This window comes from Diabrotica virgifera, chromosome 9 (genome assembly GCF_917563875.1).
Source record: "Diabrotica virgifera virgifera chromosome 9, PGI_DIABVI_V3a".
NCBI classification, from domain to species: Eukaryota; Metazoa; Arthropoda; class Insecta; order Coleoptera; family Chrysomelidae; genus Diabrotica; species Diabrotica virgifera.
The window spans coordinates 52,891,114-53,163,104 of record NC_065451.1 but is presented as its reverse complement, the minus strand read 5'-3'; the positions used below and the strand labels follow the sequence as shown (position 1 = coordinate 53,163,104).

Below are 271,991 nucleotides of genomic sequence, written 5' to 3'. Positions count from 1 at the left end.
TTTGTGCCTTTTTTTTAAATTTCATGGTACTACCCATGACATTATTCTATTACTAAACCATTCCATAATAAAATTTTGGGTCAATAATAAAATATCAATGGTTTGTTTATATAACAGATTTCTAGAAAAATATACCTCATCGAGACTTAAGGGTTAACTATTTGGAAATCCCTAAGCTTTATTAGTTTATTATCACTTGTACAGTCGGTTACTGTATCAGAGTTTAGTCACAAATTGCTATATCCTAGTTTAGTTTTGTTGCGTATACCGAAAAGCAAAGAACACGTTTTAAAACGTTTTAGACATTTGTGTGAAAAGATTACATCTAAATTAAGGCTATGGATCGAACCTTATTCGGAACTTTCTCTAAGAGGAGATGGAGCAATTTGTAAACCATGCGGCAAATCGGTAAGTTTTATTTTTTCTCTTTTTTTCTCGTCCCACAACATAATTAATTCTAAAGCGGTTTTAGAATTCTAATTATTTTTTTTAATACTCAGATTTCAAGTAGAAAAAAGTACTTTATTGACCAGCATTGTGGAACCCCACTTCATAAACGTAATTTGGAAAAATTAAATTCCTCTAAGTTAGCCCAAATATCTCTGCGGGATAGTTTAAGCAGTTCGAAAAAAAGGAGGAAGACGCATTTAAATTTGATTTATGCCAGATGATGATTGCATCCTACATTCCTCTATATAAAGGTAATATCCCTAGTTTTAAATGCTTTTTCGAAAAATATCTTAATAAATCCTTACCGGACGAGAGTACATTGAGAAAACATACTGTGGAAAAATGTTATGTGGAATGTATTTCAAAAATTAAGCGGGAGTTAGAGGGCAATTTTTTGTATATTATCGTGGATGAAACGACAGATGTATGCGGCAGGTATATAGCTAATTTAATGATTGGAATTTTGAACGAAAACTTTGCGAGAAAACCTTATTTAGTTGCCGTTAAAGAATTGGAAAAAACAAACAATTTAACAATAAGTCGATTTATACAAGATAGTTTAACAAACCTCTTTTTACCCAACCCTATAACAGTGAATAAAATAGTTTTAATGCTTTCAGATGCTGCGGCATATATGTTAAAAGCTGCTGTTAATTTAAAGATTTTTTTATCCTAATTTAATTCATTGCACTTGTGTAGCCCACGCGGTAAATAGAATTGCTGAAGAAATAAGAAATCTGTTTCCGTTGGTAAATAATTTTATAAATTTTATGAAAAAAGTTTTTGTAAAGGCTCCGTTGAGGGTGCAAATATATAAAGAAAGACTTCCCGGTGTCCCTTTGCCACCTAAACCAGTAATTACAAGGTGGGGAACCTGGCTCGAAGCAGTTTTTTTACTTTGAACACTGCAATGAAATAGAATTAGTTATGTCAGAATTTGATGATGATATTTCCGAAGCCATTCGAGAAGCAAAAAAAATATTAAAAAATCCCAAATTGAAACAGGAACTCGCTTATATCAATGACAATTATAAATTAATAGTTACCACAATTACCTTATTAGAAAAACAAGAGATAAATTTATGTGAGTCAGTAAAATTAATAGATAATTTAAAGACGAAAATTAAATCGGCACCTGGAAGTAACAGTCAATTAATTTAAAAAAAATTGAAATATGTTTTTGACAAGAACGAAGGTTTTCGTTTTTATTTAATGTTGCTAAAGTTTTGAATGGGATATTTTCCGAGGAATTACAAATTATGCCAGATTTATTATCCGCTCTGAAAATATGCTCCAATTACGTCTGTCGATGTCGAACGTTCGTTTTCAATGTACAAATTAATTTTAAGTGATCGAAGACATAGTTTTAAGACCGAAAATATTAAAAAACATTTAGTTGTTTCTATTAATGATAAAATTTTAAGTGGTTACAATGTTTAATTATTAATTAACAGTTATTTAGTTACTAGTTTACTTATACTAATGTTATGATTATGATGTGTAAATATACCTGCCTTAAGTTAATATTACTTTAATTCACTTTGTACAATAAATAATAAGATATATTCCTTTATTGCCTATATTTTGCCTAAATATTCATATTCCTGCCTATTTAATAAAAATCTTTGCCTATATAGGCGCCTTTTTCTTCAATTTTTGTTGCCTATAAATCCGAGCTTTATTACTATGTGTTGTGGACAAATTAGGTACAAACATTATATAGTTTGCAATTTTTTATTATATAATAAAATGTTAGGAAAAATTAAGTCACTTATTTATTCTGCCTCTCCCTTTGGTGGCGCTGTTTTCCTTGACGGGTCCTTTCTGCTGCAATAGTTTCAAATTTTTTCTCAGAATACAATTCATTAGTATGACAGCATCTGAAATTATTTGGTATCTAATTTTTTTCTGAATAAACTGACGTTTGGCTAGAAGAAGCATTAGGACTGAGAGGAGTTGATGAGGAAGCAATAAGACTAACAGAAGTTGATGAGAAAGCAATAAAAGTAAATAAATCATTGCATAAGGGATACGGACTCAGGAGTTCCGACATTTTGTAAAAGATTGGAGGTAATTCTACGTTGATGCCTTTTAGATAATAACTTAAACGATTTTCATTGAGCTCTTGGCGTAGTGAAAAAAAATGCAAAAAATAAAAATATAGATATACTTAACTGAATAATTGTTCCTTTTTCGTATCTAATTTGCTGGACAATACCCACGACATAGACATACAGAGACCACAGACGTAACCTCAACTTTTCTTTTTCACGGCTGTTAGCTCGTGGTTAGCTCTGTTCTCTGTCTGAGAAACGTTACAGCTACGAATCTAAACTAGGTAATAATGCCCTCTTTTCACGCTTAATTTGAAATATCGCTATAAGGTAGAAAATCTACTTCTACGTTATATAAAAGTAATACGTAACCGCTACAAAATTTTTACATAGTAGTCAGAGAGATCGAAGCGGATTTTGTGCGTGATAAGTAATATGGAAAAACTATACAGGGATATGTTGAATTAGTTGTGTACATGACTTTCACCAACGGCCGGAAACCAGAGTTGGGGCCGAGGGTAGTTATTAAGGGGTCAAAGTCGCGGATTTTATTATTTTTTTTATGACGCTCATGATCGAGATAGTGCACCAAAATTTGGGAATATGACGTAACTAAGTAAAATCTCTAGGGGCGGAACGCTTCGTGGCCGACAAAGGGGTGGGAGTAGGGGTGAATATAAAAAATATAAAGGGTTTTTTGCGCTGTTAGTAATTGAGATAGTGGACCAAAATTTGGGAGTAAGCAGATCATGACATTACTAAGTAAAATCCCCAGAGCCGGAAACCAGAGTTGGAGATAAGGGTAGTTATAAGGTGTCACACTCGCCGTTTTTATTATTTTTTTTGTGACGCTCATGATCGAGAGAGGGCACCAAAATTTGGGAATAAGTAGATCATGACGTAACTGAGTAAAATCTCCAGGGGTGGCACAATGCGTGCCCGACTAAGGGGTGGGGCAGAGGTAAATACAAAAAATATAAGGGGTTTTTTTGCGACGTTCGTGATTGAGAGGGTGCACCAAAATCTGGGAATAAGTAGACCATGACGTAACTAAGTAAAATCCTCAGAGCCGGAAACCAGAGTTGGGCATGAGGGTAGTTATAAGGGGTCAAATTCGCCGTTTTTATTATTTTTTTTGTGACGCTCATGATCGAGATAGTGCACCAAAATTTGGAAATAAGTAGGTCATGAGGTAACTAAGTACAATCTTCAGGGGTGGAACGCTGCGTGGCCGATAAAGTGGTGGGGGTGGGTGTGAATATAAAAAATATAAGGGGTTTTTTTGCGATGTGCTAGATTGAGATACTGCACCAAAATTTGGAAATAAGTAGACCATGACTTAGCTAAAAGTAAAATCCCCAGCGCCGGAAACCAGAGTTGGGGATGAGGGTAGCTTTAAGGTGTCAAAGTCGCAGTGTGTATTATTTTTTTTGTGACCGGGCACAACATTTGTCCCCATGCAGCGTTTCGCCGCTGTAGATTTTACTTAGTAATTTCATGATCTACTTATTCCCAAATTTTGGTGCACTATCTCGATCACGAACGGCAAAAAAAACCCCAAATATTTTTATTCTCACCTCTGCCTACCACCCCTTTCTACCCCAAGTAGCCTTCCGCCCCTGAAGATTTTACTTAATTACGTCATAACCTACTTACTCCCAAATTTTGGTGCACTATCTCCATCATGTGCGCCACAAAAAAAAATAATAACCGCGATTTTTACCCCTTATAATTACCCTCGTCCTCCACTCTGGTTTCCGCCTCTGGGGATATTATTTAGTTATGTCATGGTCTACTTATTCCCAAATTTTGGTGCAATATCTCAATCACGAACGTTGCAAAAAACCCCTTACATTTTTTTATATTCACCCCTGTCCCACCCCTGTGTCGACCACGCAGCGTTCCACTCCTGGAGATTTTACTTAGTTACGTCATGACCTACTTATTCCCAAATTTTGGCGCGCTATCTCGATCATGAGCGTGACAAAAACAAATAATAAAAAACGGAATTTTGACCCCTTATAACTACCCTCATTCCCCACTCTGGTTTCCGGCTCTGGGGATTTCAATTACTTATGTCATGGTCTACTTATACCCAAATTTTGGTGCACTATTTCAATCACGAACGTCGCAAAAAACCCCTTATATTTTTTATATTCACCACTACCCCCACCCCTTTGTCGGCCACGAAGCGTTGAGCCCCTAGAGATTTTACTTAGGTACGTCATGACCTACTTATTCCCAAATTTTGGTGCACGATCTCGATCATGAGCGTCATAAAAAAAATAATAAAATCCGCGACTTTGACCCCTTATAACTACCCTCGGTCCCAACTCTGGTTTCCAGCCGTTGGTGAAAGTCATGTACACAACTAATTCAACATATCCCCGTATAGTTTTTCTATATTACTTATCACGCACAAAATCCGCTCCCAGTTCTTAGACTATAGTATCTATACGTTTGCTATAAATATGGAGCATGTTTTGCCCCAGAAAGGTAGCGGAGACAGAAAAACTTTATATGGTAATACTCCCTTTTCTATCTTTAAATTCTATATCACAGCGACATAGATGGTCACTTGGGAAGAGGCTTTGGAAATAATAACAGGTCGACGAAAAGACAAATATTTAACATAAAAATAAAAATCTAATTAACTTGCTAAGAACATAAAATTGTTTTGAATGCGCTATTCATAGATTATAAAAAGGCTTATGTTCAAATTGATAGAAAAAAGTACAAAGCACTAAGACAACTGAAAATGTCAGAAAAACTAATCAAGATAATATGAATGACCTTATAGTCCAGGGCGCATCTGTTTTGAGATGGACGTTGAGAGGTGACTCAAATTTTTTTGCAGAAATTGGTTGAAAATAACTCAAATAATAATATTTGAGTTATCCTTCCACTCAAAAAGGTCCGGAACATTGTTTAAATAATAAAAATGTCAAAAAATTAAGGAAAAATTCGATTTTTTTCTTAGTTTTTCGATTATAACTTAAAAAAAGTATTCACTTTTATTTTTATTTTTATTTTTATTTTTATTTTTAAAAGTAATTACTTCCGAGAAAAGTTGCACTAACATAAAAGCCGCATAATTAAATTTCCTACAATTAATATAGGATTGACTAAAAATTTTAAAAATTGTCACTCTTGTTGCAATATAGTAATAATTGCGAAAAAAAAACCAAAGAAAAACAAGTATTCGCATTTTACGGTTTTCAACCATTTATGCTACTCTTAGAAGCGTGATATTTTACACAGAAAAACTTTATGATATAATAAAACAATAATGTAGTTTTAATTAAGATCGTTTCAATAGATTTTGCAAAAGAAATTTTGCAAATCCAGCTTTCGCAAAAAATTCATTTTTTCAAAATGTTGCAGGACTGAAAATAAAACAGATAGCAAGTTGAAAATTTTTTTAATTATAGAAGAATACTGTACCTTTCATTTTCAATTTTCAAAATTAAAATCGGTTAGGTACCACGGCGTCAGGAGATTTTTTAAATAAACATGAATTTTTGGTGCTACGCGCAGGACAGCGGTGTTCGATTCACACAAGTTGATTTCCACCAAAATTTCTTCCAATCTTTATCTAATATATTATTTTATTACTCTATATTTTGTTGTATTTTAATATTTTAATTCCACAAAAATAAAACTTATTTGATTATTGCTTGTGAAATATTGTTTAAACAATTGCATATGTTTAAAAATAATAAACTTTTATTCTCTAAGTTAAAATATATGATCAAAGAAAGTTTCTGCTAAAATCAGTGTTATTTCAAAGGGCAGAGTATGTGTTTTTATTTTGCAATAAACAAATTAATTTATATATATCGAAATGTAGTAAAAATTAAAATTTATCAATCATTAGCAAAGGTCATTGGAATGCCCAATCAGAGCAAACCTCTCCGCTGTCCTGCGCGTAGCACTAAAAATTAATGTTTATTTAAAAAAATTCCTGACGTCATGGTAGTTAACCGATTTTAACTTTGCGAATTGCAAATGGAGGGAACAGTAGTCTTCTACATTTCAAAGAAATGGCAACTTGCTATATACTTTATTTTCAGTCCTGAAACATTTTGAAAAAATGATTTTTTTTTTGCGAAACATGGATTGCAAAATTTATTTTGCAAAATCTATTAAAGCGATCTTTATAAAATTTACAGTGTTGTTTTAATATATCATAAAGTTCTTCTGGTTAAAATATGAAGGTCCTAAGTGTAACACAAATGGATGAAAAACGTAAAATGCGAATACTTGTTTTTTGGTTTTTTCGCAATTATCGCTATTTTGCAACAAGGGTGACAATTTTTAAAAATTTTAGCCAATCCTATATTGTAGGAAATTTAATTGCGCAACTTTTATGTTAGTACAATTTTTCTCGGAAATGTATACTTTTAAAGTTATAATCAAAAAACGATGAAAAAATCGAGTTTCTCCTTCATTTTTTGACATTTTGATTATTTAAACAATGTTTCGGATCTTTTTGAGTGGAAGGATAACTCAATTATTATCATATAAAAAAAAAGACTAAGTTTTCACTCTAATGGCATATAAGACAACATAATGCTATTCTACACACCACCAGAATGAAAACAATGGGAACCTTCTCTGGTTACACCTCCGAGGCTTCTACAATTTGCAAGCCATACGGATGCTGAGACTAAGGAAGATGAGGGAATTCTACAATTTACAATTCACGTCCCATCTGCTCAGCGCGGTAAAGTTCCAACGAGAATGGTTCCCTTGATATTGAGGGAACCATTCTCGTTGGAACTGTTTGAAAAGAAGACGCAATACTTTTTAGTGCTATTAATAATACACCACTTCAAGATTATCTTATTTCTTTAGGTAATTTAATAAATCCCAAAAATATCTTATTCTCGTCTCGTCTATCTAATAATCGAATGTGCATGTATTTAAGTAGCAAGCAAGCTGTTGAGGAGTTTATGACAAACTATGGTTCTATAGAAGTAAATGGGGAAATAGTCAGGGCCAGAAGGCTCATAACGCCTGCAGAAAAAATCGTGCTATCAAATGTGTGTCCAAGTATCCCACACGAAGTAATCATCCAAGAATTAAAACATCTCGGCCTAAACTTAGTTTTTCTAATCACTTTCTTAAAGATTAGTGCCTCTCTTCCAGAATATAGCCATATAAAAAGTTTTAGAAGGCAAGTGTTTATTAGTCCGCATAATACGACGATCCCAGATTTAATTCTTCTAAATTCTGATAATACTAATAATAGAATATTCATTTCGCAGGATAGTATGATATGCTATCTCTGTAAACAAATCGGCCACATTGCTAGTAACTGTTCAAGCAATAAAAATTCTTCTTCTCAGCCTTCAGGACCCTTAGTACCCCCTATTGTTCAATCTTCTGACTCTCCTACCAATGCTAGTAATCAAGTAGACCAAACATCTAATAATGATCAAAATAAAAATACCGAAATATTTCCACAAGTATCCACACCAATCACCTCTAACTCTACATCAGTGGAATTTATACAACCCGTTTCCGAATCAACCCAAGATTTAAAAACCAACGAAAATACTCCACTGGAATCTTCTGCTACAGCCGAAAATATAGAGATAATTTCACAGACTTCACTAGCGATCACGAAAGAATCACCCTGTCCCTCCACCAAACGAACTTTAGAGGAAGCATTATCTCCACCTGTTGAAAATATTGTTGATAATCAAACATTTCTTCTTCCTGTTCAGCCTCATAAAACCAAAACTCAAAAGAGTAAAAAACCTAAACGCTCATTACCTATCCCTGAATCGCTTGAATCATTTCTAAGTAAACAATCAACACCGTCCATTTTAAGCTATGACCAATTAATGATGCTTATTGAAAATATTTAAGGCAGCCAATCTCCTATCGAAATTGTTAAGGAATTCACATCTGATTTCTTCGGCCTCATACATTTTATTACCGTTTCTTCTCAATATATTCCAGACAGAGCCACAAAACATCGTTTTACAAGGCTAAAAACCCTACTGCTACGTTTTCTCAGTGAAGACGTTACTACTGAGAGTGAACTCTCTACAACTGAAACATAACATTCAACTCAATTTTGCAGTGGAATATTAATGGACTTTTTCATCGCTTACCAATGCTCAATATTATTCAATCAGAACACTCCCGAAATTATATGTCTACAGGAAACCAATCTTGTATCTTCTAAGCCATATTCGCCAAAACATTTTACATGCTTTCGTAAAGACCGGACTAACACAACTCGCGCAAGTGGGGGAGTTGCAATTTTAATACACAAATCCATAGATCATAAACTTTTTCCACTTACAACTAATCTGGAAGCAATAGCAGTTGAGATTACAGAACCTGGTAGGAAAATGTATATAATATGTAATATTTATTTACCTCCAAATAAACATATTAACTATGAAGAACTTCAAGAAATTGTAGACCAAATACCAACACCACGAATTATTCTCGGAGATCTTAATGGGCACAACACAATCTGGGGCTCTAAGGATACAACTTCAAGGGGCGCAATGATACAAAACATCATAACTGACTCCAATTTAGATTATTTGAATGATGGTAGTCCCACAAGATTTAATTTATCGACAGGAGAATCATCGGCTATTGATCTCTCTTTATGCGATCAACATTTAGCTATTAATCTAGACTGGGAAGTTTTGTCATACACATATGGAAGTGACCATTTTCCAATACTTATTAAAAACTTAAACCATATACAGAAATCGCAGCAATTTACCCCAAAATGGAGAACGAATAATGCAGATTGGAATGCTTTCTCCCAATATATTGACAGTAATATTCAAATAAAAAACAATATTAATGAAACCATCAGGCTCTTCAACAATTTAGTTTTAAAAAGTGCCGAACTAGTCATCGGCAAAACAAAACAAATAATCAAGAAGATACCAGTACCATGGTGGTCTACGGAGTGCGAAAAAGCTATAAGCCCGACCGCACATCAAAGAAACATGAAACGTAAATTACGTTTCATGGAAATAAACCACTGCTAAACAAATATACGACCGGCTATTTATGAGACTCTCCGAAAATAAAAATGTGTCATGAGCATGAATCACACTCGTTTCATTGATAGGCGGACTTTGAGATTTTTTAGCAGTGTTTTAGTTTCATGAAACATGTTTTTCGTTTCATGTTTCATGTTTTTCGTTTCATGTTTCTTTGGTGTGCGGCTTGGCTAAGAGATAGTAAATCTGCCTTAAATATAAATAAAAAACATAAAACATTTCAAAATAAAGTCAACTTTAAAAAGTTAAAAGCACATGCGCAACTTACTGTCACTCAAGCAAAAACAAACTCATGGCAACAATTTGTGTCAACAATTAATAACACAAATTCAAAGGCAGTTTGGCAAAAAATTAGAAAATTTTGTGGCACTAAACAGGGAAACGCCATTAAATATCTAAAACATCAAGATCAAATAATATCAACCGATGAAGACATTGCAAACCATTTGGCAGAATACTACCAAAATCTCTCTAGTGATCAAAATTACAAGGCGCAATTTCTTGGCTCAAGAGATACATGTGACGCATATCTTAATCTTAGTGATTCTGCTCCAGACCTAACTATAAATAATAAACTGACCCTTTCAGAGTTAAATATGGCGCTTTCCAGTCTTAAAGACTCAAGTTCTAGACCAGACGATATTTTACCTATATTTCTAAAACACCTTCCCGAGGCAAGGAAAATTCATTTACTAGAGATATTCAACCTCATCTGGGAAAAGCGATGTTTTCCTACAATCTGGTCTAAAGCTTATATTTTCCCTCTCCTAAAAGACGAGAAACCCCGCTCTGAAGTGGAATCGTATAGACCAATATCCATTACCTGCTCTGTGAGCAAACTTATGGAGAAAATAATTAACTGTAGATTGATGTGGATATTAGAAAAGGATAACTTGCTACTTAGTGAGCAAAATGGATTTAGACACAATCGTTCAGCTATTGACAACATTCTGGAACTAGAAAGCGATATACTAGAATCATTTGCAACTAACCGAAAATGTATGGCCATTTTTTTGACTTAAAAAATGCTTTTAATACTGCATGGAAAAACAATATACTACGTAGATTACACGAATGGAACATACGAGGAAACTGTCTATGGTTTATAAGTAATTTTTTAATTAACAGGTCCTTCCAAGTTAAAGTTTCAAATTTCTATTCACAAATAGAATTAGTCCCTCAAGGATCTGTCATCAGTCCCACACTTTTTCTAGTAGCAATCAACGACATTCTAAAAAACTTAGAAAAGCCATTAAAAGCAAGACTTTCTGCGGATGACTTGATAATTTTTGTAAAAGGAAAAGATATCAGAACCATGACAAGAAATTTACAATCCTTTTTAAATAAATTAAGATACTTGGTCCTTGAACTCTGGCTTCGAATTTTCTACTACCAATACCAAAGGCATTATTTTCTCAAAAACAGACACAAATATCAACACAAATATTACTTTGTACGGAAAATCAATAGCTTTCTGTTCTCATTTAAAATTTTTAGGAATGTATTTGGTAAAAGACTGTCATGAAAAGAACATATAAAACAATTAAATTTAACTTGCCATACACGACTGAATCTTTAAAAACACTGTCAAATAAGAAGTGGGGTTTCGACCAAGACACAATGTTATCAGTATACAAATATTTAATTCGATCTAAACTGGACGATGGCTGCATTGCTTATACATCAGCAAGAAAGACTCTTCTAAAATCCCTAGATGTAATTCATAATAACGGTCTGAGAATAGTATTGCGAGCATTTAGGAGTACACCTATAGAGAGTATATATGCAGAACTGGGCGAACCATCTCTTTATCGCAGACGAATGCAACTAACTCTTTCACATTCATCCTCGGTCTACTGTACTCCAGATAACCTTTTTGTACAGTAATACCTTCACCAATAGGATATTGCAATCTGTGTAATGCCAAACCAAATTTGAGAAAACCATATTACGAAAGAGTTAGAACATATTTGCGTGAACTTAATTTTAACTTTCCGAGTTTTTTTGACTCCAACCTAGTTAATGAACCTCCCCCTTAGTCCATCAATATTCCATTATGTAATATTAGCCTAAACTGCTATAATAAAGCAGAAACACCTTCCTTACTCATTGAAGCACATCTTTCAAATATATTGGAACCCTACCAAAACTTCTCTCATATATTTACAGACGCTTCAAAGAACAATGCAGGAATTGGTGCGGCTTTCGTTACCAATTCAAATAAGCACTTATTTCGACTTTCCCCGCATTGCAGTATTTACACAGCAGAATTATTCACTCTCTACAGAGCACTTAAGTTTTCTAACGACAATAACATAACTAAAGTAGTGATTCTTTCTGATTCGCTTAGTGCGATAACATCGGTGCAAAAGATATATCCAAATCGTCCGATTGAAAAACTGATCCAGTTGGAGCTTCACTTGTCTCAACAAAATGGTAGGATGGTCAACTTCATTTGGATTCCTTCCCACGTGGGTATTAATGGAAATGAAGATGCAGACTCAAGTGCGCGTAGTGCAGTGACTAGTGCGGACTCAGAAACGATATTAAAATGTGCCCCCAATGACTTAAAAGTGTTGTTAGAACAATATGTGTTAAATGACTGGCTCGATGAATGGCAAAATTCAAATTCAAAACTCAGGCAAATTAAAGAAACAGTAAAAAAAGTCAAAACAGATTTTAAAAGTTGTCATGAGCAAGCAGTTTTCAACCGCCTACGACTAGGCCATACCAGGCTCACTCACTCATATTTGTTCTCAACATCTGAACCACCTATTTGTAAATCGTGTAACACACAACTAACTGTCAAACATATTCTAATTGAATGCCAAAAATATACACAAGAACATACTGATTTTAATATCGTATAAAATATGTCAGTTCTGGGTGAGAGTAATGAAGAACCAAAAAAATTTAATCGACTTTTTAAAAACAATTGGTGTATTCAATAAAATCTAACAAGTTTTTGTAGATAATGCATGTAACCTTACCTTTGTACTATACTTATATTGTACCACATTTTTGTTTAACCTATGTATTGCTCCGTCGCTAATAACCATTAGGTGGATGCGACTTCTTCTTAATAAAAAAAATTGTTTGTAAAAATATATGTCTACATAATATATTATTATGTATAGTTAATAATAGGTGCTATTTTGGTGGACAGTGTTAGTAGCTCTATTATATTATCTGATACACGCAGATTATACACAAAAATTAGTCACATATACCCGATACATCACACCAAAATTAGTTACATATTAAGGAATTTCAGTAAACATGCAGAATCTAGTAGTTATACAACCTAGAGCAGCGGTTCTCAATCTGTGGTACATGTACCACTGGTGGTACATACCATTATTCGCGGTGGTACACATAACGCAAAAACAGTCAATATTATAGTTAACTAGAGTACCTACTAGATAGATATTTCAGTTAGGTGGTACCAAAAATAATAAAAAGTATTTTGTGGTACATGACTTGAAAAGATTGAAAACCACTGACCTAGAGTACTCATATTTTTATGGTATATACAGGGTGAGTCATAACTATAGGGACATAGACTAAGGACAGGTTATTTGGACCAAAATATGGCTATTGGGCCAAATATGCCTTAATAAAATGTTGCTGAGAAAAAAGATACAGGGTGTTAAAGTTAATTTTTGTTTTTCGTTTTTTTGCTAATAGTTTCCCTGCATATTTATAAATTGCTATCAAAATTGGCACAGAGGCATAATCTTAGACAAGAAATAGTATTTTATCTACAATTTTACGTTTTGTCATAGAGGGCGCCACGTGGATCATTCCTGATGATCAAATTGAGTCTAAACTTTTCTGATGAAACTTTTTAGTAATTTTTATTAGAAAATATGACGTAAACATCATTTTTACGTAAAATTGGTACTCTTGTTTAAACATGATAATTTCAACCGTTTTCGATAAAAACGCAGTCGAACTGCTTAGAGTCTTAAAAAAGGATTTCAAATATTATTTCATTTATGAAAAGTATGCTTTGGACTGTCAGATAATTGTTGTTGGTAAATGTCATTTGTTCAGAGTAAATTATTTTTGATGTGACAGTGTAGTGTAGTGTTGCATTTTTTTAAAATAATCATTACTTTTTTGATTGAAATGCCTCGTCACAATCATTTCAGTTGCAACTTTGTTTATTAGTTTGGTATTTGATATCCCCTTCTGAGTTCCTGAAATCTTCAATTGCGTTTTTATCGAAAACGGTTGAAATTATCATGTTTAAACAAGAGTACCAATTTTACGTAAAAATGGTGTTTACGTCATATTTATTTTCTAATAAAAATTACAAAAAAGTTTCATCAGAAAAAGTTTAGACTCAATTTCGTCATCAGGAATGATCCACGTGGCGCCCTCTATGATAAAACGTAAAATTGTAAATAAAATACTATTTCTTGTCTAAGATTATGCCTCTGTGCCAATTTTGATAGCAATTTATAAATATACAGGGAAACTATTAGCAAAAAACGAAAAACAAAAATTAACTCCCTGTATCTGTATAAATTAACAAAAATTAACACCCTGTATCTTTTTTCTCAGCAACATTTTATTAAGGCATATTTGGCCCAATAGCCATATTTTGGTCCAAATAACATGTCCTTAGTCTATGTCCCTATAGTTATGACTCACCTTGTATATTATTGTTATGAAGCCAATCATAAGCCAAGAATAAAACGGTATATAAAGAAACTAAAATCAAGTGAAAATAAAAAGAGGGCAATCAATTTTGTTCTTATGCATTAACCAATTTTATTATACAGGGTGGCCAGAAGAAAACAATCACAAGAGAGGTACTGTCAAGAAGTAGCACATTTTGTAAAACCCAGCGACAGATCAATTTTTGTTTAAGGGGGGACGTAAGTATCTATGTATTTTTAAAATATTTTTGATGAAAATGTTGAACAGGTTGCCAGTGTGAGTCAATAGAGCTTTTCATTCACAGTCATTTGTTTTGAGCTCCTGTCATATCTCGTATAATCCGTGTATATTAATGTCATACACAGATTATACAGCATATGACAGAAGCTCGAAACAAATGACAATCGATGAAAAGCCTTATAGCAAATGAAATAAATTATAGACGTACCTACTCACAATCAGAAAGCGACACCGGGTCGAAAGCGGTCGTCTGGGGTCAATAAAAGTAATTGTAAGTAAGTCTATAATTATTTATTTAATTTATTTTTGATTATTTTACTTTACCCCTAAATCAGGGTAAGGATCACCCCAACATCTTAATAATTTATTTAATTTATTTAACCTTAAATTTTACAGGGTGTATCATTCTTCTTCTTCTTCAGATGCCATCTCCGCTACGGAGGTTGGCAATCATCATAGCTATTTTAATTTTTGTGGCAGTAGCTCTAAATAGTTGATTTGAGCTGCGTCCAAACCATTCTCTCAGGTTCTTCAGCTATATATGTGTATTTTTATGTGAATACAGTTGCTCCGTAAATATAAATAATATTATCCAGGTGCTGAAAGTTTCGAAAATCACTTGGTTTAGTAATTCTTGAGTCATTAAATAAATTTTCATGAGTGTAATTATTTCTTTTTTAAACTATTCCTTCATTCACTTGCGTTTATTTTCCTTCGTCCTTTTTATAGATACAACTAATGTAATAGCCACACAACTCGCTGTCTTATTCCACATGTTGACAAGCACCAGTTTCAGTCGGGAACTAATTTATTGTGCAATAATCTTGAATCGTGTGGGTTACCTATTAATATTATTGTACAATATATTGTACAATACATTGACGTTAATATTGATCATCTAGGGACCGCTTGAAGCTGGAAAATGGCGATTTATGGTTGTTGATTTATTAACTTTTACCTAGAAAACTGTAACAAACGTAAGAATATTTTCAATTTTCAATAATTGTTGCTAGTAACTATTGTAAAAAATTAAACCTACAACCTTTAAATTGTCTGGAAAGTTGAGTTTTATTGTGTTAAAAATATGGATAAAATTTGATCCATTAGTTTAAAAGTAATTCAGTCTATTTTTTCCAAATAGGGACAGAAAGAGAGAGAGAGAGAGAGAGAGAGAGAGAGAGAGAGAGAGAGAGAGAGAGAGAGAAAAGAGTACACACACTAAAAAAGGAATATCCATTAATAAGAGCCGGAAATGGGAGAATTTTGTAGTGTTGGTTCAACCTGAATGAATTGAAATTCTAGATTTTGAAACTTTGTGTAGACGACTGGTTCAAAGTTATTTTATTTAACATGCTCTATAGGCCTTGGAGGCCTAGGGCTTTACAACTTAACAATAACAATTTTACATAATACAAATGACAATATTATATACTAATGTCTTATATTTATTATATAATTTGATTTAATGTCTATGTAAAAATTGCTGCACTGTATCCTGTTTTTCGCTTTCTCTTTCCAGTCTGTAATTTCCATCGATCCTATATCTTCTTGAAACTTTTCGTGCCATCTTTTTCTTGGTCTACCTCGTCTCCTTGTCCCAACTGGTTTTCTTAATAGTATCTTCTTTGGCATTCTTGACCTATCCATACTCTCGACATGACCTGCCCACCTGATTCTTTGTGCCTTTGTGTATCTTGTTATAGTTGGTTCCTTGTAAAGCATGCTTAATTCTTGATTAGTTCTTCTTTGCCATTCATCTGCCGTATTTTTTCCCCCGAAAATAGTCATCAGTAACTTGCGTTCCCATCTCTCTATCATTTCTTCTTCTGTTTTGTTTAGTACCCATGTTTCACATCCGTAGGTGACTGTTGCTCTTATTACAGTTTGGTATATTCTAATTTTCGCCTTTCTTGATACGTAATTTGACTTTAATAATTTTTTTAAACTGCCGACCTTTCGGTTACCTTTAGCTATCCTGTGCTTTAGTTCGTTTTGCTCGTGTCCTTTTTCATCTATAATGGCACCTATATATGTAAAGTGATTTACTCGTTTAAATTTATATTCTTTTCCATCGAACGCTGTTAACTTTAGCCTATCTACAGGTTCTTTTTCTGTGTTGCCTAGCACCATATACTTCGTATTTTCTTCATTTATTTCTAGACCGAATTTTTTTGCCTCTCTGACTAATCTTCTCATGATTTTCTTCAATTCGGTATTAGTCTTTCCATGTAAGTTCTATCAGTTCATACACCTTTTCCAGTAGTTTTCTTCCCCCTGCTTTCAGCATTTCTGCACTTATTTCATTTGGACCTGGACTTTTATTGTTTTTCAATTTGCTTACAACTCTTTGCACTTCGTCTTTGGTTGGTTCGGCTATTCTTATATCTGCACCCTCTGTTCTGTCTTCGTCCTCTCCCTGATCTTCATCATCACTGTTTAGTAACGTTTCGAAATAACTTTTTACCTTTCATAACTTTTCCCGGCTCACTTACTAGCTCTCCTTCTATGGTCTTTATGTAGCTTGTTTTGCTTTGGTAACCTTTTTCTACTTTTTTTACCTCTTGATAAAATGATCTTATTTCATTGTTTTTAAATTTTTCTTCTATCTCCTGCAACTTTTTTTCATTGAATTCTCTCTTTTTCTTCCTGCAACTTTTCTTTAACTGTTTTCGTACGTGGTTATACTCTTCTCTGTTTTTGTCCTTAGGGTTGGTCAACATACGTATTCTTAACTTTTTCTTCTCTTCTGACAGCTCTACACACTCCCTATCAAACCACGCCTTAGTTCTTGTCTGTTTTTTAATTCTGGGTATCAATTTTCTGCTTACTTCTTTTGTACTGTGTTTTATTTGTTCCCATCTTTCTTCTACATCTGTGGCTTCATTCCTTGTTTCCAAAAACAATTTTTCTATTTCTTCTTGATACTTTTGCCTGGTTGTTTCTTTTTTCAGTTCAGCTACTTCGTATGATTTTGTTCTTTTTGCATCCTTTTTTACAACTATTTTTTCTTCTACTTCACTTTTACATTCATTTTTTACTAAAAAATGGTCTGAACTGCAGTTTGCTCCTCTCATACTTCTGACATTTGTAATAAATTCCGCGTGTCGTTTCTCTATCATTACATGATCAATTTGGTTAACGGTTTTTCCGTCCGGAGATGTCCACGTACCCTTATGTATCTCTTTCCGCTGTAGCTGTGTACTTCTTACCACCATATTTTTTCCATTGCAAAACTTATCAGTCTCTGTCCGTTGTGATTTGACTCGTCGTGTTTGCTATGCTTTCCTACTGCATTTCTGTAGATTGCCTCTTTCCCTCTTTTGCATTTACACCTCCCATTATAATTTTGACGTCATGTTTCGGTATCCTTTCATATTCCATCTCCATTTTTTCATAATATATGTCTTTTATCACTTCATCTTTTTCTTCGGTAGGGGCGTGTACATTTAAAATGCTTATATTTATTTTTTTCCCTTTTAGTCGTATATAACACATCTTCTCCGATATGGGATTAAAACTCATAATCTTTTCTTTTAGACCTTTTCTTATAATAAAACCTGTTCCCAACATCCTATCTGCTCCTCCACTTTTGAAAAAAACCACATTTTCTGATTCCGATATTTCTGACCTCAATTGTTTTGTTTCTTGTACCGCTACAATATCCAATTTATATCTCCCTACTTCTTTTACTAATTCCTTCATGGCTCCTTCCTCATAGGTGCCGCGTACATTCCATGTTGCCATTCTTATTTTCTTTTTTTTTCCTTTTTTTCACTCTTCTTTTTTCTTTACCCATTTCTTTACCTTTTTCATCATTCTCTACGGAGTCAGACTTTTGATCTCTTGGCTTTTCTGACTTATGGTTTTGTTTTGCGGTTCAAAGTTAATCATTTTAAAACTGTGTAGGTACATCAGAACTTCAGTCCTTTTGTCCTAAATTGTCTTAAATTTTATGATATAAAAAAGTTATCACAAGTAATATTATACCCTTTCAAATAATTATTCAAGTGACACACCACACCCTTTCCCTGATTTCGTTCTGGCTCGGCACCTGCTTTCCTGTACTTTTAGATCGGCAATTTTAGAGCATAAGAAGTTTTAATGTTCATAAGTACATAAAACCCAAACTTTGTACCGTATTTCGCTGGCTGGCTTGGAATGTACTGTTTAACCTTTAACTACACGCGCTGGCGTATTTTGTACGCCAGATATAAGAATTCTATGGCAAATATATTTGAAAATTTAGTTTTTGACCTTGTTTATCTCTCTAACCTATCACTGGAAGGTGCTTTACAATTTGGCTTTAGTTTCGTTATAATCGGCGTTCTGGGAAGGTCGTAATTTACAGTTTATTATTTGTTGTTTCCGGTGGTGGACAATATACACCACGATTATATTAATATAAGTCGTAATATAAGTACACATTGCAATTGATTTTTAGTCATTATGGCACAAAATATATTTTTCTTTATAAACAATACATTTTCTCCTATAAAAATCACATTTCAAAAAATTTTTTATTAGTAATTTTATTTATCATGGAATCCAGTTATTCCATGATTCCAGTTTTAAATCCCAATTGGCTTGCTAAAAAGGAACTCCAAGTATTCACTGATGTCAAATAAGGTTTATAACAAACAACTAAGTGTATTTAAAAAAAAACAAATCCGCTGTTTTTAAGTGTATTTTCTTGTGGCGTATAAAGTACGCCACGCGTGTAGTTATGGTATAATTTGATGCGCGGGTAGTTAAAGGTTAAAGGGATAGCGGCCTCTAAGGCAACTAATTGCTCATAAATAGTAACACCAGGGTTAAAAAATTTTGGTAAATTATCTACCCATTTTTCCCAAATTTCACGTATTGCAGCAAGTTTATCAGAACCTCTCCTATCCTGTCTCCTGCCTTTTTAGTAGTTTTGTTACCAAAACGTATTACTTGCGAATTTTTTCTCGAAACTACCTCAAGGAACACTGTTAATCGAAATATACTACGACCCGTTTCTTCATTCCATAAACTTTTAGTTGATTCACCATGAGACTTTTGGGAACAGTTAGTTCCAAAAACACGCTGTCCTTCCATGTTTTCGTCATATTTATAATTTGGTTTGCCACTATGTTTGCAACATCGTCCAGCTATACTACAATTTTTTTACAAGTTCTGACTGGCAGAAATTTATTTTTATTTACAGACGTACCCGACTGACAAACACTGTTAGAAAATATACTGCCAACTATACATACTGCCTATGCCTATATACACTGCCAACTAAACGTACATACACAGGTTCACAGGTAACTTTTAACGGGTTAAATACACGGCTCATATTGACCCGAACGTACCTAGGTAACAATAATTTAAATTCTATCAAAAAAAATCAGGAAGTTGACTGTTTATCTGATATGCAGTTCAAAGACCTCATATTAGGTAATAAAGTCACGAAACACCAAATCGTTACGCCGCACAATAATTTGTAAAATAAGAAAAAAAAAATTGGGTCGAATAGAGCCGAATAGGACAGCAGGGTTAAGATACTCTATCTCTGACATACTCATAGTGCGATCAAGTTACAACTATGAATTCTACCAACTGTTCAAAGATAAATCGATCTCAAAATACGTTAAACTTCAGAGGCTTTGATGGGCTAGTCAGATACTGAGAAGGCAGATCAAGTGATTACCGAAAAGAGCCATAGATAGTAAAACGCAGGTAATATAATAATAATAATATCGTATGGCATTTTTGCCGGGGAGATCCTTTCGGACAGGTCCGGCGCCATTTACATCTTTAACTCTGGAAGATCACACCTATTTTTTTTTAAATAAACCGCACACATGGGTATTAGATTTTTTTGGGTATTTTTTGTGAAGAAATAAAACAAAAGTAAATATTTTATGATTTCCAGAGACCCTCTAATCACTATTGAATACATAAGAATAATTAAATCAATCATTTTATTTTCTCTCTCTTATAGCCCGGCTACACGCACCTTCTTGCCTGTGCAGTCCAAAACTGTGCAGGCATGACGGAACAAAATAACTGTACACCGTACGTTGTCCACACGTGCAGGCCACGTAAAAAATTGGACTGCGCAAACTTAAGTCTTTCAGAGAATTCGACACGATGAGCAGCACGGAAGAGGTTCTTTTAATATAAGCGTTATTGTATTGTTGGAATCCTGGGAAAACTAACAAGAATTTTTAAAAAAGAATGTGTGTGTACTTTGTACGCACGTAAGAAGTTATACTTCTATTATATGATTTAAACGAAATTAATATACTTTTTATTTATATTTTGTTTAAATATTAAACTAATTTATACTTACTACTTCTCAAACATTTTTATTAGAACAGTGTCAAAAATTAAAATAATAAAAGAATAAAACACACACAAACACATTAAACAAGCCACAAATGATGTCTGAACATTAATTGTCGAAAAAATTTTTAACTAAATACGTATTTTCTGAAAATACAATTATATAATAAATATACTTACAATCATAAAATGTATTAAAAAAAAAACAAAAAAGAAAGTTTCTATTGGGACTCGAACCAGCGCTGATAAGAGCGGTTGGTATTGGAATTCATTCGCCTTCTCCGCTTAGCCACGGACACTATGTGCCATTATTTACGAAGATCGACTAACTAAACGGATTAAACTTGTGATATTTTGATATTTTGAAAATTGATCAAATTATTTTAATTTTGAATTGAAATGATTTAGAATTGAAAAAATACAACAAAACATAGAGTAAAAAAACAATATATTAGGTGAATATTGATAGAAATTTTGATGGTAATCAAATTATATAAATAAAAGTATTACATACTATGTATTTTGTCAGATCAAATAGGTAGGTTTATACCCATGATACATTAACAATTATGACGTACCTGTTGCTTTTAAAAACTATTTAAAAGTCACTACAATATTATAAACTTTTTTGTTTCTGTCCTCACAACAATAAAACTAATATATTATACATTTGTTTACCTTTACCTTTACCTCCAAACCACAGCTGCCATATCGGATAATTTTTGACATGTCATTTGAACATCCAATCAGAACAAAGTTATAATGCGCATGCGCCGGGATGATAGGTTTTAACATATAAAAAAATCACCCTCTATCGCCGGTAAAGAAGTATATCTTCAAAAATTTAAACCCAGAATGAAATACTACAGTATTATGAATGGTAGAAAGTCCCTGAGAAATTCTATAATATCTATTTTAATAAGTCACAGGGGTGAAAAACTAAGAGAAAAGTTAGTCCGATTTTAAATTTAAAATACATCATTCAACAGATACTTTTTGTTTATTTTAAGGGACTTCATGAAATCTCTCATTTTGCGTTTAAATTAAAAAAAAATACTTATTAGTTTTCTCAGGATTCGAAAAAAATAAATGCGTTTAGAAAGAATTCGACTGAAACTTTGCGTCAACGCTCTTAAAAAGGATTAAATTATTATATCATTTTTATAATAAGTATTTCAAAATCTTTTAAATGAGGTGTCACATGATGTACTTTCTCATTAAAAAAAAGTTATGCCTGTCACCTGAGGAGGGATCGCGTAAAGTTCAACATTGATGCTATAATATACCTACTATGATTATTTTTAGAAATCGACCTGTCCGAGCGTTTTTCTTATTAGTATAGTATAGTTAATTCAAAAGATGGCATAACCCAGACATCCAAAGTGAAAGTTATCCTTCAACACTAAATTGTTCTATATGATGCACACAATGTCCAGAAAAAAGTCACACCATTTTAAGCGTCGGGTTTGGGGGGGACAGGGGGGAGAAATCGATAAATTCGTAGATTTTTAAGTTTTTCACCAATATTTCTAAGACTATGCGGTTTAGCATGAACAACCCTCTATACAAAATTGTTCTACATTAAATTTGAAATAAAAAAGGTCCTATGCATAAACTTTCTAAAATGAATGGTTCCAAAGTTACGGAGGTAGTATAGTATAACTGGTCCAAAAAAGGCCTAACCCAAACATCCAAAGTAAAAGTTTTCCTCCAACACCAAAATGTTCTATATGGTCCACATATTATTCAGTAAAAAGTTACACCATTTTGAGCGTCCGGTTTGGGAGGGAGATGGGAGAGAAGCCGGTAAATTAGTAGTTTTCTTAAGTTTTTCGTCAATATTTCTAAAACTATTCTTTAGCGTAAGGAATGTTCTATAGAAAAATGTTCTACATAAAATTTAAAACAAAAAATGTTCTACACATAATTGTTATAAAATCAACGGTTCCAGAGTTACGGAGGGTGAAAAGTCGAGGTTTTCGATACTTTTTATATTTTTTGGGCAATATTTATGATATAACTATATAATACCACAAACCCAGACATCCAAAGTGAAAGTTATCCTCAAACACCAAATTGTTCTATATGGTCCACATAATATTCAGAAAAAATTCACACCATTTTGAGCGTCGGGTTTGGGGGGGAGAGGGGGGAGAAATCGGTAAATATAAAAAGTATCCAAAACCTCCACTTTTCACCCTCCGTAACTATGGAACCGTTCTGACTTGCAGAAATTTATTTTTATTTACAGACGTACCCGACTGACAAGCACTGTTAGAAAATATACTGCCAACTATACATACTGCCTATGCCTATATATACTGCCAACTAAACGTACATACACAGGTTCGCAGGTAATTTTTAACGGGTTAACTACGCGGGTCATATTGACCCGAACGTACCCTAGGTAACAATTTAAATTCTATCAAAAATATCAGGAAGTTGACTGTTTATCTGATATGCAATTCAAAGACCTCATATTAGGTAATAAAGTCACGAAACACCAAATCGTTACGCCGTACAATAATTTGTAAAATAAGAAAAAAAATTGGGTCGAATAAACCAGAACAGGACAGCAGGGTTAAGATAATCTATCTCTGACATACTCATAGTGCGATCAAGTTACAACTATGAATTCTACCAACTGTTCAAAGATAAATCGATCTCAAAATACGTTAAACTTCAGAGGCTTTGATGGGCTAGTCAGATACTGAGAAGGCAGATCAAGTGATTACCGAAAAGAGCCATAGGTAGTAAAACGCTGGTAATATAATAATAATAATATCGTATGGCATTTTTGCCGGGGAGATCCTTTCAGGAGCGGCTAGAGTTACAACAATGATCCCTGTTTTGCGCATGCGTGTTCTCAACTCCAATGTTGCCGTTTCCTAGATAGTTTGAAGGACAAATTACAAAATTTGTCAAATAAATTAGGTTAAGAAACAACTGAAACTGAAACAAGAAAGGTGTCTAACTTCACTTGTATTTTTAATTTTTTGTCACACCTTTGTTTAAGATATTTTTATATTTTGATCTAAGTTGTTTGTGTATATCCTGTTTTATTTTTAAAAAGGATTCCTAATAGTCTGGGCTGATTATCGGAGAATAGGCCATTTTTGGGAAAAGTTATTTACCAGCAATTTTATTGCTGGAATCGAAGCTTATGATTATATATATTAATAATATAGGTATGCAAAGTCCGCAGATAGTGTGCTACTTTTTTTATTAACAAAGTGGCGCCCCCAAATCGTGTTTTTTTTCAATTTTTGCTCCATAACTCCGAACATTTAACTTTACACCAAAAATACCCTAATAAAAATTCACCGAAATTAAATTCTGCATATAGTCATGTTTTTCCCGATCTGCTCCGACAAAAATTTTCCTCGGAAAATGTGAGTTTTCCCAACAAAATCTTTAAATTTCAAATATAGTTTCAGAAGCCGGTGAAAATTAAACGAATATTTTAGCAGCAATTCAATTGTTAATTAATAATTTACGGTCGCAATAATAACCAAAATAATTATGATACACTGTTCAAACTTTGAAATCTTATAAATGTAAGATGCCTATTTAATATTTTGCCAACAAAATATACATTTTCAATTTTTTTGAATAATCTTTAAATGTTTAAAAAAAAATAGTTATAAACAAATTAACGTTTCTCAGAAAGTTTTTATTATATTCTAATTTTAAAAAATAGGTAAAACGCGTATTTCAAATAACTTGAAAATGAATGCTTTAAAACTTTTTTGCAACCATTTTCAAAAAAGTTATGAAATAGCAAAGTAAACATACGATTATTATGTTGTTTATAATTTTTTTTAATTCTTTCAAAGCGTAAAAGTGAGTTTAAAGTACAAGCTAATTACTTACAAAAAATATCGATTATTAGTTTAATGGTTACATTTTAATTAAAGATTATACATATTTTTTTTTTGTAATTTACACGCGCGAAAGCAGACTAATACAGTACCGTAGCTAATAACATTTTCACTCGAAGCGACAATCGCCCGCGACGTACAGTAGTTAATAAATAAAATTAAGCTTCGGCTCTGTATCAAGCCTATTTTCGCGCTAAAAATTACAAAAAACAACATTTTTAATCTTTGATTAATATATAACCATTGAACTAATGTTTGATATTTTTTGAGAGTAATTAGTTTTACCATAAACTCATTTTTAAGCTTTGAAACAATTAAAACAAATTATAAAAAACGGAGTAATCGTATGTTTACTTTGCTGTTTCATAACTTTTTTGCAAATGGTTGGAAAAAAAATATTAAAGCATTCGTTTTCAAGACCTTTGAAATACGCGTTTTAAGCATTTTTTTAAATTATAATATAATAAACAATTTCTGAGAAATGTTAATTTGTTTATAACTATTTTTGTTAAACATTTAAAGATTATGCAAAAAAATGAAAAATTTATATTTTGTCGACAAAACATTAAATAGGCATCCCATCTTTATAATCTTTCTAAATTTAATCAATGTTTCATGATTATTTTAGTTGTTATTGCTACTGTAAATTGTTAATTAACAATTGAATTGTTGCTAACATATTTGCTTAATTTTCACCGGCTTCTGCAGTTATAATCTATACCAAGAAAGCTTTTATTTCACCAAGTTATTTAATTATTGATACATAATTACTTGCCCAAAAAATTTGTTTGAGAATTCGAGATTTTGTTGGGAAAACCCACATTTTCCGAGGAAAATTTTCGTCGGAGCAAATCGGGAAAAACATGCCTCTATGTAGAATTAAATTGGGGTGAATTTTTATTTTAGTGTTTTTGGTGTAAAGTTAAAATCTTCGGAGTTATAGACCAATAATTGAAAACAACACCATTTGGGGGCGCCATTTTGTTAATAAAAAAAGTAGCACACTATCTCCGGACTTTGCATAGCTATATTATTAATATATAGGATCATAATATTCGATTACAGCAATAAAATTGATGGTAAATAACCTTTCTTTGTACTTTACTAATTAGACCAGCGTATTATAGCTATTTTTTTTTTCAAAATTTAAATATTATGCAAAAAAACGAAAAATTTATATTTTGTCGATAAAATATTAAATAAGCATCTCATCTTTATAAGTTTGATCAATGTATCATGATTATTTTGGTTATTATTGCGATCGTAAATTGTTAATTAACAATTGAATTGTTGCTAAAATATTCGTTTAATTTTCACCGGCTTCTGGAATTACAATCTATACCAATAAAGCTTTGATCTCACTAAGTTATTTAATTATTGATTAATAAATACTTACCTAAAACTTTATTTGAATATTAGAGATTTTGTTGGGAAAACCCGCATTTTCCGAGGAAAATATTCGTGGGAGCAAGTCGGGAAGAACATATCTCTATGCAGAATTTAATTGCGGTGAATTTTTATTTGGGTGTTTTTGGGTGTAAAGTTAAAATCTTTGGAGTTATAGAGCAAAAATTGAAAAAAACACGATTTTCGGGCGCCATTTTGTTTATAAAAAAAGTAGCACACTATCTGCGGACTTTGCATACCTATATTATTAATATATAGGATCTTATAATTCGATTCCAGCAATAAAATTGCTGGTAAATAACTTTTCCATGAATTTTGCTAATTAGCCCAGAGTATAAATAAAAGTTTATTCTCAGATACCGATTATTAATGGTTTTGGCCCAAATCAATATGAAAAATGGACATTTATTGTAGCTGGAGTTATTACAAAAAGTTTGTAAAAAGGAATTTAAATATTATAATTTGTAACTAATTTTAAATTGTTGGTTACAATAATCAAACATAAATTTTCTTTATAACTCATTTAGTCTCCAGACATTTTTGTTTAGAAATAAATATTTTTAGTAGGTATAGATATATAAGATGTAATTTCAATTAATTTGAATGCACAAATATCATGCTTGAGAAATTGTGGAAAAGTTTAGGATTTGTTAAAATTCTGGATTCAAAAGTACACTTCAGTTTAACAGATATATTAACATAATATATGGTATTAACAATATAAACAGGTTAATACAATAAAACAAGGGTTTTTGAAAGTTTAAACCTTCTATGTATTAGATAGGATCTAAAAAGTTTTGAACGAAAAATATTACACTTTTATATTCGTGCCATCAGCATTTGTTTATTTAAATATACTGTCAAGGAAATTAATAAAAAAAACACCATAAAGCTAACTATTTTCCTGTTTTTATTCTTGTCTTTTAAAATAATTTTTTGTTCATACATTTTGCTGTGTAGCATGTTGCCTTTTAAGGGAATGAGATAGATATAAAATAAATTTTAAAGGATACCTACTTAAAATCAAGCACCAATATCATGTATGTATTTATAAATATATTAAAGAACTGCTAATAATAATAAAATATTTAATATCAGTCACCAATATAATACAGTGGAACCCCGATAAGTCGTCCGTCAATAACCCGGAAGTCCGGCTAACTCGGACCGATTTTAATCGGACAAAACAACAATTTTATCACTTTGACTTTTTTACCAAGAAATAAACAATACTGTATACAACTGTACGTAATTTGGATGTACTGTGCATAAGTATTTTATGTTTTTGCAAATATAATGGAGTTTATCTGTAAGTTTTATTCATTTTTACCATATTCTCCGGTTAACCTGGATTTTCGATACCCCAGATCAGCCGTGGTCCCGATTAATCTTCTGATTTATCGAGGTTCCAATGTATACCTACTTATTTATAAATTTATTAACAAACTGCAATTCAATAAAAATAAAATTATAAAAACAAATTATATCAACATTAACCTACATAACAATGATGTTCCCATCATGTTCGAAGCAGATACTACTACTAGTAGAAGCATAGCATATACCATAAAAACATTCTAAATTTGATGTCCTTTGCATTTTTGGACTAAATATACTAAGCACATTCGTGTACGTAGCATCTTGGAATATTCGTAAAAGTTTATTCTTGGTTTATTCTTTACCAAAAATATTCTTAACACATAATGCTTAATACATACTTGTAAGTCCTGCAATTATTGATGAAAGTTTATATTATATAATTGATAGTACTTTTAAACTATTTTAAAAAAGAATATGTATGTATCTATAGGAAGGAAAAATACTGTTGGCCTTATAGATTTATTAATTAATAAAATTTATGTATGTGTAGGTACTATTTGACTAAATTATTTCTTAATTGTTTATATGGCAAAAAGTTTAAAAAGTAATTGTATTAAATGAAAATGAGAAATTTTTGTTTTCACAAATGAAATGAATTTACAATCAGTTGTTGTTTATTGTGATCCTAAGATCAGAATTAGAGCCAAAGGCAAACGGTTCATCAATATTACTTAAATAAATTATTTAAAAAAAATTACGGTAAAATCAATATTACTTAACACATCGACAGACACTGCGTCAAATGTATAAGCTACATTAATGGATATTAGACGTCTATAGATGTTGTTGTCCGTCAACGTGTTAAATAGTATAGATATATACTAGATATATAAATTTTGGTTACGAAATTATATAAATTTTATATAATATATATAGGTAAGTAGGTATTATGTATATATTCAGCATTTTTATGCTGAGGCCTACAGCTACAGCTATGCCTTTTTTAAAAGAAAAATGACTAAAACGAGGCAAACAAGAAAAATCTAGCAAAGGCATAGTTATGGCCCTTCCTAACCCCTTTTGAAGACATAATATATAATTTATTATACACCTGTGTATCAAAATAAAAATGCTGAATATATATTATAATACTTAAATATTTTATATTTTATTATATATTTATATAAATAACTAAAATTTATATTATAGTCGGTTCGCTAAACTCAGACACAACTAGCTAGTGACTTTAGTAAGTAGTTCTGCCAATTTGGTACATTCTAAGTACATATACAAATAGAATATTTAAGTACTGTAATGTAGTATATAGGGTGAGGCAGATAACTGGCCTATTAAAAATATCTCGAGAACTAAAGGCAACAGAATCATGAAAATTGGAATAAAGGGGTTTTGACGGATGATCTATTAAATGAAAATATTTTCATCTCTTTGCAACTTCCGGTTATACTGGAAGTTGCTTATAACTTCGTTTTTTTAATGAGACACCCTGTATATTTTTACATTTTTGGATTCTCTTCGATGTCTTCTTTCTTAAAATATGAGGTTTTGTAATATTATACAGGGTATTTTAAAAGATAATTACGTTTTTTATTAATTTCGTAGCAATATTCACACCCTGTAGAATTGTAGTAGTTTGACATCTGAAACTCTACTTACGTTCAAATGATTTTTAATACTCTACTATTGTTAATAATCATTAGTATAGCTAAATTTTTAATTTTAGTATACAGGGTTGGTCGAAACTCGGAATGAGTATTTTCTGAGTTTTCTTAAATGGAACACCCTGTATTTGTGTATTGTAGTGAAGTGATATTGTATAGCACTTTTTTATTTCTTAAGCATTCCCTATACCTAACTGCTTTAATTTGTGAGTTATTGGTGATTCAAGCTAAACATTAATTGCAACAAAAAATACGTAAGATTTTATTAGGTTGGCCGTGAAAATACTCAATCCCAAATAATTTTATAGAAATAAATACATATTAATGCAGACTTGTCCTTAAAATTACCAATAATGGTTTAGCTATCAAAATACCTACGTAGTTAAGATTGTTGGTGCGATTAACAATTAAGCACAAATTAAAGCAGTTACGTATAGGGAATGCTTAATAAATAAAAAAGTACCATAAAATATCATTTCATTACAATACTAAAATACAAGGTGTTCCATTTAAGAAAACTTAGAAAATACTCATTCCGATTTTCGACCAACCCTGTATACTAAAATTAAAAATTTAGCTATACTAATAATTCTTAACAGTAGTAGAGTATATTAAAAATCATTTGAACGTAAGTAGAGTTTTAGATGTCAAACTACTACAATTCTACAGGGTGTTAATTTTGCTACGAAATATAATATTACAAAACCTCATATTTTAAGAAAGAAGACATCGAAGAGAATCCAAAAATGTAAAAACATACAGGGTGTCCCATTAAAAAAAAAACGAAGTTAAAAGCAACTTCCGGTATAACCGGAAGTTGTAAAGAGATGAAAATATTTTCATTTAATAGATCATCCTTCAAAACCCCTTTATTCCAATTTTCATGATTCTGTTGCCTGTAGTTCTCGAGATATTTCTAATAGGCCCTTTATTTGCCTCACCCTGTATACTCAGCATCTGCTCTGCACATTCCCAATGGTAATTACGCATATTCCCAGCATATATTTTTCTGAAAAGTATGTTCTACTAATCTACCACGAACATATAATTGTTATCTGGTAACCATTTAAGTTCGAGTTAAATGGCGAATAATCTTTTAAAACAAACACACACAAAATTTAGTTGCACTAGATTTGCTCCTGGTTGAAAATGTAGGTACAGCCACAGCTTGTTCGATTAAATAACAGCACCCTCATTTGCCAGTATTTCAAGTTTTCTTTATTAACAACTGCAATATTATGTAAAACTGAACAAGCTGATATTATTCTTAGAACAAAAGGTAACTTGCATCTCATTTCACATATTAATATGGGAAATCGTCTCTTTATAAAATACCAAATAAAATATTCTTTCAATAACAATTCTTGAGGCAATTTGCGATTGATTATACAGCACTTCAACTGTTGTCTGAAGATTCTGCAATGGTGTTATTAGGCAGTTTAAGGGCTCGATATTCCCTAACAATACATTGTCCATAATTCCCCATTTTATATACCCATAATATGCAAAAGTATTTAACAACTAAACCTAGAATAGAATTTCTAATTGCACTTCCATATTGTATGATGGTTATGTTGTTCTTTAACTGACAAAATAATTAAATTCAACGTTTTACTCTTTTCAATGATCTTTGATCTTATTTTAACTTTTATCACACGATTTTATTACAGGTACAGGTAACAAAACAAATAGAATTTTATAGGTTATTTTCATTTTTATATTTACTTTACAAAAATATTTAATGTCATTTGTCAAAATAAAAGATTCCTTACCTTTGCAAAGATAATTTTGAATTTCCCGGCGATGTCAATGTGTAAGCAACATTGTAAATATTTTAACACATGCGCAAAACAGGGATCATTGTTGTAACTCTAGCCGCTCCCGATCCTTTCGGACAGGTTCCGGCGCCATTTACATCTTTAACCCTGGAAGATCACACCTATTTTTTTTTAAATAAACCGCACACATGGGTATCAGATTTTTTTGGTTATTTTTTGTGAAGAAATAAAAAAAAAGTAAATATTTTATGATTTCCAGATACCCTCTAATCACTATTGAATACATAAGAATAATTAAATCAATCATTTTATTTTCTCTCTCTTAATTGTAGTAACACAAAAGAAAAAAATATTAAAAATACCTAAAAATAGTTAATAAACATTTTCTAAAAATCCGGAAACATAATTCAAAATATTTTAATTTAATTTAACAACAAAATGGTCTTTCTAACTAAAATATAACTAACACACCTTTTGATAATAGAGCTCATATTCATTCTTAGCCAGGTATTTCAGTTTCACTCATTTTATTGACTACATTCATAAGACAGTGTGGCTCTATGCTCCATGCATTATGCTTTATAGCAAGCCTAGCATGCACGCTTTGCTTTTCCATCTTTGCCTTTGCAGAAATAACACCTAGTTTGCTTTACTAAATTTGTGGGATGTTGTATTGTTAGGTCATTAACTTGAACGCACACTTGATCGCAAACCTCACACATGTGTGCTACATACCCTAGCCTGTATTCAATAAATTTTCGTGATTGGAAATATTGCTCAAATGAGACCGCAACTACACACCCGTCCTTGGCAGACTAGAGACTAAATTTACTTAAAGCATTACCATTGAAATGCAGCTGCGCAAGTTACATGCAGTAAGTGTCGCGATGGGTATCTCACACCCAAGTGTGAGCTTCCAGGGTTAACCCTCTTTCAAGTAACTAGTGTCGATGTACACACTAGCCCAGGTTTTGTGGTGTTACGAAATGAATATTTTGCTGTTACGGAATAAGAAATTTACTACTCAAAACTGAAAAATTTAAAAACTCCGGCTATAAAACTGAAAGTTTTCTGAGTACTCTTACATCTCCAAGGGGAGTATACTCTTAGGGAAATTGCTTCTTCATCAAGAGGTCCAAAAGAATCCATTCACCAATAAATATTCTTCAATGGCGACAGGTATTCAATGATCAAAAAGATGGTATCCCCAGAATACCACCAAGGTACTTAAAATTGACTAAATCTCTACTCTAAACCAAAACTCAAAAAGAATATTTATGGTTCCTGGATCCCTATTGAACAAATACGTCCAGGGCTAAACAAAAAAAAAAAAGATAAAACAAATACCTTTATAGACAACGAACAATATTTATTGAAAAGTAAAAATATCGTCTAATAATAAGTATAACTTTCTGAATGAAAAATCTAAAGTTCCACAATCATGTCCAATTATTTAATTAAAAATTTACAAATCTTTTATATTATATTAATAAAGTTAATTATGAGGTTGAGAGTTTCAGATATACATTGAACCTTTGAATCAATTGCTAATTACAAGACAAAAAAATTATCAGATAATTTCTTGCCTAGTCACTCGATAAAAATAAAACAATGTACCAATATGCTTATAGTCCAGGGCGCATCTGTTTTGAGATGGACGTTGAGAGGTGACTCAAATTTTTTTGCAGAAATTGCTTGAAAATAACTCAAATAATAATATTTGAGTTATCCTTCCACTCAAAATGGTCCGGAACATTGTTTAAATAATCAAAATGTCAAAATATGAAGGAAGAATTCGATTTTTTTATTGGTTTTTTGATTATAACTTTAAAACTATTCATTTCTGAGAAAAGTTGTACTGACATAAAAGTTACGTAATTAAATTTTCTACAACGCAGAACTGGTTTAAAATTTAAAAAATAGTCACCCTTGTTGCAAAATAGCAATAATTGAGAAAAAAACCATACAAAAAAAAGTATTGGCATTTTACGTTTTTCAACCATTTGCGCTACTCTTAAGACCTTCATATTTTACCCAAGAAAATTTCATGATATAGTAAAACAACACTGTAAACTTCATTAAGATCGGCTTAGTAGATTTTGCAAAATAAATTTTGCAATCCAGCTTTCGCAAAAAAAATCATTTTTTTTAAATGTTGCAGGACTGAAAATAAAGCAGGTAGCAAGTTGAATTTATTTTGCTTATAGAAGTGTACTGTACCTTTCATTTGCAATTTGCAAAGTTAAAATCGATTAATTACCACGGCGTCAGGAAGTTTTTTAAATAAACATTAATTTTTGGTACTACGCGCAGGACAGCAGCGTTTGATTCACATAAGTTGATTTCCACCAAAATTTCTTCCAATCTTTATCTAATATATTATTTTCTTACTCTATATTTTATTTTATTTTAATATTTTAATTCCACAAAAATCAAACTAATTTTATTATTGTTTGTGAAATATTGTTTAAACAATTGCATAGGTTTATAATAAAACTTTTATTCCCTAAGTTAAAATATACGAACAAAGAAAGGTTTTGCTAAAAAAGTATTATTTCAAAAGATAGAGTATGTGTTTTTATTTTGCAGTAAACAAATTTCTTTATTTATATCGAAATGTAATAAAAATTAAAATGTTATCAAAGGTCATTGGAATGCCCAATCAGAGCAAACTATCCGCTGTCCTGCGCGTAGCACCAATAATTAATGTTTATTTAAAAAAGTTCTGACGCCGTGGTAGTTCATCGATTTTAATTTTGCAAATTGCAAATGAAAGTTACAGTACACTTCTATATGCAAAAAAATTTCAATTTGCTATCTACTTTATTTTGAGTCCTGTGACATTTTGAAAAAATTATTTTTTTTGCGAAAGGTGGATTTCAAAATTTATTTTGCAAAATCTATTAAACTGATCTTAATGAAATTTACAGTATTGTTTTACTGCATCATAAAGTTTTTGTGGATGAAATATGAAGGTCCTAAGTGTAGCATAAGCGGTGGAAAAACGTAAAATACGAATACTTATTTTTGTATGGTTTTTTCGCAATTATTGCTATTTTGCAACAAGGGTGACTATTTTTTAAATTTTTAACTAATTCTATGTCGTAGGAAATTTAATTACGAAACTTTTATGTCAGTACAACTTTTCTCGGAAATGAATACTTTTAAAGTTATAATCGAAAAACGAAGAAAAAAATCGAATTTCTCTTTCATTTTTTGACATTTTAATTATTTAAACAATGTTCCGGACCTTTTTGAGAGGGAGGATAACTCAAATATTATTATTTGAGTTAGTTTCAAGCAATTTCTGCAAATTAGTTTCAAGCAATTTCTGCAAAAAAATTTGAGTCACCTCTCAACGTCCAAATGTACCTACTAATATTTTTACAGGTGCGCCCTGGTCTATTAGTGCATTTAAGGCACAGAACAGATATAAATATATTGAAAAGAATTTGTAAAATGAATCCAAATTAAATCCAAAAACAGATTGACACACTAAAGAACTATCTTAGTACTGCCATGCTCCTATTTCTCCAACCATGACACGTTGATATAGCCAAGCAATGAAAAAACCAGCTGAAAGCCGGGAAGGGACCATAAAGCTTGAACCAAATTTAGCAAAAATAACCAACTCCTACGGAATCTCCTCCATACGGGAATACCAGGTAGAAAACGGAAACCATTAAAAAAAACTCAAATACGCGAATTAGATGCATTCGTCGCTAAATCCATAATTTAATTACAAGTAATAGTTATCATTCCTCAAAACATCCCCAAAAATTGGATTAGACAATTTAACAACCTTATAATAAGGGCCCACGCCCCTAACCTGAGTGGTGTTTCTTCTTCGGGAAAAAACAAAGCTCATTAGAGTAAAGAAACAAATCTAAATTTAGCATACTTACAGACACCAAGAATTGTTAGAACACAACTTAGTTCAGAAAGCCACTGCGCATCCGCTAGGAAAAATATTCCGATTCGGATTTTTTGCACAATCTTACTCAAAAAGGACCCCTTTTAACAAATTTGCATGTTAGTCCTGTCGCCAGGGGGGGTACAACGGCCTCGTTAATTCAGATGAACTTACTCAAGTTTTTTTTATGTATTTTGACCCGTAGAACACGAATTTTTTGGGTAACAGTTGATCCGGATGTCGATAAGATTGTTATAGACCAAGAACTTGAGGAATCAAATAACAGCGATTTTTGGCAAAACAAAACAATATTTTGTATTTTTTGAGCCATTTTAAGTAAAAAATATTTCTACAAGTTTTTTCGCAGGATGCACAGTTTTCGAGATAAACGCGGTTGAACTTTAAAAAAATCGAAAAATTGCAATTTTTGAACCCGAATAACTTTTGATTAAAAAATAAAATAGCAAGTCTGCTTACCGCATTTGAAAGTTTAAGTCAAATTATATCGGTTTTAATTATTTGCATTGGTAAAAATTTATTTTTTTATTGTTTAACAAAGCTATAAACACGTAGGGTTTCCCGTGCTTTTACATGCGTTTTAACGCATGTAACGTAGAAATAGTCTTGATTGCACTAGTACCTATTCTACCTACTCGTTCGATTTTAAATGAGAAATCATAGAAACATCACTCACGCACTAGTTGTTTGTAGCTTTGTTTAACAATAACACAATAAATTTTTAGCAATGCAAATAATCAAAACCGACATAATTTGACTTGAACTTTCAAAGGCGCTAAGCAGAATTGCTATTTTATTTTTTAATCAAAAGTTATTCGGATTTAAAAATTGCAGTTTTTCGATTTTTTGAAAGTTCAACCGCGTTTATCTCGAAAACTGTGCATCCTACTAAAAAACTTGTAGAAATATTTTTTGCTTAAAATGACCCAAAAAATACAAAATATTGTTTTGTTTTGCCAAAAATCGCTGTTATTTGATTCCTCAAGTTCTTGGTCTATAACAATCTTATCGACATCCGGATCAACTGTTACCCAAAAAATTCGTGTTCTACGGGTCAAAATACATAAAAAAAACTTGGGTAAGTCCATCTGAATTAACGAGGCCGTTGTACCCCCCCTGGCGACAGGACTATGTTGCCAGGACGAAAAGTAAGTCAAAAATTTTTTAGGGTCATTCCATTTCAAATCACTCAATTTTGGAGCAAAAATAATTTTGGACCTCCGATTTGTCTGAAAATTGGTATATAGCCTCTGCGGGACGTAAAAATAAGATATTTAAGGTCAAAAAATCTTCTTCTTTCTTTTTTCTCAAAATGTAATTTTATGCGGTTTTACAGTGATTTGGTGTTTATTTATACAAATTTGCATTTTATATCGTAAAGTATCGATGGAAAACAGAATATTTTAATAAAAGGGACTCAAAAATGTCATTATGTGGCATTATAACAAGTTACTTTGATTCAAAACAAGCTTTTGATCAACCGTTTTTTACATTTTTCTCCATTCCCAAAATATATCATAACCGATTTGGCTGAAAATTTTCCCACAGATAGACAAAACATGGTACTTTAAGTGGTGATAAGGATTTGAATTATATTACAATACCAAAAAAGTTACATGCAATATTACAGTCAAAAATATAGGCGTCTACTGTAAGTACAATTAACTCGAAATTATCGACCTCACGACAAAAATTGTTAAAAAGAAATTGTAATAGTTGTAAATACGATTTATTTGGAACAATTTCAGTTCCTACCATTTTTGTCGAAAAGTTAAAAATGGCGGAGATATTGAGCAAAACAGATTCTGCTTTAAAATCAAGATGGCGGCTAACGTCACGGAGGAATTCATTCGTGATTTTAAATTTAGGCTACTATTGACTCTCCTTAAGATCAGAAAAATAAAATTTTGGGCAGCTCGGCATTCAAGGTCAAATGCTATCCCGACTGGACTAATCCTACTTTTGAGTCTGATATTACTGCATGTAACTTTTTTGGTACTGTAATATAATTTAAATCCTTCTAACCACTTAAAGTTCTATCTTTTGGCTATCTGTGGGCAAATTTTCAGCCAAATCGATGATGATGTATTTTGGGAATGGAGGAAAATGTAAAAAACGGTATTTTAACGTTTTTTACACTATAAAATTTGATCAAAAACTTGTTTTGATTCAAAATAACTTGTTATAATGCCATATAATGACATTTTTGAGTCCTTTCTATTAAAATATTATGTTTTTCATTGATACTTTACGACAGAAAATGCAAATTTGTTTAAATAAACACCAAATCACTGTAAAATCGCATAAAATAACATTTTGAGAAAAAAGAAGAAGACGATTTTTTGACCTTAAATATCTTATTTTTACGTCTCGTAGAAGCTATATACCAATTTTCAGACAAATCGGAATTCCAAAATTTTTTGCCTGAGTGATTTGAAATGGAATGTACCTTTAACGTTTTTTTTTTTTTTATTTTTTTGTATTTTTATTTTTAAGTTATGATATTGTGGCATGTATGGTATACTAGTGACGTCATCCGTCTGGGCGTAATGACGTAATCGATGATTTTTTTAAATAATAATAGGGGTCGTGTGGTAGCTCATTTGAAAGGTTCTTCAATTATCTATTCAGTAATGTAAACATTTACATAATTATTTATACTGGGTGTCCAAAATTTTTTTATTAAATTATATTATTTGACAAAAAAAGAAGTAGAAGGACACCCTGTATAAATAATTATATAAATGTTTACATTGCTCTATAGAGAATTGAAGAACCTTTCAAATGAGCTAGCACACGACCCCAATTCTTATTAAAAAAAATCATCGATTACGTCCTCACGACCAGATGGATGACGTCACTAGTATACCATATTTTACAATATCATAACTTAAAAATAAAAATCGACCTGTTTCGGGATTTTTCCTTAAAGTCGCCGGTTTACGAAATAACGAATTTATTCCTTTCATTTTCACCATACTGTCGGTGGAAAATAGTGTCGCGCACGCTTTATTTTAAGAGCTAGAGCCGAAAAATCATCGTCATAAGTAATATGGAGTTTTTCCTGTGAAATGTGTATATTGTGTATTGACAATTATGTCCTCTTTCAGGCTGACACCTCAGTGGATACAGGAAGTAGCAATAAGGGATGAAAGGGTAAAGCTAGTGTAGTCTTTAAAGGTTTACACCTCCTATTTTGTTAAACCTCCATCGATCTGCATGAAAATTGGTGACTAGTTAGAACATACCTCAGGAAATAAAAATGATTTGGTGCCAATTTGCACTTTTCTGGGGGTGGTATCCACCCCCAGGTGGTGTCCACCTGGGGGTGGATACCACCCCTTCTCGGGGGTGAAAACGATTTTATTAAAAATTACCCCATAAATCGATAGAGGGATAAATTGTAAGTAAAATTTGTTATATCATGTTATTAAAATAAATCAATACTTTTTGAGTTATTAAAGATCAAAGATTTGTCTGTTTAAGAGCATATGCGTGAAGTTACGGATGATAAAAAGAAAATATTAATTAATTGTATGTTACTAAAATATTATTTTTATATTATCTTAATATTATAAATTTAGCAGAAGTATATTCGAATATGTCAAGTGTACCCATTATTGGACACCCCCAGTTTCTGGACATATTCAGTTTATAACGAAAAAAAAATTCAATTAAATATCGAAATAATTTAAAAATAATATTTTACTAACATACAATTAATTAACATGCTCTTTTTATCATCCATAACTAACACACACACACACACACACACACACACACACACACACACACACACACACACACACACACACACACACACACACACACACACACACACACACACACACACACACACACACACACACACACACACACACACACACACACACACACACACACACACACACACACACACACACACACACACACACACACACACACACACACACACACACACACACACACACACACACACACACACACACACACACACACACACACACACACACACACACACACACACACACACACACACACACACACACACACACACACACACACACACACACACACACACACACACACACACACACACACACACACACACACACACACACACACACACACACACACACACACACACACACACACACACACACACACACACACACACACACACACACACACACACACACACACACACACACACACACACACACACACACACACACACACACACACACACACACACACACACACACACACACACACACACACACACACACACACACACACACACACACACACACACACACACACACACACACACACACACACACACACACACACACACACACACACACACACACACACACACACACACACACACACACACACACACACACACACACACACACACACACACACACACACACACACACACACACACACACACACACACACACACACACACACACACACACACACACACACACACACACACACACACACACACACACACACACACACACACACACACACACACACACACACACACACACACACACACACACACACACACACACACACACACACACACACACACACACACACACACACACACACACACACACACACACACACACACACACACACACACACACACACACACACACACACACACACACACACACACACACACACACACACACACACACACACACACACACACACACACACACACACACACACACACACACACACACACACACACACACACACACACACACACACACACACACACACACACACACACACACACACACACACACACACACACACACACACACACACACACACACACACACACACACACACACACACACACACACACACACACACACACACACACACACACACACACACACACACACACACACACACACACACACACACACACACACACACACACACACACACACACACACACACACACACACACACACACACACACACACACACACACACACACACACACACACACACACACACACACACACACACACACACACACACACACACACACACACACACACACACACACACACACACACACACACACACACACACACACACACACACACACACACACACACACACACACACACACACACACACACACACACACACACACACACACACACACACACACACACACACACACACACACACACACACACACACACACACACACACACACACACACACACACACACACACACACACACACACACACACACACACACACACACACACACACACACACACACACACACACACACACACACACACACACACACACACACACACACACACACACACACACACACACACACACACACACACACACACACACACACACACACACACACATGCTCGTATCAACCCCAGCCACGGGGGACATGTGTGTTCCAATGGAAAAGTGGAACCCACATGTCTGAAGATCAAACCGGTCACACCCCGTAATAGAGTGGTACCTATCTAACCCCCAAGCTATACCTCCACCCCTCCCCATCGAAGGACACACCGAATGGGGAGGCGTTGACATTAATGTTACTTTGGATGCCCTGGGTAATGGGATATCCTCTGTATTACTTCATGTGGTTAAGCCACCTGGTTTTAGGGGTAGCTAGAAGAGCTTTTCTCCCTATTAATGACTAAATTAATTTTTTTCTTTACTTTGGACTTGTGTCCTAAAAAAAATGTGTTCCGGACATCAAGGCACCGATCTAAATCGGTGTCTCGCTGTGCACTCAGCCGACGAATTGACAAAATAAATTTTGTTCTCCTCGACGGCTGACCGCCCGAAAGGTGTGGCCATCAAGCCCACGTCTGTCGGTACGTGACTTCGATGCTCACATTCCGCGGCTATGGTCCATTTGACCTACCTGAAGGGTACTTAGTGCCTGAAGGGCGACATTTGTCTTTTGATATCATGTGGCTATCTCAATTTTGCATTCTTAAGGGTTTCCTCTATATCCAGCTAACTGCTGTCTAGGCCGTCTATGTACCGTTCTTTGGTTTCCGTCGTAATTAGTCAATTCTCTTAATAATCTGCTAGGATGGTTCCTGATATTATTAAATATTTCTTGTGCTCTTTCGTCTATCATTCTCAGGAGTTTCTTTTGTTGCGTATGTCCAAATACGTATCTTAATGGGACATATTCTAGGTATATTCAGAGCTTCTCTGATCATGTGGTTTTGGATGGTTTGTATTGTTTTCTTGTTGGTATTACACGTGTGTCCCCATGCGGCTGAGGCGTATGTTAGTGTTGGCAAAATTATACAATTTGCCATCCTAATCTTTGTCTTAAATCTCAGTTTACTCTTTCGACCTATTAGCGATGAGAGTTGACCCCTAAGGGCTTTAGCTTTGTTGATTGTTTGTTTTACGTGTTCTGTGAAGGTCAGCCTTTTGTCCAACATTACGCCTTGATATTTGGCTTGATTTGACCATTTAATTTGGGTATCAAATAGGGATAGTACCTCATTTGGCCTGCCTCTTCTTTTTTGGTACATGGCGGCCTGTGTTTTGTCAGGATTGATAGCTATTTTCCACTGCACACACCATTCTTGTAGTCCATCAAGAGCTCTTTGTAGATGTCTTGTTGCAAAATCTGGGTGGGTACTGCTAAAAGCTATCGCTGTATCATCTGCGTATAGACTTAGCAACGATCTGGGTTCAGTTGGGGTGTCTGCCGTATATATGGTATATAGATATGGCGACAACACTGCCCCCTGTGGTATACCAGCCTCCATGTTCCCAACTTCGGACAGGGTTGGCCCTATCCGAACTCTGAACTTCCTGTTGGCTAGGTATGACGAGAGAAGACACGTCATCGCCTCACTATAACCATATTGGTTCATTTTATACAGCAGGCCGTCGTGCCAGACCCCATAACTTCACGCATATGCTCTTAAATAGACAAATCTTTGATCTTTAATAACTCAAAAAGTATTTATTTATTTTAATAATATGATATAACAAATTTTACTTAAAATTTGTCCCTCTATCGATTTGTGGAGTTATTTTTAATAAAATAGTTTTCACCTGCGGGAATGGGTGGTATTCACCACCAGGGTAAAAGTGCAAGTGGCACCAAATCAATTTGTTTCTTGAAGTATGCTCTAACTAGTCACCAATTTTCATGCAAATCGATGGAGGTTTAACAAAATAGGAGGTGAAAACCATTAATGACTTAACTAACTTTCCCCTTTCATCCCTTATTGCTACTTCCTGTATCCACTGAGGTGTCAGCCTGAAAGGGGTCATAATTGTCAATATACAATGGACACATTTCACAGGAAAAATTCCATATTAATAATTATGACGATGATTTTTCGGGTCTAGCTCTCCGTCTATTGATTAGCAATTAAAACACAAAAGAGTTTTGAATATTGTATTGCAAAAAACTCAATTTCATTTCATCAATCGATGTTTAAAGAATATCTACCTACCTTGGCAACATTCAAATTTTCAGTTTTTCACATAGTTTTTGAGGGTTAAAAATGGCCAATTTCACAATTTTTCAATTTTTAATCACTTCTATGTCAAAAACTATCAACTTTAGAGAAATATCACTTAGCCCAATAAAATAAAATATAATCAAAATGTAATTCCGTACAGGTTGGAATAAATTTTTTATTAAAGTTTAGGTCAAAACAAAAGATATTTTCAAGAAAGTATATGATTAATATGAGGGGATCATTGTTTAAATAATTAAAAATTGGTAATGTTTGCACAAAATTTACTTTCTTAACTGCTGCGGCAATTCTTGTTTTTATTAGGGGTTTTATAATTTTTTCCTGCAAAGATGGTTTTACATATTTTGCTTTGCACAAAAAGTTGCGTTAAGATATCACTATAAATTGTAAAAAAATTGGTTGATAAATATTGAGTAGTTTATGAGATATTAATTTTTTTATAAAAAATTACCATTTTTTCAATTGCAAAAACGCGGTTGTTGCCGATAGAGTATACAAGTTTTTCAGGTCTCATTTTTTTTTCTTTTATGTATATTTTCGATAAATGTATTGACAAATTAAAATTTTAATTAAACACCCCTTAAAAATGGCGTTTAGAAATTGGTGTAGTTTGTTTAGAACTTGTTTTTTTAATAACATCATCGGGATTAAAATTTTGAAATTATTTTTCCATATTCGTGTTCCTGGTAGTTTTTGACACATTTACAAAAGAAAAAAATTTTCTAGATCCATTTTTTGCCAAGATTTTCCAAGTTTAAAAATTCATAATTTGTTTATTTATCAATATTAACATTTAAGTGCGTGAGTACATCTATCAACCCTACTAATTAACAGTGACATAATTTATACATAGAGCTAAAATTTTAGAATATTTTAAAAAATAATGTAAAATAAACTTTTTACATGAAGAGTGGTGCAGTAGTACTTCGCAATACCTTCGTTAATAATGGACCAATTTCAATGTTTTTTTTAGTTTATGGTAGCTTATAAAAATAGTAACTGACACTCTGACACAGTAAATGACACTTTTAATAGCAAAATTATTCGTCAATTTGTTATAAACAATTTTTTTTCAATTTTTTTTCTCTAGATGTGATAAATAAAAATTGAGACAAAAGATTTTTTATAAAAAAAAAATAAAAAAATAATACTGAATTATCATTAAAAATGTGTTAAAGACTTTTTCTGTGTAGAATATTAAAATATATACAGTGTGAGCTAAAGAAAACAATCCACCTTGATATTTGGCAGTATTTATTAGACTTTACGGAAATGACGAAATAGGTTGGTGTTTGATCTAAGGGGGACACACTTTTACGGTACATACATCTGTCATTTGTCAACCCCCTCCCTACCACATCCCCGCCCCTTATTTTTAAATAGGGATCGTGTGCTAACTCATTTGAAAGTTTATTCAATTCTCTATTCAGTATTATTAACGTTAACAGAATTATTTATACAGGGTGTCCAAAAAAACTTATTTTGAATTAAATTAATTGACACAAAAAAAGAATGTTTGAATGAAAATTTATTTAACTTAAAATACATTCTACTGCTGACAGAAAACAGAAAAAAATGTTGAAAACATTGAAATTGGCCCATTATTAACGGAGATATTGGAAAATACTCCTCCGCCAATTTTCAGAAAAAAAGTTTTCATTTAAGGTGCTACGAAAACCATCATTTTTCAAAATATTCTACAATTTTTATTATGTGTATAAATGACATTGTTAAGTAGTAAGGATAATAGATGTACTCACGTACTTTTAAATGTCAATATTGATAAATAAATGAATTATGAATTTTTAAACTGGGAAAAGCTATTTCGTCCAAAAATGCTTCTAGAAAATTTTTGTGCTTTCGTAAATATGTCAAAAATTATCAAGAATACGAATATTAAAAAATAATTTCAAAATTTTTAATCTCGGCGATGTGATTCAAAAAATAAATTTTAAGCCAATTACACCAATTTTCAAACGCCATTTTGGAGGGGTGTTTAATTGAAATTTTGATTTGTCAATACATTAATCGAAAATATATATAAAAGCAAAACAAATGAGACTTTAAAAACTGGTATACTCTATCGGTAACAACCGCGTTTTTGCAATTGAAAAAATGGCAATTTTTATAAACAAATTTAATATCTCATAAACTACTCAATATTTATCAACCAATTTTTTTGTCAATTTATAATAATATCATAGCTCAACTTTTTCTGTAAATCAAAATATTTTATAGTGCTTATTTACATTGCAAATAATATTGTTTTGGAAATATGTTTTACAATTTTGATTTACAATTATTTAAATAAGTTAAGGTTCAAAATTAATTTAGTAAGTCTCATATAAAACACTGTTTCATCATCGTTGTAGAAATAAATTGTAAAATCCTTAATAAAAACACAAATTACCGCAGCAGCTAAAAAAAGTAAATTTTGTGCAAAAATTACATATTTTGAATTATTTAAACAATGATCCCCTCATATGAATCATATACTTTCTGGAAAATATCTTTTGCTTGGACCTAAACTTTGATAAAAAAATTATTCCAACCTGTACGGAATTACATTTTGATTGACGTGTATTGTAATTTTATTTGATCGGTCTAACTAAAGACCTTTTCTGTTTTGAATGATCCAAGAAAAAATAAAAAAAACTTTGTTCCATGCAAAAAAAAATAATTTTACGAAAAAAAAAAACAAAAAAAAAAGTTTAAGAAATTTTGGTCCTGGCAACCCACTTTTGGTCCTGGCAACAAGCAAATTTGTTAAAAGGGGTCCTTTTTAGTAAGATTGTGCAAAAAATCTGAATCGGAATATTTTTCCTAGCGGATGCGCAGTGGCTTTCTGGACTAACTAAATTCTTAGCAGAAGCGACACGCATTTAAAAAGCCATTATCGGAACGACTTGACAGAAAGTGGTACTGTCTACACGGGCGCCCATATAAAAATTTTGTTAGGGGGGGGGGGGCAGACGTGAAGATGTTGCACATTGCATTTTGTATACTTTGGATAACCATATATAGTTTAAAGAACCCGAAGAGCTAGGGGGACACGGCCCCCCCTGCCAATGTGTATGGGCGCCCATGACTGTCTACGATTAACTACAACGGATAGCAATTATTAATTAGAAGTATTGAAAATGTTTTTAAGAAATTTGAAATTAAATTTAAGCAAAATTAAACATGTTACATTAACCTTTCCGTGGCCGTGCGGGGCAACTTGGTTACCCCAGATGCGGTTTTGTCTTTATAACTTTTCAAAATATTTGTATTTTTTTTATCCCTCCAGGTAATCTTAGAAAATATATTACTAAATAGTTTTTTTTATAAAAATTATCAGTAGTAATTGCACAAGAGCTCTGAAATTATTGAATTTTCCCGAGTGACACTTTGACAGTTTTAATTTCACGAGCCGAAGGCGAGTGAAATTATGTCAAAGTGTCACGAGAGCAAAAATTCTATATTAATTTCAGAGGTCGAATGCAATTTGTTGCGATTATTTCATGAATAAAACTGTTCAAAACCAAAATTTTATTGTAATTTATTTATGTAAGTACCATTAAACACACAGTTTTTATAAATATTTGACGATTGAAAGTCATCACTTTTATAATTTTTAAAACATTAATTGTCATTAATGTCACTGAATGTATTTTTTCGTAGCAACGAAGGGCATCTGACGTAATATACTTAACGACGAGAGATTATCAAAAATGATCGATTTAATTCAGATTTCTGTAGCTTTCTATTGGTCAGAATCTCCTATGAATGAAATAATCAAATATAATTTAAATTTTATACGAAAATTGAAATTAACTCCTCGGGGCACACAGTGCCAGAAACCCCTGCCAGAGACATTCAACAATATACAAGTCGAAGATGCAGCTTTTGTGCCAGGGCACGTGATAGAAAGACTCAAATATCATGTAGTACATGCAGAAAACCAATTTGTACCATACATCGAGAAGAAAGTAAAACATTTTTATGCCCTGACTTTAAAAATCAGGAATAAAATCAAATTGTAATTACAGGTAAAAATAAAAAAATGTAAATCTTTTTAATAATAAAAACAAATTATTAGTTACTAGTGCCTTATTGTATAACTTTCCAAACAATAATGTAAAATTTAAATGAATTATTAAAGCATTTTAGGGGGGTAACATAGTTGCCCCGCACGGCCTGCAGCGTAAGTTTTTATAGCACGGTTCCGGAAAGGTTAAGGTGATACAGTAGCGATCAACAGATAGCAAAAACGCGTTCCAAGATTGCGGCTGTAATTTTGAATATTTTTTCGAGATATTGGGCACACGTATTCGTAATATAATAAAGAATGGCGGTACAGAGCCTAATTCGATAAATATATTAATATGTGGAAATTACTCTGTAATTAAATACAATATTAAAAAACGAGCCTGTACCGCCATTAAGAAGAACAAAAAAATACACGTTCTTCAAATAAACTTTTTTATCCGATGCCTAGATTTTGTGTCATTTTGGAACTACTAAAATTTTTTATTTCATTAGTAGTTCCAAAATGACACAAAATCTAGGCATCGGATAAAAAAGTTTAATTGAAGAAAGGGTATTTTTTTGTTCTTCTTAATGGCGGTACAGGTTCGTTTTTTTAATATTGTATTTAATTACAGAGTAATTTCCACATAATAATATATTTTTCAAATTGGGTTCTGCACCGCCATTCTTTATTATATTACGAATACGTGTGCCAAATATCTCGAAAAAATATTCGAAATTACAGCCGCAATCTTGGAACGCGTTTTCGCTACCTGTTGATCGCTACTGTTTCCTCTTAATTGTAACAGTGAAAAGCACAAGACCAAAAGAAAGGCCACAGAAAAAGTGGGAAGATGCCATAGCAGCGGAGGGCAGAATTTGTTGGACGTGACAATAGAATAGAATAGAATAGAATATAGTAGAAATATGCTTTATTACCATTGAAAAATTTTACAATTTTATCGACAAAGCTTATAAATAGTAAAAAAAAAACAAAACAGTAACAATCCAATTTACTAAAATTACATAAATCGTCAATAAGTTAAATAAAATAAATAAATAAATCTAAGTTAAAACAGAAATAATCAGTTGCAAAAATTTAAATAAATTGCAAATCCATAGTCTACCTAATAATTAATAAAAAAGGTTTAAAAGTTAAAAAGTTAAGCTGCATATGACACCCAAATATAGATAAAAAAATAATAAAAATACTACTTGTGCAAAGGGTACTGTAATTTCTTAGTTATTGACTAAAATAATCTTCTACTGAATAATATGGTCTCTCAGACAGGTAGGCTTTTGTCAGTTTACGGAATTTGGGAAAAGATGGTGCAGATTTTAGTTGTAGGGGGAGATGGTTGTACATTTTTTTTGCGGAATATAATATCGATTTCTTTACTAACTCCGAGGACGGGGTCGGCAAATAGACGTCAAACGTAGAATTTCTCGTGAAGTAGTGATGATTAGGTCTTGGTGGAAAGACATGTAGATGTTTACGAATTAAACAAACAGTTTCTAAAATATACAAAGATGGAAGGGTTAAAATTCCGTGATCTTTGAAGTAACTTCTGCAGTGTGTTGTTCTTCTGAGGCCAAACACATATCTTATAGCCCTTTTTTGTAATTTGAAAATAATATCGAATTGGGCAGCTGTACCAGAACCCCAAAAATGAAGACCATAACGAAGATGTGACTCGAACAAAGAAAAATATGTTATTTTGGAAGATGCTAAATTGAGTTCATTCGAAACAGATCTTATAGCATAGCAGGCCGAAGAGAGTTTCTTCCGTAAAAAATCGATATGGAGGGACCATTTAAGGTTGCTGTCTAAAAAAATGCCAAGAAATTTTACAGAATCAACGGTACTGATCTGGCTGTTATTAAGAGGTAAGGGTTGAAGAGCTCCTTTATAAGACAATGCTACTGTTTTATCTACGTTAAACGAGAGTAAATTTGAGTCAGACCAGGTTTTTATTGTAAGTAGATCAGAAGTTATAGTAGCATGAAGAGTTGCAATATTTGAGTTGCTCCAAGTGATACTGGTATCATCTGCAAAAAGAAAGATGTTTCTATCGATTTTTAAATTAGTGATGTCATTAATAAAGATAAGGAAAAGTAGAGGACCCAATACTGAACCTTGAGGTACCCCACATACAATGTTTTTGAGACTAGAGTCTTTATCATTTGCTCTAATGTTTCCTATCTTCCAAGTAAGATTGGAACCAATCTAAAGAAATGCCTCGAATTCCGTAGAAATTTAGTTTTTTTATCAAAATGTTGTGATTTACACAATCAAAAGCTTTGGCATAGTCACAAAAAACGGTGGCAGTGTAAAGATTATTGTTCAGTGCTTGATAAACCTCATGTAGTACAGAAAACATGGCATCAGTGGTGCATTTATTATTTAAAAAGCCGAACTGATTTTGTGATAAAATGTTTTTTTCAACTACAAAGGACATAAGTCGGGCTTTTATGAGTCTCTCAATAATTTTGGAGGGTACCGGTAGTAGTGCAATAGGTCTATAATTGCAGGTATTAGATATTTCACCACCCTTATGAAGAGGAATAATGATGGCTGTCTTCAGGCACTCTGGAAATTTACCTTTCTCAAAAGAATCATTAATTAGTGAGATGAGGACTTCTAACACATTTTCTTGAAGATTAGAAAACATTTTGATCGATAGACCATGAGTACTACAGGAAGATTTGCTTTTGATACTATTAATTGTTTGGATTAGTTCAGATTTAACGACTGGTTTTATAAAGAATGAATTCGAGACCTTTCTTGAATTAGGGAGATATAAAATGGGATCTTGTTGTGGCAAAATAGTTGATGTAATATTTTTACTCACATTAACAAAGTATTCATTTAGGTTTTCAGGGTCTGGAAGGGAAAATGTTTGAGCAGTGTGGGTTTTATTTCGAAGATCGTTTATTATGGACCAAGTTTCTTTTGCAACACTTTTGGAGCTTCCCAGGCGGTTCTGGTAGTAGACTTTTTCAGCTGATTTTATAAGTTTAAGATAGGTTGCCCTGTACTTGATGATACATTCAGTGATAGAGACGTTGGTAGTAAATTTCTTGGAAGATATTCGGATACCTTTAGTAGTCCAGGGTTTGTGATGTTTTGGCTTAATTGCATTTAAAGGAAATGCTTTATTGAAGATACAAATAAGCTTATCTAAGAATTCACTGAAATTATTATTCACGTCCATGGCAGGAAAGCGCCACTCAGAGGTTAAGCATAAATTTTGGAATTTACGAAAGTTCCGGGTGGAAAAAATCCTGCCTAAACGTCGGGTTTTCGATGAGGGTTTGCTGGAGATATTAAACTTCGTATAAACTGCTTCATGATCAGATAGTCCAGTATTAATAATTGTAAAGTGGACATCAAGTGGTGAGAAATCTGAGACTGTATAATCAATTATGGTAGATGAAGTTTTTGTAATCCTTGTAGGAGAATCAACGTGCATTGTTAGACCATACGATTCAAATATTTTGACCAAGGATATTCGTGTAGCACATGCAGCAGCATAATCAATGTTAAAGTCCCCGCATAAAATTTTTCTACTTTTATGGGGCAGGTCATCTAACAAATTTAGCAGGTTCTGAAAAAATAGTTCCACGGAAGAAGCAGGTGATCTATAAATGCAAATAATATAAAGATTAAGATTCTTATTGTAAACTAAGGAAAACTCAAAGGAGGCTTCACTTAACAGAAAGTCATATTTTGTTACCAAAGAAAAATCATTACTCGTAGACAAAATTAGTGTCCCCCCATAAGCTGAGCTTGGACGATCATACCTAGCAATTGTGGTGTATTTATCTACAAACAAAGGCTCGTTGACTTCAAGCCAGTGCTCTGTAACCGCAACTACCGGGGGAAACCCTAATTCCTCTAGGAACAAAAACAATTCATCAGTTTTGTATCTTATAGAACAAATGTTAATCAGAACCATGCTAAAGTTGTTATCACTAAAACAATTTGAGGATTCTAGTCCCTCAGAACATGTCGTGATGTTTAAAAATTTCGAAATTGAGAAAGGCACTTTGCCGAAACAGCTGTAGTAATAACATAGTTGTAATAAATTTTGTGGAAGTATAGAAAAACAAACGTTTTTCAGTGTTTTATTGTGAGATAAAATGAACTTCCATCAAGTAACGGTCGAATCCATCAATTATTTAAAAATTTCGTTTTGGAGAGGCAGCGGAATAGTAATTTCGGTGACATTCCCTTGATTTTTGCAGGTGGATAATTCTTTCAGAAGTGAGAAAGAACCTATAAGCATTAAGATCAGCTTCCACCTCATCTGGACCAATTCCATAGGCATTGCTGAAGTCTAGCAGAATTTGTCGTAGATCTTCTGTCTTAGTGGGAAGTCCCTCGGAAGCCAAAAAGAGTTTAACGCTTGTGTTGGTAAATCCATCGTAAAACACTGAAGCTGGTTGGTCATGTAGATAAGAAAGATGAAGTTTAATGGCTTTTAAAATATACGGTTCCCTTAACCTGGCTAGAAGATATCGACTATTAGAGTTATTGGTTAATCGAACTCTTGGTGGGGTCAAAGGATCCAGATTTATCGATGGTTCTAAAGTATCCTTCTTAACGAAATTTATTGGCGAATGGAACGGATTCTTAGATTTACAAACTTCGATGACTTGCTTGTCTGTACGTATGTTTGTGTTTTCTACTTCATCCTTGTTCTTGCGAGAATTGGTAATTGGATTTTTTAAGGTGACAGGGCTTCTGAGATTCTTCGGATTCTTATGTGACTGAGATGAAAGCGTTGGTTCAGAATAGGAAGATTCTATAGACCATTTAATGTACCATTCTGTAGACCATTTAATGACCAATTAACAACTTGGAGAAGCTCGGCTAGAGACCGGCAAATTTGGAGGCACGTTTGGAGGAGGTCAAGTCTAGATCTGGGCTGTAGCGCTACCAGAAAAAGAGACAGTTAATGTTTATTGTTTACTGTTGCTCTTTTCATAAATATAAATAATATAAAATGGTGTTCTTTCAGTAAATTATTGTTTGATATTTTCAACTTAAATATTACAGACGAAAAGTACCCAGCTCAAACCTTATGGAAATTAGGTCCCAGTAGATTTAGTTCATACTTTGGGAAAATAGCCTTTGAAGCATCCTGATAAAAAGTTCTTATGGGCACATCTCGATCGTATGGAGGATTTTCAAGATATAGAGACACAAACTCGAAAAATTTTAAGATTTACTGGCTATTCCAATTCCCTGAGTTACTGGTTATCTGGCAACATGTAGAAGTTTGGATTAAATAAAAGGACTACTAGTCTAGTATTTTTACCTGGCTATCCAATGGCGACCTTCACTTTGACTTTGACCTTCAACGTACGTCAACTTCTCGAGTTTCGAGGGTTTTCAGCAATAAATTGATATAAACAGATTACTCATGGGTTTTTGAGGCCACTAAACACGAATATGCCACCAGAACCGACTCCCCGAGCACCTGGTTTCCAATGACAGGGGCTCCTGGATTTTCGAGGGTCTTCGCTAATACATTGATGCAAACGGATTACTCATAGCAGAACAGGGCGCATCTGTAAAAATATTAGTACATTTGGACGTTGAGAGGTGACTCAAATTTTTTTGCAGAAATTGCTTGCAAACTCAAATAATAATATTTGAGTTATCCTCCCACTCAAAAAGGTCCGGAACATTGTTTAAATAATCAAAATGTCAAAAAATGAAGAAAAAATTCGATTTTTTTATTCGTTTATTTGATTATAACTTTAAAAGTATTCATTTTCGAGAAAAGTTGTACAGACATAAAAGTTGCATAATTAAATTTCCCATCATATGGAATTGGTTAAAAATTTAAAAAATAGTCACACTTGTTGCAAAATAGCAATAATTGCGAAAAAACCATACAAAAACAAGTATTCGCATTTTACGTTTTTCAACCATTTATGCTAAAATTAGGACCTTAATATTTCATCCAGAAAAACTTTACTAAACAGCAAAACAATACTGTAAATTTCATTAAGATCGGTTCAATAGATTTTGCAAAATAAATTTTGCAATCCACTTTCGCCAAAAAAATTCATTTTTTCAAAATGTTACAATACTGAAAATAAAGCAGGTAGGAAGTTGAATTTTTTTTTCGCGTATAGAAGTGTACTGTACCTTTCATTTGCAATTTGAAAAATTAAAATCGATTTACTACCACGACGTCAGGAATTTTTTTAAATAAACATTGGGCATTCCAATGACCTTTGATAATGATTGACACATTTTAATTTTGATTACATTTTGATATAAATAAATAAATTTAATTATTGCAAAATAAAAATACATACTCTATCCTTTGAATTAACACTTTTTTTAGCAAAAACTTTCTTTGTTTATATATTTTAACTTAGAGAATAAAAGTTTATTATTTTTAAACATATGCAATTGTTTAAACAATATTTCACAAACAATAATAAAATTATTTTGATTTTTGTGGAATTAAAATATTAAAATACATCAAAATATACAGTAAGAAAATAATACATTAGATAAATATTGGAAGAAATTTTGGTGGAAATCAACTTGTGTGAATCGAACACCTCTGTCCTGCACGTAGCACCAAAAATTAATGTTTATTTAAAAAATTTCCTGACGCCGTGGTAATTAATCGATTCTACTTTTGCAAATTACAAATGAAAGGTACAGTACACTTCTATAAGCAAAAAAAAATTCAACTTGCTATCTGCTTTATTTTCAGCCCTGAACATATACAAAAAATGAATTTTTTTGAGAAAGCTGGATTTCAAAATTTGTTTTGCAAAATCTATTAAACCAATCTTAATGAAAATTATAGTGCTGTTTTACTATATCATAAAGTTTTTCTGGGTAAAATATGAAGGTCCTAAGTGAAGCATAAATGGTTGAAAAACGTAAAATGCGAATACTTGTTATTGTATGGTTTTTTTTTTCGCAATTATTGCTATTTTGCATCAAGGGTGACTATTTTTTAAATTTTTAACCAATTCCATATGATAGGAAATTTAATTATGCAACTTTTATGTCTGTCCAACTTTTCTCAGAAAGGAATAGTTTTAAAGTAATAATCAAAAAACCAATAAAAAATCGAATTTTTCCTTCATATTTTGACATTTTGAATATTTAAACAATGTTCCGGACCATTTTGAGTGGGAGGATAACTCAAATATTATTATATAAGTTATTTTCAAGCAATTTCTGCAAAAAAATTTGAGTCACCTCTCAACGTCCATCTCAAAACAGATGCGCCCTGGACTAATAGGTTTTTGGAGTTGCTGAACACGAATAACCCATCGTGCCTAAGGCACGTCATGCTTTGGAGATTCGAGAGCTTTCGGTACTAAATTAATGTAAACTAATTACTCGCATGTTTTTGGGGCTGCTGAACGTGAATACGTTATCAGATCCGATCCACGGAGCACCTGGCGCCTAAGGCAGGTCTTCTTCTGGAGTTTCGACAGGTTTCGGCATTAAATTGATGCAGATGGGTATTAGTCATAGGTTTTGGGGCTGCTGAACACAAATACGCCATCAGAACAGACATCGGGGTACTTGGTGCCTAAGGCACGTCATCTTCTGGGCTATCGAGAGTTCTCGGTACTAAATTGATACAAGCGATTATTCTTGCGATTTTGAGGTTGCTGAACACGAATTTGACTTAGATAAAAGGCTCTGGAATATCTAGTGACCATGATGAATAACACTATCAAAATAGAATATAGTAAATCGATCTTAAAATAAATGAAGGAAAGCATTGTCAGATATAAACTGAGTTTATATTTATAAATAATTATCTCACTGAAGACGCTCAGGCCTAAACGGGGTATAAATAACGCGTTTCGTTCGTTCCATAAATAATTAAATCAATTGAATAGCAAAACATAGTTATTTTAATAAAAATCTACAAATAGCAAAAAAAACTTTTCATCAAGTTATACTTTTTCTTTGAACAGCAACTCAGAAAACCTCTGAGTACTCGGTGTATACCAATCCGTTTGCATAAATTTAGTACCGAAAACTCTCGAAACTCCAGAAGATGACGTGCCTTAGGTGATAGGTGCTCCGTGGGTCGGATCTGATGGCGTATTAGCGTTCGGCGACCCCAAAAACCACGAGTAATCCATTTTTATCAATTTAATGCCAAGAACCCTCGAAACTCCAGAAGAATACATGCCGTAGGCTCAGTGTGATTCGTAGGTCGGATGTGATAGTTTATGCATGTTCAGAAACCTCAAAAACCTAAGAGTAATCTATTTTATTCCTCCATTTGATTCCTGTGAAACTCCAGAAGATAACCTGTCTTAGACACCAGGTGCTCCTGTGTCTGTGCTGATCACGTATTCGTGTTCAGCAATCCAAGAAACCTATAACTAATCCGTTTGCATTAATGTAGTACCAAAGATCGTCGAAACTCCAGGAGTCCTTTCATTGACCTTGGAAACCAGGTGCTCCGGGAGTCAGTTCTAATGGCATAATCGTGTTTCCTCCTCTTCTACAGTCGGAAAAATGAAAGAATACCCAAGGACGAACATATAAAACACGCTGTATTTTCCTATCACCGTGTCACAAAGAAAATTGTCCAGTGCAAGTACATGTAACAATAATTATTACATGTAATTGCGCTGGCCAATTATTTGTGTGACACGGTGACAGGAAAATACAGCGTGTTTTATATGTTCGTTCATGGGTATTGTTTCATTTTTCCTACTGTATATGTTCTCCTTCGTAAGGATGTAGTGACGTCATGTAAGTCTTTTGACTTTTTCCGTCCAATTCTCTCTCTCCTGTGCGTGTGGTTTTGCTTCGGAGAATGAGTAACCAGGCATGTCCTTTATTTGGTCCGACCATCGTAATGAGGATCTTCCTCTGGATCTTCTGCCCTCTACGTTGCCTTCAACTATCATTCGTTCCATGCCTTCTCTTCTTCTAGTTATATGTCCAAAATATCTCAGTATATTTTGGTTGATAGTTGTGCTGAGTCTAGTTTTTATGTTAAGTTCGGCTAATATTGAAATATTTGTGCGATGTGCGGTCCATGGTATGCGCAACATTCTCCGGTAGACCCACATTTCAAATGCCAATATACGTTTTGAATCTGCTTTTTTGATGGTCGAAGTCTCTGAAGCGTAGATGGCGATAGGAAATATTAACGCTCGAGCAAGGCGTAATTTTGTGTTTTTTGTAATGTCAGTATTCTTCCATATTTTTGTGAGTTTGGCTGTTGCCGATCTGGCCATTATGATGCGCCTACCGATCTCGTCTTCGCATCCTGCACTGTTAGTAATAACGGAGCCTAAGTAAGTAAATTGTCTGACCAATTCGTAACCTGCCAAATCTCTTATATCCGGTTGGTTGTTTCTGATTCTATGGATGATCGTTACTTTGGTTTTCTGTATATTTATTTTCAAACCATATTCCGTACTCACCGTTCCTAGCCTATTCATAATTTCTTCCAGTTCTTCTGGCGAAAAAGCCAATATAACAGTGTCATCAGCATAACGTAGGTTTTTTATTTTTCTTCCTTCTATCGTTGCCCCACCTTACCATTCCTCAAAAATTTGACGCATAATGTGTTCACTATATAATATATCGAATAGAATGGGGGATATTATACATCCCTGCCGCACTCCAGATTTTAATTTGAATTTTTCGAAACCGCATTATTAACTCTTACATTAGCAGTGTTATTTACATAAAGTGCTTGTAATAGATAGATTAGATGTCCTGGCGTACCCATTTCTCTAAATGTATGCCGCATTTTATTCCATTTTACGTTATCGAAGGCCTTGGAGTAGTCAACAAAGCACAAATATGTTTCTATGTTAAACTCTCGAGATTTTTCGATAATTTGACGAATATATTAAGAATGTGTTTGTTCTCTTGTTCCCCTACCTGAAACGAATCCGCATTGTTCTTGGGGAATTTGCGGTAAGAGAATGAATTTTAATCTTTCATTGATTATCGTTAGCAGTACTTTGCTCGCGTGAGATATCAACGATCTGGCCGGGAACGGTAATTACTGCAATACGTCGGAGAACCTTTTTGTATATGGGAATAAACGTGAGTTTACCCCAGTCATTTGGCCACTTTTCGGTATTCCAGACCTCATTGCAAATTCTAAGCATTACTTCCGTCCCTAATTCTCCCATTTCTTTGAGTATTTCAGCTGTTATTCCATCCTCTCCTTGTGCTTTTCTACATTTTAGCTTTTTTATTGCCGACTCAATTTCTGATTTCAATATAATTCTTTTGTCTGTATTATGGTCTAGGTCGTTGTTAGAGAATAGTATTTCACAATATTGTTTCCACACCTCTGCGATACCGTCTGGGTTTGTTATGGTACATTTCCACTATTATCTTTGATGACCTGTGTCTGTGGTTTGAATTCTCTCGCTAGATATTTGACTTTTGAGAAAAGTTGTCTAGATTCTTGGCGGTCAGCATGTTCCTCTAGATGTTCACATATGCTTTTTATATAATTATTTTTGTTCCTTCCGCACAAGTGTTTTATAGTTGTATTTAGGTATGGTGCTTATCTCTATTTCTTTTTGTATTGAATTTGACGTGCCGTTTCTAAGTTTTCGTCTTTCTTCTAAAAGGTTGAGAGTTTTTTCAGTCATACAATGTTTTTTCTATCTATTTTTAAAGTTATACTTCCTTACGATCGGGGGTGAAATTTTATACTTGCCTGGCGCATGCGCAGGGAGACAGTATGTAGTTCGTTGCCAATCTTTCAAATTATGTATGTATCAGCGCAAATAAGTCATTAAAAAATATATTAGTGTTTTTAGTAAATGTATTATTTATTATTATAATTTTTGTGTCTTTGGATTTGTCCTCCTGGGGAATAAAATATTTTATAATAATAGTAAGTATATTTACTTAAAATTTTAAAGTATTTTTTCACTTGGTCTATTGAATTTGTCAGTATGTATGAGAAATCTTGTAAGCTGTCAAAGCAAAGGGAGTTTGGCTCGGCGGTAGCGCGTTCGACTGAAGATCGAGAGGTCCCTGGTTCAATTCCGTGTTTTATCTAACTTTTTTTTAATTGTTAGTATTGTTTTAGTAAAAATTTTTGGAAAGTAGTAAGTAAAAATTAGTTTAATCCTTAAATACAAACAAATAACCTGTTGAAAGTAGGTATATTTATTTCGTTGAAATCATATAATAGAAGTATAACTTCTTACGTGAGTACAAAGTACACACATTCTTTTTTTTTTCTTTGGGGTTTGTGTTGTTGATGGCTTCTGTGATCAACTTCTTTGTGTATTCCCACGTTTTGTCATGGTCTCCGGTAGTCACTGGTAGGTCGGCTTTTGCTAGTGCCTCTCTAAACTTTTCCGGGTGTTTTGGAACCAATTTTTGTCTTTTCTTTGCAATTGTTTTACTGTGCAACTTAATGCGAAATTCTGCTTGTAGCATTTTATGGTCCGAACCACAGTCTGCAGCTGGCTTTGTCTTCACATTGGTTACAGAGCTCCTCCATCGTTTAGTGATAAGAATATAATCTATTTGGTTTTTGTATCGTCCTCCAGCCGAAGACCATATTGATAATCTTCGATGATGATGTTTAAACATTGTGTTTACTATACTGAGATCCATATCGATGGCAAATTGAAGAAGCCGTTCACCTCTGTCATTTCGCTAGCATAAGCCATGGTCACCTATCGTTCCTTTCAAATGTTCGTCTACTTTCGATCTTCCTATTTTTTCGTTCCGATCTCCTATTATCATCATTGGTTCTTTCTTAGCTATATTAGAGATGGTTTCATGTATCAGATGGTATGTTTCTTCTACTATATCTTTTGTCGCTTTGGATGTTGGCATATATACCTGTATAATGTGCAGTTTGACTGGTTTAGCGTTTAGGGTTTTTTTATTATACAATCATTTACTGAAAGGTATTCATGTACATATTTTGCCCAACGTTTTTGAATTAATATTGCTACGCCTTTTTGTCCGGATTTGTTAGCTCCTGACATGAAAACTTTTTAGTTAGTGGCTTCCCAATGTCCTTGGCCTTCCTAGTGTGTCTCAGATATCCCGCAGATATCTATCTTCTCCTTGATCAGTTCATTTTCTAATATATACAATTTACCTGGCTCTAGCAGCCCCCTAACATTCCATGTTGCGATGCGGTGTTTTTTACGTAATGCTAAGTTTGATCTTCCAATATCCCATTTCGCAGATATTGCCTGGTCGTCCACAATCATCTACCCGGTCGCCCATTTCACACCATTCGACCCGGAATCGATACGACGCCGGCTGCTAGCCGGATTGCAAAGCACAGAATTTCCTTGCCTAGTCGTGATTTTATAACGCTCTCTGGGAAGATAATCAGGTAGTTTCCAATTGCCTGCCTGATCGCAGTATCACAGCCGGTTGAACTAAGATGTAGTTGCCGCCTCTGAGTATTTTACACCAGACCTGTATGAATCACACATCCCCAGTGCAATAATGACGTAGCTGCTGCCCTATGTCATACCCTCAGTTGATCCGCGGGTACTTATTCGGTTTAACCTTATTCGTACCTGACCTGCATATCTACAGGAACGTTCCCTATCAGTCATTGGGACACGTTGTGTCGGGGTTGAGGACATCCCCCTCCCAGTCTGTCTTCCGTGAAGTACTGAAGAGCCCCTACTCAGTTCAGAACTCCTCCCCCACGCAAGCTAGGAACGGCACGGATATTCGTGTTTAGCGACCTCAAAAACCCTCCAGTATTTCATTTGCATGAATTCAATGCCGAAAACCATTGAATCTCTATAGAAGATAACGCCTCTTGCAGTGGCCCTGGCCACCATGTTCTCCGGCTGTCAATTCTGATGGCATATTCGTGTTTAGAGATCCCAAAATCCCATGAGTAATCTGTTTATATCAAATTAATGCCGAAAACTCCCGAAACTCTAGAAGAAAACTTCCGTTGAACGTCAAGGTCAAAGTAAAGTTCGCCATTGGATAGCCAGGACAAAATCCTAGACTACTAGTACTGTTCTTTGATCCAAACTTGTACATGTTGCCAGATAACCAGTAACTCAGGGAATTGGAATAACTACCCAGTAAATCTTATAATTTGCCAAGTTTGTGCCTCTATATTTTTAAAAACCTTCATACGATCGAGTTGTGCCCATGAGAACTTTTCATCACAATGATTCAAAGAGTATTTTCCCAAAGTATGGGCTCAATCCACTGGGACCTAATTTCCATAAGGTTTGTGCAGCGTACTGTATCGGTTTTAATATAATTTTCGCTTAGGTTTTATTAACTGAATACCTATAATAATATACTGATAAAAAAATACTTTAAGCTTGCACTGATGCCTCTGCTAATATTACATTTTACATAACACAAGTCATGATAAAAAATTATACAATTTATCAAGTCATGATAAAAAATTATACATTTTAGCAATTACATCTGATCTTAAAAATAATCACGTCAAGGTTATAAGGTACGACATCAAAGTAAAATGCAAATATAGATTCTCCGATTACTATATTCGACAAAACGAGACTATTTTTAAAGAATTTGATAACATTATCGACCAGTTTTACTATCGATGAGATAATAACAACACTTTATAAAGTACTCTCCATCATATCACAAACATACACTTCTCACTTCAATTAGGTATCAATTATTTTATGTGATAAAAAATCGTTTTGTTTTGTTCAAGTGCTTTACTTAAAACTACTTTATGTCCTGATGTTCCTGATATTTCCTGGCTTGTAGGCACTGAATGTAAGTAGAAAAATATTATAACTTAATGTTTAAATTAAAAACTTCTTAGTGATAACTCAAATTTTAAATGCTTTTGACTTTGGAGTTTTCAGAACAAAATTAAACACTAAACACAATAATTTCATTTGATTTTTTGTCAATATTGCGCTAATTGTTTTAAAAATAACGATTAAGTTTGACACACACATGTGGAAAATATTTACTTGATACCTTGAACTTTAACAATACCGTAAACGGCGTAAACCTTGAATTTTAGAAGCAAACAAATTAGAAATAGTCCGTTCTTTAACGGTAAAATATTGCAAAATCTCTAAATTTTAAAGAACCGCTTGGATTGACATGAAATTTGGAACACACATAGCTAACAAGTCAAAGAAAAAAAGTGATATTGTGCCGATATGTGCTTTTGCTCTGGGGGTAATTTTTACCCCCTCTTGGCGGTGAAAAAATATTCGTCCAAAGAAAGTCAGGAAATGGATAAACTGGCTAATTTTAAGCAACTTTTGTTCTATAGAGTTTTTTCACTAAGTCAATACTTTTCGGGTTATTTGGCAGTGAATATGTTCATTTTTCAACAAAATAACCACGCTTTTAGACGGTTTTTCGCAAATAACTCAAATAGTAAATATTTTGACGAAAAAACATTCTTAGCAAAAATAAAGCCTGTAAAAAATTTAAAAAAATGGTGTATATATCACGTCTCTACACCAAGTAGAAGCAGCGTTATAGCTAACGAAAAAAAGGTTCATATTCGTCAAATTCCAAATGGAATATTTTAACGTGAAATAACCAAAAATGAAGCACATTTCGCTGAAAACTCATTACAACTTATTTAAAGTGTTTAAAAAAAGCTTCATTTTTGTTTTATAAAAAAAATTTCTAGGATCAAAATTAAACAAGTTACGCTCAAAATAAAGTTAGTCCCTTTTGGTTTTGGTAAGAAAATCGAGAAAATCACCCCCTAATTAATATCTTAAATGAACTTAATCGTTACGACGTCACAAGTTTCTTGACTCGTGTATATATTGTTTAATATGATCTGTAAGTTTCATCGGTTCAAAGTCCTTATTTTTAAAAGGGCTGTAGTTAAAAGGGGTTGAACGAGTCACTGATCACGAATGTATGCAAATTTAGAAACACCAAATCTTAATAAATTTTTGTCTAACAAAAAAACAAAAAAATACATGATATTCAGAAAAGCAAATCTGACTTTTTTTGTGTTTCGACATCTTTGGTATCTCTAACAATTTTTAAGTTATTTTGAAAAAAAGCATATTTCTCAAAATTTAAATTTTTAAAAATTTTACTTTGAAACCAAATTTTTTCAAAAATAAGCTCTTTGAATCGATGAAACTTACAGATCATACATAGGCGCCCATACACGCGGGCAGGGGGGGGCCGTGGCCCCCCCTAGCTTTTCGGGAAAGAACAAAAATTAAATTTATATAACGTATTTTTGTCAAAAAATTATTGGATAATTTTGAGAGATAAATTGGAAACAACATATTTATTAATAAAAAAAATTCACACATTGGGTAGTTATTAATAGTTTAAGAAAATATTTGTGTCTGCGACAGTGGTCTATATAGAATGTGCATAATACACATTTCCCACAATCACGGTATGCTATTAACGAAAACATTGAAAGAGATTAGAGGCGTGGGAAACATATATACACTGTAATCGACACCCAAGATTATCAATTAAATGAATCATTTATAATACTGCAAAAAAAAAACATATCAGCAAGAAATCCGATCTCTGACCGATAATCTTTGAGAACTGGTATAAAGTAATTATATTTTATATTTCGAAATAAATTCATACTGAAAAATAATTTTTTAAATTTATTGAACATAGTCAAATTTTAGTTTGCATAAGTATTTTTTTAGTAAGTAGATTATTTTTCAAGTGTGCATTATGATGAACAGAACAATTTTATTTAAATGAAAAACAGGTGATCTTTCATGATGAATGAGTGTTATATACAGGGTGTCCCAAAAGTAGCGGAAAGGTCGAATAATTCGCGAAATGAACATCGGATCGAAAAACTGAAAAATACGTGTTCAATAATTTTCAAAAATCTATGCGATGACACTAAACAAGTCCACCACTTCAACCCCTGGGTGTGGAGCGGGGGGTAACTTTAAAATCTTAAATGGAACCCCTAATTTTTGTTGCAGATTTGGATTTTCCTTGTAAAAATAAGCAAATTGTATTCGAGCCATTTTGCGAATTGTGGATACATAGCGCTATAATCGGAAAAAACGGTATATCGTGATACCATAGCAAAATTATAGAAACGGTCTAATATCTCGAGAAATATACTTCCAGATAAAAACTAAAAAACACCTGTTTAATTTTTTCAAAAATCTATAGAATGACACCAAACAGGATTTTTCATTCCACACTCTGGAGGTGGGGTGAGAGTTAACTTTAAAATCTTAAATAGGAACCCCCGTTTTTTCTTGCAGATTGAGTTTCCTCCTCAAAAAATAAGTAACATTTATTCGAACTTTTTTAGAATTGTTGACGGATGGCGCTATATTTGGAAAATGCGATTTATTTGCGCCATCTATCAACGATTCTAAAAATGTTTGGAATATGTGTGCCTTATTTTTCATAAGGATTCTAAATCTGCAAAAATAAAGGGGGCTCCTTTTTAAGATTTTAAAGTAAAAACTTGGTTCGACACATACTCATGGTTAGTCTGTTCGCCAAAGTTGAAGGGAAGGCTTTGCAAGCATTGTATTCTTTTCAAACGAGTTTTAAAGAGAGGTGCAACATTTAAGGTACCCATGACATTTCCATTTAAAAACTTGGTCTAGTGTTTAAATGTATGAATAATTTCTCACAACAGGGTTCAAACTAGGTTTTTTAGGTGGTTTAAACTACAGTAGACTCCCTCTATAACGAGAACTGAAATGGTGGATTAATTATCTCGTTATAAGCGGATCTCGTTATATCAAACAATAATAATATTGAAATGTTTTGATGCCTCTTACGTAGTTTATTAGATGTCGATGGTCAACCTGAACAGTGAACAATATGAGACTTCGCCGCCATAAATTGTAAATTTCCTGTAGTATTCAATATCGGTCGATAAACAGGCAGATGTTTATTACAGGTGGCCGAGTTTATTACGGCACTGGCCTCGATAATAAGACAGATGTTGGGCATTTCTATGTACAGGTAGTTGGGGCATTTATTTATTTATGACCATTACAACGCTAAAAACAGGTAAAAACAAGTATTCTTCGATTTAAATTTTCCTCGTTATAACCAAATATGCCTCGTTATAAGCGAAACCTCGTTATATCCGTGTTCGTTATAGAGAGCGTCTACTGTATATATTGTCATCCGAAATATACAAAATGTAATGTGCAACATCTTCACGTTTGGCCCCCCCCTAAAAATTTTTATATGGGCGCCCTTGAGATCATATAAAAACGACATAAGTAAAATAATTTGTGGAGCGGTAACGATTAATTTCATTTAAGTTGTTAATTAGGGGGTGGTTTTCCCGATTTTCTTTTGCAAAAACAAAAGGGACCAACTTTATTTTGAGCATGTATGTATACACCGTTCTTAGGCGTCAACGCCCTTCGGTAGGGATCTATGGAGGAGTATCACCAAGCCGGAAGCCCTTATCCCTTCCCGTACCGCTCCTCCATAGGTCGATCAGACGCCAGTTTATTCCAGACCAAGCCGTAGACTCTATTGAGTTTTATACTACGGCGTTGGCCTTTTATAAATTTCATGACCTAGCTGAGGCTCGAACCAGCGACCGCAAATCGCAAATCCACTAAAATTGTCGATCGACTGAGCCCCAGCTAACTGGACCGTCAAGACCGACTATTTTGAGCATAACTTGCTTAAATCTAATGCTAGAAACTTTTTGTAAAAACCGAAATAAAGCTTTTTTTAAACACTTTAAAAAAGTTATAATGGGTTTTCCCTAAAAAGTGCTCAATTTTTTGGATATTTCACGTCGAAATATTCTATTTGAAATTTGGTGAATATGAATATATTTTTCATTGGCTATAACTCTGGTTCTACGAGATCCAGAGACCTAACGCGTACACCATTTTTTTTACTTTATTATAGGCTATATTTTGCTAAGAACATTTTTTTCGGCAATATACTTACTTTTTGAGTCATTTGCAAAAATTCGTCTAAAAATGTGGGTATTTTGTTGAAAAATGAACATATTCACTCGCAAATAACTCGAAAAGTGTTGACTTGGCGAAAAAGCTCTATAGAACAAAAGTTACTTAAAATTAGTCAGTTTACCCATTTCCGCATTTAGTTTGGACGTATATTTTTTCACCCCCAAGAGGTGGTGAAAGTCACCCTCAGGGCAAAAGCACACATCGGCACAATATCACTTTTTTTCTTTGACATGTAAGCTATACGTATGCCAAATTTCATGTCAATCCAAGCGGATCTTTAAAATTTAGAGCAAAAACCGTGAAAGAATGGACTAAAATATAAAATTTATTATTAATACGTGTATGGTATTTGGAAGCGAACAGAAATCTTCTTCCTTTCCTTCCCTTCTTACAGAGTGTTGGGCGCTCTTGTGTCTCTTAACCAGAAGTGAAAGATGGCTGATTGCCTGGATCAGCCTATCCTCTTCTGTTTTATTCTTTCGAAAACTCCTATACAAGTAATTTCCACTCCTATATTTTTCTCACTCTATGTTTCCATGTTCATTTCCTTCTTTTAGTCGTGACTGTCACTTTCTCTTGTTTTGTTCTTCTTTATAGATCTACTTTTTTATCTTCAGGCTCATTACGTTGGAGTAGTTGGGAAGCTTGTCGATCTACTTCCGTATATGGTGAATGTGTTCGGTTAGGAAACAATTGTCATTTGCGAACTCATCCTTCAACTCGTTATGCACATTCCAACTTATACCTTTTTTTATCGCTTACTTCCTTCGGTGGACAATGGGCATCTTTTTTAACTCTGCTTTGTATAGCTATATCTTCTACCATTTCTCCAGAATGTTCCAGTCTGGCTCTATATCCCTTGTAAATAAATATGATTAAGTTAATATTTTTCATCGGTAGTCCATAGAGTCTTTCATTTTTGTTCTTTGTATATGTTACAGTTCAAGTTGATTCTCAGTTAGAGTTGACTCCAACTAGTTGGAGTCAACTCCAATTGAAACGAGCAGTAAAAGTTGATTTTAAACATTTAAATCAACTTGTACTAGTTGGAGTTGACTCTTCCTGGATCGATTCAGTAAATGTTGATTATACGAGAACCTCAAGTGCATTTTTAATAAGTGTACGTTTCTTTGTTTTGACCGTTTCAACTACTTATTAGTATAGTCTGTAACGTCGCCCCCGTTAGGTAAATTATTCTGATTCGATTTTTTGCACAAACTTACTCAAAAGAAATACATCCGTATAACAATCCTTATAACAAATACACAGGGTGTCACGCGGTACCGCGGTCGAAAAATTGTTTAACCAATTTCAGTAAAGTCAGTCAGTAAAGTGACACTTTATCGAACGAGTCTGATATTACGAGCAGAGGAACAGACGCGTTCGATAAAGAGTATTGAGGTGGTGCGTACAAAATTGTATCGTCAATCATAAAAAACATTAACACTTACTTACAACTTTGAGGAAATTTTTTTAATTTTAGACGAAATAAAAAATTCGTATGACAGTAATGACAGTAATCACAGATGACTTTTGCATGATGGCCGGTTTTGATGTTTAATCGATAGTTTTATCAATATTGTATACCTACCTAATTACTAAATCTGTAAAGTTTTGATTTATTTTGTATGAACATAATTGCGAAACACTACAGAATTTTACTTTTTGACATAAATTTTATCAATAATAAGATACATTTTGTACAATATTTTTAAGAATTAAAGTAAATACATTTTAATTTCACTCAAACAAATAATCGATTGCTGCCATTGACCACTTACATTCAATCTCGGTTAATTTGATTAATTATCGCGGCAGGTAAAGTAACATTCTTCTTTCAATACAACAAAGTGTTACTTTACTGTCGAAAATGAGGGCAAATGAGTACAATAATGAATAATTTTAGTGACGTTTGGCGATAAACAAAGATTTTAAACAAATTCTCAAAAATACACACACCGGCAAAATTAGCCGAACACCTTAAAAATGGGACATGTTTGATGTCTCGAGTTTCCTAAACCACTGATCCGATTTGGATGATTCTTTTAGTATGTTATAGCCTTATTATTTAAGAATATCGTTGTAATAATATTGTTGCTAGACAGGTAAATATCATTTTATACCGGGTGTACAAATCATGCTGTGTTTTTTCTTAAAGTTTGGAACACCCTGTGGAATATTCTAGCAGATGTAAAATATTAAAATTAACACTCGATTGTAGATTTAGGCTTTCTTAACATTTTTCTTTTTGACTCATTTACTTATGTGTGACAATAAAAAAGTTATGTGCGTTAACATCTATCCATGTTTTTCATCAATAAATCCTCATAGTAGGGGAGGAAAGTATACTAAATTTGCAGTTACTCGAGCTTTATGGGAACCTATTGGATTGTGAAGAGTATGTGCTAAAATCAGAAAAAGGTTAAGTTAAATTTTTATATAAAGTGGGGGACTTTTCATTTTTTAATTTAATTTTCCATTTGAAATAATCATTTTTCTCCGATTATAGCGCTATCTATCCATAATTAGAAAAAATGTGTTGAATAAAAGTTGCTTATTTTTACGTGAAGAATCCAAATCTGCAATAAAAATTGGGGGCTCCTATTTGGAATTTTAAATTAAATCCCCCACCCCACCTCCGTGGGGGTCCGTGATACCCCACGGAGAGGGGGGCGGTAAATTAAAATTTTTAAATACGAACCCTGCGATATTTCGCGAAATGAACATCAGATCGTAAAACTGCAAAATACACCTATTCAATATTTTTCAAAAATCTACCGAATGGCACCTGGGGGGTTACTTTAAAATCTTAAATAGGAGACATCTGTACAAACTGCAAATTTAGCATACTTTCCTCCCCTATTATGAGGATTTATTGATAAAAAAACATGGCTAGTTGTTAAAGCACATAACTTTTTTATTTTCCAACGTAAGCAAATGAATCAAAAAAGAAAATGTTAAGAAAGCCTACAATCGAGTTTTAATTTTAAAATATTATATATACTAGAATATTCCACAGGGTGTTCCGAACTTTAAGAAAAAAAGACAGTATGATTGTAACACCCGGTATAAAATGACATGTACCTGTCTAGCAACAATATTATTACACCGATATTCTTAACTAATAACGCTATATCTTACTAAAAGAATCACTTAAATCGGACAACAGATTTAGGAAATTCGAGACATCAAACATGTCCCATTTTTAAGGTGTTCGGCTAATTTTGCCGGTGTGTGTAATTTTTTCACTTCGTACAAATTTTTTTTAGATCCGTTGGGCCTTTTTTCCTCTAAAATTGACTAGTTATTAGCGAGTTATTAGCTACTTAAAATTTGAAAAACGCCAAAATAACCATTTTCGAGGTTAAATAACTCGGTTAAAGATAATTATTGTGAAAGTCGAGCGAGCGGCCGTGGAGTAACGGCATAAACGGTGGCCTCATACGCCAGTGCACGTGGGTTCGAGCCCTGCTAAAGACAAAACATTTTCATTTCCAATAATGACACGAGCCGTCTCATCGTGCCTCGGAGAGCACGTTAAGCCGTCGGTCTAGTTACTTGAAACAGGGTTAAAGATGTAATTGGCGCCGGAACTGTCCGAAAGGCAAAAATGCCATACGATATTATATATTATGAAAGTCAGAAACTAAAAAAAATCAAAGATTAAAGCTACCTCTATAAGATCCTGAAAAAATGTTTGTCATTATTTCATTAATAAGATATTATTTTTAATTATCAACAATGAGCGCTAAACATGTATTGAGGGCAGCCGTCAATGTAAGTGCGAGTGAGATTCGCCATTGGACGGCTGGAATGGTGCATCTCTTTAGCACTCACCATTGATAGCCGCCTAATACGCACTTAGCGCTCATTGTTAATAATTAAAGATAAAGCTTAGTAATAAAATAATGACAAAAATTTCTGCTGGATCTTGTAGAGGGGGCTGTAAACTTTGATTTGGTCACTTTCGGACTTTCATAGTAATGAATTTTAACCGAGTTAATAAGCCTTGAAAATGGCTATTTTCGCATTTTTCAAATTTTAAATCGCGTATAACTCGACAACAATCAATTTTAGAGAAAAATCACAAAATACCTTTTTTGCTCAGAATAACCCAAATGATAAAAAAAAAAATGTTCGAAGTGAAAAAATTATTTTGTGAATTTGTCAAAAAGAATTGTTTAAACAATTTATCGATCAAGGTACTGCCTGGCACCCAGTAGATTTGTTATAAGGACCTCTTTTTGAGTAAGTTTGTGCAAAAAATTCGAATCGGAGTAATTTACCTAACGGGGGCGACGATACAGCCTAGACTAATTTGAACATATTCAGTAACATTTAATTTCTAGAATCGGCTGTTTGTGTGAATCAGAATCAACTTTTACTAAATGGCATTGGGAAAAGTATACTTTTCCTAGTTGGAGTCTACTTTTACTAGTAAATGTTGAATATAAATCTTCATTTTATATTTATAATCAACTTTTACTGAAACCAGCCGTTGACTCCAACTAGTTGGAGTCAACTCCAACTGGATAATCAACTTGAACTGTAACATATACACAAATTTGTTTTCAATTTGAGAAGGTCTTTGTTTTCAATTAGTTTTTAAATCTAAAAATGTACTATTAACCTTTAACTACACGCGCTGGCGTACTTTGGACGCCAGATATAAGAATTCTACTGGAAATATATTTAAAAATTCAATGTTTGACCTTGCTTATTTTTCTAACCTATCACTGGAATGTGCTTTACAATTTGGTTTTAGTTTCGTTATAATCGACGTTCTGGAAAGATCGTAATTTACATTTTATTATTTGTTGTTTCCGGTGGTGAACAATATACCCCAGGATTATTTTACTATAAGTCGTAATATAAGTACATATTTTAATTGTTTTTTAGTCATTATGGCAAAAAATATATTTTTCTTTATAAACAATACTTTTTCTCCTGTAAAAAATCACATTTAAAAAATTTTTTATTAGTAATTTTATTTATCATGGAATCCAGTTATTCCATGATTCCAGTTATAAATCCCAATTGGCTTACTCAAAAGGAACTCCAAGTATTCACTGATGCCGAATAAGGTTTATAACAAACAACTAAGTGTATTTTTAAATAAAAAATTAAACAAATCCGCTGTTTTTAAGTGTATTTTCTTGTGGCGTACACAGTACGCCACGCGTGTAGTTATGTTATAACTTGATGCGCGGGTAGTTAAAGGTTAAGTAATTATAAATTTTGTTCCAATAAACATTTGTTTAAAAATATGAATAATCTATTATGAAGATCTAAGACAAAATTTGTCACCGACTCTTAGATTTGTAAGTATATATTTTTTCTAAAATTTTATATTTTTGTAAAAATTTAAATGAATCAAAATAACCTGTACTTAGGTATAGTCTAGCTTATTTTTTAAGAGCAATTTAAAAATTTCATCAGTTGTAGGATGTTCCATAAAAAATATATCTTTGATATATCACTCTTTTTTGTAGCACCCTGTATATTTCACAATATTTTTAGATTGTAGTATTAATTGTCCTGTATATGTCTATGAAGAAATTTTTTTAAATCAAGTCGTTTTCCGTACAGACACCGAGGCGAATAAAATGAACCACCCTGTATATAAATAGATATATACTATAATTATATTTTAATATTTATTTACAAATTTATAATATTTTATGAAAATATTTATCAAAATATATTAGTGTTAACATTGTAAATGAATGTTGAATAAAAAAGTCCATTTTCCAAAATTTTCCGATTTTTCCTGTAAATGAAAATTAGCTAGTTGTTATTCTTTCATCGAGTTACCCAGATTAAAAAAAAATGAAGGCTTTACGTTCTCTGGAAGCTGAGATATTTTAAAATTTTTTAAGCGCTCCAAATTGAACTTTCTATAGCAAAATCTCGACGCTCAAAACTGGACTCCGACAATCTACCCCATCACATGGTCCCAACTCTCAGGCCTGAGTAACTTCACTTTAAAGGGTTATTACTCGTTTTAAACAGAAGATATTCCGTATTTATCAATTGCAATATAAAATATAGATATTTATTATCATTCTGTAAAAATTTCAACTCTTAATATTTACAAACAATCGAGATGTGATTTTTCAAAAAAAAAGTACAGCTTGGCTATTATTGGTCCTAGAAAGTTGTTTCTTCTTCATAAATGTATGTTTTTTACCAGTTTTTTGATACAACCAATTATAATTATTTATCGGAAAAAATAACAAAGATATTCTAATTGCTTATAAGGAAAAAACTCACCATTTTTTATCGACCTGTTCAACAACAATTAAGAAACAAATATATTCTTTTTTTTCCTTTCTTAGTACTTTTAGTCTTTAAGAACTCATTGCACTTTGCCAAAAAACTCTGAAAATACTCCTAGGGCAGCAACGATTGTTTAAACATTCGATGTCTGGGATAAACAACTAAAATAACTCGTAAACTGACAAACAGATCTTCTTGAACAGAGTTCGGTCCTGGCAGGTATACTAGTTGGTGCGTATTTGTCAGCTCCAAACAAAATAGTTATTTAGATAGTAGCTAATGAGTAAAAAATTTTTATTTTCGCATATATAAGTGTATTATAGTGCGTTCAATTATTGTACGTAAGTACTCTTTAAAATTATATAAAGCAAAGTTATTTCACTGGAATTTATTATTTATCAGAAGTCGGTTTGATACAAAAAACCCTAAACACGTTTATTCGTTATCTATAACGACATGATAAAATCACCTCTTGTAAGACAGGTCCGTATTTCAGGATTTACTTAGTTTTGAATAATAAATAAAATATGTCAAATCCGACTGCCGGGACTTCTGACTACAGGAGCGCCCAAATGGAAAACACTACTAAAACTTATTCTATTGCTTTGATTGAACAACAATTTCCAACAAAAGAACAAGCCATTGTATTCCCATCCATTGAAAACCTTAAACTTCAAGATTATCTGATTTCACTAGGAAAGTTGATCGAGCCCAAAAATATACTATTTTCCTCAAGGCTTTCTAACAGCAGAGTGTGTATGTACCTTGCAAACAAAAATGTTGTTGAAAATTTCATGAATAATTATGGAGGATCCATAGAAATTAATAACCAAAAAATCCAAGCACGCAAACTAATCACTCCATCACAAAGGCTAATTCTGTCAAACGCTTGTCCCTCCATACCGCATGCTGTATTAATTCAAGAAATTGAAAAATTGGGCCTTCAACCCATGTCTACCATGTCATTTCTCAAGATAAGCGCCGGTTTGCCGGAATTCAACCACATTTATAGTTTTAGACGACAAATCTTTATCACACCACCGCTTGCCCCAATACCTGAATCCATATTAATGAATTATGATAACACCAACTATAGAATTTATTTTGCACAAGATTCCTTGATCTGTTTTTCATGTAAAAGGCCAGGCCACACTGCAGCAAATTGCAAAACAATCCAAGAATCAGTTTCTGAAAATTATAACCAAAACCCCCACTCCCAATCATCTTCGCAACCCATACCTTCCGAAATACTTTCAACCAACCCCTCAAAAACTCCAACCTCACAACCAATTATCAATATAGATACAACCCAGGCCACACAAAATAGCTCAAAACGCAGTTTGGATGACATTGTTACACCTCCTCTAGCGCAAGATGCTAATTCAGAAAACCAAAGTCTTGAACCATTTGTTAAACCTAATGTTGCTCCAGCTAAAAAACCAAAGAAAAGTAAGGGAAAGACTCCAACTCACGTACTCATGGAAACGACCAAGGCATTCATCTCAGAGCAAAACCCTTCATTTGTTCTTGATTTTGATCAAATATCCGATCTATTTGAAAATGTTTATGGTGCACAGGACCCAGTCAGCATCATAAAAAACTACACTAGCGAATTTGAAGCTTCAGTGAAAATGCTAACAGCAATATACCCGTATTTCAAACAAAGATCGATTAAAGCTAGATGTACAAAAATTAGAAAGAAACTATTGAAGCATTTACAGATGGCTTACTCGGATACTGAGGCATCAGAGACTGAAAGTGAGTTTTCTCAAGAATAGAGTCATGAACTTCTGTGACAATCCCAAATTTCAGTTTTATTTATTATAAATGGGCTTCTCATCAATTTTGCAGTGGAACATTAACGGTTTCTATAATAACCTTCCAATGCTCCAAATAATTCTGTCCAGACACAATCCAGATATAATGTGTCTTCAGGAGACTAATTTCAAAAATGAAAACATACAAGCTTTAAAAAAATTTAAAAATTACTGCAAAAACAGAACTAACCAAGATAAAGCCAGTGGTGGAGTAGCTATCTTTGTAAAAAAGTCAATTGAAACTACAGTAGTTCCTCTCCAAACTAATCTAGAAGCAATTTGCATTAAAGTTAACTCGAGTCCAAATATCTACGTTTGTAACTTATACTTACCTTCATCAACGCAAGTAGACTCAGAAGCATTAACTGAACTCTTACAACAAATTCCCCAACCCAGGCTTATTTTGGGCGATTTTAATGCCCACAACTTTTCATGGGGCTCTTCTACTATAAATACCAGAGGAAGAGTGCTGGAAGAGATATTTGAACAGTCCAACCTTTCAGTCTTAAACGACGGCAGACCCACTAGATTTAATATACAGAACGGTGAATCTTCATGTATAGACCTTACGATATGCGAACCAGGTCTGACCCCACAGCTCACCTGGGATAGGCTGGATTTCTTGTATAACAGTGATCACTACCCAATTTTTATTCATAACAACAAAAACCAACGTGGACGGACATTTACCCCAAAATGGAATTTAAAAAAACCTAACTGGAATCTTTTTTCAAATTTAGTCGAAAGCAGTATGACCACATTTAAAAGCACCTCAAACATAGACGAGACCCTTAAGAACATTGTTACCATTATCACAGAAGCAGCAGAAAGAGCAATAGGAAAAACTTCATACATAAAACAACGCAACCCCGTCCCATGATGGAACCATGAATGCAAAACAGCAGTTGAATCTAGCAAAAGAGCTTTTAACAAATACAAGCGCTACAAGACTCTCGAGAATAAAATTGAATATACAAAACAACGTGCAATAGCCAAGAAGACAACTAGAAACGCCAAACGCCAGTCATGGACTCAATATGTATCAACGTTAAAGGCAAACACTCCCATGATTGAAGTATGGAACAAAGTCAGAAGAATATCTGGATTAAACAGCAATCAGAATATCAAAAGCCTCGAGAGAAATGGAAAGGCAGTTACTAGTAATACTGAGATTGCTAAAATCCTTGCTAACACATACAAAAACCGATCCAGTAATATTAATTATAAAAAATCTTTCATTAATTACAAACAACATGAAGAAAATAAGAAAATTAGCATTACTCCTAACACAGATGAACCGTTAAATTTACCCATTTCTCAATTAGAGTATACGGAAGCATTATCAAATATTAAAGAAACTAGCGCTGGCCCGGACGATATTCCTAGTATTTTTTATTAAACATCTTCCAGCGAGCGCTCACAAACAACTTCTAGATCTGTTTAACATTATTTGGCTTCAACACAAATTTCCTGAAAAATGGCATGAATCCATAGTAATACCTATACAAAAACCTAATAGTATTAAGACAAGTCCCGAGTCATACAGACCGATATCTTTAACATGCGCCATGTGTAAGTTACTAGAAAAGATTATTAGCAATAGACTAAGATGGCACTTGGAGAGACAAGATTTGATTATTCCAGAACAAAGTGGTTTTAGAGACCAAAGGTCAACTATAGATAATATCATAGATTTGGAGAGTGACATTTCTGAAGCATTCGCACTAGGGGGTAAATGTCTAGCGGTTTTCTTTGACATATCAAGAGCTTTCGATACAGCCTGGCACGACTATATAATAAAAAAATTACATAGTTGGAACATTCAAGGTCACAGCCTATTCTTTATTAAAAATTTCCTTCAAAATAGAACTTTCAGAGTTAGGACAAATAACATAACATCAGATATAATGTATCCAGAAAATGGTATCCCTCAAGGCTCGGTTATAAGTCCTACTCTCTTCATAGTGGCAATCAATGATATCCTCAAAAACCTAAAATCGCCTGTAAAGGCACGAGTCTAAGCAGATGATCTTGTAGTTTTCTGCAAAGGTAAAAATATACAAAATATATTTCGTCATACACAGAACTTTATACAAGACTTAGAAATCTGGTCACAAAAAACAGGTTTCTGTTTTTCCGCTGAAAAAACTCGCTTCATCCTGTTTTCAAAGAGAAACGTCACAAATATCCCCAACCTAAGACTATGTGATGAAAACCTAAAGCGTGCAACGTCAATTAAGTTCTTGGGCATGACATTCTAAGAAACCCTAAGCTGGAAACTTCATATAACAAATCTGATGTTATCTTGTCACAAGCGACTAAATCTTCTAAAAACTCTGGCCAATAAAAAATGGGGTGCGGATCGCCAAACACTTTTAATGTTATACAGAACATTAATCAGATCAAAATTAGATTATGGGTCTACTGTGTATTCTACAGCGGCTAAGACGCTGCTGAAAAAACTTGACAGTCTTCACAATCTCGCTTTACGTATAATATCTGGAGCTTTTCGCACAACACCAATCGAAAGTCTGTATTGTGAAGTTGGAGAACCCTCCTTAGAAGACAGAAGAGTTTATTTAAGTGTAGCATACGCCGCAAAAATCAGGTGTAACTCAAAAAAACCCTACTATACAAAATTGTTTTACAGAAAAGTTCCCAAATCTCTTCATAAATAAACCAAGAACGGCCAAACCCTTCTACGCAAGAATTAGAAGCTACTTAAATCAAATAAACTATGCGTTCCCAGAATGCTTTCCTTCCAAACTGTCCTCAATTCCTCCGTGGCAAATAAAGAACCCTCAGTGCCTAACACACCTCATTTCTTTCGATAAACATTCAACAAACCCACAGTTAATCAAATCCGCCTTCAATGATATACTCCGCAATTACAAGGAGTATACACAAGTATACACCGATGCATCTAAATCAAATGAAGGCACTGGTGCTGCAGTCATAACCCCAACATCAACAAATAAATACAAACTCCCTTCAGAGTACTCTATTTACTCTGCTGAATTATACGCTCTATACCAGGCCACCCTTGCTGTCAATGCGTCCAGTAATACCAAATATATCATACTCACAGACTCTCTAAGTTCGGTACAGTCAATCCAATATGTCTACCCATCTAATCCTTTGGTCATCAAAATAAAACAAGAAGTTCATACCGCTCAACTGAATGGAAAAATTATTATATTCCTCTGGATACCATCCCATATTGGAATTCAAGGAAATGAAGAGGCAGACAACGCTGCAAAAGAAGCTGCAACTAGTGATAGTGCGGAGTGTACGGAAACATTTACGAGTGCGGATGTGAAAGCGGCGGTCAAACGTAAAGTGCGGTATATGTGGGAAGAAAAGTGGAAAGTGTCATCGGCCAAGCTACGCGAAATTAAAAAATCGATAAAACCCTGGCCAACATTACCAACAAGTCGGAGAGACCAGGTAATATTAATGCGACTCCGATTGGGTCATACGCGATTAACTAATAGTCATGTGTTTTCCTACAAACAAGAACCAAGATGTGACAACTGTGAAGAAAAGTTAACAATCAAACATTTATTGGAGAATTGCGCAGCATTAACGCCAAAGAGCATATTGTACAATATACCAAACAAACTGAGTGACATTTTAGGCCTAAAGTGCAATATGTCAAATTTAAAGAGGTTCCTAAGTGCAATTAACATTTTATACAATATATAAAAGCACAAATGTATTAAAAATTATTGTTCACCACTATTGTTTCGCTAATAGCCAATTTGGCTGATGCGATTTTTGTTAATAAAAAAAAAAAAGATCTTCTTGAAATTTTGTACGCTAATAAAGGCACTTAATTGCCTCATGATCAAGGTATAATAAGTTTCTTACGACCTATTTGGTAAAAGTTATTAACGTTTACAAAATAGTGCAAAAAACGTGGTTTTTTGCAATTATCTCGGTTAAGTCTTTATGGATTTTAACTTGTAAAAATTAAAAATAATCGTTTTTTCATGATACATAACTTTCATAAAACAACTTTTGCTGTAAATATGATACTAAAAATGCTATAGGCAAAAAACCATATTTTCTGACTTTAACCTTTGTTTATAAAAAAAATGAGGTCGATTTACGAGTACCTCTGTATGTATTTTTAGTTAACTATATCCCCCCTACGATTTAGCACCGTCAAATACCTGTATTGATTTTTTTCCCGTTTTTATTTTTCGGCCCTGGACTAATATCAAAATAGCAACCAACGAAAAAACTTGCTTCCAATAGATAAGGTAAGTGATACAAAAACCTTATCTGTAACAAAAACCAAATCAACAAAAATTAACATCAAGGCAATTTGTAATCACCAACACATATAGGAACTCCTAATTTACAGGGTGATCCAATAATAAAGGTTAACCAGGTAGCAGCTGAAATCATGAGAGTACAAAGTGAACAAAAATTAAATGAAGTAATCAACTTAACCAATGACAATCTGGCAGGAATGAAACCTTCAACATCAAAAATAAATGAAGCTATTCATCACCCGTCGGAAGCAGGTTTTACCTTAGTAAAAAGGAAAACTAGGAAAACCCGTAACCATAATATAGGCAGTGGAGATGGGGATGAAAATTTCCAGGGTATAGATAAAACTTAGAAGAAAATCTGGCTTTTCTTTTCACGAGTCCCTGATACTGTAACAGAAGACAATATAAAGGCCTATATTACGAAACAATCAGGCGAACAATATACTTATGTAAAGAAACTTCCAACATACTTTGTCCGATCCAATAACCAAGCCTTCATGATAGGAGTCGATCCCTCTCTACAAGAAAAAGTTTACGAAAAAAATTTCTGGCCGAAAAACGTATATTTTAGTCGATTCAACTTCAGGCAAGGTCAAAGGTTCCTGAAACATCCTCAACCTTAACCAAGGGGAAACTTTTCAGATCAGTTGAATGGAAATTTCTAGCAACTGATTCCGATATTTTTATACTTTTAACAATATTTTAGCAGCCTACTTTATAGAGCAGAAACTTGGAGAATAACCGAGAACAACAGGAAAAAATTAGAAGCTGTAGAAATGGATGTGTTTAGAAGATCGTTAGGTATATCCCGTAGGGAAAGAATTCGAAATGAGGAAGTAAGACGACGAATTGGAATAGATGGTTACTTAACAACAGACATTGAGAGGAAACAGTTGATTTGGTATGGTCATGTTCAAAGAATGGAAAACACAAGATTGCCCAGAAAGATCTTGGAGTGGGTATCACCAAACCGCAAAAAACGAGGAAGACCCAAAAAGACATGGAAAGAAAAGGTAACCAAAGCAATGAGTACAAGGGATCTTAGAGATGGCCAATGGGATGATAGAAGGACGTGGAAGTTAGGCATCGGACAACGTCGAAAGACGTTCTAAAACCGATACATACATACATACATACAATATTTTATCAGTCTCGTAATCTTGTTCTCTACTAAATGTTTGTTACCATTAATGTTTTTAATAAGATAATTTTAGCGTAGTATTTTTTAATAACCTACTCATTGTACTATAGGTATACCATGTTTGTGACTTGTCTTATGTCATGTAAATGATACAAAAAGATCAATAAATTTATCTATCTATCTATCTATCTATCAGATCAGAGTTTTGCTGACTCACACTAAATTACTTGATTTTGTTGTCGTGGCTTCAGATACGTTTACGCCTTTTGGCTGCACCACTTCCTTCCTCCATTATTATACACCATCACGCTAAACTAAATGAGCAGTGGTATGACTGGTATGAGGTACGGTAGGGGTACGATGTTGTTTATCTCAAGCACGTTACAGACAGTCGGGTAGGCTCGGTTGTCTGTATGGCAACTGGTCTCTTATCTGACTAATCTGACGTTGCCTACCTACGTCTGCGGCTGCGCCATTGAGACATTGAGACACAGTGTCCCAAAGACCACCGTACAAACTATGGAGACCTACACAGAGGAGAGGAATCGAGATAGGACGACCTTGAAATTTTTGTACACGATTTTGCCTGTTTGCTTGGTTTCTCGCTAGGGCGGCGGTGGCGTAGAGATAGATGCTACTTTTGCATTGGAGTGAATGTGAAAATTTCGAAAATAAAATTAATTATTCCTAGTTAATATAAGATTATTGGTTTTGGTGGTTAATATTATTTAAATATGAGTGCCAAGAAAGCTTACACTAAAAGAACTTGCTTCGTACCGGGATTTATATGAGTTATCGTTCCGATAAAAAATTCAAAAGGGACCTTAATGAAGTTAATAAAGACTTTTTATAAAGATTTGTCTTTATGTTATTTATAACGTTCATGGATTATACCTATTCGTTTGTATGTTATTTTCTTCGGTGTAAATAAAATTTGTGCCTATTATTGGTTTTTATTTTAACCTGAAAATTATAGTGATAATAGTAGAAGGATCTTGGAAAGTTTTTCTGTCGAAACAATGCATTTTTTGAGACAAAATATTTCACAAAAATTAACATTAATTTTATAAAAGTCAGACTATCGTCTGCGTAGTTTATAGACATATATTTTTATTAACTAAATTTAAACATCTGATAGGTAAGCTTTCAGAATATAAATAAATGAAGTATTCAAAAGAAAAAGCAGTTTAAATTTTGATAAAAAGAATAATTAAAAAAAATTGATCAATAAGCTTCAAATTATTTAAATAACTTTTTAAACTTTCTAAAAACAATTACGTACAGTTAAGTCAATTTTTTCAACTAACAAACTTTTTGATATCAGTTACAAAGATATTAAAAAATCAATTTGCAGTTGAAATACCATTGGTATATAAATGTGGCAGTTAGATAATGTGACAAAATATTTCCGCTTCAAAATAAGCTGTCCTATATATTAAAGTAATGACAAATTTAAATTTGATGTCACATCTCCATCTACAATGGTATAAAAAGAATACACTTTTTACCACACGTCGATATGTTATAAGGTTAAAATAATTTATTTTTGGCATAAAACATATTCAGCTACAATCCACCAATAAATTAATGTCTAATTACGCTAAAAACAAAAATAAAATGAGTTAAATATTAAATAAGTCCATAAGAGCTAATGTATTTGTAGCACCTATTCGAGCACTTGCGCCTCTAGCGGCGATTGCTGAAAGTTGAATTAGAGGTTGAAAAGTTAGCCCACAAACGATGCATTGCGTTTCCACTCCTTCTTACAGGTCTCCATAGTACAAACTTAACGTTCCCGAAAACGGAGTCGCACAAGCCGAACTGAGCCGATTACAAGCACAACCAGATTGTAGTTCTTTCGATGTATTACCCGGTATGAATGGTACGAATGGATTATTATAAGTATTTTAAAAGTTTAAAACTTCTTAAAATCTTATAAGTTTAAAAGTATTTAAAACATTGTTTATTTTAAATCATTGTTTATTATCACCTAATATATTATTCTGAAGTTATTTCTTTGTGTCATTTATGTAATTTATTATTCTAAATGGGAAATAAGCCACAATTTAACTTAAACAATGTAGACGAGGGCATTTAGCACTAAATAAATAAATTTTTAAATACAGCACCTAGAGACTTGCAGTTTTTTGCATTATGTTCAGGATGACGTCAGGAAAAAAGTCTACTATTCAAAAAATGGGTGTAAATCCTTGTTTCGCCTTTTTAAGTATGTTAACCTATTATATGTCTTTGTTCTATCAAATCTTTTTCTAAGAATCACAGAATCACTATTATGTGATTTTAACCATTTTTTTGGCCTTTCGTATTTCGTTTTTTTTTGTCTCTGAATCTGTTGTACATTATTTTGTTGTTCTTTGATTTTCTTCTTTCTTCGATAAGTTGCAGTATATTGTCATTCATCCAAATCTTTCTCTTCTCTTTCTTTTCTATTGCATGTTCTTCTCTGATCTTGTTATTAAAGGTTCCCCATATATTTTATTACATACACTATTTTTTTCACTTTTATATAAGCTACTTATATTTTTGCTAAAAATATTTTTTTCAATAGAATACTTACTTTTTAGTTATTTGCGAAACACCGTCCAAAAATATGTTGTTTTTTTGTTAAAAATGAACATATTCACTCGCAAATAGCTCAAAAAGTACCTACCTATTGACTTAGTAAAAAAACTCTATAGAACAAAAGTTGCTTAGAATAAATCATTTTGTCCAATACCGGACTTATTTTGAATGTACATTTTTCACCCCCGAGAAGGGGTATTCCCCTCCACTTTTGTAAAATGGAGGGAATGTAGAACTGTAAACTTTTTCTTATATAATTATAGACAATTTCAACTACCTATTTCAACCAAAACACAACCACAACATACAACATTTTTTAAACACTTAAACATTTTCTGAAAACTGTTATTAAAAACTACTTTTATATGTAAACGTCCGAAGTGGAAGTGGAAATGTTAATACAATCATTGTTTAAGGAGGCCGACTCTGAACATAGTAGCGAATACTGTTTTAAAATCGAGCTGCGACAATAAATTAAATAACTAGTGAAATACTAAATATTATTTCAATAAATAGTGATGTAAAGTAGTGTAGTACCAAAAACTAAACAGCAAAACAGTAAGTTATTTTAAACAATAACAATTTTTAGTTTTATCAATACTATATTCAAACATAAACAGATAACCTACAAAAGCTCTAGAACCAGTTGGTAAACTTGTTCCGAAACCGCCACAGCGGTCTACGGAGGTTTGCCAGGACCGTACTCCAATTAACTGTACACAAATAATGATTATTAAAAATGGATGATTCAAGTCACTATGAAAATCCTACAGATAATAATATACCAAACAACTCCTCCACAAATCAATTAAATGGATCACCTACATATTCTTCCATAGCCAATCAACCACCACAAACCAATATATTCCCATCAAGAAAACAAGCAATTATATTCGATTCAATTGAAAATACCAAAATAGAAGATTACCTGTCCGCTCTGAGACTTCATATACAACCAACCTACATTATCTTCTGTTCAAAATTATCAAATAATAGAGTATGTATATATTTAGCAAACGAAAAACTAGTTGAGGATTTTATAAACAAAAATGAAAAAATTCAAATAAACCAACAACTCCTACAGGCTCGTAGACTGATTAGCCCTAGTCAACGGTTGATATTGTCCGGTGTCTGCCCCTCAATCCCACACTCAGTCCTAACATCTGCATTAAAATCACATGGATTGAATCTTCTGTCACCCTTAACATTCCTAAGAATAGGCACATCAACACCACAATTCCAGCATATTTTGAGTTTCAGACGCCAAATATACATATCTCCAGTAATTAACCAGACCCTACCTGATTCATTCCTTATCACACATGAAGAAACGACATACAGGATTTTCCTATCGTTAGATAACCAAGCTTGCCAAACATGTAAGCAAACCAACCACTTAACAAAAAACTGCCCAATGTCTACTGCAAATACAACGGATAATCCAACATCAAATAATACATTTCCAAATACAAACCTGATTGAAAAAACAACTAATCCACCAATCCAAAAAACCCAGACAAACACTCATCAACAACAGTCGAAAGAAGAAAACGTACAACAAAAAACCCAATCTCTAAATACCCAACAGCAAGAACCACACCTACACCCTACCAAAGAAGATTCTCAAACAACAAACGAACAAAAAATTGATCTAGAAAATAGGGAAATGCATATAAACACAGATAAAGCACAAAACAAACGCACAATATCCCAAATCTCTCCAACAACTAGCACATCTACAGAGGAACCTATTTTCATTACACCAAAAAATAAAGAGAAAAAAATAAAATCAGATCAAAATGTCACACCAAAAAAAAAACACTGAAGGAAATGCTAAGTTACACTAAAATATTATTTGATAATCCAAACTCCAACTACCCTATAAATTACGAACAATTATTAGACTTTTTTGAAAACTGCGAGAACTCACCAGACCCTTTGAGTATCGCAAAAATGTATACAGAAGAGATAGCAGAAGTCACAGATCTATTATCCGATATATACCCTTACCTGAAGGATCGAAAAATTAAAGGCAAATGCACCAGAATAAGAAACAAAATATTAAAGCAAGACATTCACACTGACATAGACAGTGACGCATCTACAGATACTTATTAATACATCATCTTCAACTCTCTAATTCAATGGAATATAAATGGGTATTATACCCATTTAGAAATGTTAAAATTATTAATTTCAAAACATAAACCTAGTTTAATATGTTTACAAGAAACCAATTTCAAAAATAACAAAACTCACAACTTAAAGAACTTCAATTGTTTCTTTAGAAACCGAGAAAATGCGAAAATTGCCAGCGGAGGAGTAGCAATCTATATAAAAGATAACTTTGACGCTAAACCAATAAAACTCACAACAGACATCGAAGCAGTTGGAATTAGAGTCACAGACACAATTTCATTTTCAATTTGCAATATTTACATTCCCCCCAATAAAGAACCAGATTCAAAAGAAATCACAAACCTATTAAATCAACTACCTGCTCCACGGATAATAGTTGGAGATTTCAATGCACATAACCCGTTATGGGGTTCAACAAAACTAACATCTCTAGGTCGAAAAATGGAAAAAATAATACAAGAAGTCAACCTAAATATCCTTAACGACGGACAACATACGCGCTTCGATATAAGAACAGGTGATGGCTCCACTATAGATCTAAGTATTTGTGAGCCATCAATGACTCACGCTCTTACTTGGGACGTGTTACCAGACCTATATGATAGCGATCACTATCCTATTATAATAAGTAATGAACCGCAATCAACAACCCCACAGCAACCAAAATGGAACTTAAAAGGGGCAAATTGGACAGAATTTCAAAATTATATTGAAAATAATCTGCAAAATTTAAATGAAAATGTAGATATGGACAAAATAATACATTCTCTGACAAACCTAATCACAGAATCAGCAAATAAAAACGTTGGAACAATTAAATACGATCACAAACATCCTTCGGTACCTTGGTGGAATCATGATTGCAAAGAAGCATTAAATCAATCGAAAAAAGCTTTTAATAAATTCAAACGACACAAAACTCAAGAAAACTCTATTGAATTTAAAAAATTAAGAGCAGTTGCTAGGTACACTATTAAAAAAGCCAAACGCGACTCTTGGAAAGAATATGTCACCACAATAGATAGTTCAACCCCTATAACAACTATATGGGAAAAAGTCAACAAAATGTCTAGATCGAAACCTCATAAGTCAATCAACTTTTTAACTCAAAATAACATCGTTTATAAAAGCCCAGGAGAAATATCCAACATACTAGCATCTACTTACGAATATAACTCAAGTAACTTAAATTATACCACCAACTTCTTCAGTGTCAAAATAAAAGAAGAAGAGAAACCTATAGAATATTACGATCAGAACAACAACGATCTAAATATACCTATAACAGATGAAGAATTAGAAAATATACTTCAGAATGGTAAGAAAACTTGTCCTGGACCCGATAATATACCGTTTATATTTCTTAAAAATTTAGGCCCTCAAGCTAAAGAATATCTACTCAAAATTTATAACATAATCCTATCCAAGAACGTGTTTCCAAAGGCATGGAAAAACGCAATCATAATACCTATTCCAAAACCAACTAAATCAAAATCAGATCCACAGACATACCGACCGATATCACTCACATGTAGCATAGGTAAGATATTAGAAAAGATAATAAACAACAGGCTTATGTGGTACATAGAATCAAACAAATTAATTATTCCAGAACAATGTGGTTTCCGAAAACACCGCTCAACTTTAGACAACCTTGTTGATTTAGAATCAGAAATTCACGAAGCATTCGCAATAAAACAGCACTGTGTTGGAATATTTTTTGATATAAGCAAAGCATATGACACAGTTTGGAAATATTCAATCATTAAATCTCTCAGCAACTGGTTAATAAGAGGTAACATATTAAAATATATTGCAAACTTTCTTCAAAACAGACAATTTCAAGTTCGAGTTGACGGAACATACTCTCAAACAAAAATTCAACAAAATGGTATTCCACAAGGATCAAACTTAAGCACAACTTTATTCTTAGTAGCAATTAATTCGATCTTAACACAAATTGAAAACCCAGTTAAAGCTAGATTATACGCTGATGACCTAGTTATTTTTTGTAGAGGAAAAAACATAACAACAATTCACAAGCATATTCAAAAAGCATTAACACACATTGAAAAATGGTCAGCCACAAATGGTCTTCAGTTTAACACTTCAAAAACAAAAGCAATCTGTTTCACAAAAAGAAATCAAATCCAAATAGAAGAATTATATCTAAACGGACAAAAACTCGACTATGTAGAAGAAATCAGATTTTTGGGTATGACTTTTGATAAAAAGTTAACTTGGAAGACACACATCCAACAGCTAAAAAAATCATGTCTACCAGGTATAAATTTACTACGATCACTTGCCTACAGAAACTGGGGTGCTGATTATTCAAGTTTAATACTTATTTACAAATCCATAATTAGATCAAAACTTGATTATGGATCCATTGTCTATAATTCTTCCAAAAAAACTCATTTAAAATCACTAGATACTATCCAAAATACTTGTCTACGTATTTCTTTAGGCGCTCACTATACAAGTCCTATTCAAAGCCTCTATTGGGAAACTGGAGAATTTTCTCTTCGTTTTAGAAGACAATATCTGAGCCTATCTTAAGCAGCTGCAGTGTCATCAAACCGTAATAATCCAGTACTACATAACGTTTTCGCTGATCGATTTACAAATAAATTTCAACAATCACATCAAATTGATCATCCTTTTTACTTCCGTATACAATTATACTTATCCAAATTAAACTTCCAATTTCCAAAAACTTACGATACCTCTTCAATCCAGATTCCTGCACCATGGACAATACCTCTTCCTACTATCGATATCAGTCTAACAAACCTAAGAAAATCAGAGATATCATCAATCGTCATAAAACAAAAATTTCATACACTATTAAATAGATATGGCAATACCTACAACGTGTACACCGATGCGTCAAAAAATGAAGACAGAGTTGGAGCGGCAATTTATACCGAATACTCCGCAGTAAGTTTCAAGTTGCCGTCAACTACCACCATTTTTTCGGCTGAATTATTCGCAATCCTAAAAGCACTATCGTTAATACAAAACAAAAACAGAGAAAAGTGCATAATAATCACAGATTCTCTAAGTTCATTATCCTCACTAACTCAATTATATTGTGACAATCCCCTACTACTTCTGATTAAAAAAGAGCTTAAAAACATTTCAAATAAGAACATCCAAGTTCACTTTTTATGGGTGCCTTCTCATGTCGGAATTGAAGGTAATGAAGTAGTAGATAAATTAGCTAAAAGTGCCTCAACTAACCCTGTGTCCGAAGAAAGTAACAAATTGGTACAAAACGATTTAAAACCACTCTTAAAACAAAAAATAATTCAAAATTGGCAACAAACTTGGAACAACACCCCATCAAGGTTATACGAAGTCAACAAACACCCACATCTTTGGAAACCAAAAATAAAAGACAGAAGAGAACAAGTGATACTTACCCGTCTCCGAATCGGCCATACAAGACTTACTCATGACTATTTACTACAACGCAAAAATAAACCAGTGTGTGAAGTGTGCAACAGTGAACTAACGGTAAAACATTTTTTAATACAGTGTCCCAAATATAACAGTGAACGACGGAAGTATAACATACCCGACTCCCTAAAAGATGCCCTAGAAGAAAACACACATACAAAAAAAATATGTTCGTACCTTAAAGACTGTCAATTACTTCAAAAGATTTAAAAACCATATTGTAACACACATATCTTTATTAACTTATGTATACACATTGTTTATATAAATTATAGTTACATTAACCTAAATGCGCTAATGACCCTGCGTGGTCGATGCGTTATAATAATAAAAAAAAAAATCATTGTTTAAGTTAAATTATGGATTATTTCCTATTTAGAATAATAAATTACATAAATGCCACAAAGAAATACCTTCAGAATAATAATATATTAGGTGATAATGAACAATGATTTAAAATAAACAAAGTTTTCAATACTTTTAAATATAAGATTTTTAGAAGTTTTAAACTTTAAAATACTTATAATAATCCATTCGTATATACCATTCATACCGCGTGTCGTATACATCGAAAGATCGACAATCGACAATCTAGATTCCGTGCACTGTAGATATCTACATGTCGCTTTCAATCGATATTTGAATATCAAAATATTTGAATTTTTAGCTTTAATTGAATTATTTTCTAGTTTTGCTAGGTTATACTCTAATTGATAAACTAGAGCAAAACTAGAAAATAATTCAATTAAAGCTAAAAATTCATATATTTTGATATTCAAATATCGATAGAAAGCGACATGTAGTGATGTGATCTTGATTATTGATATGAGATAATATTCTTATGTCATTTAATTTAATCAATGCATTAATAATAATCTAATTAATTTACCAGATCACATATCAATATGTTTTCAATCTCAGGGCGAATTATAAAATTAATTACTTACTCTCGTGGCTTCTAAGTATTTCTCAATGGTTCCTAATCGGGATAGGAAAGAAAAGAGTAAAATAATACACACATATGGGTTACAATTATAATCAAAATATTGTTTATTTTATTTAAATGGCAATCACTGCTTAATATTTGCTAGATCTTATTATTCTTAAACATAACATTTACAAATGGGAATCTTATTTCCTTTTGGTTTCCAATTGAAAGTTTTTATTAACATTTAACTATTAGGATTTATTAGCAACAATTCTATTTAAGTTTGATGAAGCTTTTCTGATATTATTTATTATGTTCTTCAATTTATAATGTGGTATTTAATACGAAAAACCCATACATTCATGTCCAAACAAATGAGACTGACCTTTTTCTGGTGAACTGAGAATGTCTTCACACAAGACCCGTTTCCTGCTATCCTTGGCTGCGATCAAAACCTCGTCCTGGCTTTCAGTAATGTTCTTCTTTGAAAACTAGCTCGTATAGCTCTCGTTCCTGCTTCTGTCGTGATGCTGTATTCTACCTTTTTTGAAACTGCAATCAGCTACCGGGACACTCTTGGCTCAAGGAGGTTCTTTTACTCTCAACCTGGCCTACCTCTCGTTCCACGATATATACTCCACACTCACGGAACTACACCGGCTTTCTCACTCTCCGTACACTACCGTCTACTACTGGACTTCACTTCTCGACAGCTCAAAACATTCTGATCTATCTTTTTCATTCATTCACCTACTTTCTAAATATCCCTTCCATATTCACAAATCAAACTTCCACCACCAACTCTCATTCGCAGTCTTCCTCAAAACCAATTTTTAATCTTTCTAAATATGCTTAATGGATTTCAAAAGAAAAATAGTTAATTCCCATTCTAAAATTACTTTCTACCATTTACAAAATTTAATGACCTATTCTCTATTTCCACTAAGTCTTATTTAGCATCGGCTAATGATCGAACCTTCCGCGAACAACGATAATGACCTATTATCGATTCCACTTGAGTTTTATTTAGCATAGGCTAATGATCGAACCTTCCGCGAACTACGATAATGGTACGCGCCATTCACTTTGTTTATTCTAAGCGCATAGTCCCGAGTTTCGTTTAATCACTTCTTAAAATTAAATATAACAATTTGTTGTATACAGGTTGTTCTAAATTTATATGCCCGTGGTTGAGAAAATTGAAAATATTTTATATTAAATTGAATTCTGTTTATAATTATCAAAATTTAATTTTCATATCAAATAGAAATATAACAGTATATATCTACAGTGCACGGAATCTAGGCACTCTGGCTGTGCTTGTAGCCTTGTAGTCGCTTCAGTTCGGCTTGTGCGACTCCGTTTTCGGGAACGTTAAGTACCGTACAACACTCCGATGTTTTAAACGTAAATGTAATATAATAATAGTTAGGCCTACCTCAAACGTTGTAAGAATTGAGGCGGTCAGAGCAACAGTGGCCTACCCCCAAAAACGAAGTTTTGAGATAAATGCAATATTTACATTCATATTTCCATTGTGCTTATGGGATGGCACTGCAAATTATCTAGCGCCATTTAGCCAAATATAGAAGTAGGGTCTGTAGACCCTTGTTAATCCAAAGATTTACTCTTCTCCGTATTAAAGAATTTCCATCCAGCTCTTCACACTCCTGCAGGCGGATCACGAAACTCGACTCGACTAAATCGACTTAACTCGTTATCCAGTCTATTGAGTTGTTCACGAACCTCGAACGAGTAGAAAATCGAGTTTCTCGATTGTACCTAACTTCTGTTCAGTTTATGTAGGCAACCGAAGACTCGTTCAAAACGTTTATTTTCGTTGTTTAAGGTTAAAATAATTGTCGTTATTGTTGTTACGGTTGATTTAAATTGAAATAACAATGTCAACTAGACCAACCCCAAAACAGTGGGAAATTTTATTAGATTAATTTGTTCTGGGCTATACCAAAATTAAATTCCTCTCCCAAACACCTTTGATATGACCCTGTTGCGTAAAAACGTAAACTACATACACAGAACTATACTTTCTACAGTTATTCCTCTAGCTACTCTTCTCTCTGCTACATGATGGCTTACAAATTGGATGAGTATTGATGCTAAGTCCTTAGAGAGTCTGAATAACTCTATAAATCTATTTTCAGGCAGTTCAAATGCCTGAGTTCGAATGCAGTTTGTCTGAGTTATCCACGTTTACGAACCAATGCAAGATTTTCTTGCCTTCTTTGAATTTTCAGTAAATGTTCTCGAACAATTGGCAGCATACTTGTTATTTTAATTAAGAAATTAACAAATTTGGTCCAAAGCACTTGTGATTTTATATAAGATTAAGTTTTTATAGAAAATAATTACAAATATAGAGTTTTTATATAAAATAAAAATTTCATTTCCTATAAAACACACTAATAATTACTAGCATAACCTTCAAAACTGGTTAACTCGACACCTTTAGGGTTGTCGAGAGATTTTGGTAGAGTCGAGTCGATTTATCGAGTGTCGTGAAACAAAGTTCCCGATTATCGAGTTAACTCGATCGACTAAAGTCGATAATCGAGTTTCGTGATCCGCCTGCTGAGTTTAAGGTGTCCTACTACGAGTATGTCATTATCTCGCCACTTTGGATTTCTTCCCATACCAGCCTTACTGTTAATTTTTCAGAATATCTTCTGAGGTTTTCTGCCTATTATTGTAGTCTTCTGGACTTAATTTATTGTATTATGTTGGCGTCTGGGTATAGTTCCTCAAGCTCTTTGTTGGTTCATATCAAATATTTATTGTCCTGCTGCTTCATCAAGCACAGGCCCAAAGACCTTCTTTAGGATTTTTCTTTCTCAAACAAGTAGTTTCTCTTCATTGACCTATGTTATCGTCCACGTTTCGCTGCCGTGTGTCAATAAGTGTCAATGATTGTTTTATATAGTTTTATCTTTGTAGGTCATGTTAGTTAGAAGATATCTGTTGCCGACTTATATCTTAGTGTTTATTTTGTGTGATCCCTTATTGTCTTCAGTTATTGTTGTTCCAAGACACTTAAATTCTCTAACACGCTCATAGTTAAAGACAGCGATGGTGATGTTTTGACAGATCCTGTATCTGCTTTGGTTATTGCGGCTCATATACTATACATAATATATATTGAATTTTACTTTCATTGATTAGGAGCCCCATCTTCTCCGCTTCCCTCTTAAACCTGACGAAAGTCTTCTTCTTCCTTCACCCTCGTGCGGCGGTGCGGGGTGCATCTGCACCCCACACCTCGTTTTTCTCACCTATGTTTTTTAATAATTTTTTTTTGATTTTTGTCCATTTTTTTATTCGTATTAATTTCAATTCTAAATAGTCTAAGAGCTAGTGAACCCTCCGACTAACGGTCGTCCTGTAAGGCTAGATATTTGTATAGTGATAATTCATAGCACACCAAGGCTAAAAACCATGACCTGGCAGGCATCAGCCGTGCACGTGTATCTACCAGGTGAATCGAAAAGTGCAAATTTAGGGGGTAAAATAAACTTTCTCCTGTAAAGTTTAAATTTAAGTATGTGTTTGAGTAAATTATTTAGAAGAAATGTGTACAATGACAGGCGATTCTGAAGAGCATAAGACCTTGCCAGGCGAGGGGAAAGGTTAGGGGTTTTTCCTAAAATTATCTTTTTTTCATCGAACAAAGTTTTTTTAGGTTTTTTGAATCATTCCAGACAGAAAAGGTCTTTAGTGACTATTCTCTTAGGTTAATAGTTTTTGTTATATAAGCGATTAACAATTTTGAAAATTGAGAAATCGGCCATTTTTAACCCTAAATCGGACATTTAACTAAAAATTTCAATGTTACCAAAGTAGTTAGATATTCTTTAAACATGATTGATGAAATCCCGAATAGTTTTTTGCAATACAGTATCGAAAACCCCTTTGTTTTTTAATTGGTATCAAGCGGGCGCGACACTGTAGTATAAATGAGAACGTTTGCATAAATTCATTATCTGCAGAATGAGTAAATTTGAAGAAAAATCCTCAGACAGGTCGATTTTTATTATTAAATTAGGACTTTTTGGTATATATATAATACTAGTGACGTCATCCATGATGATTTTTTTACATGAGAGTAGGGGTTGTGTGATTGCTCATTTGAAAGGTTATTTAATTCTCTATTCAGTAATATAAACTTTAACATAATTAATTATACAGGGTGTACACACAATGTTTTTCTTCCTTTTGTCTAAATTAATTTAATAAAAAAAATTTTTGTACACCCTCTATAAATAATTATGTTAATGTCTATATTACTGAATAGAAAATTAAATAACCTTTCAAATGAGTAATCACACAACCCCTACTCTCATTTAAAAAATCATCGATTACGTCATCACGCCCAGATGGATGACGTCACTAGTATTATATATATGCCAAAAAGTCCTAATTTAAGAATAAAAATCGACCTGTCTGAGGATTTCTCTTTAAATTTGCTCTTTCTCGAGATAATAAATTTATGCAAACTCAAACGTCCTCACTTATACTACAGTGTCGGGCCCGCTTGATTAGCAATTAAAAAACAAAGGGGTTTTCGATACTATATTGCAAAAAACTCTTCGGGATTTCATCAATCAATGTTTAAAGAATATCTACCTACCTTGGCAACATTGAAATTTGTAGTTAAATGTCCGATTTAGGGTTAAAAATGACCGATTTTGCAATTTTCAAAATTTTTAATCGCTTATATAACAAAAACTATTAACTTAAGAGAAAAATCATCAAAGACCTTTTCTGTTTGGAATGATTAAAGAAAACTTAAAAAAACTTTTTCGATGTAAAAAAAATAATTTTAGGAAAAACCCATAAACTTTCCTCTCGCCTGGCAAGGTCTTATGCTCTTCAGAATCGCCTGTCATTGTACACATTTCTTCTAAATGACTTACTCAAACACATACTTAAATTTAAACTTTACAGGAGAAAGTTTATTTTACCCCCCACATTTGCACTTTTCGATTCACCTGGTAGATACACGTGCACGGCTGATGCCTGCCAGGTCATGGTTTTTAGCCTTGGTGTGCTATTAATTATCACTAGACAAATTTCTAGCCTTACAGGACGACCGTTAGTCGGAGGGTTCACTAGCTCTTAGACTAAAACGTATTCCACCCATTACAGCATTTAAAACTCTTTGCGTTTACGTGCTTTTTTGGAAAAATGACTGTAAGGTGCAAATGATGAAAATGTCATATCCTGAGTTGGACGTTTCTGATGTTCCACCTGGAGCTAATAGGTGGATAAGGTCGGTGTTACTTATGTCAGAGAAAAAAGACCGAAAGTCCCGGCATAACTGTATTGTGTGTAAAAACTTTGTGTTGCTCATTCTTTGAAAAAATTCATGTGCGTTTGTCTTGCAACGATAATATTCTTTTCAAGAAGAAATGGGTACTTTTTTGTAAAATTATGTTTCATACGATAAAAAAGAGGTCCTAATTATTTTTCAAATTAATTTCTCCGACGCGACGTTCACATATAAAAAATGAATATACAGATGGGGTGCATCGTTGTTTACGTAAGAATCTAGTCACCGCCTTATTACGAGGGTCAATCTGGTGTTTTTTTTATTAGATCGATGTCGTCTGAAAATGTCAACAGTAAGTTTGGTCCTTCTCAATGAAATACTGTAGTCGGTTTTTAGATTCTTGCACTTCTGGTTATGTTTTCCAGAGTTGAAGGGTTGTGGTGAAAGTGCGTCTCCTTGATTTAGTACATTGTTTATTTCGAATGTCTCCATTTTGTTGTCCAACTCTCACCTTACATCGTAACCGTTCCATACGCATCCGTATCTAAGTGACTAGTTTTTTTGGAAAGCCAAATTCGTGCCTCGCTGTTCAGAGTCTAGGCTTGCATACTCTATTAAATGCTTGTGTAAAATCTATGAACATCTGATGCAGCTCACGATCATACTCCCCGAATTTTCCTATTATCTGTTTTAACTTAATTAGTTTATTAGTAATAAACAAATTAAGGTCAAAAAAGATCAATTTTTCACTTTTTCGCCAATCAGTAAAAGGTGAAGCATTTGAAACAATTTAAGGCAAAGAAATTCATAAGTCATGTACATACAAACCTTTAAGTAGTTATTTTAAATGGTAATAAGTAAAAAATAATCGACATGTTTTTGCAAAATTGTTTGGCACCGTTAAAAATAGTTTTCCTTCATTTTTTTAAATTGATAGAATAAGCGTTCTTCTTTCAAAAGCTACATGTAGATTACCGTAACCTCATTATTATTTGAATAAAATCTCTTTGAAAAAATTTCTGAATTTTCGCAATTTTCTAAGCAAAAACAAAAACTAATGGAAGGGGAACAAAGTATGCTAAATGTGCAGTCACTCCAGCGATATGGGGTGAAAAAAAGTTAAGTGAAATTTTCCGTTTTTAATTTAATTTTCCATTTCCAACAATTGTTTTTTTTTAGATTAAAACGCCATCTATCCATAATTCGAAAAAATATTTCGAATAAAACTTACTAATTCTTACGTAAGGAATCCAAATCTGCAATAAAAATGGGGGCTTTCATTTAAGATTTTAAAGTAACCCCCACCCCACCTTCGTTGGTGCCATTCGATAGATTTTTGAAAAAATATTGAGCACGTATTTTTTAGTTTTTTGATCTGTCATTCATTTCGCGATATATTCGCCTTTTTCTTGTGAAACTTTGAGACTCACCCATTTCCTTACGGCCCACTGAAATCGTCAGATTTTTGAAATATACACTGTTTTGCATGTACTTAACTTACCTTATCTTAATCTGACGATTTTGAGTTTTTATCAGCACCCCCCTTAACAAACTCCCCTGTATTAAGAGCCAATATATGGTAGAGGTACATGTTCAGGGTACAAGGTTTCTCCACATGCAATAATCTGACGCGCTCGAGTAACTGCAAAAATCCCCGCTTGGGCTCCCCTACCATAAGGATAGAAACGTAATTTTGAAGGTTTTATGACAATGTGAACTGTATATATTTGTGATTAATTATGCAGGCATGTATGTATGGTCGAAATTATCGAATTGGGCTCCTTCCAATACTATCGGAATATTTTGCCACAATTGGTTTCTCATCCTTTCCTTTACAGGCCTTTAAATTTCACCTCGAAACATATTTACCGATAACAGATAAATAAGATAACAACGATGATTCTAAAACATCAAAAATGTTCGTCATTTAATTATTAAAGTACCTATAGGATGGCCGGAAAGCCCCTTTACTACACTAATAATATTTCAAAGAGCGTTAGGTCGCTACAGTATGGATACACGAATGTCGTATGGATACACGAACAACAAAACAATAACCGGTATTATCAATGATTTTGTTGTTGGTTTTGAATAACCATCACCATCCAGAACAAATTTTATATCGTGGCAGAAGAAGGATTTTTCATTAAGAACCGTTCTCGATACACCAAGAAGTGGAAGACCAAGCACTAGAGCTGAAACTTGTGGCGGAATTAAGGATTCCATTGAATGTTCACCGATGAAGTCGACGCGGAAACGCTCTGCAGAGTTTGGTATTCAATGGTCAAGAATGCAAGATTACATTCTAAAAATTTACAAGTAAACGCCTTGTTTAATTTCAACAAGATGTAGCTTCACCTCTTTCCGCTCTCGCTATGGGCAGTCGCCTGAATGAAATCTTCCCGGACAGATGGATTGGGATAGGTTTTCCAATTCCTTGGCTTTCAAAAATTCCAGATTTGATAACGCCGGACAATGCACTGTAAGGTTTCATCTAAGAAGGTTAGAAAACGCATATATGTTTGAAACGAGGACTTTTCGTCGAAACGAAAGCGAAGTAGAGTTCGCCAAGATTTTACTTCAGTAACTCTGAACATGCTGAGACGGATGAGCATACGAACATGGCGCTGTACCAAGTTGTGTTGCTACAATGGAAGTATGCACGCCGATGTTTTAGATAAATAAAGAAATCATAAATACCTTACAAATAAAATTGTGTTACTATTTTCCCCTATGTAGTACAACAATAAAAATTCATTCAAGTAAAGAGACTTTCCGCAGGGCCTATTTTACCACTAGACCCTTGAGGCACCTGTATCGGGCCCGCATTTTAATGGGGCCCGGAAAGAACACCAAAAAAAAATTTTATTGCAATAACAAAATAAATTTTATGACTCCAGTGTTGATTTTCAAGCGACTTCACCCGTCACAAGTACATCTCTGTCATCTCCTATAGAAAACGACAATGTCAATAACTCTTTTCCTAGCGATATAGGGGATTGGCCAAAACATTTAAATCTGAAATTTTAACAATATTTTATAAATAATCGACCAAATCAATATACATACTATTTACAAAATTAGTAAATGTGTTACATCATCATCATCATACAACCTCTTCTGTCCACTGCTGGACATAGGTCTCTCCCATTCTTCGCCACTCTTCACGGTTCTGTGCTTCTTGTTGCCATTTCTTGGATATTCGTTTAATGTCGTCCATCCAGCGTGTTGGTGGTCGCCCTCTGCTGCGTTTGTCTTCTCTTGGGCGCCAGTCAATTAGTTTTCTGGTCCATCGTGAGTCTTTCAGTCGCGCTATGTGACCTGCCCAATTCCATTTCAGCTTGGCTATACGTTCAACGACATCAGTGATACCTGTTCTTTTCCTTAAGTCTTGGTTCCTTATTTTGTCTTTTTTTGTCACGCCGAGAATCGATCTTTCCATGCGCCTTTGTGCCACTCGCATTTTTAGTGCTGTTGTTTTTGTGAGCGTGAGAGTTTCTGCTCCGTATGTCATAATAGGAAGAACGCATTGGTCAAATGTCTTCCGTTTCATAGCTGTCGGGATGTTGCTCTTAAAGATGTCTCTTAGTGATCCATACGCCGCCCAAGCAAGTGTTATTCGTCGTTGAAATTCGCAGGTCTGATTGTCCTTGCCTATTCTGACTTCATGACCGAGATATATGTACTTTTCTGTCAATTCTACCACTTGATTTTGGATGGTTAGGTGTTCGCTGGGAACTAAATTTGTCATAAATTTGGTCTTACTGATGTTCATTTTTAGACCTATTGTTGAAGACACGTTTTCTAATTCTAGTAGCATTTGTTGTGCTTCACCCAGATCTTCGGTAATAAGTACTATATCGTCGGCAAAACGCAGATGATTGAGCATTTCTCCATCTATCTTTATTCCTCTATTTTCCCACTTTAGCATTTTAAAGGCGTATTCGAGGACCGCTATAAATAATTTAGGTGAGAGAGTGTCGCCCTGTCTCACACCTCGCTTGATATGAATTTCTCTGGTAGTATCATGTAGTTTTACACGCATTGTGGCGTTTTGGTATAATGTTTGCACTAACTTTGTAAACCGGTAATCTATTCTACTATTGTTCAGAGCAGTTATAATGCTGTCTAATTCCACAGTGTCGAAGGCTTTGTGAAAGTCTACGAAGATAAGTACCAGTGGTTTGTTATATTCTATCGACTTTTCTATTAAGGTTTTTACTGTTTGTAGGTGATCGTTCGTTCCGAATTTTGAGCGGAATCCAGCTTGTTCTCGGGGTTGGTAGAAATCTAACTTTTTTTCTAGTCTTGTCGTAATTATTCGGGTAAACATTTTATAGATGTGGTTCAATAAGCTGATTGGTCTATAGTTTTCTAGGTGCGCCTTGTCTCCTTTCTTGTGTAGTAAAATTGTTACTGCATTGTTCCATGTTTCCGGTATGCAACAATCTGTTAGACAAAGGTTAAACAAAATTTTTATTTGGTTGAGAAGGACACGTCCACCCATCTTTATAGCTTCTATTACGACTCCATCTTCTCCTGGCGCTTTGTTGTTTTTCATCCTTTTCATTGCGTCCTGGATTTCGCTTAGTGTGATCTCTGGCATGAGCTCTGAACCCTGGTTGATAACTTTGCGTGATGCAGCGGCTTCTAAATTCTTTTGGTCTTCTCTTTGGCTTGTATATAGTTCTTGATAGAAGTCTTCAACTATGTGTAGTAGTTCTTCTCTATTTGATGTGGGGACTCCTTCTTTGTTCTTTAGTTTGTGTATTTCGCATTTTCCATTGTTTAGCCGCCTTCTCAGGACTTTCAGACTTTTATTCTCTTCTATAGTCCGCTGGACTTTTTCATTCTTAAATTTCCTTAAATCTTTCCTTATAGCTTTTGATACTTCTTTGTTTATTTTTCGCAGTTCTTCTTCGTCAGTGCTTTCGTTTTCTTTGATTTTTCTTCTAGTTTCCATTAGTTGCTTTGTTTCAATGGTTATTTTTTCGTCTTGGCTTCTTTTAGGACAGCATTTTACTTGAGCCTCTCGAATAGCTTCTACGATATTTTCGTTTAGGGCATCTACATTATTCATGCATTCATTTTGTTGTAGGATTTTATTGATATTGCCTTGGTATTCATTTAAATTCGTTGGGTCAATCCATATTGGGTTGGCTTTCTTCCTAATCATTTTGGATCTTTCTGTTATTAAGTCTAATTTTAGTTTGGCTCTTACCATTCTATGATCGCTGCCTGTGGTAAAGCTATTAAGGACTGTGACATCGTTGAATATATATTTTTTGTCACTGATTATGTAGTCTATCTCGTTTCTGGTCTTACCATCTGGGCTTTTCCACGTCCATCTTCTGTGATCTTTTTTAGAGAAGAAACTATTCATCTGGTAAAGATTTTGTTGTAATAGAAATTCTAGTAGTGTTTGGCCACGCTCGTTTCTGCCTTTGGATCCAAATTTACCTAGTGCTGTTTCCTGTTCATCCTGCTTTAGACCGATCTTTGCGTTAAAGTCGCCGCATATAATCGTGTAATGTGTTGGTGTTTCTTTCAGTGCCGTTGAGATGTCATCGTAGAAGTCTTCAATCTCCTCATCCGGATGGTTCGTTGTTGGTGCGTATACCTGAATAATCTTTATTTTATACCTTCGGTTTAGCTTTACGATTAAATAGGCTACTCTTGTGGATATACTTCTTGTAATCACTATGTCATTTGCAAGTCTTTTGTGTATAAAGAATCCAACTCCCCCGACTGATTCGGTTTCACTACCTATACTATAAAATATATGCCCTGATTTTAGTGTTGTCAGGTTTTCTCCATGTCGTCTTACTTCACTGACTCCAATGATATCCCATTTTACTTTTGACATCTCGATTTCCATTTCAGTGACTTTTTCTTCAGATAATAATGTTCTGGCATTGTAGGTACAGATAAAGAGTGTTAGAGGTTTTTTCGTCTTTCGCGTCGTCAGTTTTTTGTCCCCCCCAGAATCCTTGGGACAGACTGATAAATCAGTGTGAGAGTTTCGATTTCTCGCTATACTCACCTGGGGTACATCCGCTTCTGTTTTAAAATCTGACATTTTGTTGGGAGGTATTTGCCTTAAAACACCACGCTGGCAAGGCGGGTTGGTGAGTTTTTAATTCAGCCGCTCATTGTGAGTACCGACGCTGTTTGAAGCCGCCCGCTCCGGGTCAGACGCTTCTAGGTTTGTGATCTTATACTACCCCTAAAATCGAGGGTTGCCAGCTCCGCCATCTTCGCCGTACCGGAAGTATTCTTCGTCGCCTTGGATGCCGTTCTGGACTTCATCCGTGACCCTGGACAAGGGACCCTTAGCAGGTACTAGCTTCCCGGGTCAAGAAGCTCCTGGAATCTGTGTTACATAATTGGAAAATAATAAAATCCGACATTTGCGATGTTTTATAAAATGAAAGCTAATGTAGCCGTATTTATTGTTACGTTTGTAAACTGATTTCCACGAAAATTGTTGTTCTTGTAACTTTCGATGGGTATAATGACTGGAAAAATATTAATAGGACACTTATTCAACATGAGAGATCTACTGAACATATTTCATCAATTGGTACATTTAGTCAAGAGAAGTAGTACAGCAGGACAAATTGTAACATTAATGGAATAAAGTTGTTTAGAAAAAAGGAAAATTGGAGAAACGTACTTCAACGAATAATAGCAACCATTAAATTTTTGTCCAAGAACGGTCCATCCTTTTATGGTTCAACAACCAAATTATTTACAAAAGGAAATGACATATATACCGTGTGTCGAATTTAAGATGAAGACAGCCCTATATTTTGGTTATCAAAATAAATACAGATTTGAAGTTTTGCACAGTCATACAGGTTAAATATTCACATTTTTTAAGATACTCAGCTGGAATTTAAATTTTAAACGCAGCCTACTGCGACTCCACCAACAGGGTAAATTTTCGATATTTTGCTTCGCATTAGAGATATCGGAAAAATTTATTTAAAAAAGTTGTTCCAAATATTAGTATAACCCCACGTACTACATTTTATGACAAAATTCGCACTTTTAGTTTTTCGATTATTTATAGCCAGGACCCTAAAACTTAAAATTGGCTGGCCCGAGATGCATCTCGGGACAACTGAGATGAATTTTAGGGTTCTGACTACGAATACTGAAAAAAATATGGATTTTGCCATGCAATTTGGTATGTGGCGTTAGAATAAGATTTAGAAGCACTTTTTCAAATAACTTTTTACGATATCACTAACGCGAAGCAAAATATCGAAAATTTACCCTGTGTGCGGAATAGCAGTAGGCTGCGTTTAAAATTTAAATTTCAGCTGAGTATCTTAAAAATGTGAACATTCAACCTGTATGACTGTGCAAAACTTCAAATCTGTAGTTATTTTGATAGCCAAAATATAGAGCTGTCTTCATCTTGAATGCGACACACTGTAATAAATTTTATTTACTGTTAATAAAAATTTTAATTTCTGGTGCAACTATATTTCTATTAAATAATTAATTCATTTAAAAAAGGTATCCAGATTTACCCATACGGCTCACACTTCCTCTAAGGGGAAAATTGATATCCCAGATACCTACGGTATCAAAAGGATTGAGCTCTGGTGGGACTCTTTCCGTGTTATCGAGCCCTAGGTGACTTGGAATGCAGGTGTATCTCCCAGAAATTTTCGTACGCATCTGGCCGTCGCGAGTAGTACAGCTTTCTGCATGGTCTTATAAAGATGTTCATTCAGACCCAGCTTTTTTATGCTTTCGAGGAGGGTCTTCGGAATGACTCCAGTAGTAGACATAATAATCGGTATCGTCTGGGTACTTTGCATTCTCCATTGCCTTCGTATTTGAATTTCTAGATCTCTGTACTTGGCGATCTTTTCAGTAAATTTACTACGTAGATTATCGTTGTTAGGTATCGCCACATCAATTAGTGATATTTGTCTTGTTAATTTATTAACTAATACGAGGTCTTGTCTATTATGTGCCACTGTTTGGTCTGTGAGCACAGTGCGGTCCCAGTATAGCTTGTAGTTGCCATCCTCAAGCATACTCTCAGGGACGTATTGATAATACGGGAGATGGTCTGTTTGGAGAAGTCCCAGCTTGATAGCTACCTCTTGATGAAGGATTTTTCCCATTGCGTCATGCCGTTCCTTGTATTCAGTTGCAGCAAATGCCTGGCAGTCCCCTGTAAGAGGTTGGATGGTTTCTTGGGCTTGACATCCATATCGGCATCTGTCGTTTTGAGCCTGAGGGTCTTTGATGATATATTTCAGGTAATTTCTGGTTGGTATAACCTGATCCTGAATGGCCAGTAATGAACCCTCCGTCTCAGGGAACATCTTTCCTGATGTCAGCATCATCTCATTGTTTGATTTGCTTGTCTAGAAAAATGTTTTAGAAGAAATGCGAACAATGTGTGTCCCTGTTTAGGATTTTGTCCTCTTCAGGGTTTGTGGTGAATGTTTAGTGTTGGCAGCAAAAGCAAACAGTCCGAAAAACACACTGGGGCAAGCGCCGTGTCCTGGTGTTCTTGGATCCTTGGTTTGCCGGACGGTGGTGTCCAGAAGGCTAAGAAGACAACAGAGAAGAAAGTTTGATGGATTGTTGTTGGTTCCATAGACATTTACGTGTACTGTCCGTGCTTTGCTCTCGACCAGTCTCCCTAGAAACCATTGTACAACGACAGGCGAACCTGCGTCCCTCGTCGGCGGTCAGGAGGTGGCTTTGAGCGCAGCGTGGACAGTGAGCGTTCGAGTGGAGAAAATAGTTGCGGCTATTTTCTTGGGACGAACAGGTATAATTGTGCAATGAAGTTGGGAAACCGCAAAGAACCAACTTCTCCCTGTTCGGGGTAGGGAAGAGGAAATGTTAGAGGTGGGTACGGTAGGCTAACGGGGTAGCCTCAAGGATGTTTTCGTACTCCACCGGGAGTTCGTCAATGCATGTTTGCATTAGAGCGGACGGTACATGAATCTTTTTGCGTTTGGGCTTTCGGTGGAGTACGTGGCCGGAAGATGAACAGGAACATTTGAGAGATTCTTGTGTGTCGGAAGGGGGGCCGTTGATTACTTTGATTGTGAAGTTCCTGTTCAGAGAGTTTATTCTCTCGGTGATTTTGGGGGTGTTCGAGATGTTATGGATTTCGTTTGAGGGATATCGCCCGTGCTCATAGTTACATCTACGCAAGATTCTCCGCTCTGTCCTCAACAACCTCTCTTGTTTTTGTCTTGAGCAAAGAGAGTAGATACATGATTTGTACTCCATGACGGGTCGAATAAAGGTCCTGTAAGTGTGAATGAGAGTCTTCTTGTGTGTCTTGCCAATTTTTCCCGAGAGAGCGTTAAGAAGTCTGGCCCTGTTCCTTACCCTATCTAAAGTTGCCTTTAGATCTGCGTCCCAATTGAGAGTCCTGGTAAACAGTACTCCCAAATAGTTCACAGTCGGGCTAACAACAAGCCTTTCTCCCAACAGACTCAGAGGATGTTGGTCGTCATCATTACAAATGATTCTATTTGACACAGAAGGGGCGCGAAACACAATTGTTGTTGTTTTGTTCGCATTCAGCGTGACTCTCCACTTACAACACCATTCGCCGACGCCGTCCAACAGAGCCTGGGCTCTTCTGAAGAGGAGTCTTGGGTTGTATCGAGAGGTAGTTGAGAGCAGAGTCGTGTCGTCCGCATAGAGAAACAGCCGAGCACCTGGGATATTTTGGTTAGTGATGTCGCTGTTGTAGATAATGTACAACAGCGGCGCTAGGACTGAACCCTGGGGAACTCCAGCTTGTGGAGTGAAGGGGGTGGACTTTTGATCGCCTATTTTAACTCTGACAGTACGGTTGTGGAGGTAGGAGTGTACAATTTTGGTAAATTGCAATGGTAGCCCGATGTCCAGAAGTTTCCGAACAAGCCCGTCGTGCCAGACCTGGTCGAAAGCCTTCTGCACATCCAGAAATGTGGCTATGGCGATTGAACCATCGTTGATGGTTTGAGTAACTTTGGTAGTGAAGTCTATTAATGCATGTTTAGTAGATTTACCTGACTGGAATCCATATTGGAATTTTGGTATGATATTGTGGTTTTCGAGAAAGTTATTGAGCCTCTCTTTTAGGATTAGCTCAAGAACTTTACCCAGAGTATTGATTAATGAAATTGGTCTATAGGATTCCACGTCGGTTGGGGGTTTGCCTTTTTTCAAAAGCATGATGGTGTTGGCCACTTTCCAAGGAGTAGGAAAGTGGCTGTTTTTGAGACATGCATTGAATATTTTAGTTAGAAGAGGGATGATACTCTCTGGAAGTTTTTTGAGGCACCTTCGGTTGATGCCATCAGGTCCGGGAGCGCTGTTTTTGCCGATTTGGCAAAAGCTCTCCGTTTCCCTGTCTGTGAGGGGGTCCATGATAGGATCATAGACTGGAATGTAGTGGTTGAGAGTAACATTTACAATGTATTCTGTGTTGAATTTAAATATGCGATCAAAGTTCGGGTTATCTGGCGTTTGAAAATTGTTTTGAAGCGAATTTCTGAATGCTTCGGCTTTCCCTTCTGGGGAGTTGACTATGTGATTGTTGACCAACAGATGAGATGGTTGAGATAATTTTTGTTTTGTTAGGACTTTGAATTTTTGCCAGAATTTACCTCCGTCTCTGTAGTCCAGTTTTGAGGTAGCATCTTCCCACCGGCGAGCCGTTAGGACAGATATCTCCCTCTTTATCCTGGCACAGATCCGGTTGTACTCTGTTTTGATAAGTGGGTTTCTGTTGGCCTTGTATTGACGTAGAAGACGTCGTTTTTGTTGAATTTTGGCAATGATCTATTGTGGAAGTGCCGGTGATGTATAAGTTATTTGTTTGAGTGGAATTGCGTGCGTGATCGCCTCAGTGATGAGGTTCTCGATATCGGTTGCACTGGTGTCGATACTATCGTTAGTATCGAGTTCGCCTAACATAGGGAGATTTTGTGTGATGAAGTTTTGGAATTCAGTCCAGTTAGCGTGACGATAGTCTCTTATAGATCTTGGAGGGTTTGGTTGTTTTGGAATGAGTATGTCGGTGTCGACAAGAAGAGGTACGTGGTCCGACGTTATCGAATCACCTATGTGGCATCTATCCCCGAACCGATCCAGAATGTTACTAGTAACTAGGATGTGGTCGACAATAGAAGCCCCATTGGCGTTCAAAAACGTGAATTCAGTGTTGGTGATTCTTGAAATCGGAAGGTCTAGTAGATAATCCGTGAGGCGGATGCCTTCTGGGTTTTGACGATGATCACCAAACTGTGTGTGTCTACAATTTAGATCGCCCATCAACACAGCCTTGCCGAGCCTCGAAAAGTACTCTAGCAAATGCCTGTTGAGTGGTTGATCCGGGTGTTTGTAGTAAGAGACTATCGTGAGGGTTTCGTTATTGGGGATGTGCACGTCAATTGCCAGGAAGTCCACATCAGGTGGACGAAAATTTTGTGGGAATGTGTGTGTGTTGTGCGGTATTCCGTGTTTCACGAGAATACCATTCCCACGTGAAACCTGACAACGGCTTCGATGGATGATCGAATATCCTGCGAAGTGTGGATCGTTTTTCGACAGAGTATCTGTGAGTGCGAGGATCTGGATGTTATGCTTCGACAGGATATTCTTGATGAGGGGTCTCTTTTTGGAGAGACCCTGACAGTTGACCGTGCCTAGGGTGAAATCCATAAAGGGAGGGTGTTTAGTGGTTGGGGCGGAATGTCACCGTGACATTGCTCCCGTACCCGTGGACCACTGTGGAGTGGTCGTAGACTTGGCTAATCAGATTAGCCGTGATTGCAGCGATATGCTCGCGAAGTTCAGGCAACAAGTTGAGCAACAGAGCAGTCTGAATAGACAAGATGTTCTTTGTTTCTGTAGGGAGTTCGAAAGGGGGGAATGATCTTTCGATCGTAAGTGGCTGTATTTCGTGTTGGGCGGAGGGGATGGTGTGTCTTTGTGGACACTTGTTGGAGTATGCAGGGTGGTCACCACCGCAATTCGGGCATTTGGGTTCCTGCTGTTTGGTGCAGGCGCTGGACTTGTGGTTACCGCCGCAGTGGGGGCAGACGAATGCTTTTTGAGGGCATTCGTCGATGGAATGTCCGTTGATGCAACATTTGCTGCAATATTTTGGAGTGGGGATTGTAGGGTCGGAGCCATGAGGAAGTTCGGCATTGTAGATTTCGCCATCTAGAGTTATGCCTCGGCTCAGTGCTGACGTAAATCTCTCCAAGGATTTGGTCACCACCTTGATCACTTTAGAGTCTTTGCCTGTTTTATAGGCTTTGACTCTCCACAGTCTTTCGACCGGGAATTGCTGTTCTGTGAGCAAGTCGGTGACCTCCTGCTCGGAGTAATCTACGTCGATTCCGGTAATGCAGAGGAGATAGGTAGGCTCTTTAGCGGAAGTGTTTGCATTTCTGCTACGGCTATGGACCGTAACCATGGTTTGGCCAGTTGCTGTGTGGATAGCTTTCTCGATATCCCCTGCATTTATAGGATTAAAAAGTCGAAGATGTGCGATTCCATGTGAGAGAACTTTACAAGAATGAATTTTGTTGGACAAAAGAGTGGTGGCATTTATTTGCCGAAAGAAGGTACGTTTGTTACAAAGATCTTTTGGGAGATCTTTGATTAGATATTCGGACAGTGTGGGATCGTTTATGGCGTTGATGACGTTTTGATTTCTGGCTTGGGTTTTGGGGCGTGGATTGGCTGCGGCACTGGCGTAAGACATTTGTCTTATTTGTCTTCTTTGGAAGACGAAATCGTTCGGTTCAGGATTGTTTTCAGTGCTGATGGTTGCTTGTGGTTGAGAAGAGGGTTGCTGTTGAGAAGATTGTTGTTTCGGTTGTTTGGGTGCTTGCTTTGACGGTTGAGTTGGGACTTTGGGTATGGCACCGTGAATATTCCGAGCGCTCTGTCGCTGAGGACCAGCCTGTGCTGGTGTTCTTAGAGGCGGAAAATCATTAGCATATCGCTGCAGAAGGGGGTTGGAGGCGTCGTCCTGCTCGATGCGAAGGTAGGCCTCGCGATACTTGTTGCGGACGATTTCCATCTCCGCGCTAAGCGTCTCGAGGTCTAGCTCCGCCGTGAGCCGGTTGTAACCTCTGGCTGGGGGTACAGTGCCTTCCTGATGTAAGGAAGAGAACTGGTTGGCAGTAGTGGTGGCTGTAGTGGTGGTGGTGGTGGTGGCAACGCTTGTCGAGGTCGTCGTCCGAGGACGAAGCGACCGGGTGGAGCTGACTGACCTTACAGAAGAAGGCATTACAAATGGGTGAGGATGCAAGTCGAGCGATCGGAGGGCACCTCAGCCTCAAGGTGTTCTGGGGGGTAAACCCCAGGGATAAAGGTGGCTTGTCCACCCCTCCGTGCTTTTCCGGCGTAAGACAGTGACTATAATTACCTGATGGGTGCAGTTTACCCTGCTGCTGGTGGGTCCCTCGTTGAAAGCCTTTTTCGCAGTTAGTTTGGCCCCCTTACTCGCACTTGTTCTTGTAACCCTATGTGAACACTAGGTAGAGTTCGGGGCGAGCGAACTCGCTCGAGCCCAGGGCCAGAGTATTCCTCTGAAACCCAGTAATCCGTCTACCTTTTTGGTTTACACGGCCAAGCGTCGTTGGTTTTTCACGCTGGTTCCAAACTAATAGCTTAGGGCTAACCGTGCGCCGCTTCTTCAGCACTTGGTGCTCTCAGGCTTCTCGCTGTTCGTCGGTAAGAGTGGGGTGTGCTAGCAGTGACCTTACTCTTCGACGTCCGGGACGAGGTGATGTCAGCCAGTAGTTCGACGCTATATTGTCGACATAATCTTGGCTGACCTCATTGGGATGTCGCCCGTGCAGAGGTTTACCCATACAGGCGCGCACTTTTTCGTCCTTAGTAAGGTGGTTTATGCGCATTTCTGGTTCCCTCAGTTTGATGGGTGTTGTGTTATCTACTGCGCAGATAGCGCGATGTAGAGTAGATGTCTCAGCCTGCATCTGAAAATAAGTTCTTAAATTAGCAATTTGTTTATCTAATTGCTCACCTATATCCATAAGTCCTCTTCCTCCTAGATTCCGTGGTAATGTTGTTCTTTCTACTGCACTTTTAGGATGGTGTTTTTGTGCCTTTGTGAGGTGTGTTCGTACTTTTCGCTGAAGAGCTTCTATATCTGTTTTTGTCCACTTAAAAATACTAAATGAGTAGCTAAGCGCGGAACATGTGTAGGTGTTTAGTGCCTTAAACAAATTTCTACTGTTAAGGTGTGAGCGAAGCAGCTGTTTTACCCTTCGTATAAACTCAGTAGTTATCTCTGTTTTCATTTGTTTATGGTCAATTTTCCGCGCTTGCTTTACTCCAAGATATTTATACATATCGTTTTCACCCATGGCTTCGATGTTCTGGCCATTTTGCCTATCGAATCCTCCGGGCTGTACTTTTCCTCTGACTATATTTAAAATACGGCACTTATCTAGTCCGAAGTGCATACTAATATCATTAGAAAAAGTTTCTACAGTTTTTAGCATCTCGTCGAGTTGGTTTCGAGTGGAAGCCATTAATTTCAAATCATCCATGTACAATAAATAAATGATTAAGCTTCGCCACCACATTGTTGTTATTTTTGATGCTAAAACCTGCATCTGAGGAGTTCAAGAGCTGAGATAGTGGGTTCATAGCTAGACAGAACCACAGAGGACTCAACGAATCTCCTTGAAACAGGCCCCGGCTGATTACGATATTTTTAGTTTCGATGTTACTTTCACCAGGTATTTGAAGGTGAATTCTAGTTTTCCACTCTGTCATTATATATTGTAAAAAGGTCACTATATTATCATCGACTTTATATATTCTCAATATATTTATAAGCCATTCATGCGGCACTGAATCAAAGGCCTTCTTGTAATCAATAAAAGCAGTAAATAGATTCCTCTTTTTGGAATATGCTTGATTAGAAATGACCGAGTCGATGATAAGTTGTTCTTTGCAACCCATGGAACCCTTAGCGCATCCTTTCTGTTGAGGCTCTATGATATTTTTCAGAGCACAGTGTTGGTAGATATGCCGGGCTACACAGGATGTGACCAATTTATACAAAGTTGGAAGGCAAGTAATTGGGCGGTATTTTGCTGGATCTTGGGTGTTATTTTGATCCTTCGGTATTAAATAAGTGGTTCCCTGAGTTAGGAATGATGGTATATCCTGCGGGTTAGAAATAACATGATTAATTAGTGTTGATAAACATTCATGAGCACTCCAAAACTTCTTGAGCCAACAGTTTTGAACTCCGTCTGGTCCAGGAGATTTCCAGTTATGAAGCTCTGTGATGATATTTGAGACTTCTTAAGTGGTGAAGGGTTCGTAGAGAGTAGTAGTGTAGTGTTGGCAGTTCTGTGCCGTATCTTCTATCCATCCAGCATTGTTGTTAAGAGCAGCTGGTGTGGAAAGTTGATTTCCCCAAAACTCATGGATTTCTTCTTGGCTTGGGTAAGACTTATCGAGATTTTCTACGGTGGAATTGAGTTTTCGATAGAACGCCTTCTCAGCAGTCTCAAAGAGGGCATTGTCGGATTTTAGGTTGTTACTTACTTTGTACCTTCTTAGTCGTCCTGAATAAACTGAGAGTCTTTGTTTTAATGTATCCAGGCACTGTTGGGCTGTATTGTTTTCTGAATCGTATCTTGAGTGTCTTGCAGTATTCCGTATTATTTCTTCAGCTCTTCTGATGACTCTTGTACTTCTTACACCTCATATATATTCTATGACTTGACCAATATTCCTACGCAGCGATTCAATCTTTCCGAGCAGTCTTTTTTCCCAGGGTGCAGTTCTGCTACCAGTCCTTCCATTATTAGTACCCCGTCGTGTTCTGATCTTAATGCCCATTACATTAGCAATTGCTGTTGCTGCACAGTAGATTAGCATGTGCAGATACTCTAATGTGTGGGCTTCTACGACATAATTGGGTAGGACTTCAGTGTTCACAATTTGTAACAGCACACCTAGTCTCTTACAAGAGTTTATTCGTGGTAGCGGTGGTCTGCTAAGTGGGTTTGTTCCATTAAACTCTTGTACAGCACGTGCCATTTCGCTTACTAGGTTATCATGTAGCTCGTTGTTTTCCTGCTCTGTATTGTCAGGTTGAGTTTCTTGTATGGCAAGCTCAGGAATCTGCTCATGAACTTCATTGGGGACTTGATCTTCAATTGCAACATCGTTATGAATCTCCCGTTCGACTTCGCTTCTGATGATATTGCGTCTAGTCTCTGGGATAAGGTTGTTTCTTATAATTACCCGGTATTGGTCTGATACTTGTTGCTCCGATACTTGAATATCTGGGTACGTCCTGCAAAATTCGGCATACAGCTGTTGTCGGTAGCCGATTGTTTCTTGGCCGAGGTTTTTCACCTTGTAGTAGAAGCGCAAAATTTTTTCATTAATGGACACAGTCCATTTCATGCGCTGCCTCGGCCGTCCCGCTTGAGTGAGCGCCGGCTGATGATCCAGCGCAGCACCTTCGGCGATAAAAAGGTATTATTATTATTATTATTAAATCATATTTAGGGGCCCGAAAATTGTGTAGTGCCTCGGGCCTGATTTGAAGTAAAATAGCCTCTGACTTTCCGGCGACCCTATATTATGTAATTTTGGTTGGAAAGTCAAGAAAGTGATCGGAAGACCCAGCAAACAGCGACGCACAAGCTCTTTTAGGAGTTCCGTGTATGAAGAAGAGCAGCCAATGACAAGCAAGGGTGGAGGCAAATAATAAAGAAGTCCAAGGCTCAATTTAAGCTGTAGTGCCGTAGAAAAAGAAGAAGTACAACAATAGCCATCATTCAAGTAAAGGGACTTTTGGGCCAATCTATATGTAATTTATTGCTATTTAGACAAGGCGGAAACGGCGGGTTCGTTGGGAAAAATATTCCCATGAGATATTTTTGCATAATCACATTCGTGAGACATCCCAGAATGAGGATCAAGAAGTCGCCCACGTGAAAAGTGGGCCAATTTTTTTTAACAATTTTTTTTAATCAAATTGCAAAAATCAATATTTTGGCCCGGACTATTTTTTTAGGTTTTTTGGACCATTCTGGACAAAAAAACTCTCTTATATTTTTTCTCTAAAGTTGATCTTTTTCGAGTTATAAGCAATTTAAAATTTGAAAAACGCGAAAATGGCCATTTTTAAGACTTAATAACTCGGTTAAAAATTATTATTATAAAAGTCAGAAAGTGACTAAATCAAAGTTTAAAGTCGCCGCGCCATGATCCTGAAGAAATCTGTGTCATTAATTTACTACTAAGCTGTTATTTTTAATTAATAAAAAGAGCGGTTAGATCATATTGACGCCACTGTAAATGTGAGTGCGAGTAAGATGCACAATTGGACTGCTGGAATGGCTTCTCTCTCGCACTCAAAGTTTACAGCTGCCGCACACGTGCATGGCGCGTATTATTATTACATAAAAATAACAGCTTAGTAATAAAATAATGACAAAAATTTCTTCAGGATCTTGTAGGGGTGGCTTTAAACTTTAATTTAGTCATATATTGACTTTCATAATAATAACTTTTAACCGAGTTATTAAGCCTTGAAAATCGCCATTTTTCGTTTTTTTTTCAATTTTAAATTGCTTAAAGTCGGAAATGATCAACTTAGAGAAAAATTATAAGAGACCTTTTTTGTCCAGAATGGTCCAAAAAATTAAAGAAAAAATTGTTCGGGCCAAAAATATCGATTCTTGCAATTTGATTAAAAAAATTTTTTTTTAAAAATTGGCCCACTTTTCACGTGGGCGACTTCTTAAACCTTATTCTGGGATATCTCACGAATGTGATTATGCAAAAAAATCTCATGGGAATATTTTTCCCTTCGAACCCGCCGTTTTCGCCTTGTCTAATTATAGAAGTGTAATAATTTGATAAATTATTCTGAGAACTCAATTTGTACTCAAATTTGTGGATGCAGTGATTTACTTTTTTTTTGTTTAATATATTTGGCTAAAATTTACCTTATCATTATCAAGATAAGAGATATATTGCTAAGATTATTTTTACATAAAAATATACTTAAACTCTTAGTACTTAATTAAGTTATTACATAACGAAAGTCAAATATTTGATCCATGTTTTTCAGTTAGAGCTAAAATTACAAAATGGAGGAATCAAAAGGCCAGACTGCAGAACAAAAACTTAATCCAATAGATCGATCAAGTTATTTCTCCAATTTATTATTTTGGTAAGTAAATCTCAAGTAAATATTTAGTATTCAATTGTTTGTAAAAATTTACTGTAATTGATGGATTTGTTACTTGATGGAAGTTCATTTTATCTAACAATAAAACACTGAAAACTATCTGAAATTAGTCTAACTACCACCACAGAAAGAACCCAGTACCTTCTACTCTATCACATTTACTGGCAAGATAACAACAAAAATAGCCAGATACATAAAAAAGAAAGAAATAACACCAGCTTTCAGAACTAACAACAACTTAAGCAAATATATTAAGAACAATAAGAGCCGAAAGAGAAAACAACTACAGAGTGGTGTTTACAAACTAACTTGTGGTGACTGTCCGAAAACTTACATCGGTCAAACTGGCAGAACCGTTGACAAACGGATAGCAGAACACAAAAGGGCTTTCAACAATAGAAAAACATACACTTCTTTCTACATACGCACTTCACCTTCTAGATCAGAGGTTCTCAATTTGTGGTACATGTACCACTGGTGGTACATATCATTATTGGCGGTGGTACACAAAACACAGAAAAAATTAAAATAATAGTACTTAGTAAGTATTGATAATACAATTTAAAATATAGGTGGTACCAAAAATAACAAAAATAACTGTAGGTGGTACATCACTCAAAAAGGTTGAGAACCGCTGTTCTAGATCATAATCATTCTTTTAATGAACAGTTTCATATTCTGGATATTCAAAATAAAGGCCTTAAGCTATCTTTATTAGAATTTATGACAATTAATAAATTGAAAAATACATATATAATTCTGAATGACCAACTCGAGACAAACAGCTCCGCATTCCTCAACCTCTTCAGTGAAAGACTTTAAAAAGGCAAACACATAGTAAATTAAATCACTTAAGAAAGGCACTCTGCCGAAACAGCTGTAGTCACATATGAAGGCATTGGGACCAGTAGGGGACAAAACACAATTTCGTCAAAAATGAGTTAAAGTAGAAATCGCACATTTTAAGACCATATTAATGTCCCAAAAAGAAAATTTCAGCAGTTTTCTCACAGATGGCGCCGCTGTAGTTAAGTCCCGTTGTGTCACCATTACTTTATATTGCAAACTATATATATATATAAATATAAACTTAGGAACAATAAGTTTATTAAACGTGTAGCTTGTCCTCTTATGTTATATTTTTCGAACCTAAAAATATTAGAATTGTTCTAAAGGTTTTTGTGGCTTATCCCTTTTTAGTAAAATACCTACTTTATTGTAGGAAAATGAATAGGTTTATACCCCACAGATTTCTCGAGTTCTCTTGCCAACTCCAGAAAAGAAGGCACCTTCTAAATGGAGACACAAGGATACCCAACGACATAAAAAGTTAAGCGCAAGACTAAAAAAAATCTAGTTTACGAATATGTATATAAATACAAAAGGGAAGAAAATAGAACCAAAAAGATTAGGTGCACCTTGCGGTTGCAAAAAACAGTGTAGGCAGAAATTGGTGCTTGCCAACAGATTCTACCAGATATTGAGAATAATGAACCACTGGAAGACATTGAACATTTGGACGACTTTACAGATATTGAAAATTTTGACAATTGAATTATTTTATTGTTGCATTTTATGTTCATATTTTAGAATATAATTTTTTATACAATATAATACATATGTAATAATGTTTTTAACCGTCAAACTTTTGGTGACTAAAAACTTAATTGTGTTTCTCTCTGTAAGAAAAGGAACTGTATTATTTTACGTACAATATTAACGATTTACAAATACATTACCTGTAAGAAAAGAAACAACATTTAAAGCTTATATTCTAGATTCTAATTTATTCTAAACAGGTAACAAATATTATTTCAATAATGGAACATAATTAATTGTCACTGTCAAAAAACCTCACAAGTCATAAGTCAACATAAAAATAAGAAGAAGAACTTAATGTTTTGACAGTGGCGTAACAAAATGAGAATATAAATAAATATTAAAGAAAAAATAAACAATAGTTTTTCTTTATATCTCCCCCCCTCCCTTGGAGAAAAACTTTCAAAACAAAAATTGAACGTTCACTAAATATTTTCTTTCAATACTGGAGTAAGTTTAGTTATATGGAAGAGGTTTGATTCTGTTTTTCTATGCCCAGTATCAACTTCGTAAATTGAATTGGAAATTTTCTTTAATATTTTGTATGGTCAAATCCTTAATTCGTCTAACTTTTTTCTATTTAGACGGTTACCATTCTCCACATATACTAAATCCCCAACGTTTAAATCAATTTCCTTCCTATGTCGATCAAACTGCTTTTTATTATAATCATGTGATTTTTTTGTATTTTCCAAGGCAATGTCCTATCTATTTCGAGATCTGCATCTGTGACTTTAGATTTTAGTTCATTTGGTAGGATGCTTACCTTTTCTCCTTCTACTAAATATTTTGGTGAAAATTTTGTGATGGTATGTTCAGTTTCATTATATTTTCCTACACATTTTTGAGCAATTGTTGTCTATGCTGTTTTCCTGTCACCTTCATTTATTTTGCATCTGATTTTATTAACCAATGTTTGGTTTAATGTATCATTGATACCATTTGAAAATGGTGCATCAACGGCAGTAAATATTATTTTGATGTTATTGACCTTTAGGAAATCTTTGAATTCTTTTGAGTTGATGCCAGGATATTGATGAGTCATCACAGTTTTAATTTTGTGATCTTCTGTTACCTTTTTAATTAACTTTATGAAGTCATCAGAGTTTTGTGTTTTGATGTCAAACAATAGGCATGCCTTGAGAAATGGTCTACTAGGAGATGAAGATATTTTTTTGTTGAACGAGATCCTCCAAAACCACCAATGGTGTCACTCGAGACAATTTCAAATGGAAATGTCGCTGGTCCTAATTGTGACATTAAACCATAGTCAGGTTTCCTTCTTGATTTATTTTTAATGCAGATATCACAGTTCTCACATATTTTCTTAATGTTAGTAGTCATATTGTCGGCTGTATAAAATGGTGATATTTTTTTAACATCTGGTTTGTTCCTAAATGACAGTAAGTATTGTGTACACTTTTTATCAATGTTTTACTTAAATCTTCAGATAAAATAATTTTGTCTTTTCTGTTTGACTTTTTATAATAAATATCATTCTTGCAATTATTGTATTTATTCTTATTATTTTGTAGATCAATATTTGAGAGTTGGTCAATTTTAATATTCCATCTGTATTTTCTTGAGATTCTAAAACTGGATTTCTGCTTAAACAATCTGCTTCCTGGTTATATTTTCCTGGATTATACGTTACTTTAAAATTATATCGAGATAAGTAAAATGTCAAGTCTCCCAATTCTTCATCTGTTCTAGCTTTTATGTTTAAATTTTCTAAAGGTTTGTGATCTGAATATACTATAAACTCTTTTCCAATGAGCAGATGTTGCCAATATTTTATAGCTTCCTTTATCGCTAGACATTCTAAATGTATTGCCTTCTTTTTCTTTTGACTTTCCATTATTTTTTTTTTGAAAAATATGCCACAGGCTTGCTACATCCGTTTTTATCAATTTGTTCCTACAGATCCTACTCCTTTTATGCTGGCATCTGTATATATATTAATTGGCAAATCAGGGTTGAAAATTCTTAATATTGGTTCCGAACAAAGTAATGACTTTATTTTATCGAAAGATTCTTGACATTCCTTAGACCAAATAAAATCAATATCTTTTCTCAATAAGTTGTGCAGCGGGTCTAAAATGATTGCAATATTTTGGACAAACTTATGGTAATAATTGATTTTTCCCAAAAATTGACGTACATTCTTTCTAGTTTGTGGAACAGGGAAATTTTTCACAGCAATCAAGTTGTCTTTTACAGGTCTTACGGAATTTTTTTCTATGATGTGTCCTAAGTATTTTACTGATTGTTCTGCAAATGTACATTTCGAAAATTTTAGTCTAAAACCTTCATTTAATATTGCATCAAATAACTTGGACAAATGTAATATATGTTCATCAAAGGTTTTTGAAAAAATTAGGATATCATCCATATAATTGACTGTGAAATCTGAAACTTTATATTTTCTTATCATGCTGCTTAAAATCCGTTGAAAAATTGCTGGAGCCGTTTTCAAACCAAATGGGAGGCGAGTCCACTGGAAATGGCCTTCTTGTGTCACAAATGCTGTTTTTTTCTTTATCTTGTACTCTCATTGGAATTGACCAGAATGCTGAATTTATGTCTAAATTAGAAAAGTACTTACAATTGATAGTTTTTACCATTAAGTCCTCGATGAGTGGAAAAGGTTGCGATTGGGGAACAACGATTTTATTTAGTTCCCTAAAATTTGTGCAGAGTCTGGTCTTTCTGTCCTCTCCTTTTTTGTATGCTAGTGTCACTGGAGTCGCAAATGGACTATATGATTCTTCAATTAAATTATTTTTTAAAAGTTCTGCTATCTGACTTTCTATCTCTTTTCTATCCTCAATGGTACATCTATATGGACGCTTGGAGCAGTATTTATCTACAACTAAGTCAATATGAGCTTTATACTCTCTTATAGTACCTACATCATATTTGTCTTTAGCAAATGCTGATTTATATTTATTAATCAATTGTTCAATTTTTGATTGCTGATTTAAATCTAAATGATTAATTGCTATTTCAAAATTATCAATATTTATACTCTCATTAAAATTTATTTCATATTTGAATATATCATTAACCTTTTCATTAGATGCATTTAAATATATGTTACCTGGAAACTCAGGAATGCTTACATTATTATCAATAGTTGACAAATTTTCAATTTCTTTAGAGCTGTTGCATTGTGTGACCCTTAGATCCTCATTTTGATTTAATCTAAAACTTTTAATACAATCTAACCCAATTAAGAAATCATAATTGAAATTTTCATCATCTACAATAAATACATTCATTTTTTGTTCAATGTCATAGATTTTTATCTTAAGTGTTACTATTCCATTTGTTTTTTTCACACCATTAATTGTCCTCAAGTTTACTAGTTGAAGGTCATCTCTATTATGTGCCTTTATCTGTAATAATTTTGCATTAACCAATGATACATTTGATCCTAAGTCATATACTCCATAGATCTCTAAAGTGTCATTTAATAGTAACTTGATTCTAATTAGTGGTGGAATTAACAGTTTTTTGGATTTGTTTCGTTTAATTCTAATTCTAGTTTATGGTTGTTGACAGTTCTTACCTCTTGATTTTTCGGAACTTCACTTTTGCTTCTGAACCAGCAACTTGTATTGATTCCAGATGGTAACGTAAACCTTTTCCTTCTTTTTCACAAATTTTGCAGGCTTGCTTTTTCTTAAAGTATGATATTTCTTTTTTTCTGAAGTCTTCATTTTTTTTAAGTGTTCTAGACCTCTAATTTCATTGAAGAGATCTTCCGTTTCTTTCAAAGTGTCTCTATTAATTCTATCAGCTATATAATTTGGGAGTCCAATAGCTATCAAATCAATCATAATTTTTTTATTCAATGACTTGTTTATTTGTAGTAAGAGTCTTTCCTTTTTAAGAGCATATTCTAATAAAAAACCATTCATGTATTTGAACTCAAATGCATACCTCACTGGAGTCCACCCTTTGTCTGCATAGGTGTCACAAAATTTGCTTTTCCATTCCTCCCAGTCAGAATTTATTGAATATTTTATAAGCATTGACCTGTACCAATCCGCACACATTATGATCCTTCTAAAAATAGTCTTAGAATTTCAATTTTTTCAGTATTCTGATGTATTTGCAATCTTGTGCAGTCATTTTCAAATGTTTCTATCCATTGTAAAACATTCACATTTTTACCTGTAAATTTTTCTATCACAAATTGTTCTGATACTTTTTTTTTATTAAAAGATTCAATACATTGTTTTTCATTTGACTTTGATACTCTCTCTAAGATCTGTTCTAACGTATCTAGTAAGATACCAGGTGTGGATGTTATAGATTCTGTCCCTTGAATACTTTGTTGTTCTAAGAGAAAATCATTGAATTGTATATTCCCATCTTCGTCCATATAAACTTTCAAAATATTTTCATCTGCGGTCCAAACTTTTCTTGCAGTTCCCCGTTTTGTTAGAGCCCGTTTTACTTTCTGAAAAGCACCTGTCGTCTGGATTTTTTCATGATAGGAAATATTTTGCATATCATTAGGTATTGAAAAAATTTCGTTTTCCTTTCAATTTTTTTGAGGTGATGGTAATGATATTTGTTTTTGTATCAGTCTGCAATGATTTAACGGTAAATTCAAATCTCAGTTTTGCCATTTTATAATGAAAAATTATTATATTTCTATTAGCAAAAATGTTGTTTTGTAATAATGTTTTTAACCGTCAAACTTTTGGTGAATAAAAACTTAATTGTGTTTCTCTCTGTAAGAAAAGGAACTTTATTATTTTACGTACATTATTAACGATTTACAAATACATAACCTCTAAGAAAAGAAACAATATTTAAAGCTTATATTCTAGATTCTAATTTATTCTAAACAGGTAACAAATATTATTTCAATAATGGAACATAATTAATTGTCACTGTCAAAACACGTCATAAGTCAACATAAAAATAAGAAGAAGAACTTAATGTTTTGACAGTGGCGTAACAAAATGAGAATATAAATAAATATTAAAGAAAAAATAAACAATAGTTTTTCTTTACAAATATTTTTTAAAAAAATGTTCAAAAACTCAAAAACCGGTCAATAAATATTTGTGTTACTTTTATTGTGTGTTTAATATCATATTTCCAAACGATTATGGGCCTTACTACCAAGAAAATTTTAAAAATTGGATTTCAGGATTTGAAAGTAAGTTTCAAATGATGTCTTCTCCAAAATATTGTTTGGTGGCATGCCCCCTTCTGGTCGCAAGGTCTTCATAATATGTAGTTATAATAAATTTTGTGGAAGTATAGAAATCAAACTTTTTCAGTGTTTTATTGTTAGATAAAATTTACTGTTTTTGATTAAATCAAAGGCAATAATGTTTCAATAATGAACTTTTATTAGGTAAATCAACTGATTTTTTCCTTTTAAATTTTACATTTGTGTGTTTTGACACAGATTAACCCAACACAGATGCGAAAGCTATGCTATGATGCCGGTACAAAAATTGGTAACCTTGAAACTAAGGAGCACAGTTGTTGTGCCGGTGTTTGCACCAATACAATTGATAACTTACAAAATAGTTCATTTGGTCTATAATACTTACTTATACACCTGATTTGATATTTACTATATTTACGCTAAAAATTAAGACAAACCAAACTTAACAAAACATTGGTCATTTAATAAATTTATGTGTTAAACGAAAAAGGAAATAAAAATACAATAGGTAATTTGGGAATTCTAGGTATGTCCTTAACCAAACAAGAGAAAGTTAACTAACTGTTAGAAAAGTGACAATCGTTAAATATTTATATATAAATGGTCATTTATTAAATTTCTGTGTATATCGAAAAATAATAAACAGTTGCTTGAAAGTGAACACGATATAAATATAATAGGGTAATTTCGGAATTCTAGGTAGGTACAAGACAAGAGAAACTAAACTGCTACAAAACAAAACAAAACAAAACAAAGTTTTGTCCTTAACAAAACAGGAGAAAGTATACTAGGTATTAGAAAAGTGGCAGTCGTTTGGTGACAGTAATTTGGGAATTCCAGGTATGGCCTTCCAGAACAGAACCAGATAAAGTGTTGCTAATATAATAATTTTCAAATTTCAGGTTATTTAATGATATAATCAAATTTAATTATATAAACAACGTTTAGTTGGTAAATAAAAAATTTTTTTCAAAAAGTGATAAGTTTTGGGTCCAAAAAAGTATAATGTGAGATCGAATTGCTTGTATTCATGAGAATATCTTTTGACCTTTGGGACTTTTTCTGCAACAGTGCCTGAGTTTTTACAATTTCGGCCAATGATTTATTAAGAAATTTGTCACATAATTTTTTAAACTGCTCTAACTCCTGTTTTGTACCGTTTTGTTTTTTGCATATTTTTCTATACAAAAGTTTTCTTTTTAAAAACCTGATGTTACATTTCAGTTTATATTCACGTGGCAAGTTATACATAAAAGATTCTGGTGTTTGTAATGATACTGAGGGTGATAACTGGGAAACATCTTTTTTAATTCTTGTAGAAATGTGTCCATCTTTTTCCTTAGTGGGGCTGATAGAAACTTGTTTAGAGGATATTACCTGTAAATTTTCCGCCGCAGGCGTTATTCTATTATCTGAAAAATCATATCTTTTTATTATTGAAATTATTGATATTTACCTATTTTTTTACCTGACAATATTTGAACTTTTTTCGGCGGCTCCTCAGACGTATTCGCGCAGATATCTTTAGATTCGGTAAAAATTGACGACAAAGCATTGTCATACAAGAGTTTTCGCCGTGAATATGTGCAAAAAAATTTATTTTCAAAATGCTTTTCGCAAATTCTGTATCTAGTTAAATCCTCCTCTAACAAATCTTGTCTTTTAGTAGCTTCTAACCAAAGCTCACTCCTATAACATAATAAGATGTTTTTTAATAAAAATTTAATGTCTTGTTAATATCTCTTTTTTTAAGATTATTTTGACTATCTTCAATGACAGGGCGTTATTCATTCTTACTAGTAACTAAAATTTACTGTTTTCAAGACAGGATTTTTTCACACTTATCAAAATATTCTTGAAATAATACTATTGGAACTATTTCTAACATACATAGCTTGAGTAACCATTTTATGTAAGTTTCGAGATTAATATAATTAATATGATATAAGTAATATGCCGCTTATTCAGTATTTAGAAAGTAAATCAATTTATTAATAACACTACATACCTTACTTCATCCTTTGGCAATCTAAAAAATGATATTCCTTGACCCGTCTTAGATGAACACCCTTCACAAATACACGTATATCCAACCATTTTTTAAAATATAACAAAACTATTTAAACACACTTGATAAATAGAAAAAATTCCCAATAATCAGCCCGTCAATTTAACACTACAATAAGCGCATGTACTGTCGAGGTTATTCAGGAACTGACAATAAGCTTAAGCCTACATACTAAGCGAGCTACTGAGCGTCTACCCTTTTGGTAACTCAAAGTGGGAGGAGTTTACCAAAACTCAGTACCAGAGTTATCGCCAGGGTTTCGCATCTGTGTTGGGTTAATCTGTGGTTTTGATAGAACCAAGTTAATTTTCTCCAAATTTATAAATCCATCGTCAGACCAGTACTAACATATGGATGCGAAACGTGGACCATGACCAAATCAAACGAAGAAAATCTCCGACGTTTTGAACGACAAATACTTAGAAAAATTTTCGGACCTCACCACGATGTTAATACAAACCAGTATAGGATCAGAACCAACATCGAATTAAAAGCACTTTACAATGACACCGATGTTGTCCAAGAAATTAAATCACAGCGACTAAGGTGGACAGGCCACGTGCACAAACTTCATAACGAAATACTTGTAAAACTGGTATGGGAGGAAATTCCTACAGGCAAAAGACCACTTGGACGTCCCATAATGCGATGGAGAGATAACATCCAAGCAGATCTCCGGAAAATGAACATTCCATTTGACCCTAGGTTGATGGAAGACCGAAGAAATTGGAAGAAAGTTGTACAGTCAGCCAGGACCCACCCAGGGTTGTAGCGCTACGTGATGATGATGAAGTTAATTTTCTCGCTTATTAAAAGATAAGGCTCCATTTTTTTAAGAAAAGTCGAAGAGAATTTTTTGTAATTGTTTAAGTCTAGCATGTATCTACAATCTTGCGTCATTTACTTTTGTTATAGTAATTTTTATTCGACATAAATATATCATCATCATCATGATCGAGCAGTATGAGACCGCTATTGGAAATAGGCTTTCCTCAGCTCTTTCCATCTGTTTCTGTCTTGTGCGCCTTGCGTCCAGTTACCCCAGAAACAGATGAACCACTCTGCAACACTACTCTGTGGCGCCACAAAGTAGCTTCTGATGATTAGCCTTAAATCCTTATGTAAATTAAACGTGAAATTTCAGACTAGCGACAGTGGCCAGTCACTGTCATTACGATTCTCGCTGCTAGTGGCGTCCATTTCAAAATCATTGGCGCTACAAAATCGCCTGTCTAGGCCACTTTGTGGCTCCACTCAGTAGCGCTGCATAGTCGCATGCCTATTTCTGCGGTTGTTGTGACGTCCACTCGACAATACGTTTTGTGCATCGGTTGTCTGATAATTTGGCGACGTGTCCTGTCCTATTCCTCTTTAGCGACGCGATTATTTCGACAGCGTCTGTTGTTTTTGTTCTACGACGTAGTTCTTTGTTTGGGGTTAGATCTCTCAGGAAGACACCCAACCTTTGGCGCTCCATAGCCTTCTGAGTAGAAGAAGATGCAGGAAGACGATCCAGGACAATTGCTCACAGACGACGAAGAGATATACCGCAAATGGAGAAAGTATTTTGAGCAACTCTTAAATACATAAAACCCCACAACGACAGGGCAACAAAGACAGTACCAGTTAGCCGAACCTAAAATACCAGGGCCCACTCTAGCTGAAGTAAAGTCCGCAATTTCGTCCCTAAAAAACTATAAAGCCCCAGGCCCAGACGGCATACAGGCGGAACTACTAAAAAAAGGGAGAGAAAAAGTACATCTTGAGATATATCATCTTATAAGAGAAGTCTGGGAAAGCAAAGAAATACCGAAAAACTGGCATGAAAGCCATATAATACCTATTCACAAGAAGGGAGACAAACAAATATGTCGGAACTATAGAGGAATATCGTTAATTAATACAACATACAAGATAATATCCATAATACTGTTTAGAAGACTAACTCCATACGCAGAGGAAATAAGAGGCGACTACCAAAGCGGATTCAGACCGGGAAGGTCGACTATAAGACCAGATCTTCGTCCTACGCCAGGTGTTGGAAAAAAACTGGGAATTCAACCGCGATGTACACCAAATCTTCGTGGACTTCAAACAAGCTTACGATTCTGTTAGCAGAGAAGCATTATAGGAGACTATGGTAGAAATGGGAGCACCTGGAAAGCTGGTACGATTGCAAAGTTAAGCACGGAGAACACTTCCGCACGAATCAGAATTGGTATCACCACGTCGGAGGAATTCCTCATTGACACCGGACTTAGACAAGGAGATCCTCTCGCCCCCCTTCTGTTTAACTTCGCACTGGAACATGCAGTAAGGAAAGCTCAGCCACAACTGACAAACGGATTTGACGCCCAAGGATCAAAAATACTATTAGTCTTTGCGGAGGACGTTTTTTCTTTGAGATGCAAAATAAGTTTTCACCCTATTCGAGAACGGAACCAAGGAAGTTGGTCTCAAGGTCAACGAGGATAAGACCAAGTACATGGTGGTTACGAAGAACCCAAGACCAGGGGTTAGACAAAACGTAACAATTAATGAATACAATTTTGAAGTCGTCAAAGAAATTAAGTACTTGGGAGCGATCATAACATCTGAAAATAACTATGAAAAGGACGTGGCAGCCAGGATCATTGCAGGACACAGGGCATATTACTGATTAAGGACCCTACTTAAATCAAAAATACTCTCAAGGCCAGCAAAAATAAGAGTATATAAGACAATAATTCGTCCCACAATAACGTATGGAAGCGAAACATGGACTCTGAATCAGCGGGAAACAACAATATTACTGGTACTTGAAAGAAAGATACTGCGGACTATCTATATGCCTTGCAGAGAAGAGACAACAGGAGAATGGAGAAGAAGACACAATGATGAACTCCAGACAATATACGGAGATAAAAACATAGTACACTACATTAAAGAAAACAGAATACGATGGGCGGGTTACGTACCGTAAGTATCAAGTGACGAAAGACTTCTAAACGCCACATTCTGGGAAAGGCCCGATGGAAAAAGGTCAGTTGGTCGCCTAAGAAAGAGATGGAAGGACGCAGTAGCCAGTGATCTACGCAAAATGGGAGTACAGCAATGCGAAATAGCTGCTCAGGACCGATAACAATGGAGGGAAATAGTAAACGCGACCAAGACTCACATAGAGTTGTAGAGCCAAATGATGATGATTATGATAGCCTTCTGAGTTAGCGAATCTCGTTCACTACCTTTTTTGTGAGTGTTATTATTTTCGCTCCATAAGTAAGTACAGATAACACACACTGGTCAAAGACTTTTCTTTTGACGCGAGTTATATCCATTGACCCCATATAGGCCAATACCCTGAATCCCATGTGTCAGCACCTGAACTATGGTCGACCTTATTTCCAAACTCCAACTTGTGTATTATTGCTTATTTTTCAAATGTGTAATGTATGTCATTTCATTGAATATAATTCAGTCTGATATATTTCTTTGTAGAGTAAAGTCGCATTTTTATATTGTAACTATTAGATCGCAATAAAGTAAATTCTCGCACTTGTATTTTTACAAATTGTTTTTAAAAATCGTTCCGAAAAGGCAGAAACTATCAGTGGCGCAGTCTTAGTGGATTTTTCGTCGAATTCCATTGAGGATATTCGTGGGTTTTGACCTTTAAACCAAAAAAAAAGAACCGGGTTTCCGTTTTTCATAAACTTTTAAACTGTCAGTGATTTTGGGCTCCATCCGGATATCCAGAATTCCAGGAACAAGCAGAAGTGCATACATGTGGTAAGCTAAAAATTTTTTGTTCATTTTTATCAGACTCCTCTTATCTATTGAATCCTTTTGCGAAAATAATAGTCAAGTGTAGTATTAGTTATTATTTTATTTTTTGATAGATTAGTATATAGGAAAGAAAAGCAGTAAATAAAGATAAGATGACTTCACCAAGTAATTCAAATACTACTATTATTGTACCTAAATTAGATATTGCCAATTTGGCGATTATTCCTCGTTTTGATGGAAATATAAATAAACTCTACATATTCATAAATGCAACTGAATCAATCTTAAGGCATTATTTCGATACAAATAACCCTAGTAGTTTTCAAAATTGTTTGCTATTGAACGGAATTTTAAATAAACTAGAAGGAAGAGCTGAAGAAATTATTGCTATTAGCGGCTATACTGATTGGGATGGTATAAAAAATACATTAATATTAAATTTTGCCGACCAAAGAGATGAAAATTGCCTTAATCAAGATCTTGTTAATTTAAAACAAAAACCAAACGAATCACCTTATCAGTTTCATGAGAAGGTGCTCGATTTATTAAATTCCATATGTAATTATATTGATTTACACCATCTTGGTCAGGAGCGCACATATAAAAGAGAATTTTTTAATAAACAAACACTAAAAACATTCTTAGCGGGTTTAAGAAAACCTTTAGGGCCCATAATTAGGGCAATGCGGCCGAAATCCATTGAACAAGCTGTTCAATTCATTAAAGAAGAAGATAACATTAAATACTACCAAAAGAGTCAAAATTTCAATAACAATAATAATAATAGTAACAGATCTAGAAACGCAAACTATAACTTTTATCCAAATTCTCAAGCAGATCCTCGCAATTATAGACATTTTCAACCTTCGCAATCAAATCAGTAGCAAAGGAACAATATCCAAAACTATCAATCTAATTTCCAAAATAACACTCCCCAAAACTTTCAGCCTAATTTCCAAAATAATTCTAATAGGCCAGCTCAAAATGTTTGGCGACCAAACCCAAATTTTGTTCCTAACCGACCCACTCCAATGAGTACATCTACTAGAAATAGTACTCCCCAATTCAAAAATAATTTCCAAACCTTTAACAAGCCAGCTCAAAATAATACTTGGCGACCAAATCCCAATTTTGCCCCAAATACATCTACTCCTATGAGTACGAATACTAGAAATAGTACACCAGGATTCAGAAATAACTTCCACAACCCCAGAAATCCAAATCAAAACTTCACATTCGAAGAACTGTATAATACCGAGTACGAATCCATCGATATTGATCAAAATACCCAAAATACCCCTGTCAAGAAGCTTATGATGATGCTAACGAAGAGCATAATCAAAATTTTCAAGACAGCCTCTTTCAAAATCAACAGACTTAATAGAATTAAATTTTTCCACAAATAAAAGAGAACTGCCTTATATCCAAATTCACGATCCTCCCTTAAAATTACTGGTAGATACCGGTTCCTCTAAATCTTTCTTAAATCCAGAAAAAGCTAACTTCTTTTATAAAAATTTTATCTATTACGAACCCTTTGTTGTCTCTGCAGTATTTCAAAGTACAAAAAAGGACTTTTGTGCAGAAATCCCCATCTTTTCAGAATTCAATCAGGAAGGTAAGATTAAATTCCACCTTTTTGATTTTCATAGAAGTTTTGATGGTCTTTTAGGACTAGACAATATAAAATATCTAAACGCTAAGTTGGATTTCGTAAATTCCCAATTAACTACTCCATATTCCAGTATCCCGATAAGTTACTATAAATCTGATCTAAAGATAATCTTCAAACAAAAATTGGACCCCTTATCTTGTAGTGTAGCCAAAATTCCAGTTTCCCAAAAATCAGGATATATATTTATCCCTGATCAAACAATCCAAAAATGTGTAATCCCTGCATGTCTTTCGAATGCAATAGACGGTTTTGCCCTAGTAGAAATCTTTAACCGAACCCAAGATGAAATTTTTTGTCAAATTGGAGATGCTCCAATCGATACTGTCCCTTTTGACGAAAATTGTCATGAATTATTCCATGCAGACATAGTGCTTGCCGATGAAACATAAAATATTAATATCGAAGATTTAATCCGTACCTCTCATATGAACTCTGAAGAAAAACAAAATATTCTAAGAATTTGCAATAAATACTCTAACCTTTTTCGTAGCGAAGATAAACCCCTTACATTTACCAATAGAGTTAAACATGTTATTAAAACTAAGGATGAACTACCTATTTATAGTAAATCGTATAGATATCCTTTTGTTCATAAACCAGAAGTAAATAGTCAAATAAACAAAATGTTGAAACAAGGAATCATTAGACCCAGCAAATTCAGCGTACAGTAGTCCCATTTGGGTTGTCCCAAAAAAAGCAGATGCGTCAGGAAAAAAGAAATGGAGAATTGTTGTAGACTATAGGAAGCTGAACGAAAAAACAATTCCAGATAAATATCCGTTACCAAACATCACCGATACACTTGATAAATTAGGCAGATGCAACTATTTTAGTACACTTGATCTAGCTAGTGGCTTTCACCAGATTGAGATGCACCCAGACGATATTCCCAAGACAGCATTCAATGTTGAGAATGGTCATTATGAATATGTTCGTATGCCATTTGGGCTCAAGAATGCTCCTGCAACTTTTCAGAGAGTTATAGACGATATTCTGCGAGGTCTTCAAGATGACATCTGTCTTGTCTACTTAGACGATATAATTATTTTTTCTACCTCACTTCAAGAGCATATTGTAAATTTAGACAAAGTTTTTAAACGTTTGCAAGAAAATAATTTTAAAATACAGCTAGATAAGTGTGAATTTCTCAGAAAGGAAGTAGCCTATCTTGGTCACATTGTAACTACAGAAGGTGTGAAACCAAACCCAGATAAAATTAGTGCAATTGTCAAATACCCAATTTCAAAAACTGCACGCAAAATAAAAGGATTTTTAGGATTGCTAGGATATTACAGGAGATTTATAAAAGATTTTTCCAGATTAACTAAACCATTAACGAAATGCTTAAAAAAGGATGCTAAAATAGAACACACTCCAGAATTTGTAAAATGTTTTGAAGATTGTAAAAATCTATTAATTAATGAACCTATACCTCAATATCCAGATTTTGATAAAGATTTTATTTTAACTACAGATGCAAGTAATGTAGCAGTAGGAGCTGTATTATCTCAATTAGTAAATGGTCAAGATAAACCAGTAGCATATGCCTCGAGAACATTAAATGAGTCCGAGCAAAACTACAGTGTTATAGAAAAAGAACTTCTCGCGATAGTATGGGCAACTAAGTATTTTAGACCTTATCTTTTTGGAAGACAGTTTAAAATAATGACAGATCATAAACCCTTACAGTGGCTTATGTCTCTTAAAGAACCGAATTCACGATTAGTGAGATGGCGTTTAAAATTAGAGGAATTTGATTACATAATTGAATACAAGAAAGGAAGTTGCAATGCAAATGCAGACTCCCTATCTCGAATAGAGATTCATTGTAATGAATTTTTAAAATATATGGAAGAAATTAATAAAACTCCGAAAAACGACGATGATGATAGCAATTCGATGGCTGTAAATGTCGACGACAACATTAACGAAGAAAACACAGAACAAGGAAATAACCAAGACAACGATATTGAAGAAGATGATGACGATGATGATGATGATGACGGAGAAACTGTACATACTAGTTTAGAAGATCCAATACTAGGAATGCTCATTTTTGATAAGCATCTTAATGTTTTTGATCACCAAATTGTAATTGATTTCGTTTTACACTCAGCCGTCAAACCAAAAATTGAAAAAATATTTCCTAGCAGAAAAAGATTTTGTATATCCAAATTTCAAAAAATAATATTGTAGAAGAAACTATAAATATATTTAAAAATTTCATTGACCCAAAATACAAATACGCTGTGTATTTCAAGGAAGACACTTTTATAGGTACCAGAAATATTAAAAACTTTAAAAAACACTTTTAAAAATTCTGCCTACAAGTTAATAAAATGTAACAGCATCTTAAAAGATATAGTAAACAAAGACGAACAACATGAAAAAATAAGGTCATCTCACGAAGGAAAAACTAATCACCGAGGTATTCTAGAAACAGAAACTAGGATCAAACGCACCTATTATTGGCCAGGAATAAAACAAGATGTAACAGATTTTATAAATAATTGTAATATTTGCCAAGTAAATAAATATGATCGTAATCCGCCAAATCAAAAACTAATGATTACTCCCACAGCTTCAAAACCATTCAAAATAATATTTGCAGACACTTTTTCAAGCCAAGGCCAAAAGTTTCTTACTATAATAGACACATTTTCTAAATACGGTCAAGCATACCCTCTTTCAGCATTGACAAGTACTGAAATCGTAAAAGCTTTTCTAACCTTCATGACACACCAGGGAATTCCTGATCTTGTAACTATGGACCGAGGCACAGAATTAAAAATCTCTGTTGTACAAGAATTTTTTCGACATACATAAAGTAAAAACTCATTATGTAACTACAAACAGTACCCAATCTAAAGGAGCTATAGAGAGATTTCATTCTACTCTAATAGAACATCTACGAATAATTAGAAGCAAAGCTGATGGAAAAATTGATATCCTAAATCAAATGCCTTATGCTATTTTAGGCTATAATAACTCAATACACTCTGTAACTCAACAAAAGCCGATAAATATTATAAATGGCCACATTAACACTAAAGAAATTTTTGATATAAATATAAACCAAAAACTAATTAATAACTACATAGAAAAACATAGAGATGGGACCAAAGAAATCTATAAAGAACTTAATAAAAAATTGATCGAACAAAAAGACAAAAGTATCGAATATAATAATAGAGATCGATATGAACCACTCACATACGAAGAAGGAAGTGGTGTTTACAGAAAAAATACTACACTGGTACGAAATAAACTTAATCCCAAATTTATGAAAGATAAAGTTGTTGAAGATGCAAAAATTAAAGTTGCTACTCCAAAAAGACTTTTACACAAACAAAATTTAAAACGACCAAAAACTAACCGGAAAAAACTCTTACAGGTTCCTAATGACAACGATGATGATCCTGGGCCTTCAACAAGTCGAGAATAAAGAAATCACCTTTACGAATCTCAAAGATAATCCCGGAATATTTCCTTATAAATTAGGCACTGCAAAAATTAAATCTAGTACTCATTCATTTATCCATTATGTTAATTTAGAACCAATTCTAAACGAAATTAATACTCTAAGACTTTCCTACCAAAATGTAACAGCTGCAATTAAAGACGGCCTTAGTAGTCCTTATTATTCCGAATTAGAAAATTTTGATCGCGTCCTTTTCTTCCAGCTACAACTAGCTGAACAAAAACTCCAATCACTCTTACCTGATCACAGAGCAAAAAGAGGTGTCTTATAGACGGACTAGGCTCAATAATTAAAAGTATCACAGGAAACTTAGATACAGAAGACGCAAAACATTATGATAGCGCACTAGAAGAACTAAAAAGTAACCAAAATAAAATTGTAACTAAACTTAATAAACAAATTTCATTATCGACTGAGATTGTAGAGAATTTTAATAATACTATTTCTCTCATAAAAAGTAACCAAGAAGTAATTTCCTCTGCTTTAGAATCTATTCGTTCAAACCTTAATAAGTTTATTTTTAATTTTGAAGATTTTCTTATAACTAGAAATATTTTAGATCAATTAAGTATAAGTATAAATATTATAGTACAGTTACTAACAGATATAGAAAACTCACATCAGACATACATAATTATTATTACATCTTAGAGACAGAAGCGTACTACTCTAACTTGACGATTGTTTTCATTGTCCATGTTCCAATAGCTTATCCCGACGAATTTTCCTACTATCATTTATACTCGATTCCTACTGTAAATCATACTACCATAGTGCCCCCTAACACTTATCTGATAATGAATGAAAATTTTTACCAATACACATCTGTACCATGCTCAAACCTGAAGTCCAAATTCTTCTGTCCCGAAAATCCTCTAAGAAGCAAAAGTGAAGAAGACTGTCTATTTCAACTCCTTCAACTAAAATCCAATCCTACGAGATGCCAAAGAATAGAAGTTCACATTTCAAGAAATATGATCCAGCAAATAGATGAGTCCCACTATATCGCTGTTTTGGTAACCAAAACCAAAATTCAAATGAACTGTACTAACACAGACCTTCAATTAATTTCTGGAAATTCTCTCATCACAGTTCCTTTCCAATGCCAGTTTAGCACAGAAGATCAAACATTTAGCAATATTCGTCTCATTTCCGAAAGTCAGCCACTATTACTTCCGAACATAGTTATTCCTCACACCCATCAAGGAGAGATTCCCGAAGTCCATATTCAAGATGTTCAACTGGACATTTAATTAAGAAGAAACAAGAAGAAATTAAAACATTAATACTTAAAAACTCAAAAATCACTCATCCTAATTTTTGGAACCTAACAGTAATATTTTTGATTATAATAATTCTTGCATATTTTGTTATTCAATTTATAAAAAGAAGAACGAAATCACAAAGAAAAGACGATAGTCCCATGGAGAATGTTCACATCCAAGAAGATGATCCTGAAGAAAATCTACCAGAGGCCCAACCTAGGTCATTTTTCAATTCCATGAAAAATTCCAGAAACTAAGGGTGGAGGAGTTATATCCATTGACCCCATATAGGCCAATACCCTGAATCCGATGTGTCAGCACCTGAACTATGGTCGACCTTATTTCCAAACTCCAACTTGTGTATTATTGCTTATTTTTCAAATGTGTAATGTATTTCATTTCATTGAATATAATTCAGTCTGATATATTTCTTTGTAGAGTAAAGTCGCATTTTTTATATTGTAACTATTAGATCGCAATAAAGTAAATTCTCGCACTTGTATTTTTAAAAATTGTTTTTAAAAATCGTTCCGAAAAGGCAGAAACTATCAGTCGTGTATTAGTAAGTCCGATTTAAATACGTAGTTTAACCAAACGCTGCCCAGGCTAATCCTATGCGATGTAAGATGTTTGGTTATCTCTGCTCAACCGAATTCTGTTTTTCAACTACTTATAAGATGCAGTCTGCTCAATATCCCTTCCACCAACAACAATATTACGATTTAGGACCATGTTAGTTATTATTTGTGTCTTGTTCATGTTAATCTTCAGACCAACATCTCAGGAAGCGTGATACAATTTTCAACATTTTCAACATGTTTTCATTATTATTACATCATCCATACGATCAGCTATAAGAACGTTGTCATCTGAGAATCTGAAATGACTGAGCTTATCTCAGTTTCTTATAAATATAAAAATATACATAAAATAATCAAATATGTATAAATTATTGAGAAAATGAGACAAAAACAGTCCATAATTAATAAGAATATACATAGGCACTTACAACAAAATAAATTAGTACGTGGCTATGGTTCAAAAGTTGTGAGGTCTCAATTACAATTTTTATATTAATGGTGTCAGCTGCATTCTGCATATTTACGAAGTTTAATTATATAGGGTGAGGGAGATAAAGGGCCAATTAGAAATATCTTAAGAACTAAAAATAAGAGAATAATGAAAATTTGAATGCAGGGGTTTTGAGGTATGAACTATTTAATCAAATTATTTTGGTCTCTTTGCTACTTCCGGTTATACCGGAAGTTGATTGTAACTTCGTTTTTTTAAATGGGACCCAATATATTTTTACATTTTTGGATTCTGCTCGAATCTTTACCCGTGGGCCATCATTTAAAGCATACGAAATAAGTCGATGATAAGTGGTAAATTGAAATTTACTAAACGCAACAGCAAGTGACAGTAAGTGACTTGCTGTTGCGTTTAGTAAATTTCAATTTCCGACTTATCATCGACGTATTTCGTATGCTTTAAATGATGACGCACGGGTAAAGATTCCCGGACTCAACTGTATGGTCAAGTGATTTTTAATATAGTCTATATGCCAATTTGGACACAGTTTAAAAGTTGCTTGCTCAAAAATTGAAAACATAATATACCGGGTGGTGAATTGGAAAACGGGCCATAGGAAACTCAATGAAAAATTCTAACTTGTTGAATTCCTGCTTCCTTAATTATTTTAAATCAAAAGTCATGAGAAACTATTTGTAGATGATTAAAATCTGTATTCAAAACAAAAGTTAAAATTGTTCGACGATTTCAACAGAGTCCAAAATTTTGAAAAATAGAATACATTTGCCATACTTAAGTAAGTGCGTAAAAGTAAGGCCACACGTTACTATTTCTGACAGTACGCAAACTATTGACTGAATAAAACATCTTTATTATTACTACTTTCTCCTCAACTGAGGATATCTTTTCGACTTTATTGTTTTTTAAACAATAAGAACGATAAAATAAAAATATTAACAGTTCAAAATATTGTTAATATAATAATTTCATTGTAACCGAAGGCAACCTTATACACATTCTTGCCTATACGAGGGAGTTAGGGCTTCTTAGAATCTGATATGTCAGCATCCAACTTTAAAATAAAAAGCCATATAAATCCATTTAAATCCATTTTTCTCCTAAAAAATTTAAATATTCTTATGTTAACGTTAAAACCATAATTTTAACATTGAAACAAAACCGTTTACAAATTAAATTCGTTTAAAAATATCAAAACTGTGATGCTGGAGAAAAAATTGGTTTTTCTTGTCTCCTGTAAAATTTTGTTTTTGGAGATAGGGCTTTTTAACTTATGAGGGCCGAATGGAAGTAAATGCAACTATAAATGGTAAACCTAATTTTTCACGTAATTCTTGTTGCAGTTAATGTTTGGCTTAAGGAATTACAAATTATTTTCCAATTAAAGCATTTAGGTATAGGGAATGCTTCAGAAATAAAAAAGTACTATAAAATATCATTTCATTACAATAGTAAAATAGAGGGTGTTCCATTTAAAACTCAGAAAATACTCATTCTGAATTTTGACCAACCCTGTATACTAAAATTAAAAATTTGGCTATATTAATAATTTTTAATAATAATAGACTATATTAAAAATCACTTGAACATACAGTTGAGTCCGGGAATCTTTACCCGTGCGTCATCATTTAAAGCATACGAAATACGTCGATGATAAGTCGGAAATTGAAATTTACTAAACGCAACAGCAAGTCACTTACTGTTGCGTTTAGTAAATTTCAATTTACCACTTATCATCGACTTATTTCGTATGCTTTAAATGATGGCCCACGGGTAAAGATTCGAGCAGAATCCAAAAATGTAAAAATATATTGGGTCCCATTTAAAAAAACGAAGTTACAATCAACTTCCGGTATAACCGGAAGTAGCAAAGAGACCAAAATAATTTCATTAAATAGTTCATACCTAGTGTGACCAACTCCAATTCAGTCGAATCCGGGACAATGCTGAAAAAAATACCTAAAATCCGGGACTTTTGAATTAAAATCGGGCCATTTGTTATTTTTTTAAATATAGGACCCTAATATCATCATTTTATTGGTTATTTAACATTTTTATGTTGACAATGATATTTTTGATGGGCTTAATCAAATGATACGCCCAAACACCTTCCCGAGCTGCTGTCTCTAAATCAATGCTCGATGAAGCTGTTGGCTTGAAAAATTGAGTCAATTTTTTTGCTGCTGGACGCGGAGCAGATACTTCTTCGGTGTTTTTCACTTTTGATGTGACTTAGTATATCCGCTCTACCACTGTGGGCGATCGAAAATTCCGATCCACAAGTATCACACTTCATGTCATTGTTAGAGTTACATTTTTTTTCAAAAATGGAAATTCTTCTTCCAATATTTTATTAAAAGTGCAATATCGTTTTCTGTTTTTACTTTCTTGTGTTGGTTCCATATTCATATTAACAATAGTGGATATGTGAATATATTGAATGTGAATATGAATATATTGGAATGAAAAAGTCAGGTAAAAACAATAATTCCGAGATGGTCACTAAGCGATTTTCGGATTCAAACTGATTACTGTACTGACAATAAAATAAATGTTTAGATAAAAAAATCATATTGCAACGCAGCAGATTTGAATTTGGCTCAAAGCATGCAACGGTTTGAAAATTAATCATATTTCGCGAACGAACTCAAGAGGTTTATCTAGAGTGGTTGACAAAACCGAAAAAAAAAGATGCATCAGCAATCATTACATTACATCGTTCGATGCGGCATGCGTGCCTAGGCATGATTCATTGTGACATGAATTATTATTGTTTTTGAATGGTCTTTTCGGAAGACGATAATTATTAAAACACACAAATAAAAAAAATTACACAGTTTTCGTTTTCTTTCATAGAACTATTAAAATTTATACCACTATTTTTTTTCGTCTCAACAATTTAATTTGATGTAAATTCTTAGAATAAAAACGAAAATATAGATTTTTACCAAAAAGTTGAAAATTCGGATGGCCCGGAAGCCTTGTCCGGGACGCCGGGACACAACTTCGTAATTCGGGCCATGTCCCGGATTTTTCGGGCTAGTTGGTCACACTATTCATACCTCAAAACCCCTGCATTCCAATTTTCATTATTCTCTTATTTTTAGTTCTTAAGATATTTCTAATAGGCCCTTTATCTCCATCACCCTATATAATTAAACTTCGTAAATATGCAGAATGCAGATGACACCATTAATATAAAAATTTTAATTGAGACCTCACAACTTTTGAACGATAGCCACGTACTAATTTATTTTGTTGTAAGTGCCTATGCTTATTCTTATTAATTATGGACTGTTTTTTGTCTCATTTTCTGAATAATTTATATTTGATTATTTTATGTATATTCTTATATTTATAAGAGACTGAGATAAGCTCAATCATTTGAGATTCGCAGATGACAACGTTCTTATAGCTGATCGTATGGATGATGCAATAATAATGAAAACATGTTGAAAATGTTGAAAATTTTTTCACGCTTCCTGAGATGTTGGTCTGAAGATTAACATGAACAAGACACAAATAATAACTAACATGGTCCTAAATCGTAATATTGTTGTTGGTGGAAGGGATATTGAGCAGACTGCATCTTATAGGTAGTTAAAAAACAGAATTCGGTAAATTCGAAAGTAAATGGCGCTAATCATTACTCCAATAAACAACAATGTAATTTGCAATTTACTTTCGTTCTTCTTATTTTGCACAGTAAAATATTCGTTGTTGAAGTAATCCAAAACAGGCGTATGTTTGTGGAATAGGGTATAGTCCTGTCGCCAGGGGGGGTACAACGGCCTCCTTAATTCAGATGGACTTACCCAAGTTTTTTTTATATATTTTGACCCGTAGAATACGAATTTTTTGGGTAACAGTTGATCCGGATGTCGATAAGATTGTTATAGACAAAGAACTTGAGGAATTACATAACAGCGATTTCTCGCAAAACAAAACATCTTTTTGTATTTTTTGGGTCATTTTAAGCAAAAAATAGTACTACAAGTTTTTTGGTCGAATCCATAGTTTTCGAGATAACCGCGGTTGAACTTTCAAAAAATCGAAAAATTGCAATTTTTGAACCCGAATATCTTGATTAAAAAATAAAGTAGCAATTCTGCTTACCGCATTTGAAAGTTTAAGTCAAATTATATCGGTTTTGATTATTTGAATTGCTAAAAATTAATTTTTTTATTGTTAAACAAATCTATAAACACATAGTGTTTCCCGTACCTAATACATGCGTTGTAACGCATGCTACGTAGAAATTGCCTCGCTTGCACTTGTAGCTACTCTACCTACTCGTTCGATTTTAAATGAGAAATCATTGAAAACATCACTCACATACTAGGTGTTTATAACTTTGTTTAACAATAAAATAATAAATTTTTAGCAATGAAAATAATCAAAACCGATATAATTTGACTTAAATTTTCAAATGCGGTAAGCAGAATTGCTACTTTATTTTTTAATCAAAAGTTATTCGGGTTCAAAAATTACAATTTTTCGATTTTTTGAAAGTTCAACCGCGGTTATCTCGAAAACTATGCATTCTACGAAAAAACTTGTAGGAATATTTTTTGCTTAAAATGACCCAAAAAATACAAAAAGATATTTCGTTTTGCGAGAAATCGCTGTTATGTAATTCCTCAAGTTCTTTGTCTATAACAATCTTATCGACATCCGGATCAACTGTTACCCAAAAAATTCGTATTCTGCGGGTCAAAATATATAAAAAAAAACTTGGGTAAGTCCATCTGAATTAAGGAGGCCGTTGTACCCCCCCTGGCGACAGGACTAGTATACCTATGTCGTTCAAGTTTTCCAAATTTAAACTTATTATTCCCACAATAATTAACAATTAGATACAAATATAACGCTTGTACATAACTATATAATCAGAGGGGTAATATAATAAAATAAAATGAGAGAATCTTTAACTCGTGCATTAACTCACCACATGTATACAGGGTGGTTCATCTTATTCGCCTCGGTCTCTGTACGGAAAACCACCTGATATTTAAATAAAAATGTCTTTACAGAAATATACAAGGCCTTTAATACTACAATCTAAAAATAATGTGAATTATACAGGGTGCTGCAAAAAAGAGTGGTATATCATAGTTATATTTTTTTTATGAAATGCCCTATATCTGATGACATTACTGGATTGACCTTAAAAAATAAGCTATACTTTCATAAGGGTTCCCTATACCTAAATACATAGAGTTTTGATTTATTTCGATTTTTATGAAAATGTAAGGTTTTAGAAAAAAATTAATATCTACGAATCTAAGAATCAGTAACAAATTATTTCTTGGATCTTAATAATAGACTATTTAGCATACTTAAACAGATGCTTACTGCAACAAAATTTCTTATAGGGTGGTCAAAATATTAGACTGTTCTATTAACAAATTCAAGCTGTAATGACTTAATTATTTTAAATGGAACACCCTGTATCTTACTAGTCCATCGCGTAGAAAATTTATTAAGCTTTCAATTCTTATTAGGATATTCTATACATATCTCCCTTTATTTTTCAAATATTTAAAGATTTCCTATTTTGTAAGCTTTAAAAATTAGAATTAAGTACCTATGTCGTGGTTATATACAACTAGGGATGGCGAAGAACCTTTGTCTAGTAAAATTGACGGGTTAAGAATTATTTAAATATATATCAAAACATCTTTAAAATAATATACTAGTACAATCGGCAAATCTATGCAATTAATAGAATATTTACATCACAAATCAAACAGGTAATAAAATCCTTGCTTAAGTAGACAAACAATTGTTTCTAAGAGGCCGGAATGTTCGGCGGTCGACCGGGCTTTAGGAGCGTCACACTACATTTTATTTATTGGGAATGGTCAAACTATAGCAATTAAACAGATCAAAAACCAAAAACAAAATTCTACTAAGTGTAAAACAAGAACTCTAATATTTTCTGTAAGTATTTACTCTAAAATTATTTATTTTATTACAGTTGGTTACTTCCATACTTCGTTAAAGGCTACAAACGAGAACTAACCGAAGATGATATGTACAGACACCGAAGTGAACATGATTCCAGTAAGCTTGGAGATAGGCTAGAGGAAAGGTGGATCAAACACATAGCTAAGAACAAGAATCCCGCATATTATAAGGTGTTAATAGGAACATTTATTTGGGAAATATTTGTTCTCAATGTTCTTGTTGTATTAATAGAGGCGATAAGGTAAGTAAAGTTGTTCTGATCTAACCCGTACGTTTTCGCCCTTCTTGCACTAAGTACCCTTCAGGTAGGCCAAATGGACCACAGCTGCGGAAGTTGAGCATCAAGGTCACGTACCGACAGACGTGGGCTTGATGGGCACACCATTCGGGCGCTCAGCCGTCGAGAACAAAATTTATTTTGCTAACTCGGCGGCTGAGTGACCGAGGACACACGGTCCGGACAGCGAGACACCGATTCAGATCGATGCCTTGATGTTCGGAACACACTCTTTTAGGACACAAATCCAAAGTCAAGTAATGAATTAACTAAGTCATTAATATGGAGAAAAGCTCTTCTAGTTATCCCTAAAATCAGGTGGCTTAACCACATGAAGTAATACAGAGGATGTCACATTACCCAGGGCATCCAAAGTAACGGTAAACACAACGCCTCCCAATTCGGTATGTCCTTCGATGGGGAGGGGTGGTGGTATAGCTTGGGGGTCAGATAGGTACCACTCCATTACGAAGTGTGACCGATTTGATCTTCGGACATGTTGGTCTCACTTTTCCATTGGAACACACGAATCCCCCGGGGCTGTGTTTGTACGAGTATGTGTGTGCGTGTGCATGTGTCTGTGCGCGTGCGTGCGAGCGCGCGCGCGTTTGTGTGTGTGTGTGTGTGTGTGTGTGTGTGTGTGTGTGTGTGTGTAAACCCCTACGTTTTCCATGTTTTTTCATAGTCTTTAGTATTCCATTTTCGCCTATCCTTTATAATGATGTGCCAAGGAGAGAGAACCGTAGTGTTTCCATAACTTCTCCTGGTGTACTCCTCTAAAACTCTGGTAGTTTGAGGGTGCATGTCCACTATTTTACGGATTTCTTTCAATAAAATATGTATCCTTGTTTAGGCTCTCCAATCAGAATTCAAAATATCTTATTTGCAGTTCCTAGTTTCGCCTTAAATTTTCTCACTCGTCTCTGAATTTATATTTTAATACATTTTGTTTTCTCATCAATTTTTATTTTTAATGTAGCATTTTCTATTGCTTTAAATATGGCCCACCGGTCAACTAAATCGAAGGCTTTGTGATAGTCAACAAACGCTAAATGTACTGCGACAGTGTATTCATTGCATGTTTCTATCAATGTCCTGAATTGGATATTCTGAATCCGTTCTATAGTGCTATAATATTTGGGAAAATCTGCCTGTTCTGAAGGTTAATCATCATCTTTTCTGGATATATGAAACTTAGATATATTCTGAGCAATTCTCAGCTGGATACACACCTAAGAATCAAGTTTCTAAAATTTTATGTGTACCTTGCATTACTATATGGATGTGAAACCTGGAACAAATGGCCTTTGAGATGTGGTCATATCGTAGAACGCTCAGAATATCTTGGGTTCTACGCATTTCAAACAGAGAAGTCCTAAACAGAGTAGGTCAAGGCAAAGGTCACTTAATGGAGATGATAATAAAGAGGAAACTTGAATAACTGGGTTATATAATGAGGTAGCAAATATAGGATACTGCAGCTAATATTCAACGAAAGGATCGACGGGAGAAGAGGAAATGGTAGGAAGAAATATTCATGGCTCCGAAACTTTCGTTAATAGACTGATTTATCAGCAGAGGAATTATTACATGCCGCACAAGGTCGAGAACGATATCGGCAAATTGTCATGGAAGCTACCAACCCGTAAAATTTGAGCACGGTACTTAAAGAAGAAGAAGAAGTAGTTAATAAAAACAAATTTTAAAATGATATAGATACACTGTATACAGTCGTGTGAAAAAAATTCGATCCATGACATTATGTATTTACCATTTTTCGAAATGTGCCTTCATTATATCTTATATGGCTAAAGATAGCTTATACCGATTACGACACTAACCAGGGTACTTTGTTGAGAATGCAAAAATAAATAATCACACTTTTATAAAAAACAACTTTTTTATAATAAAACCTTTTTATTGTTCATAGGAAAGAATATAAAATAATTTAACGATAAACGAGTTAACGATAAAATGCTTAAAATTCCAAAAATTACACTCTAATAAAAGTAGTTACTTATGAAACAGTCCGTGAAGTACGCTTTTTGCAAACGCACGCGATTTTTGGAGCACGAGCGACAACGGAGCGAGTGATATACATCGCGTAAGTTCGCAAAAGTACTTCACGCACAGTTTCATACAATATTTTATCCACGATAAACAAATAAAACAACTGTAACTCTTCGTCACTGGAATTCATTTCTATTCTACAATTTTTTTAACTTTGACATTTAAAAATCCTAACTATCATACTTTCAAACCACAAAACTAACAAAATTTTGTTGTAAGTCATTGCCCATATTGTCATCACCATGACAAGGCGAAAGTTAAGGATATTTGATTATATGAAAGTGTGCCAAAAAACCCATTGAACATGTGCGAAAAAGTAAATCCCATTTAAAATACATTGTTACTTCACGCACACTTTAAACTCTTCACACACTGCTATCTATAATGACAGTTTTCACAAACTAAAAACTTATACATAAAATGACATAGAGTAGATAAAGTACTTTTTATACTATCACGGTTTTGTTATTGTACATGTACATATGTAGAACACAACATGTTTGGAAAGAATAATTAACTTATAAAATATGAATTTTTAGTAGGTTTATTAACTGTTATTTATAATTATGATTCCAAAAATTATACTAGTAAAAAATAGTCTTTTTTATAATACCACGGTTGTTTAAAATGGTATATATAATTTTAAGTATATAAACTTTTAATTATTTATTAAAACAATTAAAAAAGATACGCAACAGCCGGGTTCCAACTGGGGACCTCTCGATCTGCAGTATAATGCCACTGAGGCACCATCAATTTGTAGATATCGATTTATTAACGTACTTTAAAATGGGTCTCGGTGAATTCGTAACTATTTTAATCACCCATCCTAATTACAGGCCAACTCGTAACTCTGGCGCGCAGGTAATTCTTCGATAACCCACTAACTACCGGTGAATTAGTAACTTTCATTTTTAAGTAATGTTGATAATTGAATACCGGCATTCCAGGTATGTACCTGTAAAAATTACTCTCTTTGAAGATGGTGCAAAAGGTATTCATCATTTATGTATTGTCTCTTGGAAGAGTTACTAGAGAAAATCCAAATAAATGTTGTGAAAATGACTGAAATTCTTGTAACAGATAACAGATTTCGTAATGAGTGCACATGGGTGTAAGTTATTGGTGGTAAATAATTTTAAATTTCGATTAAAGAAAGTGCTAAAAAGTGGAAAATATTTTTGGTACTGTTCTGCATCTGGTTGCAAGGCAACCTGTTATACCGACGGAATCATACGGCCTGCTATCATACGGCTCCTATTTTCATTTAAAAAAATCATCGATTGCGTCATCACGCCCAGATGGATGACGGCACTAGTATGATATGTATACCAAAAAATTAGAATTTAAAAATAAAAATCGACTTATTTCGGGATTTATCTCCAGAGACGCCCATTCTCGAGAAAATGAATTTATTCCAACTCAAACGTCCTCACTGTATTTGTTTATAAGCCAAAAAATTGTTTATAACTTTAAAACAGTGCTGAGGCCTCTTAGATAATCCGATTTTAATTCTGTAAAGTGTATTAGATATGTAGAGAGCCGCTTTATATGTGAAAAAATTAGAAAACTTCTAAATGGTCTACTTTCTGTTCAGAAAGTTTTTAAAAAATTTGAACTTTTTTAAAAAAATTTAGATTGCAAAATTATTATGCAAAATCTATCAAGTCGATTTTAATGAAATTTGGTGGACGATTTAAGTACACTATAATGATTTTCTATGCGAATTACGAAGGTTCTAAGTGCAACCAAAGTTGTTAAAAACACTGAATAAAAAGAGGCTTATTTTGCCCCTTTATTTTGTATTTATTGCTATTTTGCAGAAAGGGTAATAATTTAAGACATTTTTAACTAGTCGTATATCATAAAAAATTCAATTATCTTTATTTTAATTCCCTACGACTTTGCTCCAAAATGAATCGTTTTAAAGTTATAAGAAAAGAATGTAGAAAAAATTAATGTTTTTCGAAATTTTTAAATATTTTAATTTTTTTATTAATGTTCCGGGCATATTTGAGAAGGAGCATAAATCAATTATCAGTATTGAAGTTGTCACCTAAATTTATCTGCAAAAATCCGGATGCCATCTCGCACATCCACAAATAGACGCTTTTTTACAGATCCGCCCTGGTCTATACATATAATATTGTTTCAATCAAAAGAGATTTCAATTTTTGTTTTTTTTTATGGTACATATAATACACAACATGTTTTTAAGCAAACCAAGAACCATTCGCTTACATAATAATATATGCTATATGCCCCGTGTTGGCTTATTCCGTTACTGTTCAAATTTATTTCTTACCTTTTAACCTAACAACTATAAAACAATGGTTTCGAATTCACCTGTATAAAGTTGCGAGTTAGTCAGGTAGAAAAGTTACGAATTGGCCGGTGTACATTTTGATTTAAAAAAGTTTGTCATTAAGAGTTACGAGTTGGCGCGTGTTCCTTTAAAATATCATTGCATTAGTCACATTTTTAAAATAGTTTGAAATTAAAAAAAAATCGATTTATCCATAGAGTGTGATTGGTCAGTGGGGTAAAGCTTTGTAGATCCGTTATAAGTAATAGATAGTAATAAAAGTTAATAACAAAAATTGTAGCCAACTTTGATTACAGATTGATAATCAGTAATTGTAAATTGTAAAGTTTAGACAATTATTCAGCCATGGCTTACTTAAAATTTTAAAGATTTAGACCCGTAATAATTAATAATTTTGCTCTGAAAAATGAAAATATCTCGAAAACTAATAAATTTACACATAGGGAGGGAATGTTATACAAAAATTAGTATGGTAATGGTACTTATCGATAATGATATAAAATATAGGGTGTTCTATATAAAATTACTGAACAAATAATGTACTTGCGTTTTGACTTACCCTGTATTCAATATAAAGAAAATTAGCAAAACAAACATTTACGAAAATGTTGACAATAAATTAAAAAGTATGACGTCAATAAACCATTAACCTTGTGCTTGCTTTTATTTAAACAGGTAGTTAAACTTGTTACGATTTTCATATAAAACTGGTTATAACTTTGTAAATACCCCGTATAACATAGCAAACTTTTATATTTTTGTAATCGAAAAGTTACTAAAATTTCGAATATAAAATAAAATACAGGGTATCTATTAAAAAAAAACATAAGTTTGGTCTGCGACTATGTTATCGAACACCCTGTAACATTCTAACTAATTTTGTAATATGAAGCTCAAAGTTCGCTACAATTTTTGTTATTAAGTTTTATCGCTATACATTACTATAACGGATCTACGGAGCTTCACCCCACTATATAATTAATCACCATGTATAATAGCAGTTAAATATTGCACTGTTAGCTAGTTTTAAGCTATCGTGAAAATTTCAGGTGTCTAGGTAGCCTAGAACTATTTTTAAAATGGATTACAAAATTTGCGGAGCCCGTGACACCAACCAAGCCAAGTATATAAAAAGGTTTTAAAATAGCAACTAACTACGATGATAACAGCCAAAATATTATAATATCTCAGGGAGATCATGAGGAACTGCGAGAGATATAGATTGCTGCAACTAATCTTCTGCTCAATAAGGAAAAGTAGGAAAACGATGACCAAGGAGGCGAAGGATTTTCTGGTTGAAAGATCTACGTAGTTATTTCAACACAACAACCAAAAATCTTTTCAAATCAGCAGTGTGCAAAGTACAAATTGCCATGATGGTCGCCAACCTCCGAAACGGATAGGCACTACAAGAAGAAGATTTACATCTAATTTCTCTCCTTAAATTAATGCTCACTCTCTAAGTGAATTATTCCATTTTCTTAATTATTTATATCAATTTACAGTGCCGGCAAAAAAATCTTTACATTGCCAAATAAATCACCAAATTTGAAGACAATTTGCATGCGTTTTGTCTGCGCTTGGTGGGGTGGGTATGGGAGGGAGGATAGCGTACTTGAGAAGGCAATTATCTTTAGTTTACGGACCGCTTGGCTTATTAAGGGTGTTCTGCGCGTTTGCACTGTAAACAGTTGGATTTGTGCGCGTAGTCAGTGTTAAACTTCGTCTCATTTACCGCGTAAAGTTTGAGATCGTCAAATTCTGAATTGAACTGACAAATATGGGTCGAAAGAAACTCACAAAAGAGGAGAAGGTTTGTGCTTTAAAATTACTGAAGAAATGGGACGAAAGTTTCTTGGGAAAGTTTCTGATATTGGTGCTTCAAGAGAGGCTATTTATCAACCAAAACGTTGCAGCCGAACGTTTCAGTTGATAAATACCCCTCTTGAAGCACCAATATCACGTGCTACGGTAATTACAGAGTCTCCTTTCTCCAGTAATGTTAAAGCACGAACCTTCCCCTCTTTTGTGCGTTTCGTTCGACCCATATGTGTCAGTTCAATTTAGAATTTGACGATCTTAAACTTTACGCGGTAAATGAGACGAAGTTTAACTCTGACTACCCGCACAAAGCCAACTGTTTACAGTGCAAACGCGCAGAGTACCCCAAATAAGCCAAGTGGTCCGTAAACTACAGATAATTGCCGTCGCAATTACGGTATCCCCTCTACCCTACCCTCCCCTCCAAGCGCAGACAGAACGCATGCAAATTGTCTTCAAATTTGGTGGTTTATTTGGCAATGTAAAGATTTTTTTTGCCGGCACTGTATATTATTGATCTATTGTTAATTTTCTTCATTTAATTCTTTCTTTTGAAGCGTTTTACATGTCTGCTCATATGGGAACAAGGAAAGACTATCTATAGAGATACTGGGGGGTAAGAATGGGGCTAAAGAAGAAGAAGCAGACACATAAAGCCTCGTTGCGGGACGGCAGCTCATTTGTTGTGCGGGAGCTAGGTCGTAGATTCGTTAGGGAGGGTGAAGGGGTGTTAAGATGACTAAACTACCATAACAAATACAAAGGGTACTTACTCTGACTAGAGGATCTTTCTACTATTTAAAAAACAGGACGCCGTTCGAAACAAATCCTCTGGTTCATATATGGGTACTTACTAAGACTTTTTCTCACTTACGGGGTACCAAATGGGGGGACATTCATCATTGATTCCTCTTTGGGGTTAGACTGGGCAACATTATCTCAATACTGGCTTCTATGCCACATTCTTTTTCTTCTACTCTAAAACTTACACACAGTTGCATTAGAATTTAGTTAAAATTTTTCCAAAACAAGGTTACAGAAATAAAATGGTAGATACACTTACAAAACGTTTATTCAAAACTTTAAACTCTTACCAGGTTTATTCAAAATTTTACTACAAAAACAATGATTACAAACAAAACAATTACAATTGAACTTGTTGGGCAGTATATGTCAAATAAAATTTGACCTATTTATTTCAACACAAGATTTGACGTAGCTGTCAAATGTCATAAGTCACTGCCTTTTTTTACCATTATGAAAGCAAATTTCTTTATACAATTATTTACCAGCAATTTATCCACTTGAAATTTAGTAAAATTAAAAAAACGTATCATACCTTAAAAACAAAAAAAACTCTTCGTCACAGTCACAAACTACAGGGGAGGGGTTCATCAACAAACAGGGTCATCGAACTGAGGCAGGGGGCAGGGGGAGGACATGGCTTCTTTCTTCAATTTCAGGGCAATGGGGACTTGGAGACTTCATTTCTGGGAACTGGAAACAAAACATCACGGGACAGGAACGACATTTCTTCGACATTTCTTCGATGAAATCAGGGCTTGACCATCATACATAACACAGGAAAAAATGGGCAACAATGCCGGTTTGTAGAACTGCGTGTTTGACTCTCAAGAGGCTTCGATTTTCCATTAAATCCATCACTATATGTGGAAAAAAATCCTCTCAGAGCACTCACCACACATTCAGATCTTCACAGCGACCATTCTACATTTTACCGGCGGGGAACAAAGGGACTACGCCCTACTTCGAGCGAGTACCAGCCGAGGAGATGCTATCACCTTGGGACGTAAAGCTGGACTAATTTGCGCTTCGCTCTGAAGCTACTACAGGGGAAAAATACGACGGAAGTACCGAGCGATTTTGATCCTTAGGGATGCTTAGTTGACAAGAACTCAACTTTCAGTTCAACATTTCTTCTAGAAAGTTCTTCTACGCATCAGCCATTTCTTACAAATAGTAACACATTGAAATGTTATGCAATACTTCATGGCTGTGTACAGGGTCGGCTTGGGATATTTTTGATGATATTCAACTTCACAAAATAAATTAAAAAAATAGACATTCTTTTTGGGAATTGGGATTTTAAATTAATGTTGGAGTTTTTTCAAACGCTACAAAGCCTCCGCGCAAAAGAGAAACCTGGATAAGATTATCCAGTTTTCGATAACAAACAGAAAAAAATCCAACATGGACATCTTAGGTGTGACAGGATGACAATATCAAAATATTTAGATAATGGCTAGTGGGGATTAAACAAAACAAAAAGGTCGTTAGGGATTGGGCTAGCGTGCCATCAATCGCCAGACTCTTTAAAGTCGAGTAGACTTAAATGTTTATTGACTCTACAAAGAACTGTAGGTGACAAGAGTTTCTGTGCCTTGGGAAAGAAACTAAACTTGTGCCCTGTGTGGACCTCGCTGACATCCACAGCAGTAACACAAGTGACATACCAGGGCAGACACAGCCTTGTCACCTCGTTGCCTAACCGCGAGCGGTTCTCAAAAACTAAAAAAATATGACAGATATACATCTGCCCAAACTCAGCTAACACCTAGCGAGTTTCACGGGACATTTTGGCAACGGTTCTGCAAAATGAGGATTTAGACAATCCAGTCTAAATACCTCAGTGAGACAAAATCTCACCAACAACTTACCTCAACAACTCATTCAAATAAGACAGGGCTAGACAAAGGGGTATATGACAAAAACAAGGACTAAAATCAAGACAATATTAACAAGGGGGGAGGGGGGATACGTGTGACAACGACAAAAGACCAAAAAGACTAGTATACTGGGTTCAAACAGGATTTCAAACTTTTTAAACAAGACTAAGGGAAATGAACGCAACATATGATATAGAGAACACTACATCATTACGTTTTCACTCAACAGTCCAATCTAGGACATAAGAACCTTTCATGAATGTTCACTAGACAACTCTCTCATTTTCAAATCACAAACTGGGGAAGACTTCATTTTCATTTTCAAAACAGGGCTACACTTCACTTTTCGAAACAGGGGATGAAAGCAACACGCAAGGGGAAGACCAAAGGGACATTGGAAAGTATGACAGTCCTGACGAACAACCGCTTCCATTTATCGACCGAAAGCAAGCTTCACCTGTACTCAACGCGGCCAGATCCTAACCTCACCAGCCTTGTCACAGCTTCTGCTCTTGGCCTACTTTCAATCAACAAACAGAAAAGAGGTCAACTAACTATTCGCCAAAAAAATCAAACTCCAGCACGGACACGGGCTAACAAACAACACGGGCTAATAGACAACACGGGCTAATAGACAACACGGGACAACAGACAACGGGCTCTAAAATTTCCAGACAAAACAGGGATAGACAAACAAACAGACAACATACTCAATGACTTCTAGATATACTCAGGGGCTTACAAACACAAACAATATTGAAATTTGGTTCCTATATGAGCTCACACGGGATAAGACATTTCTTGCTCCGACTACTAATGAAAGTGTTCACAGATAGCTGAACAACACTTCCTTCATCACGAGTATTACACTTGTGACATGTCAGATACAAAAAGACATACTTCATTCACGGGGGGACTTCTACTACTTCACTTCACGGGCTCTTTTCAACCAACCTCTGGCATCCTTTTGACACCTACAAAGATAGATTAGTCAAAAAAAAACAAGGGGCAACACAGACAAGGGGGGGGGGGGCTTTTTCTTGAATAAGTGGGGGGCCTCTCGACGGTTTCCCTCTTCACTTCTTCATGAATAAGTGGGGGGCCTCTCCACGGTTTCCCTCTTCACTTCTTCATGGGGCCACTTCTCAAGGGGTGACTTCTTGAATAAGTGGGGGGCCTCTCCACGGTTTCCCTCTTCACTTCTTCACGGGGCCACTTCTCAAAGGGATGACTTCTCAAGGGGATGACTTCTCCAACTAACCTGTGGCATGACATACACCAACAGAGATAGGCTTCGCTGGAAAAACAAGGGACTACTCTCACACAGACTATACGGGGCTAAGCTCATACACGGACCATACCAACAACATCACACATCTACTCAAATGACCAAATCAATAAATCACAAAAAACGATTATTCTGTAAAAAACTGTTGATCTATAGGAATACATGCTAAAAATACAACATACTGTTATACTTCATAAGTGGATTCAATATTCAAATATTTAACGTTACTTTTTACCAAAATTTTCAAAAAAAATTTTACGTTACTTTTTTATTCAACTGTTTGTCTATATATTTCATCAATATTTTCAAAAAAATTCAAATCACTGCTTTCATCATGGGTACAATATCAATACAATACAGTTAGTACGCTACAATAACATACAATTCTGTTCTACGATACATACAATACAATACAATACCAGTATACATATGGGGTTACAAGTTAAATACACTATGATGTATGAAATGGTACATGCCTATACAATCAACAGCATGACCAAATCAACATCACAACAAAATGTGTACATACTTACACCTCTTTGGAAAAATTATTAACTTCTGCAACAAAAACTACAAAAATGGGCTCTTTCATGGGGACTAACAGACTGAAACAGTTTCGGGGGCACTAAAAGACATGAAACAGTTTCTGGGGGCAAGACAAGAGGAATCTGGGCTAAACTACTTGGGAAGACTGGGGCGATATTTACTCAGGTCAAACTTCAGGGTGTACGTTACAAATGTAACACTAAGTGGGGGGTGGCTAAAGACATTGGGGACTAGTAGATAGGCTAACTACTAGTTGAACATGTCTACAAGCTAGACTTGTAACAATGGGCATACAAAACATGACAAGAGTCGAGCTTCCATGTTGTCGGAAACACCTGCACCACAAACTGAGATCGGCTGCCCAAGACGGGCACTGCCTAACAGTTGTAGTACAAATGAGACCGAAAGGAGGCTAAAAGGACATGGTAGTGGGCACATGCTAATGGGGTCTGAGGGAGGCAAAAAAAGATACGGGCTCGACACGTTGGGTGCCAGTTGAAGCGTTTTGCGTACAACTGGAGCCGGAAGGAGGCTAAAAATGAGTCGGCCTCACACGTTGGGTGCCAGTTGAAGCGTTTAACTGGACAAGACAACAACTGGATATTGAAGGAGGCAGAAAAATGAATCGGCCCCACGTTCTAGGGCGACAGTTGAAGCGTTTTGCGTGTCTGCTCATATGGGAACAAGGAAAGACTATCTATAGAGATACTGGGGGGTAAGAATGGGGCTAAAGAAGAAGAAGCAGACACATAAAGCCTCGTTGCGGGACGGCAGCTCATTTGTTGTGCGGGAGCTAGGTCGTAGATTCGTTAGGGAGGGTGAAGGGGTGTTAAGATGACTAAACTACCATAACAAATACAAAGGGTACTTACTCTGACTAGAGGATCTTTCTACTATTTAAAAAACAGGACGCCGTTCGAAACAAATCCTCTGGTTCATATATGGGTACTTACTAAGACTTTTTCTCACTTACGGGGTACCAAATGGGGGGACATTCATCATTGATTCCTCTTTGGGGTTAGACTGGGCAACATTATCTCAATACTGGCTTCTATGCCAGATTCTTTTTCTTCTACTCTAAAACTTACACACAGTTGCATTAGAATTTAGTTAAAATTTTTCCAAAACAAGGTTACAGAAATAAAATGGTAGATACACTTACAAAACGTTTATTCAAAACTTTAAACTCTTACCAGGTTTATTCAAAATTTTACTACAAAAACAATGATTACAAACAAAACAATTACAATTGAACTTGTTGGGCAGTATATGTCAAATAAAATTTGACCTATTTATTTCAACACAAGATTTGACGTAGCTGTCAAATGTCATAAGTCACTGCCTTTTTTTACCATTATGAAAGCAAATTTCTTTATACAATTATTTACCAGCAATTTATCCACTTGAAATTTAGTAAAATTAAAAAAACGTATCATACCTTAAAAACAAAAAAAAACTCTTCGTCACAGTCACAAACTACAGGGGAGGGGTTCATCAACAAACAGGGTCATCGAACTGAGGCAGGGGGCAGGGGGAGGACATGGCTTCTTTCTTCAATTTCAGGGCAATGGGGACTTGGAGACTTCATTTCTGGGAACTGGAAACAAAACATCACGGGACAGGAACGACATTTCTTCGACATTTCTTCGATGAAATCAGGGCTTGACCATCATACATAACACAGGAAAAAATGGGCAACAATGCCGGTTTGTAGAACTGCGTGTTTGACTCTCAAGAGGCTTCGATTTTCCATTAAATCCATCACTATATGTGGAAAAAAATCCTCTCAGAGCACTCACCACACATTCAGATCTTCACAGCGACCATTCTACATTTTACCGGCGGGGAACAAAGGGACTACGCCCTACTTCGAGCGAGTACCAGCCGAGGAGATGCTATCACCTTGGGACGTAAAGCTGGACTAATTTGCGCTTCGCTCTGAAGCTACTACAGGGGAAAAATACGACGGAAGTACCGAGCGATTTTGATCCTTAGGGATGCTTAGTTGACAAGAACTCAACTTTCAGTTCAACATTTCTTCTAGAAAGTTCTTCTACGCATCAGCCATTTCTTACAAATAGTAACACATTGAAATGTTATGCAATACTTCATGGCTGTGTACAGGGTCGGCTTGGGATATTTTTGATGATATTCAACTTCACAAAATAAATTAAAAAAATAGACATTCTTTTTGGGAATTGGGATTTTAAATTAATGTTGGAGTTTTTTCAAACGCTACACTTTAGTTTGACGTTCTTCAGTTAAGTTGAAACAATGTTTTTTTTTTCAGAATGACCCAACCATTTATAATATCAAAACTACTAACGATTTATGAAAAGGATCCCAAAGAAAATATCAATGATGTTTATTTGTACTCAGGATTGATAATAGCCACTTCATTGGTCAGCGTAATCCTGCTCCATAAATTCAATTTTGCAATGATGCAAGTTGGTATGAAGATGAGAATAGCTTCGTGTTCTTTGATATATAGGAAAGCTTTAAGACTTAGCAAATCTGCTCTAGCAGAAACTACCATTGGGCAGATGGTAAATTTACTTTCTAATGATGTAGGAAGATTTGATCAAGCTGCACATCATCTTCATTACTTCTATATCGCTCCAATACAGGCACTTATTGTGATGGTGTTTTTATATCTCTTTGCTGGATGGACAGCACTTCTTGGAACTATATTTTTGTTACTCTCTATACCCTTACAATGTAAGTATTAATGTAAGATAATTCAACTTTGGATTTCAGTATAAAGCTAGTTAGTCCAGAAAGCCACTGCGCATCCGCTAGGAAAAATATTCTAATTCGGATTTTTTGCACAATCTTACTCAAAAAGGACTCCTTTTAACAAATTTGCATGTTGCCAGGACCAAAAGGTGGTCAAAAATTTTTTAAACGTTTTTTTTTGTTTTTTTTTCCTAAAATTATTTTCTTTGCATGAAAAAAAGTTTTTTTAGGTTTTCTGGATCATTCCAAACAGAAAAGGTCTTTAGTGGCTTTTCTCTAAAAATGATAGTTTTTGACATATCAGCGATTAAAAATTGAAAAATTGCGAAATCGGCCATTTTTAACCCTCAAAAACTATGTGAAAAACTTAAAATTTTAATGCTGTCAAGGTAGGTAGATATTCTTTAAACATCGATTGATCAAATCCCGAAGAGTTTTTTGAAATACAATATTCAAAACTTCTTTATTTTTTAATTGCTAATCAAGCGTGCGCGACACTATTTTCCACCGGCAGTATGGTGCAAATGAAAGGAATAAATTCGTTATTTCGTAAACGGGCGACTTAGTTATGATATTGTGGCATATATGGTATACTAGTGACGTCATCCGTCTGGGCGTGATGACGTAATCGATGATTTTTTTAAATAAGAATAGGGGTCGTGTGGTAGCTCATTTGAAAGGTTCTTTAATTCTTTATTCAGTAATGTAAACATTTACATAATTATTTTTACAGGGTGTCCTGCTACTTCTTTTTTGTCAAATAATTTAATTTAATAAAAATTTTTTGGACACCCTGTATACATAATTATGTAAATGTTTATATTACTGAATAGAGAATTGAAGAACCTTTCAAATGAGCTAGCACACGACCCCTATTCTCATTTAAAAAAATCATTGATTACGTCCTCACGCCCAGATGGATGACGTCACTAGTATACCATGTATGCCACAATATCATAACTTAAAAATAAAAATCGACCTGTTTCGGGATCTTTCCTTAAAGTCGCCGGTTTATGAAATAACGAATTTATTCCTTTCATTTGCACCATCCTGTCGGTGGAAAATAGTGTCGCGCACGCTTGATAAGCAATTAAAAAACAAAGGAGTTTTGAATATTGTATTGCAAAAAACTCTTCAGGATTTCATCAATCGATGTTTAAAGAATATCTACCTACCTTGGTAACATTGAAATTTTCAGTTTTTCACATAGTTTTTGAGGGTTAAAAATGGCCGATTTCGCAATTTTTCAATTTTTTAATCGCTTATATGTCAAGAACTATCATTTTTAGAGAAAAGTCACTAAAGACCTTTTCTGTTTGGAATGATCCAAGAAACCTAAAAAAACATTTTTCCATGCAAAAAAAAATAATTTTAGGAAAAAAACAAAAAAAAAACGTTCAAATAATTTTTGACCACCTTTTGGTCCTGGCAACATGCGAATTTGATAAAAGGAGTCCTTTTTGAGTAAGATTGTGCAAAAAATCCGAATTAGAATATTTTTCCTAGCGGATGCGCAGTGGCTTTCTGGACTAAGTATCTATTTAAAATAATGATATAAAAATATTAGGAAATTATAGTCTTGCAATTCGACTTATCCGTAGTAGTTCTATTATATAACTCTTTATGTCATCGCCAAAATCTTAGAATTATAAATTCATGACTGTATATGTTATTGCCATTCTTCTAATATTAACATTAAAAACACAATTAATTTATAACATTTATATACTTAACCGTGCATATTTATATTATCGACTGACCCTATAAAATTTAATTTTCCTTATCTGCATAGTCAAATCATTCTTCAAAAAATTATTCTACATCGCCGTTGGATTCTCTGGCCAGATCACTCGTCAAGTCAAGATATCGCTAAGTTTTGATTATGGGCGTAGCAAAGCATTCGTAATATTGCCCGTAATATGTGGTTCCCCCTGGAACCTTGTCGGGAATAGAATTGAAACTTTTCTACAACTTACAGTACTCCGAGACTCTATTTAGGGACTTTAATAAAAATAGATCATCCACTCCCGTCAAATATCGACCGTGTCTCCGACATACATTGTCTCGTCATCTTTTGTCTTGTACCTGTGTCTTCTTAATTCTTCTTTTTTTATATTTTCTTTCAAAAGAGAAAGTCGGCAGCAACTTTGTTTTTCAACGAAGACATTTTTTCGTTAAGGGATAAAATCACAAGTGATCTTATAAATCTTAAGAACATTTTTTAGCCGTTAGTCTTTTAGCCGTTGGACTAATTTAGCTCTTTTCCTAACAGAATTTAATTCTCTATCTTCCAGTTCACTTTAAATATTGACTTATTAGATATTACACTCTTTCCCTCTTCAGCGCTATACATATTTATGTTTCTGAATCGTTTCCTATTATTTAAGCTGTTAACGTATTATTGCCATGAACAAAAAGAGAGCGACGTTGACAGACACTTTAGCGTTTGTCCATATTCCGATATGTCCACTACACATTATTTGGTTTAAACTTTCCAAAACTCTTTTCCATAATGTAATCTCACTTACCTATGATTTCCGAGCATATTATGAGTTCCTAGCAACTAGCTCACAAACTTTCTGCAAAACAAGCCGCTACTTCTAAAGTTCTCTCTTACTTACTCATTCCCCTTCACTTGAGACGGAGCATATGGCGTCAGTTGTCTGACTTCATTCTGTTCTATCCTTTGCACTGATCTTTATTTCTGTCCAGGTTTTCCCAATAGCATTAATTTCTTTCTCGGCACTTCGTTTCCACGTTTCGACGCAGGGCCCCCGCAAGGTTGAGCGGCGCCCGCGTGCGGGACATATTTTAGCGCCCTTTAAATCCACTACATACAGTGCGCTGGAATAAGTGTTACCCCTCCTTAATAACCTATTTATTTCTAGCACATACGCAAAACACTCGGACAGGTCGATTTCTGAAATAATCAAAGTATATTATAACATTAATGTTTCGAACTTTACGCGATCCCTCTTCAGATGATAGGCAAAACTTTGATTTTTCTAAATGGGAACGTATATCATGTGATAGCTCATTTAAAAGTGTTTGAAATACTGATTACAAAAATGTATAATACTTTAATCCTTTTTAAGAGCGTAGGCGCAAAATTTCGATCGAATTGTTTTTAAACGTTATCACTGTCACCTGAAGAGGGACCGCGTAAAGTTCGAAACATTGATGCTATAATATACTACCTATGATTATTTTAAAAATCGACCTGTCCGAGCGTTTTGCTTATGTGCTAAAAATTAATAAGTTATTAAGTAACACTTATTCCAGCGCACTGTATATACAGTTATGAAAAAAATCTATATTTTTTAATTTTTTACTTGTAATAAAACAACAGAAATTGCAAGAACTCAAATTTTACTTTTCTTGTAACTGATTTGCTAATGATGGCAAAAGAAACAAATAAAACATTCATATGTTAATTAAATCTAGAAATCGGTACCTTAAATCTAAATCGAATTAAATGAACCAGGGGTGTCATTTCAAATTTTGATTTGGGGTGGGGGGGGGGGGGACAAGCAGTAGAAGAAGGATGAAAATTTTACTGTAGGTATACATATACATCACATACAGTACCAGTACAGTAGGTACTGTACTGTTTTACTTTACAAATTGATACTGTAGTTATTTTGTTCCATTAGTAATGAATCATTAATATATATTATAAAGTTTATGCTCCTAATTATTACAAATAAATTATTATAGTCATTTTGTAAATTCCAATATTATAGAGAAGGGGCAAATGCCCCTCCTGACTCTATCAAATGACGCCCCTGAAATGGGTATTTTTCTAGATATGACTGTAGCAAATTCTTTTATAATATGTATCTTTAAAGTTAATTTTATTGATTAGTTTTTGCTTTATAACTAATATTGCCAAACTAGATAATCTTTTCTCTGCCATAGTAGACCTCAAATAATTTTTAATTAAAATTTTGAAAATGATCTCTCACCAGAAGCAACAGACACAGGTAAAGTGAGGAGGATTCTGAATGAAATACTGATATTTGGTAAAGATGAAGTTAAATATTTTCAAATATATATTGAAGATTATGAAGAGGATTTGATGAGTCGTGCAATGAAAATAATTTTAAAGCTTTTATCTCACTAAATAAATCAGTTTCACCAATATCCGCCTCTGTTCCGACTGGATCAGTTAGCATTTGTTGAAGATCAAGACAGTTTTAGTTTTTACACAAAACAAGACAGTTTTTAGACAAAATATCTATCTATATTTAGTACACGATGTACTAAAAAACCAATAATATCATATTAAATCTACTATTTGAGTACGGTCCTGACAATGATAATATACATCACGTTGTAAACCGCTGCGATATTTATCAGTTTTTAAGTGATAAACAGTTTAAAATTATTTTGTTAGTTCCTCCACATTGTTATAGTGGAAACACCATGTAAACCCCGCAAACCTGACGTGAGTACCAAAAACCACATCTATTATATTTATATTAATAATAATATAACCTATAAAATATCCAAGAAATATAAATAGGACCAGTTTTGGGCCAAGATCCACACCGGTTTTTGAACCGGCGACAGGGCCGGCCTTGCAACGTCTCCAAAATTAATCAAACATGACTTCGAATAACACCATGAACATTACACAAACTACATCTCACATCTCATATTCCAGTGTTGTTAACACGTTTAAACAACCAACAAAAGACGAAGCCATAGTTCTTTCTAGTATTGAAGGAACCAAAGTTCAAGAGTACATCATAGCCGTCGGTTCAATAGTTGGTCCACGTAACGTATCTTTCGCTTTCAGAATAGCCAATAATAGAATATGTATATATCTCTCTTCTAAAAATATGGTTGATTCATTGCTGCATTCCCACAAATACGTCAATATAAAAGAAACTCAAGTAGAAATAAGAAGATTTATCACTCCAGCTCAAAGACTGATAATATCAAACGCTGGTCCTTCTGTTCCAACCACGTTAATTGAACAAGAACTACGTAAAATGGGTATAAGCGCCGTCTCTAAAATGACTTTTCTTAGGGTAGGAATGCCTGAAAGCGAATACAGCCATGTCTTGAGTTTTAGAAGGCAAACATTTATCACACCTTTAGAAAATATGTCCATTCCCGATTCTTTCATGATCTCTCATGATAATACCACTTACAGACTATACCTTTCTATAGAAGGATTCAACTGTTCAAAATGCAAGACTATTGGTCACCAGGAAACAGAATGTCCTGACAATGCTAATACAATCACTTCTAATGCAACCACTTCTAATACAACCAATCTTGACTCAACCAATTCTAATCCACCCACTTCTAATACAACAAATCCTGACCCAACCAAGTCTAATCCAACCACTTCTAAAGCTCTTCCAGAAACCTCCCAAAACACACAATATATAACAAATCTACCTTATAACCAAACAGAACAAAAACCTTCTGACAAAGCCTTAATATCCACCTCTAACGATCACCCAGCAGTTTCCCAAAACATATTAGATCAGATCCCAGACGTACAGGTCTCTAATAACCAATTAGAATCTACCATAGAAACTGACGACATGTCAAGACCTACAAATAATACAAATGAAACAAACACTTTAAAAATAACAACATCATCAACTTCCAACAAGACCAGCAATCTTACTCCATTAGAAATAACACAACCTAAAATTATTCCAAACGTCACAAAACATCCAAAAAGGCTCATCTCATCGTCTCCAGAAATCAACGAAAATACCACACAGACCGATTCTCATATTTTCGCTTCTCCAGTAACAAGGAAATCAAAGAAAAAAACAAAAACGTCTAAAAGAAATTCTCGAGATGAACTTTTACTTTCCCTAGAGACAATTAAAGACAAAATCGCAAACAGATCACCACCATTTGTCCTTAACTTCGACGAAATATGTGACTTTCTCGAAAACACATTAAACGCAAAACATCCCGAAATAACCTCAAAAAACTATTCGAACGAAACAGCCGAATTAATTCAGATCCTTAATTTTGTTCACGCTTATACCCACAATTCAAAATTAAAAAATAATATAACTCGATTAAGAAAGAAACTAAGCCCCAATAATTTCTCTTCCACAGAAGAGACCGATGAAACACATTCTCAGTCAGAACTCGAAAATGTCTAATCTAACCCCTATATATTACAGTGGAATATCAATGGGTTCTACACCCATTTAGAACAATTAAAACTAATAAACGAAACATGCCCTAAGATCTTATGTCTTCAAGAAACCCATTTTAAGCAATACAATATTAATCTTCAAAACTACCAATGTTTTCCAAAAAAATAGAATAGCACAACAGGCAAGTGGCGGAGTAGCCATCCTTGTAAGAACAGACCTAGAAGCTAAGCCAATCACATTAAGGTTGATATGAACCCTTAATTAATTTGTTTCTGATCCTAGAGATGGCTGTACTGTAGCATGTTACTGTGGTAACATTTTCAACTTAATTGTAGATTTCTACATGATGACTCTGTAATAATGTAGAAACCTGAACACTATTCTGTCCTTACACCCATTGGCTCAATTGGCCCTGTTGCCAAATTGTTTACAGTAGGAAAAATCAAAGAATACCCATGAACGAACTTATAAAACATGCTGTATTTTCCTGTCACCGTGTCGCACAAAAAATTGGCCAGCGCAACTACATGTAATAATTATTGTTACATGTACTTGCACTCGACAATTTTCTTTGTGACACGGTGACAGGAAAATACAGCGTGTTTTATATGTTCGTTCATGGGTATTCTTTCATTTTTCCGACTGTAGACAGTAATTTTATCAAGGCCTAATAACAATGTAATGTTAGCAAGAACCATTTAGTCCATGATGTGATGCCGCTCTCGTCTAAAAAAAATTATGGTTCGGTTTCTCTGCGGATTCCTATTCAGAAATGTTCTCTTTAAGGAAATATGAAGTGCGCAGGGCGAAATTTTTGGCCAGAAATTGTTTAAAAATTTTTTTTTAAGAAATTCAAAAGATCATCCTTTTTGCTCGGGAAAATATTTTTTTAGGTTTTTTGGGCCATTCTAACAAGAAATGTATGTTGTCATTTTTCTCAAAAGTTGATAGATTTCGAGTTAAGGGCGATTTAAAATCTGAAAAATGCGATAATACGTATTTTCGAAGTTTAAAAACTTAGTTTTATGTATATTAATATATCTAAAATAACCAAGTGCTTGAATTAAAGTTTAAACATTTTTTTTTCAAAATTATGAAGAGTAGTCGGTTCTATCTTAAATTTAGACCGTTCTTTTTAAAATGTATCAAAGAATATATAGTGAGTAGAAGTTTACGGCCCTGTAACGTTTTAGCATAGGATTTTGCGTTCCAACTGAGTAGGTGCTATGGAGGTGCATAGGTCTGACAACGTCCGTAGTCACCGTCATCTCACCACCGCCCGCTCTGCGGCCGTAACATCCCTCGTCAACAAGCCTCCTTATAAACGTGACCATCTGTTTTATATAAAAGCTTCCTCTATGAGCTATATTATATTCGTTCAATTCGTTGATGTTATTATGCGTCCATCCAATTTTAATGCCGATGCGGCAGGTTATATTTCAACAATCTTCTATTTTGCACGGGAAAATATTTTTTCAGGTTTTTCGGGTAATACTAAATAAAAAAGTTTGTTTTCATTTTTCTGACAAGTTTACAGTTTTTGAGTTGTAAGCGATTTAAAATCTGAAAAATGCGAACATACGCATATTCGAGTTAGAGGCTTGGAAACTGATAATTATTATTATTTTTGTAGTTGATAAGTGCCTAAAATCGAAGCTTAAACATTTAATTTTAAGATTTTGCTGGGTAACCGGGGCTTATTTCAAAAATAAATCGTTGTTTTTACTGGTTAATTATGCGCGTTGAAAATAAAATTTAATAGTTATTTATGATATAAGTGTTAAAAGTTTAAAAGTACACGTTTAAGGCAGGCATGTGAAGGTTTGCAGAATCAGCGAAGCGAATTCTGCAATTCACATGAGTGCCTTAAAAATGTACTTTTTAACACGTATATCATACAATATTTTTTCTAGAAACGTCTTATATATCAACAATTATAATTTATTCATCTCATTTACAGGACAATGACAATACCTACAAAAACTTTTACTTGAACTTGACTGACATTCCATTTTTATATTTTTCTTGACATTACATCAAAGCCGTCTATACTGTCAATACGTAAATCATAACATAACAACTATACGCTGTGAGCCCGTACGTAGAGGGGATATTTACACATTCGCGAGCGCCAGTAGTGACAAGTCTGTAAACGTTTACCGGAAATTTGACATAAAATGTCAAAGTGATTGATTTAAAATTAAAATTAAAAACATTAATTATAAAAAATATTAGTTGGTCAAAGCTGTGGTATATATTTTTACCTTAAATATACTTATATTTTAAATACTGAATTTAAGTTTTTTAATGTTCCTTAATATTTAATTATAAATTATTCTATTAATCTTAGCGCCATCTACACGATAATTGTGAAAGTATCCGAAGTAAGAAATTAATATTTCATCAACAGAACGTCAAAATGATTAGCAAAATCTTAAAAAAATCTATTACAATTTAATTACTTTTTAGCGTTGTAAATATTAAGCGATAACAATTAAATAATAAATTTAAAAATTACCGGTGAAAGTTGAATAGTAATCCGCTAGGATCGACACCAGCGAAGCTCAGAGCGTATAGAATAACATCTACTTTTATTGTTGTAAGTATATTCTAACAAATTTTAATAGTTTTTTCTACAAACGTGTTAAAAATGCAATAATACAGTTTAAATTTAATTTTAAAAAACCTTTTAAACTACCTTTTTCAAATTGAGCAAGTTGTACTATTAATATTAATGTTAATAAATGAAATATGAAATATAAATATTTTGACGTTTCACAATTTGACATTTCACTTTTAACTGCAGTGCCTTAAAATTTTTAAAGCACTAGTGCCTTAAAGTAGCATTTTTAACGCTCGTATGGAGTGCTAAAAATTGCATTTTTAACAAGGTTGTAGAAAAAAGTTATTTAAACAATTTCTGGCCAAAAATGCCGTCCGGCACCCTTCTCATAATGTTTAAAGGAGACATTTTTGAGCAGGAATTCCGGAGAAACTGAATGGGAAGCATTTTTCATGCGGGAGCTACCACACAACCGGGACTACTTCTCTTTAAATTTTGTATATTATTATTTCCATAGTTTTTTAAACAATTTATTTATTTATTTAATTATTTACAATGTACCAATTACATACGCCAATCATATCGCACGACAAAAATATGGAAAACCAACAACCACCCTACAGTTTACAGGACTTAAGCAGTCACCATATGTAAATGGGGGAAACTCCTGGAGTTGGCCGAAGAAATCAATATTCACCTTATTCATAGTCTAAAAGATAAAACTACTTTCTTTTATAGGAGATGGCGCAAAGGCGCAACCTCGATCTATGCTGGGTTTCGAGTAACTCACAGTTGCAACTACTCCCAAGCTTCCGAACCGTACTCCATAGTTTCCCCCCGCAGCCAACTTCAGATTGCGTTACCCGCAAGATTCAGATTGAGTTACACTAAATACCAATTACCAATCTTGTAATTTGTTTAGAAACATTGTTTAGACAATTTCTGTCCAAAAATTTCGCCGGCACCCTTCTGATTTATTTAAAGGGGACATTTTTGAATAGGAATCCGCAAAGAAACCAAATCAGAATTTTTTTTCAGACGAGAGCGGCCTCACATCATATACTAATTGTTTATTATGTTTCTCGGTCACTAAATATTCCAGTTGTTAGTCATCTCTTATCTCACACTGAAAAATGGTAATAAAATTTTATGACCGCTTGCAATCTTGTAAAAAATGTATTAGCACAAATTTTGTTTATACATAAACGTTGACGGACTGTGCGTCAAATGCATAAGCAAGTGTTGTGACACTATATGAATTTTGCAAAGTAGAATAAATATACACTGGCGCGCAAAAAATTTAGGTCACTAGATGAATTATTTGATGCCTCGGATTTCCTAAACCTGTTGTCCGATTTGAATGATTTTTTAGTATGTTATAGCTTTATTATTTAAGAATCTTAATGTGTTAATATTGTTGCTAGACAGGTAAATGTCATTTTATACCGGGTGTAACAATCATACTGTGTTTTTCCTTAAAGTTCGGAAAACTCTGTGGAATATTATAGCATAGATAAAATGAGGCGCTCAGAGCAACAGTGGCCTAACCCACATCCCACAATTTTACCAAAACGATATTATTACTTTAAAGTTATTATTTATTTAAGTGTTTTCAGATGCAGACTAGTTCAAGCAATGGTTGCTTCAGCCACTCTGCATCTGAAAACACTGAAGTAATGCATAACTTTATTGTATTAAAAGCATTTTGGTAAAATTGTGGGATGTGGGTTAGGCCACTGTTGCTCTGGACGCCTCAAATATTGAAATTAGAACTCAATTGTAGCCTTAGGCTTTCTTAACACTTTCTTTTTTTATTCATTTGCTTATGTTGGATAATAAAAAAGTTAGGTATTTTAACAACTAGCCATGTTCTTCATCAATACAGGGTGTTTCTAAATAAGAGCGACAAACTTTAAGGGGTAATTCTACATGAAAAAATAATGACCGTTTGCTTTATAAACATTGTCCACAAATGGTTAATTTCCGTGATACGGGATGTTGAATTTTTTCTTACCAACTGACGGTTTATTTGTTGCTCTAAAACCGATTGAGATATGCAACTGAAATTTGGTAGGTTTTAAGAGGTAGTTATTGCGCATTGTTTGGCATACAATTAATAATTTTATATTCGCCATTGGCGTGCATACGGGATGTATCTAAAATATTTATACCCGTATGCACGCCAATGGTGAATATAAAATTCTTAATGGTATGTCAAACAATGCGCAATAACTACCTCTTAAAACCTACCAAATTTCAGTTGCATATCTCAATCGGTTTTAGAGCAAGAAATAAACCGTCAGTTGGTAAGAAAAAATTCAACATCCCGTATCACGGAAATTAAGCATTTGTGGACATATGTTTATAAAGCAAATTGTCATTATTTTTCATGTAGAATTACCCCTTAAAGTTTGTCGCCCTTATTTAGAAACACCCTGTATTGATGAAGAACATGGCTAGTTGTTAAAGTACCTAACTTTTTTATTATCCAACATAAGCAAATGAATCAAAAAAGAAAATGTTAAGAAAGCCTAAGGCTACAAATGAGTTCTAATCTTAATATTTTATCTATACTATAATATTCCACAGAGTGTTCCGAACTTTAAGGAAAAACACAGTATGATTGTTACAACCGGTATAAAATGACATTTACCTGTCTAGCAACAATATTAACACATTAAGATTCTTAAATAATAAAGCTATTTGTATAACATACTAAAAAAATCATTCAAATCGGACAACAGGTTTAGGAAATCCAAGGCATCAAATGATTCATCTAGTGACCTAAATTTTTTGTCCGCCAGTGTAATAGCGAAATTGCTAAATTTGTTTTATGGAAACAATATGTTTTTTGTAAACATGTGGACGACGACCATGGATGTCGTATTATATTTCATATGCATTTGTAGATGTAATGTGACAAAAAATCTACAAAAATCTACCGATTTTTTGTCATAACTCGTTATTTTAAAAATGTCGTCTATAGACGTTCTGTTCATCAACGTGTTAAGAACTAAAAATATCTGAGAGAATAAAGTCAATGTATGATAGAAAAAGAATAGAAGAAAAGAACAGGATTTTGATTTTAAATTCGGCAAAATATGTTTAAGCAAGGCGAAAACATCGTGTTTCTTGGGAAAAATATTCCCATGAGATCTTTTTGCGTAATCAGTTTCATGAGATACCGCAGAATAAGGTCCAAAAAGGTTATAATAAAGATATTAAAAATGGTTGTTAACAGAAAAAAATACTCAAAAATATTTCACTAACACCAAAACTAGTTCTTCTCTGTCTTGCTCGTCGATTTATTGCATTTCGATTTAATGTCCATGATTAAGCTCCTTAGTAAAGCACACTGTGTACATAACATATAATTATTCTGAGGGCCAATATCAGATCTTTGCTGCATAAAATCTTTTTCATTTTCACGAAGTTGGCACGTGCTTTTTCAATTCTCTCACTTATTTCTGGAGTATAATCGTTATTTTCTGTGATTATCGTTCCCAGCAAATATATTTTTTACTCTCTCTGACTGCTGGCCGCCTACCGTTAATATTTCATTTGTATTGTTGTTCTTTCTGTACAATGGGGCATTCGATTCCATAGAACTCTGGACCGTATTAAACGGAATGAATAACGCACGGAAGTCATCTAAGATTTGCCGATGACATAGTGCTCATAAGCAACAATACAGAAGAACCAATCTACATACTAAAGATGCTTAAACATGAATCTGAGAAAGGCGGTTTAAAAATGAATTTAAATAAAACAAAAGTGATGACAAATCAAAATATCAGAATCAACTTAGTTGGAAGTGAGATCGAAAGTGTCGAAGAGTCACACGATCAAACTAGGCCATCAGAATCAAACGGACGAGATAGCTATAAGAATCTGAATTAATTGGGCAGCAGTTGCAAGACTCAGTGATGTGTTGAAAAACAAAAAGATACCAATAAATCTAGAAAAAAGGGTACTCAACAGTTGTATTCTAGCAGTTATGACTTATGGAGTGGAGACCGTGACACTTACAGGGTTATCAGCCAATATATTAAGAACAACACAGAGGGCCATCGAACGAGCTATCTTAGGCAAGGCGCCCACTGAGGTGGAATGGCCGTGGCCCGTGGCGTGGTATTGAGTAGAGGTGGCCGACTCGCTGTTTTGATACAGCAGTTACTTTTTCAGCATTATTCAACGTATTCATATTGATATAAGAAAAGCAAAATAATATTTGTTTGTTTTGTTTCAAAAAGCAGTTTTGTTGGCATTTAGTGAGAACATATAAATAATATAAATAATTATAATTATTGTTAAAATAATACATCTAAGTACGGATATTTTTTGAACTGACAAAAACAATATAACAAAATACATGGTGGTTGTAACATTTATATGGTCGTACTGTTTATTTAAATTTACTTTTGTTTTCACCCAATTTTGAAAAAATGTGAAAACTTTGAATTACCCACGTCCGTCTGTCTGTCTGTCCGTCTGTAATCACAACTACTCCGTCAATATACCAGCTAGAATGACAAATTAGGTGTCAAATGAAAGCTTATAATCCAAGGATGGTACTAAAGGTGAGATATTTGACGTATCCTGTCTGTCCGTCGGTCCGTCCGACCGCGAATATAACTCCTCCGTCATTATACCAGGTAGAATTACAAATGAGGTATCAAATGAAAGCTTATAATCCAAGGATGGTACTAAAGGTGAGGTATTTGACGTAGGCTGTCTGTCCGTCGGTCCGTTCGACCGCGAATATAACTCCTCCGTCATTATACCAGGTAGAATTACAAATGAGGTCTCAAATGAAAGCTTATAATCCAAGGATGGTACTAAAGGTGAGATATTTGACCGAGGCGGTCTGTCCGTCGGTCCGTCCGACCGCAAATATAACTCCTCCGCCATTATACCAGGTAGAATGACAAATGAGATGTCACATGAAAGTTTATAATACAAGTATGGTACTAAAGGTGAGAAATTTGACCTAGGCTGTCTATCCGTCTTTCCGTCCGACTGCGAATATAACTCATCCGTCACTATACCAGATAGAATAACAATTGAGGTGTCGAATGAAAGCTCATAATCCAAGTATGGTAATAAATGTGCGAAATTTTACCTAGGACTTCCGGTTTTAGAAATGTAACCAGAAGTACTGTTTTAAAGTCACCGGAATAGTACACGTGATATATTATTCGACGTTACTTTGCAAGAAGAGAATAAATATATACTTTCGGTTCCATCACTGTCTGTTCATCTGTCTTTCCGTCCGCGAATACAACTCCTCCATTATTAATACAGATAGAATGACAAATGAAGTGCCGAATGAAGGCTTATAACCCAAGGATGGTATTAAAGGTGAGACATTTGACATCGGACTTCCGGGTTTAGAGTTGCAACCGTATGAACTGTTCTAAAGTCACCGAAATAGTATAAGCGATATATCATTCGACGTGCCTTAGCAAAATGAGAAAAAATTTTGGTTTTGGTTTTTATATCATTTCCGCTTAAAAAGTTCTAACAAGAATTGCCACTATAGTCGCAGAAATAGTATATGTAACACAACAATCGAAGAGTATTGAAAAGTTGACTTTTAATCTTTAGTTCCTGTTTTGAAGTAATTTCTGTTTAAATAATGATGACGCAAAGTTTAGTCAAAATGACTCAAAATTAGTAAAATCGTATATCGATCGACGCAAAGTTACACGAAGCGTTCAAATATCGACTATCAGTTCTACTTTCGATTAGTTTGGGTGAAAACCTAGGACTTACGAAGTCCAATTATTACTTGTTTTAACTGAGAATAAGCCACAATATTATTAGGAATTGAATTGGAAAGATATGAATTTGGAGGTAAAATTAAACTTCCACTTCGGAAATTGCTCCAAATGAAATATATAGCAATGCCCTGCACATTCCTAATTAATAACATCAAGTAAAATAGTATTGAAAAGTACGTGAGTAGTGTAGAACATACAGTTTTCCAAAGTTTGTTTTCTCTTCAGGTGACAGCCACACCTTTGATTTTTTTTTAAATAGGAAAGTACATAATGTGACACCTCATTTAAAAGCCTTTGAAATACTGATTACAAAAATATATAATACTTTAATCCTTTTTGAGAGCGTAGTCGCAAAATTTCGTTTGAATTATTTTTAAATGAATTCATTTTTTTCGAATCCTGAGAAAACTAATAAGTGTTTTTAAAAAATTTAAACGCAAAATACAAGACTACAGTGTTACCGAGGATCCAAAAATCTCTGAGGAATTCTATAATGTTTATTTTAATAAAAAGTTACAGGGGCGAAAAAAAAAGAGAAAATTGAGTGTGATATTTAATTTTAAATATATCACTCTAAAGAAACTTTTTGTTTATTCTAAGGGACTTTTGTCCCTCGGTAATAATGTAATATTTCATTCTGTGTTTAAACTTTTCAAAACTACTTGTTAGTTTTCTCAGGATTCGAAAATATGATTGCATTTAAAAAGAATTCAACCGAAATTTTCTGCCTACGCTCTCAAAAAGGATTAAACTATTATACATTATTGTAATCAGTGTTTTAAAGGCTTCTAAATGAGGTGTCACATAATGTACTCTCCCATTTAAAAAAATCAAAGTTATGGCTGTCACCTGAAGAGGGATCGCGCAATAATTCTTAAAGTCATTTTAAATCAAGTATATCACATAATTTTTGCGGAAGTGGATTATACAAAAAAACAAATTCATATTCAATGTAAATAAATAAAAACTTTAGAAATAGAAAACAAGAATTAAGTTATAATCTTAAGTTAAAGTAAATAATATAAACAGTAAATATAATAAAACAAATATACTTATAATAAAGAATAAAAACAAATATGAAGTATCATCACCGCAACTGTCAAATAAATGTTACCAATTTATGCTAAAATGTCACATTCGTTCGATTACAGTTATAGTGTGTTCCGAACAAATGTGCTTCATAAAAACGCTTTATAGTCCATTTAGGTATACAAATGAAATGAAACATATTATTGTGTATTTCTTTAAGTTAACATTAATAGAAATCTTCAAATATTATTTCTACGCGTATATAATAAAATATATCTAGTGGCTGTAATTCCCGTGTACTCGGAAAAATGATTCTAAAAAAACACACCTACCGCCAAAATATTTCGTGTTGGTATCATGTGACGTCACGGGCTATGACGCGGATCACGTGCAACGGTAAGTAGATTAGACGAAGTATAAGTAGGTGGGCACTGTATAGAAATTTGTAGAAAAGTAAAATAATTTTACCACCAGTAAATTTGTCGGCGAGTTTGTATAACAGTTGTTATAAAGTATTTATTACCTGAGAAACCCTAAAGGCTGATTCACATTATAGCTCAGGTCACGGTCCGCTCACGCTCAGCTCAAGGTTCGGTCAACTATTCTTACACGCATTTTAATCATGATATCCGCACTAAACGCGACGGTCAAGTTCTGTCCCTTTTTTTTGACCGCGTGGTTTCTCCGAGAGAATATTTTGATCGTGGCTTGAGCTGACCGTGAGCGGAGCGTGACCTGAGCTATTATGTGAATCGGCCTTAATAATATAAAACAGCTATACAGGCCTTTGAGGCATTTGCAATAAAGCATAATACCCGATATAATTTAAATTTTTAGGATATTGTACGTAAAAATTTATTCGTTTAGTTAAAAAGTATTATAAACAGCGGTATTATTTTATTAAAAGATATTTCAACAAACGGATAAATTTATTAAGGGGGTAGGCGCAAAATTTTGGTCCAATGCTTTTAAATGCATTTTTTTTCGAATTCTGAGAAAACTAATAAGTATTTTGAAAAATTTAAACTCATAACGAAAAATTACATTATTACCGAGGGCCGAAAGTCCCTGAAAACTTTTATAATGTTTATAATTATAATATACAGGCGTGAAAAAAAGAGAAAATTTATTGTGATTTTTAATTTCAAGTATTTAATTCAAACTAAACTTTTTGTATATTTTAAGACACTTTCGGAACTCGGTAATAATGTAGTCTTTCATTCTGCGTTTAAATTTTTCAAAAATATTTATTGGTTTTTTCAGCATTCGAAAAAATGAAAAAAAAAATGAATTTAAATAGCATTGGACCAAGATTTTGCGCCTACCCCCTTAAAAAGTAAATGGAAACGTTTCGGGACCTCTAATTTATATTCCATAAACAGGGATATTCCTATAACTGGTACTTACATTTTTACTTGTTGGATTTTTGAGATGCTAGATTCAATTCTTGATTTGACTCTCTGCCATAATGTGTCAATAGTCAAATAACAAAGCTAGCAATATATAATAATTATTAATTAAAGTGCTTATTAAAAATGGCAAATAGCCGAAAAGAGTTTTACCGAAAAATCCAGGAATTAAAAAGTTTCTATATAAATAAATATTTAATATATTTATGTTAAATTGTTGATCGTCTTGTATGATTTTTAAATTTTTAAATACGTCCTCGTATATTGCAACACAAACTCAACGTGGTCACCATTCGAGTACCACTCGAAAATTAAACCTGCTGTCGATTAGTGGCAAGGGGACTGGCGCTACGGCGCGGCACTTCCAAAATACCACCACTTCAAGTTCAAATCCTTTTTATAAACGTTAAAAATTGCAAATTTTTATTTTTTTTTGCCAGATAGGGTGCACCCAATAATGATGTTTTCGCTTCTTTGGATTTTTAGCATTGAGGTTGGCAAACTAAAGAAATAAAAGTTAATCGGTGCTACTATATAGTACTTAGTCTACTGCGCTGTATTATAATATTACAATGCTGACAAAAAAAATCTTTACAAAGTGAATAAAACGCATAAATCATAAGAATTATTATTCTAATTTCACAAATTATGTATTAATTAACTACAAATAATTGAACTTTCTAAGTCCTAGGTTTTCACCCATGGGGATCGAAAGTAGAACCGGAAGTCGATATTTGAACTCTTCGTGTAACTTTGCTTTGATGGATAAAATATTTCGCTAATTTTTAGTCATTTTTACTAAACTTTCGGTCATAATTGTTTAAACGGAAATAATTTCAAAACCGGAACAAAAGATTTAAACTCGACTTTTCAATACACTTCAATTAATGTCACATGTACCATTTCTGCGAATCTGATATGGTACTTCGGTTAAGAACTTTTTAACGGGAAATGATATGAACCCAAAAAGCATCCGGTTCTTCTTCTTCTTGAAGTACCGTCTCCTATCGGAGGTTGGCTACCATCACAGCAATCTTAACTTTGTTGGCTGCAGCTCTGAACTATTGTATTTGTATAAATCCTCCTACGTCCCACATTTCTCTTTCCCGAGATATTTCCTTGGATTATGAGCCTTAGCGGGGAGTACTTTTCCCGTCTTATTATGTGGCCTAACTTCCGGTTAGAACTTTTTAACCGGAAATGATATAAAAACCAAATTTATACATTTGTTCTCATCTTGCTAAGGCACGTCGAATAATATATCTTATACTATTTCCATTTGCCACCATTTCGGTGACTTTCCAACGGTATTTTCCTATTGCAGCTCTAAAGCCACTAAAGGTCAAATATATCACATGTACTATTTCTGTGTCTATAATATGGCACTTCCGGTTAGAACTTTTTAACCGGAAATTATTTAAAAACCAAAATTATACATTTGTTCTCGTCTTGCTAAGGCACGTCGAATAATACATCGCTTATACTACTCCGGCGACTTCAAACAGTACTTCCGGTTTATTCTAAAATCCTAAGTCAAATTTCTCACCTTTAGTACCCATAGTAACCATATAAATAATAAATATATAAATATTACAACCAAATATTTTTTCTCATCTTACTAACGTACGTCGAATAATATATCTTATGCTATTTCAGTGACTTTCCAACGGTACTTCCTATTGCAGCTCTACAACCGCAACTCCGAGGTCAAATTTCAAATATATCACATGTACTATTTTTGTGTTTATAATATGGCACTTCCGGTTAAAACTTTTTAACCGGAAATGATATAAAAACCAAAAGTATACATTTGTTCCCATCTTGCTAAAGCACGTCGAATAATATATCGCTTATACTACTCCGGCTACTTTAAAAAAGCACTTCCGGTTTCATTTCTAAAACCGAAAATTCTAGGTCAGATTTTTCACCTTTAGTACCATCCTTGGATTATAAGCTTTCATTTGACACCTCATTTGTCATTCTACCTGGTATAATGACGGAGAAGTTATATTCGCGGTCGGACAGACCGACGGACAAACAGCCTAGATCAAATTTATTACCTTTAGTACTATCCTTGGATTAGAAGCTTTCATTTGACAACTCATTTGTCATTCTACCTGGTATAATGACGGAGGAGTTATATTCGCGGTCGGACGGACCGATAACCAGCCAGCCTAGGTCAAATATCCTACTTTTAGTACCATCATTGGATTATAAGCTTTCATTTGACACCTCATTTGTCATTCTACCTGGTATAATGACAGAGAAGTTATATTCGCGGTCGGACAGACCGACGGACAAACAGCCTAGATCAAATTTAGCACCTTTAGTACTATCCTTGAATCATAAGCTTTCATTTAACACCTCATTTGTCATTCTACCTGGTATAATGACGGAGAAGTTATATTCGCGGTCGGACAGACCGACGGACAAACAGCCTAGATCAAATTTATCACCTTTAGTACTATCCTTGGATTATAAGCTTTCATTTGACACCACATTTGTCATTCTAGCTGGTATATTGACGGAGGAGTTGTGATTACAGAGAGACAGACAGACAGACAGACGGACAGACGGACGTGGATAATTCAAGTTTTCACATTTTTTCAAAATTGGGTGAAAACAACAGAAAATTTAAATAAATACTACGACCATATAAATATTACAACCACCATGTATTTTGTTAAATTTTTTTGTCATTTCAAAAAATGTTCGTACTTAGATGTATTATTTTAGTAACAATTATTATTTATATGTTCACATTAAATACCAACAACAATGCTTTTTCAAACAAAACAAACAAATATGATTTTGCTTTTCTCATATCATCTTGAAAATGTTGAATAATGAAAAATAAAAAAGCAACTGCTATATCAAAATAGCTGGCCGAACCATCTCTAATAACCAATACCACGCCACGGGCCACGGCCATTCCACCTCAATGGGCGCCTCGCCTTAGGAGTATCTCTGAGAGAACATATTCGAAATGGGACGTACAAAACAGGACGAAGGTGGAATATGTTATTGGAAGAATTGCGCAAATGAAATGAAGCTGGATAGGACAGGACACGTGCCACGGCAAAACAACGAAAGGTGGACGAGAAACATTTTACATAGGAAGACCACAAAGACGATGGCTACATGACTTCAAAGCAAAAGTGGGGAGAAACTGGTACCAAATAGCACAAAACAGAGAAGAGTGGCGAACTCATGGGAGGCCTTTGTCCAGGAGTGGATGCAACCAGGCTAAAGAAGAAGTTATTGTTTTCTTTAGGGACATTCACTTAACAAGCTACTTGTTTTTATGGATTCGGCTGCCTCTAGAGATGTATATTCTAGGGATGAATACAGTCACTTAACTTCCACAATATTATTGTCACTTACTGACCCGTCCGGACAAGCTCGTAAAAACCCATAACCTTTTTCAAACACAGAAACAATCCACACTGCTTTACTATATTTTTTATTTTGATAGCAATTTCTGGCTGTTCTTCGTTTCTTATCAGATAAAACAATTGTTCCAGATATTGTTATCGCGTTTCCTCTTTTTACTTCTTTATCGATGATTATTCTGCCGCGCCGTTTTCATTTTCTAATATTCCATAATCTTTCTCTTCCTGCTCTTGAAGAAACTGTTTATTAGATTTTTTTCTTTCTCATTTAATTTATTCCGATCCAGATTAGCTCCATATAACAGTTTTAAGTTCTACTTCCATCAGACTAATCAATACGTTTATTTAACGTACCTATTATTAAGTTACAACACATTTTTTCTTTTTGTCTTATTTATTTCTGTTGTTTTTGTACAGAGAAGAAATCAATATAGATTTAAGATTTTTAAAATTGGTTGTTACCTATTATTCCTTGTATATTGATCCTTTTTTATTTTTAATATGAAGGTGAAAATATTTTTAACCTCTCCATATCTGTTTACATATTATCGTCCAATTGTTTTCCCTTTTTAGCTCACCACAAATGCAAAAAGTAATGGACAATGAAAATTTTAAAGATAAAGTAATAATTTCAATTAAAATCTTTAATAAACATAAAAGTGCGACAAAAGAGAAATACCATGGATGGTAGTTATTAGAAACACTATTTGACAAAAATGAAGACTATGCTCCAATTCCAATTCAAAATATAGTCAAATACAAAGCTTCAGAGATACATGAAAAAATGAAAATAAAAAAAGACAACTTTATGGTACTTAAAAACATTAAAATGCCAATTGCCAACTAGGGTTTAATCGAAACAGAAAGTACCGGCCCTAAATATATTAAAATCTAATACGGCCAAGGGGACTGAAAATATTTCAACAAAAGTAGTTAAATTAATTTCAGAAGGTCACGTTGATGCGTTATAAATAGACGTTATAGTAGTAGGCTTATATTACCTACTAACATTAAAACATTTTGTTGTACAAAGTAATTGATATGGCAACGCTGTTAGGATAAAGTTCTGTGTGACGCGATTGAAGCAGAAGGCACTGCTATCTATCGAACATAAATATTACCGATGGTGTAGATGGCGCTATGTCATGGCGGCACAAATTCTTAGCGGCAATTCAAGATATAATTCTTGTTTAACGAGATTTTTCATATGTTTAGGAAAAAATATTCAACATTTTATTGGAAATATTTTCCATTGTTACAGTTTTATATATGTTGTTATTGAAATTTTATCCAATTTCTTACCGGTAGCTTTATTATAAGCCGAAACATATTATTTTTTCCTACTGTGGCAAAACTGTACATTCAAAAATTTTAAAAAAATTCATAAGTATTTCCTAGGATTATATCTTTATGCTGTAAGAAAATTAACAAAATTGTATGTTTAGTTTTCCCGCTTTATACTTGAAAAAAAGGAGTTTTTTTGAGTTTTTTCGAAAACGAAAACATGAAGTTTGCTCAAAATTTGTCAAAATACTTCTAGTGATCACATATACCTTCTCAATTTTTTTCAAATTTTTTGAATGTGTAGTTTATTTTTGGGGGGGTTCAGATCAACCTTAAGAGTGTCCTCAATTTCAAAAAGAAAGAAGATGCCATAGAATCACAGACGATGACCTCAAGACAATCCTCACCAAAAAAGTTTCATCAGTGTTAACATATTTAAAAGACATCAAATTGTACCTATAACATTAAATTAATTTGTATTATATATTTAATGTAATACTTTGTATTGTCATATCCACTAATAACCCTGCGCGGTTGATGTGGTTTTGTGTTTTAAATAATAAAAAAAAAATCTACTATTTAACGAAATTAGTACCTACTTGATCAATTATTATTCTAAAACTGTCTACTTTCTATGTAAAAGGTAAAAGGTAAAAGGTATCATTATCTGTAAGATTCTCACGAATTTTAATTATACGAAATTTGAAGGGCTTGATAGCTTCTATCCTACTCGACCATCTTGTATCACTTAGGGGTTTTAGATTTAACTCAGGAACATCTAGTTTATAATATTTCATCTTTTATGGAGGAATAGAAACATAGTAAAAAGTAAACAATACAATAATAGTAATTAGTAATTATTAACACCAAATATAGAATACTTAAAATATTATTTATTTTTCAGTATTACCACAATATTTGATTTTTGAGACTTCTCTAGGTGTTCATGAAAAAATTAAAATTGAAAAAATGATTATCCCATTTAAAATAAATATTTCTTATTTACCAAACCTTCGGTTTTGCGCCCTTTGGGGGTTGCGCCCGCGTGCGTCGCACGCGTTGCACGCCCGGTTACGACGTATCTACCTCGTTTTTTCTTTCCGTGTGGTGTGTATTCTAATGCTTGCCTCGCTATGTTTGTCAGGTCTCCTTGGTGTGTCAAACCGGCAAACAGGTGTATGTTCTCAAAAAAGTTGATAGTGTGTATACAATTTTTTATTAATTCTGTTTGCCGGTTTGACCTACTTAGAAGCGTTTACAAGTCATAAAGTCTTTTTCAATTCCTTAGTGTGGGCCCCATACAACTCCATTTCCTTTTGCGTATGGTCTTAGATATAGGTTCCCGGTTAGTTCTTGTCCATAACTCTAGGTTTCTTATACGGTTTGGCCAGTAAATGTTAAGAATCTTCCTTAGGCATTTATTTATGAACACCTGTATCTCTCCGATACATTTTCTTGACACTTGCCAAGTTTCTGCTTCGTATAGTAGCACAGTCTTCACGTTGCTGTTGAATAATCGTATCTTGATTTTACTTGTCATCTGAAGTAAAGACCACATTTTCCTTAGCATATTGGATGCTTTTGTAGCTATTCCTATGCTCCCTTTTACGTCCTCCGTCTAATATCGTGCCTCCCAGTGATATTCCCATTTCTCTTGGTATATTTATTTTCATTATCTTAGTTTTTCTGACGTCTACGTTAAGTCTGACCTTCTTCTCTACCTCAGATACTTTTTCAGTTTTGCGTTGCATTTGTTGTCTTTTTTTTCTAAAGTTTTTTCCAAACTTCTTATGTTTTTAAAACTGTATGAATACGTAATACTATGTTCATTGTATTTAAACCTATATCATTTTTAGCATGGTTGGGCAAGAAAACTTCGCAGTTCAGATTGAAAACTGCAACTCGTACCGATGAAAGGGTAAGGCTAATGAATGAAATCATATCTGGGATTCAAGTAATCAAAATGTACACTTGGGAATACCCATTTGCCAAGTTAGTGGAGTTAGTTAGAGGGTAAGTAAATCAAGTTTACTTTTGTATGTTTATACTTGAAAATGCATTTCAGGAAGGGTTCAGGTGTAACATTATCATGGGCAATCTTTCTCCTTTTGAAGCCCATTGGAAACCACATCTTTAATATCTTCGAAATGATTTGTTGCCATGGTAACTTGTTTTATTTATAATAGTCTTTGGTAAGACTACTGGCTATATGCCTTGTGTATATTAGTCTTTGTCAATTCCAAACATGGAGATTCAGTCTATATACTTGAAAATGCATTTTAGGAAGTAAGTAGTGAAGTAGAAGTGAGTAGAAGTGAGGTAGAAAAAATGATTATATCGTCTAAGTAAGCAGAATAGATCTCATCTTGAAGGCCTCGCAGAATATCGTCCATAACTCTCTGAAAAGTTGCAGGAGCATTCTTGAGTTCAAATGGCATACGAACATATTCATAATAACCATTCTCAACATTGAATGCTGTCTTGGGAATATCGTCTGGGTGCATCTCAATCTGATAAAAGCCACTAGATAGATCAAGTGTACTCAAATAGTTGAATCAGTCTAATTTATCAAGTGTATAGATTATATTTGGTAACGGATATTTATCTGGAATAATTTTTTCGTTCAGCTTCCTATAGTCTACAACAATTCTCCATTCTCCATTTCTTTTTTCCTGGCGCATTTGCTTTTTTTTGGGACGACCCAAATGGGACTAATCCAGGCTGAGTTGCTCGGTCTAATGATTCCTCGTTCCAACATTTTGTTTATTTGACTATTTACTTCTGGTTTGTGAACAAAAAGATATCTATACGACTTGCTGTAAATAGGTCGTTCATCCTTAGTTTTAATAAAATGTTTAACTCTATTGGTAAATGTAAGGGGTTTATCTTCGCTATGAAAAAGATAAGAGTATTTATTGCAAATCCATAGAATATTTTGTTTTTCTTCAGAGTTCATATGAGAGGTACGGATTAAATTTTCGATATTAATATTCAAACACTAGGTATGTATGCATGGAATAATTCATGACAATTTTCGTCAAAAGAAACAGTATCGATTGGAGCATCTAATGTGACAAAAATTTCATCTTGAGTTCGGTTAAAGATTTCTACTAGGGTAAAACCGTCTATTGCATTCGAAAGACATGCAGGGATCATAAATTTTTTAAGTTATTCTTCTTTAGGAGCGATTGAGAGTAAAATTTCATAAATCTGCGCGCATGCACACACAGACAGTAAAAGTTCGTTGCTGATCTTTTAAGATAGGTATGTATGTATCTGTATCAGCGCAAATAAGTCATTAAAAGAATATATTAGTGTTTTTAGTAAATGTATTACTTATTATAATTTTTGGATTTGTCTTTCTCTGTAGTAAGATAATAAAATATTATTAGGTATAACATTTTTATATGTCTATTTGTCACCGTGTTGTGTAATTATATCCCAAACTTACGTGTCACTTAAAGAAGCTCGGTGGCGTAGTTGGTAGAGCGTTTGGCCAGAGATTGGAAGGTCGCGGGTTCCAATCCTGGACGATTCATATATTTTTTTTAATTTTTGGTTGTTTTAATAAAAATTTTTGGAGAGTTGTAGATAAGAAAGTTAGTTTAATATTTAAATAAAATACAAATAACCTGTTAAGTATATTTACTTCGTTGGAATTATATAATAGAAGGATAACTTCTTACGTGCGTACAAATTACACACACATTTTTTTTTTATTTTGCTTGGTCCTGGATAAATATACATCCTGATTTTTGCGAAACTGGAATTTTGGCTAAACTACAAGATAGCGATTTTTGTTTGAAGATTATCTTTAGATCAGATTTATAGTATGTTATAGGGATCCTGGAATATGGAGTAGTTAATTGGGAATTTACGAAATCCAACTTAGCGTTTAGATATTTTATATTATCTAGTCCTAAGAGACCATCGAAACTTCTATGAAGATCAAAAAGGTGTAATTTAATCCTACCTTCCTGATTAAATTCTGAAAAGATGAGGATTTCTGCACAAAAGTGCTTTTTTGTACTTTTAAATACTGCAGAGACAACAAAGGATTCGTAAGAGGTACAATTTTTATAAAAAAGGTTAGCTTTTTCTGCAATTAAGAAAGATTTAGAGGAACACCGGTATCTACCAGTAATTTTAATGGAGGATCGTGAATTTGGAAATACGGCAGTTCTCTTTTATTTGTGGACAAATTTAATTCTATTAAATCTGTTGGTTTTTAAAGAGGCTGTCTTGAAAATTTTGATTATGCTCTTCGTTAGCATCATCATAAGCTCATTTGGGGCAAAATTGGGATTTTGTGGCCAAGTATTATTTTGAGCTGGCTTGTTAAAGGTTTGGAAATTATTTTTGAATTGGGGAGTACTATTTCTAGTAGATGTTCTCATTGGAGCGGGTCGGTTAGGAACAAAATTTGAGTTTGATCGCCAAACATTTTGAGCTGGTCTATTAGAATTATTTTGGAAATTAGACTGATAGTTTTGGGGAGTGTTATTTTGGAAATTGGACTGATAGTTTTGGTTATTGTTCCTTGATACTCTTGATATCATTGCGAGAATCTGTTTGAGAATTTGGATAAAAGTTATAGTTTGCGTTTCTAGATTTATTACTATTATTATTATTATGATTGAAATTTTGATTCTTTTGATAACATTTAATGTTATCTTCTTTAGAAATGAATTGAATAGCTTATTCAATAGATTTCGGTCTCATTGCCCAAATTATGGGCCCTAAATGTTCTCTTAAACCCGCTAAAAATGTTTTTAGTGTTTGTTTATTAAAAAATTATCTTTTTTATGTGCGCTCCTGACCAAGATGGTGTAAATCAATATAATTATATATGGAATTTAATAAATCGAGCACCTTTTCATGAAACTGATAAGGTCGTTCGTTTGGTTTTTGTTTTAAATTATGTTTTTGTTTTAAAACTGCTATAAAATTGTTTTTGTTTTAAATGTTTAATAGATCTTGATTAAGGTAATTTTCGTCTCTGTGGTCATCAAAATTTAAAATAAATGTATTTTTTGTGCCATCCTTCCTTCTAATTTATTTAATATTCCGTTCAATAGTAAACAATTTTGAAAGCTGTTAGGATTAGTTGTATCAAAATAATGTCTTAACATTGATTCAGTTGCATTTATAAATCTATATATGTATACTACGGTCTCAATTAAGATGCAGTAGAAATAAACAAACTGGGACACGTTAAATGTTAATAAGAGCACTCCCGAATTATAATTTAAAATGGATAAACTTTGTAAATCATAATTTGGGATTTAAAAAGTTTATACATTGTAAATTATGATTCGGGAGTGCTCCTATTAACATTTAACGTGTCTTTGTTTGTTTATTTCTACTGCATCTTGATTGCGAATTTAGTATAGTTTATTTATGTTGTCATCAAAACGAGGAATAATGACTAAATTTGCTATTTCTAACTTAGGTACAATAATAGTAGCATTTGAAGTACTTGGTGAAGTCATTTTCTTTTTGTTTATTATTTTTCTTCCTTAATTATATACTTATCTATATAAAAAAACAAAAAATAACTAATAAGTAATCTTGACTATTATTTTCGCAAAATGATTCAATGGACAAAGGGGAGTCTGATAAAAATAAATAAAAATTTCTAGCTTACCACATTTATGCACTTCTGCTTGATGTCCCTGGAAATTGTGGATGTCCGGATTCCGGATGGAGGCCAAAATCACTGACAGTTTAAAAGGTTATGAAAAACGGAAACCCGGTTCTTTTTTCGTTTATTAGTTAAAAGTTAAAACCCACGAATATCCGCAATGGAATTCGACGAAAAATCCACTAAGACTGCGCCACTAATAGTTTCTGCCTTTTCAGAACGATTTTTCAAAAATAATTTTTAAGAATACAAGTGCGAGTATTGACTTTATTGCGATCTTTATATTTATAATGTAAAAAAATGCGACTTTATTTTACAAAGAAATATATCAGACCAAATTATAATCAATGAAATGAAATACATTACAAGTTTGAAAAATTAGCAATAATACACAAGTTGCAGTTTGGAAATAAGGTCGACCATAGTTCAGGCGCTGAGGCATCGGATTTCGGGTATTGGTCTATATAGGGTTAATGGCTGCTATAACTCTCGTTAGCCTTTTTTGTTTTTCCGATTACCTGGGTGGGCTTGAACCGAGCTTGAACTCACATACCTCACGGCGAAGGGAAGTGCTGTCAACCGCTAGTCACACTGGGCTATCCGATCGACCGATATAAATAAATTAAAGTTTAAATAAGCGCGAAAATGGCTATTTCCAAGGCTCGATTAATTAGTGAAAAATTAATATTTTAAGGCTAAAAGAGTTAGTAACCGTCATATTACACCTAAAACTCCGTTTTACAAGATGCCGAAGAATTTTTGTCCATAATTTTATTGTAACCCATTATTTTTAATTATTACTGTTCGCGCCTCCATACTACCTGGACTATTTAACATGACAAACATTTATATTGAACCTAAACAAATCATAAATATGTATTTATACAACATTAACACGAATCAAATATAGTTAGAAGATACAATGAATATAGTATATATTCGTCGGGTATGATCTTAAAAAATTTCATGAATCCATTTATTTGGTAACGTCAATCTACGAACAAAATTTATTATTAAACGGAAAATGCGTTCTTATACTCATTTCTTTCTTTCTTTCTCATACTCACTCTCATACATTTCTTAACCAGAAAGGTTAAATTTTTGAACACAAATGGAAAGGTCTCCTCTCACATATTGATTGTAAATATAATCCCTTTAATACAATATTAAAAAATAACCTTTGTCAAAAAAATGCAGTAGTCAAACTGCAAATTACTATATTGGGTAAATCATATTTGAACCATTTTAAATGATTATAAATAATTCTATAAAAAAACTAAAAATTAAAGTGTATTTTTATGAGTAGTCGATAACTGTTACATTAAAAAAGGCAACTAACTATATTATTATAAAATATAGAAAACAAGTAAAGAATATCGCTCACTGATTTCTATAGTGGCACAACCGCAAACATGGAGTTCCGAGATAATTGACCATGGAGTTTGATGTCATGACATAATAAAATACCATTCAAAATTACAATTTATGGATAAGAGGTCGACAGAAGAAACCAAATACTTATCAATGAATGGTTAAATATTACATTTTTTTCAATTGTATGGATTTCGAGAACTTTGATATAAATATGCCAGTATTGAATTCAAGTTTTACAGTGTTTTGGCGAAGATGGTCGGTCGTAAGTAGTGGCATAAAAAGTTCATAAAATAAACGTTTTTATTTTTAAATTTTTTAATCATGTTTTTATTCGCAACAAAGATATACTATATGAACACAACAATATTTTTCTTACTAATAACTACAAAAGAATTTTAAAATGATTATAAGTTATAGAAAAACGTTGTTTAAAGAAACAAGAATAAAAACGTGGAATGTATGTAAGTTGATGTAAAATTCACTGTGACTTTTATTAATTGCATTAGATTGAATAAGACACATTAGATCTTCATCCTTTTTTCTGGAAATTGGAATTTTATTTTGATAGACCCTATTAATTTCAATGTCTTTAAAAGAGAATACTTTGTTAGGATTTATGGTTCGTATTTCTTTGAATAAGTTGACCATTTTAAAATAAAATTTGTTAAAGGAAGTTTTATACAGGAACATGCTATGATTATCCTTTTCGAATTCCAGTATTGAAACATCACTTAACAAATACTTCTTCCTAAAGACCTAAAGTAATACATAAAGTCGAAATGAAAAAAACTTTGCACACCCTTACTTTTTTATCTTGTTTAACAAAATAAAAAGCATGGGTATTAATTCTTCCACCACTCTTTGCTACATTAACCTGTTCCATCAATGCACTTATAATTTTTAGCTGCTTGGAAATGTCTCCCAAATCCCAGTATAACTTAAAAACGCTCGTCTCTCTTCTTCTGTGCATTTCCGGTACATGTTTGCCTGCATTTTGTGATGTCACACGGATCTCTAACTGATCTGGCTGGAACGTGTATCTTCCTGTTGTACATTTGATGAGATTGTCTAGAGTTCCGGAGGCCTTTAATTCTGTTTTGTATCCACTCCTTACATTCTTCTTCTTCTTACATTCTAAGTGAAATATAAGAGAAAGTAAACCAATACTGACACAACTTTGTTCTTCCATGGCATAAAGTAAAGTATTTGAATTAAAGTAAATTATATACCGACACAACCTTATATTTTGGTGACACAAAGAGTATGTTTTTGCCAAAAAATTCATTCCATACTGGCACAACTTTTAATGTGCCGGTATAGACTAAAAAATAAGATATTTTTATTGAAGGTTATAAAAATTAAAAGTGGCATAACATTAGTTTTATGAAAATGTGCCGGTATTCCACGTACAAGCAACACAAACACACCTAAAGTCAACGGCATATTAAATATGTGACTGTATAGTATTACCGCTCGAGCGAAATGGAGAGAAATATGCACGTGGTACAACTCTACAAGCTACCTTTATGCCGGTTTCGTTCAATTATAAAGTGAAATTTCCTTATTTTTAAGTAGTGATTATCATAAAACACCATTTTCTAAAAATGTGCCACTATAGAACTCAGTGAGCGATATGGTCTGCACCAATGACTGACTTTCTTCATATTCATGTTTCCTCGTTTAATACAGGAATTTTCGTTATTGTTGTTTTTTTTTGTACGAGAATGCAAAAACCGTTAGTCACTTGAAATGTTACATTTAGGGTTGCATTTCTTAGAGGAGTCAATTTTATTTTTTAATAAGTAGGGGGGTTCAGTAGACGCTTAAGTTTAAGTTTTTGGAGTCGCCGCCCTTGTCCCCTACCGCCATCTTGGAAAAAGGGGAGCCAAGGGCTTTCGCGCTATATCTCCTAATATGTTGCATAAAGTAGCAACCAAACAGAAAACTTAATTACACATAAAATGTAGCAAATTAAATTTTATACAAATTTATATCTATTACTTTTTATCGTCAAGTGACCAACAAACAAGTTATAAACAAAAATAAGAGAAAATGTTGTAAGAAGTTTCCTTTTGGAAGTTATAACTTTTTTTCTCTTCATTTTACAATAAAATAACATCATAGCTAGGTCTGGATCCCGCGTATGAAAAAAAAGTTGATTAATAGCAAGCTGAAAATTTGTTAATAGCTTAAGGGTGTCTAGTCGGATAAACTTTGATATATGGGAACATTGGAACAGGGGCAGTTTTAATTGTGGAACAGTTTAAAAATTTGGAACGGTCAGACCACGAAAACGGCACATTTATTTTGTTCGATAGAACAGGCTTAAACTCTCCGAACAAAGATTAAACTCTCATGCAAAAATCAGACTGCTATTTATCACCTATCATAATTCCTGTCATTTGACATATTCTACATGTTCCACTCATTAAAACGCCCATTTGAGACTGTCAAACTAACGTCAGAACGTGTATGTATCGATCTGTAAATTGGTGCCGAAATTTGTAATTATTACTGTAAGTACTAGTTATCAAAATTAGTTTTCGCTCAAATAGTGACCAGTAACAGTAGTGTTACGTATTAATCATCAAGAACCAGCTGTTACTTTGGTCAGTAAGAGATGTTTTACTTAATAATCTTCCAACTTAAACACATACAGTCTCAAACGGTCAATAGTTTTCACTGTCGCTATCCCGTCCCAACGGACGCCAACGGTTAGGCAACCAGTATTGCAGTGATGTATCCAAGGTTATCACTTATTTCCAGACATCCAAAGCGTTAATATGTATAAACAAATTCAAGTTACTTTTGACTACATGAGTAACAATTTAAATCAATGTTCCCCCACTGTTAGCAGCACCATATGTTTTACTTATGGTGATCCAATTCTTCCAGTAATCTTACTAGTTCATATGCAACTGCTACTATGACTAAACAACATCCGAAGTATCCCAAGAAGACCGAAGCAATTTTATAATTGTTGTACGTCTCTATAGTATCCAATGATTGTTTATCCAATTTTTTTTCTTCATAATTTTTACCTAATATTATTTAAGATTTAGAAATTAACTGTTATAATATTTAGTTTTAAGTCCTTATTGTAATTAATTATTGTATAACCAATGTTCTTTGTGTCAATGACCATTGCTGCCGAGACACATAAATTTAAATAAAAAAAAACGCCCATTTGGTGATAAATAGCAGTCTGATTTTGGCATGAGAGTTTAATGTTCGGAGAGTTTAAGTCTGTTCTGTCGGACAAAATACATGTGCCGTTTTCGTGGTCTGACCGTTCCAAATTTTTAACCTGGTCCACAATTAAAACTTCTGTTCCAGTGTTCCCATATATCAAAGTTTGTCCGACTAGACACCCTTAAGCTATTAACAAATTTTCAGCGTGCTATTAATCAACTTTTTTTATACGCGGGATCCAGACCTAAGCGATTTTATAGCGGATTTTTCAGCGAACAATTTCCACTATATCTATCTATCTATCTATCAGCGAGGTTCCTACAGCCTCTGCCGCTTCTCGCATTTCGACTGCCATCGTTTTCTGTCCATCCATTCGTCTTTTTGATGGCTCTATCTTTCATGATGTGCCGTACATTTTCTTCCCAGGCAACTGAAGGTCTTCCCCTTCTTCTTCTTTGGTGTGGTATGTAATTTAAAGCTTTCTTTGGCCGGCCATCTATCTTCATTCATTCGTTTCACGTGACCATACCACACTAGTTGTCTAGTTTCAATTTTATCTACACTGGAATATACAGTATGTGTCCTCCTTCTAATATCTTCATTCCTGATGTGATCTTTTTTAGATATACCACACGCTCTCCTTAGATAATCCATTTCTACTACTTCTATTCTTTTCCTATCTTTTTTTTGTCATCTGCCAAACTTCTGCCCCATAAGTCATAATAGGCTCTACCAAGGTACGATAGATTGTCAATTTCGTTTCTTGCCTTATATCTTTAGACCACAGTAGAGAGCTCAGAATGTTTACCGCTTTTTTGCCCTGCTGCGTTCTCTTTTCGATGTCTCTTTTGGTAGTGCCCTCTTTAGATATTATAGATCCGAGATATTTATATTCATTACATCTTTTCGTGGTTCTAATTTCTATCTCTGGATCTTCTTCATCATCCCCTATTTTAAGTTACTCTGTCTTTGACATATTCATATTGAGGCCCCATTTTTCATATTTTTTCTTTAGTTTTCTAAACATGTAGTCCATGTCTTCCTCATCATTCGCTACGACTACCTGATCATCTGCAAAAAACAAAGTTGTTAGACATTTACCACTGCCTATGTCTATTCCCATTCCGGATACTTGTTTCCTCCACTGCTCTAGCGATGATTGAATATATATTTTAAATAAAGTCGGAGACAGACAACATCCTTGTTTAAGCCCCTTTGATATAGGGAATGATTCAGATATAAAGTTTACTTCTTTAACGACACTTCTTGCATTTTTGTATATATTTGCGATAGCATCCACATACTCTCTACTGAGACCTACCTTCGTCAATATTTGAAACAGTTTTTTCAAATGTACCGTATCGTATGCCTTCTCCAAATCTACAAACAATAAGTGGGTAGATAGATTCCTTGCCTTCCGTTTTTCTATTACCTGCTGCAGAACGAATATATTATCAGTGCACGATCTTCCTGCACGAAATCCACTTTGTTCTTTCATGTCTTCGTATTCTGATTATATTCTTTTCTTTATTATTCGACCGTACAACCACCCTACTGAGCTGGTAACAGTTATTCCTCTATAGTTAGAGCATATGCGTTTATCCCCTTTCTTGAATACTGAGCAGATGTATCCAACATTCCAATCATCAGGGATATTTTGTCCTTTTAAGTATTTATTAAATAGTTGAACCAATATCTCATGTAATATGTTTGGTCCGTACTTTACCAACTCAATTGGGATGTCTCCAGGTCCTGCTGCTTTACTGTTTTTAGATATTTTGAGGGCTTGGCTTAACTCTCCGGTTGTTATCTCAACTATTTGTGTATGTTCGGCTAATTCTTCCATTTCGATCTCTTGGAATTTACATCTATCTTCTGTCCGTAAAATCTCATAATGGTGTTTCCACTGTTTAAGATCTATTAACTTTATGTTAGATTTTTCCTTTCCTTCCCTCTGGAGAGACTTTATTACCTTCCACGCTTGCCCAACTCTTGTTCCACCCATATACCTATCCACTTCTGCGCATTTTCGGTCCGACATCTCATTTTTACTTTTCACTACTTCTCTTTTTACATCTCGATTTAATGCTGCATATCTCTTGTGATCTTCCTCCTTTCTTGTTGACATCCATTTCTGATAAGCAGTTTTCTTCTTGTTTACTAACGTTTGCATATTCTCCGACCACCATTCTGTATTTTTTATTTCATGTTTGTATTTATACCCCAAAGCTTCACTTGCAGCCTCATGAATGTATTTTTTAATTTGCTGGTATAATTCTTCCGCTGTTATATTTTCTCGTCCCACATTTTGTAATTTTGTGGCCAGTCGTAATTTATATAGAAATTTCGTTGAGCCTTCTTTCAAGCTTTCTAGGTTATATTTATGAAATCTTACTTCTTGTCCCTTTTCTATATTCTGTACCTGAGTATTATTGTTTTTGCGATAGTTAACTATCACGTTGGCCATAAGTAAAGGATGATCGGATCCACATTCTGATCCACGGTATACCCTTACGTCAGTGGTTTTCCGCTGGGAAGTTTGACGTTGAATTCCATAGTCGACGATCGAGCGCAGATTCCTAGTAGGTTGTATCCATGTAAATTTGTGGATGTCTCTATGTTGAAAAAATCCATTCATACTCTTGAGAGACATTGTTTCACAAAAACCTCTATCTAAGACGCATTCCGTTGTCATTGGTTATTTGTTCCCCATATCTTCCTACGAATCTATTATTTTCTTCTCTACCTACTCTGCCGTTTAAATGTCCTAGTACATAGATTTCACAGTTATCTTTAACTTGAGAGATTATTTCATTCATCTTGTAGAAATCGTCTTTACTTTCTGGATCTGCATTTTCATTTGGGGCATACACTCCGACAATTACGATATTGTACCCATTCTTTGTCATTTCCAGCATCAGCAGTTGTTCATTTACTTCAGTCCACGATTTAATATTATTTTTAAGATTTTTTCGAATAGCAATAGAGACTCCTCTCTTAGCTCTGTTATCTTTGCTCACTCCACTGAAGATATGTATTTCCACTATAAAGTTGTTTAATTTTATTTATTTATCCAGGTTTTACAGCGCTCCAAACTTGACCAGGTTCTCGAATTCTCATAGGAATACAATAAAAACAAAACCTTGGGCTTACTTTCCTATCTATATTATTTTTTAATTATTATGATTTTAAAAATCCTATGCTATTATTTTTGACCCATTTCCCGGCCACCTATGAGGTACAGTCTGGAGGCGCGTTTTTTGTGTGGTATCCCCAATAGGCCTAATCCACGGACAATTATTTCTAGACAAAATAATATTATTTATTATTATATATTGAAAAAGATCTATAATAGTTATTATTTTTCATTTTTTTATGGTCCTGGTTGCGAGTCAAGATCAGAATTAGTATCCAGGTGAACTTTTGTGGAATAATGAGAGTTAGAGTTGGCGGCATTGTCAGTAATTCATCTACCAATTCATTTTCTTCAATAATTAGTGTTGATATATCCACGATGTTGCTGCAACTTTCACCACCATAATAGTGGCACACTGCTGAACATTTAAGGTCTGCTTATCTGTAACCACATGCACTTCCAGTTTCCATTGCATCTGCTAAAGATGAATTTCATAAGCTCGGGGATACTGGAGGCTTGGAAGTTTGGATTGGTATCCAAAATTTTCCATGCTTTTTCCAGTCCCAATTTTCCGGATCACAATGTTTACCGAGCCATGACTGAATCTGGTGATACACTCAGAATCTTTGGAAACGGGCTGCATCTTGTCTTGGAGGAAGTGAAAAAAAGATTAAAAATGCATCTTATGTCACTGTTTTAGCGAATCGTTTGTATCTCAGGGTTTCCAGAGAATCGTTTTTATTTCCGCCATATAAAGAGACGAAAAACGTACGCCGACAACAGTCAGTAAAGATTGCTCGACTTTCCTACTGACAAATAATTTTCCCTCGAATGGTATCTTAATTATCTTTTTTTAATAAAAATCTATTATTTCTGAGTTTCACCACGTCATACTTCATCTCTTCAAATATCTCGGCATTTATATTAGTTTTTAAAATTGAAATTTTACTAATTTTAATAATAAATTACAAGTAACATTTTATTATTTAATATTTTAGGAATGAAGTAAAGTTCATCAGGAAAACATCCGTCATCCGTGCAATTTTGATGTCCTTGGCCAGGACTGTAAACGACGTAGCTGTTGCCATATGCTTGGTAACATTTGTTTTGACAGGAAATCCTCTAACAGCTTCCTATGCCTTCACAGTTACTTCGTATTACCGTCTGATGGGCACATTGACTTACTTCTTCCCTACGGCCGTTTCTCAAGGCTCCGAGATGTACATATCGATGAAGAGAATCCAGAAATTCTTGCAGTATGATGAGCTCAAGACTGACGCTCATTTCATTCCTGAAAACTCTCTAAACGGTAACAAAAACGGCAAACTTGCTATGAAAGAATTACCTAGTTCCGATAAGGGAAGCATCCATATTAGAAACGCGTCTGCTAAATGGTTTAAGTCGCAACCCGAGAACAATTTAGAAGACATTGACATGGATGTAACACCTGGTAATCTAGCAGCTGTGGTTGGATCTGTAGGAAGTGGAAAGACAACCTTACTGCACATAATAATGAAGGAGCTCGAGCTCCAACGTGGATCTGTTACTGTAAGTGGTAAAATTTCTTATGCATCTCAAGAACCTTGGCTGTTTGGAGGTAGCGTAAGGCAAAATATTCTATTTGGAGAAAAATACGACCAAGTTAAATACAACGAAGTAGTACGAGTGTGTGCCTTACAAAGAGATTTTACTCTATTTCCTCATGGAGATAGAACCTTGGCGGGTGAACGAGGAGTTACTTTAAGTGGAGGACAAAGAGCTAGAATCAACTTAGCTAGAGCTGTTTACAAAGAAGCTGATATTTACTTACTAGATGATCCCCTATCCGCTGTTGATACTCATGTTGGTAAACAGATATTTGAAGAATGTATCTGTGGATACCTTGGAAGCAAATGCGTCGTCTTGGTGACGCATCAGCTACAATATTTAAAGAAAATACCGAATATATTTTTATTAAAGAATGGTCAAGTAGCTGTTTCTGGATCATATGATGACATAAGAAACTCCAATACAGACTACAGTAAAGTTTTGGCAAATATAGAAGAGGAAGAGGAGGAAATAAGAAGGAAGTCCAGAATTGTTCAAACAAAACAAGAGAAAGATGAAGAAGAAGAAGAAGTGCAGGTGTTACAAAGAGAAGCTAAGAGTACTGGTAATATTTCTGGACGTGTATATCTAAAATACGCTCAAGCAGGTGGGCATCTGTTTAAGGCTTTCTGTTTAATATTTCTGTTTGTAATGGGCCAAGCTTTGTTGAGTATGTGCCAATATTTCGTTACTTTCTGGTAAGTAATTATAAATATTTAATTAGTATATTAATATGTCTGTTTACATTTGCGAATTTTATCTTACATCTTACGATCTTAAGTAAATACGTATTCGATTTCATAAGAAGCCCTATATTTTATCTTCAGTTATTCTTAAAATATCATCATTCAATCTTCGCTTGTCCACTGCTAGACATAGATCTCCCTCATAATTTTTCATCTGTTTGGATCTCGTGCCTCTTGCATCCAATTCCTATGAAAACGTTTTAGATTATCAATCCAATGTGGACTAAATCTGCTTCGGTAGGTATCATATCTTGGTCTCCATTCCAGAATCCAATTTGCCCATCTGTTATTTATCGTTCGAGCCACGTGACCTGTTCAGTTTTATTTCAGTGTTGTTATTATCTGTAAGCATTAACCACTAGTGATGATTGTCGTATGTGGCGGTTTGGGATCTTGTTTCCTAGTGAAACGTTTATCATAAGACGCTCCATCGGCCTTTGAGATACACGGATCTTTTGCACTGTTTGCCTTTTCATAGTCAACGTTTCCGCTCCGTAAGTCAACACTGGCAAAACGCACTGATTAAAGGTTTTTCTTTTAAGACATATTGGTATATCAGACGATTTGAAAATAGAGTTCAGCTTGCCGAAGACTGTCCATTCAGTCTTATACGATGGAGAAACTCAACGGTTTGGTTATCTTTTCCTATACGAATGTCATGCCCTATTTATAAGCTATGACTTGGTCTATGGTTCTTGTTCCTACACATATCTCTTTGCTGACTACAAGATTTGTCATCATCTGGATTTTAGATATATTAATTTCCTATACCACTACTAGCGAGGAAAGATAAAGCTTATTTAAAAGTTCTTTGGCCCCATTTGGCACAATATCATCTGCAAACCACAGGTGGCTAAGCTTTTTTCCATATCGATATCGGTGTCAAGCCACCGATCTATATCAGTGTCTCGCTGTCCAGACCGTCTGTGCTCGGTCACTCAGCCGCCGAATTGACTAAATAATTTTTGTTCTGCTCGACGGCTGAGCACCCGAAAGGTGTGGCCATCAAGCCCACGTCTGTCGGTACGTGACCTCGATGCTTAACTTTCGCGACTATGGTCCATTTGACCTACCTTAATGGTACTTAGTGCCAGAAGGGCGACGTTTGTGCTCTAACTATCCTGTGGCTGTCTCAATTCTTCATTCTTAAGTGTTTTCTCTATATCCAGCTAACTGCTGTCTAGGCCGTCTATGTACCGTTCTTTGGTTTTCGTCATAGTAAGTCAATTCTCTTAATAATCTGCTGGGATAGTTTTTGATATTGTCGACTATTTCGTGTGCTCTTTCGTCTATCATTCCCAGAACTTTCTTTTGTTGCGTATGTCCAAACACGTATCATAATGGGACATATCTAGGTATATTCAGAGCTTCCCTGATCATGCGGTTTTGGATGGTTTGTAGTTTTTTCTTGTTGGTTTTACACGTATGCCCCCATGCGGCTGAGGCGTATGTCAGTGTTAGCAAAATTATACAATTCGCCATCCTAATCTTTGTCTTAAATCTCAATTTACTCTTTCGACCTATTAGCGTGGACTCCTAAGGGGTTTAGCTTTGTTGATTGTTTGTTTTACGTGTTCTGTAAAGGTTAGCCTTTTGTCCAACCTTACGCCTAGGTATTTGGCTAGATTTGATCATTCAATTTGGGTATCAAATAGGGATAGTACCTCATTTGGCCTTCCTTTTCTTTTTTGGTACATGACGGCCTGTGTTTTGTCAGGATTGACAGCTATTTTTCACTGCACACACCATTCTTGTAGTTCGTCAAGAGCTCTTTGTAGGTGTCTTGTTGCAAAATCTGGGTGGGTACTGATAAAAGCTATCGCTATATCATCTGCTTAAAGACTTAGGAACGATCTGGGTTCAGTTGGGGTATCTGCCGTATATGTGATATATGGATATGGCGATAACACAGCCCCCTGTGGCACACCAGCCTCCATGGTCCCAACTTCTGGCAGGGTTGGCCCTATCCGAACTCTGAACCTGCTGTTGGCTAGGTATGACGAGAGAAGACACGTCATCGCCTCACTATAACCATAGTTATTATAATTATAATTTTATTCAACAATAATAGGTACAATCTTTTTAGATATTTACATATAAAGTGAATAAATCCCGAAGGTCTCCGAGAGGTGTGGATACACCTGCTTCGGTAAATAGGATATAAAATAATAAATAATAACATACTAACGTAAATAACATAAATAACATAAATAGCAACATAATACAATATAATATAATACAATAAATAGATAGGTACGTTTTCTTTTGTAAATACACAATTATGTTTTAGTAAATACGATACGTAGAATAAATAATATAATGAAAACAATAAAATAAATACTTAGTTTAACAATAAAGCACGAATAATTAATTTTTCTTTAAAACAATTATGTATTACTAACAATAATTAGTTAGTAATATTTTTGAAGAATGGTGTATATACGCATGTTTTATTAAATATGATAAAAATAATAAGCAAAATAAATCAGTTTAAAACAATATAAAATTTGAAATATAGGTATAAAAATTGGTAGTGACTCTAGAGTTTCATTTATTTTTTTGTTTTTTAATGTATGTAAATTTAAGCTACTATAATGATGTCACAAAAATTTCTTGTTTGTTCCATCTGAAATGATTTTAATTTCTTTTTAAATAGAGGAACATTCTTAGTATTTTTGATATCACTGGGGATATGATTATATATTTTTGGGGCTAGAAATAGAAAACTTCTTTGACAGAAGGACTTTGTCATTTTCGGAATCATATAGAGGTGTTTGCCTCTTGTATCATGCTCATGTGATGGTAAATTGTTGTCTGTTTTCATGGTGTGATATTTTAAAGACACACAAAGAAAGTATAATTGTTTCAAGTCAAATATATTACTATCCTTATATAATCTATCTGTAGAGTAGGTGTATGGTTTAGACATAATAATTTTCAGAAATCTTCTTTGTATGATTTCCAGTGGGAGAATGTGTGTTTTCAGGGCGCTTCCCCAAGCCAGTATACCATAACGGAGATGACTTTCTACTAGTCCGTAATATAGTGTGCGAAGGTATATATTAGGTATGTGTTTTTTAAGATGTTTAAACTTATACAGGATAAACTGTAGCTTTTTAATGATATATTTAATGTGAAAGTCCCATTTTAGATGTGTATCTATAAAAACTCCTAGATATTTTACATTTGTTACGGGTTTAATATAAAAATTTTGTTTATTATGTGATATTTGAAGGGGTTTGAAAAGATCAGTAGTCAAGTTAGAGTTAAATACTGGTAGATAAACAGTTTTCTTAAAATTGATTGTTAGTATTTTGTAGTCAAACCATTCTTTTATTAGTTGTAAATCATATTCTGCTATTGTTTTTAATTCATACCAATTCTCAGCATCATAAATAATAGCAGTATCATCAGCAAACCCAATTATATACCCTGTACTCTGTAATGAAAATAATCCATTTATATATAGATTAAACAGGACAGGACCTAATACTGTTCCCTGTGGCACTCCATTATGTTATACCTCTTTTTCCGCTTATTACTTCGGAGACCCTTACTACCTGTTGTCTCTCAGAGAGGTAATTTCTAAATAATTGTAAACAGTTTTCTCTTATACCAATTTTCTCTAAGGTTTGTAAGAGGTTATTGTGACTAACAGTGTCAAAAGCTTTGGCCAAATCAAGAAATACGCATAAGCAAACTTTATTTTTGTTAAGTGCTTCATATGCTTTGGATGTTAAATTCAAAATGGCATCTTGGGTGGAAGTATTTTGCTTAAAACCAAATTGGTGAGGGGAAATTAAATTATATTTTTTGATATATATGCTGTAAGCCTAACAAAAAGTGGAACAGTGGAGACAAGCTCTGGAGGAAAAAGGTTTAAAACTTAGTAGGACAAAAACAGAGTATTTGGAATGTTCATTTAAAGATGGAGTTACTACAAATAAAATGGTATCTTTGGATGGTGAAATGATTGTGAAAAGCAATAGTTTTAAGTACCTAGGATCGGTATTACAGAGTAATGGAGAAATAGATGGAGATGCATACAGTAGAATTAGGGCTGGATGGATGAAGTGGAAAGAAGCAAGTGGTGTATTGTGTGACCGAAAAATTCCAATGAAGCTGAAGGGAAAATTCTATAAAACAGCCATAAGACCGGCTATGATGCACGGAACTGAATGTTGGGCAGTGAAAAAGAAAGAAGAACAAGGAATGCATGTGGCGGAAATGAGAATGCTTAGATGGATGAGTGGAGTGACAAAGAAGGATAAAATTAGAAATGAGTATATTAGGGGAAGTCTAGGTGTGGCACCAATTGATGCCAAAATGAGAGAGCATAGGTTAAGATGGTTTGGTCATGTTCAACGTCGAGACGTTAATCACCCAATACGAAGAATAGCTGAAGTGCAGATTCCTGGAAGGAGTAGGAGAGGAAGACCAAAGAAGACCTGGGGGCAGACGATAAGGCAGGATATGTTGGTAAAGGGGATTTAAATTGATATGACCCAAGATAGAATTGTGTGGAGAAATGCAATTAGGGAAGCCGACCCCGCATAGGGATAAGGCAAACAGAATGATGATGATGATGATCTTGCATTTGTTAGAGGTGTCAATTTTATTTCTTTAATGTGTAGGGGGATCAGTATAAGCTTTAGTTCAAGTTTATGGGGTCGCCACCCTTGTCCCCCGGGCGCCATCTTGGAAATGGAGTGCAAAGTTGTTTCGCGCTATATCTCGTAAACTACCAACCCTACGGAAAATCTAATTAAATGTAAAATGTAGAAAATTAAATTTTCTACAATTTTATTTCTATTACTTTTTATCGTCAAGTGGCCAACAAAAAAATATAATCAAAAATATGTAAAAAATTTTTAACAAGTTTTCGTTTTGGAGGTTATAACTTCTTTCAGTTCATTTTAAAATAAAATAACACTATAGCAATTTTGTAGAGGGTTTTTCAGTGAAAAATTTCCACTATAAAGTTGGTTAATTCTATTTATTTATATACGTTTTACAGCGCTCCAAACTTGACCAGATTGTCGAATGCTCATAGGGATACAATAAAAACAAAAGTTAGGCTTACTTTTCTATCTATATATATATATATATATATATATATATATATATATATATATATATATATATATATATATATATATATATATATATATATATATGAATTATATGCAAACAATCTACCTACTTGTTTTGGTAATGAAACCTGTATGGCCTTCCACTTTGAAGGCACTAGATGGCGCTCGGTATTTAAAATAAAATACCTAGAACGCCGAAAACAAGAGGCAATAATTGCTGCTTTCTACTTTAACAAAAGTATGAAAATAATGTGTAAATAATATACGAAATTAATATTCACACCTCCGTCTCTCCTACCATTCGTAGACCGGTTTCTGCATTATTGCGTCATCAGTACGACTTTATAGGAAAGACGAAGATGAGAACATTCCTTTCGTATATCTGAGGCCGCGATGCAGCCAAAAAGTCATTCAAAGACTGGTGCAATCTGAATTATATGCAAACAATCTACCTACTTGTTTTGGTAATGAAACCTGTATGGCCTTCCACTTTGAAGGCACTAGATGGCGCCCGGTATTTAAAATAAAATACCTAGAACGCCGAAAACAAGAGGCAATAATTGCTGCTTTCTACTTTAACAAAAGTATGAAAATAATGTGTAAATAATATACGAAATTAATATTCACACCTCCGTCTCTCCTACCATTCGTAGACCGGTTTCTGCATTATTGCGTCATCAGTACGACTTTATAGGAAAGACGAAGATGAGAACATTCCTTTCGTATATCTGAGGCCGCGATGCAGCCAAAAAGTCATTCAAAGACTGGTGCAATCTGAATTATATGCAAACAATCTACCTACTTGTTTTGGTAATGAAACCTGTATGGCCTTCCACTTTGAAGGCACTAGATGGCGTGTGACGTTCCGCCCCTTATAGAATCGATTATTGATGGGAAGATATTATTTAACTATCCAAAATATTATTTAATTATTTTCAGAATTATTTTCTTTCAATGTTTATTCAAATAGAACTTAAACCCATCTCAGAATTTTTAAATGCTTGATGACGTCACATTTAAAACGTGGCAACAGTGGTTTCCCCACTTTGACAGCCAATGCTTAGTAGAGGGGTACGAAGGATTCAGCTGTGAACGTGAGCCTTGGATTGCCATTGTTTCTCGAGTGTTCGGTCTGAATCGTAGTGTGCGGGGTCATTAGACTCAATTATTCACCTCTAATTCTCAGTTCCAAATTGATTAAATATTACAATAAAAGTATAGTGAAGTTATCCAGCAGCAGTGGATTTGAAGAATTTTAGAGCATACTATATCCAATGAGTTCTACCCCGGTAAATACACATTTTATTAAGTATTTTATTCAGCCATTTTGGAAGTCCTTGACATTTGCTAACTAAGTTTCACATAGTCTATTTTCATGGTTTTTATGTTTTATTTTCATGGATCAAACTCATCTAGAGATAATTCAATATTCGTTGTTAATTTGTGCTTCCAGTTGGAAAATAGAGCTAATTTAAACTCCATTTTTTATATTCCTTTCAAGTCTACAGAACTCCTATCTTTTGAACGATGATCAAATAAGTATCCATCGCTTAGTCTTACTATATTTCATCCTTGTATAATATATCTATATACCGGTGTATATATTATAATAAAATATTCTTTCACAGTAATTATATTTTGTATTTCAATTGGAAATTACTTGTGTTATTTGACCAAGGTCATCTGATAGCAACCTGATAAAAGGTCAAGCTGTCTAGTCATTCAAGTTTTTGGACTTAATGACCTATTTCTTCTTATTCCCATAGGAATAAAAACACCTCCTCGTATCTCTTGCTTCTTTTTTTTTGACATTGGTAGATTGGTAGTAACACCACACTGTGTTTTTTTTAGCACCTACCATGAAATCTTAAAGCCACCCTACAACAACACCAAGGCCAGACCACACAGAGAGAAACAATCAATAGGCGACCAGCCTGGATTATTTCCACATTTTCTTTTTTTTGAGTACCTCCAGCTGCTTTCCAACAGTTTTCCTCTCCTGTACCTCCAGCAGGACAGCTGCTAGCGAGAGTTAGCACCCTTGGGTGCTCATTACATCAACTTCAAGATTAGGAAAGAGTGGTTTGTTTGGGAACATTTACTGTGCTCTTATTAAAGACAGACTGGTTTTGTGATATTTAGTACATTTTTTTTTATAGTTCAATTGCACACACATTTTTCCTGCTTTATATTTTTTATAGGTTTTTTTTCTTTACAACATAATATTTAATTGATAGCGTTCCCCAACACTCTGCAATCTATAAAGGTATAAATTTCTGAGCTCAGATATTTTCCCTGATAATAGTAGTCGGTACTCTTATCTTGATTATTTTTAGGCTGTGTTCCACTTTTGTATAATTATTTAAACTCATTCCATTATTTTAGTATATGTTTAATTAAATTTTTAAAAATTAACTTCACATATTAGTCAAAATTGTAATTATTAACTTTATTTAACTTGAACTTATTAACTTTACTTAACTTTAACTTATTAACTTTATTTAACTTTAACTTTAATTTATTAAATTCATATGAACTTCTGGATTCTAATCCCTCAGATTAGTTTTTGGTTTCACTTGTTATTATTACTATTATAAACCACGAGTTAGGAAAAGGATCTGTGTATCCACTCGTAGGTTTATTTATTCAATAAGGCTTGTGCCTGTCCCACTCACAGTGAGGTATTTATATGTTATATATAGTATCAGGTAGTATTTAATTAAGGTGTACGTATTATAAACGTACAATTATTATTTGGTGAGGGTTCTACTAACCTAGTTGTAAGTTGTACTTCCTGTATTAGAGGTACCCGTAGTCAGTTTTTCTAACCTTATAAAGAGTATTCTTAGATCATAGTTGTATGATGATTTTGTAATTGACTTTCACTAGTATCACTTTTTCCTGTCATGTTAGAGTTACACACTAGTTACTTGTCCTAACTCAGAGATTGTTAAAAAGATCTAGTAGTTACATTCAATAAATACACATTTATTGTGATTTTTTTTTCTTATTACTCCTTTATTTTTAGTAGTACATTTTATAATTTAATAATCTTTAATAACTTTTCACATACTTGTACTACAAATTTAACATACTCTATAGCAGCGTAGAATACCTGGAAGAGCGTTAACCTAGTTATCCTTCTTCTGGCGCCCAAAAATTCATTCTATTTTCAGTATATTATTATATTTACTCTATCTATTTTCTGAACATTATCTTCATATCTTCTTTTCGAGCCATCATTGTCACTTCCTTTAATCTATTGTCTGGCCAAAAATAGCCGTGCAAATTGGCCGAATCCTTCCTTGAGTGTCAAGTGGCCCTTCTCATACATATTTAGCTAGCCATTCAAGTTATATCTATCTATTAATGATTTCTCATCTCTAGTCCTGTATCAATTCGATATTCTTTGTCTTGGCATCCTTCCATACAAATACTACTACAAAGTTGTATTTTAGTTACTCCAGCTTCTTTAACGGAGAAGCCACACATTTTTGTCCTTTGGCTACATTAAGTAGATCTTCTTCTTTTTACTACTTCTGTTGGAGTTTACCACTCCCTTTTCATTCACTCCAACAGAAAATCATCAGCTAGTTGTTACATCGGCTTTCCAACGTGGTGGCTTTATTTTTGGTCTGAGACAGTATTCATTTAGGTCAATTCTTCTCTTTTATCTGAAATCTCTTTGTTATTTCCGTTTGGTATCCTATACACATATTGTTACTTATTTATTTTATTTTTAATTTCTGATACATATCAGGTATTCTTAAACGCTGTTTTGATTTTTGTTTATATTTTGGGACCTCATTATAGTATATGTTTGTGCAGCTTACATTCTGGGTTAGATTTTGAATTTTTATTGGGAACTTATATTTAATATTGCTATTAATAATATAATTCATATAACAATTTTATTTCTTCAGTCAATAGTGGTATAGTTGGAGGTACAACTAAGTGTTGATTATTATTATTATTATTATAGATATATATTTTTTCTAGAGTGGTGGTAAGTTACATATAAATAAAAAAATTTACTTCCAGTATTTAGGTAGTAGGTTTACTTGAGTATACAATATTTATTGGATTATTTATCCATTTATTTGATCTTATATATTTATTTGATCTTATTTATTAGATTATATACTGCATTATATATATATTTTTTTTTTGCTGGCTATTTTGATTTTGTTGGTGTGTTGCTGATATTTTCTCGGTTTATATTATATATATTTTGCGTGCAAACTTTCATATTTTCATATTTTTCATATTTCTGTTCTTTGGACTATTTGTCAATAACTTTGCTCTCATCATGTGTGCTTTTAAAGCTGAACATCTTCTGGTGGATGAATTGGATTATGAATTAAAGATTCGGGACATAATGCCAGAGGAGTCGACAACTGTCGATAAAAAACGCAATCTTTTGAGAGGTGCTTTGAAACAAGAAGCTGGCAATAGAAGTTTTCTCCAAATTTCAGCTGTATCCCTTCCTTTTGAGGAACAACAAAAAGGAATCACTGAAACATTGGACAGCTTGTCTAAAAAAATCGAAAAGTTTAGGGGAACTGTAAAGGATACAGAGTATGCGCGATTAACATCTCGTCTAGGCCATATTTCTGCCCGTGTACACTTGCTACACTGTCCTTCTGAAGAACAGGAACCGTTCAAGAGGTCTGTTTCTCTTAAAATATTAACACTAGAGGGTGAACTTGATTCTAGAGTTAACCCCATTGCTACCTCTACTCCTAATGCTTCAGTCAATGTACCTAGCTTTACGTACTCCAAACCTGTTCAAGTACACAAATGGGGTATTTCATTTTCAGGTGAAAAACAGCACACTGATGTGATGTCATTTTTAGAAAGGGTTGAATGTCTTCGAATATCTAGAGGTGTTTCTGAAGAGGATTTGTTTGCTGCTTCTGCTGAGTTGTTCACCGGGACCGCTTTTACATGGTTTATGAATAACAGGGGTAATTTTTCTTGTTGGTCTGATCTGATTAAAAAGTTGAAGTCGGATTTTCTTCCGTAGTCATTCCAGGATGATTTATTAGATCAAATTAAGAATCATAAGCAGAAACCTGGGGAATCTGTTACTATGTTTATTAATACTATATTAGGTATGTGTAGTCGTTTAGACACTCCTTTGTCAGATTTAGCTAAAATTAAAATCATCCTTAAATGTCTATTGCCCTTTTATCATCAACAATTAGCTCTTATGGACATTCAGAACATTGATGACCTTACTATAAAATGCAAACGTTTGGAGGAAACGTTATCCTGGTCTTCTCAACCTCCATCCACATCTCGATCCTCTTCTAACTCTTCTTCTCAGCCAACTTCCTTTAGGCAACGTTCTTGGCTAAATAAGGGTCATGAACATAATGTTTCGGTTGTTAGTTCTCTTGTCTGCTGGAATTGTGATCAGCCTGGTCACCCATTTTACAATTGTGGGATTCCTCAAAATCGTATTTTCTGCCATGGTTGTGGCCGAGAGAACACCCTTAAAAGAAACTGTTCTAAGTGTTCGGGAAACGACACGTCGGAGGTCCGTCCCCTGAACGTTTCTCCGTCCAACATCCAATCAGGGAATCAAACCCCATCGTCAAACGAAACTGCTGGACCAAGCACATCCAGCAACCCAAACCCATCTTCACGAAAAGGGAAAGGGGTGTCGTTCAAGAAAGCAGCACACACCACAAAACAAAATTAAACCAGAAATTTATTTCTATAGATAATACGTTAGATTCGCTTGATTCAAATGATCACAGATGGTCATTTACAAACGCTTCTTTGATTGGTAGTGTTCAACGTAACAATAATAATTGTGATAGTAATGTGGTTCCATTATCTATATTAGATTCTAGTTTTGTTAATGATGATGATACGTCTGGGTTAGTTCCATATAACGGTTGTAGACAACCAAATACTTTAGATCTAGATATTAATTCGTTATTAGTTAGGAAACAAAATGATAATAGGCCATATCTTCCTATTCAAATTTTAGGACAATCGTGTTTAGCTTTGTTAGATAGTGGCTCTAATATTTCATTGATAGGGGCACATTCGTTAAATTTATTGAAAAATTCTAGTATTCCCATTATGCCCATTTCATCTTTGCAAGTATCTACTGCAGATGGTACAGTTCAGTCCATTACGGGCAAACTCCAAATTAAAATCACAGTGGCAGATTTATGTAGGGAAATTACATTTTATGTTATTCCTTCCGTGCAGAATTCTATAATTTTAGGTATGGACTTTTTCAATGCTTTCAATAGTACCTTAAGTTGTTCTGATTTTTCTTTTTCCATATCTGAATTTAATTTATCTACCCTTAGTGCTATTCACGATTTTGCTAGTTTATCAAGCTCTGAACAAAGGCAATTAGAGAGTATGATCTCTAAATTTACTACTCTTTCTTCAAAAGACAAACTAGGTCGTACGTCGTTAATCTCTCACACTATCGAAGTGGGAAATCCCACTCCTTTCAGATTATATCAGTACCCCATACCTCAAGCCTGGCAGGCAGATTTAGAAAAGGAAGTAGATTCGATGCTTGCTTTAAATATCATAGAACCTTCAACATCGTCCTACTGTTCTCCGCTCTGGTTAACGAAGAAGAAGGATGGATCCTTCAGGATCTGCTTTGACGGTCGAAAACTAAACAGTATCACAACTAACAGGGATGCTTATCCTATCCCCAGAATAGATGTGATTTTGAGCAAACTTCAGAATGCCAAATACATCTCTTCTATTGATTTGTCTAAGGCCTTCCTACAGATCCCACTGAGTGAAGAGAGCAAGAAGTATACTGCTTTTGCTGTCAGTGGTAAAGGATTATTCCAGTTTGTCACCATGCCTTTCGGTCTTGTTTCTGCTCCTCAGACAATGTGTCGTCTGATGGATTTAGTCATTGGTCCACCGTTAGAGCCCTATGTTTTCTATTATTTAGACGATATTTTGGTTGTCACTCCTGATTTTTCCCTTCATATGGAAATTTTAGATAAGTTATTTTTACGTCTTAAGGAAGCTAATCTAACGGTCAATCTGGATAAATGTCAGTTTTGTCGCCCTAGTCTTAAGTTCTTGGGTTATGTTGTGGATAACCAGGGGCTGAGGACTGATCCTGAGAAAATAGTTGCTATCAAAAATTTTCCTATACCAAAGACCACCACCCAAGTCCGTAGGATATTGGGAATGTGTGGCTATTATCGGCGATTTGTACCGTCCTACTCTACTTTGTTGTCACCTCTTACTGATCTTTTGAAGAACAGGAAAAAGGGACAGACCATTACTTGGACTCCTGAGGCTGACGAAGCTTTTAGGCGCGTTAAAGATGCTTTAACGAGCGCTCCGGTTATGATGTCACCTAATTTTGATGAGCATTTTTATCTAATGACAGATTGCTCTAATACAGCTTCTGGAGGCGTATTATTTCAGTTGAAAGATGGCTCCGAACACCCCATAGCGTACACTAGTAAGAAGTTGAACAAGGCCCAGAAAAACTATTCAACTACGGAGAAAGAACTCTTAGCTATCATCCATGGGTTAGAAGCTTTTCGTTATTATCTGGAAGGTCGTAATTTCACTATAATTACTGATCATAGTTCCTTAGTATGGCTTCATAGTATGAAAAACCCTTCACAGAGGCTTTCTCGATGGATATGCAAACTGGCTGCCTATTCATATAAGATTGTCCATAGAAAGGCAAACGGGGTAGTGGTCGCAGATGCTCTTTCACGTGTCCATGATATTAATGTCCTAGATCTGTCCTCTTTAAGTCCTGATATGTGGTATCAGAATATGATTGATAGGGTCACTCAAGACCCACAAAAATATCCTGATTTTAAGGTAGAGAATAATATTCTGTACAAACACATCTTAAGTCCGATAGAGTCCTTATCCAATATGTCGGAGTGGAAAATAGTTGTACCTACGCCAAATAGGGAAAATATTCTGCATATGTTTCATGATGAAGTTACGGCAGGTCATTTTGGTTTTTATAAGACTTATCACCGTATTGCCGAATTATATTATTGGCCTGGTATGCGGAAGTCTATAAAAAGGTACATTTCTAAATGCATGGTTTGTGCTACTTGTAAACCAAGTAACCTACCACAGGCTGGACTTATGGGTTCCTTCAGGAACATAAATTTTCCTTGGCAGATGATCTCAATGGATCTCATTGGACCTTATCCTCGGAGTTACAAGGGTAATACCTATTGCCTGGTAGTTGTGGATTATTTCACTAAATTTCCTTTAGTTTGTCCCCTTCGCCAGGCCACAACTCCAGCAATTTTAAAATATTTGGAGGAACAAGTCTTTTTGGTGTATGGTGTTCCTCAAATTGTGTCATGTGACAACGGTCCTCAGTTTGTATCGAAGGCCTTTAAAGATCTTCTAGCTAAATATAAGGTTCAAAAGACCTTTTATAATGCTGCCTACCATCCACAAGCAAATCATACTGAGAGAGTAAATCGTAGTATTGTCACAGCTCTAAGGTCCTATACTTACCCTGATCACAGAGCTTGGGATCAATATATTCATTCCATAGCTCAAGCCATAAGGACTTCTGTCCATGAAGTTACCCAGTGCTCTCCAGCATATTTGAATTTTGGTAGGAATGTGGCTTTATCAGGTGATTATTTTGGTGTAATTTCAGACAATTCCGAAAATCTTCCTCAAATATCTGAGAAACTTCATCGCTTAGATGATCTCCAGACGTTACCTCATATTTTCGCAGACATTAGGAAGAAGTTAAAAACTTCTTACCTAAGGAACCAGCAGCACTATAATTTGAGGAAACGAGATCTGCGATTCTTTGTTGGTGATCGAGTCTTAAAGCGCAATTTTGTCAAATCCAATAAGGGTGATGCCATTTCTGCAAAGTTTTGCCAGAAATATGTCCCATGTACTGTCTCAAGGGTAATATCTCCTTTGATTTATGAATTAAAGGACAATTCGACTAATAAGCGAATTGGTCAATTTCATGTAAAGGATTTACTGCCTGACAACACCATGGACGATGTGGATTCTTCAACTTCATCGGAAGAAGATTAGCTTAACAGGGTTGTTTAAGCTAATATCTTCCTGTGTTTGCCTTTAATTAGTTTTATTATGGTATAGTATTTTAGTTTAAATTGTTAATCACCAGATAATGCCTGACCATAGCAATTTTTATCCTTCGGCATGGCTTGATGATTTCTCACGTATTAGTTATTAGGTACCGAATTCTTGTGTAATACCGCTTGTATGAGTTTATTATTATTTTTTTGTAAATACTAATCCAGCCAGTAGTATTACCAAGTTAATAACCTCCACTTGTACTCTTAGTTTTGTACTCAACCTCTCAGAATAAAAGGGCTGTTGATTATTATATATTAAGATATTTGGATGTGTGGGCTCATACAAGTATTCTTGCTTAATATAGATGGAGCTATGTTACACTACCATATCTTAGATTATGTGTTATATCTTGGATATTTGATTACATACCTATTATTTTTTTTATTGTTTTTATATCATGTCATTGGATTTGCCATATTGGAAAGAAGTTGTGGTTGTTAATTTGTTATTGGGTTACTTTATTGATATTTGTCACAGGTACCTTAAATACTTTATATTAATTCGGATTCTTACTTCCTCCACAGGATGATTCTGGAATGAATTTGGAATTTTGATTTATAAATGAATTCTTGAGTCCTTCATATTTCTTCTTATGAACTAGTCTGTTAATGCTCAAAGTTGGTGAATACGTGGGTTCGAAGTTCAGCAACTGATCACTGCTATCCGATTTCGTAATCCATGTCTTTCTTGTCAGAGTAGGCAGATGTTTATCCATGATAATATTTCTGGTTGGGAAATGGTGTACAACACTTCCTAACCATTCTTGTGCAATTGTTCCAAATATTCCAGGCACATTTTCACACGATAATAGGGAAGTCTAGTTTGCTTATTTTATGTCTCTTAGTTCATAGTATATAGATGCTTGACTTTCCATAGACGTAGAGTCGTAATGTTAGTGATTAACCCACTGGGACAAATTATTGATTTTCTTTTTAGTAGATTCCCTCTTCTTTCCTTAGGCATTAATTGTTGCTTAGATTCAGGAATATCTCCTGGATAATCCTATGTATGTTCACATGAATATACAGTCTTATGAAAGATTGGGAGCTCGTTCCCGTCATATTTTGTATTTACCATGGAGTCATAGAACTTATAAGTTCATCCTTTATTTTTACTATTTAGTTTCGATAGGCTCATATTACCGGATGAGGGTAGATCTAGAGCTAATTTAGTTAGTTATTTAGTATTAGTGAGAATTGGTCCATAAATCTTCCTGATCGTTCTTCTTTGGATATGCTCCTATAAATCTGGTGTCCATTGCTAGTCCGATTTTGGATTAAGTGTCCGATTCTTCACTTATTTTGTTTATTTGGTTGTATAGGTTCGTATTACCGGATGTGGGTGTACGTAGACCTAATTTATTTATATGATTTAGTATGGATGTGAATTGGTCCATAAATCTTCCTGGTCGTTCTTCATTGGATATGCTTTTGTGAATCTGTTGTCCATTGATAGTCTGACTTTGGATTGAGTGTCTGATTCCACATTTATTTTGGTTAATGTGTTTGCATTCCTTTGGTATGTTCACTATTTATATTAGTTGGTATTGGTGAAAATTATTCTATAAATATTCCTAGTTGTTCTTCTCTGGATATGCTATTACGAATCTGGTGTCCATTGCTAGTCCAATTTAGGATTGAGTGTTTGATTCTTCACTTATTATAGTTATTGATTTCATTGGTGACTTTAGTATATGTACTTGCGTTATGGTATGAATTGGCTCTCACCTTTGCCTGGTTGTTCGTCCTTGGATATACTCCTTATAAATCTGATGTCCATGGATAGTTCAACTTTGGATTTACTGCCAATTCGACACTTATTTGTCATTATAAATTATGTCTCATCTTTAGCACTTTTACTAGGACTTCGGGTCATATTTTGCAATTTCCGTTATTTGCTGCAGTGACCATCCTACTTTCCCTTGATTATTAGTGGTGATTATTTGTAATCTTGCGAATCAACGGGGAATGATACACTAAGCACTACTACTCTAGTTTAATATTTTGAAAAAAAAAAAAAAAAAAAAAAAATTTTTTTTAAATAAAATTTTTTTTTCTGGTGGTTGAAAGGGAATGTGACGTTCCGCCCCTTATAGAATCGATTATTGATGGGAAGATATTATTTAACTATCCAAAATATTATTTAATTATTTTCAGAATTATTTTCTTTCAATGTTTATTCAAATAGAACTTAAACCCATCTCAGAATTTTTAAATGCTTGATGACGTCACATTTAAAACGTGGCAACAGTGGTTTCCCCACTTTGACAGCCAATGCTTAGTAGAGGGGTACGAAGGATTCAGCTGTGAACGTGAGCCTTGGATTGCCATTGTTTCTCGAGTGTTCGGTCTGAATCGTAGTGTGCGGGGTCATTAGACTCAATTATTCACCTCTAATTCTCAGTTCCAAATTGATTAAATATTACAATAAAAGTATAGTGAAGTTATCCAGCAGCAGTGGATTTGAAGAATTTTAGAGCATACTATATCCAATGAGTTCTACCCCGGTAAATACACATTTTATTAAGTATTTTATTCAGCCATTTTGGAAGTCCTTGACATTTGCTAACTAAGTTTCACATAGTCTATTTTCATGGTTTTTATGTTTTATTTTCATGGATCAAACTCATCTAGAGATAATTCAATATTCGTTGTTAATTTGTGCTTCCAGTTGGAAAATAGAGCTAATTTAAACTCCATTTTTTATATTCCTTTCAAGTCTACAGAACTCCTATCTTTTGAACGATGATCAAATAAGTATCCATCGCTTAGTCTTACTATATTTCATCCTTGTATAATATATCTATATACCGGTGTATATATTATAATAAAATATTCTTTCACAGTAATTATATTTTGTATTTCAATTGGAAATTACTTGTGTTATTTGACCAAGGTCATCTGATAGCAACCTGATAAAAGGTCAAGCTGTCTAGTCATTCAAGTTTTTGGACTTAATGACCTATTTCTTCTTATTCCCATAGGAATAAAAACACCTCCTCGTATCTCTTGCTTCTTTTTTTTTGACATTGGTAGATTGGTAGTAACACCACACTGTGTTTTTTTTAGCACCTACCATGAAATCTTAAAGCCACCCTACAACAACACCAAGGCCAGACCACACAGAGAGAAACAATCAATAGGCGACCAGCCTGGATTATTTCCACATTTTCTTTTTTTGAGTACCTCCAGCTGCTTTCCAACAGTTTTCCTCTCCTGTACCTCCAGCAGGACAGCTGCTAGCGAGAGTTAGCACCCTTGGGTGCTCATTACATCAACTTCAAGATTAGGAAAGAGTGGTTTGTTTGGGAACATTTACTGTGCTCTTATTAAAGACAGACTGGTTTTGTGATATTTAGTACATTTTTTTTTATAGTTCAATTGCACACACATTTTTCCTGCTTTATATTTTTTATAGGTTTTTTTTCTTTACAACATAATATTTAATTGATAGCGTTCCCCAACACTCTGCAATCTATAAAGGTATAAATTTCTGAGCTCAGATATTTTCCCTGATAATAGTAGTCGGTACTCTTATCTTGATTATTTTTAGGCTGTGTTCCACTTTTGTATAATTATTTAAACTCATTCCATTATTTTAGTATATGTTTAATTAAATTTTTAAAAATTAACTTCACATATTAGTCAAAATTGTAATTATTAACTTTATTTAACTTGAACTTATTAACTTTACTTAACTTTAACTTATTAACTTTATTTAACTTTAACTTTAATTTATTAAATTCATATGAACTTCTGGATTCTAATCCCTCAGATTAGTTTTTGGTTTCACTTGTTATTATTACTATTATAAACCACGAGTTAGGAAAAGGATCTGTGTATCCACTCGTAGGTTTATTTATTCAATAAGGCTTGTGCCTGTCCCACTCACAGTGAGGTATTTATATGTTATATATAGTATCAGGTAGTATTTAATTAAGGTGTACGTATTATAAACGTACAATTATTATTTGGTGAGGGTTCTACTAACCTAGTTGTAAGTTGTACTTCCTGTATTAGAGGTACCCGTAGTCAGTTTTTCTAACCTTATAAAGAGTATTCTTAGATCATAGTTGTATGATGATTTTGTAATTGACTTTCACTAGTATCACTTTTTCCTGTCATGTTAGAGTTACACACTAGTTACTTGTCCTAACTCAGAGATTGTTAAAAAGATCTAGTAGTTACATTCAATAAATACACATTTATTGTGATTTTTTTTTCTTATTACTCCTTTATTTTTAGTAGTACATTTTATAATTTAATAATCTTTAATAACTTTTCACATACTTGTACTACAAATTTAACATACTCTATAGCAGCGTAGAATACCTGGAAGAGCGTTAACCTAGTTATCCTTCTTCTGGCGCCCAAAAATTCATTCTATTTTCAGTATATTATTATATTTACTCTATCTATTTTCTGAACATTATCTTCATATCTTCTTTTCGAGCCATCATTGTCACTTCCTTTAATCTATTGTCTGGCCAAAAATAGCCGTGCAAATTGGCCGAATCCTTCCTTGAGTGTCAAGTGGCCCTTCTCATACATATTTAGCTAGCCATTCAAGTTATATCTATCTATTAATGATTTCTCATCTCTAGTCCTGTATCAATTCGATATTCTTTGTCTTGGCATCCTTCCATACAAATACTACTACAAAGTTGTATTTTAGTTACTCCAGCTTCTTTAACGGAGAAGCCACACATTTTTGTCCTTTGGCTACATTAAGTAGATCTTCTTCTTTTTACTACTTCTGTTGGAGTTTACCACTCCCTTTTCATTCACTCCAACAGAAAATCATCAGCTAGTTGTTACAGGCGCCCGGTATTTAAAATAAAATACCTAGAACGCCGAAAACAAGAGGCAATAATTGCTGCTTTCTACTTTAACAAAAGTATGAAAATAATGTGTAAATAATATACGAAATTAATATTCACACCTCCGTCTCTCCTACCATTCGTAGACCGGTTTCTGCATTATTGCGTCATCAGTACGACTTTATAGGAAAGACGAAGATGAGAACATTCCTTTCGTATATCTGAGGCCGCGATGCAGCCAAAAAGTCATTCAAAGACTGGTGCAATCTGAATTATATGCAAACAATCTACCTAATTGTTTTGGTAATGAAACCTGTATGGCCTTCCACTTTGAAGGCACTAGATGGCGCCCGGTATTTAAAATAAAATACCTAGAACGCCGAAAACAAGAGGCAATAATTGCTGCTTTCTACTTTAATTATTGCCTCTTGTTTTCGGCGTTCTAGGTATTTTATTTTAAATACCGGGCGCCATCTAGTGCCTTCAAAGTGGAAGGCCATACAGGTTTCATTACCAAAACAAGTAGGTAGATTGTTTGCATATAATTCAGATTGCACCAGTCTTTGAATGACTTTTTGGCTGCATCGCGGCCTCAGATATACGAAAGGAATGTTCTCATCTTCGTCTTTCCTATAAAGTCGTACTGATGACGCAATAATGCAGAAACCGGTCTACGAATGGTAGGAGAGACGGAGGTGTGAATATTAATTTCGTATATTATTTACACATTATTTTCATACTTTTGTTAAAGTAGAAAGCAGCAATTATTGCCTCTTGTTTTCGGCGTTCTAGGTATTTTATTTTAAATACCGGGCGCCATCTAGTGCCTTCAAAGTGGAAGGCCATACAGGTTTCATTACCAAAACAAGTAGGTAGATTGTTTGCATATAATTCAGATTGCACCAGTCTTTGAATGACTTTTTGGCTGCATCGCGGCCTCAGATATACGAAAGGAATGTTCTCATCTTCGTCTTTCCTATAAAGTCGTACTGATGACGCAATAATGCAGAAACCGGTCTACGAATGGTAGGAGAGACGGAGGTGTGAATATTAATTTCGTATATTATTTACACATTATTTTCATACTTTTGTTAAAGTAGAAAGCAGCAATTATTGCCTCTTGTTTTCGGCGTTCTAGGTATTTTATTTTAAATACCGGGCGCCATCTAGTGCCTTCAAAGTGGAAGGCCATACAGGTTTCATTACCAAAACAAGTAGGTAGATTGTTTGCATATAATTCAGATTGCACCAGTCTTTGAATGACTTTTTGGCTGCATCGCGGCCTCAGATATACGAAAGGAATGTTCTCATCTTCGTCTTTCCTATAAAGTCGTACTGATGACGCAATAATGCAGAAACCGGTCTACGAATGGTAGGAGAGACGGAGGTGTGAATATTAATTTCGTATATTATTTACACATTATTTTCATACTTTTGTTAAAGTAGAAAGCAGCAATTATTGCCTCTTGTTTTCGGCGTTCTAGGTATTTTATTTTAAATACCGGGCGCCATCTAGTGCCTTCAAAGTGGAAGGCCATACAGGTTTCATTACCAAAACAAGTAGGTAGATTGTTTGCATATAATTCAGATTGCACCAGTCTTTGAATGACTTTTTGGCTGCATCGCGGCCTCAGATATACGAAAGGAATGTTCTCATCTTCGTCTTTCCTATAAAGTCGTACTGATGACGCAATAATGCAGAAACCGGTCTACGAATGGTAGGAGAGACGGAGGTGTGAATATTAATTTCGTATATTATTTACATATATATATATATATATATATATATTTTTCATTCATACAATTTATTATGATTTTAACATTCCTATGCTATTATGACTCTGTTTTTGACCTTTCTCCCCACTATAAAACTTATAACCCTAAGCATATATAGAAAAGTCCCAAGAAGTTGTTTGAGGACAAATTCGCCGGTTCAGAAGAAGAATGACACAACCGAAAAATGCAAAATTCTTAAGAAGAGCAAAAAAACGATTTTTGATATCAAAATCATGAAGTATGATAAAAATTAGTCATTCACCACACCGTGGTCAGGATCTCGAGATTTAAGCGTTTTTTGGGGTGTGCCGCTTGTCTACGAAGTAACATAACTTTTTTCCTATTGTATATTTTGACTTAAAATTTTCCAAAAAACTTCTTCAGGAAATATATTTTATTGTTGTGTTAGTTAAAATTATAAACTAAAAAGTTTGTCACTCAACTTTTTTAAGTAAACGTGTAACTAACGAAATATCATGACAAAATGTTTAAAAATTAACAACTCGTTTTTCAATATGTTTAAACATTTTGGACAAATTTCGTTGTTATCTACATACTTCAGAGATGACACAGTAAAATTTTCCAAAGGAAATATTTACAGCGACCAAAGATACACTGAGGTAAATTTGAAAAATCATCAAAATTAATTTTTGGCTTTTCTGTATAAAATTTGATTTTTGAACATGTTCCACCACCTCTAGATAAAAATAAACTTCATATTCGGATTCAGCGACCTCAAAAATATAAAAATAGACCAAAATTGGTTATTCACCTTACATTTGATTTTCGTGGTCGGCATAACGGTTGATGCCGCTCGCCTAATATATGGATAGAAAAATATTAGTTTTCTTGTATTCCTATGAGAATTCAAGAATCTGGTCAAGTTTGGAGCGCTGTAAAACCTATATAATAAATAAAGTTAAACAACTTTATAGTGAAAATTGTTCATTTCAAAATCCTCTACAAAATCGATACGAGTTATTTTATTGTGAAATGAACGGAAAAAAAGTTATAACCTCCAAAAGGAAATTTCTTACAAAATTTTCTCTTATTTTTGTTTATAACTTTTTTGTTGGTCATTTGACGATAAAAAGTAATAGATATAGACTTGTAGAAAACTTAATTTGCTACATTTTTTGTGTAAGTAAATTTTCTGTAGAATTGCTAGTTTATGAGACACAGCGCGAAACCCCTTTGCACCACTTTTTCCAATATGGCGGCCGGGGGACAAGGGTGGCGATCCCAAAAACTTGAACTTAAGCTTCTACTGAACCCCCCTATACATTAAAAAGGTAAAATTGACTCCTCTAAGAAATGCAACCCTAAATGTAACATTTCAGTGGACTAATATCGAGCCAAGCAACAAGATTCTATAAAATGTCAACCCTACAGGTTGCAATGACCCAAAAATAAACCACATGTAATTTCAAAAGAAAATATGAAAATATCAAAGATAAATCACCAAAATCAATACCAAAATTATAACGTAAAATAATCGGTTCAAACTTACCGTAATATAAGAAGAAGAAAATAGTTATTAATAAATTTTAAACAAGACCTCAAAGCATGTAACATAAAAAAATGTGAAAGCAATCCATAAAAAGTTAAAATGCAATAACATATTCACCATAAAATATGAAAAACCTTCATGTAATATCATCGGTAAAATTCAAAGAAAATATTAAATATCAGAAACAATCAAATAAATTTTAAAGTACGTAAAAATATAAAATACCTGTAAATTAGTCAAAGCCTAACATAATAATTTTAATAAAATTTCAAAGTCCAAACAGAATTACAATTTCAATTTTATATAAAATATTCCTGAAGTCTTTCAAATAACCTTTACTCAAAACATGTACATTATTCGCATTTCTCTTTCGAGTTGCCTCACGGCAGCGTAATTATCTTTATCAAAAAAGAGCAAAAACAACACAACACTCGAAAAGGTTGATAGCTTTAACTTACAAAAACCAAAATAGAAAAAATACACAACTTTCACGGAGGAAGTTGCTTAATTTGGCCACACGTTGGTTAAAGCCAATCTTGCAAGCTAAACTCGGCTTTGGAAAAGAAAGATGGTCGAAATTAGCATGCAATTTGAAATAAAGGAAAGAAAGTATAGAATAGAGAAGAAGGAAGGAAGAAGAATAGAATAGAACACCGGCTAAGTAGCTCGAAAAACAAGAGAGTAAAAAGAAGGTGGGATTCGAGGGCCAGAAAAAGGAATAAAATTAAAACAGATTTCTTTCTGAAATAATTTGGGCGTGAAAGAAGGAGAGCTGGAAGAATGAAACAGAAATTAGATAAATAAAAGCAGACAGAGATCCTCAACAAACTAAAATGGAGGGCACCAGTCGTACTCTTTTATTAAATTAACAAATATATTTAAAGGTTAACTAAACTTTCCTAACATAAAATTTTTGTTGTTTCATCCTAAATCAACTACCATTTTCAAGTGAAACTGGAAAGAGATATAGACCAGGGCGCATCTGTAAAAATATTAGTACATTTGGACGTTGAGAGGTGACTCAATTTTTTTTGCTGAAATTGCTTGAAAATAACTCTTCTTCTTCTTTCTCATAATCCTTAGTGCCCTTCAGGGCGTCGGATGTCGGGTTCCGCCTTTTATCCACTTCTTCCAATTACTTCTATTAGTGGCCAGGTTCTTCATATCCCTCATACTGATGTGTCTCCTTTCACCTATATCTTGGATCTGGTCCATCCATGTCTTCCTCGGCCTGCCCTTTTTTCTTTTGTTTCCCATTTTGGCTTCATGTACCTTCCTTGTAAGTCTATTTTGCTCCATTCGTTGTATGTGTCCAAACCAGCTTCCTTGTTTGTTTTCGATCTTCCTAATTATCGGTTCTTGTTCCAGCTCTCTTTAAAATTATTAGATTATATTAGATCCAGATTATAACTTTAAAATTGTTCATTTTTGAGAAAAGTTGTACTAACACAAAAGTTGCGTAATTGAATTTTCTACAACATAGAATTGGTCAAAAATTTAAAAAATAGTCACCCTTGTTGCAAAATAGCAATAATTGCGAAAAAACCATACAAAAAAAAGTATTCGCATTTTACGTTTTTCAACCATTTATGCTACACTTAGGACCTTCATTTTTCGCCCAGAAAAACTTAATGATACAGTAAAACAGTACTGTAAATTTCATTAATATCGGTTGAACAGATTTTGCAAAATAAATTTTGAAATCCAGCTTTCGCAAAAAAAAATTCATTTTTCAAAATGTTACAGGACTAAAAATAAAGCAGATAGCAAGTTAAAAATTTTTTAGGTATAGAAGTGTACTCTGTACCTTTTATTTGCAATTTGCAAAATTAAAATCGATTAGTTATCACGGCGTCAGGATTTTTTTTAAATAAACATTAATTATTGGTACTACGCGCAGGACAGCGGATAGTTTGCTCTCATTGGGCATTAAAATGACCTTTGATAATGATTGATACATTTTAATTATTACATTTCGATATAAATAAATAAATTTGTTTATTGCAAAATAAAAACACATACCCTTTCTTTTGAAATAACACTTTTTAGCAAAAACTTTCTTTGTTCATGTTAGAAACAATGTTAGAATGTGATACATATAGTTAGTAAATAATTGAAAATAAAATGTCCTAGTGAGATTGGATGGTTTAAAAATAGAATAACCTATCAGGTTTTAGGTTTGTACTGTTCATTAAAATAATTTAAATAAACCGAAAAAAATAACATACAGGAATATTTGAGATATATATTTTACCGCTTTTGACCAGTAGCGATAGAAAATCCTGAATAAAGTCTCCTTGAAAACTTTAGTTGGCTGAAATTCACATCAGCGATCATAACACCGTGGCAGAGAGAAGTTCAATGGAACGTGACCCATAAATTCACGTTCGATAGAAGGAAACCATTCGATTTTCGAAAATGTCTAACCATAGACCATTCCAGACAGCCTCCAAAGAGAGAGTAGTCCTACTTACTTTGAAGAAACGGAAAGTTTCCAGGTACGGAAAATATGTAGAAAATCCAACAAATGCCAAAATCAAAAACCATAAGACAAAACTCGAAAATCTGAACTCCAAAATCCAAAATCAAAACCAAAGTTTAGAATATATGCAATGAAATATCCCCAAAGACGTCACCCCAGTAGTAGAGTTTTTCATATTTTGTTTTGATTTATTATATACGGTGACATCTGGAAAATGTTTCTTTGTTTTTTTCCATAGCACACTGCTTGCTTCTATATATTTCCACTTATATGACAGCAACAGTTATGTTTAAAATTTACACGTTTCTTAAGATATCTCGAGATATAAAAAAGGTATAGACATGCGGTTTTCGGTATTCTGTTGCTAATTTGGTCTAATTTTGTAATACAGGAAAAAATACATAATTGTATTTAATATTTTCCAAAGAAAACTAGATCTCTAAGAAGAAAATAAATAGCGCCTCCTAGCCGGCATATTCCGTAAGAGGCTGTTTCCAAATTATAACTATTACATTGACGAAAAAGAGCTGTTTTCAACAAGACTAAGTTTGCAAAAATCGATTAAGCAGAACCGGACTTATAGCGATTTTTTCATAACAAGGTTCCCACTCACCCCCACCTCTTATTTGCACAGGTAGACTTAAACTTGTGAAATAAAATATGCGCAGAATTTTATAAAGAATACGATAATCGGATTTGCAGTGCCCTTTCATTAGGCAAATTTTGTAAAATTTCGATTTTTTAATTTTTGATATTCAATTACGCCCTCTAGCGGTGGACTTACAATTATAAAAATAATTTCCAGGCTTTTCTCGAGGCAACTTTTCTTATAAAAATTTTTTTCCCAAAGCTGTACTATAAACGGTTCCTAAGATATGGCCGAGCGCCATTCTTATTGGGACACCCGGTACAATGGATCTTCTCACAAACCACTGCTTGCCACGACAGCAAAATGAAGACAAATCAGACATCAGATATTAGTGGTCTTTAAAAAACGAACATTACAAAACTAAACGACGTATAGAGGTGGGAACGGATATATTTTTGGTAGAGACTTTGTAACTGTAACAAGGACTAAAACAAAATAAAGACAATTCTGCAGAAAGTACAAAATCAGAAACGTGGGGCATGACCACATCTACTTGCTAAAACTACACAGATGACTAAAAGCTATGTGTCATCGCATAGATGAATATACAATAGAAAGCTATCTGGCCCCTACATGCAAAATTTCCTTATGTTTCAGGCTCTTCAGCCTTGTTGCAGGTGTACCACACGACACCTGTCGGATGCCGGGTTAAGCAAAAAGTAGCTGTACCCCGGAGGTAAAGGACACTATGTCCATTTTTATCGAAATTGGGATTATTACACTTTTTAATATAACTTTTCAAGCTCTACACAGAGGTATACCACACTATGTCCAGAGACAATTTCACGGCAAGTCACTGACTTTTTAATAGACACCAAGTCCACTTCCAGTCAGAGGTAAACCACACCATGTGGACATGGTGTTGTTTACTTCTACTAAATGTGCGCACTGTTATTTACCATCTGGACATAGTGCTTAAAAATAATACACTACACTACCATTTACAGTGAACAGTCAGCGATTGAAGGTGTGTAAGGTTATGTTGTCAAAGAAACTTTGTAAATCTAATTTAGTAGTAGTGAATATGTTGAAAAAAATTGAGCCAGGAGATTAAATAAAAGCTGATCAAAGAGGTAGACATAGGCCAATAAATAAAAGTCTTACCGAAAACATAGATAGTATACATTAACATATCAATTCCTTCCCAACGTACGAGAGTCATTATTCCAGAAAAAGGAGCGACAGGAATTGTCTGGGAACAGAACTTACAATAAAAATGATGCATCAATTGTACATTGATGAATGCAATAATTAAAAACATGTGGACAAAACTAAAAGTAAAAAAGTGGTTACATTATGTATATGATGCAGGTGACTCCTCTGTATAATGTATGATGTGGGACGAATTGAAAGGGGCATATGGTGTAAATGAAATTGCCTCGTCAATTTGAAAATGGGCGACAATACAATTCCAGGTAGTCAAGTAGAGGACATCACTCTGTGAACCAGTAACTGTTATAGTCAAAATAAAAATATAAGTGCAACTTTTGGATATTGCATACGCTCTCAAATAATGACGATCACAAAAAAGTTTTAGTGAAAGAGCACATACATATCGAAGCAGACAGTGTTCAGGCTTTGATCGAGAGAAAATGAAAGAAACTCTAAAATTTTACCATTTTAACACCATGGGACTGGCAAGAGCCTAGTTAGGCAAACATCAGCAGGAACTTGCAGATTTCAAAAACTTCAAAAAACGCTGTTAGATAAGAAACCATCACCTAATCCTCCTTTTGTAAGTACAAAAAATAATGTTAACAAAGAGCCTGTTCTGCTGTCAACATGTGTTTTCCTACAAGTCCCACACATTGGAAAGCTTTCCTATAAAACCGATTTCAATGATAAAAATATGTATGAAGTGGGTACAGTGACTTAATTCCACTATTGCCTTTTGTTCCTGCGGTTTGTCATGCTTTTTGACCAAATTTGACATAGAAATGAAGCCACAAACGATTACCACCAAGGAGATGAAGACGATGGCCTCTAACAATTTTGAGCCTTGTCGTTTTTATTTGTACTGAATTATTATAATATTATATTACTTTTCTCTAATAAAATAATAGTATCAAATAATAATAGTTTAACAAGTTTGTCTTGTTTATTTCGTAAGGACCTTCACATGCAATGTCACATTATTTAAATAAAAAATGATAGAGGTAAACAACACTATGTCCAACTATAAATAAAAAAAAATTTATAACGAAAGGTAAACTTCAGGTGTACAACACTTCATAGAGGGAAAAACGATTATACATACGACAAAAATAATATACTAATCTTGGTTAAATATAAAAAACATTCGAGTATTTACTGATTACAAATTTAAAAAATGTTAAAACTACTCTCCTGAAAAAGTAGAAAAATGGACATGTGTCCTTTACCTCCGGGGTACAGTTGTTAAAATAAACATTTTTACCTTTTTTTTTTTGACAACAGCAAAATGTATTTAAAATTAAATAAATTGCGTACATTCTTCTTTTTGTGTTGATTAAATTAATCAAAAAAATTTTTTGGACATCCTTAGTAAACAATTATGTTAATGTTTATATTACTGAATAGATAATTGAATATCCTTTCAAATTAATTAGCACACGACCCCTTTTTCATTTAAAAAAACTCATCCATTACGTCATCACGCCCAAATGGATGACGTCACTAGTATGATATACATGCCAAAAATCATAATTTAAAAATAAAAATCGACCTGTTTCGGGATTTTTCCCAAAATCGCTCGTTCTCAAGAAAATGAATTTATTCCAACCTAAATGTCCTCACTGTTTACATAAAAATCGCTTAAATTAAAAACAATCTGGAATTGTCTTTACTAATTCTGATAGTATAGTCCAATTACTAATTATGTTAAATATTTATTCTTATTCATTTACAGGGTCAATATTCAACAATGGAAAGCTTCACAAAATAGTGTATCCCCAACAGTACCTGCGTCTTTAGAAAATATGACTGCACCGTTAGACATTACCAGTCCTTCTCCTCAACCAGTTGATCATACAGGATTTGCAGACTGGTGGCTAACCCCATTGTTTATAAGCGAAAACACTGTAATATACTTTAGCGCTCTGAACATTCTTATGGTCGTTATAATGAACATTAGATCGTCTTCATTCTACGCATGGTCTATAACTGCCTCAACAAAAATGCACAATACCATGTTCGAGAACATAGTTTATAGTCCCATGAGGTTTTTCACTATAAATCCTTCTGGAAGAATACTTAATAGGTTTTCCAAAGATATCGGTGCCTTAGATGAAGTTTTACCAATGACTTTCATGGATACTGTTCAAGTAAGTATATAAATCTTGTTTATTTGTTAATTGCTAATTATCCGAATAAACCTGAATAATGATATCCGAGTAATCTAGAGTAACACAACAAAACTTCTTCTTCTTCTTCTTCTTATAATAGGCCTCTTGGCCTGTTTCTTACCGATTTTGAGCTTGTATTCGTAGCTGTGATGTTGACTGCCAGCTATCTCGCCACCTTTTAAAGGGCCTTTCTATTGGTCTCTGGCCTGTTGGCTTCGAATCCCTGGCTATACGGGCTATTCTCTCGCTGTCCATTCTCGTCATATGCTGATTACACTCTCGTCGTCTCTGTCTTCCCCACCTTACTATATCTTGTAAGTTACAGAGATCTCTTAGTCTGACGTTCGGTATTCTGTCTCTCAGTGTTTTCCCAGTTATTGACCTCAACGTTCTCATTTCTGATGTTCTTAGTATCCTCTTGGTTTCTGCTGTGTCACATCTTGTTTTTATCGCGTACGTCATGATCGGTCTTACACATGATTTGTATATGTGTACTTTCCCTTCCAGCCGCATAGCTTTGTTTCTCCAGGTGACATCCCTCAGACATTGGCTCAGACACGTAATTGGCTATATTTGCTTGCTTTCGGACGCTCTCTTTAACATCTCCATAGGATATGTTAAAGATCAGATATTGGAATCTCGAGACTTGTTCAATTAGTTCGTTGTTAATTACTAATTTGCATCTTATGGGTTCCCTTACACTACCAGGGATTTTGTCTTGGCTGTTGATATTTTCATGTTGTAGTTCTTCGCCACTGTATTGAAAGTTTGTGCCATTCGCTGTAGGTTATCCTCGTTATCGGAGATTAAAATTGCGTCCTCAGCATAACAGAGGATTTTTATTTGTTTTTCCGCCATCTTATATCCTTTTCCAGTACCTTTAATGTTTTCTATGATTTTATCAATAATAACTAAATTATGAAACAATGGGCTCAAACTCTCCCTTTGTCTGATTCCCGAATTGATTTCTACTTCCGATGTTAGTTCATTCTCGACTTTAATTCTGGTTTTGTTCTTCGTGTTAATGTCTTTAATTATCCTTAGCATCTTGTTGGGCTGAATTTTCTCCTTTAGCAATCTTAGCACATCTTCCAATCTTACACAATCATAGGCCTTAGTCAGATCTATAAAGCACATAAATGCAGGTTTATTATATTCCAGTGCTTTCTCAGCAATTTGTCTGGCTATGAATATGGCGTTTATTGTGGACCTATTTTTCCGAAAACCTTGTTGTTCCTCACTAATTGTGTATTCTTCATTTATTTTATTGGCAAGTTATTTTGTTAAGAGTTTAAGGGTTGTGCTCAGCAAGGTGATGGTACGGTAGTTGCTAGGGTCTTTGCTGTTTCCTCTCTTGTGTACATATAGGAATTGTTATACTCGTCCTCCACTGGTCTGGTACACGCTGGCTACATATTATTTCTTGAAAGAGGATCTCTATGTTTTTGATTAAGGTTTCTCCTCCGTATTTCAGGAATTCATTTGGTATCCCATCGAGTCCTGGTGCTTTTTTGTTTTTTAACACATGAGATAAATCTAATGTTTTCACAACAACACACATGAGATAAATCTAATGCTATAATATTATGCTGTTTGAGAATAGTAGACATTTCGAAAAAGCATTTGGTAGAGTAAGAGAAAGTATACTATTAGAACGAGTGCAAGAATTCGGTTTAGATCGGAAAGACACCAAACTACTAAAAAACTTATACTGGAAACAAAACGCCAGAAGTAGTGTCGAAGGTTCCCCGTCCTTCTTCTTCTTATTGTTCATGTGCCGTGCTCGATTATTGAGCATTGGCTATCAAATTGGCTATAGTAATTGTATTGACGGCAGCTCGCAATAGTGATGCAGAGGATCTGTTAAACCATTCTCTCTGGGTGCCGCATAACATGGCCAAAATATTCAAGTTTTAGATTTTTAACTGCTTTTACGACTTCTGTGACTTTTCAAATCCGGTGCAAAACAACTTCGTTACGAACTCTATCCACCCAAATTATTCGAAGGATTCTCCGATATACCCAGATTTCAAAGGCTTCCAATTTCTTGAGAAGTGTATCTGTTAAAGTCCAACCTTCCATACCGTATAAAAGAGTAGAGAACACATAGCATCTCACTAATCTAATTTTTAGATTAAAAGTAATGTTGTTTCCACATAAAAGTTTCTTTAACTTAAAGAATGCAGCTCTGGCCTCCTTTATGCGTATTCTAATTTCTTTGCTCATGTCCCTGCAGCCCTGCCCTACTCCTCTTTGTATTTGAAGTTCTTTAAACATGTTCCGGCCAATCCTAATGTTTTCACGTTGACTCCAGTAATGATCTTCTCTGGTCCCAAGGTTATTGCGGAATCAAAACTGTGTATCACCAAATTGTTCTTCTATTTTTTGGTACATCCTAGAGTTCAAAATTCGTAGAAATATCTTTAAAACATGACTCATCAAGCTAAACACTACATCTTTTCGCGTTGACTTTTTTAGGTATCGTCACAAAAGTCGACAGCCGCCAATTCGTTGGTATATAGGGTGAGGCAGATAAAGGGCCTATTAGAAATATCTCGAGAACTAAAGACAATTGAATTATGAAAATTGGAATGAGGGGGTTTTGAAGACTGATCTATTTAATGAAAATATTTTCATCTATTTGGTACTTCCGGTTATACCGGAAGTTGCTTATAACTTCGTTTTTTAAATGGGACACCCTATATATTTTTACATTTTTGGGTTCTCCTCGATTTCTTCTTTCTTAAAATATAAGGTTTTGTAATAATATACAGGGTAGGTTAAAAGATAATTACGTTTTCTTATTAATTTCGTAGCAATATTCCCACCCTGTAGGATTGTAGTAGTTTGACATAATAAACTCTTTTTATGTTCAAATGATTTTCAATATAGCGTACTATTGTTAACAAGTATTAGTGTAGCTAAATTTTTAATTTTAGTATACAGGGTGGGTCGAAACTCGGAATGAGTATTTTCTGAGTTTTCTTAAATGGAACACCCTATATTTTAGTATTGTAATGAAATGATATTTCATGGTACTTTTTATTTCTTAAGCATTCCTTATACCTAACTGCTTTAGTTTGTGCTTAATTGTTAATCGCATCAACAATCTTAACTTCGATGGTATTTTGATACCTCAACCACTATTGGCAATTTTAAGTATCAGTATAGATTAATATGTATTTATTTCCAAAAAATTATTTGTGACTGAATATTTTCACGGCCAACCTAATACAATTTCATCTATTTTGTGTTGCAATTAATGTTTGGCTTTAATCACCAATAACTCACAAATTAAAGAAGTTAGGTATAGGGAATGCTTAAGAAATTAAAAAGTACCATAAAATAAAATTTCATTACAATACTAAAATACAGGGTGTTCTATTTAAGAAAACTCAGAAAATACTCATTCTGAGTTTCGACCAACCCTGTATACTAAAATGAAAAGTTTAACTATACCAATAACTCTAAACAATAGTAGACTATATTAAAAATCATTTTAGCATTAATAGAGTTTATTATACCAATCTACTACAATCCTACAGGGTGTTAATGTTGCTACGAAATTAATAAGAAAACGTAATTATCTTTTAACCTACCCTGTATAATATTACAAAACCTTATATTTTAAGAAATAAGAAATTGAGTAGAATCAAAAAATGTAAAAATATATAGGGTGTCCCATTTAAAAAAACGAAGTTACAATTAACTTCCGGTATAACCGGAAGTAGCAAAGAGAAGAAAATATTTTCATTAAATAGTTCATACCTCAAAACCCCTGTATTTCAATTTTCAAAATTCTTTTAGCTTTAGTTCTCGAGATATTTCTAATAGGCCCCTTATATGCCTCACCCTGTATAGCCAGTTTGATAAATCTTATTAAAAAAATGGAGGAGAAATCTTGTACCTGAAGTTTCGAAGAACTTTATTATTTCACTCGGTATTTCATCTGGTCTACGTCCGGGGAGGTATTAATAAGAAAGGGTGTTAGACAATAATGTGTTTTGTAGCCCTTGCTATTTAATATTGATTTTGAGTTTCTATTTAAAGAGGCAATGGAGGATTCCAAGGATAGAGTCAAGGCGAATGACGTAAACATCAACAGCATCAGATACGCCGATTATACGCTGTTGATTGCGGATTCCGACTAGGGTTTACAACCACTAATGGACAGGACCAATTCAATCTACGAAAAAATTCAATATGCAAATAAACATTAAGAACGCCAAAAAGTAATGTCATTCTGAAAAATGTGGAATGTACCTCAACCTTTCTCAATAAACGGGCACATTTTAGAACAAGAAGTGAATAAATTTAAGTAGGTACCTGAGTCTTGAATCAACAAAAGTTTAATAAATCCTGATCTAAAAATAAGATCGAGAATAGAAAAGGCGAGAAAATTGTTTCAAAAAGTCAAAACTGCTGATTGTGATTCTCTGGATGTGATTCTGGTCGGTTGTTCTATATTCAGTTGAAATTTGGATCCTTAAAACATCAACCGTAAATAAATTGGTGGCTTTCGAAATGTGAATCTACCAGAGAATCCTCAAAATTTCATGGATATCGCATACCTCAAACGGAGACATCCATAAACTACGTCGTTGAGAAGAGGGAGGGGGGGTTGCCTATTTCGACGAAATACGACAGGGGGTGGGGGTATGAGTGCACATTCGACGTCGTTTAATATAATGGTATATTTAGATTTGTCGCTATTGTCTCTATAAATATAATTTTTTACTAGCTTTTACCAGCATTAAAGTATATCAGATATTCATATAAAAACGTATAGTTTTTGAAATGAAATTGAAAATAAAACAAAACGTTTACGAATAAATACACCTTTGTTAAAATTAAAAAGAATTCTCTTATAGATACTTTCATCGCATACGTTTCGTTTTTATCAGTCACAGCCTTAAAATAATATTAGGTAGCACTTTTGTACAGGACAACAAACAATAAGACATTGTTCTTTGGGTTTAAACAATCGCTTTTATATACAGAACAACCTCCGGAAGCAAACAATATTAAATTGTTAATTCATTTATGTGCTGGATATTGTGTGTGAAAAAATAGTTCTGAAAGAATGGCATATATTGGCTCTTAACACAGGGGAGTTCGTTAAGGGGGCCCGAAAAAAATCTATCCTTAAAAATACTAGAAATTGTCAGATTAAGATAAGGTATGTCAGTTAAGTGCATGCAAAAGAGTGTATATTTAAGTGTGTGTAACAAAAAGTTTCACAAAATAAAAGCGAATATTTCGCGAAATGAACGTCAGATCGAAAAACTAAAAATTACGATTTAAATATTTTTCAAAAATCTATCGAATGATACCAAACTTGACACCCCTCGGAGAGGGGTGGGGGGTAAATTTAAAATTTTAAATACAAATCCCGCGATCTTTCGCAAAATAAACATCAGATCGAAAAACTGCAAAATACACTTATTCAATATTTTTGAAAAATCTATCGAATGGTACCAAGCACGACCCCCAAAGGAGGTGGGGTGGGGGTTACTTTAAAATCTTAAATAGTAGCCAAAATTTTTTATTGCAGCTTTGGATTCTTTACGTAAAAATAGGCAACTTTAATTCGAATTTTTTTTTTCGAATTATGGATAGATGGCGCTATAATCGGAAAAAACGATTGTTGGAAATGGAAAATTAAATTAAAAAAATGTCAAGTCCCCGCTAAAATGGAAAATTTTACTTAACTTTTTTTCTAATAATCACAACCCAATAGGTCCCCACAGCGCTCGAGTGACTGCACATTTAGCATACTTTGCTTCCCTACCAGAATGAATGGAAATAAAATATTGTGTTCTATTTAGTTAGTAAGTCCTATTTATACTTAGAGAAGATTTATACGCAAAATCTTGGTCCAATGCTATTTAAATGCATTCAATTTTTTCGAATACTCGAACAGCAGATCAGCTGATCTGCTCTTCACGTGGGCTCTAAATGTTTTGACTCAGCCATGTTGTCTTATTAATTAATAAAAGAATTTAGATGTGATTTTATTCACTTTAAATGGTTATTATACCCTATATCTGTGGCTTTTGCCCAGTATACATGTTTTTTATTGTGTCGTTTAGCAATTGCTCTTCTATGAAGGTTTTATGAGAGGACGAAGCTCTGATGATGACACGTTATGTGTCGAAAGTACTTAGCTGATAATAAAATATTTTTTACACACTATCAAAAGTTTTTTGAAAACATACACCTGTTTGCCGTTTTGACCAAATAAAATATTAGTAAAAATATTAAGCAAAAAATTGAAATCGAGCCATTTGTACCTAAATACCTACCCCTTATAGCAGCAGTAACAGACTCCGCATCTCGTTTTCGAATCGGAAGCGGTCGTACGAGCGCTTCCAGGCGTATCAAAATTCGCGTGAAAGGAACATGACTAGCGAGTGAGGTTATTAAACCCTGACCAATTTTTGAACGGGACAAATGCATAACAAGCAGCGATTTTGAGATGCGCTTCCGTCAGGACCGGACTGAATCGTTGAATTGTGTGCTTATTTGAGACCGTTCGTATGCGATCAAATTTTAATAATGTTTCAATGCCTATTAGTTACATAATAGATTACTTAGATTAGGGAAACATTGTTGATAATTAAATACTAATTAATAATATATGTATTTTCTTATATGGAAGTATAGGGAAGCGGTGCTTCCCCCGCTTCCATGGACCGCACGCCTCTGCTATGGTTGCTATGAAATGTAGGGATGGGAAAAACCTACCGGTTTAAACCTAAAACCGGTTTTTTTACTTCGCAATAACCGGTTTTACCGGTTGTTTTTTTGTCCCGGTTCTAACCGGTTTTTTCTTTTTAAAGTAAAAACCGGTTATTAGGTTTTTACGGTGATTAGGATTAGGTTAGGTATTAAATTGGATACCAATCATAATTATTATTGTCAAGTAATTATTCCAAACAAAACCATAATTCAAATTTTATTTTATAAAATACAGAAGAAAACTGAAAGTGCAATCTCACATCAGCCAGAAACAATTATTAAGTTTTATGATAATATTTCCTTGAAAAGGTATTTGTAATCATAATATTTACATAAGAAGTGATCTGGTTGAATTAGACGCAAACATCATCTATTTTTCACACTTAACTCTTGACACTGAAAGTGGGTGAATGACTTTTTCTGATTACCAAAAATAATGCTCTGACTATGAATATCGAATTACTGATTACGAATACGAATCTCCAAGAATTTCGCTACGTTTTCAAAACGATACACTCATACAGGAAGTATTAAATGAGTTAAAATGTACCTATTCTACAAATATACAAACGTGTTAAAAGTAATACATATGTTCTTTCGATAGTACTAATTTTGATCATAATGGTATCGAGTCGAATGGAGTATCGCAAACTAAAGTGTATTTTAAATGTAACTTTGTAACCTATTGGATTAAAAAAACCGAAAACCGGTTTTTCCAAAAACCGGTTTTTTTGGCCGGTTATAACCGCCAAGTTAAACCGTAAGCAAAAAAACCGGTATAACCGAAAACCGGTGTTTTATCAAAAACCGCCATCCCTAATGAAATGTAACTGGTCAGCAGCATAATCTAGTGTTTTATGAGAGCACTACATTTGTCGTTATTTTGCGAAGTAACAAATTATTATTTGTGAAATAACCAAAGTAGTGATTTCGTTACGTATTCGAGGACAGCTATAAAAAGTTTTGGCGAAATAGTGTCCCCTTGTCTAACTTCTCTGCCTACAAATTTTACTTATTTCGTAACTTACTGAACTTGTTTACCATAGTTTTACAGTTTTGGTGGCAGTATTGTGTAGAAGCCTTTCTTCTTCTTATTATTAAGCCGTCTTCTTTCGAAGGTTGGCGATCTAAATGCCAACTGTAGCTTTGGAAACTGCCGCATGAAAAATTTCTGCAGTTCTCTATGAGCGGTCAATCTGCCGGTCCTGAACAATAATGACGTAGCAGCAAAAAGCCAAAAATTTCTCAAGAGAGCAAAAAAACGATTTTTAAATATTTTAAATAGGGATTAAATGAGGAGTAATCGTCCAGGACTAGGGATGGCGGTTTTTGACAAAACACCGGTTTTCGGTTATACTGGTTTTTTTTGCTTACAGTTTAACCTAGCGGTTATAACCGGCCAAAAAACCGGTTTTTAGAAAAACCGGTTTTCGGTTTTTTTAATCCAATAGGTTACAAAGTTACATTTACAATACACTTTAGTTTGCGATACTCCATTCGACTCGATATCAATATGATCAAAATTAGTACTATCGAAAGAACATGTATTACTTTTAACACGTTTGTATATTTTTTGTAGAATAGATACACTTTAACTAATTTAATACTTCCTGTACGAGTGTATCGTTTTGAAAACGTAGCGAAATTCTTGGAGATTCGTATTCGTAATCAGTAATTCGATATTCACAGTCAGAGCATCATTTTTGGTAACCAGAAAAAGTCATTAAGATAAAATAATAATATATTTTATCATAAATCATCATAATCCACTTTCAATGCCAAGAGTTAAGTGTGAAAAATAGATGATGATTGCATCTAATTCAACCAGACACTTCTTATGTAAATATTATGATTACAAATACCTTGTCAAGGAAATATTATAATAAAACTTAATAATTGTTTCTGGGAGATGTGAGATTGCACTTTCAGTTTGCTTCTGTATTTTATAAAATAAAATAAAATTTGAATTATGGATTTGTTTGAAATAATTACTTGAGAATAATAATTATGATTGGGATCCGAAATAATACCTAACCTATTCCTAATTACCGTAAAAACCTAATAACCGGTTTTTACTTTACAAAGAAAAAACCGGTTATAACCGGGACAAAAAAACAACCGGTAAAACCGGTTATTGCGAAGTAAAAAAAACCGGTTTTAGGTTTAAGCCGGTAGATTTTTCCCATCCCTATCCAGGACCATCGGTATGATGATTTATTCTTACAATGATTGCTTTTATTTTTATCCCTGTGGGTTCGAATTTCATTATCTTAATTTCATCCCCCTATTTTCAACCCTATCTAGAGTTGCGTCATTATTCATTTAAATTTTTTTAATTATTTAACATCTAATTATTTGACCTAGGTTTGCTTAGTCATTGTCCATGTATTTTAACATAATTGATTACACAATTTAACATAATTTTTATTTGATAAAAATAATAAATTTAAAGATAAAACCCATAACTAAATTAAAATTCATGGTGACGTTTCAATTATTACTTTAGTCATCGTCAGAATAATAATTTTCTTGAGCGGATGCTTTAAAATAATTTTAAAAGAACAAACAATAATTAATGAAAACGTAAAAATGACATTGACAATCATTGGGTTAAGTCAATAATTTCAAACACGCCATGTCTTGTTGCGTGTTTAAGGGTGGTTTCAAAATAAATATGGATAATGCCTCCTTGATGCTGAGTTCCGTTGGAGAACTTGCATGACCAATGATTGAGAAGTCCTTACGACTAATAGGGTGGTCAGAATCAGTCATATGTTGGAATACCGCCGAATTTGGAATTGTTCTTGATCGTCTTCCTAAGTGAGGAGTGACACCTAAGTGTTTGCAACATCTGACATTAAAGTGACGTCGAGTATTCCCGACGTACGTAGCTGCACAGCTACTACATTTGTATTTGTATATAATGTTAGATGCGAGATCACTAGGAATCATATCTTTCACATGGAAACGAGATCCTATTCTTTCCAAAGTCGTGAAAGCAAATGTTAATTCTATAGAAGGAAATGCTTTTTTAATTGTTCTACGGCTGCTGCGTCGGATTTGTAAGCTGTGGTAACCAGTATATGAAAGTTTGATATAGATCTTTTCTTTGATTTCTTCTACTTTTTTGTTTGGTTGGAATTTGTTATTGAAAAAACGTCTGATGTATCTTTCTAAGAAGTTCAACGAAAAACCATTTTTACTTAAGATCACCTTTATGTTTTCTAACTCTTCATGTAGGAATTGCCAGGTTGAACAGATAGTGAAAGCGCGGTGAACAAGTATATTGATTAAATTTGTTTTGTATTTGTTGGGAATGAAGCTATCTGCGTTTATATACAGGCCGGTGAAGGTTGGTTTTCTATATATTGAAGTGGAAAAACCTGAAGGTGATCTGAAGATGTTAATTCCTAAGAAGGGCAGATTTCCATTGACTTCAATTTCACTAGTAAATTTCATATTGTGGTGTTTTTGGTTGAGATAATCTAAAAAATGTTGAATGTGGTCGGTATGTTTGAAGATGAGAAAAATATCATCCACGTATCGTCTATAAAGAAGTGGCTTAAAATCAATTGGACAGTCAGCTAACCATGTTTTCTCATGGTGACATAGAAAAGTATTCGCGAAAACTGGTCCTAAAGGAGAGCCCATTGCAACGCCATCTATTTGTCTATACACTTTTCCGTCAAAACTGAATAGACATTCTTTGGCAGCTAATGTCAGCAGATCTTTAAAATTTGACTGCTTCATTCCTAAAAAGTTTGAATTGGAACTTGGAAAAAGTGAATTTATTATTATGTTGATGGTTTCATCTAAGGGAACGTTTGCAAACAGACTTTCAACGTCGAAACTGACCATAATTCCATCTTTGTGTCTGTCTTGGTTGGTAATTTTCCAAGTAATATTCCAACATATGACTGATTCTGACCACCCTATTAGTCGTAAGGACTTCTCAATCATTGGTCATGCAAGTTCTCCAACGGAACTCAGCATCAAGGAGGCATTATCCATATTTCTTTTGAAGCCACCCTTAAACACGCAACAAGACATGGCGTGTTTGAAATTATTGACTTAACCCAATGATTGTCAATGTCATTTTTACGTTTTCATTAATTATTGTTTGTTCTTTTAAAATTATTTTAAAGCATCCGCTCAAGAAACTTATTATTCTGACGATGATTAAAATAATAATTGAAACGTCACCATGAATTTTAATTTAGTTATAGTTATGGCTTTAAATTTATTATTTTTATAATTTTTATTTTAGATTGGTCTCGAGGTAGGTGCAATCTGTTTCGTGATAAGCAGTTTGACATATTGGATTATGATACCCACTATCTGCATGGGTATATTGTTTTATGTGATAAGGATCATATTTTTGGAAACCAGTCGAGACGTTAAGAGGGTGGAATCCGTAAGTAAGTATAAAAACAATACTGAAATTTATATTCTACTACCCGATTATAGCGTCTTGTCCCGTCCGGTTCCAAATCTCTATTCACGCTGTCGTACATGGAATCGCAGTTTTTGCTTCAAATTTTAAAGAACCACTTGGATGGACATTAAATTTGGCACCCACATAGGTAACAATATGTCAAAGAAGAAAAGTGATATTGTGCCGATGTGTGCTTTTGTCCTGGGGGTGAGTTTCACCCCTTCTGGAGGATGAAAATATACGAAATGGATAAATTGACTAATTCCAAGTAACATTTGTTCTATAGCATTTTTTCACTACGTTAATACTTTCCTAGTTATTTGCGATTAAATATGTTATTTTTTCAACAAAAAACGACACATTTTTAGGCGGATTTTTGAAACTAACTCAATAAATATGTATTTTATCGAACAAAACATTCTTAGTAAAAACGTAGCTTTTAAAAAGGTGAAAAAAACGTATCCATGAACTATCTAGACCCAGTAGAAGTAAAGTTATAGCTAAATAAAAATAGTTGCATATTCGTCAAATTTCAAAGCGCATATTTCAACGTGAAATATCCAAAAAATTATGCACTTTTGGAGAAAACTCGTTACCACTTTTTTATTATTTCTGTTTTATAAATCGAATTAATCGTGAGCACTTCACATGTTACTTTACTTATGTATTTTTTATAAACGATCTCTAAGTTTCATAGGTTCAAAGGGTTTACTTAAAAAAATTGGTTTTAAGGTAAATTTTTTTTAATTTTTAATTTTGAAAAAAATGCTGTTTTTCAAAATTACCTAAAATTTATTAGTGATACCAAAAATCACAAAGAGTAGAAAAATGTAGGATTTCCTTTTCTGAATATTGTTAATTTTTTGTTTTTGTGTAAGGCAAAAATTAGTTAAGATATGTGTATAATATCGGCAAAGCTGTACCTTCGATCGCCGATAGTAACCCAAGTAGAACAATAAAAACATTTTAGTTTTATTTTAGGTTTATAAAGGTTTTATTGTGGTAAATAAGAAAATAATGGTTTTAAAGTTACCTTGTAGATATACTGCCAGATATTTAAAACTGTTAAGCATTTGTCACTAGTTTTAAAGTACCTAATAAGAGTATCAAATAAGACTAATTAATCTTAATAGATAATATATCTTATTGTAGTTTTAAAATGGTTTATTCTCAGTTTACTTTAAAACTAATCAGATTTATAAAGAACTAACGGACTGTTTGGTTTTATTAGATTCTTGTTTGTTACCTTTTAGTTTTAAAGCAGTTTTAAAGATTCTCCTAATATGACTAATAAAACTTATTATTAAAACTACTTGATCTCAAGACTAGTATTTCAGTAAAACATATGCCTTAAAACTATTTTTGTAGTTGTCTTGCATTAGAGGTTGCATTCTTAAAAGCAATTAGCAGGCTATAATAAAACCAAACGCTCTTAACTGAATGAATTTGGTTATCGTATAGACTAAACTATGCTTCTTACTAAAACTAAACCCATCCCCTCTTCTTTCATGTCCAAAATGGTCTGCCATTTGTTTTAGAGCGAAACAGTGGTGTAGTGTGTTGTAAAAAGTGGAATTACAGTTAGTATGGAAGAAATATGTCGCAAGTACTTAAAATATAAACGAACTGGTCATTTAAAAAGAAAAATACAACACACACAGCACTACGACGCGCGACGCCTCGATTTTAGGTTAGATTCACATTAAAAGCGAGTGTCATTATTGACAGCAGCATTAAAACTAAACGGTTTTAATTCCAAGGTAACCTTGCTTTTATGTAGGATATATGCTCTTGGCAAAGTATAAAATAAAACTATTTGATCTTATCAATTCTCTGTCGATAGAGCAAATAGTTTTATTTGGATTTCGGCCATATTGCTTTCTGGAGATGCTGAAAGCCATGATAGATTACAATATAAGGCTTACATAAAAATTATAAATAAGCGACTTAAAGACATAAATTCGATTTATTTTAACATTTAAACATTAAAATTGTAGATAAAATTAATTTTCTTTCAAATTAATAGTTTTCGGATTTAAATTTTTTTATTATTTTTATTCTTTAATCGCCTAAAGTCAGAAATTTTAGGGCGCGTGAGTTATTTAGACCTCTTTTTGTTAACATTATCACTAAAGTTGGGTGCGCAAGTGTTTTTCTACCTTGACAGTCCGAAATAACCAAGTACTTTTTATTATTTTATGATTACAAATGCGTATGTACCTATCATAACACATGTAAAACTGTGTTGGCCTATATGGAGTATATGGGTTTAAAGAATCATTTAATATGGTAAATGATTCTGATGTCTGCTGCATTTAATATGTCTGCTGAAAGCGGTTTTATTGTAACCTTAAGGTTTACTTAAAAACCAAATGGTTTTAATTTTAGTTTTATTCTACAGTTTTAAAGCATCCTTAAAAGACTTAATAAACCCGTTCGGTGCTACTTGGGAAAACACCAAATTAAAGATGAAACTTTATTTCTCTAACTACACACTCTACTACTTAGTCCAGAGAAGTAAGATTTTTCTCGTGACACATCCCCCTCAAGACCGAAACCGAATTTTTTGTTTAGTATGGACATCTATATTATTAACCTATATGTTTCCTGCAGCCGATTTTGATGATATAGATAGTTATAAACAAATAAAGATCAAAAAACGGTAAATTTTCGCTATTTTTATCTACTACCAAAAAGTTAAGCATTTTAAACAAATTTGAGAGTAAGAAACTCATAAATTGTATAAAAAGCTTCAATATGACGTTCGCTGAATATGTCTATTCTTATTTGTTGCTTAGAAAATAGCAAAATAAATCATAAATTTTGAGATTTTATAAATGTCCATAACTTATGTAAAAATTAAGTTAGACCCTTCTTATTACACGGAATGCTGAGACTTCTTGTGCTTAAATTATATTTTAAATTTTAAAGTAATTAGTCAAATAGTTTAAAATTTATTTAATTTGTTGCTCACAAATTCATTTTTTTGTTACACTGTAAGTCTGTACGTGTAAGTGGAGTTAGAGTAATACTTCGGACAGTTTATGAAAGAAGAACATTCATACTATTAACTTAATTAAAAAAATGACAAAAAGTAATTTTAAACAGTGTAAAATTATTTTGCAAAATCATGTCGATTTTTTGCTTACTTATAAACAATTAGAATAACTTTTTAACCGTTACCCGTAGAAAAATTATTTGTTTATATTTAGAAAGACTGAATTTTTATACACATTCAGAAAGAAAAACAATTTTCCTAGAACAATTAGGGAAGAAGTTAACCCCCTGTTTTTAATTCACATGTTCTTGCAAAATAATTTTGCAATATTTAGAATTTTTTGTTGTCATTTTTTTTTCATTAAATTAATAGTGTAAATATTCTTTTTTCATAAACTATCCAAAGTATTACTGTAACTTCATCATTTTCTGACTTATAGTGTTGCAAAAAAAATTAATTTGAGAAAAACAAATTAAATATCTTTTAAAGTATTTGACCAATTGCTTTGAAATTTAAGGTATAATTTAAGCACCGGAAGTCTCAGCATTCCGTGTGATAAGAAGGTTCTAAATTAATTTTTACATAAAACATGAATATTTATAAAAACTCAAAATTTATGATTTATTTTGCAATTTTCTAAGCAACCAATAAGGATAAACATATTCAGCGAACGCCATATTGAAGTTTATTATACGATTTATGAGTTTCTTGCTCTCAAATTTGTTTAAAATGCTGAACTTTTTGGTAATAGACGAAATAAGCGAAAATTTACCGTTTTTGATCTTCATTTGTTTATAACTCTGTATTGTTGTATAAATTTTATGGGAAAAATTTAGAAAATAAATTTATAGCAGAGACCACGAGATCATAGATTTTCATCGCCCTGTATATGACCAAAAATTGTAAATATTATAATTTGGTTAGTAAGCAGTGTTTTCGCGGAAGGTGAAATCGTTAGGTGATTTGTTAATGGTTGCTTTGAACGGACATACAATCATGCGGGAAAATTAGAAAGTACATTTATTTCGCTGTGGAATGAAAAATGACGTTTTATAAATGTTTTTCTTAGAAGGTTAAGCGGTAAACAAATTTTTTGAGTTTAGAATGTAAGGCTTTTTATTTAGCATTTTGAAACAACGAAAGTAATTTGGTGTCTCCTAGAATTTAACAAAATGGAGAGTTGTATACAAAGTAAATTGGTTCTTAAGAAATGAAAATATGGATGTAGTTAGTAGAGAGGATGTTTTGTGATTGGTGGAAAAAGGTGGATGGAAGGGATGAGAGTGTTGAGTGTGATTTTGAGGAGAGAAAAAATGAGAACTGTGTAATGAATATCGGGAGAGTACAGTCCAGTTTTTGAAAAGTGAGAAGTCAGTGTAAAGTGATGAAGTTGGTCTGTGCGAATAGAATCGTGTTGAAACTAAATCGTTGACCAAGTAGAGAAGTTAATTTTCCTTGTGTCCGAGGAAGATTCCTGTTTCTGTCTAGAACGAGTAGCCGGTGGGCATCAATTTGCACAAGATATCGAGCAGAGAGGAAACTGAATAGAGATTTCGAGCGAGTCCCGTTGTTTGTTTGTTTGCAAAGCAGTTTTGATGAGAAGGACCGTTCGCTACATTCTAGGAGCACGTGTGTGAGAATCGAAGACTATACAATCCTGGAGAAGAAGTAAAGAAAAAACAAAAGGTTAGTCAGATTTTTTTTGTGAAACGGAGAGAGTTTGTTTTTTATCCACACCATATCTATTTATTTTTTTTTTGTATTGAACAGTTCTATAGTATAATTTAGTCATTCCAAAATTTAAAAATCAATTCAAAAGGAGAAAAGTAAATTTTAGCATTTTTTTTGTAAGAATACTCTAACGAATTATTTAAATAAAATTTTTGTTAAAACAAAGGATATATCAGAATTAAAGATTAATTTATTAGAGGAAAAATAGTCGCAACTGAATTAAATCTTAATATAATTTTTAAATTCGATATGTATGGTATATTGGATAAATAAAAAATATTGATAACATTTATATGACATCGAGTGTGTTTAATTTCCCTGTTTTGTCCTGGAGGAAGGAAGCAACTAGAGATACTAGAAGTTACAAACCGAAGGTAAGGCATTAAAATTAAAATAGTCCTGAGAATAAAATTTGTTAGAAAATTTAATTTAATTTTGGTTTTGTTTTACATAAATAATAATTAAAATAATTAAGTAATTAACCAAAACAAGAATTTGCTAAACAATCTCATAAAAGAGAGAAATACAGAGCATAACAATATATCATAAAAATCGGCTGCAGGAAACAGGTTATTATTATATATGTTCATAGTACTCAAAAAATTTGGTTTCGACCTTGAGGGGGTTTTGTCATCAACAGCATATTTTTTTTCCTTATTTCTCTGAACTAACCCGGGAGACCTTAAAATTCTACTGATTGACGAAGCCTAACTGCTCGACTGATTTGACTGTTAAACTGATAATCATTTATGAGACTACATGTTGCCTCTTTGAATTGACTCGAAAGAATATAATATTTAAAGCCACATCTTGATTGGTTGAATTGACTCGAAGGAATGGTGTTAAATTGGTGTTTCAGTATCGGTGATCGAAGACACAGCTTTGCCGATATTATACAATATGTCTGTTCAAAATTTGCATACACTCGTGATTATTGACTAGTTCAAGCTCTTTAAACTACAGCTTCTTCAAAAATAGGCACTTTGACCCGATGAAACTTACAGATCATATAAACAATACATTACACGAGTAAAGCAACTTGTGAAGTCGTAATGATTAATTTCATTTGGTATGCTAATTAAGGAGTGTATAGCAATTAAGTAATTGTACTCGCAAATAACTCGGAAAGTATTAACTCATTGAAAAACGCTATAGGATAAAAGTTGCTTAAAATTAGTCCATTTATCCATTCATGGAATTATTTTGAACATCCTATATTTTTAACCCCCGAGAAGGAGTGAAACTCACCCCCAGGGGAAAAGCAAACATCGGCACAATATCACTTTTTTTCTTTAACTGGTTAGCTATATGTAGACCAAATTTCATGTTAATCCAAGCTGTTTTTTAAAACTTACTGGTTTTGTTGTTGATCGTAGGTACGGTTGAAATTTAAAAAAATTTTGAAATTTTTAACCGCAACCTAATACCAAGGTGCAACCTAGTGGGAAGAGTTCGATACTTCGATTGACAAAATATTGTATTTACATAGTTGGTTTATTCGTACAGTCGGAAAAATGAAAGAATACCCATGAACGAACATATAAAACACGCTGTATTTTCCTGTCACCGTGTAACAAAGAAAATTGTCCAGTGCAAGTACATGTAACAATATTTATTACATGTACTTGCGCTGGTCAATTTTTTGTGTGACACGGTGACAGGAAAATACTGCGTGTTTTATATGTTCGTTCATGGGTATTCTTTCATTTTTCCTACTGTATACTCATTTAAATACTATTTTTTAGCACGAAGTCCCATCTACACTCATTTAACAGCATCGCTGCAAGGACTGACTACTATCAGAGCATTCAAAGCTGAAGATATACTCAAAACTGAATTTGATAAATACCAAAATACTCACAGCGCTGCATTTTTCATGTATCTAGGAGCTAATAGAACCTTTGGATTCTGGGTGGACTTTATATGTGTAATATACATTGCCTTAGTTATATTGTCGCTAATTTTTGTTGAAAGCGGTAAGTAAATAAAAGCATTCAGCTTTAAAACCACGTTAGTTTTTAAAAGTTTCTTGAAAATTTGTCAATTAGATCGCGATAAGATTATAATAAATACTCATTTTTCTTCTTGAAGAAGAATGTGAATATGTAAAGATTGTGAGGGATATGTATGAGGGAGTAACGACTAGTGTTATAACAGGTGTGGGAGAGACTGTTAAATTTCATGTGAAAGTAGGATTGCACCAAGGCTCGGTGCTTAGTCCATATTTGTTCTCATTAGTTTTGGACCAGATAACATCGAAACTACAGGGTAACAGTCCATGGTGCTTAATGTATGCTGATGATGTCGTGTTAGTCAGAAATAGTGAAAGAGACTAGGAACAAAAACTGGAACAGTGGAGACAAGCTCTGGAGGAAAAAAGGTTTAAAACTTAGTAGGAAAAAGACAGAGTATTAGGAATGTTCATTTAAAGATGGAGTAACTACAAATAAAATGATATTTTTGGATGGTGAACTGATTGTAAAAATCAATACTTTTAAGTACCTGGGATCGGTATTACAGAGTAATGGAGAAATAGATGGAAATGCATTCAGTAGAATTAGGGCTGGATAGATGAAGTGGAGAGGGCTGGACACTCAAAACGAGGGATATAAACAGATTAGAAGCCTTCGAAATGTGGCTTTATCGCCGTATCCTAAAGATACCATGGACGGCGAAAGTCACAAATGTGGATGTCCTTAAAAGAATCAACCAAGAACGTCAGCTTTTCGAAAACATCAAGAAAAGAAAAACGGCGTATTTGGGTCACATCATGCGAAACGAAAAATACCAGTTCCTTCAACTTATAATCCAGGGTAAAATTGAAGGCAAGAGAGGAATAGGACGCAGGAAAATGTTCTGGCTCCGAAACATAAGGCAATGGACAGGGATTACCGACATACAATCACTGATCCATATTGCAAGAAACAGAGAGTTAATGGAAAATGTGATCGCCAACATCCATTAGTGGATTTGCATTTGAAGAAGAAGAAGATGAAGTGGAAGGAAGCGAGTGGTGTGTTGTGTGACAGAAAATTTCCAATGAAGCTGAAAGGAAAATTCTATAAAACAGCCATAGGACCGGCTCTGATGTACGCAACTTAATGTTGGGCAGTGAAATAGAAAGAGGAACAACGAATGCATGTGACGGAAATGAGAATGCTTAGATGGATGAGTGGAGTGACAAGAAAAGATAAAATTAAAAATGAGTATATTAGGGGAAGTCTAAATGTGGCACCAATTGATGCCAAAATCAGAGAGCATAGATTGAGATGGTTTGGTCATGTTCAACGTCGAGATGTTAATCATCCAATGCGAAGAGTAGCTGAAGTGCAGATTCCTGGAAGGAGTAGGAGAAAAAGACCAAAAAGACGTGGGGGAGACGATTAGGCAGGACATGTTGGTAAAGGGGATTAATATTGATACGACCCAAGAGAGAACTGTGTGGAGAAATGCAATTAGGGAAGTCGACCCCGCATAGGGATAAGGCAAAGAGAAGGATGACCCAATCTTTTTCTTATCATAGCATTACAATTCGCAGTGAGTCTTGGCTGACTGCATAATAGGGTGCATCTAAAAAATAAAAGTTGGAAATGTTATATCTAATAGCGTGAAAAAGTTTCTAGTGTTATCTTTCAGCATATTAGTAAGACCTTGAATTTTATTAAATATCTGATTTTTATGGAAATTTCAATTTATATTATTTGGAATAAAATATGTGCTAACTAGATCTAAGATCAATTAAAGAAAACTTAAAATGTTGTCAATTACAAATTTAAACGATATTTAAAGTTTTATTTGTTTTTTCAGTCTCCCCAACCCCTTTGAAATATCCGGCTTCGTGAGTCCGTGCATGTAATTTTCACTTATGTTTGGTACGATGCCTTACTTTGTTATTATTGTTGTTTGTAAATTAAAGATTTTTAAAATAGATAAACCAGGACCATGGGGAATAAAATCAAGATGTGCCGTGGACCGCCCCATTTTTGGGCAACCACCAAATATACCCGAAAATGTTTTACCGAAATACAAAAAAGCGATGAAGTTTTGTGGTTGCCAGAGGATAAAAAACTCAGCAAGAAAGAGCCAGAATTTTCTGGTATTGCCGAACAGGTTGCAATTAAATTGGAGGAAATATGGAAAAAGGCTTCAATTCCAATACTTTAATATACCTACAAGAATTATTCAGCTTTTAAAAGCCTATCATGACAAATATATGAAACTTATTAAACCATTTAAGAACAGGCAAAACAGTAAATTTTACAAAAATAAAATTTAATGCTTTAAAGACAAAAGTAAAACTACATATTTCGATCTTGCAGCATGCAAATGTGACACTCTGATTAATTGTCTTTGTAGCAAATCTCAACAAGTACCTCTGGATGATCGAGAATTTCTGTTAAATCAAAGAGGTTTCAGAAAAATGGTGATAAACTCGATTGATAGGGAAAACAAAAACAAATATATTCAGAGCGAATAACAGTAAAAGAATAATAAATAATAATAAACGGTATTAAACTCAAGTAAAAGACGGTACAAAGTTTTATGGTCAATCGATCGTGGAAGAACACATAACACTTGTGCATGAGCCAGGGTGCAAATATTTCGGTACAGCGGATATGTATCTCGGCTGTCTGGTACATCAGAAAGTTTCAAATTCAGCTATTGCATGTGACGGAAAAGTCGTAAATACTGGCGTTAAGGGGGATGTAATACGGCTGTTAGAAGAACATCTTAAAAAACCGCCTCAGTGGGTTGTACTATGTCTGCGACATTCGAATGAACTACCCCTTGGACATCAAAAGAAATTTGCCAGTAACCAAATCAAAAACGCGACTGTCTTCGAACTTTCTCCTAGAAAATTTTTGATTCAAACGACTACTTTGAGTTAACTAGCAAGAATATCTTTTAACATTGAGATTGAGAAATATCACTACCACAAACAATGTGTAGAAAGCTTCTCTAGCAGTTTGTGGAGCGTATTCGAGGGATGGATTTATAAAAACGCCCAATTATTCCAAAAAATGTATGCCTTACTTTAATGATAAATCGGATGACACCTTCGAATTTAATGTTTTTACCATATTGTTTGTAATATTTATATACCTAATACAATATTTTAAAATTATTATAGTAATTTTGTACTTTGCTTTATATTTATTTTAGTATTAGAAAACTATTTGGTTATAAAAATAATAGTATGGTATAACTAGACCCAAACCCAGGCATTCAAAGTGAAAGGTATCTTCCAACACCAAATTGTTCTATATGGTCCACAAAATGTTCAGAAAAAAGTCACACCATTTTGAGTGTCGGGTTTAGGGAGGAGAGGGGCGAGAAATCAGTAAATTCGTAGTTTTTTAAGTTTTTCGTCAATATTTCTAAAACTATGAGGTTTATAATAAACAACCTTCTATGCAAAAATGTTACACATTAAATTTCAAATAAAAAAGGCTCTATGCATAATCCTTCTAAAATGAACGGTTTCAAAGTTACGGAGGTAGTATATTACCAGTGATTGGTCCGAAAAAAGGCCTAACTCAAACATCCAAAGTAAAAGTTTTCCTCCAACAACAAATTGTTCTATATGGTCCACATATTGTTCAGTAAAAAAGTTAAACAATTTTGAGCGTCCGGTTTGGGGGGTAGATGGGGGAGAAGTCGGTAAATTAGTAGTTTTTTACGTTTTTCGTCAATATTTCTAAAACTAAGCTTTAGCATAAACAATGTTTTAAGAAATAATGTTCTACACAAAATTTAACACAAAAAAGGTCCTATACATAATTGTTATAAAATCAACGGTTTCAGAGTGACGGAGAGTGAAAAGTGGAGGTTTTCGATACTTTTTTTTATTTTTTTGAGCAATTTATAATATTATTGCTAATAAAAGAAATGTTCTCTAACAGGATTTGCTATTTCAGTGGCCGATTGTATGTTAGTTATAAGTCCTTAAAGAAACGTACGTCAACCGCACTACCCAAAATCATCATCAGTTGCCCAAAAAATATAAAAAGTATCGAAAACCTTCACTTTTACCCACCGTAACTCTGGAACCGTTGATTTTAGAACAATTATGTATAGGATCTTTTTTTTTTTAATTGTATGTAGAACATTTTTTATAAACATTATTTACGCTAAAGCATAGTTTTAGAAATATTGACGAAAAACGTAAAAAATCTACTAATTTACCGACTTCTCCCCCATCTACCCCCCAAACCCGACGCTCAAAATGGTGTAACATTTTACTGAACAATATGTGGACCATATAGAACAATTTGGTGTAAGAGGAAAACTTTACTTTGGATGTCTGGGTTAGTTTTTTTGGACCAATTATAATATACTACCTGTCGATCGGATAGCTCAGTGCGACTAGCGGCTGACCCACACTTCAATTCGCTTTGAGGTATGTGAGTTCAAGCCCAGCCCAGGCCATCGGAAAAACAAAAAGGCTAACGCGCCAGTATAAAATTTTAAATATGAATCTGGCGTTTAGACTGGAATATGCGGGCATCTTATCGACCTATGAGGGAGCAGTACGGCAAGGGATAAGGGCTTGCTGCTCGGTGATACTCCCCCATAGATCCCTACCGAAGGGCGTTGATGCCTAAGAACGGTGTAATACATACATAATATACTACCTCCGTAACTTTGGAACCGTTAATTTTAGAAGGATTAGGCATAGAACCTTTTTTGTTTCAAATTTAATGTAGAACATTTTTGTATAGAAGATTGTTCATGCTAAACCGCATAGTTTTAGAAATATTGACGAAAAACATAAAAAACTACGAATTTACCGATTTCTTCCCCCTCTCCCTCCAAACACGACGCTCAAAATGGTATGACTTTTTTCTGAACATTATGTGGATCATATAGAACAATTTGGTGTTGGAGGATAATTTTCACTTTGGATGTCTGGGTTATGCCATCTTTTGGATCAATTGTGTCATACTATAATGTTTCGGCATACTTTCCTTAAGCAAAATTTTTAATTGCGTTGTGAAACCAGAAAACGTTTTCCAATATAAACCGAATTTATTTATTCAAATTTTATGAGGTATTACATTTCCGCTACAAAAGAATTTCGCATATTAATGTATTTTTTCTAAATTGTTTTTCTCAGTTGTCGTAGGGGACAGAAAATATTTTTTTATTTCAACGCAATTTTACTAAAATACTAAATAGTGCGTTAGGCAACTTTCGTAAGGTATTACATTTTCGTTTCAAAATAAAAAAATTTTTCGTCTGTTAATATTTTTTCAAAATTTTTAATTGTCTTGGGGGAGGCAGAAGATATTTTCCAAATTCGACCAGATTTTACCAAAATACTTAACAGTTGATTGGGCAACTTTTGTGAGGTATTACTTTTCCATCGCAAAAATAATTGTTTCGACTATTCGATGCACCCTACTGTATATGTTACCGGCCAAACCCGATTTCAGGACAAACTAGTTTGGCCTAGGTCAAACTAGTTTGTCCTAAGCGCGTTAGGATAAACTAGTATGGCCTAGGCCAAACTCGTTTGTAATATCGCGCGTAGGCCAAACTAGTTTGTCCTAGGCCAAACTAGTTTATCCTGATATAAATAAACACACTTCAGGTCAAACTAGTTTATCCTGATATAATAAAGACTCACACTTCAGGATATACTAGTACGGCCTAGTCTAAACCAATTTAGCCGAGTCAAAAGTAATTTAGCGAACATGTAAAGACTTTTACATGCACGGAATTCTCAAATCACGTCCCAATAGGTATGGCAAAAAAATTGCACATCGATATTTTATCATAATACTAAGGAGTTTATTTTATTTATATTTACATTTTTTTACATATGCATGAATATGTTGGATAACATAATGAAAGAAGTTTATCTTTAAATTAATTATAATATTACAATAATCAAAAATAAATGTCTGTCTTATATTACAACCAAAAGTTATATAGCATTTACAAAGTAAAAAAGAATATGAAATTATTAATTATTTTAAATAAATATAGCTTATGGAAAATTTTATTGGTAACATTGTCCTAATATTTATATATTTTTTACAATTCATACATGTCACATTAATTCTTTTTCAAAATAAACAAAAAATCCCATGTATGTCCCGTAGGATGCGCATGGGGTATTTTTTGTTCAACAGATTATATTGTAATGGTTTCTACAATATGTATATTATTAATATTTTTTTTACCAAACTCTATTAATTAAAAAAAAAAGAAAAACGAAGGAATTGCCTAAATTAAAAAAAAAACAAGTAAAATTTAAAACAGTTATAACTACTATAAAATATTAGGTTGAAATTACTTTAATTTGCATCTCTTTCAATTAGAGAATGAATAACAGACCTCTCAGAGTTTAAAATGATTGATTTAATAAATGACTTAAAAAGACCTTTTGAGTTAATGGTCGTTAAATACATTTTATATGTAACTGGCAAAAAATTGAAAATTATGATACTTAGAAAGCTTAATGATCTTTGTCCTATGGTCTTATTTTTTAAAGCAATTTGTATGTTATCGTCAAGTATATATCATGTATTATAGTTATGTTATATATGTTATCATATCATATTATGTTATTATATTATGTTATCATATTATGTTATCATATTATGATACATCGAATGAAGATATTGTTACATGCTATAAATCAATATATTCTTGTATAATTAAACCGCGAATAAAATTTAGATAGAATCTCACATTTTATCCTTTTTCGTAATAACTTGTTGAAAAATTTTGCAATTTTGAAAAAATTTCGTAAGTGCCTCGAGGAAGCGTGTAGTAATGCGTCGGAATTTTTTTTATTTTTTTTTTCTTCTTCTTTTTGTGGAATTTGTGGCTTTGGGGAGAGCCAATTAGCTTTAATAATTGTTAGAAATAATATTTCCAACATAACAAGTAAATAAAAATACTACAGGGTGTTTCATTGGGAAAGTAACATACTTTAACTGCAGAAAGAGGACAGTTAGGCGGTCTTAAAATACCATATTTAATGGGTCTTACTCCATTGATAACAAAGATACTGAGTGTTTTATCTATTTTGTCATTTTCTTAATTGGTTCATAACTTTTTAACCACACTGTATATTTATTTTATATTTGGCACGCAAATATAGTTTAAGGTGTACAATAAATAATTGATTTACAATTGTAAAAAATCCAGGTCCGGATTAAAAAAAATTGGAAAAATATTCCAACCCAAAAACAACACCCTGTACATTAATTTTTTTTTAAATGGATTTTTCAGTTGAAAAGAGGATGAAAAACTAAATTTAGTGGTATACTTTGAATTTTTGGCAAAATGATTTTTCTGGTCAAATTTTGAATTTAAATTCTGAAATTATGTGAATTTCGAGAGCTCTAAGTAGAAAAAAATTGAAACACAGCTTACAACTTGCCAACCGCACTGTATATTCATTTTATATTTAACACTCGAATATTCTTTTAGGTGTCCAATCAATTAATTTATTTACAAATAAAAAAAATCCAGGTCCGGATTAAAAAATATTGTATAAATGTTCCGACCCAAAAAAAACACCCTGTATATTAAATTTTTTTAAAATGGTTTTTGCATTTGAAAAGGGGATGAAAAACTAAATTTAATGGTATACTTTGAATTTTCGGCAGAATAATTTTTATGGTAAAATTTTGAATTTGAATTATGACATTATGTGAATTGCGAAGCTCAAAGTAAAAAAAAATAAAATATGATTTAATTTTATTTAATACCATTATTTAATCTAAATTGGTAAAATAATAACATTTTGACACATAACAATAATTTTTGATGGTGGTAATTTTGAATAAGTACTTCAGTTTTGAATAGTTATGCTGCACATTTTCTCTGTTTTGTTATAATTTTTAGATACTTTGTTCATTAAAGTGATGTATTCTTTATTGTCACATTATTTTGTATTTGTCACAGATAATAAAAAAACACTGGAATGTTTTAACATTTTACCAAATTAGATTAAATAAGCGTATTAATTAAAATTAAGTCGCATTTTAATTCTTTCTACTTAGAGCTCTCGCAATTGACATAATTTCAGAATTCAAATTCAAAATTTTATCAGAAAAATCATTTTGCCGAAAATTCAAAGTATACCATTAAATTTAGTTTTTCATCCTCTTTTCAAATGCAAAGTCCATTTTAAAAAAATTTAATATACAGGGTGTTTTTTGGGCCGGAACATTTTTACAATATTTTTTAATCCAGACCTGGATTTTTTATAATTGTAAATAAAATAATTGATTGGACACCTAAAAGAATATTCGCGTGTTAAAAATAGATATACAGTGCGGTTAACAAGTTGTAAGTTGCATTTAATTTTTTTTCTACTTAGAGCTCTCGCAATTCGCATACATAATTTCAGAATTCAAATTCAAAATTTGACCAGAAAAATCATTTTGCCAAAAATTCAAAGTATACCACTAGATTTTTTCATCCTCTTTTCAACTAAAAAATCCGTTTTAAAAAAATTTAATATACAGGGTGTTTTTTGGGGTCGGAACATTTTTACAATATTTTTTAATCCAGACCTGGATTTTTTATAATTGTAAATAAAATAATTGATTGGACACCTAAAGGAATATTCGCGTGTTAAATATAAAATAAATATACAGTGCGGTTAATAAGTTGTAAGTTGTATTTAATTTTTTTTTCTACTTAGAGCTCTCGCAATACACGTAATTTCAGAATTCAAATTCAAAATTTGACCAGAAAAATCATTTTGCCGAAAATTCAAAGTATACCAGTAAATTTAGTTTTTCATCCTCTTTTCAACTAAAATATCCATTTTAAAAAACTTTAATGTACAGGGGTTGTTTTTGGGTCGGAATATTTTTCTAAAATTTTTTAATCCGGCCCTGGATTTTTTACATTTGTAAATAAATTAATTTATTGTACACCTTAAAGGATATTTGCGTGCCAAATATAAAATAAATATACGGTGTGGTTAAAAAGTTATGAACCAAATAATAAAATGGCAAAATAGATAAAACACCCAGTATCTCTGTTATTAATGGAGTAAGACCCATTAAGTATGGTATTTTTGAGACGGCCTAAGTGTCCTCTTTCTATAGTTAACGTATGTTACTTTCCCAGTGAAACACCCTGTATAAAATAAAAATTTGTTGTAAATTCGTATTTAAATTCGTATTTTGAGATAGAATCTCACACGCGACTATTCACGTTACAGAAGTGAGCGCGACTACTCCCGGGTTAAATAACATAAAAAATAATAAATAAAAGGATGAGTTTTTCTCCAAAAATAAAAAAAAATAAACATTTAGGAATAAAATAGAGTACGAATTTATATTGTTTTCACTAATTTTGAAAAAATGTGAAAACGTTGAAATATATTCATCCGTCTGTCCGTCCGTCCGTCTGTCTGTCTGTCCGTGAAATCAACTCATTCATCATTATACCAGGTAGAATGACAAATCAGGTGTCAAATGAAAGCTTATAATCCAAGGATGGTATTAAAGGTGAGAAATTTGACATAGGCTGTCTGTCCGTCCGACCGCGAATATAACTCAATATTATTTTTTTTTACGAATAATTATAATTTTAATAAAAATAATTATTTTTCCAAGAACAAAGTATTTTATTCAATTTATTATTTATATTAAGCCGTACTAGTTTGCTGAATTACTTTCTTCTTCTTGGCTTTTTCCCATTATGAGTTTGCCGTTTTCGTCCTCCGTAGCACTCTATTCTCCCAGTCGCCATCTCTGAGGTCTCTATCCATCATAGCATTTCCTAGGTGAGTTTTCCATCTTACAGCAGGTCTTCATCTTCGTCTTCCTCACCGCGGGTCCCAGTTCAGTAATCTTGTCGACCACCTGTGCTCCGGCATTCTTTGTACATGCCGGTACCATTATTTCAGGGCTCTACTTTTACTACCACAACTTTTTTGTAATTAAGCATTCTACTTCTATTCTGTTTCATGTTTCCTCTGTTCTTATTCTATCCTACCTGGTAATTTGTAGACACCTTCTCAAAAACTCCAATTCAACTGTTCGTATTTTATTTCGTATTATTGTTAACTCTTGTCACTTAGGCTATTGATTATGTTCAAAATAAGAGAGCTAAAAGGAACTACAACGTTAATGGGATTTTATTGTCTCATATGGTCAATGCGCCTCTAAGTTTAAAAAACCGCGGAGTGCTACCTTTTAAATGGGTGCGTTTTTGAGAAAGGGGTGAATTAGTCCCTAGGCACAGGGCGAATTAGGGTGAGTTCTATTCACTTTTGGTACAAACACTTCTACAGGAAAATTGTTCCTGGTTAAATTTCCTATCGAAATACCATATCTTAAAGTCCAAAGTATTTTTTTTACAAAAATATATTCAAAAGAAAAGCAAGAAAAAACACGAAAGGAAGCAATTTTGTTTTTTGCCCCATAACTTTTTTCCACAGCGATATAAGTATAGGCATTGCTTTAGAGAAAAATAATTTTCATCCTTCCTCTTTAAAATGACGTTCTGAAGAAGTCTCTAGGATTTATAGTTTCCGAAATAGGATTTTTCAAAATTTGCCGCTCACGGAATTTTTGAGCCATTTTCCCCATTATTTCGCAAACATTGTTCTGTAACTTCTTTCTACGCATTTCTAGGTATATGCAATGGTACGTTTAGTAGAAAGACCAGTCAATTACCTTTAAAATGGTCTATTGTATAAGGCTGTACGCCTATTTTTAAACAAGTTATGCTTTTTCAAGGTTTTATATTTTAATGATTTTTGATATTTTTTATGATTATTTTTTACATTTCTCATTATGACTTTTTTTCTTGTACATTTAAGTATATACATTGTGAAATAAAAAAAGCTTATTTTCTTTACATTAAAATGGTGTATTGCAAACACCTCTGGACTATTTTTATACAAGATATCCGTAAGATATCCAAGGGTATCCGTAATTTGAGAAAAAATTTAAAAATTCTTATTTTTTCAATTAGAAGGATATAATTGCATATTGTAATATAATTTTTAATTCCAAATAACTTTTCTTAATAACACCTTTCGATATTGTGAAATATAAAGGTACTTTACTCTTGAGCGAAGTTCATATTTTTCAGTAATCTTGGGGCATCCCTTTTTTATTTTGCACTGATCCCGTTTCTCTAAACTTTTCAACTAAATCGCGGACGCACACGTGACTTAAATTTTTGTCCGGATGTCTTTCATTAAATATTTGAGCTGTTCGTAAATAACAATGGTTCTGAGACGCAAATATAAAAATAACCTCCACCTCCACGCGTTCAGGTATACTGTAAACCAGCGGTTCTCAAACTTTTTTAGTCATGTACTATCTACAGTTCTTTTTTTTATTTTTGGTACCACCTATATGTTTAGATTGTATTACCAAGACTTACTAAGTACTTCTATTTTAATTTTTTGTGTGTGTTGTGTACCACCTCAAATAGTGATATGTACCACCAGTGGTACATGTACCACAGATTGAGAACCGCTGCTGTAAACCATCGTGACAACTACAGCTGAATGATAGTACCGATTGTACAAATGATGAAAACTAGTGACATTTAAAGTCTCAAATAAAGTTTTTAACTTGTTTTGCAAAAACGGCAAATTAAGTTTTTAGACAAAAAAATGTACCGACCGACATTTATCATTCACAACAATAGTCCGGGAGATAGCATTACAAATATATAAAAGTCATAGTAAACCGGCTGATGTTAACACCCTGTATAATTATTATTTATACCAATGGATAGCATTTTTATAGTCTTTTAAATAATGTATCACAAGCAGGGGTTTGCAATTTAAAATTTTTTGGTTGTGGTGGGTGGGGCCTAGGGGGTTGATGGGGGTGAGTTTTCTTTCATGTCATTTTAGTTCCCCCGTACTTTCCTAGAGACGGTTTCAAGCATTTTTCGATATCAGCTTTTGTTCGTGAGATATAGCCCATTGTAAGTTTTAAAATTGACACACTCTATACTTAAAAGTCTTACAACTCTTAATAGTGTCTTGTATACTTACGTTTAAATCAGCAACCAATATGTAATGAATTATGTACTTTCCACTAGATGTGCGCCTTTAAATCAGGATAAACTAGTTTGGCTTAGGCCAAACTAGTTTGGCCTGAAGCGTGTGTATTTATATCAGGATAAACTAGTTTGGCCTAGGACAAACTAGTTTGTCCTGAAATCGGGTTTGGCCGGTAACCTATATACTGAACAAAATTAAGTTTCAGCTTGTGGGTATGAAATCAAAATTTTCGAAAAAAGACAACGTTTAAACACTATTTATCAAAAAAAAATGTAGTGTAATTTACAACACAATATCCAAAACTGTTTGTAATTATTTATAATTTTAATCACACCACCTAAAAAATTATATTTTTAGAAACATTTGGAGGAAACATGGGTCTTGCTCTTACTCAAATCATGGGTCTGACGAGAATGTTCCAATGGGGCATGCGACAATGGTCTGAACTCGAAAATCAAATGACATCAGTGGAAAGGGTACAAGAATATGCTGACTTAAAACACGAAGAAGACAACCACACTGTAGAACCAGATCAGACGTGGCCAGATCAAGGAAAAGTAGAATTTAAGAATATGTCTCTTCAGTATTCACCAGACGATCCCCCAGTTCTTAAGAATCTCAGTTTTGTTATCCAACCTTCTGAGAAAGTGGGTATAGTGGGAAGAACAGGTGCAGGAAAGTCTTCGTTAATTCAAGCTGTTTTTCGGTTGACTCATATCGATGGTAGCATACTTATTGATAATATTGATACAAAATCTGTGGCTTTGAAGAAGCTCAGATCTAAAATTTCCATTATTCCTCAAGAGCCAGTCCTATTCTCTGGAACATTGAGAAATAATTTGGATCCTTTCGATGAGTATAAAGATGAGGTAAGTAAATTTAAGGTCTTTATTATAGTCAGTTTTTATTTCCCTCTCTCTCTCTCTGGTCCTCATTTGTAACGGGTGGTTGTTTTAAGGACGACAGACTCGGTAAAACACAAGTTAAAAATAAAGCAAATATATTAAAGATAATTATATACAGTTTAAAACAAATAAAATAAAATATAATTCCATCTTCTGCAAAGGAAAAACAATACTAAACTTTATTACGGCCATCCGATCATATCAGCAACATTAAAATAATACGATAAACCATATATACAATAACAATATTGCTACGTTAAATCAACATAGCCTGAAGACCGCATTTCACTACAATGCAGTCACTCGCTCCTTGCTACTACCGCCCACTGCGATAACGATTGCGGCAAGACTCCACGTCACTACGGTGGCGTCTACCTAGCGGTGGCGTCTACCTAGGCATAGTCCCACCTCACAAACGGTGCATCTTTGCCAAGCCAGCTAAAGCTCGTTCAATACGCCAGCATCAGCTGTTGAGCCATAGTTAGTTCAAAACGCTAACCATGACTGATTTTCTCATTCTGCTAGCTCGCCTTAAATATGCTCTCGATGCCCTCTCCTTCGGTTTCCCCTAGCGGTGCTATGAAGAAGGAATGCGCAAACACGGACACTCCATCGGTCGTCTCTGGTAATAGCAGCTCATCGCTTGGCGAGGTATCATATCGTTACACACCCTTCTCTTTGGAAAACAAAAAAAATGTAGCATATATTTTTTTTGTGCCGTGTGTGCAACACGGCTTGGACTCATCATCGGTGTGGTCTTGGTCGGTTCTTCCTTATTTCGTAAACTGGTCCTGAATGGCTGTCAAGAAGATGCTTCCCTCTGTAGATCTTGGGCATGGTCCCCTTATATCCATAGGGGCAGTGTGCCAAGGCTTTTCTACAGCAAATGGTCACATTTTTCCTGCTGGCTGCATCTGCGACGGTTTACTCTTAAGGCATGTACTTTATGTCGGTTTTCTTTCCACAAACTGGTCTGGGATGATTGTCAAGAAGATGTTTCCTTCTGTAGATCTTGCTCGTGGTCCCCTCAAATCCATTGGGACAGTTTGTCAAGGTTTTTCTACAGCAAATGGTCACATTTTTTTTGCTGGTTTCATCTTCGACGGTTCCATCAACAATGTCGTCTTTTTCGGTGATTCGTAAATTAGTCTCGGATGACTGGTAAGAAGGTGCTTCCTTCTGTAGATCTTGGGCGTGATCCCCTCAACTCCATTGGGACAGTATGCCAAGGCTTTTCTACAGCGAACGGTCGCATCCCTTTCTGCACGTTGCATCGGCGACGTTTATTTTCGGATCATTCTCGATTTGGTTCATTTTCGGTTCCGTAATAATCTGAAAACAAACAAGCTTAATCATCTTTGAACGGGTTTTATTTATATATCCACGACGTGGACCTGTTACTGAGTCTGTGTCTTTATCTGTCGGCATTTTTGGTATTTTCCGGGTGTCGAATAACGACGTTTACTTGCGTATATTTCTAATTTTTGCTCGGGCGCCATTTTGTAACGTGTAGTTCTTTCAAGGACGACAGACCCAGTAAATCACAAGTTAAAAATAAAGCAAATATATTAAAGATAATTATATACAGTTTCAAACAAACAAAATAAAATATAATTCCATCTTCTGCAAAGGAAAAACAATATTAAACTTTATTACAGCCATCCGATCATATCAGCAACATTAAAATAATACGATAAACCATATATACAATAGCAATATTGCTACGTTAAATCAACATAGCCTGAAGACCGCATTTCACTACAATGCAGTCACTCGCTCCTTGCTACTACCGCCTACTGCGATAACGATTGCGGCAAAACTCCACGTCACTACGGTGGCGTCTACCTAGCGGTGGCGTCTACCTAGGCATAGTCCCACCTCACAAACGGTGCATCTTTGCCAAGCCAGCTAAAGCTCGTTCAATATGCGAGCATCAACTGTTGAGCCATAGTTAGTTCAATACGCTAACCATGACTGATTTTCTCAAGCAAGCAATTTGATTCAACCCGACCTATGGGATGTTCACCCTTTCGAAAAAAAGGACATTCGGGTGTAACAATTCATTGGGGCGAGGTGTTCTGGCCCGAGTATAAATACAGGGACCACCCCACCTCGCACCAATGCCCCAGGCCATCCCTTTCCCCCTATAGCACGCTTATGCGCGATAGGGGTACAACTATCAGCCAAATGCTCTTCACAATGGAACCCTGGGTAATAGTATTCCAATGTGGTACCCTAATCGAATGCAAAACTAGGCCAGCGTTAAGCGCTCTAAGCCTTTTATCCTCTTATTTACTTATCCGCGGGAACTTAAATTGCTTGCTTGGGCTCCAAGCCATTGTACCGAGTCCTAATGGGCTCCGTCCAATGGCTTGACGCTCTAATTTTATGTTGGTTTTTTTATTTTGTGTGAATTTTTTGGTGGCTTGCGCCTTTTTTTTATGATTTTTTTAATTGTATTGTGGTTTTACCTGGTCGTCTGTCTGGTATCTTGGATGGCTTCCTGGACTACCTTGGTCACTATGTTGGTGACTAGTTTGACCAGGTATTCTTCGTCTGGGAGGATCGCTGTGGTGGCTTGTTGGTTTTCGCCCTGCGTGACTTTGGCATAGGAGACTCCGTTTGCCTGTTGTCGTCTGTAGATCTGTTGTTGTGGCCTCTGTTGTGGTGGTCTATACCAGGTTGGACTTCTCGGGCATCCTCTGTAGCTTGCGGGGTGACTTCCTTTGCAGTTAGCGCAGGTTGCCTTTGTTTCCCTGGGTCTTTTACAGGTCTTCGTGTGGTGGTCTTCTCCGCATTTCACGCATTTGGGGTGTTTGTGGCACGCGTTCTGCGCATGGTGGAAGCCTTGGCAGTTGAAGCACTGCGTTGGCTCTGTCGCTTTTCTTAGGTCTACTACCTCTTCATGTGACACAGATTGGTGATCAGCTTAGCCTTTTCTACGTCCTCACGATTCAGAGTCAGTACGAACATCGGTAACTGCCTTTTGGGACCGACTCTTGTGGTCATATTCTTGGCTGCTTGGCAGACTATTTGGTATCTTGCTTCCATCTCTTCTTGGATTTCCTCCTCGGTGGTATTTGAGGGCAATCCTCTTAAAACCACTTTGGGTTTTTTATCCTCGTCTACTGGGAAGGCTACCCATTGTAGCCTTTTGTCCTTGTGTGCCTTTGCGTACTCTTCTATTACCCTCACCATTTTCTTGTAATCTTCCAGGTTTTTCGCCTGGATGAGTGTTTCTTCACCGCTCCTGGAGATTTTGTTAGTCGTATAGACTTTTAGTCTTTGGGCTATGGTGAGGATAGCCCCTGTCTCATTCACGCTCTGTAATTTAATTACAGGCGGCTGCCTGTGAGGTGTTGCCTGTTGTTCGGGCAGCACGGTGGTATCTTCGTTTGTTACCATGTCCTCTGTCTCTGAATCGTCAGATCGCCCCAAGGCAGGCGTCTCACCATCTGTGCTTGGTCGTCGTGACAGTGGTGGGAAGTCTTCTTTTGCCCTCGGTTTTTTAATCAGCGGTGGCTTATCGGTCGCTGGGTTATTTTCTACCTTCGGTATGGGCTTTGCCTGTTGTTGGCGTTCTAGCATCAGGTTTTTCTGGGCTTCTCGTAGCTCTTTGGTCAGTTCGTTCATCTGGCTCTTCATCTTCGATTCTTGTAGTTCCGCTCTTTCGGTCTTTTGTCGGGCTATTTCTTCGTCCTTTTCCTTCAATTTCTTCGCAAGCTGGTCTTTCGTCCTTCTCATCGATTCTTGTAGTTCCACTCTTTCGGTCTTTTGTCGGGCTATTTCTTCGTCCTTTTCCTTCACTTGCCTCGCAAGCTGGTCTTTTGTTCTTCTCAAGTCTTCCCTTAATCGCCCTGCCTCTGCTTTTTCAATATCTTGATGAAGCTGTGCACATCTTAGTTGCGTCTCAGTTGCCCGTCGGAGGACTTCCTCTATCTGGTTTTTTCTATCTGCCTCGCTTTCCATATCCTCGGATTTCATCTCGGTATCTTCTTCGGTTTCCTCTTCGCTTTCATCGGTTTGTTGTTCCTGTAAAAGGCGAAGATCCACTTTGCGTGGATCTTCATAGGGGGGGGGGGGGTGATCGAGACTTAGCTCGATCAATCGTCTGGGGGGGAGAATCCCTAATCTTGGCGAACCTTTTTTTCCGCCGACTGGCCCGACGCCAGCTCGGCTTCAGGGTTGGTTTCCCTACCCCTATCGCGGTTGTTCACGTACCCAGACAGAACTGGGTACGGGATCCTCTTGATGTTCTCGTTTTTACTGACCTAGGGGCCGGGGCTGCCCGATGTAGATTCCATAGAACTACACCTTGCAGTGTCTACCCTTACGGAGGCACAGTAAAAATCCCGTAGCGGGCTCCCGTCGAGCCCGCTTTGCTTCTTCTGCTAACCGATCTCTAGCTGTGGCGTCTCAGAGAATCCAATAAAATCAAATTCCCTAAGTTTCACCACATCCAGTCGATCGGCCTTTGTCTCTCCTTGCCTAAGGCTTAGAAGTGCACGATTTCGCTATCACGCTTACATTCGTGATGGAATGAAAATTCCTGCTAGTCGTACAACTTTTTCCACCGTTGGCTCCTCGTCGTCTTCTCGCCTCAGAGAGAGTGAAAACGCTCAACTGCTATCTTGCTTACATTCAAGATTAGACTAAAAAGTCCACAGCCGGGCTATCCCCACTTCTCGTTGGCTTCTCTTCTCTGCTGCTGCTCCGCTCCGCTCGCACGCGTGTTACTTGTTCGGTGGTCGGCACCGAACTTAACTTACTGACTGATTTTCTCATTCTCCTAGCTCGCCTTAAATATGCTCTCGATGCCCTCTCCTTCGGTTTCCCCCAGCGGTGCTATGAAGAAGGAATGCGCAAACACGGACACTCCATCGGTCGTCTCTGGTAATAGCAGCTCATCGCTTGCCGAGTTATCACATCGTTACACATTACTAAGAGGATCGTGATATCCTCCAATACTCCTAAAACATGTCTCCATTGGTATATCTTCAGGTGCTCTAGGAAGATCGCACAATGAGTGACCTCTTCTTCTTTACCTGCAATATCAGAGGCGGAGGTTGGCAATCATCATGGCTATTCTTATCTTAGATCCTGCTGCTGATGTAAATAGTTCTATTGATGTGCATACGTACCATTTCCTCAAGTTATGTAACCATGAAATTCTTCTCTTTCCTGCACTTCTCTTGCCCTGGATTTTCCCTTGCATAATTAATTGAAGTATGTTGTATGTATCTCCCTCTATGCGTAACATGCTCCAGGTATTGCAGCTTTCGTGTCTTGATGGTTTCAATATTTCCATTCTTTTGTTGACTCTTCTCATGACTTCGTTGTTTATTACATGCCCGGTCCATGATATCTTTAGGATTCTTCTATACACCCAAAGTTCAGATGCTTCCAACTTTTTAGCAGTCTATGATTCTATCCCGTAAAGTAGAGTCGAGAAAATATAACACCTTGCCAACCTAACTCTCAAGTCTAATTTCAGTTCTCTTGCACAAAGTACCTTTCTCATTTTATTGAAGTTTATTCGTGTTTTTTCTATTCGAACTTTGATTTCTTTGGAGTAATCGTTTGTGTGATTAATTATTATGCCAAGACAGTTTTATAGTTTTCCACTTGTTCTAAAGTTTTACCGTTAATTGTCAGGTTTTCATCATTATTTTGGGTTTTTAATAAACTCATAAATTTAGTTTTCTTGATGTTCATTGATAATCAATATTCTTCTCCATACTTAGCTATCTTGTTCATTAGCTTTTGGAGGCCTTGGACGTTTCTTATATTATGATAGTATCGACCGCATATCTAATGTTGTTAATTGGCATTCCATTAACCTTTATTTCTGCCGTTTTTCAAGAGCTCTTTTCATAATTTCTTCAGAATATTGGTTTAAGAGTATGCATTGAATAGTAGTGGTAACAATACACACACCTGTCGCACTTCTCTTTTAATTTCGAACTCTTTTGATGTGTGTTCGTTAATGTGTATGTGTGCTTGCTGTTTATAATATAGATTTGTTATAATTCGAAGGTCATTGTATTGTAATTGCTTTGCTTTGGGGACGTTATTAGATCTTTGTGGCGGACTTTATCAAAAGCCTTGTTGTAATCTATGAAACAGAAGTACATATCTTGGTTCGTATCCAAGTATCTCTGGATTGATACGTTGAATGCAAAGAGAGCTTCGCGGGTACCTACGCCTCTACGGTATCCAAATTGAGTTTTTCAATATCCATATCAAGTGTTTGGTAAATGTGTTTATGAATGATCTTTAAAAACATTTTAAGTTTGTGAGACATCCGGCTTATGGTGCGGTGGTCGGTTCATTCTCTAGCATTTTTCTTTTTTGAGGGACAAATAAATGTTGAGGTTAGGTTACGTTAGGTTAGGTTTATTAATTTTCACCGAAAAATAAGGCCTTTATTTTGAATATATCAAGAATTTGTAAGTTTTCATCAAACACAACAATTCTTTTAAGCAGATTCTACTTACGTACCTTATAGATCTACCTTCACCTTATAGATCATAATCATTCTTTTAATTAACAGTTTAAAATTCTTCGTACACAAAATAAAGGTTTTAATTTATTAAATGTAGTAATAAAACACACACTTACTCACAATCATTTAATTTTACTTTGACGACCGGTTTCGATCTCTACATTATTCAGATCATCTTCAGGTCGGCGTTACAAGTAGTTAAATGCTACAATTAAAGAAAACCAGAGTTAGAACATTGTCTGGTTGCACACATGTTAATAGAAAGCTAACTTCGAAAACATTTTTTGAAATAGAGGTTTGCAACTGTTGACATTTCAGAAAAGCGATACATACAAATGCACACTTATGAGCAACAGATACTCACAAGCATGCATAGGTAAATGGATGCATGCAGTTTATGAATATTTGTTGAAAAAGTTAAAAAATAATAATAAAAAATAAAAAATAAAAAATTTTAAATTTTTTTTTTAAATCGAATAACTAATTAAAACATTAATCAAAAAAATATGCTTCCAAAATTCAAAAAAACATAATAATAGATAGTAATATTGCTCTGATCTACTTATATGCCGTTACAAGGGATGCGCTGCCACTTAGTTGTTAACATGTTAATACGTCCAACTTATGCTAATAGGTTAGCTGGGAGAGATATAGGGCAAACAGACATGTTACGTAGGTCAAAATACAGTAAATTTTTTTGAAATTTGAATGGATCCTGAAGGAAGGTGCGTGCTGTGAAACAAAGGATGTTGTGTTAGACAGGAGAAAGGCAACGCTCGAGTGGATATGTTTTAAATGTAGCTAAGTTTGAAATCACTTTATTGTAGAATCTGGTACTAATGTGATGGTCTTTGCCCGTTGATGTTTTTCGATATGGGCAGAGGTCAAAATATGTGAAATGACAAATAGGAAAATAATTAATTAAATTAAATTAAAATTAAAATGTCTTGTTCCCGGTCAAAGGACTAAGGGATGTCACAGATTTAATAAATTGTAGGTGCCAAACACTTTGAAATCTATGAAATGTATAGAAATAATGAGAAGGCTATTTAGATGAAAAATAGTAAAAAAGGTTGTCAAAAGAGAGTAGTTAAGAAAATGTAAAAAGTAAAAACTGTAAAAAGATCAGAAAAAGGCAAGGGTTATTTTGTTTGAGTTATTGTATGATGGAATATGTTCAGAGAGAAAGTTAATGGTAGGGTGTAGGCACTTACTTGAGAATAGTTTTAAAAAAATAAATAAATTAATTAACACATAACACAGGATTTTAAAACACACAGACATAACAATAATTGGTAAAATTTTTTAAAGGGAGGTAGCACTACATTTCCCCAATTCAGAAATAACTAATTTTATTTTTTAATTAAAAGATAAAATTAAATAATTAAAAAATAAAATTAGTTATTTCTGAATTGGCGAAATGTATTGCTACCTCCCTTCAAAAAATTTTACCAATTATTGTTATGTCTGTGTGTTTTAAAATCCTATGTGTTATGTGTTAATTAATTTATTTATTTTTTTAAAACTATTCTCAAGTAAGTGCCTACACCCTACCATTAACTTTCTCTCTGAATATATTCCATCATACAATAACTCAAACAAAATAACCCTTGCCTTTTTCTGATCTTTTTACAGTTTTTACTTTTTACATTTTCTTAACTACTCTCTTTTGACAACCTTTTTTACTATTTTTCATCTAAATAGCCTTCTTATTTCTATACATTTCATAGATTTCAAAGTGTTTGGCACCTACAATTTATTAAATCTGTGACATCCCTTAGTCCTTTGACCGGGAATAAGACATTTTAATTTTAATTTAATTTAATTAAATACTTTCCTATTTGTCATTTCACATACTTTGACCTCTGCCCATATCGAAAAACATCAACGAGCAAAGACCATCACATTAGTACCAGATTCTACAATAAAGTGATTTCAAACTTAGCTACATTTAAAACACATCCACTCGAGCGTTGCCTTTCTCCTAACACAACATCCTTTGTTTCACAGCACGCATCTTCCTTTAGGATCCATTCAAATTTCAAAAAAATTTACTGTGTTTTGACCTACGTAACATGTCTGTTTGCCCTATACCTCTCCCAGCTAACCTATTAGCATAAGTTGGACGTATTAACATGTTAACAACTAAGTGGCAGCGCATCCCTTGTAATGGCATGTAAGTAGATCAGAGCAATATTACTATCTATTATTATGTTTTTTTGAATTTTGGAAGCATATTTATTTTATTAATGTTTTAATTAGTTATTCGATTTTAAAAATTTTTTTTTTTAATTTTTCATTTTTTATTTTTATTATTATTTTTTAACTTTTTCAACAAATATTCATAAACTGCATGCATCCATTTACTTATACATGCTTCTGAGTATCTGTTGCTCGTAAGTGTGCATTTGTATGTATCGCTTTTCTGAAATGTCAACAGTTGCAAACCTCTATTTCAAAAAATGTTTTCGAAGTTAGCTTTCTATTAACATGTGTGCAACCAGACAATGTTCTAACTCTGGTTTTCTTTAATTGTAGTATATAACTACTTGTAACGCCGACCTGAAGATGATCTGAATAATGTAGAGATCGAAACCGGTCGTCAAAGTAAAATTAAATGATTGTGAGTAAGTCTGTGTTTCATTACCTCATTTAATATGGACTCACGTATGCAACCCATTCAATATTGGTTTTAATTGATACTTATTAGAATCTTTGGAAATAATAAATTAAAAAACAAAGACATAATTTTGAATAACCAATTTAAGGCAAATAGATTTGTACTCCTCAACCTTTTCAGTTAGACAGTTAGATACTGTAAAATTCAGCCACATAGTAAAAGTTTTCAGTGTCGTATTGTTAAAAGTAAAAGTATATAGAAGAAGAAATATTTTACCCAATTGGAGCTGGCTTGGGATAAGACTGGAAGATTTCCTGAGCGCTCCATGGTTTAACCTTATCATGCATGAAATAATAAAAAAATGAGAACGAAAAAATGACAACAAATGGGAGAAAACGACTTAAAATGTGAAGATGGTTTATAACGTATGCTGAATTGGCATACGAACTTGGCCTTACTAACGAAATGCCAAAGTTTACAAAAGAGTCATCAGACCAATAGCAACATATCCAGAAGAAATACGACATGATACAGAGAAAACAAAAAGAATGCTAGAAATAGCAAAGACACTGAAAAATAAAAGTTTAGGTTTTTTAACCTAATAAAAATATTTTTAAAATAAAATACTTTTTAAGGATTTTTAATTGAAAAATTTATTGGACCATTTTCCTGGTGAAAACCTCCATGGCTTCTAAAAATTGCAAGCCAGATGGATGCTGCAGTGAAGACAAGAGGCAATTCTAAAAAGTTACAATTCACAAGTCTACAGCTTGGTAAAATTCCAACGGAAAATGGACCTTGTAACTCTATAGGAGTAATACTAATCTAAAATAAAAATATATAACATTTTTATTAGGTCTGGATCCCGCGTATGAAAAACAAGTTGATTAATAGCAAGCTGAAAATTTGTTAATAGCTTAAGGGTGTCTAGTTGGACAAACTTTGATATATGGGAACACTGGAACAGGACAAGTTTTAATTGTGAAACAGGTTAAAAATTTGGAACGGTCAGACCACGAAAACAGCACATGTATTTTGTCCGACAGAACAGACTTAAACTCTCCGAACAGAGATTAAACTCTCATGCAAAAATCAGACTGCTATTTATCACCAAATTTGCGTTTTAATGAGTGGAACATGTAGAATATGTCAAATGACAGGAATTATGACAGGTGATAAATAGCAGTCTGATTTTTGCATGTAAGTTTAATCTCTGTTCGGAGAGTTTAAGTCTATTCTGTCGGACAAAATAAATGTGCCGTTTTCGCAGTCTGACTGTTCCAAATTTTTAATCTGTTCCACAATTAAAACTGCCCCTGTTCCAGTATTCCATATATCAAAGTTTATCCGACTAGACACCCTTAAGCTATTAACAAATTTTCAGGTTGCTATTAATCAACTTTTTTTTCATACGCGGGATCCAGACCTATATTCAGTTACAATGCTAAGCCAAAACTGTCTTAATTTTTACTTAGCTTAGAGAGCGCAACCAGCACTCTTATCGACGATTTCACCTCTTGTTAGAGGCTCTTCAGAGAATGCATAGGCTGCTATCTCTTAAGAGAATGGAGTTTTTACCTGGAGTAGAGGTAGCAGCCTATGCATTCTCTAAAAAGCCTCTAACAAAAGGTGAAATCGTCGATAAGAGTGCTGGTTACGCTCTCTAGCCTAAGTAAAAATTAAGACAGTTTTGATTTAACATTGCACCTGAATAAAAATGGTATACATTTTTTTTTATATTAGTATTACGTATTACTTCTATAGAGTAACTAGGTCCATTTTCCATTGGAACGTTACCAAGATGTAGACGGGGTTGTGAATTGCTACTTTTTAGAATTCCCTCTTGTCTTCACTGCAGCATCCATCTGGCTTGCAATTTTTAGAAGCCAAGGTTGTCACCAGGAAAATGGTCCAATAAGTTTTTCAATTAAAAATCTTTTAAAAGTATTTTATTTTACAAATATTTTTATTAGGTTGAAAAACTTAGACTTTTATTTAGCAGATGCCGCTGCGCACCTACTATCTTCACGTGAGTTGCAGTGGGGGACTAATAAATGTCGAAAATTTTTACCTGGAGTAGAGATAGCAGCCTATGCATTCTCTGAAGAGCCTCTAACAAGAGGTAAAATCGTCGATAATAGTGCTGGTTGTGCTCTCTAACCTAAGTAAAAATTAAGACAGTTTTGGCTTCGCATTGCAACTTAATAAAAATGGTATACATTTTTATACTGAGAAATCCTTAGAAAAATTGATAGTGAGACACTATGGAACAGAGATCGAAGTACATATTTACAACTAAGATATAAAATAGAGAACATCAAGCACTAGGTAAGACATACAAAAATAAAACGGAACAATCATATAAACCAAATGACAACGTATAAAATCGGCGAGAGACAGTTTCCCAATAGGAAGACGATCAGTGGTAAGACCACGAAAACAATGGAACGATAAGTGTAGTATCGACACAATAAGAAGAAAAAGGAATCCCTATTCACAACCTCAGATTTGCAGGAGATACTATGTTACTAGTGGACAATATTGATGATCTTTAAAGAAAAGTCCAAAAAGCATATTATGTGGCTTGTCTAAACTAAACTAGACTGAGAGACAAACTCTATTCCAGTGGTGTGCGGTGACATTTTCGGAAGAGGGAGCGATTCAATAAGGGTTTAACAAATATTTTCTTACGAGGGTCGAGATCAAAACATATACCTACTTAATAGGTGTATACCTAATGTATTACCTGTTAACTTATATCGACTAAAAACAAGAACTACAAAAAATTAGGTATAGTGTTTAACCCAGCCTAAGAGACATGCACACGCCTTGAGAATGAGATTCGGGTGATACAACTTCATTGAGGCAAAGAGGATTTACTCTTATAAGCGGGCGTCACTCCATCCCGCCCCAATGCTTTATACTATCCACTTCCCCTCCGATAGCACTCTGATGCGCTATATGGGCTCTCTATCAGCAAAGTGCTTATTATGTGGGAGTCCTGGATACAAGGACTCACAAACGAAATCCTACCCCGATCAATGCAGGTTAGCGACTCTAGTGACTTGGTATATCGTATATCTAGTGACTTATCATCGATCTGTACTGCTTGCTCAGGGTCGAGTCCCTGCTTCAGGCTTGGTTTCTTTAAACTTAAAAAGAAGAGTTCTATTCAAAATTGTTTTTATATTCCGATTTCGAATCACCTTCCATAACACACAACTTTCAACAATATGACACTTATTTACTTATACTTGAGTCCTATTCTCTTATCAACCAATGCAAATTTTTTGTCGATAACATCGTCGTAAAATTTTGGATTTTCTGATAATTGTTTAATAAATGCACTCTTTTTCAATATATAATAGGGCTAACTTGGAAAGTCTGTCTTCACCTGTAAAATTTATTGTAAAACTTCTGATGCGTTTTAATACTGAAAAACTTCGTTCAACTGATGCACTTGTAGCTGGGATAGTTAGTACCTACTACTTAATTCACACAACTTGCCCACTTCACACAGAGACTGATTTAAACCAGTAGTATTCAAAAAATTCAAGCGATTCCTAAGTATTTCTCTATCACTAATTTCAGGTGTTTTATAAATGACATTTAACTGAGAATGCAAAGCTAGATTATCAAAAAAAAATCATAATTTAATGGTACTGAATTAAATAGGTACATACCTCTGTGGGAGATTTTAATGAATTATAAGTAGACATATTAAAATTACATAATTCTACATATTTTATTTCTTTAAAATTTTCAAATTGATAATTCATTTGTTGTAGAATATTATCAAAAATTTCTATGTATAATCGTCGATAGGTCTTTCTTTCTCCGACAATATCAATCATCATTATTTTTCTTTTAGGTTCGAAGCCCATATTTTCAGCTTTATCCCAAATATTTTTAAACAGCCCATTTTTTTAATCATCATAAGTCATCAAATTGTCTTATACAAAATACAATGTCACTTGACTTCGTCTGTAAAATGTCGTAGGTACTATAAAATATCAGTAAAAGGAAAAATCTCAAAATGTCAAATAAAATATTAGTAAAAATATTAAGCAAAAAATTGAAATCGAGCCATTTGTACCTAAATACCTACCCCTTATAGCAGCAGTAACAGACTCCGCATCTCGTTTTCGAATCGGAAGCGGTCGGACGAGCACTTCCAGGCGTATCAAAATTCGCGTGAAAGGAACATGACTAGCGAGTGAGGTTATTAAACCCTGACCAATTTTTGAACGGGACAAATGTATGACAAGCAGCGATTTTGAGATGCGCTTCCGTCAGGATCGGACTGAATCGTTGAATTGTGTGCTTATTTAAGACCGTTCGTATGCGATCAAATTTTAATAATGTTTCAATGCCGATTAGTTACATAATAGATTACTTAGATTAGGGAAACACTGTTGAAAATTAAATACTAATTAATAATATATGTATTTTCTTATATGGAAGTATAGGGAAGCGGTGCTTCCCCCGCTTCCATGGACCGCACGCCTCTGCTCTATTCCTCTAACATAAATTTTGAACGTGAGCAAAATGGTAAGTATCTTGGAATGCTAATACCGTTACGTTAAGATTCTCTTGGAATTATTGTTTGAGAGAGAGATTGGTAGGTGAAAATAAGGCAGTATTTTTACATTTTCTTTTTATAAAAACAAAAACTATATATCAAAGATATTAGATCTGTTTTGGTTTTGGGTTTCAACATATATACGGTACCAAAATCAATGGAAAAATTCCAATAGTTGGCTGTACACCTTAGTTTAAAAAAACGTTTTCGTTCTAATTCAGAACATCTTCAATGCATTCTGCTGAGTAGTTGAAACTAGCACACCAATTAGAGTGGTGACATTTTAATATATGGTTTACATGATAGATTTAAATAAAATACGGTGAATACCAGTCGATGTTAAAGGATTAAATTAGTACATGCTTAAAGGGCAACATGCTTCCCTGCTCGAAAAACTAGGTGCCTGCCAGTTCAATGGGCAGTTGGTCTCAGTTGGTCTGTGCTCATTAGGGTGGTGCGAAAAAAGTCAAGTTGATAATTCCATATCGCTATAGTGCGGAAAAGTTGCGATTGGTAATTACAACAAAAACAAAAAAGGATTATTCAAATCGGACTATATCTTCCGATCCCGCAACAGGCCTAAAATTATTAAAAAAAAAATTGAAATTTTACCTTTTTTCCAAAAATTTTTATTTATCCTTCGTGTATGTTTTATTTATCGCTATAGTAAAATTTATTTACAGATTGCATGGAGGAGTAATAAAAAATTAGATTTACGCATTTAATGAATATCTTCCGATCCCGCAAGATCAATCAAAATCTATAAAAATTTGAAATTTTTGATGATTTTGATAAATTAAAACACATTTAGTTATCTCATTTTTCTGTTACATTGTGAAGCTCTTCGCTTGTTTAGATATTGTATGACAATATTTAAACAACCCAGAACTCAAAACGAGGGGGTGGTTGCAGTTCTAGCTCCACACGCGCCCCTCTCTCCAACCAACCAACCAATGAGTGTGTGTTTTGACATTATTTACATATATACATTTATTTTTCATCTGTTTGTGTCCAGCTCTTAAACATCAACTTTGTATTGTGATTTCTTGGTCAAATCTGGCAGCATGGACCTTGATTTAAATGTTTTCCTGATTAATCAATCTGTTGATTGGGGCCCACATACATTGGCATTAGACGATGCTTCCGTGGGCAACTTTAGACACCGCTCGTCAGCTTGCCTGTGGCAGGGATAGTTTTATACATTCCAGTCTGTCATGTCTCCCGATGTAATGCAAGAAGTTTATCTTCATTTGAAACTCTTGGAAAAACTGGTGGAGAAGATAGTTTTGTAACATTCCAGTCTATTAATTCAGTGTAGTCCTGTGCTTGAAAACTTAAAGCAGGAGGGATGAAATTTCTAATACTTTTGCCCTTGGCTTGAGTCTGTCCGGCTTTTAACACTCTCCTTGGTCCTAGCTCTCCAATGTGTTTCCTTTCTCTTTACTACTCAAAATTTTGAAGCACATGACTAAACTAAAATGATAGACTGGAATGTTGCAAAACTATCTTCTCCACCACTTCCTCGAAGAGTTTCAAATGAAGATATAATTCCTTGTATTACATCGGGCGACATGTCAGACTGGAATATACAAAACTATCCCTGCCACAAGCCAGCTGATGAGCGGTGTCTAAAGTTGGCTACGAAAACATCGTCTAATCCTAATATATGTGGGCCTCAATCAAGAGATAGATGCATCAGGACAACACTTAAATCAAGATTTTACCAAGAAATCACAATGCAAAGTTGGTGTTTGAGAGCTGGACACAAACAGATGAAAAAGAAATGTACATATGTAAATAATGTAAAAAACACACAGTCATTGGTAGGTTGGAGAAAAGGGTTCGTGTGGAGCTGCAAGTGCAACCACCCCCTCGTTTTGAGATCTGGGTTGTTCAAATATTGTCATGCAATATCTAAACAAGAGAAGAGCTTCACAATGTAACAAAAAAATGAGATAACTAAATGTTTTTAATTTTTCAAAATCATCAAAAATTTCAAATTTTTATAGATTTTGATTGACCTTGCGGGATCGGAAAATATCCGTTAAATGCGTAAAACAATTTTTTTGGTACTGAACCATGCAAAGTGTAAATAAATTTTACTATAGCGATAAATAAAACGTACTCGACGGATAAATAAAAATTTTTGAAAAAAAGGTAAAATTTTATTTTTTTTCATAATCTTTAGGTCCGTTTCGGGATCGGAAATAAAGTCCGATTTGAATAATTCTTGTTTTGTTTTTCTTGTAATTACCAATCGCAACTTTTACGCACTATAGCGATACGGATTTATCAACTTGACTTTTTTCGCACCACCCTAGTGCCCATATTGAACTGGCAAGTACCTAGTTTTTCGAGCAGGGAAGCATGTTGCCCTTTAAACATGTACTAATTTAATTTTTTAACATCGACTGGTATTCACCATGTTTTATTTAAATCTATCATGTAAACCATATACAGGGTGTCCCAAAAGTAGTGGAACGGTCGAATATTTCGCGAACTAAACATCGGATCGAAAAACTGAAAAATACGTGTTCAATCATTTTCAAAAATCTATCCAATGACACCAAACACCAACCCCCACTACGCCCCCTGGAGGTGGGGTGGAGGGTAACTTTAAAATCTCAAATGGAAACCCCTAGTTTTTCTTGCAGATTTGGATTCGTTACGTAAAAGTAAGCAACTTTTATTTAAGACATTTTTTCGAACTCTGGATAGATGGCGCTATAATTGGGAAAAACCATTTATCCTGATACCATAGGTAAATTATAGAAACGGTCTAATATCTCGAGAAATACACTTCCAAATGAGAAACCTAAAAACAGGCTTTTAATATTTTTCGAAAACCTATCGATAAACACCAAAAATGACCCTCAAGCCCACCCCCTGCAGGTGGGGTGGGGGGTAACTTTAAAATCTTAAATAGCAACCCCCACTTTTTATTACAGATTCGGATTCGCCATGAAATACTAAGCAACATTTATTCGAAGCAGTTTTTAGAATTGTTGATAGATGGCGCTTTAATTGGAATAATACGATTTATTAGCGCCATCTTTCAGCAATTTTAAAAAATGTTTCGAATAAATGTTGCTTAATTTTTCATGACGAATTCGAATCTGCAATAAAAACTGGGGGTTGCTATTTAACATTTTAAATTTACCCCCCACCCCGTCTCTAGGGGGTGGGTGGAGGGTCATTTTTGGTGTTTATCGATAGGTTTTCGAAAAGTATTAAAAGCCTGTTTTTAGGTTTCTCATTTGGAAGTGTATTTCTCGAGATATTAGACCGTTTCTATAATTTACCTATGGTATCAGGATAAATGGTTATTCCCAATTATAGCGCCATCTATCCAGAGTTCGAAAAAATGTCTTGAATAAAAGTTGCTTACTTTTACGTAACGAATCCAAATCTGCAAGAAAAACTAGGGGTTTCCATTTGAGATTTTAAAGTTACCCCCCACCCCACCTCCAGGGGGTGTAGTGGGGGTTGGTGTTTGGTGTCATTGGACAGATTTTTGAAAATGATTAAACACGTATTTTTCAGTTTTTCGATCCGATGTTTAGTTCGCGAAATATTAGACCGTTCCACTACTTTTGGGACACCCTATATTATAATGTTACCACTCTAATTTGTGTGCTAGTTTCAACTACTCAGCAGAATGTACTGAAGATGTTCTGAATTAGAACGAAAACGTTTTGCACGACTTTTTATGAAGTTTTATAATAAATCATTTTATACCAGTATACAACTTGAAGTTTTTACTTCTGTATGAGTTTTTTTATATACTGTACCCTTAAAATGCTGAAACTCGTTTTTTATACTAACACTTACCACATTATTTTATCTTTGTAGGTGTTATGGAATGCCCTGGAACAAGTTGAACTCAAGAGTGCAGTGGACGACTTACCAGCCGGTCTGGACAGCAAAATGGCAGAAGGTGGCTCTAACTTCAGTGTAGGTCAAAGGCAATTGGTCTGCTTAGCGAGAGCTGTAATCAGAAATAACAAAATACTAGTATTAGACGAAGCCACAGCCAACGTTGATCCATATACTGACGGTTTGATTCAAACAACAATAAGAAAAAATTTCGACAAGTGCACAGTATTAACCATAGCTCACAGATTAAATACAATTATGGATTCGGATAAAGTTCTGGTCATGGATGCAGGAAGAGCTGTGGAATTCGATCATCCACATACGCTTTTACAAAATCAAAATGGTATTTTCCATTCGCTGGTTATGCAGACAGGAAAAGCTACAGCTAAAACGTTGATGGCAATTGCAGAAGAAAACAAAAGAATAAAGGACGATAAAGCATGAGATTGTATATATTCGTGCTTGTTTTTTGCAAACCAAAACGATTTTTTACTCCCATGGCTCAATAGTTATTATATTGAGTCGATGAAATTTTTGAGATTTTTTAGAGGGTACAAATGTTCCTGAGTATTTAAGTTTTATTATTTATTTAAAATTAAGAAACTAATGAAAAAATAAAAAAGATAAAAAATGTTATTTTACGTTTTTATTTTTACCCTAAATTTTGAAATTTTTCTCCAAAGGCACATTGATGATGAGGGCTATTAATATCCAAATTGTTGTGATTGTATGTAATCAATTTCTGCTATTTTTTGCAGAAACTGTTGTGATCCTCTATACAGTGAATATATTATATTTCGACTTTATAGACAAAAGTGTGGGTAATTATCCAAATAGGTCACCCTAAAGCCCTAAAGGAGAAATTTATTACTTATGGAGGAAGTTAAGTTAAATATACCTTTAAGAAATATTCAAATCAACATCAAACATCTATTAGTTATACGACCAACAATACAAACTTTTTCAATGGTTTAATTAAAAATATTTTATCTTTGTAGTTATTATCTCTGTATTTACAAATATTTTATATTTCTCGAATACAATACCTATTGTTTTTTAATAAATCTTTCAATAAGACATTATTATAAAAAAATGATAATGTTCTGGCTAATAATGAATACTTATTATTTACAATTTAATGCATATTTAGTTATACCAGGTTTTAGCAAGATATTTTACAATAATTACTTGCTAATATTATGTATGTTTAAATAATTTCAGTTTAAATTAATAGTCCATTCGTTCACGGTTTTTGCTCTAAATTTTAAAGAACCGCTTGGATTGACATGAAATTTGGCATACGCATAGCTTACATGTCAAAGAAAAAAAGTGATATTGTGCCGATGTGTGCTTTTGCACTGGGGGTGACTTTCATCCCCTCTTGGGGGTGAAAAAATATATGTCCAAAACAAGTCCGGAAATGGATAAACTGCTAATTTTAAGTAACTTTTGTTCTATAGAGCTTTTTCGCCAAGTCAACACTTTTCAAGTTATTTGCGTGTGAATATGTTCATTTTTCAACAAAATAACCACATTTTTAGACGGTTTTTCGCAAATAACTCAAAAAGTTAGTATTTTGTCGAAAAAAATGTTCTTAGCAAAAATATAGCTTATAAAAAAGTAAAAAAAATGGTGTACGCGTTAGGTCTCTGGATCTCGCAGAACCAGAGTTATAGCCAATGAAAAATAGATTCATATTCACCAAATTTCAAATAGAATATTTCGACGTGAATTATCCAAAAATTAAGCACTTTTTAGGGAAAATCCATTTTAACTTTTTTAAAGTGTTTAAAAAAAGCTTTATTTCTGTTTTTACAAAAAGTTTCTAGCATTAAATTTAAGCAAGTTACGCTCAAAATAAAGTTGGTCCCTTTTGTTTTTGCAAAAAAAAATCGGGAAGACCACCCCCTAATTAGCAACTTAAATGAAATTAATCGTTGCCGCTCCACAAATTATTTTACTTATATTATGTTCTGTTATGATCTGTAAGTTTCATCGATTCAAAGTGCTTATTTTTGAAAAAATTTGGTTTCAAAGTAAAATTTTTAAAAATTTAAATTTTGAAAAATATGTTTTTTTTTAAATAACTTAAAAATTGTTAGAGATACCAAAAATCTCGAAAACCAAAAAAAGTCAGATTTGCTTTTCTGAATATCATGTATTTTTTTGTTTTTCTGTTAGACAAAAATTGATCATATTTGGTGTTTCTAAATTTGCATACATTCGTGATCAGTGACTCGTTCAACCCCTTTTAACTACAGCCCTTTCAATAATAAGAACTTTGAACCGATGAAACTTACAGATCATATAAACAATATATACACGAGTCAAGAAACTTGTGAAGTCGTTACGATTAAGTTCATTTAAGATACTAATTAGAAGGTGATTTTCTAGATTTTTTAACCAAAACCAAAAAGGACTAACTTTATTTTGAGCGTAACTTGTTTAATTTTGATGCTAGAAATTTTTCTTATAAAACAAAAATGAAGCTTTTTTTAAACACTTTAAATAAGTTGTAATGAGTTTTCCGCGAAATGTGCTTCATTTTTGGTTATTTCACGTTAAAGTATTCCATTTTGAATTTGACGAATATGAACCTATTTTTCATTAGGTATAACTCTGCTTCTACTAAACAAAAAGACGTGATATGTACACCATTTTTTAAAAATTTTTATAGGCTATATTTTTGCTAAGAATATTTTTTCGACAAAATACTTACTATTTGAGTTATTTGCGAGAAACCGTCTAAAAGCGTGGCTATTTTGTTGAAAAAATGAATATATTCACTACCAAATAACTCGAAAAGTATTGACTTAGTGAAAAAACTCTATAGAATGAAAGTTCTCTATAGAATGAATTAGCCAGTTTACCCATTTCCTGACTTTCTTTGGACGAATATTTTTTAACCCACAAGAGGGGGTGAAAACCACCCCAGGGCAAAAGCACATATCGGCACAATATCACTTTTTTTTCTTTGACTTGTTAGCTGTGCGTACGCCAAATTTCATGTCAATCCAAGCGGTTCTTTAAAATTTAGAGGTTTTGCAATATTTTACCGTTAAAGAATGGACTATAATATAAGGGTATATTATATGTTTAAGATTTTGTTATACCAAAACAAAAAACACACATATAAGTATGAGATATAAGAGAGGACCGCGAGTGTAGACCGCGTAACTAAATAAAAATCAACCAGCATAATCAACTGGAAAAAATATCAACTAACTACAATATTGGTGCACTGCAAAACGACTCAACATCATTTTTATATAAGTTACTGCTTAGCCAAAAATTAACAAATCATATCTTGAAGCGAAGAAGCGCGATAGTCTACCCCAGCTAATTGAAATACCATTCGAAAATACAATTTTCCACCTACCTCTACCGAAAGTATACTTTTCTGGACCTTATTGTAGGGAGCAAAGTTGTACTTTTCCTCCCTAGGGAGGAAAAGTAAAATTGACGTCATGGTATTTCATTCATGAAATATAACTTATTGTCGCCCTGTACAATACCTAATTTCTATTATGTCAGTATCTATACATTTTAATGTTTATTTAAAAACACTCTGTATTTTGCAGAATGGTAAAAAAACAGTAAATTGTTATTCTGATTTAACAACGTTTTCCACCTACCTCTACCGATAGTATACTTTTCCGGACCTGATTGTAGGGAGCAAAGTTGTACTTTTCCTCCCTAGGGAGGAAAATATTTTTCCTCCCTAGGGAGGAAAAGTAAAAGTGATGTCATGGTATTTCATTCATGAAATATAACTTATTGACGCCCTGTACAATATCTATTTTCTATTACGTAAGTATCTATACATTTTACCGTTTATTTAAAAACACGCTGTATTTTGCAGAATGGTAAAAAACAGTAAATTGTTATTCTGATTTAACAATGTTTACATTAATAATTTGACTTATATTTGACAGTTGACAGTTTGTTATAGTGTACCTACTTGTTAGTTTTAGTCATAGATATATAATACTCTAGATTGCGTCCTCCGATCTTAAAATGGGTGACGGTTGCGACAGAGATAAATGAGCCTATTTGGTCGGTAGTCTCTTTTTAATTTAAGGGGAATATCGACGACGTGACTATCCCACTTTATCGAGTAATATTTGTTGACAGTTGGAGCGGGTGGAGACGAGAAATGGTCTTTGGTCTTCGGACGTGGATAATCGTGGTTCGAATCCCATACCAACTTTACCTTTTTTATTTTTATTTACTCAATATTGCGTTTATTAGATATTTTTACATCTGAAAAATGGACCTAAGTAAATCTAGCAGATAATAAATGTACCTATGTATAGTAAGTTAATATTGGAATACATATTTGTGAACTGCATAGTAAAATAAGTCATTCGTTATTAATATAAATTCGTCCTTATTCGAATGATGTGAATAATATTTGTTTTGCTTCTACTTTTTTAAAAAATTGTAACAATAGTTTCATAAATAAAAATAATGTCTAATTACTTATAATTGAATCGGTCATTTCAAAAACAGCAAAGTCCACAATTTTCAGAAACTAACTTTTTGAGAGGAATAGACTCCTTTAAGATAAACGTTGTGTGCAAAAACGACACCAGTCCAGTAAAAACATTAGGAACAAAACTACAATATAACTCTGAATTTTGATGTCATCCATTTCATGCATCTTTCGACTATATAGTTAAGTTTTCTTTGCTCTTCTGTAAAATTAGGAATATGTGACTCGTGTTGTTTTTGAAATGACCGATTCAATTAATAAATCGATGGTACATTATGTTGATATTAATTATTGGTAATTTTTTACGAATATTTTTAATTACTTTATACTATTCTACCATTAACTTATTAAAAAAATAACATTGGCTTTTGTATTTTTAAAAATCTATAGGTACCTACACAGTTTTTCTTATTTGTTATATATTTCTTTGCATAGATTTATTTTAGAGATGTAATAATATCTAATAAACGCAATATTGATTAAATTAAAAATAAAAAAAGTAAAGATTGGTATGGGATTCGAACCAGGATTATCCACGTCCGAAGACAAACGACCAGTTCTCGTCGCCATCCGCTCGAACTGTCAAACCATCTAAAATACTCTACGACCGAGTAGGATAGTGACGTCGTCAATACTCCCCTTGAATTAGAAAGAGACTACCGACCAAATAGGCTCATTTATCTCTGTCGCAACCGTCACCCATTTTAAGATCGTAAGGCGCAATCTAGAGTATTATAAATCTATGGTTTTAGTTCTAATAAATTTTGTTGGTTATAGTGTAGGAAACAGAGGTTGAACCTTGCAAAATGGGCACAAGTCCGGTTTTATTTTTTTCTGGCATATCAAGGGGTGCTTATTATAAGACTAACTTTTTCTGAAAAAATTTCGCCCCGGAACCCCCCTTTTCACCCCTTTAAAGGGGGTAATTTGTGGTTTTTGCGGAACGTAGCCCTTCCTGTACCTTTTACAAAAAATTTCTTTTATAGAAATATGAAGAGGACTATATTTTCTACGATTAATTTCTGACAGCATCTCTCTATCATTCACCGTTTAGCAAGGGTGGCGCCCCAAAGTTGACAAGTTTTTAAAAAAGATGTTTTTAAAAAAATATATTTTTCCCTAACTGTAACGGAAATTAAAAAGAAATTCTGCGGAAATTATTCACAAATAGATGATTGATTTTTTGGTATAGGTTTCACTTAAAGGTAATTGCCCTTTTTTTAATTACAGGGTGTTACATTTTAAAAAACCCCTTTTTATACCATCTGAACCGTTTATGCTAGAGTAAAAAGACTTTCTGCGATTACCCATGTACTGGTGTTATTTACAAATTTGTATAATGCACCCCCATTTTTTTCCCGAAACCACCTAAAAAAAAGAAGAATTAATAAATAAAGTGATTTTCTTGGAACCCTTCACACACAATGCCCTTCATTAATATGCTTCATATATCATTTTGTGCACGTTATTATTACCCATGCATGGACACTAAAAGCGATTTCCTAGTGCAAACCCTGTAGCCAAACAAAAATAAATAAAATGGGGGGTTGAAAATTTTTTTTTGTTTTTTGCTTTTTGATCCATATGGGCATATGCTTCATCAATAGTGCTTTTCAAAAATATATATGGTTATTGCAACATCCCTGCGGAAACCACCCCTATCGTTGAAAATATACTGCAGAAACTACCCCTATACCTTGGCGGGCATGTTTTTACGATTTTCTCATTACCTATTCATTTTTTTTTAAACAAAATTTATACAATGTTAAAGACCACTATTTACTCTAAAAATTAGGTCCTATTCATTTTTTTCGTTTAAGCAACCGTTACGGCACAGTGGCGCCGTAAACCTCATATATGCTTTGGCGGGCTCCAGTTTTTGTTTTTTTTTTTCGTCATCTGTTCGTTTCATTGATAAAGTACTTATGTAAAATAAAACAACACAGTGTAACCTACAAATTATGATCTATGCACATTTTACATTCTTTGCTCCCCAAAGCCACAGTGGTGGCCCAAAATAAATTTTTTCATATTTTCGCCACCTACACGCATTTTATTGCGTTAATGCACCTTATATAAATTAATAGCACAATATTCACCCCTAAGTGGTCGCTAAGCAGTGGCGGATCCAGGGAGGGGTGATGGGGGCGATCACCCCCATCCCTCTCAAACCAAGTGATATTATATTTGAAAATTATAAAAATATTCATTTATTTTTATAGAAATACGTATATTAATATTATTTTTATAAGAATGACTTTTTATGCTTTAGCGACAGTGGCGGATCCAGCATCGTTAAGAGGGGGGTGCCAATTGGTTAAATTTCTATAAAAATAAATGAATATTTTTATAATCTTTGAATATAATATCACTTGGTTTGAGAGGGGGGAGGTGATCACCCCCATCACCCCTCCCTGGATCCGCGACTGCTTAGCGACCACCTAAGGGTAAATATTGTGCTATTAAGGTATCATTAATGCAATAAAATGTAGGTGGCGAAAATATGCAAAAATTTATTTTGGGCCACCACTGTGTTTTTGGGGAGCAAAGAATGTAAAATGTGCATAAGTCATAATTTGTAGGTTACACTGTGTTGTTTTATTTTACGTAAGTATTTTATCAATAAAACGAACAGATGACGAAAAAAAAAAACAAAAGCTGGAGCCCGCCAAAGCATATATGAGGTTTACGGCGCCACTGTGCCGTAACGGTTGCTTATACAAAAAAATGAATCGGACATAATTTTTAGAGTAAATAGTGGTCTTTAACCTTGTATAAGTTTT

At 33.9% G+C, this 271,991-nt stretch overlaps 1 protein-coding gene across 1 annotated transcript; it reads left to right on the top strand.

Annotated features, from left to right (window-relative positions):
• Window positions 1–59,884: 59,884 nt before the first annotated feature.
• LOC114327204 (probable multidrug resistance-associated protein lethal(2)03659) lies at window positions 59,885–265,349 on the top strand. Its single transcript, XM_050660975.1, has 11 exons — window positions 59,885–60,093; window positions 110,318–110,419; window positions 136,518–136,748; window positions 149,813–150,240; window positions 173,715–173,871; window positions 186,203–187,489; window positions 215,874–216,288; window positions 227,318–227,468; window positions 233,960–234,190; window positions 246,583–247,094; window positions 264,690–265,349. The coding sequence occupies exons 2-11, from the start codon at window positions 110,337–110,339 to the stop codon at window positions 265,155–265,157; spliced, it is 3,963 nt and encodes a 1,320-aa protein (XP_050516932.1). The 5' UTR covers window positions 59,885–60,093; window positions 110,318–110,336; the 3' UTR covers window positions 265,158–265,349.
• The last annotated feature ends 6,642 nt before the right edge of the window (window positions 265,350–271,991 follow it).

Coding starts and splice junctions, on each gene's coding strand:
- LOC114327204 (XM_050660975.1), top strand. CDS start 110,337: ATGGAGGAATCAAAAGGCCAGACTGCAGAACAAAAACTTAATCCAATA. Junction 216,289..227,317: donor CTTTCATGGATACTGTTCAA/GTAAGTATATAA, acceptor TTTTTATTTTAG/ATTGGTCTCGAGGTAGGTGC. Junction 247,095..264,689: donor TCGATGAGTATAAAGATGAG/GTAAGTAAATTT, acceptor TTATCTTTGTAG/GTGTTATGGAATGCCCTGGA.